Below are 288,358 nucleotides of genomic sequence, written 5' to 3'. Positions count from 1 at the left end.
CAGGAGTTTAAGGCTGTAGTGAGCTATGATCACACCACTGTGCTCCAGCCTGGGCAACACAGCAAGATCACATCTCTATTTAAAATAATAACAACAATAATATTGCATGGATAGCTTTCCATGGCAATAAACACAATCTTCACCATCATTTTTATGGCCACAGTGTTCCACTATATGAAGTTATGTAATATAGCCATTATATAGTACTTTAAACAATGTTGAGATGAACATCTTATCCATTCATTTTTTGTCACTTGTCTGATATTTTATCTTGGTACAAATTTCGAGAAGCATTGTCACTAAATCCAAGAGAACGTATCAGTTTATTTTGTATACTTGAATCTAGAGATAATTGTATTTTTTAATGCGTTATTTTTACCACTTTTCTAGACCGAATATTAATAACAAAATGGATAATTATGTGCCTTCCCATTAGAGAGGAAACAGATTGCTATATGTTATTTTTTCAAATCAAACTACTATCAGTAAATTTGGCAAAAATAAACAGATGAATATATTTCCCCATGAGCTCACTGGGCTTCTTCTCATAGCTTGTCACACTGGAAACATTTAATGGTGTTGTTAGCATCTTCTAGTGGTGAGAAAGCAAAATCTGACAGTGACGGCTTGGTTCGTATGGGTTGTTTTAAAGTAAAAAATCCAAACAGGAACAGAAAACCAAACACCGCATGTTCTCACTCATAAGCGGGAGCTGAAAAATGAGAACACATGGACACAGGGAGGGGAACGTCATACCCGGGGCCTGTCGGGGGTTGGGGGTCAAGGGGAGGGAGAGCATTAGGACAAATACCTAAGGCATGCGGGGCTTAAAACCTAGATGACAGGTGCAGCAAACCACCATGGCACATGTATACCTATGTAACAAACCTGTACATTCTGCATATGTATCCTGGAACTTGAAGTAAAATTTAAAAAAATAAAATTTAAAAAAGAATGGAAAAAAAAAACGCAAACATAATCTATAGCTGCATGGTACTTTTACTTTTACTTTTTACTTTTCTTTCGTTTTGTTAATATGACTGCAAAGACTAGGAAAGTCCAAAAAATAAACCAGATATTTTGATGTTAATATGAGCATAATTTCATCTTAAGTATGAAACCATATATTGTAGTTCAGCTCTAAAAGGTCAAGATATTTCAGGGAATGTTAGGTTTTTTTTTTAAAAAGGTCAACTTTTCCCACCATCTCAGACTCATAAACACCTACGTAAACTGTAATTGTCTTTGTGGTTAATTACTTTTTTTTGTTTTTTTTGGAGACAGAGTCTCACTCTGTCACCCAGGCTGGAGTGCAGTGGCCAATCTCGGCTCATTGTAACATCCACCTCCCTGCAACCTCCACCTCCCGGGTTCAAGAAATTCTCCTGCTTCAGCCTCCCAAGTAGCTGGGATTACAGGTGCCCACCGTGCCCGGCAAATGTTTGTGTTTTTAGTAGAGATGGGGTTTCGCCATGTTGGCCACTGATCTCAAACTCCTGAACTCAGGTGATCCGCCCACGTTGGCCTTCCAAAGTGCTAGGATTACAGGTGTGAGACACTGTGTCCCCCCAAAGTGCTGGGATTACAGGCATGAGCCACCGCGCCAGGCCTGTGGTTAATTACTTTATAGTTAACCTCCAGCTCAGCATAATACTACTGACTCATATTTACATAGAAATGCTAACAGGATAGTATTGTGCTACATCACATTCATCTGGCAACAAGAATAGAAGATGTGACGTTGTACATTTAGTAACAAAAGAAAATGCGGCCCTATTAAGACTAGAAAGTACTGAAGAAGATTTATCCTCCTGTTTTTTCCAATTGCATTCCCTGCACTGAACAGTACAGCGAATCTTTGTCCTCATCTTATGGTGAGAAAATGTAAAACGCCACTATGAAGATTATCTGTTTGACATGATTCAGAACTGTGAACATCATTAATTTGGCTCTTCCCTTATATGACAAGTCTTCCTAAGTTTTTCTTAGTTTCTAAGGACATTAAGAATGTCCTAAGAGTGTTTCATAGTTCTGAGACTCAGACCTAAGACTATAATAGAGTTACGACCAAGAGTACAAGATCAGTTGTAACTCCTTCTAGCTGTGTCCTTCTGTTTCCAGAATATTCCTCCCCACCAGAAGCTCGGGTAGCCTCACTCACTGCTGTTGGCACCACACCTTCTGTAAGAATAACAAGGTGGTGTGCTGAGCAGGCAGTGAGATATCACAGGACACATGAGAAATTCATCCAAGTTGGGCTCAAAAGAAGCCCTTCCTGGCCGGGCGCAGTGGCTTGCACCTGTAATCCCAGCATTTTGGGAGGCCGAGGCAGGTGGATTACCTGAGGTCAGGAGTTTAAGACCAGCCTGGCCAACATGACGAAACCCTGTCTCTACTCAAAATACAAAAATTAGCCAGGTGTGGTGGGCACCTATAATCCCAGCCACTTGTGAGGCTGAGGCAGGAGAATCGCTTGAACCCAGGAGACAGAGGTTACAGTGAGCCGAGATCATGCCACTGCGCTCTAGCTTGGGCGACAGAGCAAGACTCCATCTCAAATTAAATTAAATTAAATTAAATTAAATTTTTAAAAAAAGCGCTTCCTAGCAGAGAAGATGGTAGCAGCATTTACTGGAGAAAATTGGACCATTTGCCCCTTCCTTTCTGAAGGCAGCTTTTTAGAGGGTGGACAGTTGTTGCTGCACAGAGGTTGCTCATCCTTATCACTCCTGCTGTGTACCTTTCTCTGTGTTCCAGAACTCTTCACTCAAGAGTCTTTACCAGAGGCCCTATTCTGGGGGCTGGGGATGCCATGAACAAGACAGGCAAAGTCCTGCCCTTGGTAGGCAGACATTGTAGTTGGGGAGACAGTGCACAAGTGAATAGTGGATATGCTCCAAAAGAAAAGACAGTGGGATAGGAAGGAGACAGCAGTGATGATTCTAAACAGATGCTCAGGAAAGCCCATCTGGGCTTTCTGTAAACCAGGAAGACATCTGTAAACCAGGAAGATTTCATATTTGAGCTGAGATCCGAAAAAAGTCAGCCATGTGGGAAGGTCTAGGGGCAGAGAGAACAGCAAGTGCGGGGCCCTAGAGGGGACTGATCCTAGTGCTTGTGAGGAACAGGAGGACTGCCAGGGTAGTCAGGGGGAGTATGGGAGGCGGGTGGGCAGGTGGGCAACAAAGGCCATCGAAATAATGAGGTGTTCTCCATGGCAAAGCAAATATTATAAGGCAGTCTCTGAAAAAATGCTGATGGCCAAAAATCTGGATAATCAGTAATAAAATAAATGATAAATGCCACACTGTAACTAAACTGCAATGAAATTTCCCTCTAAATGCATCTGGAATTTAGCTTCCCCATACCAAGGCATTTTCTGGAAAATGTTATTAATTCACTCAAGTATGTTTTGAGCCCATAGAATATGCTTAGCACCTACCAATGGATGAAAATATAGTGTGTGGAGTTCATAGTACAGCAAGAAGGAAGCACAACAAAGTTCAAATAAATCTGGATTTGTGAATCATGGTGGGTGTCATGGAGAAAGATATCAGGGGGATGGGAGCAAAGAGAATAGGAGAGGTTGGGAGGAACATGCCTTGAGCAGGTTGCCAGCCTCCTGTCTGGGGAAGTTGCGTCTGGGGAAGTTGCACCTGAGCTGAGACCTGAGTGAACATGAGAGGTGCGCTGGGAAGACAAGCTTCTAGCAGTCGAGGCCTGCACTGAGCTAGCGGCTGGAGTGGAGTCAATGAGGAGAGAGAAGCAGTAGGAGAGGAGGGAGCCGGGCTTTTCAGCCTCGGCACTGCTGATATTTTGGGCTGGACGGTTATTTGTCGAGGGTTGTCCTGTGCATTGTAGGATGTTAAGCAGCATCCCTGGCCTGTACCGCTAGATGCCAGTAACACCTTCCTCTGCTCCACCCCAAGCTGTGACTACCAAAAAAGGCCCTAGACATTGCCAAATGTCCCCTGGGGGACAAGAGAAGCACTGGGTTAGAGGCTCAGGCAAGACCAGGTCAAGCAGAGCCTTGAAGGCCATGATAAAGCACTTTATTCTGAGTCCAATGGTGTTATAGAGGAATGTTATGCTCCCCAAAATTCATATGTTGAAGGCCTAACCACCACTGTGATGGTATTAGGAGGTGGGGCCTTTGGGAGGTGATTAGGTCTTGAGGGTAGAGCCCTCATGAATGGGAATTAGCGGCCTTATAAGAAAATAAAGGAGAGAGTTTGCTTCCTCTCTCCCTGCTTTCTGCCATGTGAGGATACAATCAGATAGACATCTGTAAACCAAGAAGCTGGCCCTCACCAAGTTCCAGACCCGCCAGCGCCTCCATCTTGGACTTCCCGGCCCGGAAAGCTGTGAGAAACAGGTGTTTGTTGTTTAAGCCACTGAGTCTATGGCAATTTGTTAGAGCAACCTGACGTGACTAAGACAAATGGAAAGCCATGGAAAATTCCAAGTAGGGGAAATACGTGATCCCAATTACACCATAGGTAATTGAACCATGTATTATTATCTTTGCAAGTCCTCTTTCAAGAGTATTGAACCATCGTGGTCACTATTATTTTGACTAGAACCTGCCAGTTCCAGTTTACCCTCAGCTTGTGTCTCCTTGCATCCAAATCTTTTGTTAGGTTCACTCCCTGGAGTAACTTCTGCTGGTTGAGACAACCACCACCACTGACGTTGTTTTAAGCAGGCAACTGGGGAAGAGTATAGACTGAAACACACTTTGCCTATCTGAAACGTGGGGATCTTATCCATCTCAAAGAGCTGTTGCAAGAATAAATGAAAAAAGTGCCTGGCACAGCATCTGGACATACTAGCACTCTATAAGTCTCAGAAGGAAGTAGAACGAAATACTGTGGCAGACACAGAGGTGTGCCCCTCAGATCTCCTTTCAAGAAAAAATTTTGCTGCTCAACTGCCCAGAATACAGTGAGCTGACAGCCTCTGCTGTTACTACCTCCAGAATCTGCCACTTTTTAGCTAAGGTCATGTTCTTCCTGGAGGGGCACCAGGGCCTGGATATTTCTGCAAAATGCAGGACTCCTCTAACAGGCAATATTGCTCCAGAGCTCTCTGTTGGGTGGGTGGAGACTCAGATCTGCAACATTGTCTGAGCTTTTCCACTCAATACCACTTCTCCAGTCTCTTTCATTTTTCATACGCATTACTTCCCACTAAGCCTCTTGCACTAACTCTGTCTCAGATCTGACCCAGCTTATGCATCTCTCTATTTACTTTGCCCCCTGCCTACAACTTTCTTCTTTTTCTGTGCTTCAGATTGCAGAGTTTTCAGAAAACTCTTACAAGCTTCCTCTTCTGTGTTCCCACAAAATTTTGTTTATACCTTTATTATAGAGAAGAAGAAGGGAACAGTACTTATTGAACACCTGTTGTAGGCCAAGAGCTGTACTGAGGAAATTTTATGTTTATATATCCACATTCACTCTGAGTTTTCATATTAGCCTGGGAGGTAGAGTTTAGCATTCTTATATTGTAGATAAAAACTCAGAGCTGCAGTGGTCTGTATTGAAGAATAATATTTCATTTCAGTCTAATAAAGGACCCTGCTATTTATTTTCATTATACTACTAAGCATTTAATGTACTTGATTGTACTTTATCTGATTACATGTCTACTTTTGGGGAGCGGAAATCCCTTATTTTTATAAACAATGACAGAACCCGGTTCTATGTAATATACATGTAGTAAATGCTTACTGAATGAGTGAATGAATTATGGCTAGATTGGACTTGGACTTACTCTTCTTTATGTGAAAAGGTGCATTTTGAATAATTGCTAAAATGCATGATAATGAGACTACCACAGGCCCGGATATAGCAGAGCTGCCCAGTTGCTGTTAAATGCTGGGATTAGATAAAATTAAAACCACTGGATTCTATGGAGGCAGTAATGGGATTTGCAACTAGAATGTTTCAGATTTTAAAAACCTGTCACTTATGATGAGGAAAACAAGGCCAGGTCAGCTGGGCCTGAGGCCAAATGGAGAAGGAGGTCAGGTTTAAGGATGAAAATGGCAGACCTAGTCGATTTGCAGAAAGCAAGGGATACTTACAGCTTCTGGGAGTGAAACAAATATTAGATGTAAGTCTAGGGAAGGACCTTCTGGGTCTGCTACAACAGATGGAAGTCGGGGGAAGTTGGGGGGTAGGGGCATGGTAACTGCAGGGGCTGGATCATGGTGGGTGCAGGATGCAGGTGTTAAGTCCGCTGCAGGAAACTCTTGTTTTTTGGTTTTTGTTTTTTTCTGAATGAACAAATAGCTCAGCATATTATCGTTATTTTTGGCTCCTAAGTTTGAGACATCTGAACTAAATCAATTGCTGACAGCTACTACACTCCCACTGCAGTGCTTCACGGCTTGCCCCCCCCCCCCATTTTGTTAGCCTGAAAATTTGGGGAGTTGCAATAGAATAGATAATACCTGAGATTATTTCCCAGGAGAAAATTTCATGATTCTCAACCCCCTTGAGGGCTGGTGGGGGATGAAGGAGCAGCCATAACGGGGCAGGATCAGGGGAATTCAGACATACGTGGCTGACGTCATCCCGAAGAATAGCCACCACCTTCCCCTGGACTGTTCAGATGCTTGTGAAAATTTGCAACACAGATCCAAATAAACAGTGCCATCTAGTGGCAACTCTCTTGAACTCATCCATCCATTTATCCACCAGCCATCCATTTAATATTTGTAACATGTCTACTATGTGCCCGCTACTATTTAACAGTAACAAGAGAGATTCTGAAATCTCCTCCCTAGTGAAACATTCTAACCAGGGACAGACAAGTCTCAAGCCTCATAGCAGTAGTGTAGACCTCATTAATTGACAGTTCAGTGTTTCAAACTTGGAGGCCAAAATTAAATACAATACACTAAGCTACTTGTTCCCTTTATAAATGAAAATTATCTTTTAATGTAGAAAAGATGAATCCAGGAGTTCCAAAATTAGCCTGGGCAACATAGTGAGACTCCATTTCAAAGAAAGAGAAAAAAAGTAAACAGGAGGTTTTTCAACTATTTTATTCTCATAGTCTGACTCCATTTTTGATGTTTGCTGACAGTTTTCAAGCCCCGCCCCCTCCCAACTTTCTTCTCCTTGCCCCACCTCTGGGCGAGGTGATAAGAAATCCTGAGTGCTTCCTCCTTTGGCACTGAAAGTGAGTTCAAATCATGCAAGCCTTGGCCAAGTAAGAACTCTACCCTCTAATCACAGTAAAAGCAGAGTCAGTCTTCTTTCCCTGCTCTCTCAAGCCATGCTTGGACTTGCTTGGGAGCCACCCTGTTCTCCCCAGAAAGCCTCCATCATGTGATTAATAAAATTAATAACCCTTTTTTTTTTTCTTGAGACAGAGTCTCGCTCTGTCGCCCAGGCTGGAGTGCAATGGCGCGATCTCGACTCACTGCAATTTCTGCCTCCTGGGTTCAATTCTCCTGCCTCAGCCTCCCAAGTAGCTAGGATTACAGGTGCCCATCACCATGCCCAGCTAATTTTTTATATTTTTAGTAGAGATGGGGTTTCACTATGTTGGCCAGGCTGGTCTCCAACACCTGACCTCAGGCGATCCACCGGCCTTGGCCTCCCAAAGTGCTGGGATTACAGGTGTGAGCCACCATGTCCGGCCCATAATTCCTATTCTTACATACGATAATGGAGGTAGTCCTATCTGTTTGTATGCCATTTCCAAGTTCTTTGTCTCACCCACCATAAGGATCATGGCCAAAACTCCTATAACAAAAGACAGATTAGCAAGAGAAAAGCATAACACATTTATTTAATCAAAGTATTTTGTGATGACACAGGAGCCTTCAGAAAAGACCCACAAAAAACTTTCTATTTTTATTCTTAGGTTTGACGAAGAATGGACAGCCATGTAGAAATGTGATTGGATGAAAGTCAGAGACTGGGGAGCGAAACCCAGCAAGTCCTGTCCGTTCAGATTCTTCTTGGCCTCTCTGTGCAGCATTCTTCCCTCCCGGGTATGAGGCAGGACCCCTCTGGAATGAGGGTGTTCGAGGGAGAAGGGAGAGAATAACCTTTCTAGATGTTATGGCTCACTTTGCAGGGAGAGGGATTCTAATTTCTATGACCCAAAGTGGGGAAGAGGAATTATGGTTTCTATGACTCACTTCAGGGAAGAAAGGTGGATGGGAAACAGGCAGGTGGGAGAAGATCAGAGAAACACTTTGCTTCTTTGTTTTGGGGGGTTTTTTGTTTGTTTTTGAGACAGGGTCTTGCTCTGTCTCCCAGGCTGGAGCTCAGTGGTGTGATGAGGGCTTACTGCAGCCTCAACCTCCTGGGCTCAAGTGATCCTTCTGCCTCAGCCTCCCAAGTAGCTGGGACTATAGGCATGTGCCACCCCATTCAGCTATTTTTAAAAATTTTTGTAGAGATGTGGTCTCACTATGTTGCTCAGTCTGGTCTTGAACTCCCAGGCTCAAGCGATCCTTCTGCCTCGGCCTCCCAAAGTGCTGGGATTACAGGCGTGAGCCACTGAGACTTTGCTTCTTAAACTGCCTCTGAGGATTTCCAATCTCCTTTAGTTCAAAGTACTCAGAATACAAAAATTAGCCGGGTGTTGGTGGTGGGCATCTGTAACACCAGCTACTTGGGAGGCCAAGGCAGGAGAATCACTTGAACTTGGGAGGTGGAGGTTGCAGTAAGCCGAGATCACACCACTGCACTTCAGCCTGGGCGACAGAGTGAGACTCCATCTCAAAAAAACAAACAAAAAAAATCAAAGTACTCAGCAGGCCAAAGTGCCATATTTGGGGTATTGTTTCCTGAGCCCCAAGAGATGCATTCTCAAGAACACTAGAAGGTGAAAAAGAACTCCCATTCCTCATCTCTCCCCATGCCAGAATTTTCTCAGATCATCTTCCCCTCACTCCACTCTCCAAGATACCAGAACAAAATAGGTTGCCAAAATACAAACTGCCTTTAATTCTATTTTACTAAAAATATAACCAACAAATATCATATTAAACAATTTGAATAAGTCAAAATGCAGTGACAAATTTTTAAATACATATGTTCAGGAAAAAAAAAAAATACCTCGTGTGGCTTTTTCTTCTTTAATTTACTTTTCTCTATTTCCAAACAGAGAAAGTGTCAACCCATCCCCTTGGAATAGATTTTTTACTATAAAAACTGGCCATCTTAGCTTCCATTCTGTTTTGTCTTTCTTATAGTCTGGGCCCTAGATTTTTCAAGCCAAATAATAGATAGTAAAGGAACATGCAGAACTGAATAGAAATCCTAACGGCTGTGCCAGCTTCATTGGCATCTTTCTGGCTATTTAGCTCCATATTCTTGGAGTTCAGAACAACCAAAGTCTTGCTATTTAAAGGTCCACTGACCCTCTTAGGAAGATTTGGTCCCATTGGCACTTTTTTTTTTTTTTCTTTTGAGACAGAGTCTTGCTCTGTTGCCCAGGCTGGAGTATAGTGATACAATCTCAGCTCATTGCAACCTCTGCCTTCTCGGTTTAAGCGATTCTCCTGCCTCAGCCTCCCGATTAGCTGGGACTATAGGCCTGCACCACCACGCCAGGCTAATTTTTGTATTTTTAGTAGAGACGGGATTTCACCATGTTGGCCAGGCTGGTCTCCAACTCCTGACCTCAAATGATCTGCCCGCCTTGGCCTCCCAAAGTGCTGGGATTACAGGTGTGAGCCACCACATCCAGTCCGCTACTGGCACATTTTAATGTGCTAATGTTTATCCATAAAATGAAAGGTTGCTTTAAAATCAGGTTTGTGCCGTTAGTCAACGATTTCAAGATCAAAAAAATTAAATAGAAAACATATGAAAGTAGATATATCTGTTTACTATTCTTTGTGTTTTGGGTTTACTATCCTGTAACTTCAGTATTTTACTAATTAAGGCTCTCTGAGTTGCAGAAAATGACCTGTGCCAGCTTCAGCAAACCCCAAAGCACAAATTAATCGGAAGGATGTAGGTTTCCTTTGGAGTAAGCAGGAAGCAGAAACAGGAGGTTGCATCAAATAGCCTCAGGCCCCGTAACCCCCTATTTACATCTGTAGTTCAAAATTCCAGTCTGTTTTTAAAAAAATGATCTGATAGGCCAGGATGAGGATTCATCCATAGACCAATCACCTATGGCCTCTGGGCAGTCTGCTAGGAGTGTCCCAGCTGCTGGCAGTGCCTAGAAAGGGAGGAATGATTCTGAGCAGGGCGTGCAACCCAAAATGCAACTGCCGCATGCACTTTGACTCATTTTCCTAACATTCCTCATCGCGGTACAGATGAATGATGTTGCTTAAGTCCAACACCTACTTTTCTCCAAATGCAATCCTCAGGCTTAACTCAGTTAATGGAACTAAATGCCTATGATATGTGCAAGAAGCTACATATAAACAAGTATAAAAAGGCAGAAAAAGCTATCCCCATTTCATGCTATAACTTCCAAAAAGAGTTTTGTGATTTACATGTAGTTTCATACTGACTTCTCAGTAAAAAAAGATCTATTTTCCTGATATGACAGACTACGCCAGTACTTTATACCCAGAGTCTTTGATTATCATACTAACTCCATGTAGTACACTGAATAGTATCCCACAGAAAGTCACGTCTACCTGGAATTGCAGGATATGACTGTGTTTGGAAATAGGGTTATTGCAGATGCGATTAAGGTAAGAATGGAGAGATCATAATGGAGGCGGGTGGGCCTCAACTCCAAGGAAATTGTCACTGTAAGAGACAGAAGAACACACACAGACACAGATGAGGCAGATTGGAGTGAAGGGCCTATGAGCTAAGGAAGGCCAAGGACTGCCAGAAATCCCTAGAGACCCAGAGAGGCCTGGAGTGATTTCTCTCTCAGAGCCTCTGGCAAGGAGGCAACCATGCTGATTCCTTGATTTTGGATTTCTGGCCTCCTAAACTGTGAGAGAATAAATTTCTATTATTTTAAACTACCCAATTTATAGTAATTTGCTATGGCAGCCCTGGAAATCTAATACAATCCACAAGGTAGATATCATTAAGTAATTTGCCTAAGTTAGGCAGCTACTATGTCAGTGACTACTAGTCATCTACCTATTACCACCCTTTCCTTTTTTCTTACCAACAGAGAAAAGTTTTATTTGGGTTGGCAATATGCCCACCCTAATTACTACATTTCCCAGCCTACTCATAGTCACTGAGAGAGAAGCAGAAGTCACTGGGAAGACTAAATAGAGGAAACTGAGTTTTTTCTCCCACCCTAACACAGACATCATGACTGAGCTCCCATATCCAGGAAAAAACTTGAGAATGGAAACCATATTCTATTTTTTTCATACAGGGTCTCACTGTCATCCAGGCTGGAGTGCAGTGGCATGATCACAGCTAACTGCAGCTTTGACCACCTGGGCTCAGGCAATCCCCCACCTGAGCCTTCCGAGTACCTAGGACTATAGGCTTGTGTCATCACTGCTGACTAAGTTTTATTTTTTATTTTTTTTGAAACGGAGTTTCACTCTTGCTGCCCAAGAATTTCACTCTTGAGCAATGGCGCGATCTCGGCTCACTGCAACCTCCGCCTCCCAGGTTCAAACGATTATTCTGCCTCAGCCTCCCAAGTAGCTGGGATTACAGGTGCCCATCACCAAGCCCAGCTAATTTTTCATATTTTCAGTAGAGACAGGTTTTCACCATGTTGGCCAGGCTGGTCTCGAACTCCTGACCTCAGGTGATCCACCCGCCTCAGCCTCCCAAAGTGCTGGGATTACAGGTGTGAGCCACTGTGCCCGGCCTAATTTTTTTTTTAATTTTGTAGAGATGGGGTCTTGCTATGTTGTCCAGGCTGGTCCTGAACTCCCAGGCTCAAGCAATCCTCAGCCTCAGCCTCCCACTGCTGGGATTACAGGCATGAGCCATCATGCCTGGCCATTGGAAACCATATACTAAGGGGTGTGGAACAAGCTTGGGTCCCTGATGACTGTGGAGTTGCTCTATCAACGCTGGACCTCTTTATCACAAAAGAATAATAAGAATAAACATTTTCCTTGTTTATATCACCGATATCTGGGTGAAATCTACTCCAAATTACAACAGCTACTAAAGGCTGGGATTAGAATCTGAACCCAAACACATATGATGCTAAAATCTCACATTCATTCCATTATCTTGCCAGCTTCCCTGACCATGGAAGCAGGTCTGCAACAAGCCCTGGCTCAGCCACTAACACACACAACAAACAAGTACTGACTACAATATATAGGAGTCATATGCTCTTCTAGGTTCCAGCATACAACAGTAAACAAAGACAAAAATCCCTGGGATTTAATTAATATTCTAATAAGGAGTGATATACAATTTTTAAAAAATATGTAAAATGTAGGCTGTGTTAATGAGAAATACTATAAAGCTAAATATGCAGAAAATGTAGATAGGGAATGCTAGGAAGAAGGGTTTCAGGATTTGTTGATTTGTTTTTGTTGTTTTTGTTTTGATTTGTTTTTGAGATGGAGTCTTGCTCTGTTGCCCGGGCTGGAGTGCAGTGGTGCGATCTCAGCTAACCACAACCTCCACCTCCCAGGTTCAAGCAATTCTCCTGCCTCAGCCTCCCGAGTAGCTGGGACTACAGACGTGCGCCACCATGCCCAGCTAATTTTTGTATTTTTATCAGAGATGTAGTTTCACTATGTTGGCCAGGCTAGTCTCGAACTCCTGACCTCATGATCCACCCTCCTCAGCCTCCCAAAGTGCTGGGATTATAGGCGTGAGCCACTTCACATGGCCTTGCTAATTTTCTGTATTTTTAGTAGAGACGGGATTTTGCCATGTTGGCCAGGCTGGTCTTGAACTTCTGACCTCAGGTGATCCACCTACCTTGGCCTCCCAAAGTACTGGGATTACAGGTGTGAGCCACCACACCCAGCCCCTGAAATGTGAATTTAAGACAATTTTTAACATGTCATGAAATGTTATTCTTTTGATTTTTTTTTTTTGCAGCCATTTAAAAATGTATCAACATTCTAGTCAAAAAAAAACAAAAACAAAAACAAAAAAACAGGCAGTAGACTGGATTTGACCTGCAGGCTGTACTCTGCTAACCCCTGCTTTAGACAGATGTACATTTATTCTATTTTTTTCTTAATTTGGTACATTTTTTTAAATGCATACTAATGATGAACTTCTTAAAGTCACAGTGCTGGTATCTTGACCCACCAAAAAAAAGTGGTTGCAAATCATAGATCCAAAATGTATATGAGGCAGAAGATTGTTCAGAATAAAAATCACTGAAAAGATACATTTTTAGACATAACTCCTTTACAATTACTTCTTGATAGACAACGGAATTTAACTCTGCACTTATATTCTAATTCTACTTTGACAACGGAACCATTGGAAAAATGTTGACATATATTTCTCTAGTTTTGGTTTTATATTTTCTTCATAACTTAAAAAATCTAGTTATCATTCTTTTTTGAGAAGGCACTCAATAAATGCTTTTTGAATGAATGATCCAGTCTGTTAAAAGTGAAACATTTGCATTCATCCTGGCTTAGGCAAAATTGTAATGAAAGTTATCTTGAACATGCACAGCCTGCGTTTTTCTCTCTATATGCTATGTCTTCTATTAATATTGTTTTTAAACCAACCTTTTCCCTTTCCTTCTCTTGCTGAGATCTCAATACCCTTGCAATCCCTTCCACTTTTTATTAAAACCTGTGCTTAGGGTGAATAAGAGCGTTACTCTTACTATGTTGTAAATAACTTCTAGCAGCAAACTGTTTTACTACTCTGTTGGGCTCATTTGCATTTTAATAGAATGAATGAAGCTTTGCATGTGAAATGTTAATACTCAGGGAGCCAACAGGTGGGGAAAACATTTCTTCCAGGAACCTCAGGTAAACTTCTGCTTCAGAAATCATGTCCCATAAGAAGTCATCTCCTTCACCTATGAGGAAAGACAACCACGCTGTCACTGGGCGGAATGGTCACAGCTGGCCTGTGGTGGAATCATGCATTGTAACAGGCAAAGGCTCCAATCAAGGCTGTCCTCTACCCTAGATCTGGGGCTGATAGCATTCTGCAAGAAGAGCCACAAAATAAGAACAGGAATCATCTGCACTTTGGAAACACCAACACACTGAGACCTGTTTTGGAAAAAAACAGTGTCTGAAATGGAAAGCTTAGGGGAGAAGCTTCAAACTCAAAGAACTCCCTGCTGAGATTTTAAAGCCCCACCACATGAAGAAAAAACCTTGAAGTGTTTGACTAGCAATTGACAATTTATGTAAAATATCAACTTTCATATCACCAATATTTATATTGCCTAACTTTTATAAGGAACATAAAATATACACATGATTATTCAACCTGCCAAGAAATGATAGCTCGGTATACTGTCATTGGCCTTGGATCATCGCTTGAATTGAGCAACATAATAATTCAGAGCACAGACGGAGTCTCAGACTCACAGGGAATATAAAATTCTTATCCAAGGACAATGTAACCCGCTTGCAAATATAATAGCGCACGTGCAATTCATCGCGTCTCTCTTTCCCCTTTTGTTCATTTGCTCTCCACTAGGGGATGTGATCTCTGAAACTTTGCTCTTTATGCCGATGGTTTGCAGGGGACTGAGTGAGAGTGGGAGCTGAAAGAGAAACAAGACCTTCGAGTTCTCACATTATACTTTCCAACCGTTTGAAGTTAGTGTAACCCTTCGCTAAGTACTTGGCAAACTTTAAACTATACATCTGTGAAGCTGGGTGTTTTTTTTCCTTCACATTACCTTTCACCTACTTTAAAATAAACCACTCATTGTTCAAGAGGGAAAAATCAAATTTGTTTTTCTGAAGTAATCTATAATGGAGTAAAACATTGTTAGAAGGTTTGCAATTAACTAATTTACTGTGCAATAAATCTCAGAGGGAATGTAAATTAATCAGGATATCACTTTTTACCTTCAATATTTAGGCTTGTATTTTTTTTATTAACAAAACATAAGCTTTTTTAAATTGCAAAAGTATACGAACTTGATTTTTAAAATGTTTACACCATGGAGAAACATAAAATTAAAGTGAAAAACTAATAGCTCATTTTCTTGTATATCCGGATTTGTTTGGGTATTAAAATAATGAAAGCAAACACATGGAAATAAGAAATTTGTTTGCAAATGTATTAGATTTAACTTTAGTTTTAACTCTTATTTTCTCAGATTTTATCACTTAAGAGATGACAAAAACTATTTTAAATCAGTTTAGAAAGCGTAAAGAGGAGGCCTACTGTGTTCCAGGCATGATGTTAGGTATCAGAGGTGATATGAAGATGGAATGACCTGGAATCCTTAACTCTATAATAGACATTTGTATAAAACAAAATGGAAACTTCATACCTTGGCTGGTAAGGCCTTTAATGATCTTCTTTACCTGGTTTCCACTGCTTTATCATACACACCCTGTCCTATAGCCATACAAAATTATTTTTAATTCTCCAAATATGCCAAACCTTCCCAAGCCTTTATGCCTTTGCAAATACAGTTGTCTCTTGGTATCCATTGGGGTTTCGGGACCCTCTGCAGATACCAAAATCCAAGGATGCTCAAGTCCCTGATATAAAATGGTGTAATATTTGCATATAACCTACATACATCCTCTTGTATACTTTTGTTTGTTTGTTTTTGAGACAGGGTCTCACTCTGTCTCGCAGGCTGGAGTGCAGTGGCATGATCTCGGCTCACTGCAACCTCTGCTCCTGGGTTCAAGTGATTCTTGTGCCTCAGCCTCCTGAGTAGCTGTGACTACAGGTGTGCGTCACCACGACTGCTTGCCTCAGGCTCCCAAAGTGCTGAGATTACAGGCGTGAGCCACCATGCCTGGCCTCTCTTGTATACTTTAAACCATTTCTAGATTACTTATAATACATACTATAATTTAAATACTATGTAAATTGCTGCTATACTGTTGTTTAAAAAATAATAAAAAGAAAGGCCAGGTGCAGTGGCTCACGCCAGTAAACCCAGCACTTTCGGAGGCCAAGGCAGGTGAATCACTTGAGGTCAGGAGTTCGAGACCAGCCTGGCCAACATGGTGAAACCCCGTCTCTACTAAAAATACAAACATTAGCCAGGCGTGGTAGCACATACCTATAATCCCACCTACTCGGGAGGCTGAGGCAGGAGAATTGCTTGAACCCAGGAGGCGAACTGCACTACAGCCTGGGCGACAGAGCAAGACTCTGTCAAAAAAAAAAAAAAAAAAAAAAAAAAAAGAATGAGAAAAAAGTCTGTACATATTCAGTAGAGATATGATTTTTTTTTCCAAATATTTTCCATATGCAGGTGGTTGAATCCACAGATGCATAACTCATGGATGTGGAGAGCTGACTACTCATCTCTCTACTTGTAAGGCCCTCTCCCTTGGAATACCCCATGAAGCTCTGGTCATCCTTCACAAGTCAACTCAAATCACCACCACCTCTTTAATGACCGCCGGGTCCCTTAAGTAAGTAAAAGTCCTTGGATCTGCCGCACTCAAGACATGCCAATCCTTTTTTTTTTTTTTTGAGATGGAGTGTCCCTCTGTCGCCCAGGCTGGAGTGCAGTGGCGTGATCTCGGCTCACTGCAAGCTCCGCCTCCCAGGTTCACGCCATTCTCCTGCCTCAGCCTCCGGAGTAGCTGGGACTACAGGCACCCACCACCACGCCCGGCTAATTTTTTGTGTTTTTAGTAGAGACGGGGTTTCACCATGTTGGCCAGGATGGTCTCAATCTCCTGACCTCGTGATCTGCCCGCCTTGGCCTCCCAAAGTGCTGGGATTACAGGCGTGAGCCACCACACCCGGCCACGCCTATCTAACAGATTTCTCACAATTGTTTCTTTTTCTTTTTTTTTTTTTAGACAGAGTCTCACTCTGTCACCCAGGCTAGAGTGCAGTGGTGTGATCTTGGCTCACTGCAACCTCCACTTCCCAGGTTCAAGCGATTCTCCTGCCTCAGCCTCCAGAGTAGCTGAGATTACAGGCGCCCACCACCATGCCCTGCTAACTTTTTATATTTTTAGTAGACACAGGGTTTTGCCATGTTGGCCAGGCTGGTCTTGAACTCCTGACGTCAGGTGATCTGCCTGCCTCAACCTCCCAAAGTGCCAGGATTACAGGTGTGAGCCACCGTGCCCAGCCCTCACAATGGTTTCTTTTTTTTTTTTGAGACGGAGTCTTGCTCTGTCGCCCAGGCTGGAGTGCGGTGGCGCGATCTCGGCTCACTGCAACCTCCGCCTCCCGGGCTCACGCCATTCTCCTGCCTCAGCCTCTCCGAGTAGCTGGGACTACAGGCGCCCGCCACCACGCCCGGCTAATTTTTTGTATTTTTGGTAGAGACGGGGTTTCACCGTGGTCTCGATCTCCTGACCTCGTGATCCGCCCGCCTCGGCCTCCCAAAGTGCTGGGATTACAAGCGTGAGCCACCGCGCCCGGCCTAATGGTTTCTAATTAGTGATTTCTTTTTCTGTCTATGGTGAGCTACTTGAGAGCAGGCAGTGGGAATTTGTCTCCTTGATATTCCCATTGATTATCCATCGCACCTAGCACATGGTGGGCAATATTGAGAGTGCTGTGGAAGCAGCGGGGAAGGAGTGACTTCCTTTTTCTGGCTGTAGGGAAAGACTTCCCAGAGAAGCTGACACACGGCTTTGATCAGGAATTTCTCAGGAAATACCAAGTAAAGAAAATACAATGTGCCGAAGTGAGTCGGTGTGGAAGCAAATGAGGCTCTGAAAGTGGGCTGTGACAGGACTGAGAGGTCATGCCTGACAAGTTCCAGGGTTTGGCAGCAGCATGATGGACACATTGGAAGGTGATGTGATTAGACATAGGGAGAGCTGTTAGGAGACTATTCTCGTAGTCTAGGTAAGAATAGATCACGGCCTATGTTAAGATCACAGCAATGGGAACGGAGAAAAACATTAAGATTAGAGAAGTGTTCAGGGCATAGAACTGAGAATTGATTTGATGTAGGGTTCTGGGATGCATTTTAAGCACTAAGTCATATGATGAGGCTTATACTTTAGAAAGATCACTGGCAGCTGCTGCGTGGAGAGCAGATGGGATTAGAGGTGCAGGCAGAGGAGGAGGCCACGTAGAATACTACTCCCACCAGCTCAATTTCAGCCATGTTGTGTGCTAAATAGACTTTGGGGGAACCAGCCAGTTGACTGGACTTTTACTTATTACATCGTTTCCATGGAAGAAGTGATTTGAGTCTTAAACTGATTTTCAACCACGTTTTTGGAACATAGCCCATTTGTAGTTTGGAACTGGCTGTGCTGAGGGATGTGGTATATGGTGAGCCAGGGCTTAAAGCAATGTGGGTGCCAGTCTCAGTTAACTTCACAATAAGGACAAACGAGTGATGCTGTGTGTCTGAAGAAATTACCACTTTGCTGCATCAAATACAATTTGTACTTTTCCACTCCTATTAAGTGATTACTACCAATTTGCTAGTTAGTAGCAACAGAGATCAACTTTCACAATGTTTTCCTTGCCTGCCAATAAGTCCACAAGCTATCCATTTCTCGTAAATAATAAAAAGTATATGATGACAGGGAACATTCATACATGCAACATTCCTACTGTGAGAACAAATGGCTGATGACATGGGAAATGAAAATCAGGTGGAAACAGGTAAAAGCAGAGGTAACTACTTGAAAGAAAAGCCTTCCACTGCCTTTAGGTTTCAAAAAGGAAAAAAATGTCATCAGTGCACAAAACAGTCTTAGGACAGGGAATTTTAATTATATACACTGTTTATAGTTTAAAACTTCAGTTTTCTCTGGAAGATAGATCTTGGCTCAATCATAGGGCAATTAATAGGGATTTTTACATACTGCAAAATACCCTGTTCCACCACAAGATCAGTCCCCACAGAACCTGCTGGCCCCAAGGCTAATAACTAGGTTAAGTCACAATATCACCCAGATGGGGTCATGCTGGGTCTGATAAGGAAGGAAAGGAACTGATACAAAGAAGCTGCAGGTCCCAGCCAGCAAGTACTGGCAGCAGCCAGGAGACTATACGTGGAATTAGACTAAGGAGAGTGAAACATGAAAGGATAAGGGAAAGGATAGTGGATAAGGGAAAGTTAGAGTTTATCAACTCAGAGCAGAATATAGCATTTAAGACCTGGAAAAAAACCCCCAGAAGTGTTGCAGATAGGCTACTAGGATGGCTCCTAGAAGCAGGGAAAAGTGAAAGCCCACACTAAGTGAGGTGGACGTGCTGGAAAGCAGAAGGCATTAAAAGGCTCAGAGAGGCCTGGTGCAGTGGCTCATACCTGTAATTCCAGCACTTTGGGAGGCAGAAGCGGGCAGATCACTGGAGGCTAGGAGTTTGAGACCAGCCTGGCCAAGATGGTGAAACCCCATCTCTACCAAAAATACAAAAATTAGCCAGGTATGGTGGTGCACACCTGTAGTTCCAGCTACTCGGGAGGCTGAGGCATGAGAATCACTTGAACCCAGGAGGCAGAGGCTGCAGTGAGTCGAGATTGCGCCACTGCACTCCAGCCTGGGTGACACAGCAAGACTCTGTCTCAAAAAAAAGGCTCAGAGAAATGAGCATGCAAGTAAGGATAGAAGGCCAAAAAAAAAAAAAAAAAAAAAATCAGAGGACTATGCTCCATGGCAGGGCCATTTACCCAATAGATATATCAATTTCCAAAGCAACAAAGAATGTGCTGATGAGAGTGGCCCCAGTATCACTGCCATGGTTTGAATGTGTCCCCTCCAGAGTTCTAGTGTTGCCAACGTGATAATGTTAAGCAGTGAGGCCTTTAAGAGGTGATTAGGCCATGAGGGCTCCTCCCTCGTGAATGGGATTAAGTCTCTTAAGAAAGAGGCTTCACACAGCATTACCTTAGGTTGCTCTTCAGTTCTGTCATGTGAGGTCACAACGTTCTGCCCCTCTGGAGGATGCAGCCTCACCAGACACCAAATCTGTTGGCACCTTGATCTCGGACTTCCCAGCCTCCAGAACTGTGAGAAATAAATGTCTATTTTTTATAAATTATCCAGTCTTAGGTATTTTTTTGTAGCAGCACAAATGGACTAAGACAATCACCAATAAGATCAGTAGTGGCTTTTCTCTCTAGGCCAGGGCTGCTATCAGGAGGCATCATTACAGAATAGAGGTCATTAACAGCCACAGGGTTTTAGGAGCCTAAAGCAGAGGCCAGGTGGAAGAGCTTAGCTATTAAAAGGTGGGTATATACAATTACCGTAATGAATGGCATGATCAGAGGGGCAGCCAGGGAAGATTGACCCAAAGAGTTATGGAGATAGTTAATAGAACTCAGCCTCCGCACAGGCAGCCAACAAGGGGGAACTCAAGCTGTACAATCCAAAGAAATCAAAGATGGATAAACAGAAGGCTGACAGCAGTTAGCTCAATAAAAAGTCAAAATGCTTTTCCAAGTTTCTGCACTTTTTTTTTTTTCCTGAGATGGAGTCTCGCTCTGTTTCCCAGGCTGGAGTGCAGTGGTATGATCTCAACTCACTGCAACCTCCGTCTCCCAGGTTCAAGTGATTCTCCTGCCTCAGCCCCCTGAGTACTGGGATTACAGGTGCGTGCCACCACACCTGGCTAATTTTTGTATTTTTAGGAGAGACGGGGTTTCACCATGTTGGCCAGGCTGGTCTTGAACTCCTGACCTCAGGTCATCCACCCGCCTTAGCCTCCCAAAGTGCTGGGATTACAGGCGTGAGCCACCATGCCTGGCTCCATTACTGAACCTTGAGCCAGTTTTTCAACTTTGGAACCCACTGACTAAAAGAGAGGGTATGTCTCCAAGAGGAAGGACCCTGCAACACCACGGCAAGTATATATGGTAAAGATTCTCGGCCGGGCGCGGTGGCTCACGCTTGTAATCCCAGCACTTTGGGAGGCCGAGGCGGGCGGATCACGAGGTCAGGAGATCGAGACCACGGTGAAACCCCGTCTCTACTAAAAAAAATACAAAAAATTAGCCGGGCGTGGTGGCGGGCGCCTGTAGTCCCAGCTACTCGGAGAGGCTGAGGCAGGAGAATGGCGTGAACCCGGGAGGTGGAGGTTGCAGTGAGCCGAGATCGCGCCACTGCACTCCAGCCTGGGCGACAGAGCAAGACTCCGTCTCAAAAAAAAAAAAAAAAAAAAAAAAGATTCTCCCAGCCCAAGAGACCAGTGTCCATGTACTCAAATAGCTGGACACTGGAGAAGAGGCATTTCAAGAACCACTGGATGCCAATCTGATTTGAAATTGATACTCAAAGACTCAAAGCAATATTGTGAGTCTCCTTGTAGAGTGAAGCATATGACAATAAAATAATAAATGGAGTTTAACTTAATTAATAAATGGAATGGCTCTGCATTCCAGTGGACATTCCAATGTCCATTTCCCTACTCCCTAAATGTGTTAATAGAACAGACATATTCAGCAGAAACCCACACTGAGTCCTTAGCCAGTGAGGTAAGAACTATCAACTAATGTGGTAGCCTAGGGGAAGCTCCTGAAACTACCCTTCCCTCCTCCCTAGCCAAGATACTAAACCAAAAACAGTATCTCATCCACAGAGAATGGCATACATTTGTGACACTCTTTATGGAAGATGGAAATGAATGCTATGCAGAAGAATAAATCAGGGAAGGGTAACAGACAGTACTTGTAGGAAGAGAGTTGCCATTTAAAATACAGCAAACAGGGCTGGGCTTGGTGGCTCACACCTGTAATCCCAGCACTTTGAGAGGCCGAGGTGGGCAGATCACAAGAGGTCAGGAGTTCAAGACCAGCCTGGCCAACATGGTGAAACCCCGTCTCTATTAAAAATACAAAAATTAGCCAGGTGTAGTGGCATGTGCCTGTAGTCCCAGCTACTCAGGAAGCTGAGGCAGGAGAATCACTTGAACTTGGGAGGCAGAGGTTGCAGTGAGCCAAGATCACACCACTGCCCTCCAGCTTCTGTGACAGAGCGAAACTCCGTGTCAAAAAAATAAAAAAATTAAAATAAATTTTAAAAAATACAGCAGACAGGAAGGACTCACTGAGAAGATGACATTTGAGCAAATACTTGAATGTGAGGGCTGGACGTAAAATAAAGAACTTCAAGATCGACTCCAAGGCTTTGGCTTTAGAATCTAGGAAAGATGGCATTATCATTACTGAGATGTAAAGAGAGGACAAGGCTTTGTAGAGCAGCTAGATATACAAGTCTGTAGTTCAAAGGGGAGTTTTAGGCTGAAGATAAAAGAGGAGATGTCAGCATATATGGGTAGGCAGAGTTTAAAGCCATGAGACTGGGCGATATCAGGAAGAGACTAAATGTACAAGAGACAAGAGGACTGAACGTCGAGCCTTGGTGATAGGGGAAATGAGGCTGTAACCAAGGGAGAAGAGGATCAACAAGGAATTTTATAATGCTAGAAATAAGATGTTTGCGATGGAAAGGTTCCTATAAAGAGAGGAAATTTGATCATGCAGAAGAGAAAGTGGAAACTGATAAGAGTGAAATCCTCAGGCATTTGAAGGGATGGGATCTAGAATACAAGTGGAGGTGTTGATTTTAGGAGTGTGAACAGTGCATGCCTAAAAGCACAAGGAAAAGCAGAGCATATGGGCAAAAAATGCAGGAAGGTGGGTACTCGTGGTATCAGGAGGATATGAACATTCTCTTCTGATTGCTTCTATTAGTTCAGTGAAATAGGAGGAAAGGTTATCAGCCAAGAGGGCAGAGATGTTCAGGCTTTATACTCTGTGGGATAGAGAACCACTGAAGTATTTTGAGCAGGGCTATAACGTGATCAGATATGGGTCTAATGATTTAGGACTCAAGGTAGTAAAGGGCGTGAGATAGTTAGAGCCATCCAGACAGGGGATGATGAAGTGCCTTAATAATGTCAGTGGAATGGAAAGACATGGTATGGAGGCTTTTAGGAGATTAAGTTAACATATATAGTCAGGTTTCCTAAAATAGCCCCCCCACTCTTTATCTCCTAACCCTTATTTATTTTCTGTATAGCACTTACCAATATCTGACAATAAAATCTATACTTGTTTGTAGGTTGACTGTGTCCCTCACTAGAATGAGAGAGAATGTGAGTTGTGTTAGGGTGAAGACTTTGTCTGGTTCACCCTTCTATCCTTCCACATACAGAAACAGTGATTGGCACTTACTGGAGCCTTAATAAATACATATCGAAACAATGATTGGATGGAAGGGACAAAGTAGAGGTAAGAGTCAAGGATAACTTCAGAGTTCTGGCTGGGGTCACTGGGGAAATGGTGGTTTGAAAACACCCAAATAGCTGGGATTACAGGCACCGGCCACCACACCAGGACTAAATATGCTAGTTTCATCATTACTGGGAAAGATAAGTCTGTGAGTCACTGATAAAGGAAAAGAGGATCTATATCTAGACAAAAAAGATAGATGAAAGAAAAAAATTTGCTGGCGGCCAGGCGCGGTGGATCACGCCTGTAATCCCAGCACTTTGGGAGGCCAAGGAGGGCAGATCACCTGAGGTCAGGAGTTTGAGACCAGCATGGCCAACATGGCGAAACCCTGTCTCTACTAAAAATACAAAAATTAGACAGGTGTGTTGGCAGGTGCCTGTAATCCCAGCTACTCAGGAGGCTGAAGGAGGAGAATTGCTTGAACCCAGGAGGTGGAGCCAAGATCGCACAATTGCACTCCAGCCTGGGCGACAAGAGCGAAACTCCATCTCAAAAGAAGAAGAAAAAAATGCCAATTAATAGGCAAAATATATTTTTAAAATGAGAACCATTAGAGGTATTAAAAGTGGATTTATTTGGCAACAGAGTTTAGAATATACTGGTATTCAACGCAGAATGTTAGACCTCTTAAATCCCTTTTGAAACAAGATTGAAGATTAATAAAGGAAATAGTGATATCCCAAAAAGCCATTTAAAATGGACACAAAGGGGAAACCAAAATTTCATAGAAAGAAGTTTGGATTTCATTTTGAAAAACATAATGAAATTATAAAACAAGTATTATTTATAATTCCAATAAATCAAGTGTTTATGGTTTTATTGACATCGCTTTTCAGGTATTTTTCACCATGTTTGACTTGTCATTTTTATAAAAATGTAAATAGGCTTCACCAAGTTTTTTCAAAATGTCTCTATTAATCTTTTGCTAATCTAATCATTCTCTTTTGAAGCACTTAGATTGTCATCATTCTTGTTGATTTTTTTTTTTCTTCAGCTTTTAGGTAATCTCCCTAGCAAGATCCCTGTTTGTGCAAAGAACTTGCTATCTCCATTATTACTTTCATCAGCTTGATGTAATCCTGTATATTTGACAAGATTTGCAGTTTCATTTAGAAATCAATTTGCAATGACAAAGAGACTGCTTGCCAGGCAAAGACGTAGACCCAGAGGAGTGTTTGAGGATAATTCTTTATAGTTTCACGCTATGCCTTTAAATGTAGGAATTTGATATTGACTATCAAATTTGATGACCAGGACCCTCCTAGAGCTGGAAGGAAATTTCCACCATTTTATCAAACTCTTGTTTTATAACTAAGCCTCAAAGAATGGAAACAGCAATTCCAGATCACTGAACAAATTAGGAGCAACTCAGGGCAAAATTTCAGACCTACCTTCTGCCACACACAAAAAAGGAGTTGGTGCTGACAAGACTCACTCTTTTAGAATTTGCCCACCTGGAGGAACTCTGAGGAGGAGCCAGTTAATTCATCCCCACACCAGCTCAGTCACCGATCCCATGCAATGATAGGACTAGACAGAGAGAACCTGAAGCCTGCACTGAGCACATCTGAGATTAAATCACTGTTCACTGGGTTTAAATAGGGATGACAGCACGGTTATTCGCTAATCCTGCAAACTGCTGTTTCAAAAGCAATGTTCAGGGGTGAATCATTAGAATAAAAACATAACCAACTCACATATCAACTAACAGGAAATGATGGGAGAGGAACAACCCAACTAACTTGTTTAGGCTTTTAATCCCCCAAACCAGCCTGCAAGCCTGAGCCTGAAGCCTCAGCCCTGCCCAACTCCACCTGATTAAGTTCTGTCTCCAGAACATCTTTAAGGAGGGGCTGGTCTTAATGCAAGTCTGATAACACTTTTCATTGCCTCCTGGCTTCTTGATCCCAGAAGCTAGGCACGTGGAGGTGAGGGAGAAAGCAAGTTTACAAAGGGGTAGTTGATTAATGTAGGTATAAAAGTTTTCTTTTTCCAACTGAGTAATAAAATTTGGTTTGAAATCAAGCCTGGTTTATAGAGGGGATATTAAAACCCAACTCAATTCTAGTTATAAAGAAAGAACTAACCAATCCTAGTCATTTTCTGGAATTCAGAATTACATGGCCTGACCTGAAAAATTCCAAATACTTTATTTAGACTCTAGGGGAATTATTTATGTGACCCTCAAATGAAGCTGCTAATAATGAGCTTAGGAGCTAAATTGTGCCTTTCATCGATGTGATCTGTACCCAGAGGAATCTTTCTAAAATCCAAATCACATCATAGTCTCTTGCTTAAGATACTTACATGTTTCCTCTTTGCTTCAAGATAAAAATCTATAGCCACTAGAATTTATAATTTAGGAATTCTTTCACGATCTGGCCCCATGATCCAGCTTCACCTTTCCAGGGGGTCTGTACTACTTCCAGTTTCTCCCTGTCCTTGCTCTCATCCTGCCTCTCTAACTAGCTGCAACGTGCTCTTCCTTCACAGCCCCTTCTACCTGTCCAACACCCAGCAATTCCACCCTCACAGCACTTCCCACTGCCCGTTTACCTGTTGGTCTTTTCCACTAGACAATAAGCTTCTTGAGGGTTATTTTGCCATTAAATCCCCAGTGCCTGGAAACAAGTAGACCCTCTCGGTAGCTACTTGCTGAATCAGACTGAATTTGGAAAGAAAAAGGAAAGAAGCGAGCACTAATGAATACGTGTCAGTGCTTGGCACACAAACAACACAGAGACGTCATTCTTTTAATCCTCAAACAGCTGTGAAATTTAACGATCATCAACCCCATTTTGTGAATAAGGAAATTGAATCTCGAGAGTCCAGTCACTTGAGCAAGGTATATGGAGGAGGTAGTACAAAATTGTCGCTTAGTCGGGCAACGCCCTCTGCAGCAGCCGAGCGGCGCTGCCTCCTGATTGCCGGGGATGGCTGGGGCTGCCGGAGTTCGCTGGGCAGAGATCCAAGCTCCGGGCCCAAGTACAGGCAGGTGTTCGTGCAGAGGCCCCACCCACCCTGGCTGGAGCCCCGCCGCACCCGCATGCCCCGCCTACTCTGAGCGCTCCCCCGTTGGAGAAAGCAGCGGGGCCGCAGGGCGTGCAGGATTGACAGGGCATGCCCTGGCATTCCGGAAATGCCGTGGAAAACAGCGAAACATCAGCTCCAGGTGGCCTAGAGGCGTGGCAAACGAGAATGTGGGGGAGGTGTTCACTGCAGAAGGGTCGTCCCAAATCTGGGACCCACCGTTCCCCCCAGCCCCGCAGAAGTCAGGCGGTGGTGCTGGAAGCTTCTCTGACTTGCCTCTCATTAAAGTCCGAGGGTGGTTCTAAACTCCAACTGTCACGGCAAGTTGTGTTTTTGGAGACTCTTCCAACTCCGCCAGGCTGTAAACAATGACTTTGCCTTAGAAGTTGCAGTTGAATAGGAAGAGCTTGGAAGAGCCCTTTGAGTTGAATTGCCAAGTCGGAGCTTTTGAAGCTTCTCCGAAGTTTACTTGAATTGCAGCCCGAACTACATCTTTTCCACAAGGGCTGGACATATTTCAGGAATCTAGTATTTCCTTGGGGAATGTTTTCCTCCCCCTGCGCTGGAAGCTGCTCTCCATGTTTTCCCCCTCTTTCATTCCCATGGGTTGAAACTGACCCGCCCTGTGTGGAGCAGGTCCTCTGTAGGACTCTGGAGATCCGACCAGGACATCCACCTGGGCATTTTGGACCCCAACGCCTTGCTTCTGTATCTGATCTGCATTTGCCTTTCTGGACACCCTCTTCTGTGCTCCAAGACACCCTATACTTTTTTTTTTTTTTTTTTTTTTTTTGGAGACAGAATCTGGCTCTGTCCCCCAGGCTGGAGTGCAGTGGCACCATCTCGGCTCACTGCAAGCTCCGCCTCCCGGGTTCACGCCATTCTCTTGCCTCAGCCTCCCGAGTAGCTGGGACTACAGGCGCCCGCCGCTAATTTTTTTTGTATTTTTAGTAGAGGCAGGGTTTCACTATGTTGGCCAGGATGGTCTCGAACTCCTGACGTCGTGATCCGCCCACCTCGGCCTCCCAAAGTGCTAGGATTACAGGCTTGAGCCACCGCGCCCGGCCGACACCCTATACTTTTCAACCTTCACAGGGAACTTGACATTTTTAAACTTACCTATTTATTTGTCCGTCTCCCCTATTAGATTGTGAATTCCTTAGGTCAGAGACATTCTATCCTCATTTCAGTACGTGACACATTGAACCACGGTAGTGGAGAGAATAAGTTCCCTTAGCTGTTACGAAGGGAAATCTCCCCAGCTTGTAAACTGTCTCCTTGACTTATGGAGGACTGTTCCAGAATGAGTCAGAGGGGAAGATCCATCCAGATAAGTCGGAGGCATTTTAAACAAGCAGGTAAAACTCTCTTCATTTGATCTTTTATACATTGGAGCTACTCACACAGATAGATTTCTGAAGCAAATAACTGCATTTTGCACCTACCATCCCTTTTTCCCCCACATTTAACCCACACATATATAGATATAATTTACATGGGGAATTCTGGAACTGTTAAATTGTTTATATTCAATTAAGAGATTTTTATCTTTATTAATCCCCTCCTCCTCCACATGTTTTCAGGCAAAATAATTATCGGGTAGTATAGGGACTTTGGGATCGTTTTAATGATCAAAGAGGCCTGACGTGATTTTTCATTTTTTGAAGGAAGGAATTCATGCTTAACTCTGACGTTCATTTAGTTACTGATGATTTTTAAATTTTAACTTGTATATTCGAGTGAGTATTGTCTTTTCTTGTTTTATGTTTATTTAACAATGCCATCATTTCTTAAAGCATTTTATTTTACTTTAGGCCATAAGAAAAGCAAGGTGGGCATGGTGGCTCACAACTGTAATCCCAGCACTTTGGGAGGCTGAGGTGGGTGGATTGCTTGATCCCAACAAAGTGAGATCCCCTGTCTCTCTCTCTCTCTCTTTTTTTTCTTAAATAAGAAGTTAAAAAAGAAGAAAAAAAAAAAAGAAAGAAAAGCAAAGCATATTTGTGGTAGGACGCAGTGGCTCACACCTGTAATCCCAGCATTTTAGGAGGCCAAGGTGGGAAGATCCCTTGAGCCCAGGAGTTAGAGACCAGTCTGGGCAACACAGGGAGCCCCATCTTTTTTTTTTTTTTTTTGAGACGGAGTCTTGCTCTGTCGCCCAGGCTGGAGTACAGTGGCGTGATCTCGGCTCACTGCAAGCTCCGCCTCCTGGATTCACACCATTCTCCTGCCTCAGCCTCCTGAGTAGCTGGGACTACAGGCACCCACCACCACACCCTGCTAATTTATTATATTTTTTAGTAAAGACAGGGTTTCACCATGTTAGCCAGGATGGTCTCGATCTCCTGACCTCGTGATCCACCTGCCTCGGCCTCTCAAAGTGCTGGGATTACAGGCGTGAACCACCACGCCTGGCAGAGCCCCTATCTCTAAAAAATAAAATAAAATAAGATACATATATATTTTAAAACAGACTTGTATCTTTATAGTAATACCTCATATACCCCAGAATTCTGAAGATAAGATGGTCAGGCCAAGTACAGACTTAGGGCCACACTCCCCCTCCACGTTTTTTAGGGCCACACAACCCCTTCACATTTTTTAAATTCACAATTAGTGTTCTTTCAACATGAATAGACTAAAATATCTCAGTTTTCTGAAACAAAAAGGAGCACGATTTATTGACCTTATTTAACCAGAGGAAACATATGGTGTCATTTAACACTAACTCCAGATTTGGATCAAATTTTTAGAATGAGCAATGCCTCTGATTTAACTAAGCATCTCCTGCAGGAAAGCAGTCATGCAAAGCTTCGTCTGCTCAACTGAGAACAGAACAGGCCAAAGTTTAACTTTATATTCCCTGAGATTCTTCAGGTTATTAAAATATTTGGCTAAATGATTGAATACACTTTACAAAAGTCACAATATTTTCATATACAACATTTGGAAATGAGCTAATTGCTGTTCGTGTGCTTCTCAAATGACAGACAGTACAGCCCCCTCAGAGATTCCCATAGCAATGGCCTATAGACTTTGCAAAATCACAGACTAACAGGGATGTAGTTTTTTTGGAGGATCAATTTTGCTGAATGGTGATTAGCCTAAAATATTTTATATTAAAAACCAAACAGAATGCAACATTTGTACGAATTTTTAAGATCAAACAGCAAATTCTAAAGAAATTTTTGTTTGCAGTGCCAGCATCATCTCTCCAACAGCCCTCTCACCCTCAGGATATATATTCACTTTCTTTTTTTCAGGATTGTTTGGCGGAAGTTTAACATACTCTCTAACCTAATATGTTGACATTAGTCAGAGCTCACTGACCTTGAGGAAAACTAGATAACATTGACTTGTGTTATGGTCTTTATCATTCTGGTTCTTCCCTCCACCCGCCATCTGTCTCCCAGGTAGGCTAACTCTAAAACAGGCACAACTAAGGCTTACTTACATTCCCTTTTTTTTTCCTGAGACGGAGTCTCACTCTGTCACCCAGGCGAGATTGCAGTGGCACCCTCTTAGCTCACTGCAACTTCCGCCTCCCAGGTTCAAGTGATTCTCATGCCTCAGCCTCCCGAGAGTAGCAGGGACTACAGGTGCACACCACCACACCCGGCTAATTTTTGTATTTTCAGTAGAGACAGGGTTTCGCCATGTTGGCCAGGCTGGTCTTGAACTCCTTAAGTGATTTGCTCACCTCGGCCTCTCAAAGTGCTGGGATTACAGGCATGAGCCACTGTGTCCAGCCTACATTCCTTTTTAAAGATTGCCTTTCTTCCTAGGCTGCACTTCAGGACTGCAAGAAGAGTGCTAAACCCTTATGAACTTTTTCTTTCTTTAAAAAAAAAAATTTGTCTAGAGATGCCCAAGTATTGTTCACGAGGCCCATGGTTTTAGACCATACTGGCTTTCTCATATTAGGGGTCCCTTTCCTGAGAGTGCTAATCCATAGACACACATGCACACTAGTCTCTCCCATTCTGCACCTGTACCCCTGACTCACCTGTTCACATGGCTCCATTCCCTCTCTAGCACCTGCAGTTACTTCTTCCAGTTCCTTTCCATGAATACAGACCTGCTTCTGCTGTACTGTAAAGACAAGAGGCAAAGGCGGGAGCTGTCTACTGCTAAAATCTGCTAATGCTGATATGGCATTTCCCACACTAGCTAAAGTTAAACATAGTTGATGATGCTATTTTATATACTTTTTTTTTTTTTTTTTTGAGGCAGAGTCTTGCTCTGTTGCCCAGGCTGGAGTGCAGCGGTGTGGTCTCTACTCACTGCAACCTCCACCTCCTGGGTTCAAGCGATTCTCCTGCCTCAGCCTCTGGAGTAGCTGGGACTACAGGCACACACCACCACACCCAGATAATTTTTGTGTTTTTGGTAGAGACAGGGTTTCGCCATGTTGGCTAGGCTGGTCTCGAACTCCTGACCTCAGGTGATCCACTTGCGTCGGCCTCCCCAAGTGCCGGGATTACGGGCCTGAGCCACTGCACCCAGCATATTTGATATAATTTTAAAGCTTTGTATCTTCTTTAAATTTTTCCCCATTATTTCAGCTCCTCCAGTTTTTGCACAAAGCTTGATAAAATCTCTAAAATAAAACATTCTATAATCAAAAAAAACAGGACCATGCTCTAAAATGCCTGGAATATGAATAGAAATGATATTCTAAATGATATGTTGTATGTTAGAGATATTGTCAAAAACCTAACAACCTCTCCTCTCTTCCATAACACAGAATAAGGCAGGACAGAAATGACTATAGGCCACTGAGAAGATACTTTTCAACTTCTCATTATCCTCTAGGGAATTAAAAGGCAGTGTCCCAGAAGAGAGCAGAACAGAGTGTCCCACCTCTGGACAGATTTACGGTCCCCTCATCCACTGAAAATGTTATTTATGAGGAGCATGCAGTCAGGCTGGTGGAGAGAATAGAGAATGCATGACTATGGACTTGACTCTAAACCCCATCATTAACTACCACACAAATCATGTTTCCCATTCAAGCACACAGTAACTTAATGCTGGGTCTTGAGAGGTGTGCAATTAACTCATACCAGCACTGGGCAGAAGTTTTAAATTAAACAGATGTGATGTATATTAATGGCCTAATGGGACATCAAAGGAGCAGTTTGGAATTATTTTCTTTTTTTCTCTAAATGGTCTTTGATCTGGCTCTCTCGCTCTCATATTGCCAGGATTAGTGTGATGGCTAGAGGCTCCAAGTTAGAAATGGACTGCCACTTAAGGACTGTGTGTGGCTGCAGCGGCCCCTCACTGAACCCAATTTCCTGCGAAGAGATGGGACCATCATTGGTTCTACTTAAAGCAAAACAAAACAAACCCAGGAGGGTTTAGTATATTGTACCAACAAATATTAAGAATCAAACTTTTTTTTAAGAGGCTGTTTTTATTATTCTCTTTGATGACTCTACTATTTTTCAAACATTTTAATATATAAGCCTCCCAAGCACCTGGGACTACAGGCATGCACCATCATCCACAGCTAATTTTTGTATTTTTAGTAGAATCGGGGTTTCGCCATGTTGTCCAGGCTGGTCTTGAACCCCTGGCCTCCAATGATCTGCCCACCTCAGCCTCCCAAAGGTGTTGGCATCATGGGCATGAGCCTGTATCTTTTTTCATTGTTGTTTTAAGAAGGAGTCTCGCTCTGTCCCCCAGGCTGGAGTGCAGTGGCCTAATCTCGGCTCACTGCAACCTCCACATCTTGGGTTCAAGCGATTGTCCTGCCTCAGCCTCCCAGATAGCTGGGATTACAGGCTTGCACCACCACGCCCAACTAATTTTTGTTTTTTCCCCCCAGTACAGACAGAGTTTCACCGTGTTGGTCAGGCTGGTCTACAAACTCCTGACCTCAAGTGATCCATCTGCCTCACTTACCCAAAGAGACAGAGTTTCACCACATTGGCCAGGCTGGTCTCAATCTTCTCCCGGCAAAGAGACGGAGTTTCACCATGTTGACCAAGCTAGTCTCAATCTCCTGACCTCAAATGATCCGCTTGCCTCGGCCTCCCAAAGTGCTGGGATTACAAATATGAGACATCATCCGGGGCCAATAAAAGATCTTGAATGCCTCTTTTCAATGATGAGGAGTTGGAGAGATAAATTTCTTCTTTTGGTGAGTGTCAAATTATACGACTCAAAGTGGCCATTTGTCATTCTTTTTGGTTTCTCAGCATTTAAACACTGCTTTCTGTATTTGGAGAGACCCACACCTCCACTACAGAAGCTGAGAATGCTGGGTATTTGCTTTCCCAAGCTACTTTGCAATTTAGAATAAAGACATTGACATGAAGTTTCCATTCATCAGATGAACTGGAAGCAAGTGATTCAAAAAAGCAAAAACCATACTGCCTCTATTGTGGCACAGGCAGCCTCCCTCCTACAGCCACTTACCAGAGGCAGCAGGAACAGACATTTCATGTCCTTGTCCAAAACTGATGATGTTAGAGGTGCAAGTGGCTGTGTGTGTCTGCCCAGCAGACTCACTCTGTAGCATGAGTTTGGGCACGTGTGATGGTTAATGTTGGGTGTCAGCTGAACTAGATTGAGGAGTGCCTAGATGGGACTAATGAGGCAATTACAAAGTCAGACTAAGGGGAGAGTTTTTGCTACTTTATATTAGGGGAAAAAAAATAGGCTACCTAAGGTTTATTCTGAGGGCGCCAGATTAAGTGGGAAAGATGAAAACTTTAGGCTGAAATCATCAATGTGAATGAAATGATCAGAGATTCTGAAATCGCTAGGCTAGATCAAACAGCTGGGAGCAATTCTCGTTGTATGCTCCATTTCTATTTTAAAAGCTGGCCCATTGGCTGGGCGCAGTGGCTCATCTGCAATCCCAGCACTTTGGGAGGCTGAGGTGGGAGGATCATTTGAGGTCAGGAGTTCAAGACCAACCTGGCCAACATAGCGAACACCTGTCTCTACTAAAAATACAAAAATTAGCCAGGCATGGTGGTGCGGGCCTGGAATCTCAACTACTTTGGAGGCTAAGACATGAGAATCATTTGAACCTGGGAGGTGGAGGCTGCAGTGAGCCCAGGTGGCGCCACTGCACTCCAGCCTGGGCGACAGAGTGAGTCTGTGTCTCAAAACAACAACAACAAAACAGCTGGCCCACTGTGGCAAGCTATTGCCCAGACCTGCAACGACAAAGCCTCAAGCAGGCCTGAGGATGCAGAAAGGCATAAAAACAGCAGGAACCAGATTGTGTCCCTGCAGTGAGCTGAGAAGTTTTCTTTTTTATTTTCTGGAAATAGGTGGGACCCTTGAATAATGGATAGCCTAAAGTGGTGTCAAAGGCAGTCATGTTTCTCAACTCCATTGACCTGATGAATTCATCACTCTGGGAAGGCTGTTGAGACGACCAAACTGAGGGTACACCTCTGTAATTAATGATGGGATCCTGGCCAGGTGTGATGGCTTAAGCCTATAATCCCAGCTACTCCAGAGGCTGAGGCAGGAGTACCACTTGAACCCAGGTGGCTGAGGCTGCAATGAGCCGAGATCGTGCCACTGCATTTCAGCCTGGGTGACAGAGTGAGACTCTTATCTCCAAAAAAATAAAGTGGGGGATCCCAGCCAGGCACAGTGGCTCACGCCTATAATCCCAGCACTTTGGGAAGCCAAGGCAGGTGGATCATTTGAGGTCGGGAGTTGGAGACCAGCCTGGCCAACATGGTGAAGCCCCATCTCTACTTAAAAAAATATGAAAATTATCCAGGCGTGGTGGCGGGCGCCTGTAATCCCAGCTACTCAGGACGCTGAGGCAGGAGAATCGCTTGAACCCAGGGGGCAGAGGTTGCAGTGAGCCGAGAATGTGCCACTGTACTCCAGCCTGGGCAACAGAGTGAGACTCTGTCTCAAAAAAAAAAATAATAATAATAATAAAAAATAATTTTAAAAAGGAGATCCTGGGGTGCTCGTTTACTCACGCCAACACGTATTCTTAATCATGTGTGAAGGTTTTGAAGCAATTGTAAAGTCAAGTGAGAGAAGCCTTAGCTAAGTCTGAGCTGTCATTCTCACCAATGCACAAACCTTGGTCTCCTTTGTGGTCTGCCCTAGCTTACCCATGCTAATTGAAGTTGAGGTGCCAGAAATTCCTTAGTATAATACAAAGGAAGTAATTCGAAGGCTTAGGAAAATAGGAATGCTGGAGTGGATTTTTAATGGGTGAACTGCTCACTCCTCACCTAAATATGTCCCTTAAAGAGCTAGAAGACAGTGTTCACCAATACTTTTTTTCTTTTTTAAAGATGGAGTCTTGCTCTTGTCACCCAGGCTGGAGTACAATGGTGAGGTTTTGGCTCACTGCAACCTCCAGCTCCTGGGTTCAAACACTTCTCCTGCCTCAGCCTCCAGAATAGTTGGGATTACAGGCGACTGCCACCATGCCTGGCTAATTTTTTGTGTGTTTTTAATAGAGACGGGGTTTCACCATGTTGGCCAGGCTGGTCTCGAACTCCTGACCTCAGGTGATCCACCCGCCTCAGCCTCCCAAAGTGCTGGGATTACAATTGTGAGCCACCGTGCCCGGCCAGTGTGCACCAAGACTTTGAGAAACGTTGGAAAGGGAAGCACCAACATCTTTGAATATTGCTATACTGGCCATCAGAAAAATGTCTAAATTGAAATGAGCTTCCTGATTTCTATGGGGAGAAAAACCATGATCCAGGGTGGCGGAGGTTAGGCAAAGGCATGTTGGATGTTCTTACAAAAATAGACAGCATGGTCGAAGTAATTTTCAGAATGGTCTGATCTCTGTTACCTGGCAGTAGGTGATTGATTACGGGTCCCCTATGACCAAATTACAGGGCAGCTCGTGCAGGTTCTGCCTGATCTGTATAGTAATTGAAAAGCAAAGTCTCTAGGATAGGGTGAAGAGAGGCCCGACTTGAACCACCCTGTTGGTGATGTAAAGATTCACAACTGCAGGACATAGCAGATGACCAAGATGGCTTAGTAAGACACTCACCTGCATTCCAGGAGGGAAGATAAATCCCACAAAAACACAAGATCCCAACACCACATCATGTTTCTAAGGGTCTAGAGGTCTGGAGCAGATTGAGAGATTCTCTCCTAAGTAAAGGTTAAAATGACTGATAAGTGCAACCATTAAAAAGATTTCCATCAACATAACATCCCAAGCAAAGTCAAAACACTAGTGACAAGCTGGAAAACTTTTCTACAGCTTCTAATCTCTTATAAAGAACCCCTTTATATTCATGAGAAAAATCTAGCAACCCAATAGTAAAATGAGAAAAAGACCTGAACAGACAATTCTGAGTAAAAGAAATACAGATTGGCGGCCGGGCGCGGTGTCTCACACCCGTAATCCCGGCACTTTGGGAGGCCGAGGCAGGTGGATCACTGAGGTCAGAAGTTCGAGACCAGCCTGGCCAACGTGGTGAAACCCCATCTCTACTAAAAATACAAAAATTAGCTGGGCATGGTGGCACGTGCCTATAATTCCAGCTACTCGGAAGGCTGAAGCTGGAAAATTGCTTGAACCGGGGAGGCGGAGGTTGCAGTGAGTGAGACTCTGTCTCAAAAAAAACAAAACAAAACAGATTGGCCTTAAATATATGAAAGATGCTTAACTTGATTCATCCTAAGTGACATACAAATTAAAACTACTGAGATACCAGCTGGGTGCAGTGGCTCACACCTGTAATCCTGGCACTTTGGGAGGCTGATGCAGGCAGATTACCTGAGGTCAGGAGTTCAAGACCAGCCTGGGCAAAATGGCAAAACCCTGTCTCTACTAAAAATACAAAAAAATTAGCCGGGTGTGGTGGCGGGCGCCTGTAGTCCCAGCTACTCAGGAGGCTGAGGCAGGAGAATGGTGTGAACTTGGGAGGCGGAGCTTGCAGTGAGCTGAGATCCCGCCACTGCGCTTGAGCCTGGGCGACAGAGTGAGACTCCATATCAAAACAAAACAAAACAAAACTACTGAGATACCATTTGTTACCAATCAAATTGGCAAAATTAAGTAAGATGTCACACTCTATTGATAAGGTTGTAGGGAAACTGAGACTCTCATAAATTATTGTCAGGAATACAAAAATAGAACAAACTATATGTTCTAACATTTGTCTATATGCATCAGATTACAAATGCATACATCCTTTAATTCAGCATTCTTGCCTCTGGGACTGTGTCCTACAAATATAGGTATTCTTGCACATGTACAAAATGGTATGTGTGTCACGGTTGCAGCATTGTTTTAAATGGCAAAAGACTGGAAATAATACATGTTTCTCAATAAGCTGTCAAGTAACGTATGGTACAGCTGCACAACACTGTGCGGCTGTTTAAAAAACTGTGAATTTTTTTATGTACTGGCTATAGAAAATACATATTGTGAAGTGAAAAACTGAGGTACTGAAAAGTGTATATATGTTATTTGTGTAAGAAAGATAAAAAGGAGGGTTGGGCATGGTGGCTCACACCTGACCCCAGTACTTTGGAAGGCCAAGGAGGGTGGATCACTTGAAGTCAGGAGTTTAAGACCAGCCTGACCAACATGGTGAAACCCTGTCTCTACTACAAATACAAAAATTAGCTGGGCGTGGTGGTGCATGTCTGTAATCCCACCTACTTGAGAGGCTGAGGCAGGAGAATTGCATGAATCCAGGAGGCAGAACTTGCAGTAAGCCGAGATCATGCCACTGTACTCCAGCCTGGGTGACAGAGCAAGACTCCATCTCAAAAAAAAGGAAAAAGAAAAAAAAAGGATAAAAAGGATATTTGTTTATATTTGCTTGTATTTCTATAAAGGAACTTCAGAAAGATGCTGAGGATGCCTATATGTGGAGAAGGAACTGTATTAGAGGAGGACATAAAAAAGACGAAAAAGAATGAGAGTGATGAGGAGTGGGGACAAAGCTTGGTGGCCCTTTAGCTATTGGAGGTAACACATATTAAATGTGTAATTTGTTCTCCAGTCCATTTGTATTGAATATGTTAGTTAAGTTATTGGTTTGGCTGCTAAACAGCCGACACTGAAATTATCAATGCATTAAACAAGACAGAAATGTATTTGCCTCTCACAAGACAATCTTGAGGTAAGTGGCCCAAGCCTGGTAGAACAGCTATGCTCCATAGAACATCCAGGGACCCGAGGTCCTTCAATTATGTGGCTGTGCTATGCCTGGGGTGTTATACTTGTTCACATGCTTCATTTAGCATGATAGACTGGGCATTCATTGCCCAGCTAAAATTCTATTTTAAATTTTAACTTCAGATTTAAAACATAATGGGAAAAAGGAAGAATGGACATTTTGGGTCAACCCACATCACTCTCTGACATGCTGAGTGACCTGAAAAGGCTGTCAACTCCAACGGAGCCCGGAGCATCGGAAGAATCTCCAGCTGGTTCAGGTTGGAGCGCAAGATAGCTCTGCCACTTGGCCCTTGTGAGCCAGTGGATTTGATGGTGTGCAAAGTGTCTGTGGCCCTTCAGGAACCTGTGATGTCTTTACTGGAGAATCACAGTGAAGATCCCTAACAAAGACACATTTTTAAAGCAAATTACTGTTCTTACTATTCTTTCTTTTTTTTTTTTTGAGACAGAGTCTTGCTCTGTTGCCCAGGCTGGAGTGCAGTGGTGCACTTTCAGTTCACTGCAACCTCCACCTCCCAGGTTCAAGCAATTCTGCTGCCTCAGCCTCCTGAGTAGCTGGGATTACAGACACCTGCCACCACACCCGACTAATTTTTGTGTTTTTAGTAGAGATGGGGTTTCACCATGTTGGCCAGACTGGACTCGAACTCCTGACTTCAAGTGATCCGCCTGCCTCAGCCTCCCAAAGTGCTGGGATTACCGGCGTGAGCCACTGCACCCAGCCCAAATTACTATTCTTTTGAGAAACAGACCTTGTTTTACTACTGGGTGCTTGTGGCAAATAAATGCCTTATCACAGGACACTGGGAGGAGCATAAGCAATCTGAGCTCTTTCATCAAGTTGATGCTCTCTGACCCTCTAAGCTATATGATTGGGCATGTCCAGGAAGATTCTATCATTAAGATGAAGTAGTCTGTACAAGACCAGACATGAGCAGGTCCTGAAGGCACGAGCAACTTATGTGGGCAGCTGAGTCACACTCCCACCATTCCCGCCCCTGCCACATCTCCTCCCTCAACACGCAGTAGGAGACAGACTAGGCAGACACAAAATGAACAAATAGATCTGAAAGGCCGGGATAGGCGCCTGTAAAAGGGAAATTGACATGCTTTCCTTTCTAAACTACTGTTAAAGAGAGCATCGGCCGGGCACGGTGGCTCACACCTGTAATCCCAGCACTTTGGGAGGCCAAGGCGGGCAGATCACTTGAGCCCAGGAGTTTGAGACCAGCCTGGGCAATATGGTGAAACCCCATCTCTACAAAAAATACAAAAAAAATTAGCCAGGTGTGGTGGTGCATGCCTATCGTCCCAGCTACTTGGGAGGCTAAGGCAAGAGGATCGCTTGAAAGCCTGGGAGGCAGAGGTTGCTGTGAGCTGAGATGGTACCGCTGCATTCCAGCCTGGGTGACAGGAGTGAAACCCTGTCTCAAAAAAAAAAAAAAAAAAAAATGGCATCAGACAAGGTAAAGATGTCTTACAATTACTAAAACAGCAATAATGATGGACATAAAGAAGTCTAACAGAGAAAGCAGGGTATCAGAGTGCAGTCTAGAATGATTCTCCCAGAGGGGCTAACAGCCAGGGAATGATTTAAGGTGGTCTCCTCAAGTTAAAGAAAAAATCCAAAATTATTATAATAGAGACACCACCTCCTATTTACTGGGACAGCCATACTAAATGGTGGCAGAATGTTAGAGCCAGTGATCAAAATCAGTGTAACACCAGTACACTGATTGACCAGTAATCAGTGAAATTACTGGTAAGTTTCATTGTGCACACAATTATTGTAGTGAGTTCAGAGTCACTGTCCTGAGGGAACCTAAGAATCCTTAGGAAAGGCCCTGTAAACATGAGATTAAGGAGGAGCATGAAGAAAAATGATAAATTGCATCCAGGTCTGAACTGGATGATGGCCTGACAGGCAAACATGTTTCCCAGATGGAATTATCCAACCGAGGGAACTAAAGGTAGACAAGATGTATTTGAACAATGGCTGTTTTTTGTAGACCAAGAAGGTATTGATTTTGTATCTCTCACCATAGGATACTTCATGAGACAAAGCTAGATGAATGTGTTAGATAAATAAATAGGCAAAAAGGGGAGTGCTGGATTCCAGGACCATGATTTTGCCTGGGATGCTCTAGGGACTAGAGATAGCTTGTTTCTTAAATTGGTTGGATCTGGCCAGGTGCGGTGGCTCATGACTGTAATACTAGCGCTTTGGGAGGCCGACGCGGGCAGATATGTCTTGAGGTCAGGAGTTCGAGACCAGCCTGGCCAACATGGCAAAACCGCATCTCTACTAAAAATACAAAAATTAGCCGGACATGGTGGCACGCACCTGTAGTCCCAGCTACTTGGGAGGCAGAGGCGACAGAATCGCTGGAACGTGGGAGAATCACTTGAATGTGGGATTTGCAATGAGCCGAGATCACGCCACTGCACTCCAGCCTGGGCGACAGAGCAAGACTGTCTCAAAAAAAAAAAAAAAATTGGGTGGATCTAGCACAAGTGTTCTGATTGCCTTGTGTATATGGTAACTCAGGTTCTTTGAAAAGGAACATTCATGAAAGACTTGGCACTGAATTAATGCAGCTTCTGAGGCCATGAAGGAATGATGTACTTTAAAATAAGAGAAACTTCAGGCTTTCCCGGTTGAAAAAAGCTTCAAATCTCACCCAGACTTGAGAAGCATGTAACTGAGGTTGAGCAGAAAGAGCAATTGAACATTTAGAGTGCAATTTGTTTCGGGCTTGAAAATTTATTTGGATTTTAAAGCCGTTGAACTTTAGCATGCAAGGAGACTTAGGTTTTTGGACTTTAAGTTTTCCCTGGGAATTTCATATTGGGAGGGGGCTTCTATTCACATTTGGGACATTTTAAAAAATATTTTGGACCTTTTATTTTTGGAGTATATCTATGCACAGTACTATCAGAGGACCTTCTTTTCAAGATTTACTGTCATTGTGGAACTTCCAGCATGCTATGTTTGACAACATAGCTAGGTGTCTTGGACTAGGGACTGAATTTTAGCCTTAGGAACACAGTGGACTTGAACCATTTGGGCCCTTTTTTAGTGCCTTCTTGGGAGACATTTATACTGCCCCCTAGCGATTCCAGGAGGACTCCCAAATAAGGAGTAGTAGTTTTGGACGAGCCATCGCATGAAGCTGGAAGTTAATAGCCTCACTTCTGTGAATGGTGAAACCACAAGCGTTAGAAAAAAAAAAATCTGGGCCAGGTGCGGTGGCTCACACCTGTGATCCCAGCACTTTGGGGGCCCGAAGTGGGCAGATCACTTGAGCTCAGGAGTTCAAGACCAGCCTGGGCAACATGGTGATACCCCGTCTCTTTGAAAACTAAAAAAATTAGCCAGGTGTGGTGGCGCATGCCTGTAATCCCAGCTACTTGGTGGGGCTGAGGCAGGAGGATCACTGGAGCCTAGGAGGTCAAGGCTGCAGTGAGCCAAGATCACGCCACTGCACTCCAGCCTGGGTGACAAAGTGAGACTCTTTCTCAAAAAACAACAAAAAACAACAAAAGAAACCAAAATCTGAAAAATTTGGGAAAAGTTAGGCAGAAACACTTTCTCCCTCAATCCTGATTTCCAGGAGGTGGTGGGATTTATCTTATCTACTAATCAGGGAAGCATAAGCTAGGCTGGTGGCTTTCTCCTTCCTCCTTCCTCTTGAGTGAGAGCTGCAACCCCAGGAGTGCTTTTTATCTTTACTTGCATGTCTGAGTCTTACCTTGAGAGGGCCCACCCATCAGGAAGCTTGCCCTGATCCAGAGCTGCTTGCAGCTGGGTGTGGAAGTCTGCTTAATTCTAGGCCTCCAGTGTAAGGCCTGTTTGTCTCTCTCTCAAAGCTACAACATCCAACTTAGCCTTTAGCAGAAACAAGGGGATGTTTTGGCTTTCATACAACTTCCTTGTTTTATTTCTCTCTTTCTCTCTCTCTCTTTTTTTTTTTTTTCCCAAAAACCAATTGGGAAAGAGATGCGCTATTTATCGGCCCTCCTATGGTTTGAATGTGTCCCCTAGAGTTCACGTGTTAGAAACTTAATCTCCAATGCAACAATGCTCGGAGGTGGGCCCTTTAAGAGGTGATTATGTCAGAGGGCCCTGCCCTCATAAATCAGTTAGTTGTCTCTGGAGTAGGTTCTTGATTAAAGGATGTGTTCCACCCCCTTGGCTCTGTCTCTCAGCTCTCTCTTGTCACTCTCTCAGCTCTCTTGCCCTTCCACCTTCCACCATGAGATCACACAGAGAAGGCCCTCAGAAGAGGCTGACACCTTAATCTTGGACTTCACAGCTTCCAGAAATGAGAGAAATAAATTTCTTTATAAATTACCCAGTCTGTGGTATTCTGTTATAGCAACACAAAATGGACTAAGACAGGCACCCTTGAAAACTGCAAACTATTTTTCATTCCAGGGTGGCTGGGTACCAGGCAGATTGGGGCTGCATAACGTTTGTTGATCTTGCTTGAATTCAAAGAAAATGACCAAAAAAGGAGGCAATATACATTGTTTTTGCATAAATGAATAAAAATAGCATTTATATTTTAAATCTCTATTTCCTTGGAAATTAGGAAAGACCCTTTTGAAGTTAGCAGGAGCCACCAAGAACTCCCAGGACAACTTCCACTTAACAGCTCCTATGAGTCCTGACATCTCCGGATGATGGTCAGGAGTCAGAAGGAAACAATTCAGTGGCATTTAGTAGAGAAGTAAGAAGGTTGGAAGGCGAAAACAACAGCTGAGTCAGGGTACAAAAGTAAAAATCATTTCCTCCCCCTCCTTTATACAGAGGCACACAGTGGGTGCGTTTTATTCCTCGGATTTCTCGCTTTCCATTCACTATTCAACCCACTGCAATCTGGCACCCACCCACACTGAAACTGCTTTTGATGACACTTTCAGTGACTTCCTAGCTGCAAAATGCAATGGACAGTTTTCGGCCTTCATGTTGCTGGACCTTTTCGCCTTATTTGAAAGTCTTGATTTGCTGTCTTCTTTGTGCATATCTTTGACATCAGTTTCTCTTGGTTCTTTTCCTGCCTCCTGACTGCTCCTTCTTAGCCTGCTTCATTCATGTAAGGTCCTATGCTAGGTGCTGGATATAGCACTAAACACAACAGACACGGTGTCTTCCCTTACAGGGAAAAGCAGACATTAAATCAATAATTATACATCAATATTTTTGTTTGTTTTGAGACAGAGTCTTGCTCTGTCATCAGGCTGGAGTGCAGTGGCACATTCTCAGCTCACTATAACCTCCGCCTCCTGGGTTCAAGCAATTCTCCTGCCTCAGCCTCCGAGTAGCTGAGAAGACAGGTGCGCGTCACCATGCCCAGCTAATTTTTGTATTTTTAGTAGAGATGGGATTTCACCATGTTGGCCAGGATGGTCTCCATCTCTTGACCTCGTGATCTGCTCGCCTCGTCCTCCCAAAGGAGGGATTACAGGCGTGAGCCACTGCATCCAGCCAATACATCAATTTTTTACTTAGGGTTATGAAAAGTACAACAAAGAAGAGTACAAGGGGCTTTGAGAGCATGTGCCAGGGGTCTAGTTTATACCAGGGGTTCAGCGAAGTCTTCCCTAAAGAAATGATATTTAAGCTAAGACCTGAAGGATGAGTGGGGAATTGGGAGAACTGTCCTCCAGGCAGAGGGAACAGAATGAGGAAAGGCTGTGAGATAGAAAGGAGTTTGCAGGTTTCAGGAACAGAGAAGCCAGCATGGCTAGAGAAGGGGGAGTGAAGGGGAGAACTGGAAAGGACAAGATTTTACAAGGCCCTGCAGTCATGTAGGGTTTGGGACTAAATCTTAAAAGTAATGAGAAGCCACTCAAGTGTATAACATAGGAAAGTGATATGATTAGATCTGTGATCTAAAGATCTCATCAAGTCTATTGAACTTACCACATCCCCGAATCTGTTTCTCCTCCTGTCTCCCTTATGTGGCACCACCATCCATTAGAAACCCAGAATCATCCTAGATGACTTCATCTCTCTTAGCTTCCACTTCCAATCAATTACAAGTTTGTGAATTTACCTGCTAATTATTTCTAGATTCAAACCCTTTCACCATCTCTACTACCACGGACCCACTTCGGTCCTTATTATCACTCTCTTGGCCTATGTAACAGCCTCTTAACTAATCTTCCAGACTTGTCCTTCCTTCAAGCCATCCTCCGCACTGTAACCTGTGTGCCTTTGCCTATCCCCAGCCACTGCTGCTTCCAGCCTCTCGCTGGACAGCCCAGAAAAAAATCCATACTGTTTCACCGTACTCACTCTTTGCTTATGTTTCCCTTTTTTTTTTTTTTTTGAGACAGGGTCTCAGTCTGCCGCCCAGGCTGGAATGCAGTGGTGTGATCATGGCTCACAGCAGCCTCGACCTCCTTGGCTCAAGTGATCCTCTCACCTCAGCTTCCTGAGTAGCTGTGATACAATGCTTGGCTAATTTTTGTACTTTTTGGTAGAGACAGGGTTTCCCCATGTTGCCCAGGCTGGTCTCAAACTCTTGAGCTCAAGCAATTCACCCACCTCAGCCTCTCAAAGTGCTGGGATTACAGGTGTGAGCCACTGCACCTGGTCTTATATTTCCCTTCTGCCTAGAATCCCCTTACAATTTTTCTTTTAGTGGCTATCTCTTACTCATCCTTTAAAACTCAACACAGGTGGCCGGGAGGGGTGGCTCACACCTGTAATCTCAGCACTTTGGGAGGTCAAGGCAGGCAGATCATGAGGTCAGGAGATCAAGACCATCCTGGCTAACACGGTGAAACCTCGTCTCTAATAAAAATACACAAAATTTGCTGGGCTTGGTGGCGGGCGCCTGTAGTCCCAGCTAGTAGGGAGGCAGAGGCAGGAGAATGGCGTGAACCCGGGAGGCGGAGCTTACAGTGAGCTGAGATTGCGCCACTGCACTCCAGCCTGGGCGACAGAGTGAGACTCCATCTCAAAAAACAAAACAAAACAAAAACAACAAAAACAAAAAAACTCGACACAGGTGTTAGCGCATCCCTCAGTGGTTTTGGGTCCCTCCTGAATGGTTAACAACTGGAAATTCTGATAAGCCCCAAACACAGGTCTGTCATGCTTCTGAAGCTAGAGAATATCTACAGGCCAAGGGAATATAAATGGAAGTCTGGGTAGGCCAAGGGGGTATTGACAATGCACCAACAGTACAGTTTCCACCAGAAGGGACATAACATCACTTCTGCTCACATTCTGCAGGCCAAAGCAAGTCACATGGCTTCCAGAAAGGCATAGAAGTCACACCCACCATGTGCTAAAAAAGCAAAGAGCTGAAAATATTTTATGCTTAGCACTAATGATCACCACCAAGCAATGTCAAAATTAATAAATGATAGGAAGGAAAATATTGGACCAAAACCAATTTTCATCTATACAGTTATCTACTAGCCAGTTTGGGGGCACTTTCTATGTGTCCTGCAGTGTATTAGGCTTATAATATTCAGCTTATATGTTAACCAAGAAGACCAGAATGATTGATTAAATATTGAAATATTATTGTATCAATTGGTAAAAAGTGTAACTTCAGTAAGTTATAAAATGAAATAATAGAATAAATTCTAATGTAAACCATTTGTTTAAACTAATTATTTAGAAAATTGCAATAATAAATCAGTGAGCTCCTGTCCTTGAAACCCCTGAAGAACTCAAGCACTTTACTTTGGAGTTCAGCCTGTGTCAAGGTGGGCACCATACAAGGTTCTCTGGGTGCTGGTGGGCTCACCAGTTTAGAACTATCCTCAAGTGACACGGTTGTTGTTATTTCTTTTTTTGTTTGTTTGTTTGAGATGGAGCCTTGCTCTGTCGCCCAGCCCAGAGTGCAGTGGTGTGTTCTCAGCTCACTACAACCTCCCCCTCTGGGTTCAAGTGATTATCCTGCCTCAGCCTCCTGAGTAGCTGGGATTACAGGCGCCCACCACCACACCTGCCTAATTTTTGTATTTTTAGTAGAGATGGGGGTTTCACCATCTTGGCCAGGCTGGTCTCAAACTCCTGACCTTGTGATCCACCCACCTTGGCCTCCCAAAGTGCTAGGATTACAGGTGTGAGCCACTGCACCCGGCCTCTTTTTTTTTTTTTTGAGACAGGGTCTTACTCTCTCACCTAGACTGGAGTGCAGTGACGTGATCTCAGCTCACTGCAATCTCTGCCTCCCAGGCTCAAGTGATTCTCCTGCTTCAGCCTCCCAAGTAGCTGGGATTACAGGTGCGTACCACTACTGCCTGGCTAATTTTTGTATTTTTAATACAGACGAGGTTTCACCATGTTGGCCAGGCTGGTCTTGAACTCCTGACCTCAAGTGATCCAGCTGCCTTGGCCTTCCAAAGTGCTGGAATTACAGGTGTGAGCCATGCATCCAGCCTGCTATTTCTTAATAGTGTAGGTTTTGTTCTGGTTTTATTAAGTTGTAATTCTGGTGTAAGTAATAAGTATGTTGATAATTAGGATTTTGAGGATTTATAATAAAATGTTAAAAACAAACAGTATGAAGAGAAATGACAAAATGTGGATATGTTTTTTTATGTTTATTTTAAATGTCATACACACAAATCTTCTGAATCTGTGTGAGAACAAAACAGAAATGATACTAAAATGAATTATACCTTGAGCTGGCTGTTCAAAGAGGGAGGCAACTTTGGGACCACTAAGAGGCTCCAGAGGTGGCAGAGGGGTTCCTGCACAACAGCAGGCTGTGATTCCCGTAGCTCTTGGGGCAATCGTTGTGGCAGTGTAGGAGGCAAGAGAAAGGCAGATGTGGGGGCTGGGTGCAGTGGCTGATGCCTGTAATCCTTGCACTTTCGGAGGCTGAGGTGGGAGGATCACTTGAGCCCAGGAATTCAAGACCAGCCTGGGCAAGATGGTGAGACCTCATCTCTATAAAAAAAATTTTTAAATGAGCCAGATGCAGTGGTATACACCCATGCTCCCAGCTACTTGGGAGGCTGAGGCAGGAGGAGCAACTGAACCCAGGAATTCAAGGCAGCACTGAGCCGTGATCCCGCCACTGCACTCCAGCCTCGGTGACGAAGTGAGACCCTGTCTCTAATAAAAAAAATAAAAAAAAAGAAAAATGACCAACACCAGATAAGGAAAATAAAAATTACATATAATTCTACCAGTAAGAGAGAACCTCTGTGATTAGTGCATGTAATTCACTTTCAAAAATGTATTAACGTATTTTTAAACAAAAATGAGGATATATTATCTGGGCATGGTGGCTCATGCCTGTAGTCCCAGCACTTTGGGAGGCCGAGTTGGGTGGATCACTTGAGGCCAGGAGTTTGAGACCAGCCTGGGCAACACGGCAAAACCCCATCTCTACTAAAAATACAAAAAAAAAAAAATTAGCTGGATATGGTGGTGCATGCCTGTAATCCCAGCTACTGAGGAGGCTGAGGCACGTCTCATGCAGGAGGCAGAGGTTGCAGTGAGACAAGATCGTGGCACTGCACTCCACACTCCAGCCTGGGTGACAGAGCAAGACTTGGTCTCAAAAAAAAAAAAAAAAGGGATATATATAATATTATTTTGCTACTCAATAATATTTATTGAGTTGCTGCTTTGTGTTATGCATGAGGTTTTTCCCTAGGAACATGATTTTGTACCCTGCCTTTTCATAAAATAGTGTTCAATATTATAAACATCTTTCCATGCAAATCAACCTGCTTTTTTTTTTTTTTTTTGAGATGAGGTCTCTCTCTGTCGCCCAGGCTAGAGTGCAGTGGCATGATCTCAACTCACTGCCCTCTGCCTCCTGGGTTCAAGCCATTCTTGGGCCTCAGCCTCCCGAGTAGCTGGGATTACAGGTGTGCGCCACCATGCCTGGCTAATTTTTGTATTTTTAGTAGAGAGGGAGTTTCGTCATGTTGGCCAGGCTGTTCTTGAACTCCTGACCTCAAGTGATCTGCCTGTCTCAGCCTCCCAAAGTTCTGGTATTACAGGCATAAGCCACCGTGCCCAGCCTCAATATGCATTTTTAACTTTTTTTTTTTTTTTTTTTTGAGACAGAGTTTCACTCTTGTTGCCCAGGCTGGAGTGCAGTGGTACAATTTTGGCTCACTGCAAACTCTGCCACCTGGGTTCAAGCGATTCTCCTGTCTCAGTAGCTGGGATTACAGGTGCCTGCCACCATGCCTGGCTAATTTTTGTATTTTTAGTAGAGATGGAGTTTCACCATATTGGTCAGGCTGGTTTTGATCTCCTGACCTCAGACAATCCACCCGCCTTGTCCTCCCCGAGTGTTGGGATTACAGGCGTGAGCCACCGACCCTAACCTTAATGTTGTTTTTGATAGTTGCATAGTATTTCATTTTGTGGATATAACAATCCAATCAGTTTCCCTTAATTTTTTTTTTTTTGAAATCTAGGTTATTCTCAGAATTTTTTTGCTATTTTGCTTAATCTTTGTACACACCCTGAATTCTTTTCTTAGGATAATGTTCCAGAAGTGGAACCTACTGGCAAGCTTGTTAGATAACTTCATATTGGGTGCGCCATTGCTTTCCCCTATAGATACTGGGACATCGAGCTCCCTTGCAGTGCTGTAGCAAAAAGGCCTGCTAAGCTCTGACCCCTGCCTCAGAGGTCTGTGGATGCTACATTCTGTACCTCCAGGACTATAGACTGCCTCTAGTAAGGCCAAGGGGTCCCATCCACTGTCACTTGTGTGTAGTTTGCTTTCAAAATATTCTAAATATTTTAAGGAAAAGAAAGCTGAAAAAATTAATGTTTTAGTCCATTTGCAAAATGTTTTCAAGAAAATTTTTCATCTAGCACCCCCTCTCCCATTTTATTGCATGTGTTAAATAATGTTGTAGTATGACACATTGAGGTACTTAGGTCAATTATAGGTTTTAAAATAAATGTGTTTTGTACCTACTTTCTTGATCAGATCTGATTATTACCTTGGATTATAATGTATAGTATACAGATGTGTTTTCCATCATTGGATTATACTCTAAGAATTTATTGCCAGTTGGTTGTTTGGAACCTGAATGAATTTAACCATGAAAAGCAATGTTATGAATAGTTCCCAATCTTGGCTGAGCACGTGGCTCACACTTGTAATCCCAGCACTTTGGGAGGTCAAGGCAGGTGGATCACCTGAGGTCAGGAGTTTGAGACCAGCCTGGTCAACATGGTGAAACCCCATCTCTACTAAAAATACAAACATTAGCTGGGTATGGTGGTGGGTACCTGTAGTCCCAGCTATTCAGGAGGCTGAGGCAGGAGAATTGCCTGAACCCAGGAGGCGGTGGTTGCAGTGAGCCAAGATCATGCCACGGCACTCCAGCCTGGGCAACAGAGCGAGACTCCGTCTCAAAAACAAACAAACAAAAAAAAGAAAAATGAGCCAGGTGTGGTGGCGAGTGCCTGTAATCCCAGCTACTTGGGAGGCTGAGGCAGCAGAATCACTTGAACCCAGGAGGCAGATGTTGCAGTGAGCTGAGATCACACCCTCTAGCCTGGGCAACAAGAGCAAAACTCTGTCTCAAAAAAAAAAAAAAAAAAAAAAATTCCCAGTCTCTAAAGTAGCACATAAAATCCATTTGATGTATAGTGCACTTGCAATACTAATCAGTGGTCCTGTGGCCAAGACCCCAACTTTTGACCTAAAGATTATACAGAACTATGGAGGCTTATGCCAAGAAGAGGAAGTTTTTCAAACAAGCCAGTTCCCTTCTCCCTGACGTCCAGCCCTGATGCATCAGTTGCCCTGGGGGACAGAGGCTCCTTGGTTGAACTTCAAACCCAGTCAGAGAACAGGCATCTCCCGTTGGGTGTGGAAACCAATGCCTGGCTTCACGGGGGTACTTTTTAACATCAGGAATGCTAGTTTGACTTTAATTGGCTCAGGGTCCTTAAAACTAAACGTTTCAGCTGGGCCAGGGCCAGGTGGGTAGATGTGAGCCAAAGAAGCATGGTAGGAACAGAGACTCCCTTACATCATGCCTAGAGTGACCCTCCCTCACTTCTTCCTCTGAGCATCTTCCTGACCCTCACGGTCTGGGTCAGGTGTGTCACATATGGGCTCCCTTAGCACAGAGGGGTGACTCAGACTGAGGTACCCTCAGGTGTCACTGCCGCTCGACATGTCTGTCTCCTTGATCCTGGCCTGGTGGTTCTCAGTCCCGGCTGCACACCAAAGTGGTGAGGAGAGCTTTGCAAAAACCCTGACGCTCAGACTCCCCCGATCCCTTGTCCAGTTAAAGCCAAATCTCTGAGAGGTGGAGCCCACACATCAAGGTGTTTAAAAAGCTTTCCAAGAGATTCTAATATTCAGCCAGGATTTAGAACCACTTCCCTTGACAAAGAGCATTTTGAAAGCAAGGAACATGCTTATTCATCATTGGTATTAAATGAGTTAACAAAGCTCTTAGAATAGTGCCTGACATACATTAAGCTCTTAATAGCTTAGCTGCTATTAGTAGCAGTAGTTTTTTTTTTTTTTTTTGAGACGGAGTCTTACTCTGTCATCCACGCTGGAGTGCAGTGGCACAATCTCGGCTCACTGCAACATCCCCCTCCCAGGTTTAAGTGATTCTCCTGCCTCAGCCTCCCAAGTAGCTGGGACTACAGGTGGGCACCACCACGCCCGGACTAATTTTTGTATTTTTTAGTAGAGATGGGGCTTCACCGTGTTGGCCAGGCTGGTCTCAAACTCCTAGCCTCAAGTGATCTGCCGGCCTCAGCCTCCCGAAGTGCTGGGATTACAGGTGTGAGCCACCACGCCCGGCCATAATTAGTGGTATTAACTCCCCATTGTCCATTCCAGTTCCTGACATATAGCAAGCACCTCATCACCCATTTAACATACATAAATTAAACCATTTATTCTAGAGAAATAGAGAGCAAGACAGAAATAACGTTTTAAAAGCCTGGGCGATTCCACTGACCTTTCCACTGAGTAAGCACAGGCTTCAGAGTGAGCCTGAAATGGGTGATCCGGACCTGCTGTTCTTCCATTGCTCTTAGCCCTCTAAGTGCCTTTCAAAGTGTGAACTTTTGGCCGAACTGTATTACAGGCAAGGTCATGGGAGTTTGACAGCAATTTTGACTCTGTGGTTTTTACCAATATAGCTATAGGAGAAATTCACTGGGAGTGAAAAGTGTAAGACTCTGTCCCTTGTTAGCTATATGGCTTTGAGCAAGTCACTTTGTCCTTCTGGGCCTCGTTTTTCTCCCTAGAGTTCTGCAATTCTTTCTTCCTTTCTTTCTTTCTTTCTTTTTTCTTTCTTTCCTTTCTTTCTTTTGCTTTCTTTCTTTCTCTCTCTTCTTTCTTTCTTTTCTTTCCTTTTCTTTTTCTTTCCTTTCTTTTTTCTTTCTCTTTCTCTCTTCCTTTCTTCTCTTCTCTCTCTCTTTCTCTGTCTCTTTCTCTCTTCCTTTCCTTCCTTCTCTTCTTTCTCTCTCTTCCCTTCCCCCTTCCCTTCCTCCTTCCCTTCCCCTTTCCCTTCCCCCTCCTCCCCCCACCTTTCTTTTTTTGAGATGGAGTCTCATTCTGTCACTCAGACTGGAGTGCAGTGGCGCAGTCTCAGCTCACTGCAACCTCTGCCTCCCAAGTTCAAGCGATTCTCCTGCCTCAGCCTCCCGAGTAGCTGGGATTATAGGCGTCTGCCACCAAGCCCGGCTAATTTTTTCTATTTTTAGTAGAGACGGGGTTTCACCATATTGGCCAGGCTGGTCTTGAACTTCTGGTCTCAAGTGATCTGCCCGCCCTGGCCCCCCAAACTGCTGGAATTACAGGCATGAGCCACCGTGCCTGGCCTGCAATTCTCTCATTTCGAGACCTGGCTGAACTCTGCCTCACACCTCCTTGTCTGCTTCTGTGATCCCAAGGGATCCGGCTCCCGAGTCCTGACCATATGGGGTCACTCCCAACCACCCTGCTCAGGCTGCCCTGGGCAGGGTGTCAAGGGTCTTAACCTACAAATATCATGAAGCACTTGTAACCCTCCCCATGCCTGGGATGGTTCAGGGAAGGCTATCAGTACAAGCCCAAATGGTTCACTAGATATGTGAATAAGTGGTTTTGGAAACCAGTTGCCATTTATACCTTAGCTCAGAGGGAAAACACTTCACGGTAGCCAAAGAAAAAGAGCGTAGGGCTGTAAAAAGTCTCCTCTTTCATAGATGCTGGTTCTGGGGATTAAAGAGCTCTAGGAGTCTAGCTCAGGCTTTGGGGCATCTCTCCCCACACCCCACCAAAAATAAAAAAGACCATCTGAACGTTCCTTTTTCTTTTTTTTTGAGACAGTATCACTGTCACCCAGGCTGGAGTGCAGTGGCACCATCTTGGCTCACTGCAACCTCTGCCTTCCAGGCTCAAGCAATCCTCCTGGCTCAGCCTCCTGAGTAGCTGGGACTACAGGCATGTGCCACCGCGCCTGGCTACATTTTTTATTTTTTGTAGAGATGAAGTCTCGCTGTATTGCCCAGGCTGGTCTTGAACTCCTGGGCTCAAGTGATCCGCCCACCTTGGCCTCCCAAAGTGCTGGGATTACAGGCGTGAGCCACCAGGCCCAGCCTCAGCTGACTTTTCAGTCAGCCTGGCCTTTGTTCCAGTTGTCCCAGTCCAGGGAGATTTCTCAGCCTGGCAACTCATCAAGAACAGCTGGACAGATGCCAACAACAGACAGTTCCTCTAGTGCACTGTAAACAAGGTGTGAAGTGCTAATCAAACACACGCGTGGCATTTTGGTCAGTTTTTCAAAGCACAAAGCCAATTGGAGAAATGAGGTCAATTCGTGCTAGAGATGAAATAACAGAATTGCCAACATTCTCTTATTGTGCTTATTAGGCAGGGATTTGTATTTTATCCACAGAGAGAAAGGTTCTAATGGGATTCGCCCTGCATTTAAAAATAGCGATGTAACAAATCATTTAAATCCATGTTTTGTATTTATATTTGGGATGGTTGAATGTTTTGTTTTGGTTTCTTTGATTTTGCTTTATTTATTTATTTATTTATTTATTTATTTATTTATTTATTTATTTTTGAGATGGAGTCTCCCTCTGTCACTCAGGCTGGAGTGCAATGGCACGATCTTGGCTCACTGCAAGCTCTGCCTCCCGGGTTCAAGTGATTCTCGTGCCTCAGCCTCCCAAGTAGCTGTGATTGCAGGTGCACGCCACCACGCCTGGCTAATTTTTGTATTTTTAGTAGAGACGGGGTTTCACCATATTGGTCAGGCTGGTCTCGAACTCCTGACCTTGTGATCCACCTGCCTCAGCCTCCCAAAGTGCTAGGATTACAGGCATGAGCCACTGTGCCCGGCCTTGCTCTTGATTTTAAAGGGGTTGTGGACTGGTCTTGTTATTTTTGGGGTTTCCTGTGTGTTGTGTTAGAGTTTAATGAGATCAAACACACTCCAGAGCTGCCCATTAAGTTCACCATCTAAATCAGTTGTCCTTTATGGTAACACAGGATTGACAGAGCAGCAACCTCTTTTTGGCTCAGGCAGCAACCTTTATTTGTGCTCTGCACTTCACCCACATGTTTCTGTGTGGGATATTTCCCCGATCCCACTCTTCTGTTGTTTTACACCACTTCTTGTCCTTCTCTCCCACACTTAGGTAGTTCCAAGCCTGAGCCTTTTCTCTCCCACTGCCACAACCACCGTCTCCTCACCCCTGCACTGCCACTGTAGTTTCCACTTGGCCCCACCATGCTCACCCCTTCCCTCTAGTTCATGTCACACAGCAGCTAGAAACATCTTTTGAACATACTCACGTGACCACATCAATTCCCTACTTAACACTCTTCAATGACTTCCCATTGCTGATACTAGTGACTCAGCAACACTCCATGACACTGAACTCCTCTGCCCATTGCACCTCCTCCTGCAGGCAGGGGGTCTTGGAGATATTCTAGAACAATGTGTCTTGACATGGCAGCTACCCTCTTCAACAGCAGAATTCTACCGGTGAGCCTGGTCTTTCTGCTGCCACTGGTGTCTAATCACCACACCAGAGCAGGGTTCGACTGAAGAAGTGTTGCTTGCTCACACTGGCTCATGATGTCTGCACACCAACGGCACGTCACTCCCGTGCAAACAACCCACCTCTCCTGGGCATTGAAGGGTTGAGTGAATCTTTGCATTAGCACATATGGGGATCCTACTGACGCTTGCTGGGATGGCCACCCACAACACATTTTGGACTCTGTGAACTTATGCTTCTATTTTCTGACCACTGGAACGTGCATTTTCCCCCAATGATCATGATACTTTTAATTCCTTCAGGTCTGTTTTCCCACTAGACCATAAGATCATACTTTTTTTTTGGCATTGCATTTCCAGGCCTAGCCCAATGCTTGGCATGTGGTGGGTGCTGATGTATTTATTGAAAGCACCTAGCAAACAGTGACAGATATGACTAAACAGAAAATCTAGGCCAAAGCATTTCCCTTTTCTGACTTCAGTTTTGTTCAGGCCTTTTAGTTGATCCATTCCTATTCAATGACCCCTGAATGGGCTTGCCATCTCTGGCTTTTGAGTAGCTGCTCTTGATAGCCTCAAGAATTTAGATTTTCCATAGTTTTTCTTCAGGTAAGTTTCACAAGTCAGGAATCTGCTCAGATGGCAGCTTCCCTAATTTTTATCTCTGTACAATAAATTGCACAAAATTATTTCCATTCTGCCAGGTGTGGTGGTTCACGCCTATAATCCCTGCACTTTGGGAGGCCAAGGTGAGTGGATTGCTTGGGCCCAGGAATTTGAGACCAGCCTGGGCAATGTGGTGAGACCCCATCTCTCTAAAAAAAAAAAAAAAAAAAATTAGCCAGGTGTGGTGGTGCATGCCTTTAGTTCCAGCTACTCGGAGACTGACGCAGGAGAATCAATTGAGCCTGGGAGATTGAGGCTGCAGTGAGCTGTGACCGTGCCACTCCATTCCAGCCCGGGCAACAGCAAGAGACCCTGTCTTAAAAACGAAAACAAAGTTATTTCCATTCTATAGAACCTACCACATGGGCAGATGAATTATCCTATTGGGGAAACTGGTTCAGTCATACTTTGAAATCATCACCTCTCCTCCTGTCTTCCATTTGCCAGTTAGAAAAAAACAAAACAGATCCACAGTATTATGGGAGCAAATTAGAGGTACTCTGAGTTCACTGTTAATGTCTGGAAAGGTATATGCAGCTTTCTGTGTTTTTTCTCTACTTGTGTGTTCAGCTCATTTTTGTTACCCTTTGGGTAAGTTCAGTCATAATTTCCTCAAAATGTGATGTAATAGCCTGGACTTGAAATAATTTTTGCTATTATTGTCCTCTAGTTTGACAGACCTTCAAAGGTCTTCGTTCTCATTGGATATTCAGATTTCTCACTCTAGAATTCAAGCAATAGGCAGAACATGGTGGTAATAGGTCAGATTCTGGAGCCAGATTCTTCAAATCCTCTACTCAGATATGTGACCTCTGCGTAAGTTTTTTAAAAATTTGTATTATCTTTTAACCAGCAAAACTAGGATACTACCAACCTTATTGGATTGTTGTGGGGATTAAATGAGTTAATAAGAAAGTGCTTGGGAAAGAGCCTGGCATATAATGGGCATTTGAGACATTTATAATTACCTGGTTCTGGTCTGCCAAGAATGTAAACCCCATGAGGGCAGGAATTTTTGTCTGTTTTGTTGCTTACTGTATTCCTAGGGCCTAGAATAGTCCCTGGCAAGTATTACTCAAATTATTTGTTGAATGAGTTAATCCATTATATATTTATTTATAGCTCAGCCAAACGATAATATTCCCTGATATGGTTTGGCTCTGTGTCCCCACCCAAATTTCATCTCGAATTGTAATCCCTATGTGTTGAGGGAGGGACCTGGTGGGAGGTGTTTAAATCATAGGGGCAATTTCCCCCATGCTGTTCTCATGGTAGTGAGGGATTTCTCACGAGATCTGATGGATTTAAAAGTGGCAGTTTCCCCTGCACTCTGTCTCTCCTCCTGCCATGTAAAATGTACCTTGCTTCCCTTCCACCTTCTGCCATGATTGTAATTTTCCAATTCCAGAGGCCTCCCCAGCCGTGCAGAACTGTGAGTCAATTAAATCTCTTTTGCTTGTAAATTACCGGTCTCAGTATCTGCATAGCAGTGTGAGAATGGACTAATACACTCCCCATTCCTCCAACTATTCTTAGTTTTCCTTACCTAGTGGTTTCTCTGCCACTGACCACTTCTGTTGGGTTAGTCATAACCACTCAATGCCCAGCTTAAAAAGAACCCGTACAAGCTTTCCCTGATCATCCTAGGGAAGTAATCTTCCCATAGACTGTGCTCTCTCACTACATTGTGTGAACTAACTTCAGCACTTAACAGTCTTACCTTTACTCTTGGTAAGCTCCCTGACGAAGTTACCATGCCACTTATTACTCAAGTTGGAATATGTTCCAAGTGTGTTTGTTGAGCAAATGTACATGATTTTTTAAAATGGATGGAAGATCTAACCTATTAGAGCATTGTCTTACTGTCATGGCAATTTTCCTAGGATTCCCTCTGTGTGGAGAGCAAAGTCCTACCTGCAGTGGGGCCAGAGGTAGGGAAGCTCATAACTGAGAAGACAATATTGAGCCCCAGGGAATACGGTTAGCCTTGTATACGGAAAGTATTTTCCAGTTATGGGCTACCCCCTCAACTTCTAGTCATCTCACAGCCATAGTGTGGGATTTAAACCTAGGTTTGAGGCACACAATTAGGAATTGTAATAATTACGTCTTATTTGATCTTGGGATGACCAAACAAGGAGGTCATATGTGGGAGCATCTCAGTAATTACAGAATATTAAAATACTGAAAAACAAATAGCATACATATAAAATTGAAGAGGGTGTGCATCTTAATGACAGAGCAAGACAGAGCCTTATGTACTTGTGCAGATGCCCTGGGTAGACCTACTCAAGTTTGAAGGACTATTTTGAATTATTCAATAATACTATGTCTTTAAACAAGATGATATTGAGAAAAGGTCATAGTGATTTTAAAATACAGTATCACTTTTACAGAATATTAATGGTTTACCAGTTGCTCTTGTAACACTTTGATCTTCATCAGTGTCTTGAGATAGTGCAAATTGTAATACGTTCACTTTACCCACGATGGAGAAAGAGTCTGAGAGACTTCAAATCCCACAGTAAGTGATGGCAGTGGGACATCAACTTAATTGGAATAATCTGCATTTCAAATTTGTCATAGTGACCACGATAGAACAAAACTATGAGAACACTGGAGATGTTCAGGTATTCAGAATTTTTCTTCAGTGACTTTGGAAGACTGATAGGGATTTGGTCAAAGTTTTAGCTCAAATCAGTGTAAAATTTCCTCAGCAACATCCTGAATTTGGGGTAGCGTTTGCCACTGAATTCCAGATAAAGATGTAGCCTCGAAGGTGAGCTGTGAGTTGGCTGTTAAGCACCCCTCACCCCTATCCCCGCCCGCTGCCCCTCGATGAAGCATCAGCTGTTTTCTGAATGACACTAAATGGGCTTAGCCTGGTTTTCTGAAACGCCCATAGAATTCCATAGAAATTCCTTTGGCCTAGAATACAGAAAAGCTATGCCGTCTTTGAATGGTTTGGACTGTAAAAAAACAACTAAATCTCAAGTCCACATTCTCCGCTGGGCAGTCCCATTTGGGATTATTTTGCAGGGCTCAAGAGACTTACTAGTGCTCAGGGACAAAACACCTCAGCAAACGGCCTCCCTTTGGAAGATAATGCAACATGTGGTTTTTGTGGTGTAACTTCAAATTACCTAACAGAATGGCTGTCCCTGAATATGAGTCATTGTATCTCTCATAAAATCTAAGGTCTTAATTCATGGTCATCCAAGTGATCAGTCTTATCTAGTTGTGATCCTAGTATCATTTAGAATTCACTGGGCTACAGCCCATGAGGTAGATGCCTCTGCTGAACTCTGCCTGCAGATGTGTTTACCTCCTCTTCCTTTTTTTTTTTTTTCCTGAGACAGAGTCTCACTCTGTTGCCCAGGCTGGAATGCAGTGGCACGATCTCAGCTCACTGCAACCTCCGCCTCCTGGGTTCAAGCAATTCTCCATGCCTCAGCCTCCCCAGTTGCTGGGATTACAGCTGCCTGCCACCGCAGCCAGCTAATTTTTGTATTTTTAGTAGAGACGGGGTCTCACCATGTTGGCCAGGCTGATCTTGAACTCCTGACCTCAAGTGATCTGCCTGCCTTGGCCTCCCAAAAGTGCTGGGATTACAGGCGTGAGCCACCACGCCCGGCCTTACCTCTTATTCAGTAGAAAAAAGTGCCAAATACAAGTTGCTGAGAGGTTCCCTGAAGGAGGAGAAAGTGTCTTTAGCTAGGTTTCCCAATGGCTGCATCACTACTGAAGCTCAGCTTTGTACTCAAAGCTGGCTTCAGTAGCTCTTGGTGATAGCACTGACACACAGGAGATTTTCTCTCAGATCCTGCCATTTCATGCAGATCCTTGAGAAAATTAGTCCCTCTTTAAGTTTGCCAGATATGCTATCATTTTAATTGTGTAAAATCCACTGTAACATAAAAACCCGATTTGAAACAGAACAAATGCTTTAAAAGGAACTGAGATGTGGGGTGCCGCTTGGTGGCTCAGGCCTGTAATCCCAGCACTTTGGAAGGTGGAGGGGGGCTGATTACTTGAGCTCAGGAGTTCGAGACCAGCCTGGACAACATGGTGAAACCCCATGTCTCTACAAAAAATACAAAAATTAGCTGGGTGGGTGGCGCAAGCTACTTGGGAGGCTGAGGCACAAGAACTGCTTGAGCCCAGGAAGTGGAGGTTGCTGTGGGCTGAGATTGCGCCACTGCCCTCCAGCCTGGGTGACAGAGTGAGACCCCATCTCAAAAAAAGAAAAAAAAAAAAGGAACGGAGATTTGGCTTCTAATAATATCCCAAATAAAATCACAACCAAAAGGTGAAGTTTAACTCATATTTTATATAGATTCTATGAAGGTCGTGGGAACTATAATTTCACAAAAGTATACCTGGGACAAGACATAAGGAAACGTGGGGAAAGGTATGTCACAACCCTAAGAAGTTTTTAAAAGTTCCTTTTACAAAAAAATCAAGCCCTGTCCACTAAGTTTGAGTGCAAACCAATACCAATTTCACAAAGTTACAGTACCTCTAGTTCTTGTTTCTTTAACAGTTAAAGTTTAAGTTAACTAGACTAGGTGTTCAAAAATTTTACAGAAGTAGACTCTTTGCTAAGAGGTCTCCAAATAATTGCTTTCAGTGGCAAAGATACTAGGTTTTTTGTTTCTAACAGGATCATAGCAGCTTGTAAGTCAGGTCACTTTGGGAGTTTTGTTTTTTGTTAAAATATGGCAGACTTTAATTCAGAATACCTTTTCACTATCATTTTGTTTTGCTCATGTCTTGATTCTGCAACTGTTTTCATTTGTGGCAGTATTAAGGCTATGTTTATGGTTAAGAAATTATCCATTTTACCTATGTCAGAGCTTTTTGTGTTCAATGTAGCAAAACATATTTTATGTGTGACTTGGAAAAACTGTAGTACTAAATGTCACCGACTTCTCATCTGAGTTTTAATTTAGTAGTTAAGCTTTAAGTCAAAAAAGATTTGTTTACCACAAAGTTCTCATGGCTAAAAAAGACTAAGTGCCAACAGTTTAAAGTTGAATGGGGATGACATGGCAGACAACCTGCCAGAGCTACTGTTGATTCCAACAGGGTTTAGCACATGTGGAACCCCGGAGCCAGGAATTTACTCACAATAAAGCCAGGTTTTCAGTCAGTAAAACTGATGATTACAGAAGCAGGGAGAGTCTGGCTGCCATTAGAGAAGGTAAGAAAACATCATCGGCTCCTTGGGGCTGCCTTTCTTTTGTAACCTCAGCTGTCAAGAAATAGAAATCGGGGTTGGGGAATTAAACAAAACCCCCAGTCTACCGATCACTTCTGCAGTAGTCACCTAGGTTTCCTTTCACTAGTAGTTACTGTTTCCTCTCTCCCTCCCTCTGGAAGACTGTTTTCTTGCTTACTGCAGCTGAGCAATTCACCTACTAGGCTGTTGAACTTTAATTTGGGGTCTAAGAAAAACGTTATGTAAATCAGGTTTTAAGTATGACTACTATACTTCTCAAGTATTTGGAATGTTCCTCCTTGTTCTCGTTAGAGGCTATTCCCAAATCTAAATATATTTTTCTGAGTGTTCTGTTAGACTCAGAGTTAACTAAAGATGGTACAACTCTGGTTCACAGATCCAGAATGAAGGCAGATTCACATTACTGGGCTTCACACCATCTGACAAAGTGTACCACCGTGGAGCAACAAGCACAATGTCTACAGACACAAGGTATGGTTTTGAGCCAAGGTGTACCACCACTATATCTGAACTACAAAAAGGAAATAATCAATTCCAAGCTACACAAAATTAGTGTTCTAACATAAAGAAATTATACATTGTAAAATATGAAGCATTTTCAGATTTGCCTCACCAAAATAGATGTGTCAATAGTGTCAATAATTGAAGCTATTATACACGCAAACACAGAAATCAATTTTTTTTTTTTTTTGAGATGGAGTCTCGCTCTGTCACCCAGGCTGGAGTGTAGTGGCCTGGTCTTGGCTTACCGCAGCCTCTGCCTCACGGGTTCAAGTGATCCTCCCGCCTCAGCCTCTCAAGTAGCTGGGATTGCAAGCATGCACCACCATGCCCAGCTAATTTTTGTATTTTTAGTACAGATGGGGTTTCACCATGTTGACTAGCCTGGTGTCGAACTCCTGACCTCGGGTGATCTGCCCGCCTCAGCCTCTGCCCACAATGCTGAAATTACAGGCGTGAGCCACCACGTCCAGCCATCTTTAAAGATACTCAAATCTACTTCTTATTCAAAGGTCAGGACCTACCACTTCAATTTGTGAATTTTTTTATTTATAAGCCAGTAAGTAATGCTTTTTACTAATATATAATATTCTCTCATGACCTCCAAAATAGAACAGTATATATATATTCTCAGCCTCCCAAGTAGCTGGGATTACAGACATGCGGCACCACACCCAGCTAGTTTTGTATTTTTAGTAGAGACGGGGTTTCTCCACGTTGGTCAGGCTGGTCTTGAACTCCCAACCTCAGGTAATCCGCCTGCCTTGGCCTCCCAAAGTGTTGGGATTACTGGCGTGAGCCACCACGCCTGGCCTGAGAGAATATATTAAAGAAGTAAAACCAAACGCCATTCTGAAAGACAGTGCCACGTTCTTATGTTCTCAGTGTCCTCTGTGCTGTCACATGTAGTGAAGTCATTTAAGGATCAAGCAGACACAATTCTGTTTAGACACTACCACGGATGAGGATGGTGTATGTGAAGAGTAAGAACACAAAGTTAAAAGAATTATATATCCATACTTCCAAAGTTCCAAATGCCAAGCCTAACTTAAAGCAAAACGAACCTGAAGTTCAACCTGTCTTCCCAGTTACTACTGTAATCACCTTTTATTGCCAGTTCTTGTTCTATTGGAAGACCAGTAAGAAGCCAAAAAAAAAAAAAAAAAAAGTTTCAAATATCAATTGTTAAAAACAACAAAGAAGAGTTTAAGGAAAGAATATATTTGAACCACATAAACAAACAAAAAGGTATTACATAAGAAAAAATAATGTAACAATTTATGTAAGTACCTAACATATGAGCATGCTCTTACATCTAAAACAAAAAATAAAAAGGTAACATTGGTACTATATATATATATTTGACAAGTGTGCATTAAAGAATTCTCTAATATAAAACATTTAAAATGTGGAGAATACTTTTTCAAGATACAGAAAACAATTGTTATGATAGGCACACCCACAATTCTTATAAAAACATGCTTGCGAGGATAAAATCCACCTGAGCACTCATTTCTCAGATGTACCAACGCTATAAAAGTGTTAAGCACTGAATATTGCCACCCACTTTTAATGTTTGAGTTTCAACACTGATTGGTATGAATTCTGAATTACACAATTAATTACTGTTATTTTTCAGTCTTTCTGCCATGTTCCATATAGAAGGCATGTATTTAATATGAATACTTGACACAGCAACATTATTTGTAGCAAAGTCACTTCCCTGTGTTCATTTTTCCTTTAAAGGCACTATATTTAGAAAATAGTTATTACAACAAATAGTGCTTTGGAAGATCTGAAACTCCAAATCAATGTGCTCCATCACCCATAAGTAGATCTAAGAAGCCCTGACTGAAAATAACACAAATGTAAAAAGCTGATAAATTTAAAGATTATAAAATTGGTTTATTGTAAAAGCAATTCAAGAATACCCAGTTAAAATCTTATCCCAATGCTACCCAATACAACCAAGAAGCAGTTAAGCACTTTTACATTAGGAACAAGGACATAAAACAAGAGACCACATCAAGGCTATGATTCAAACTCAGAAAGGAAAAGGACTCTTAGGTCTCCTTCAGGTCAGTACAGAGGGCATCCTAAGATCAAAGCACTGTGCCAGGTATCACAGTACTACTACAACACTGAGGTATAACTGGGCAAATTAAAGTTGAGGGGTAAAGGAAGATCTCCATATTCTTTTTTGTGGGTGTACTTAAGTGATTGAAACTCTAGGAACAGCTGCCTTTAATGGCAGCACGGTGTAAGACAAGTCTTTATTAAAGAGAAAGAAGTTTATAAAGTTCTCTATCAAGGTCCCCCTAAATCTTCACAACCCCCCCAAACTTTCCCACCCTCCCCCTAAGCTAAAGCTAATCTGCTGATATATAAGATATAATCTTAATTTGTGGCTACTGGCAAATTATAGGCACTCCTTCCAAGTAGCTCTGATCTTCTGCACATTAAAAAAAATCCCAACAACATGCTATATAATTCATATACCCAATTTTGCATTCTAGGTAGAATTTCATTACTACTCTAAAACTCCATCTGCAGTGGCCATTTCCCCCCAGACTTAATTCAAGATTTAATCTTTCTGCTGTTTTCTTAATAAAAGCCTTAGAGTCAATTATTATGAGTGATCAACCTATGAACTATTATATACAACACAGTGATTGCATTTTTTTTTTGAGCACTGAAAGTACTTAAAACTTCTTACTTCCAACTTTTGCACTCCACCAAATTGAAGGGCCAAAATACTTAGATTTTGTAATTGGGGGGAAAAAAATCTATCTTCCCAAGCTGAGGCTTTTCATAGCAGCTTTTGCCAGGAGAAGAGATTTTATGCCTGTTATGAACCCTTGAAAATAAGGGCTTATTCTAGAAACATTGAAAGACCCTTAAAACACAGAGGTGCTAGCTGGTGCCACTTTAATTCACAACCAACTATTACTTCATAGCTTATATTGAAGAGTTAATTCATGCTTATTTTGTTCCTTTAAAAAATACTCTTTGGAAACCATTATTACTCCTGTAGACACATACTCTAGTTACATCATCTCTTCCTGTAAAAATAAAGGTATAATCATGATTATCTCTATTTCTTTGCTAAATTCAACTACCAATATACATTTATTAATCTGATCACTTTTCCAGCTAACTCAAGACCTTATAGTATTCTATCCAGGTTCAATTTTCAGCATAGAAGTAGGAGCAAGTCTTGTAAGTAAGAACAATCTTGAAGGTAATATTTTAATCTAGTCGTTAATGTGTTCATTACAAATGAGAACTACAAACTAGAATTTACTTCCAAAACTAAGGCAAAGTAAACTTCCAAAGCTAAATGAAGGTAAACCACTATAAAGCTTATTTCTGTCATGCACATTATGAACCTACTCACTGATTTCCAACCGAGACTTAAAAATTAGTCCAAGGGAGTCCAAGGGAGAAAATAAAGCCATTTCTGGTTTGCTCCTTTCCAATTTATCAGATAGTATCTACCGTATGCCCAGAGGGCGTGGAGCACTCCCCTAGGCACTATCCATAGTAATAGCTCTTTCTAGAACACTAAACTACTTCAAACATCTGCGGACTGCCCCAGCCAGATTTAAACTACCAGTGAAATATAAACTACTAGTCATGTATTCTAAATGCAAACAAAGCGCTACCATTTTAAAAATTAACTGGAAAGTAGGGAAACCTAAAAAAGGATACATTCCACTACCACACTATTATAAATGTTATGTTTGGGTGTGTGTATGTATGTATATAAAAGAGAGAGCAGATAATCAAGATTTAAATAAGGTGGTAAAAAAAAAAAAAACCAGGAAACGAAGATTTTACCAAAACAACTACAATAACCATCCCAAGCTACAACTATTAACAGATTCACTAATATGGTCATTTGCCTAGGTTCCAACAAAACCAACCAACCAACCAACACCCCCCCACCGCCCCCACCAAAAAAAAAAAAAAAACAAAAACCCAACAAAACAAAACAAAATGCACACCCACAAAATTATCCACCAAAATCTATACTAGAGTATGTGGCAATAATTAATATATTCATATAGAAATTGTCTCATGCCTTATAAGCTCCTAAAATAAAATCAAGGTCACTATGTGACTAAAGATAGCACTAGGAGGAAAAGAAAATACTGAAAGTAAAACAGTCTTCAGCCTTGGTTTCAGCTATCTCTTCAAATCAGCATTAAGTATTTAATATCAGATAACATTTTTGGCTTGTCAGACCAGTAAATCATGTTTTTCCACTGGACAAAGGAAGCTGAAGAAACAACTGTTGAAAAAACTAAATGCTGTGACATGAAGCATCTGACTTCTAAGTCTGAGTATTTAGTTAAAATGATTGGTGAACATTTAACTGGGCAAAAGGAATGGCATCCATCATCCAAACAGGCTCACTTCCCCCAGCCCCCAAAATGAACAGTAGTTATAATGGCAAAAGAAATAAAAAGTTTTTGTTTTTTTTTGATTCTTTAGAGCCAACTGTGAAAGAGGTCAGCAATACATTAACAGCAGCAATGGACAAGGAAGAGCAAAATAGAGGATTAAAGTATCTTGCTGGACGTTTGTTCATCTTTTTCTGTATTAGCCAGAAAACTGCAACTGGCTTATGGAAATTTCCGGTGCACATGTCTCCTTAGATCCTTCACAGATTTAGAATTCAGTCTGCCTGAGGGCTCTATAACCATGTAAGAAAGCTTTCTTTATCTAGCTTGGTGGCAGCCAAAACAGACTCCATGTCATTAAGGATGTCAGAACTCAAAGCTTCCTGCAGACTTGGCATCAACTCCTCTCCTTCTATGTTCATTCCATCTCCTTCCAGTGTTCCAAGGTCCACATTTGTCCCAGGAATGGCTTCAAGGTAGTCTGGGAAACGGTTCTGCTGTGAGGGCAGGGTGCTTTGGTTGATAGTATCACCTAGTGGAAACACACAGAGACAGATAACAAAGTCCTTTTTGAAAAGCTAACATCAGGGCTGTATCATATGAGCATAGAGAAATGCACAGGGAAAGAAAAGCGCCCCTGACTGACCTAAACTGATACCTAGAATTTTTATCAGGTCAAACAACTCACAGATAACAAAATAACAATGCCAAGTTTACTTTTGCTTCAACATTGTTCAGATATCCAATAACAGCTTGATTGCTATTATGTGCTGAGCACTAAAGGGAGTCATGAAAAAAATAAAAAAGCCCTTGAAAAATTATATGCAGCAGCAGGAGAAAGAACAAGTACACAACACAACAGCATCACTACCCTGTCTTCCAGATAAGCACCACCATAATAAGACTAAACATAAAAATGAGTGGTACAGACCTACCTTGGCCTTAAATACACTTTGGGAAACACTAAAATAGAAAGACCGCACGAATACTTTATTCCACCCTTAGGAGATGCACCTTCCTAACAGCAAACAAGCTTCCCAGAGGGCTTTGAACAAATCCATCTTCTTAGCCTTGCTTCTAAGTTTCCCAAACTTACTTGGCCACAGAGCCTTTTTTGCATATGACAACATTAACACTCCTCAGAGCTTCAATAGGATATACTTTCAGAAAAACTAATATAAACCATTAAGTGTTATAGGGGTCTGGAGAAGAGAGCAATACAGATTAGAGGAGTAAGTAAACGTGTTGTGTGTGAAATGGGTTTGAAGTGGATCCTAAGGATGATTTAACATCTAGATAATCAGAGAGGAGGGGGTAGTGTGGATTCTAGAAAGCATCAAAGCCAGGAGCTGGATGAGTACAGGCACAAAAGCCTTGCTAAACACTTTCAGAATAGAAGTAGTTAGTAAAGAGTTGGTAGCTAAAGAACAGCTTCATTTCCCTGCCAGTTCATGCACTCTGGCAGTTGTCAAGTCTAGGGCAATGGTTGCCAGGTAAGCCACAGGAGAAATGCATCCTTAATTACTCCTATGAGGCAGGTATTTCTTAGCTCCTGCAAGACCCCTGCAACTATTCTTTTTTTTTTTTTTTTTTGAGACGGAGTCTTGCTCTGTCACCCAGGCTGGAGTGCAGTGGTGTGATCTTGGCTCACTGCAACCTCCGCCTCCCAGGTTCAAATGATTCTCCTGCCTCAGTCTCCTGAGTAGCTGGGATTACAGGCGCACACCACCACACATGGCTAATTTTTATATTTTTAGTAGAGACAGGGTTTCACCATGTTGGCCAGGCTGGTCTTGAATGTATGACCTCAGGTGATCTGGCTACCTCGGCCTCCCAAAGTGCTGGGATTACAGGTGTAAGCCACTGCACCTGGGCTTCTGCAACTATTCTAATAAAGTAAGTGAGCCCCACCTCCTAGTCTTTCCCACCTGGTTTCCTGAGCCCCGTAACACCTAAGGTGGACCAAAAACTCTTAGAGAAAAGATGAAGACAAACACTGAATTACATGTAGACATCTCTCAAAATTAAGGACACTAATCTATAATGAGAGAGATGTTCTAATAGGGTTGTCAGTTTGTCCTGCCAATTAAGATCAACATGCTAACATAAGTCATGTTATCAGTTTTATTCAAATAGAGCTAATATATCCAATTTATGACTTTTTTTTTTTTTTTTTTTGAGAAGCAGTCTCATTCTGTTACCCAAACTGGAGTGCAGTGGTGTGATCACCGGGGCTCAATCCATCCTCCCACCTCAGCCTCCTGAGTAGCTGGGACTATAGGCATGTACCATGACACCTGGCTTATTTTTGTATTTTTTTTATAGAGATGGGGTTTCACCATGTTGCCCAGACTGGTCTTGAACTCCTGGGCTCAAACAATACACCCACTTTGGCCTCCCAAAATGCTGGCATTAGAGGCATGAGCCACTGCACCCGGCCAATCCATGATATATATTTTTTTAAACTAGGAAAAGACAAGTTACAAATCACCATATAGAGACACAGCAGGATCAATTTAATTCAAATTTACAGGATTTTAATTAGTTTTCTTCTGAATCATCTTTGCTTACAATACCTTATGAGACCTGGTGATAACATATCCGACTGTTAAGTCAGGTTACTAAAAGGAATAAAGAATACCAACCTGTATCCATCTCATCAACGCTGTTCAGGAAGTCATCTGGGGTGCGAGGGACACTGTAGCTGCTCATGCTTAGTCCACTGTCTGTACTCTCATCTCGAGAGTGATAGGTGCCACTACAAAAACATGACAGTTAAAGACCAACACAAAAAATTTTAAAAATCAATTCAAGGTAAAAATAAACACCTGCTGAGCAGCAACATAATTCTCAAAGAGGATTACTGAAAATTCCTGCCCTGCAATGTCTGAAACAAGCACCCTCCCTCAGGGCCATAGACAGGGCTTGTGCTATGAAGTGAAATAGACAAGTTAATCCTAATTGAAGCTGGCAGCTCTAAGGAACCAAGATTTCTCCTAAGGTTCTGTGCTTGGTGACAGTAAGGGACAAAAAAAGATACCCCCAGTTAGTTTTCCTGGCTGACAGAAAATTCTCTGCATCAGTATTCTCTCTGTAATATCATTTGAATCTGGGGGTGGGGAGGAACCCATACAACTTATTTGTCCCAAGGTCTCAATTCTCCAGGTGGTGGTGGCACAGAGAGGTCAAAACACAAACTCCAGGCGGGCGAGGAAACAGGTCTGCACTAGACTCAAGTTAAATTCCTAGCTCTCGTGTAGAGAACATAAGCCAAGGAAAAATCAACCCCAAATAAACCACCAGAATTCCTTTTAGGACTGAGCCAAAATAGATGAGTCACTGCCGATAAGAATACTCGTGGCTTGATCTCCTTGCTTCTGTGTTTGGGCGGGGGAGGAAAAAGCCTCAAACACTTCAGTATGAAATGAAACGGGAAATCATATAGCCCCAGTTAAAGAAAAGAGCAAAACAAAAAACTGCAAGGCACATCCCTTGAAAATAAAATGACCCAATACAGATTTTCACTTTAGACTAAGTAAGGTTTCCCAGATTTACATTCAAGTATGGTAAATATCCATTACCCTGATAAATAGAACACTTTTCCTAAGCTAGTAGCATCTAGACATCAGCTGGCATTCACTGAGTTCTACTAACTCTAGAAAATCTTAGAGAAATGCATAAAATCAAGGCAGCTGTTATTCTTCAACGGTCTGTGTATGAGTGTGAACTTTTTCTCTACAGCTTGTGTATTTAATAAGCAGCTATTTAACTTACATAAAAGTTAAAAAATAAAAGCAAGTTTAACAATTGCTCAAAGCTAAAAGCTCAGTCAGTACCCCAACTGCCTTCCCTAAATGATGCAATGCATTTGCCTTGTTCCCTCTCTCCCCTCATTCTACATACTGCGATCACTGGTTTACTCTAATGCTTCTGCCAGATTTTGCCAAGGCTCAAAAGCCTCACAAAGATCCAAGAAAACACACATTTGCCTCTGAGACCATTGGTATACAATGCAGCCACGTATGAGAAGGCCTCAGGATGTGGTTTGTTTGTATTTTGCCTGCCCTGATCTGGGACAAGAGCCTGGTCCTAGTCATCACTCTATTCGGCTGCTAAGCATGGGACACACATCAGACATTTTAGTCTATTACTGAATAGCTGAACTTACAGAGTTGTGCAGAGTTCATTCCAAACCACAGGGGAGGCACATGGGCATTCCTGAGGACAGAGTTTACAGGGCCACTTTCCTGGTGAGGAACTGCTCCCTGCAGAACCCCACCTCCTACAGGCCCCACTCATTCAATAAACATTCACTGAGCATCTGCTGCTACATGACAGGCATTAGACTAGGCTTTGAGGATAAAGAGGTTAACAATCACCACCACCTACAAACAATGTTTTGTGAGAGGCTCACAACTTCAAGGAGGGAAATGAACAAATATACTAATGAATCATATACAAGGGCTATATGAACTTAGATGTAAGCACAGTGCTTTCAGAACAAACAGGGAGCTTGGAAGTAAAGGGTAAAGGTTTCATGGAGGGGGACATCTGAGTGAGCTTTGAGGGTTCTCAAAAGTAAAAGGGTTAAGATAAGGGAACTCTGCATTACTACTAAGAGTCAATGCCATGGCAAGTTGGGGGAACAAGTATTTAGAGCTTAAGGAATATATATAAATCAAATAGCAAACAAGAGAAAAACCATCAAGAGGATTTTTTGTTTTTTTGAGACGAAGTTTCACTCTTGTTGCCCAGGCTGGAGTGCAACGGCATGATCTTGGCTCACCCAACCTCTGCCTCCTGGGTTCAAGCGATTCTCCTGCCTCAGCCTCCCGAGTAGCTGGGATTATAGGCATGCGTGACCACGCCCAGCTAATTTTGTATCCTTAGTAAAGATGGGGTTTCGCCATGTTGGTCAGGCTGGTCTCGAACTCTTACCCCAGGCAGTGGTCCACTCGCCTTGGCCTCCCAAAGTGCTGGGATTACAGGCGTGAGCCATCATGCCCAGCCAAGAGTTTTTTTTTTTAAAGAAAAAAAAAGAAAGTCAAAGTCAGATGTATGTTATTATTAGAAACTGGGGGTACTGCAGAGAATGCATATATAATTCTGCCCTTAGATTAGTAACATTGATTATCTGCCACTCTGATCTTCCCAGAAAATAGAATCTCAAATTGTAGCCCAGCTCTCATCAAAAGTTTTAAGAAAAAAAATCTTCATAAGTGACTGTCAGAAGGATATGCAGCCTATCCATTTTTAAAATGGTCTAATTTTTATCCCTGGGATTAATATAGCCCCTTCAACAAGACAGGTACTGAAATTACATGGATATGAAATTTTCCTTGTTGGAAAAAAAGTTCTGAGGCTATGCCTCTCTTAATTAGCCTCGGTTTAAGTCTAGAACTGTAATCTTATATAAATACACTTACTTTTAGACAGAACTTTAAACTATGTCAGAAGAGTAAATACAAACTTAAAATACATTTTAGATGGTCTTCAAAATCAAACCTTCCAAATAGGCCACCAGCACTAATCTTAAAAACTGAGTAAATGGTGAATTCTATTGCACTAAATACTTTTAGCAGGGTTTCTCTTGGAATTACTAAGTTTCCAATTCAATTGGTGAGAATTGAAAAGGTGGTGTAATAGTTTTCCTAATGAAAAATGCCTTTGAGTATTTAAGAAAGTGTGTTATTTAAATGGGTTAGAAAAGGAATCCAAAGTGCAAACTAATCCCATATTTTAAAAAGTCTGAAACTCCATAGATATTTTACAACCTAGAATAATGAATTTTAGTTAAATCTTAATCTTAAATGACTTCCTAGGCAAAGAATATGACCTGTTTCAGCTTACAGACTTCAAAACGGCAGTTTATATAATATTGCAATCTGTCTGAAACCCAGGATTTGTGGTAACTCACTAAGAAGTATCCCTAAGCTATGTTATTTTCAAATACTGCTGTTAATCTTAGTGCATTTCTGAAAGAGGCACAACCTTACATTTTATCTCCTTGGACTACAGCCCTTAAGAACATGAGGCCTTACAGTGCTGCTGGGTGAAACGTTTTAGGTTGAATAGCTATGTGGAAAATTCCTTCCAGTGATCCTTACAATGCAATCCTAAGTAGGTTTAACGTGCAATTCATTTGCTTTCATAGAAAGGCATTCACATGTTCCTTCATGATTCTGTAATTTTAAGTAACTGTTAGTCAACAGTATAGGCAGAAGCAAACACGTTGTGACTCTGAATAAGTATCCCTTGTACAAGTCTGAACAGTTCACTTCCTCAAACAGGAGACAACTTTTAATCCTCAACTCTGCATGTACTTGCCATTGACAGAGAGATTCATTTACAGCTATGGTTTTTGGCCCACACAGATGTTCTAAAATAGCCTATTACAAGCACTAAGCAGAATGATTTTAAAGCAATGATCCTTTTCAGATATTCACCAGTAGCAACTTTCACCAACCTGTTAAGGAAAGGATCTGAGCTATTGGTCGTCATTGTTCTCAATTCCTGAGACATCCCGGGAGAAGACACTGGATTTTGAGTCCCACCGTCCTGCTCCAGTGTTGGTAACTGGCTACGCAGTGCTAACTCCTAATTAAAAATAAAACAAAGCCAAAGAGAATCAATCTACTGATTAACACATTCAATGTTAGGTTTAAAGAAATAAAACGTTCATCAGAGTAACCGTGCAGATAGATTAAAAACATCTACTTTAAAGTTAATACATTTCCCAATCAGAATGATCTAATTCTATACATTTCGAATGACTAAAAATTAAGTTACATATATTTAAAGTCTGTCTAGACATATTAATCGCCCCCCCACCCTATATACATTTTGCTACTTTGTTTTCATTTTGTTATTTTCCTCACTCTGGAAGATACTCCCAAATCCTCCTTTGGGTTATTATAGAATGGCAAGTCTGGTCTTTAAAAAAATAATTTTTTTTTTTTTTTTTTTTTTGAGACAGAGTCTCACTCTGTCACCAGGCTGGAGTGCAGTGGCGCAATCTTGCCTCACTGCAACCTCCGCCTCTTGGGTTCAAGTGATTCTCCTGCCTCAGCCTCCCAAGTAGCTGGGACTACAGGTGTGCACCACCAAGCCCAGCTAATTTTCTGTATTTTTTTAGTAGAGACGGGGTTTCACCATGTTAGCCAGGATGATCTCGATCTCTTGACCTTGTGATCCACCTGCCTTGGCCTCCCAAACTGCTGGGATTACAGGCATGAGTCACCGTGCTCGGCCCTAAAAAAATAATTCTTAAAGTTTGCTTTTACTTGACAACTCTTACATGGTTTTGTGTGTTTGGAACCCACAAAAAAAAAAAAAAGAAGTAGGAAGAATAGCATCTGATGATTTTACTGTAGGACACCAATCCCCTTCCCCAACCCCTAATGCTATTTCACACTTTGCTATTAAATGTCTCATTTTGACTTCAGGTTTTTCTACTCTGAGCTGGACAGAATATGTTCTATCCTCTAGCAGGGAGAGAGGAGGAAAATGATAAAAAGACATCAGAAGTTAAAACACAAACCCGAGGCTTCTCCACCACAAACACAGTATTTAAAATGGGGTAAAATTTCTTCAGGGACATCCAACAATTTCTCAGCAGGATTCTCCCTGGAAACCTGAGCAAAGGCTGTAGGCTGCTACACTGATGGTTGCAGAAGGCCTGCCTTCACGGGCTTCCAAACATCCCAGGTTTCGGCCTGTATTTGCCTAGGACCTCAAAAACAGTTCATCTCACTGTGACCCATCTGTAGCACCCTCATCACTACTCTGTCCTTTTTCTCTCCTTTATCTGTTCACTGTTTCTTACCCTCCTAAGAATTTTCACTGTGCCTCTCCACCTACCATAAACATCATCTCTACTAGACCATCAGCTTCCTTTCCCTCTACTTTTTGGGTTTGATTTGAAATACATACAGTTTCTCATCACAAAGGATACTGGCCTGACTCCCTCATCCTTCCACACAGCTTTCTGAGCCAAGTCTGCTCACTGAGGCACAGCCCCACCATCTCCAGCCCTCATCTCCACAATCGTCATGGGGTCCTGAAGTATGGAAAGCTTCTCCTAGCTCTACGCTGCCACTTCTAAACTATAATTCTCCTACATGCAAATACCACTTATTTTTATTTAGGTTTATGCCTTCTGGATATACCATCCTTTAAACCAGAGTTTCTTAACCAGTGGATCAAGACAGAATTCAGAGAGTCTCTGAACTTCGATGGGGTAAAAAAAAAAATTATACATTAATTTTCACTAACTTTATCAACGTTTTCTCCGATGTAGTATGCATCATTAGTATTCATTATACCTAGCTTTTCACCAATAGAACATATAAATGTTTTCATATCATTGTAGTTGTTGCAAATATTTTAAAATACCATTTATGATCATTGCTATTTCAATGTTACAGTAGTTAAGTTATAAGATGTGCTTCTAGATTTTTTTTTTAAATCTTTTTGAGACAGGGTCTCACTCTGTCACCCAATCTGGAATGCAGTGGTGCAATTATAGCTCACCGCAGTCTTGACCCTCCAGGCTCAAGTGATCCTCCTGGCTCAGCCTCATGAGTAACTGCAGCCACAGGGGCACACCACCATACCCAGCTAATTTTTTGTATTTTTGTAGAGACAGGGTTTTGCCATGTTGCCCAGCTGGTCTCAATCTCCCAGGCTCAGATGATCTACCTGCCTCAGCCGCCCAAAGTGCTGGCATTACAAGCATAGGCCACTGCACCCAGCCCTAGATCTTGTTATTTATACATTAAAAAGAAGCACATTATATCACAAATTTCTATTTAATATTTTGTTAACTGTATCGATAAAATTCCTTTACTTTTCAATCCTATACATTAAAAAAAAAACAAACACCAATGTCCTGAGAGGGAACCTAGGGACTTGGCCAAATGCCAAAATTGTTTGCCTGTCTTCCCTGCAAGGTAAACTGCTTCTTGTCCTCAAATTTACTGATCTCTTCATTACTCCATCTTATATACGGGAAAATTCTGGAGCCTGGTCAAAGCCTCTTGCCACTCCAAGTATTCGCCATGCCTCTTAACATGCTTCAGTATTCAATGGACAATTCACTTAACCTGACAGCTTCCTGAACCTTCTGGATTCCAGTGACCTTCATCCCCACTCCACTCAAACACCCATTGCACAGCCACTAAGATCCTGTTATTTCAAACCAAACCAACTCTAAAATCTTAAGTCATGCTCTGAGACGACGATCAGTGTTTCTCTTCATTCCAACTGCATTCATCACATTGGAATTATGACCTCCACGCATAAAACCCATATAATAACCCATTGTTGAAATGCCAGGATCGCCTTTACACTGAAATGATACTGACCACTTCATCACTGTATTTCAATCATTAATTCCCTCAGTCATACCCTGGAACTGGCTTAGAAACTTCTCTCCCCAAAATCTTTCATGCACTTATCCTACTTTCTCACATTTTTTCTAACCAGTTCCTGCATAAACTCACATCCACTATATCAGCCCTCCAACCTCAGAGACTCCAGACCCATCTCTCCTTACTATCCTAGTCTATTGGCTCTCTTTTGGTATCTTATTTTTTTTTCTCCTTCCCTACAAGCTTGAATTCATGACTGATCATTCCAAACAGCAGAAGCACGTTTTAGATTCCTGATGTACATATAATTTTATCTCAGCCCAGCAAATCCCAACCCCAAAACAATGCCAAAGTGTACTTGTTCCGTTTTCATACTGAGATTGCTGAGAAATGCTAAGGGAAAAGAAAAAAAAGAAATCACACAACTATCCAGAATGTTATCATTACAAATTAAAGGTCTTTGGTTTTGGATGGACCCTAGTACCATTTCTTGCTTTTTTTGTTTTGTTTTGTTCTTGGTCAGCTCTTTTTCACATCCTCATGATCACTACTCCAAATATGGCATACTATCTCAAGCCCCTATTCAGGAAAGTCCATTTCTTTTCTTTTCTCTTCCTCCAAATTTTTTGTAAAGAAAAGGTCTCACTACATGTTGCCCAGGCTGGTTTTAAGACCTGAGCTCAAGCGATTGGCCTCCCAAAGTGTTAGGATTACAGGCGTGAGCCACCATGCCCAGCCAGTGAAGTCCGTGTCTATTTCTTTTCCAACTACATTAGAACATTGAGGCCATCGGCCGGGTGCGGTGGCTCATGCCTGTAATCCCAGCACTTTGGGAGGCCGAGGTGGGCAGATCATTTGAGGTCAGGAGTTAGAGACCAGCCTGACCAACATGGTGAAACCCTGTCTCTACTAAAAATACAAAAAAATTAGCCGGGCGTGATGGCGCATGCCTGTAGTCCCAGCTACTCAAGAAGCCGAGGTTGCAGTGAGCCGAGATCGCGCCGCTGCACTCCAGCCTAGGTGAAAGAGTGAGACTCTGTCTCAAAACAAAAAAACAAAACAAAACAAAAAACAGGCCATCAGGTATAATCTTTGATTTTTCTGGCCCCTCTTGCCACCTCTTCCTGCTCGCCTCAAAAGTAACTTCATTTATACTCATCATCTTTTTAACTTTTCTTGCAGTCGTATGGGGAGTCCCTCTTATTTCTTTTCTATCTTCTACTTTTGACTCCTCCCATGCTCATCTTACAAAGTGAGAAGTGACTTTAAAACAATGATACTACACTCATTGTAGTCTGTCTGTGGGAGGACACATCCTCTCAATACCATGCCTTTCTTCCATATTATTTAAGACCTGGTGAAGGCACTACCTTCTTGAAGAAACTCCGTGGTGATCCCATCTCGATCTTGAGATTGGATTAGACACACACATGTCATGTCTTTAACATCCCGAACACAGTACTTATCAAACAATATTGTAATTATTTTTTCTGTACCCCCTAAGGTCAGAGTGAATGGATTACTCTGGAGCATAAAACAACTTATAATTCCTTGAAGAATTTATTTTGCTCTTAAAATATGAGGATGTATTTAACAATAAACTTTAAAATGAATAAAATTATAGGCTCCAGATGAGGCCGATGCCTAGGGTTCTGTAACAAAACATGGGACCATCTGAGAATATCCTAAAGACTCTCACTTGCTTTTTATCAAAGAAGGTATGCTCATGTTTGTAGCACAAAACAAATATATAACACTAACCTGTAAGTCATAACTAAAATAACTGAATTGGCTATAATTGTCATAGTATTTTTACAACTTTTTATTTTAGCCTTTTAAATAAAATTCCTACTTTTTATTAGGTTAAAACTAATATCACGTGCAGACTAGACTCTCCATGTTCTTGCTGCTTTGAATTTGGCCACTATGTTTGTTAGAAGCCATGAAATTTTTACTTTTTACTTCATTTAACAACGGAATTTCTATGTCAGCAGACACTGCAGAACCAACTACGCAGATTTATAAAGAAAGATAACTTAAGAGATGTCAGTAAGCAGGGAAATCTTTCCAAGTTACCTAAGGAGATATTCGACCCCTTGAAGGGCTATGGAAACACTCTCCTCATTAAACCTATATTTGAGCCATGACTAAGAGTAACTAACCTAAGGATTCACCTAAATTAGACTTGAAAGAATCAATGAAAAAAAGACGCTTTACTTACTGGTGGCAGGAGAGTGTATTATTAATCAAATAGGGAAGAATTTGGCATGAAAACAAATATAGTTAGCCTTTCATATCCATAAGTCAACCAAGTATGGATCGAAATATTCGAGAAGAAAAATGGAAGGCTGTGTCTGTACTTAACATACATAGACTATTTTTCTTGCCATTATTCCCAATACAGAATAACAATAGTTATAACAGTATAACAGCTCTTTACATAGCATTTCCATTATATTATTATAAGTAATCTAGAAATGATTTAAGGTATACAGGAGGATGTGTGTAGGTAATATGCAAATAGCATGCCATTTTATATAAGGGACTTGCTGGAACCAATCCCCCAAGGGATGACTCTAATGTAACAAGGCCAATGATACAAACAACATATATGCAGATTATGGATAGCATACTAAAGGTATAAATACTCAGCTGAGTTTTGAAACTTTTAGTTACAGGTGATTAGATATTCCAAGTAAATTTTGAAAAGCTTTTTGATATATAACTGATACACAATAAATGATAAAGTGCATGAATTGATGAGTTTTGAAATGTGTGTACACCTGTGAAGCTGCCACTACAATCAAGATAATCATCCTCGGCCAGGCACAGTGGCTCACACCTGTAATCCCAGCACTTTGGGTGGGTGAGGTGGGCAGATCACCTGAGGTTGGGAGTTCGAGACCAGCCTGACCAACATGGAGAAATCCCGTCTCTACTAAAAATACAAAAAATTAGCTGGGTGTGGTGGCAGGTGCCTGTAATTCAAGCTACTTGGAAGGACTTGGGAGGCTGGAGCAGGAGAATCGCTTGAACCCGGGAGGTGGAGGTTGTGGTAGCTGAGATTGCGCCATTGCACTCCAAACTGGGCAATAAGAATGAAACTCCATCTCAAAAAAAAAAAAAAAAAAAGATAACCATCCTTAAAATTTTCTCCCACTATTTCTCACCTCCCCTACTTCAACCTTCAGAAACGAATCATCTGCTTTTTGTCATTGTAGATTAGTTGGTATTTTCTAGAATTTTCTAAAATAAAATCACACAGCATGTACTTTTTCACTTAGTGTGATAATTTTGGGATTCATTCATGTTATATCCACAGTTCATTCCTTTTTATTGCTAACTAGTATTCCACTGTAGGAATATATTACATTTGTTTATCTATTCATCTGTTGATAGGCATTTGGGTTATTTCTACATTTTGGCTTTGTGTAGAAACATGCTTTCGTTTCTCTTGGATACTCTAAAAATTTTTAAAAACCCTAAAAATATTCTAAGTGTTTCCAGACTACTGACTACTTTTACTGCCTTTCTCATTATTTTTCTAAATGATGTGGACTAAGGCATCAATTTTATGTAAGGCCAACATACCTTAACTTCCAAAAATACATGATCTTAGCATCTTTTTTTTGCTTTCTGGGAAATTATATTGCTATTTACATGAGAGGAGAGAAATGTAGTAAGAAGGGCCAATGGCTTATAGCTAGGTCTTGGTTCCATAGAAGTCCACTAAATAAAGCAGGCAAACTCATGTTTTCTTTTATGAACCACCCTGCAAAGTCTCCTCCAGAAGAAACTGGGACCCTTAGTTTTACTTATAGTGCAGATAGCTCTGACTCCAAATGTGTCCCAGATTAGCTAAGATTTACAAGCTCAATGGGAAAAGCTACCACATTTTTGTATTATTACAGAAGAAAATGCCTAAAAATACTTGCTTCAGTTAGAAAAAAACTATTTGACCTTTGAAATACAGAACAGAAGCATGATTATGTTTTGGCTGAATTTCCTGTAACTTATTTCCCCAGTTTTGAAAGTTTGTCAAACTATTTATCCTAGTTACCTTTGGGAAAACAGAAGTTTAACAAACTTGTATTTTTAGTCCAGTATTCTAATTTTAGGCATTGTGTTCAGGATAAAATAATCCAAAAACTTCTTAGAGATAGACGTAACTTTCAACATGAAATGTTTCAACTGAAATCAGTTTTGTAGACAATCCAATTATGTCCCAAGGCTTATGGCTCAGGACATAATTGGACTGTCTACAAAAGAGCTATGCCAGATTTACCCAATTATGAAATAATGTTGATATTCACTGAAAATGTGTTTTGATAAAATTACTTTATTGAAATATAGTTGGCATTTTTTAACACAGGTATAAGATATATACAGGCTTATTTTTAAATGCAATAAAATGGAGAATTTATATAAACTATATTTTGATTAAAAATTCAGATTGACTTCATGCTTATCCATATTAAGATTTTTTTTAAAGTAACTAGCAAAATGTTTAGATAACCCTGAAACAAATTTTCACTATTTTACATCTAAAATTCTTAGTTTCCTATGGTAACTTCACTTTCACATTTACAATCCTTTGCTAAGAATACAAGGAATTATAAAACTTACTCACGATAGAAACACATGATTTAACTGTTCCTCCCCAGAAGCAGGACACCTTATAGGAGAAAACTCTTTCATTTGTCTAACTTCATGGTCATTCTCCTTCATAATCTGACTAGGTAAAGCACGGAGTAGGATACTTTCCGAAATTTCCATTTCACTTCTGCCTCCTGAAACTTTTGTTATCTGAGTGTGTTCACGCTCGCACGCGCGTTTGTATGGTAGGCAGGGGTTGTTGTTTTTTGGCTAGACTGAACTACAAACACATATCATATTGTTATGAAAGGGAGAAAAAGGCTGGCCTGTTTTCTTATATAAATACATGCAATTTCCCTACCATGTCTAGCAATTTCCTTAAATATTAACCGTATTTTATCTTCCTTAGTGAACCCAATGAAACATACTATGTTCATTGCATATAAAAATATTAACATAGGCCAGGCGTAGTGGCTCATGCCTGTAATCCCAACACTTTGGGAGGCCAAGGCGGGTGGATCACCTGAGGTCAGGAGTTTGAGACCAGCCTGACCAACATGGTGAAACCCTGTCTCTACTAAATATACAAAAAAATTAGCTGGGGGTGGTGGTGTGCGCCTCTAATCCCAACTACTTGGGAGGTTGAGGCTGGAGAATCTCTTGAACCCAAGAGGAGGAGGTTGCAGTGAGCCGAGATCGTGCCATTGCACTCCAGACTGGGTGATGAGGGAACTCCATCTTAAATAAATAAATAACATTTAAGAATTAATGATTTGGGGAGCTAACTACCTAGTCAGTGTTACTTTCTTAAATAAATTCTGTCTTTAGCAAATACTGCATTATATAAAAGTGTATCTGTTTTTTCGATAATATATGGCACAGGAGAGTAAGGGGTTTTTGCAGGGAGGGTGGTAATCAATTTGTTTAAGGAAGATTAACTTAGTGAACTGTAAATCCAAATTTAGAAATGGAGAATAACTCTAAAAATATATGTCTTGTAAGTAGTTTGCCTTAGTTATAGCAGTTTATGTCAACAATTCTAAAAATAGAAAAAAATGCCATTTCTTCCAACTGTTTAAGATAGAGGTCTTGCCATACCCCATTTTCCAACACAGCTTTAAACTGTAATAGAACATTTTATTATTTCTAAAGTCATTAAAACACTGAGCCAATACTTTGTGTTTTTTAATGTTTATGCCATTTACCAAAGCAGTTTTAACTTTAGAACAACTTTTTTGATTAAGTATACACATGGATTTGGGGACAGTTACGAGAACTATATGATAATCTTAAACTCTGAAAAATCACATCCAAAACAGGATGGCAGGTTGGTGTTCCCTAGCATTATCCTAGGATTCTACATTCTTTCTGACAGCCTTCTGGAATTAGGTCTTTTGTAATCTGTATTACTTAATCATGGTCTCAAAGTTATTATGGCACTGTTCAAATAAGAAGGAAGAGGGAAGTTTAATAAAACAAATGAAATAACCAGTTAAAAGTATGTGGGGTGTAAGGCTAAATCTTCCCTCTTATACAAAGTTTTCAATGTACCCATTAAAAATAAAATATAAAATATTCATTGGAAAACCTTCAAATAAATCTATTATTTATTTAATATTAGAACTTCAAAGAGAAAGATAATGTTAGACAAGTGTTAACAGGATTTTGAAACAGCTAACATGAAAGACAGTTTGAGGGGAAAAAAGCCAAATACTTTACTTTTACTAAATTTAGGGAAAAAAATGGTTGTTGGCAATTGTTTTCATATAGCTCTGAAAATTGGTATTATTCTGTTCTCATTAACTACAACTGTGAACATCTGAACCTCTTCACTATTGAGAGGTAATGGTGCAGTACAATATCCTCAACAGCAATACTGTGGGCTTTATCATTCATTAAACCAGTGACTGACCTTGGTGTCTATTCATTACCACCCATAAGGAATGGCAACCACACATTATTCAATAGCTGCAAAACATTTATACTGTAATTTCTATACAGATTGAAGCAATTACTTGCCCAGAAACAAAAGTAATCCCATATCATACTTTTGACCACCTAAATTGGAATTATACTGGCTACTGAGTTAAGACATCTTTATACAGCAGTGTTGTTTTTATTTCTGGGTAGTTTCAAAAATTCTCTAATTTTCTTTTTTTGAGGCAGAGTCTCACTCTGTCACCCAGACTGGAGTGTAGTGGCACGATCTCAGCTCACTGAACTGCTGCTTCCCAGACTCAGGCCATCCTCCCACCTCAGCCTCCTGAGTAGCTGGGACTACAGGCGCATGCCACCAAGCCCAGCTAATTTTTCTATTTTTAGTAGAGATGGAGTATCACCATATTGGCCAGGCTGGTCTCGGACTTCTGACCTCAGGTCATTCGCCTGCCTTGGCCTCTCAAAGTGCTGGGATTACAGGCGTGAGCCACTGTGCCCTGCCTCAAGAATTCTCATAAGGGCACTTGGGAATGAATCTCACCCTAAGCCTTAAAAGAGAAATGAAGAATCTTTACTGGTAAGAAAGGGGATAAGCAAGGTTCTCACTATGGGGAAAAGCTTGTGAGCAGAATAACAGCAACAAGGCAGCGGAGTGCACTTAGCTAATGGAAGAGTTACTGGCTTAACTGGACCCAGTGAGTGAGAAGGCTACTGACCACAGACCATGAGCCAGTTGCAGAGTTTAAACTTGATCTCATAGGTACCAGGGAACCCCAGATATTAAGAACCAAATTCTTTTTTTTTTTTCAAGATGGAGTTTTGCTCTTTTCGCCAGGCTGGAGTGCAATGCCACGATCTCGGCTCACTGCAACCTCTGCCTCCCAGGTTCAGGCGATTCTCCTGCCTCAGCCTCCCAAGCAGCTGGGATTAAAGGCACCCGCCACCACATCCAGCTAATTTCTGTATTTTTAGTAGAGATGGGTTTCACCATGTTGACCAGGCTAGTCTCAAACTCCTGACTTCAGGTGATCCACCCGCCTCGGCCTCCCAAAGTGCGGGGATTACAGGCGTGAGCCACCGCTCCCAGTCCAAGAACCATATTCTTAAGCACAAGAGAAAGTAGAAGTGTTTGCACCTCAGGGGGGACTATCTTTCCTCAAAGTTCTTCTCTCAAAAGACCTTAAAACAGAAGCTAGAGTGCATTCCTAAACCCACTTGCTCAAAAAGTCTCTCCAGTTTACAAGTGAGCACTGATGTGTAACAGAGATATGACTAGAAAATAGCATTAACTGTTCAATCTCACAAAGCAAAGATGTTTACAGTTTCAAAAAGTTTCTTCTGAGAATGGAAATTGTTTTTGAAACATAAAAATCGTAAGTAATCAAAATGAAATTAAAATGTTAAGCTCTTTGGCTGGGTGTGGTGGCTCACGCCTGTAATCCCAGAACTTTGGGAGGACGAGGTGGGCAGATCACCTGAGGTTGGGAGTTCAAGACCAGCCTGACCAACATGGAGAAACCCTGTCTCTACCAAAAAACACAAAATTAGCCGGGCATGGTGGCGAATGCCTGTAATGCCAGCTACTTGGGAGGCTGAGGCAGGAGAATCATTTGAACCCGGTAGGCAGAGGTTGCGGTGAGCAGAGATCATGCCATTGCACTCCAACCTGGGCAACAAGGGCAAAACTCCGTCTCAAAATAAAAATAAAAATAAAAAGTTAAGCTCTGTAAGGATGAATTTTTCCAAAATTCTGCCAACATAGTATAATAAATTAAGGTGATAATTTCCATATTTAACTAAGAAGATATATAAATGCCTTTAAAGTTTTTTGCAAAATTTTACATTTCAATATCACTTGGGCCATGGATCTTGGAATTTTTCATTAACCTCACCCATACTGACGTTAGTGTACACGAGCACAGCACCCTACAACAGCCACATGATTTGTTAATCCTATTGGAAGTACTTAAAGACAGCTTTTGTAGTAATTCATAAGCATTTTGAAGTCTGATGGCTTTCCACATCCCACAGCATATAAGGTATATGATTAGAAAATGACACTGATCTCACTATTGCTTGCTAACTCAGCTGCATTAATATCTAATAGAAAAGTATAAGTTAAAAACCCAGTAACTTTGAACAACAGTGTCTAGTGTTCAGATACTGAGTGATGTCTTTATACGCCTCTGTTCTTCGAGACTGAAAAGTCCTTTCTAGCTTTCTTGATTATTCTGAGAAACACTACTTAAAGCCATCCTAACTTAAGATATGACTCTTCTGGCCGGGCGCGGTGGCTCACGCCTGTAATCCCAGTGCTTTGGGAGGCTGAGGCAGGCGGATCATGAGGTCAGGAGATGAAGACCATCCTGGATAACATGGTGAAACCCCGTCTCTACTAAAAACACAAAAAATTAGCTGGGCGTAGTGGCGGGCATCTGTAATCACAGCTACTCAGGAGGCTGAGGCAGGAGAATCGCTTGAACCCGGGAGGCGGAGGTTGCAGTGAGCCAAGATCGCGCCACTGCACTCAAGCCTGGGCGACAGAGCAAGACTCCGTCTCAAAACAAAACAAAAAAAAAAAGAAGAAGATATGACTCTTCTTTGTGATCTATTTCCTGACATCTACCTGAAGGTTATTTAGAAAATAATAGGATGAGAAAAATATACACATGCTTTCTTGATACAAATACCACCAGATTTCTTGATCTGAGCTATTTCAAATATAAACCTATACTTGAATTTCATACATTTACTGATAACTTTCCACAGTTATGCCAGGTAAATATTAAACATTCACAACTAAAGCATATATAACAAACCAATATTTTAATCTCCAGCACATGCAAAGAAGATTTTTAAAAACCTCTTTCAAGTTTTTTGCTCTGGTCTGGGCAAATCTAAGTAATTACCTCTAATCTTCATATCTTAGAAGCTTTACTACTAATAAGCCTCACCTTTTCTAAAGCTTTACTATTTTAAAAAATCTAAGAATTCCTGATAATTTTAATAACAGTAAAGATTTACTTTTCTATTCAAGTAGGAAACAAAGATCAAGAAGAATTTAACTTATTTATCAGATTCAGGGTATAAGACCTTGGGAAAAAAGGAAACAATTTCAACATTTTTTTGGCATGGAGGACTTTTTACCTGAATCCAAATCTCCTTTGAGTTAATTTCTGCTCCTGTATTAGTTTCTATTTCATTTATCATGAATAAAATTCTTCTTTCAGAAACACTTTAGGCCAGATGTGGTGGCTCACGCCTGTAATCCCAGCACTTTGGGAGGCCGAGGCGGGCAGATCACGAGGTCAGGAGATCAAGACCATCCTGGCTAACATGGTGAAAGCCCGTCTCTACTAAAAAATACAAAAAAAATTAGCTGGGCATGGTGGCGGGCGCCTGTATTCCCAGCTACTCGGGAGGCTGAGGCAGGAGAATGGTGTGAACCGAGGAGGCGGAGCTTGCAGTGAGCTGAGATCACAACACTGCACTCCAGCCTGGGCAACAGAGCGAGACTCCGTCGCAAAAACAAAAACAAAAAACCAAAAAGACAAAACAAAACAAACACTTCAGAGAAATGGCAAAGAAAAAAATGGCTTCATGTTATAAAGACCCAATGCTATCCTGCACTTCACAGTCAAATGGTATATTAGTGACCCCCATCATAAGAATGTCTATGCTCAACTTTGGTGAAGATGGCTTATTATGAGTTATCCCTTGCTTGGTCTTTTGATTAATGGAGGTATTTATGAGATAGATAAAGAAGAATAGAGATTTTCCTTCTCACAAAATTAACTGGTCTCTATGAAGACTGTATCTGACTTTTATCATCATGGTGCTCCAATGGACAACTTAACAGTATCCAAAATGAGTAGAATTTTGCCAACTCCTACTTCTACAGCAGATTCTAAAACAATGTATTTATTTATCCTAGTGCAGAGTAAGTTACATAGAAGGTGAGGCATTATATGGTTGCTTCTGCCCCAAGAGAAGTAGAATGATCCTCTGGCTCCGAATTTCTTCCTATCTTGTGGACCCCAAACACCTAACTCTTTTTGGTTTTAAGAACGAGATTCTTCCCACGAGTCAGACAAGTGCCTGTGTTAGAAGGAAAAATGGCCACAATCTTTCCTTCTAAATAAGATGCCTTCACAACCAGGGCTCCCTGGGGTTCATCAGAGAATGATGATAAAAGCCAACAAGAAAACCTGAAACACTATCCAGGCAGATCCTCTCCTGATAATTTTGATATTTTTCCTTTGGAATGTCCACTAGAAAGAATTTTTCTCTTCCTTATAGTATCATGACTCTAAAATTTCCTAAACTAGTCTACCCAAGTAAATACTGCTTTTGTTGCTGTTCGATTTATTAATTCCTTTAAATCATTATACATACTATTTTAAGCTATTTGAATAAAAATTAGGCATACCTAGCTGATAGGATGTACAACTGAGACACAATACATTTAAATATAGAATAAAAAAGACCTCCATGGAATCAAGATAAACAGAAACTCCCTAGGAGGAGCAGGGAGGGAGCAGACTGTGTAGACTTTCTTGGAAGGGCAATGTTAACCTGAGTATCTTGGTAGAAAGATGGCTCAAAGTTATACTCTGGGCTAATGTCCAATAAGGACAGAACCCTGGAATGTAAGTTTCTCTTTCCTAATTTAATATCTTTTTTTTTTTTTCCAGTGCTAAAACATCAGATAAGAGCCTACCTGACATTTTGGAGAATTTGCTGTGCTGGGATTGATATTCCGCATTGCCTAAGAGTAAAAAATAAGACGGATAAAAATTACTTTAAGCCACATGGTCTGGCTGTGTAGGCTGACTTACAAATTGTATCCAGACATATCACCATAGCACAGAATTCCCAAGCTACCCAAGAAGAAGCAGACTGAGGAAGACAGGAGCCAATGGAGTCACCACATAACAAAACTGGAACCTCAGAAGTTTTTAACAGCATTGAGGATAGGACAGCAAGACTTTAGGTGTCAGAACTAAAAAATAAAATTTGATATTGGTCACGTAGGTTCTTTGCTTCTGAGTATTAGATAAAGCAGATACAATATATTTGTTTCAGTGGTAAGATAAACTGTCAATGGAAGAAGCTCACAGGAAGCCAAAAGACTTAAGATATACTGAATTTATTGTGATTACTTAAAAAAATCTAAAAAACAGTCTTATTAGTATGAGAAAAGAGCAGGTCTGTCAACTTCAACATAAGAAAAGATGACACAGTAGGTAGTAAAGATGAAACAAAGAAGTTACCTTTAAGGGAAGTGAAGCTATTCTGTCCAGGACCCATCACCCAGAGTAAGATTGAGAATAAAGATTTAGGAAAATCTTTGGAAGGAAGAGATTTACAAATAGCAGCGTTTGCCCACCAAAAAACCCCAGGATGATCTATGGCATAAAACAAAATGGCAAATGGCCCCATTTCTAGACTTTACAAATTATCTTAAAAACAGTATGATTTTGACATTAGTAATTAAAGAACTTTTTTTTTAGTTTCTTGATTTTGACAGTTTTTATTCATAGTGAAATTGAGACCTGTATTTACTTAGAACTACTACTACTTGGCAACAACAAAATGAAAAACAATGAAAATAGGCTACATAAAACATATTTTAAAATTGCTCTGTTTTTTTTCTATTAGTCATGTAATTATATTTTTGATGGTTCTATGGTGTTCTAACAACAGTAGATGAAAAATATTCTTCCTTTATGGTAATTTGTTAGAAAAGTCAGAGGTACAATAATGCTTCCTTTCTCCGTCCTTTTTTATGTCAAATAAAGAAACATTTCTTTCAAGATCACTTTATAGGGGCCAAAAGGAAAACTTCCCCTCTGCCCTCTAAAGGTTCGCTGAAAATGAACTGATAATAGACAAATTAATAGGAGAAAAGGGCAAACAAATTTATTTAAGGTGCATAAACATGGGGGAAATTGCAAGAGAATGATTACCCAATAACCAAGTGAGTTCCAGATACTATATAATACCCTTCTTCACAGGGGAAGGGGACATGAGGGAAATGATGCCATTTTGAAGGGCAGTGAATGATTTTTAGGAAGAACGAATGAGCCCAGTACACAGACAATGGTTAGTAAATAATTCTCTTTGGAAACTGAATGGGATCTGAAAACAGACAATAGTCTGGGCAAAGTTCCTCTGAGCTCTCTAGGTGTGATATTTAATTTTTAGTCTTTTCCTCTGTCATACAAGTTTCAGTCTTCTCTGGTTAATGAAATTTTGGGGAGGGGATCAAAGGCAATTGTATTCCTTTTGGTGGGTCTGGTTTCTAGGTAGATAAAAGAACTTCAAAGAACAGCTTCATCCTGTGCTTTGGCATAGAACTTGAGGCTGCTTCCTTAGTTTAGTTTGTCAAAGAACCATATTTTGGAGTATCATTTTCTGAGCCCCAACAAGTTCCTGACATCGTATGTTGGCACATACTGTCTTACTTCTTCTATCAGGGTTTACCTTTCATGCCAATCACAGTAGAATTGTATGGACAGATTACCGACAAAGCACAGTTTCAAGGTGAGCCTGTCTCAGATGCCATGGCTTAATTTAACTCCTGAACTACCAATTCCTCAAACCCCAAATCAGAGTTCAGGTAGTACTGAGTTCATATATTTTCACTGACACTCAAGAGATACTTTTAAAATATAGCCCTAAAACAGAAAACAAAAAACAGACCTTTAAGTGCCTACTTCCCGGTAACAGAAATGTAGAGCTTTTTTTAAATTTTTTTTCCAAGAGACAGAGTCTCGCCATGTTGCCCAGGCTGGTTTCGAACTCCTGGGCTCAAGCAAGGCTCCTGCCTCGGCCTCCCAAAGTGTTGGGATTAGAGGCATGAGCCACCATGCCTGGCCGAGTATGACGATTTTTAAACGTCTATACTTAGCATGCTGTGATTTAGGTAGGGGAAAAAATAACAGATACATGTATTTTATGTATGTAAACAGAGTATCTCTGGAAAAATTAACAAAAAAGAAAAAACCTAAGAAACTCATAGTTATTTAGGCCCCACAGGAGACAACTAGAAAAACAGGGAAAGGATCTTATTCTGAGTATACTTTCACCTCTGTACATTTATCACTATTATACCATTTTTCTATTATCTACTCAAAAAAATTTTATATAGAAATTTAAAAATATCTACACTACTTAACAAAAGACCTTATCCCTAATATCTGAACTTAGTAGATTTAACCACTCTGAAATAAGATAAAGTAAAAATTAATGTTTAGATTAATTATATATATTAGGAACATAAAGACCAGCAGTACCTTCTGGAAGAAAGCTGATGGAATTGGTGATTAAAGGGCTTCAAGCTCTCTACTGCTATGTCCTACTTTTCCCAACATAAAAAAACATCCATAAGCATGTAATTTTAAAGCACACTGGCATCTTCTAAACTTGAAGATAACTTTTTGTTTTTGAGACAGAATCTCGCTCTGTCACCCAGGCTCGAGTGCAGTGGCACAATCTTGGCTCACTGAACCTCTGCCTCTGAGGCTCAAGTGATTCTTGTGCCTCAGACTCTTGAGAAGCTCGGATTACAGGTGTGTGCCACCATGCTTGGCTAATTTTTGTATTTTTAGTAGAGATGGGGTTTCGCTAAGTTGGCCAGGCTGGTCTTGAACTCCTGGCCTCAAGTGATCTGCCCACCCTGGCCTCCCAAAGTGCTGGGATTACAGGCATGAGCCACCGCACCTGGCCAAAGGTAACATTTATTTTGTTTTAAATGAAAATTCTTAGATTCGGTAATACCGAAGTATATTTGTCATTTGAGAAATATCATATTGGTGTATCCCGCCACATAAGTTATTAATAAAGGATATTTTCTCCCAAGTGATGTTCTAGAATTTCCCCTTTAGTGAAATCCTCAGAAAAACAGCAATCCACAATTCCATATACATTAGAGAAAGCATTCTTGCTTCCTTCAATTTTTGCTCAATTGCAATGACCATGACCAAAACAGCTCTTCATGATACAGGTTTCCAAGTCACATCCCTTGTAACTTGATCAAAGGCCATTCACAGTCACGAAACTAAGACAAGGACAGGGCTGGATAGAATGCTTCTGTGTCGCCCAATTTTACAAAGGCAACATTCCTCTGTAACTAATAAATGTTAAAATGAAATCTGCCCAACTTTAAGAAAACAAACCCCAAAAAGTGGAAGGCTGGTTTCTAACCTGTGGCCTCACCTGCCGAAGCAGTTCTTGCTGTTTCAGCCGCAGCCTCTCCTTCTCCATCTGCAGTTGCTGCAGTCGCATCTGTTGCTGCTGGTTGGAGTTGCTGCCACCCATGACGCCTCCCTGTGGGCTCTGGGGAGCCAGGGGTGGTGGCTGTTTCACTGGAGCACTCTGACTGATTCTCTGGTTCATGGCTGAAATGAAAAGAAAAAAAAAAATCTGTCCTAAAAAACTAGCGAAGGAAGATAAAATGATGATTTAATTATTCAAAAGCAATTTGGGATATTTATTGTAACTTTCTTGGGCAGGAAGACTGGAAATAACCTAAAAATCCATCAATATCACCATGACTACATTATTATTACTGTTGTCACAAGATACAAGGAAGTCATAAGAGAAAAGAAACAAGAGGTAGTTTTAACATGCAATAAGGAACAGTTTCTAAGGACTTACTAAATTAAAAACAAGGTGCAGAAGAGAAAGTGTTAAAAAAAAAAGGGGGGGTGGGGGAAGGGAACAGGGGTGGGTATATATATTGCATATTCAGAGGATATAAAAACTGATGAATAGCTAAGAAGCAACTAACATCTTTTGGCTCCAGAGATGGGAAACTGGGTGACTAAAGGACAAAGTTGGAGAACCTTATTTATAACTTCTGAAGTGTGAATGATGCAAATTCATTACTTCTTATGAAATATATAAATTTAAAAATTCATCCACAAAAATTAAGACAAAGCATTCCAAACAGCAAAGCCCATCAAAATAATCAGCCCTTAATGTATCCACATACACATCCCAATAAAGCAAGTAGATTAAAATGATCTGATGCTTGCTCATATCAAATTGAGTCTACAAGTATCTGGATGACATGGATTTGTTTCATTTGCCACCATGGTACCCCCAGCACAAAGCCTAGGTAGTAAAAAAAAAAAAAAAAAAAAAAAAAAATTTGAAGCTGTAATACACCATTTGGTGTTTAGAAACGGACTGGGTTTTTATACTAGTGAATTTCTGTCACTGATACAACACTGATCAAACTGTGAATTAACCTCAGTGGGCAGAGGGAAGTTTTATGTGAAAATGTTAGTAAGAATAATAAACTTTCTCAGATACATATTCAACTGAAGTTGAAATTTTGGATCACTGTTTCTACTAAATGTTTAGTAGACGTTGACTAAAGAAAACCCCAGGTCCCAATGGCTTTGCAGTCATTCAAGGAAGAAATAATACCAATCTTACACAGCCTCTTCCAGAGCACAACAAGGAAAGAATATTTTCCAACACTTATAAGGCCAGCATAACCTTGATACCATACAAGGATATTAAAAGAAAGGAAAATTACAGGCCAATCTCTCATATAAACCTTGCTACAAAAATCCTAAATAACATACACTGACAGCTCTTATAACTTAATGGTCTCCCAGTCACACAGCAAACTCCTCATGATTTTTAGTGTGTTAATGTGTCCCATTGTAACAGACTGGCTGTTTGGTAAATGCCATTTCTTCTTGGAGACTACTTGAGGAAAACCTCACAAGGCTGGGTCCATCCTATACATTAAGAATTTTCTTCTCTCAAGGAGTTGCCTGGGAACTTTTCCATATTGTCTACTGACATTTCTTGCCTAATTTTTTTGTTTACAAATTCATATGCTCCCTAAGACTGAGTGCCACAGGAGTATGGGCCATATCCTAGTCATCTATGTGTCCTTAATACCTAGCACAGCATCTGGCACAAAGTGTGTGCTGAAAAAATACTGAGCCATTTCTACATAAGCTGAGTAGTTACTCACTGAGGCAGAAACTATTTAAGACAATAGAGAGAAGTCCTACTATTAATCCTACTATTAATTTCTCTTTACATTACCACACCTTTTTTTTTTTTCCCTTTTCTGTCTTACTATGTTGCCTAGGCTGGTCTCAAATGTCTGGCTTCAAACAGTCCTACTGTCTGTCTCTCAAGTAGCTGAGACTGCAGGGAGCACCATACCTGACTCAAGACTGCCCAATTCTTCTATCAGGCTAGCATAGCACCGAGACAGAACCAAGGATATTAGAGAGAGGAATATTACAGACCAATCTCTCTTAGAATAATGCCTTAGTTCAATCCAATCTTCTCAGCTATCTGTTAATAAAAGATGACTGCATTATTAACTTATTTCTATTTTTTCTGCTCTTTTTCCCTACAGCTTTTCTGTATTTCATTTTCTAACTTTTGAGTTGAACTTAATTCATTTACATCTTTTTTTGGAAGACTTAAGTCAATAAACTTATGCTTAAGTCCTGCTTTACCTGCATCCCACGTTTTGAAATAGCATAATTCATGACTGTTCTATTCCAAAAAACGTGTAATTTCTATGGTGACTTACATTTAATTCATGAGCTATTTTGGAATATATTTTTATGTTTCCAAACATATATTTTACATTTTGAAGGTAATTTCCATAAACATAGAAAAGTAGAAAAATTAATACAAATAATGAATCCTTGTGTATTCATCACTCACTTTCTTCCCAATTGTCAATACATGGCCAATCTCTTTTACCTCTATCCTCAACTACTTTTCAGCGCCAACTATTTTCAAGCAAACAACATAGCATTTTACCCATAATTTCAACATGTATTTCTAAAAAGATGGGCCTTCTTTAAAAAAAGAAAAATATAATATCATGATTACACTATCAAAATTTACCAATTCCTTAATATTATCAAAAGTCCATCCTATGTCTACGTTTCCCTATTATCAAGGGAATTATTGTTATTTTTACAATTGGCTTGTTCAAAACAATCCAAATGAGGTCCACACACTGTATTTGATTCATAATCCAAGACTTCTTTAATAACATGGCTCTGCGGTTTCTGGATCATCAGGAGGAAGAGCACCTAGCAACGTTTTAGAAATGCAAATTCATGGGCCCTAACCCAGGGCTAAAGAAAGAGAAACTACGGGATGAAGCCAGCAATCTGTGTTTTGACAAGCCCTCCCAGTGACTTTCGATTCATGCCAGCGCTCTGAGGACCACTGTTTTAATACACAGGTTCCCCCTTGGTTTTTTCTTTGTCATTTATTTGTCAAAGAAACTGTGTCATTTGCCTCAAAGAATTGTCTACAGCCTGGACTTTGCTGATTGCATCCCCATATTACTATGCAGCATGCTTTTCCATTTCTTGATTTGCTGTAAACAAGTTCGAATATAGAGGGCTGATCACAATTTTTGGCAAGAATACTTCATTGGTGGCACTACATGAGGAGAGAAGGCACAAGATGACTGTCTTCATGATAAGGATGAATCAGTGGTGCAGATGTGGTAAACTTATTATATCCATTTTAGGTTATTTTCACCCAATGGTTTTTAGCAACCACTGATTTTTTTAAACCTAAACTCATTATTTCATTAGAGGTTACAAAATGATGGTATCATTCCTCCCCACGTATTATTTGAAGTTCTATAAATAAGAATTTTCCCATATTAAGTATTTGGTTACCCTGAAACATAATTTGTACAGGTAAGATACAGAATAAATGTTTGACTCATTCCCTTTTTGTGTATATTTTCAGGATGATGAATTGGTCCCAGAGTTCTCTGAAAGGTAGCCAATAAGGGTTTAAAAAAAAAAAAAAAATCGGCCAGGCGCGGTGGCTCACGCCTGTAATCCCAGCACTTTGGGAGGCCGAGACAGGCGGATCATGAGGTCAGGAGATCACGACCATCCTGGCTAACACGGTGAAACCCCATCTCTACTAAAAATACAAAAAAAAAAAAAAAAAAAAAAAAAAAAAAGCCGGGCATGGTGGCGGGTGACCATTAGTACCAGCTACTCAGGAGGCTGAGGCAGGAGAATGGCTTGAACCTGGGAGGCAGAGTTTGCAGTGAGCCAAGACCACAGCACTGCACTGCAGCCTGGGTGAAAGAGCAAGACACCATCTCAAAAAAAAAATCATTCTGATACTCTGCTACCTGGAGTGAAGAGAAAAAAAATCATTATGAAACCACAGATTTTAAAATATGTTTATGATGTGTTTTAATCCAGCAGTTATTCTGATTAATGTTCAAAGTGTGCCATATTTGACCAGGGTAAGCCCTTCAAGCTGGATCTTTTTCCTATGGCTACAATGGACTTGGTCTACTTCGTTGTTTGCTTTTAGGCACAAAGATGTTCCAAGGTCATCTAGTATATTCCCTGCCCCAAATTTTACTCAACCTTTTTTGAAGAAGCCCTGATTTCTTTGAGTGGGAAATGGTATTTAGAGACATTACTCTGCATACTAGGGGGTACCTATTATTGTTTTGTTGCTTTTTTGTAACTGTTTCTAGGTGGTACTCTCCTTCAGAAAATGCATATTACCAATTCAGATTTAGGATGCATGGTTTTTACTTTGATTTTATAACAACTGTTTTTTCTCATGCTGAAAAACTGGGTTCTAACAACATTAATATGTATTGTCCTCTATACGTATGCAATCATCTAAAAATAACATTATGATCACTAAAATGATTCAAGTTTCAGATTTCTTTGCAATTTTATCTCCTTAAGATATTCCATTAAGTACATAAAGTAAAATCACTTTGCTTTAAAGTCACCTGAAATTATTCTTCTGTAATTAGCCAACCACCTGAAATACAGGTGTACTTATGACATTCTGCCTTTGAATTTCAGAGATTTGCTTTATTTCCCACCCACTTCCTCCTACCTCCAATAGGTAACAGGTAAACTGTATCAGTATTTCCTTTACTCTTAAAAATGTAAGCAAACACATACACATCCCTTCTTCTTTGATATATGGTAGCATACTATGGATACTTCCTTCCACTTTGCTTTTGCCTTTGTAACAATATAACCTGAGATAACTCTAAAGCAGTATATAGAGATTTTCCCTCATTTTCCTATTGACATGGCTGGTTAATATTCTATTCAACCAATTTCCTATTAGGTTTTCATTATTAGTAAAGAGTACTGTACAGAATACGCTCATACATAATTTTGTATTTCTGCTACTACATCTTTGGGTAGATTTCTATATGGGAGATTGCTTAGTTGAATGTTAAAAGCATAAATAATTTTGCTAGATATCGCCAAATTTACACCACCGCCCCACCCCAGGAGCTGTACTTGATGTATCCTCACTAGTAATGTAAGAGAGTGCTTTTTTGCCCCCAAAGACTTGCCAATTTTGGGTTTCTGCCAATCTGAAAGATGAGTAGTATCTCAGTATAATTTTATTTTTGCTATGTCTTATGATACAATCTATACACTAAGGATAAGAAGTCTGTGTCTGTGATATGTTACCAATAATTTTCCTCAGTTTGTCATCTTTTTGCTTGTTTTTCATAAGAACTTATTCTTAGCCAGGCGTGGTGGCTCATGCCTGTAAGCCCAGCACTTTGGGAGGCCAAGGCAGATGGATCACTAGAGGTCAGAAGTTTGAGACCAGCCTGACCAAAATGGTGAAACCCCGTCTCTACTAAAAATATAAAAATAAGCTGGGCGTGGTGGCAGGCATCTGTAATGCCAGCTACTCTGGAGGCTGAGGCAGGATAATCACTTGAACATAGGAGGCAGAGGTTGCAGTGTGCTGAGATCACACCACTGCACTCCAGCCTGGGCAACAAGTGCAAGACTCTTGTCTAAAAAAAAAAAAAAAGCTTATTCTTTAGTCAAATTTATCAATCTTTTTAAAAATTTGAATTACATTTCCTCACTTTCAAACTACAGAGAAATTCACCCATTTTAATTAAAAAACTATAGTTCTCATTTACTTGGCAACTCAATCTGATCCACTGCAATTTATTCTAGTGTATGACATGAATGGATCTAATTTTATCTTCTTCCATATGCTAACCATTAGTCCCAACACCACTTGTGTTACAGTGTATCTTTCCCCCATCTTTATCATAGACTAAATTTTGACATTGTGTTATTTCCAGATTTTTAATTTCGTTTATTAATCTAACTATTCTTATACTAGTACGGCAGTACTGCCTTTATGTTTGTACTATATAAACATGTAAGTTATATAGATGTATATAAACATATACATTATTTAGTATGTACAATATGTACAACAGTACAACTTTAGTAATATGTTTTAATAGCTGGTAGGGCAAGACATGTTTTTTGAAACTTTTTTATTATGAGTTTAATTGCATTGAGGTTTGAAAAACATAATCTACATAATATTGATTCTAGACAATTTGTGACTCTGTGACTTGACATGTGGTCAATCCTTGTAAACGTTTGTCCTAGGCCAGGGCCAGGTCAGCTGCACGCCTGGCTTTTCCCATTGAGCCTGTTTTGTGTGTCCTCTTCCTTATTAATACTTTTATTAACAGTTCTTCTCAGGAGCCAAATGGCCCCTAAACCTGGCAGGCCTCTAGCACTACCCTCAATGCTTTATGTGGTTTTATTTTCTGACCTATAGAGATTTTTTAAAAATTCATACCCTAGTTGTGTCTTTTTGGTTATCTTGTTTTAATATTTTGTCTGGAAGAAGAGAGAAGGGATGTCAAAACATGACATACTGCTCCAGCTTGTTCAAAGCCTTATTAATCTCATATGGAAAAAAAACATACTTAGAAAATGGCTTTATAAAAAGTAAATGGACAAAACTTTCATCCCTATAGGTTATAGTTTAGTATTTTATATGGCAATGGATAGGAAAAAAGCCAACAATTTTTGGGACCTAAGATTTCTCAGGCACCAACAACCTCATGTAATAAAATTGCTCTTATCTGTTACCAACATAGTTACATAATTGACAGGTATCATAAAAAACACGGCCTTCAGAGTCAAATGAACTTGGATTAGAGTTGGGCATACTAATTCAGTAATTCACTTAATCCTCGGTTTTCTCATCTGTACCAAGGATACTGACATCTCCATTTGAGTTATTATGAGGATTGATTATTCTATCACACACCTGGAATAGTGGGTGCTCCATAAACCGTAGTCCCCTCTCTTCTGCAGAACTTCTTTCTACACCTAAAGACTCTGACTCCTATAGACTAATTCCATATTTTGATGATTCCTATACCTCTCTCCTTCTCCTCCACAAACACATAGACATACACATACATTCTCGCTCCTCCTCCTATTTTATCATACCATTTACTGTTTCCAAATATTCCTATGATTCACAAAAATATGCATGTTTCTCTTTCCTACAAGGTCTAAATAGAAAAAAGGTAGTGGAGATTGAGCCAACGGCATAAGGGGATCCTTCTCTTTTGGTGAAACATCTTCTTGGTGTTTCAATATAACACTCAACATATTTCCACACAGAAACATTTTATACAGTGTGCTGTGCCAGGTTTGAGAGCATGAGTTAAATATGAATTGGGGAGCTGATCTGAGATTCATCACATACAATGAACATGTCATAAATTGAGGCCTAAGGCAAACAACTATTGGGGAAAAATGTTTTTGGTTCCAAGCAATGAAAAAGCAAAACCCCAAAAACCTGCTAGAAAATAGCCCATTAGTAAGCTGAGGAGTGTTGGAATTATAAAACATGATTGATTTCAAAACACATTCTAGAGCTATACACACTGTTAAATACTTCATCTATTAAGTAACATTTGGATAAGCTTTTGAGCTTTCCCCATTATATTTTCATTACATAACATAACATTAAGTTATTTATGAAATAACATACATTCTTGGTGAAAAAAACTGAATAGCAATAAAATTGCACAAAAATAAAGTGGTAAATATCCTTTGCTTCTCACCGGTTTCCCAGAATTAGATACCATAAGCAGTAATCATTAATGACAATAGCCAATGCTGACGGCAAACTGAATTGGTTGGTAAGGTCTTTTTCAAATCTAAGCTTATCTGACTATTCAAAACCACGGAACAGGAAAAATTAGTTAGGATATCAAAAGACGAAGGAAGAACCAGTCCACAGAATTAAACAGAAAGTTGCACAAAATTATGTAACAGAAATACTCTGATGACTATTGTGAGTACTGTTGGCTTCCTTTACCTAAATGTTGTTACCTATGGATACAAGCAGCACTACAAGGTTTCCATATAAAGAACTCACTTAAATGACCAATTCAAACAACCTTGTTTATCTACTGACGCTGGGATTTATTCCTCTCCAGAAGCATCCTGTTCTTTACCTTCTGAGTATCTTAAGCCTTTCAACAAAGCACAGAGCGGTGCACCCACATGGGGTGCAGCAGAGACCTCACAAGCAGGCAAGAAACAAAACCGGCTTTGTTTCCTGGGGAAAGGGGGCAGGGCAGCAAGAAAAGAAAAGAATAGCATTACCAACTTCTTCCTCTGGCTATCAACTATTGAAATCCCAATGTTTCCAGTTTTAGTAAAATTTCTAAAACGTAAAAACAAAACAAAAACCCCACAAAATGTCAGAATTTTAAAAATTATGCTATATTTTAAAATTTACGAGTCTGTGCTTCTTACACTACAAAACAGTAACTGTTTCAAGTTTTGCTTAACAAATCAGCCCTGACAGCTTTATGGTAGAAAACCAATGACTGAGCAATTACTGAAAAATAAGGGACTACTTTCTCAAAAATAAAAGAAAGGGGTCAACACCATAGGTTTTCTTCCCCAAGTTTCACTCTACACATGTGAATTTCCAAACTTCAGACAATTTTTTGATTTACATGATTTGTAACCTCAAAACTTGGATTATAACAATGTATTACAGATCTGTTAGTCATAAACTTTGGAACAAATTTAATTCTAGTAATCTTATTGGGTATACATTTAAAATAAGAAACAATTCTTAAGCTATTAAAACATTACATCAAATCTCCCACAAAAGCTTTTGTCTAGTATTTTTTTCAAATCTCAGACACTGAATATTTCCATATTAGCATAGCTATATTAACTTGTTCAAAACATTCAGAAGAAATATTTGGGTTTTCCTCATACCTACGAGTGTACTCAAAACTACAAAACAGTAGACTTGTTAAAACAAATTAATGTTCTTCTAAAAACACAAACTAATAGGCCATCTGTGGGTCTTAAAGCAGTAAAAACAAAACACAAAACACTCACTCCTGGCTCTAAGTGTTTACTGCATGACCTAAGGGGACTGAATCATCTACAGAGAGTCGCTATAAAGTGGCATAATAATTTATCTACTTAAACATAAAATGTAGTTTTTCAGTAAAAATTGCTTATTTAATTCACACTGAAAATCTATCTTTTACAAAAAAAAGGAAAAGACGAGAGTCCTAACCTAATGACTGAATACATCTTTTTCTGATCAATATACAAAAGGTATTTCCCAACTAAGCCATATACCTAAATGACATCATGCCTAGAAATAATTTTTTCTCTTTACTGGGATAATTCACCCTTGTTACATGTACTGTCTGCTAGTTCTTACATATTCACAGAATTGTACACCCATTGCCACGATCTAATTTCGGAACATTTTCATCACTTCAAAAAAAAAAAAAAAGTCACAAAAACAAAAACAAACAAAAAAACCCCGTATCCATTAGCAGTTCACTACTTACTGCCCTTCCTCCCAGTCCCTGGCAACCACTAATCTACTTCTGTCTCTATGAATTTTCCCATTCTGGACATTTCCAAAAATGGAATTAAGCAATATATGGCCTTTTGTGCCTCGCTATTCTCATTTATAATGTTTTCAAGATTTATCCATGTTTTAATATGCATCAAGCACTGCATTTCCTTTAATTGCCAGATAATATTCCATTATATGAATATACCACATTTTGTTAGTCCATTCATCAACTAATGGACATTTGGGTTATTTTCACTTTTTGGCTATTTATTATAAAATAATACTGCTGTAAACCTGGGTACAGGTTTCTGTGTAGACATATGTTCCCAATTCTTTAGCCTCTATACCAAGGAATGGAATTGCTCGGTCATATGGGAATGTTACAGTTAATGTTTTGAGGAACTGCCATTCTATTTTCCAAAGTGGTTACATCATTTTTCAATCCCAACAGCAATGTACGAGGATTCCAATTTCTCCACATTCTGGCCAACATTTATTATCTTTTCAAAAAAAAACTTTAGCCATCCTAACGGGAGTTAAGTGTTATCTCATTATAGTTTTGGTTTGCATTTCCCTAATGATCAATATGTGGGGACAGTTCACCTGCTCTAACATCCTACTCTAGGTTTTGTCACAGTTGCTAAGTAACCTCTCCATCCCACATTCTGCACTTCTTTCCCCACTTCTGGTACCAATTTACTGTATTAGTATGTTCTTGTGCTGTTAATAAAGACATACCCAAGACTGGGTAATTTATAAAGAAAAGAGGTTTAATAGATTCACAGTTCAGCATGGCTGGGGAGGTCTCAGAAATTTATGATCATTGCAAAGGGGAAGCAAACATGTCCTCCTTCACATGGCGGCAGGAGAGAGAAGAACCAGTGCTCAGGGAAAGGGGAAGTCCCTTATAAAAACCATAAGATCTCGTGAGCACTCACTCACTATCTGAGAACAGGATGGGGGAAATTGCCCCCATGATTCAATTATCCCCACCTGTTCCCTCCCACAACATGTGAGGATAATGGGAACTACAATTCAAGATGAGATTTGGGTGGGGACACAGCCAAACCTTTTCCCCAGCACCAACTCCCAGCCTCCCTGAACTGGATTAAAGTCTTCACATCTTTAGCTGTTCAAAAATACTGGTAGCAAATATCAATACTTTAGTCAATTCAACTTCCCCCTCCTTCAACCATAAAAATTCATTATAATGTTCTTTTTCAAACAATACAATCATGAATGGAGCTAAAAGAAAACAAAAAGAAATCCAGCAGAACATTTTCTCCTCATCACCTCATCAAGCAGTTTAGGGCAGGACACAGGGGTTGCTAAATGAGGTGAGGCAGAAAAGGGAGAACGTGTTCTAATTAGCTTTCAGCTCTCTTTGTCCCCACAGCACAACCAGACGTTTTTCCCCACTACGAAAACAAAGTTTAAGGTCTAGTTAGGAAAGAAAGTTCAGATAATGAGACTGTAGAGAAGCAGCCAGACATGGTGACTTGCACCTGTAATACCAGCTACTTGGGAGGCTGAGGCAGGAGGACTGCTTCAGGACAGGAGTTCAAGACCAGACTGAGCAACACAGAGATACACCATCTCTAAAAAACTAAAAATTAAAAAAATAAAGGGGCATTATCCTTTAAAATATACTTGTCACTATGAATTCATGTTAGATTAACGAATAAACAGGTCAATTATAACACTTTATTTCTAATTTCCTTTATTACTAGTAAAGCTCTTTCATAGAGGATAATTTATAATTTAGAAGTGATACATACCTCAGAGTTTTTACTGAAAAGCACAAAAACTGGTCTGAAATTTGACTGGTGGCTTCCTATGTGCCTTTTTGAAAAACCTCCCTTGACCACCCAGGTGCAAGCAGGTTCCCACCACCCTAGTTCCTTTCACCCCACATTGTTTAGTACCCTTTACCATACTTAATACATTTATAATGATTTACTTGTTTAGTAGCTTGTTCCTCCCAACCCGTGGCTAGTACAGTGCCTGGCATGTAACTGGCACCCAAATTTTTGTTGCATAAATAAATAAATCCTAAAATAGTATCTCTCCCTAGTTAGGAGGATGCTATTAGTAACGCACAGGATAATCTCCAAGTTGAAGCAAGTCCAGAATGAGTTCTAAAATGACCTTAGCAACTAGGGTAGCAGAACAAAATGAGTATAAAACAAAACAAAACAGAATCTGAACCACTCTCCTTCTAAATCACACCAATTACTTTCAACAGAAATTTGACCTTTCCAATAATTCTATAATCTCTTTTTCTTGTATCTGAATCTTTGGGTTGGTACAAAAAGTAGCAAGCAACACCAAATGGTTCCTTTTTTCCAGCATATAAGATGTTTGCTGTTAATACAGAGTTAATACAAATATAACTTGAAAAAGTTTCCTTTTAAAAAACTATGTAAGAGGCTGGGCGCGGTGGTTCACGCCTGTAATCCCAGCACTTCGGGAGGCTGAGGCAGGCGGATCACGAGTTCAGGAGATCGAGACCATCCTGGCTAACACGGTGAAACCCTGTCTCTACTAAAATACAAAAAATTAGCCGGGTGTGGTGGTGGGCACCTGTAGTCCCAGCTACTTGGGAGGCGGAGGTTGCAGTGAGCCGCGATTGCGCCACTGCACTCCCGCCTGGGCGACAGAGTGAGATTCTGTCTCAAAAACAAAAAAAAACAAAAAAACAAAACAAAAAAACCCCAAAAAACTATGTAACGTCTTTTTGAGTGTGTTTGATAGGGGCTTTAATAACACAAATAAGGCATTAAACTATAATCTAAGTGACATTGCTGGTCTTAAACTTTCATGTTTAAAAAATCCTGTATGAACAATGTACTCATTATGTAAAGAAAGACAAAAATGTTTCTTCACTGTATAATTAACTAATTGCATCAATGAAATACTGATCAAGTAGAAATTACCTATTAGTTTATCCTCCTTAACATATGTCTACTCAGCCTTGGTTAGTACAGGAGAGATTGCTTACCATAACTGATAAACTATTTTGGAACTATCTTACTGGATATTTTCCCTAGCTAACCAAAGTATTTATTTTTAGATAAAAAATAAAACATTTTAAAAAGGAACAGCGAAATTTCACAAAACATAGTTGAGACATACTGGACAGAGGAATACACCTAAAGTTGTTTACTTTTTAGAATATATCCTATTGAATTTAACATAAAATTTAAAAAACTGCAGAGCTCAAGTGTGGAACTAATTTTGAAATCTATTCTATAATCTTATGTATTAAAATATTCATTTCAGCAAATGCTTGCTTTTGAAGGAAAAAGAAAATGTAGTGAAAGCAATAATTAGTAACAATCTCTATTAGTATGTCTTAAATCAGGTTTTGCTAAGCACATGGCCTGGAACTAGGCTTCAAATCTGCTTACATTAGACTTTCTGTCATGGCAACTTTATGGGAGTTTTAAATTTTGGAAACAAAGTGTACCGACAAGGCATCATCTTTAAGGCAATAAAGCTGAACTTTGCTAACATGAACATGTTTAAACTCCCATATGCTTCCAAGAGTTTGAGAGTGTGGACAAAGCTTAACTATTCAGCCCAGCACTTCCCACACCCCCTATCAGATTTGTTTGCCTGGACATACTCACCATGTGATAAGGCTTATCTTTAGATTAAAGGCTGGAAGATTTCCCTGTCTCCTCTTCAAAAGTAATTCCACACTGAGACCAGAGGACCAAAGTTAAACTTAAATGGTGCAATAAATAGTTCAAAAGTATCTCTGAAACCTCAATGCACTCAAATCAAAAAGGCTATTGAGAAGTAACCTTAAGCAGGGGTCCAAAGCAGTTACTGAGCATATTGTATTCAGTTAAAGACTGGAAATATTCTAAAGAGCATCCAGTCTAATCCAGTCACATTTTACAGATGAGTCAAATTAAGTCAAGAGAAGTTAGGTATCTTTCTGATCCAGTTGGTTATATTGTGATAGCAGAACTTGGGTTTCTTGATTGCCAACTGAGAAGGTAACTTTTTCTACATCCCAATTTAATTCAGTTGAATCAAGTACATTGTTGTAACTATTATGTGGAAAAGAAATGCTAGCCTCTACTGCAGATTGAAGAAAGATTTTTGGAGGGGATTGAAAATGACAGGTCAGAGAAATGCCGTAACTATTTTTCTCACAGGATAATGTACATACGAAACACTACAGAATATAACACTTAAAGAAGCACTAGCAAAATGAAGGACATCCAGAGAAGTGAGTAAATTGATAAAGAACAGAGAACTCCGAACACATGAAAAACCAGAGAACCACAGTTAGAAGAGAACACTGCTGGGATTAGAGCTGTATTCACACATGTGAAAGGAAGTAAATTTTTGGGTAATCAAGAAATATAAATTTTGTGGTCATTAGAATTTTCCTTAAGTAGAATGGGCTACACTATAATGAAGTAAACTAGTAAAGGGAAAGGTCAAAGCTGAGATTGGTGAGGCAAGAATTGGGTAAATAATTCAACTAGATGCCTTTAAAGTCTGTTCCAATCAGAGATCTTAAATTCTCTTATGTAATTAGAAACTTGGCCAGGCCCTGCGGCTCATGCCTGTAACCTCAGCACTTTGGGAGGTAGAGGCAGGCAGACTGCTTGAGCCCCAGGGGTTTGAGACCAGCCTGGGCAACATGGCAAAACCCCATGTCTAATAAAGACACAAAAAAATTAGCAGGGTATGGTGGCACATGCCTGTAGTCCCAGCTACAGGTGGGAGGCTTGTATGAGCCCAGGAATTGAGGCTGCAGTGAACTGAGATTGAGTCATGCTGCACTCCAGCCTGGGCGATGTGAGTGAGACCCTGTCTCCAAAAAAGAAAGAAACAATAAAGAAAGAAAAGAAAAACTCATTATCTTTGGGTAATTTATTCAAGATGAGTCACAATACAAGATGCAAGTGCATTAACCACTATTTTTCTCCCTCTCAAATTTTCATGTATCAGCATTAGTAGGTATTTCTGAAAGATTAACTGCATTCAATCTAAATTTCTTATAAATTCTAGGTATCAAAAGATCAAATTCAAATTTCAGTTTTGTCATTTAACTATATAACCTTGGGTATAATTTCCCTGGATCTCAGAGGAGCTCAGATTTTAGACCATATTCCCTAACTCTCCAGCATTAAAAAAAAAAAAAAAAAAAAAAAGTGTTGGTGGTCCGAGGAATCATAATGGCTGTGTGGTGCTATGGCACTTAGCGGGCCAGGGATGTTGAATGTTCTGCAGTGATCAGAAGAGTAGCATTCTCCCCACTGAAAAAAGGATGATTAGAGGAATCATTACGAGGGCCAAATTTTGTGAGTTTTATCGGTTAATAATTTTTTTTTTTGAGATGCAGTCTCGCTCTGTTGCCCAGGCTGGAGTGCAGTGGTGCGATCTTGGCTCACTGCAACGTCTGCCTCCCAGGTTCAGGCGATTCTCCTGCCTCAGCCTCCTGAGTAGTTGGGACTATAGGTGTGTGCCACCAGCCCAGCTAATTTTTGTATTTTTAGTAGAGACAGGGTGTCACCATGTTGGCCAGGATGGTCTTGATCTCCTAACCTCATGATCCATCTGCCTCGGCTTTTGAGATGGAGTTTTGCTCTGTCTCCCAGGCTAGAATGCAGTGCACCATCTTAGCTCACTGCAATGTCTGCCTACCGAGTTCAAGTGATTCTCAGTGCCTCAGCCTCCCAAGCAGCTGGGATTATAGGCGTGTGCCATCACACCTGGCTAATTTTTGCATTTTTAGTAGAGACGGGGTTTCACTATGTTGGCCAGGCTGGTCTCGAACTCCTTACCTAAAGTGATCTGCCCACCACAGCCTCCCAAAGTGCTGAGATTACAGGTGTGAGCCACTGCATCCAGCCTGTTACTAATTTTTATTATTATTTTTTAATTTTATTATAATTTTTTTTTTGAGACCGAGTCTCGCTCTGTCGCCCAGGCTGGAGTGCAGTGGCATAATCTCGGCTCACTGCAAGCTCCGCCTCCCGGGTTCACGCCATTCTCCTGCCTCAGCCTCTCCCAGTAGCTGGGACTACAGGCACTCACCACCACGCCCGGGTAATTTTTTGTATTTTTATTAGAGACGGGGTTTCATCGTGGTCTCGATCTCCTGACCTCGTGATCCGCCTGCCTCGGCCTCCCAAAGTGCTGGGATTACAAGCCAGAGCCACCGCGCCTGGCCTCTAATTTTTCTTTTTATTCTTAATTTTTTGAGACAGAGTCTCACTCTGTTGCCCAGGCTGGAGTAGAGTGGTGTGATATTCACTCACTGCAACCTCTGCCTCCTGGATTCAAGTGATTCTCATGCCTCAGCCTCCTGAGTGACTACAAGCGTGTGATACCACTCCCAGCTATTTTTTTCTATTTTTAGTAGAGATGGGGTTTCACTATGTTGGCCAGGCTGGTCAGGAACTCCTGGCCTCAAGTGATCCATCCACCTTGACCTCTCAAAGTGCTGGGATTACAGGCATGAGCCACCGCACCTGGCCATCTGTTAATAATTTTTAGTTAGCAATAGCTCTTTTTATCTAAAACACACATCTTTTCCTCTGTACGCTAAGTAATTAATATAGTCCATAACCAAATACTGACAGCCCAGGATAACCAGGAAAGACTTGAGTTGATAAGGGGAAAAAAAGCCCCAAACCTCAAAACAAAACAGAACAAAAAAAACCTTACTTTTAGCATATAGCTATCAAGAGACTTACTTTGATAAAATTTAAATAATTAGATGCTGACATTCTCTTTGCTCAAGACTCCATTAACGAAGTTATCAATTTGGTTTCTAGAGACTTCAGTGGTTTTCCCCCAACATTAATAGGATGGATTCTTAGTTATTTAGTTGGTTGTTAGGTGCATTTTCATCAAAAGGAAAATATAATTTTTAACAACAGAAATATTTGGCTTAAAAAAGAAAAAATGTTAATGAATGTCTCAAAATTTTTATAGATATTTAATTATTAATGCCAAATATTTAACTCTGATGAAAAAAATGTCTCAACAACTTTCGGCTTTAGTCTTATTTTAATAAATTGCATATAGGTATTTGTATTTTACTTATCCTTTTATTTCTTATTTCAAGACATTATAGTAACACATACACATGTGTATATAAATGCGCAGAAAGCAAGTTTTGGGAATCTGAAACAAAGGAACCAAAATCAACATACGAGGTTTAATACCTCTGACATTTCTACACATAGAATTTCTGTGCACAGAACTGTAGTTAGGAATTAAATATTCTGTTTTTGTCACTCTAGACTGTTCATTACTTGCTTTAAAATTCAAAGGTATAATTTTTTCCCCAAATCTCTGGCTCCAATATTTTGTTTACACCAAATATTTTTATCCCAGTGGTGCCATCAGCACTTATTTTCTAAAACACAGATTGGTAACAATATTTTAATACATCTTTTTATAATATAAACAATAGCGAAAATAACATTAAAGATCAGTTTATCAACTATTAGTGTTTTAAAGATCTTTTTTCATTCTGAACAGCAACTATAATTTCATTGTTTTCATTAGGCCTTTTACTGGAAAATGTCCATGATTATATTATATAAAATAATAGATCTACAACATACAAGGGGACGTTTAAACCTGAGACTCATGTTTGCTAGTACAAAATCTCCATGGAAAAAAAATCATCTCCTATGTGTTTATATGAAATATAAACACATATAAACACATGTGTTTATATGAAATAATTTAATGGCTTGCATAATACTCAAGGAACCATTTTCTTGAACAAAGAGTAAAAACATTCCTAATATGACTCCTTAAAAAAACAAACAAAAAAAGCCCTATTTTTCTTAAAACTCAATAAACATCAGTGCATCCTTATTGCCATTTGATGTCACTTCATGATTTGTTATAAATTACTAATGAATTCTCTAAAATTAAAATATTAAATAGCTTTTAAATGTTAAAGAAAAAAATCAGATTAAAAAACCCAATCCACAACAAATTACTCTTTGATTCCCTAAAATTACATAAATAACATTAATTTCATGTGAGATGTGAAGGATTGATACTATATAGTCATGTGTCACTTAATAACCAGGATACGCTTTGCGAAATGGATCATTAGGCAATTCTGTCACTGTGCAAACATCTTAGAGAGTACTTACAAAAACTTAGATGGTATAGTCTACTACGTGCCTAGGCTGTAAGGTATAGCCTATTGCCCCTAAGCTACAAAACTGTACAGCCTGTTAGTGTGCTGAACACTGTAGGCAACTATAGCACAACGGGTAGTATTTGTGTATCTAAACATAGAAAAGGTACAGTAAAAACACAGTATTAGAATCATATAGGACCACGACTGTATATGTGGTCTGCCGCTGACTGAAACATTATTATGCAGCACATGAAGTGTAATTACTAAATATGGTTAATCTTAAAGCAAATGGCTGTATTCTAACTATAATTAATCTGAAAGCATCTGATAAATAAACATATAAAAAGGGGTTGATGTTTAAAGGAGGTAAAATTAAGCTTCTCTAGGGGCTTAGCTCCCATTCTAAGATGCTGAAAGACACACATCTACTTGATTTAAGCCAAAAATTGATATTTTAATACAGATTTGAAGAATATAGAAAAGCAAACTCCACAAGCATGAAAGCAATATCCTACACCATTTGTTTGTGTTTGTATGGACCAAAGGGTCAGAAACAAGGGGATGGTTTATATTTCTTTGGCAGAGATACAACATAATCCACTATGCGGAACTTCTGATTTCAAGGAAAATTTCAAATCCAGCAGCTAACAGCTTGTCTCTATTTGCTGTCACTCTAGATCAGAGAAACCCACACGTTTTTTTCTTTCCTGCCCCCCTTCAGTTACACTTGAGCTCTCTGAGTGAAAAGGTCTGGAACAGATTAAAAGTCGGGCCACAAAATAAAAAGCTTTGGCATATTGTCAAGCCTGTCTGGAATATACACACGGTGGGCCCAAAAAGGGAAACTAAATGCAGTAAGAGCATTTTATGAAACTTTTTCTGGGCACATCTAATTGTATGCCTGTGTGTACATAACGTGCTGGAGGGTGGTAGTGTTTTTTAAAGTACCTCCTCCTCTTAAAAGATCAAGCTGTGTGTGTAATCAATAGTCTACTTAAGCTTACAGAAAAGTTGTTTTATTTCACCGTTTTAAAGGAAAAAATTTTTTTCTTTAAAAAGCTTTGTTCTAATTCCTGATCTCCGCAGTTGGTAAAGCGTTCGTCATCATCTTTCATAACCTTATGTCAGGGAAAAAAATTCCGCAACACCATTCTTTAGAATTTCCAAAATGTGGAGAAATTGAATTCATTTCATTAGAGATAATTTAAGGAAACATGGCTGTTATTGTTCCAGTCCATACAAATGGCCGTATTTATTAAATTCTCTCTCTTACTTGGTTTCCTGTTCCAACCACAAGGGCTAATTCGAATAGTAAGCAGAATCTGAAGTTGCAAATTATTAACATACCTCATTACTTTTTTAACACCCAAACAGGTCTTGAAGCTTAAAAGGCTAGTATTTAAGCCAAACCGGTTATCTGTCAAAATGATATCACTGCCCTAATCCTACCATTGACTTAACTTGAATAGGGGGTTCAGTCAGTTTGGGGCAATTTTAAAGGTATATGTAAGACACAAAATAACTGCTCATAATGTTCTTGATGGAGAAGTTATTTTATCCAACCAGCTCCAGATAAGAGTTTTTTTCTTTTTTCCCCTCACAGGGTTGTGTTTTGATGGCATTCACAGAGTTAATTCCTCTTTCCCGTGAGGGCCCCACAGTTGTTGTTAGGTCAAACCCTGTAAAGCTTCAAAGGTTCCGAGTCCCCTCAGTCTGACCTATTCAGTGATCTGCACATTGTTTTCATTTAGCTGCATCTAGTCCAAGACGAAGCTTCAAAACCACAATTATCTGCTCTTTTTTAGATGCATATTCCACGGCCTTGGAAAAATATCTCAGAAACCCAAATGAAGAACTGAAAACAGTTTAAAACACACACACACACACACACACACACACATTTTTTTAAAAAGCACTGATATACCCTTATCAAAATGTACACATTTGGAAGGGGAGGGGTTCCTTTGTGCAAATGTGATTTACTCATGAGATCTGGAGGGGAATATGGCTTTCTTTGTTTTCTGAATGAAGAAAAAAAAGAACATTTATTTTTCGAGAGACAGAAGAGGGGGCAAAATGCTTTCACTGGGCCATTTCTGGGGTGACATTTTCCTCCTTAGGATGGGAAACACTACAACACTCAGGCATAGGATGGTACTCATCACTCTCAGAAGCTAAGCACAAGCAGACATCAGGTCACTGACAAAAGCTGGTACTCCTGGTCTGAGGTGTTGCATGACAGCCTGATTATTATTGCAGCTAAAAAAATCATTTTAAATACGATCACTGTTTTTCTCCCAAAATGTGAAAGGAACAAGTGATTCTGGTTAGTTGGCCATTATGACATTCCCCCACCCCAACCTGAGGAGCCCTAAAAATCTGATTCAGATCTAAATTTCTCAAGTTTACAATGAGAAGGATAAAAACACTACTGGTAAACGTTGGGTGGGCAGGGTCATTTTTAATACTATAAAGCAATGTGATTTTATTTAAATGTGCTTTCCCAAGTATATTTACAAAAAAAATTAGCAACCAAAAGCATCTAAAAAGGTTTTGAGATGAACCTTTACCAAAACGAGGGTCAAGCCTTGGGTCTAGCCAAGAGGTGGTCTTGTTCTTATGGTTTATATAGTAAATTTCTCCATCCTGAGTCATGGCTTGTTCCCATCCATCAGGAAGAGGACCTATAATACAGAAAAAAAAAAAAATCATGGTTTTTATTTGGTGCACCTAAAAAAAAGTGGGAGGGGGTACTAATTTAAAAAGAAAACACATCTTAACAAAACGATTCATTGAAACATATTTAAGGCTGTGTTCAGAGAAGAAAGGTAAACCTATATACCTGCTTCTTCTCCACTAAAAAGAAACCACCAAATAATAAAATGAATATTCCTCAACACAGAGATGAAGAAAAAAAAATTTTTCTCCAAAAAATCCTTTCGGAAGTCATGGCCCAAATAATTATTATTACTGTTAACATAAGACACAGAAGAGCTTGCAGCTCAGAAACTACCATCCAATCCAATCAGTTTTGTGACAATACCTTACTAGGAACACCAAGGTTCATTAATAAGAAATATATGCAAGTATTTTTAGAACATCGAAAATATCATAAACATTCTATTTAATATAAAGCACACTTTAGCTAAGACAGCCAAGCTCTATTTATTTCCATGTTTTATGTGACTGGCTCACATCAAGAAAACTGTAAGACAGAAACCTACAGTCCAAACAAAGCTTATTTTTAAGCAGACCAGAAACTGCTAATGGGTGGGGGTTGCAATTTGAAGTTTAAGCTTGTTGGAGGCTTGGGAGGAGGCAAGATAAGTGCTAAAGTTGTTGGAAGGCCAACTTTAAGGAAATGTCATTTGAGAGATAGGACTAAAGAATACAGTTAACTCTAAAAGGACTTTCCTATCTTTATAGGAATAGAGAAGTCAAGACAATTGCTCTTGGGAGGTAACAGCAATGAAAAGAGAGGCCCAGAATAAATAACTAAAGTATTCAAACATAATTCCTCCTGATTTCCTTGTCCCTCCCAACTCCCCCAGTTCCCATTTCCAACAGGAATCAAAAGAGCCAGGGCAGGAGATACAAACTGGGATAGTCAGTACATGGCTAAAATCTTTTCTTCTGCAGACTAACATGAATTGAACACTTACCTTATGCTAGTCATTGTTCTTATATATTATGTACATTAATTCATTTAATTCTTACAGTAAACAAATGACATAAGCAGTAGTACTACTTATTCTAATGAGGAAATTGACGCACAAAGTGCCAGGCTGATCAGCCTGGTACGAGATCACAAAGCTAGTTAGTACCAGGAATGATATTCAAACCCAGGCAGCATGATTCCTAACCCACTGACTGCTCTTCACAACTATACTTCTTTTCATTCATCTCCCACAGATGACCAGAGCCTAAGTATGCCTCCTATGCACAAACAGAACAATTCCCTTCTTCCTGTATTGGCAGTCCACACCAGTCTCATGGGTGATGCTGAATAAGTAACTTTGGTTAAACTGACCACTTACACAAGGCCCATGGGACTCAAAGTCCTAATTTTAGGCCAGTTTCATTTCGTATTAGGAATAGATCAATTTGCAGCTGCATTTTCAAAGGTCTACTTTGATGGGGTAAAATCCTGTTAGGAAATGCAGACGTGTGGAATTAGTTTTCTCTTTGCCTAGAATCCTTAGGAAGGCTCCCCTTCAGTCCTGGATGTGTAGTACACACTACTAACCAAGTCCAGAGGTAGCATTTGTTGTACGCATCCCAAGTTTACCAGAGGGTGAATGAGAAGCAAACCTGTTTAACACATGTATATCAAACCTTTTCTCACCAGCTTTCACTGTCATTTTGGGCTCTATTTCCTCCCCAGAAAGACAGAACTCCAACACTGAGTATTAATGGTTTGCTACTATCTTTAGCTGTAAAATGGCTGAATTATAAAATGCTTTTGCAAAACAACTAACTGTATTTAAAATTTTTAGGTACTGAAAATACCATGTGACTATACATGGTGATGAACAAGTCAAGTCAACAGCAGTCACTGAATGCCTTTGGGAGCCTCAACTCAACAACCCCAAAAGATCTCATCATAGCTTTCAAGCCTGCTTGAATATATGGATTTCATATGTGTGGTTTAAACACACACACACACACACACACACACACACACACACACACACACACACATTATTCCCCACCTTAGCTGTCTGAATGAGAGCCACAAGAGACATCTAGGATACAAACCAAACTTCCCTACCTGCTCCACTCACTTCATTTTGTAAATTCCACTTATATTCTCTCTGATGGGTCTGTCACAGTCCATCTCAGGGAACTCGGCCATCAATACTTACCAGCTCTCTTTTTTGACCACTTCCTCAGTAACTGGCTTCTCATCTCTTCTCACTCCACCTCTATCAGTCACCAGGGGTTTCTCTTCTTAAAATATTTTCGAATCATCTTTTAAACATGTCATTCATTCTTACTCAAGAATATTCCCATTGCTCTCCATCAAGAGGAAAATGCCTAAATTCTTTACTAGCTGGACTCATTTCTGAAGTCTTCTTCAGATACCCAGTTTTCCCACCAACTTTCCACAAAATCATGCCGTCTCCTTGTATATGCCGTTCCCATTATCACAGATACTCTGCATCCCCTGCCTCCTAAACTCTTCGTCATCCTGCAAGAGACAGCTCAGATTGTCACTTTTTTAATTCAGCCTGTCCATATTACCTCGGACAGAAATTAGTTTCCTCTTCCATTCTCCATGAACATCTAACAGGTAGAGTTAAAATTACTTGTTTACATATCTGTTCTCCTGGCAATGATCAAGTCATTCATCTTTACAAGCTTGTAGGCTAATACCTGAATAGCTGCTCAATAAATGTTTGATGGAAGAATGAATGTCTTGCCTTTTAAGTAATATTTTGAACTTTCTATAAGCTTAAAATCATATAGAACATATATTATTTGCAATTAACATTTATACCAACATATATATACCAAATATAAAATAATACTTTATATTCATTTTATCTTTCATTTAATACTCTCTGGGTAAAAAATATAATGTTATGTGGAAAGAGATGGCCCAAAATAGGATACTTTCTTTATACTGAAAGAAAGCTGCTCACCAAAGGCAAGGAATAGATTAGAAAAGATCACCTTTAAATAACTTTTCACCACACTATCTTTGTTATAGAATTAAGATAGAGGAAACTGAAAATAAACAAATCTTCCAGTGTTAATGAAACAATACAGATCCAGGCTTTACTCACAAAAAAAGAATTTTTAGTCAAGTGGTCCTTAGAAGAAATTCAGTGACTTGATTCTCAATGTAGGATTCCAAGTCATTCTCTTAAACTAAGCTAACTATTGAATAACCACAAAAAGGAGAGAAAGCAAAAAGTGGTATGTTTTCTGAAAGTGAAACAAGTTACACTTAGTGAAAATGTGTTTCAATCATCTGTTTGGACTAGGGTTAGGATGCAGGAAGGTTAAGTCCAAGTGGGGAAATGTAGGATTCCCACAAAAATAAATGTAAGAGGAGACCACAGGGGGTCGACCAAAATAAATTTAGGATGCCTTTATGTTCAATTTATATTCTGATTGTAATGTGCTATATATTCATCAGAATCACCTGGAGGGTTTGTTAAAACACATGTTGCTGAGCCTTACCCCTATACTTTCTGAGTCAGCAGGCCAGGGACTGGGCCTGAAAATTCCCAGGTGATGCTGATGCTGGTCTAAGGAACACACTTTGAGAACCACTGATTTAAAACAACCACTTAGGGCCAGGCATGGTGGTTCACGCCTGTAATCCCAGCACTTTGGGAGGCTGAGGCAGGGGATCACAAGGTCAGGAGTTTGAGACTAGCCTGACCAACATGGTGAAACTCCGTCTCTACTAAAAATACAAAAAATTAGCCAGACGTGGTGGTGAGGGCCTGTAATCCCAGCTACTCAGGAGACAGGCAGGAGAATCACTTGAATCGGGGAGGTGGAGGTTGCAGTGAGCCAGATCGTGCCACTGCACTCCAGCCTGGGCAACAGGGTGAGACTCCGTCTCAAAACAACAACAACAAAAACAAACAAAACACAACCACTTAGAATTCTTTAGCTATTACAGAAGTATTTCTTAAATTTATCTGAGTTATACACAACCACATTTATTCATTTTAGGCAGTTTGGATCGATCTATGAAGCCCTGCAGGTGTGGGAATAGTACACAGCCATGTCTGCTAGAATTAGGCAAATCTACCATGACAAAACAGACACCAAAAGGGCAGTACTTTTTTTTTTTTTTTTTTTTGAGACAGTCTTTTTCCGTCTCCAAAATTCATTTCACATTTGTCCTTAATGACCAGGTAGAAATAAGGATTAGGTGACAGGAAGCAAGAAGAATGGATGTGACCCACGGGAGTTATTATATTTTTTTTGAGACAGGGTCTCATTCTATCACCCAGGCTGGAGTGCGGTGGTGCAATCCCGGCTCACTGCAGCCTCGAACTCCTGGGCTCAAGCAACCTCCCGCCTCAGCTTCCTGGGGAGCTAGGACTACAGGCACACACCACTATGTTCAGCTATTTTTTAAATTTTTCTGTAAAGGTGGGGTCTCATTATGTTGCCCAGGCTGGTCTCGAAATCCTGAGCTCAAGAGATCCTCACACCTCGACCTCCCAAAGTGGTGGGATTACAGGTGCGAGCTACCACACCTGGCCGAGAATTACTACTGGCCATTTAGCTTCAAACCATTTTTAGTTGAGAAGTTTTCACTTCCTCAATACAGATGAAGAGTTCTTTCTCTGTGCTAGTAAAAAATTTTCTTTATATCTATGTCACAGCATTTATCATTCAGTATTATTTCATTATGTATTTCTTCCTGGCTAGACTATGAAATTCCTGAACACAGGAGTATATATTTTGCATTTTCCTTTTTGTCCAGCATAGGACCTACTAATTAGAAATACATTAGGAGGCCAAGGCGGGAGGATCATGAGGTCAGGAGTTCGAGACCAGGCTGGCCAACATGGTGACATGGTGAAATCCCATCTCTACTAAAACTACAAAATTAGCCGAGTGTGGTGGCGCACACTACTGTAGTCCCAGCTACTCAGGAGGCTGAGGCAGGAGGATCTCTTGTACCCAGGAGGTGGAGGTTGCAGTGAGCTGAGATTGTGCCACTGCACTCCAGCCTGGGCGATGGACGTGAGACTCCATCTCAAAAAAAAAAAAAAGAAAAAAGAAAAAAAAAATAGAATAAATGTTGGCTGAAATGAACGTAATCAAAATGAAATTCAGTTAAAATCTATGCTTCTAAAACAAAATATTGTTTCATTCTTTCTGTGTAAGCTCAATTTCTGCATTATTTTTATATGTCATTTAAACTGAAGGGACAGGGATATAGCAAATACTTTTATTCAACAAGTATTTATTGAGTTCCTACTGTATTCAGGCCCTGGAGATGAAGCAATAAACAACACAGTCCCTATCTGATGGAATTTATGTTCTAGACAGAAGACAGTACAATGCTGGCTAATGATAAGTGCAGCAAAAATAAATAAAGCAGCATGCATGAAAGAAAGAAAAATGAAAAATGGGAAAGAAAAAGAAAAATGGGAAACAGTTTTTTAGAAAAGCAGATCAAGAAGGGCAGGAAGCGACCTGTAAGCTTTGACCTAAATGCATTCCTAGCCAAACATGTGACGTTCCGGGCATGGGTATTCCAGGCAGGGGAAAGCATGAAGAGGCTACTACGTGTGGATGGGGCAGAATAAGCAGTTCACTTCATTTTTATGGTTAAGAATCTACCAGAAAAACTTCCATCATTTCAACCAGTAAAGGGTTGAATGGGTAATACTTAACGGAGATTACCATTATTAAACAGTAATTCCAATCCCCCAAACTCATGACAACCTCTAGATTGGTGAGAATGGGTAATACACATTTTCACCCCAATTAACTTTTACACACTCGAAAGCTGGGCCCTTAGACGTGAAAAAGATGTGGAAGCCTTTCAAGGCTGGGCTATCATGCCTGACCACCACACCAAAGCCTTCTTTAGAAGAAAAGATTAAAAGTAGGTCCTATAGCAAAAAGGAAGAGAGAAATAGGCCAGCATTTTATTGAGACGTAAAGAGGGTGACATGGTTTGGATGTCTGTCCCCTCCAAATTTCATAGTGAAATGGGATTCCCAAAGTTGGAGGTGGGGCCTGGTGGGGGGTGACTGTGTCATTGGGTAGGGGGTGGGGTCCCTCATGAATGGCTTTGCACCATCCCTTTGGTCATAAGTGAGTTCTCATTCAGTTCACCTGAGATCTGGTTGTTTAAAAGCCTGGGACCTCTCCCACTCACTTTCTTGCACCCTCTCTCACCATGTATCATACTGGTTCCCACTTCGCTTTTGCTAGGATTGTAAGCTTCCTGAGGTCCTCACCAGAAGCAGACACTGGCACCATGCTTCCTGTACAGCCTGCAGAACTGTGAGCCAAATTAAACCTCTTTTCTTTATAAATTACTCAGTTTCAGTTATTCCTTCATAGCAACACAAAATTAGATTGACAGAGGCTGAGAAATTTGAATCAGGATAAGCAGAAAGAGAGTAGTAGGCAATATATAAAATAATTCATAAATTAGAATTACTTAAACTTGAGGGAATCGAGTTTTTACGTAAGATTTACTACTAGTATTACTTGATTGACAACTTAGCTGCTACAGCAAAAACCAACTCCCTGTGATATTTTAAAAAGAAATACTCCATGTCATAATACTGAAGGTGACTCACCATCAACTTCCTGCTCTTGCCTAAGGACCTTCTTGCATTAGTAATGACTAACTAAAACCATTTGCCATGTCTATTCAAACAGGAAAGTCTTGATTAACTACACCACGAGTAAGAGGACCAACCTCCCTGTCACCTGCCCCACAATTTGGGAATAAAGAAGTCACCCAGGACACTGAAGTTTACTAAACACACCCTGATGAGTGGTACAAATTACAGGATTATCAAGTAGTTTCCTTAGAAAGTAACAAGAGTAGCTGGAAGAGTAGATTCAATGACCTTTTAAAGGAACATTCTGCCTGGTGCTTGTTTTGAAATTCTGGTCTCGTGTATTTATGATGATTCACAAACTGTTTTTACTATATACAAGGCACTTTTCCTAAGTTCTTTGCAAGCAAATATTAACTCACTTAACAACCCTATGATGGAAGTACTATTATTATACCCACTTTACAGATGAGGAATCTAAGGCAAAGAAAAGTTAGCTTGTCCAGGATCATTCAGCCCAACCTATTAAGTGGCAGAGTGAGATTCAAACCTTGATAGTTGAGCTCTCCAGAAATCATGCTCTTGAATACTACACCACAAGTATGACAAACAGTAATCATACGTTTTTTGAATCCTCTTTTCTTGGAACTTTCATGAAATCCCATGGCTTGTCATAGTCACGTAAATGAACTAGTCTTTCTCCTCCAACTGGACATTTGACACCTCACAAGATGTGTTCCCATATTTTGAGTGGGGTTTACTTTAAAATGCCATTTCCATTTGTCCCTCAAATAAAACTTTCACATAAACTTTTTTTTTTTTTTTTTTGAGACCAAGTCTCACTCTGTCACCAGATTGGAGTGCCATGGCGCAATCTCGGTTCACTGCAACCTCCACCTGCTGGGTTCAAGCGATTCTCCTGCCTCAGCCTTCCGAGTAGCTGGGATTACAGGCGCCTGCCACCACACCCAGCTAATTTTTGTATTTTTAGTAAAGATGGGGTTTCACTGTGTTGGCCAGGCAGGTCTCGATCTCTTGACCTTGAAACTTTCACATAAACTTTTACATTTCCATGACAAAGTTTTAGCAGTAACTTCCAAATTGGTCTTATTCAACTCCAACATTAAACTTTGTATGTACCACAGCCACACAACCATCTTACCTCACCTCCTCTAAGGAGGAAGTCCTCTGCCTCAAGGCTCAGCTCCCTAAAGGAAAATTCTCAAATTTTTAGCGGGTTATCCTCTATAGTCAGGCATTATATAGCACTGCTTCGGTACTGAAAGCATCCAACATGCCAGGCTCTATCTATTCCTCCACATCATTCCTCATCCCTCCTCATTCAATCTTCTTTCAGTTCCTCAAACATCTCCTCTCCCAGCTCCAGGACCTTCACAAGTACAGTTGCTCCCTGCAGGAACTCTTCTCTCCACCTTCTTTGCTTAGCTAACTCCCTCTCATCCCTTCCCACTCTGAATGTCACTTCTTCCTAATAACTTGTCTACATATAGTTTCTTCTCCTATTTCATCAGCTGCTTTCTCTCTGGTAAGACGATTCTATCACTTTAGTAATTCATTCAGTCCTCCCAGCCGCACGGTTTGTTCACTCCTGTCTTTCTAGTACCTAGCAGTGTCATGCACTTTCTACCTCCATACATTCTCAGTATGTCCACCCCAAAGCCCGTGTCCTCCCAGCCTCCATTGTTTTCAACCCACTGAAATTCTACTTTTTTTTTTTTTTTTTTTTTTGAGACAGAGTTACTCTGTTGCCCAACCTGGAGTGCAATGCTGTGATCTCAGCTCACTGCAAGCTCCACTTCCTGGGTTCAAGTGATTCTCCTGCCTCAGCCTCCTGAGTAGCTGGGATTACAGGCGTGCACCACCACACCCGGCTAACTTTTGTTATTTTTAGTAGAGACGAGGTTTCACCATGTTGGCCAGATCGCAAACTCCTGACCTTGAGATCTGCCCACACTGGCCTCCCAAAGTGCTGGGATTACAGGCGTGAACCACCGTGCCCGACTCAATTCTACTCTATTCTTATGCCATATCTTTGTGAAGCTTTTCTCTAATCTGTCCCACTAGTAAGACTCTTCCCAACCTATAAATTGAAATTGCACCTGTTCTGATTTCTTGAATACGGTATGTACTGTCTTGTGTTCATCACTCTTCTACACTGAGTTTAACTATAAGCTATGTGGAACTAAGAGAAAAACTTATCACTCTGCCCTAGAATATAGGGGAAAAGTTCTCCATTTTTTATGAGTGAGAATGTGCAGTTTTGCAATGTTGCTCAGGACAAAGATAGCAACATTTATTAGAAACCACCGCCTTGTTAGTAGTTTGTGATACTTTGGTCTGCAATTTGTGCAGATTTTTGGCTTTCAAAATAAACAGGAACTAAAATGCATCACCTCTGATTCTTCTTTAGTTTTCTTTACAAAGGAGTCTTCCATAAACATAAATATCTGAAATTCATATGCTTGACCATATATGCCTTAAACAATCCCTATCAAGTTCTGCCCACACTACCAAGATTTTTAGGCAGACACAATGGAAAAAGTTATACACAAATTTGCTGCATAATGACATTTCAGTCAATGATGGATCACATATAGAATGGTGATCCCAGAAACTTATAATAGAGCTAAAAAATTCCTGTCACCTAGAGACGTCGTGGCTGTCATAAGGTAATGTCATAGTGCAACGTATTACTTCTTCTATGTTTAGATATATTTAGATATACACATACTTCCCACTGTGTTACAACTGCCTACAGTCTTCAGTACGGTAACAGGCTCTCCAGGTTTGTAGTCCAGGAGCAATAAGCTATATCACTGAGTCTAGGTGTATAATACAGTATACCATCTAGGTTTGTGTACGCCTACTCTGATGTTTATACAATTATGAAATCACCCAGCAACCCATTTCTCAGAACTTACCCCAGTCACTAAGCAACATATGACTATATTATTATCACTAACTTATTTTGTGGCTTCGATAAGCTGAATATGGGAAAATAAACACATTTACTGAAGAAAAGGCAGTCTATACATCAAGTTTTGGTAAAAGAAGTTTTTTTTTTGAGACGAGGTCTCGCTCTGTCACCCAGGCTGGAGTGCAGTGGCGCGATCTTGGCTCACTGCAGCCTCCACCTCCCAGGTTCAAGCAATTCTCCCACCTCAGCCTCCCGAGTAGCTGGGATTACAGGGGTGTACCACCATGCCTGGCTAATTTTTGTATTTTTAGTAGAGACGGGGTTTCACCATGTTGATCAGCTGGTCTCAAACTCCTGACCTTAGGTGATCCGCCCGCCTTGGCCTCCCAAGCTAACGATACTATAAACATACTGATGAAAATAAGCTTTGGGCAAAGAAATTTAAGAGTGGTGGCTAATCTATCCCGCCCACCCCATCCTGAGTTCAGGTTCACCCGTGTCCTATAGGTAGCTAGAAGACTCTTCTGCCAAACTACTAGAGCATGCTGATGAATCCAAGCCCCTTCTGGATTACAATGGGCAATGTGGTAGTGTAAGATGAAACTCTGGACCATACATTTTGAAGGCTTAGATTGGAATTCTGGCACTCCTACTTACCTGCATTCTATGCACCAGCATACTGGTGCACCAACCACTATGTTCATGTACCCTTTGTAGCAGATGCCTCCCTGTACCCCAATCATTTGCCTGCATCCTTCTTTTCTCAACAGACTCTAAGCTCTTGAAGTAGAGACACTGACTTTTTTGTCTTTGTATCCCTAGGACTTAGCACTGCCACCAAATACAACCAAAGTTTGCTGAGCTGACATGATTAAGAGCCTATCTGTGGAAAAGTATGATCGGTCTTTGTGAAGTTGCAATCTCTCAGAGACTCAGTTTGTGCCTTTATAAATAATAGATTTTTTTTTTGGAGACGGAGTCTCGCTCTGTCACCAGGCTGGAGTGCAGTGGTGCAATCTTGGCTCACTGCAACTTCTGCCTCCCGGGTTCAAGTGATTCTCCTGTCTCAGCCTCCCGAGTAGCTGGGACTACAGGCGTGCACCACCACGCCCAGCTGATTTTTGTATATTTAGTAGAGACGGGGTTTCACCATGTTGGCCAGGCTGGTCTCAAACAAGGCTGGCCGATCTCTTGATCTCGTGATCTGCCCGCCTTGGCCTCCCAAAGTGCTGGGATTACAGGCGTGATCAGCCATTGCACCTGGCCTGTAAATAACAGATTTAAGAAAAGCAGATAACATTTATTTTGCAGGGTTTTTATATTAAATAAGAGCTCATGAAATGATGGAACCACTCATTTGTATTTAGGTACTCAGTAAACGTTTCATTCCAGCCTAAAATGGGAATGATAAAATGATTTCTAGTGATATTTCTATGGATTTAAGCTTAAGCCATTCAATGGTATTCTATTTGTGTGCTCCTCTAACCAGCAGTATCAGTATCACCAGAAAATTGTTAGAAATGCAGAATCTCAGGTCCCAATCCTATTAAATCAGACCCAATGAATAAGAACTGCATTTGAACAAATTCTGAGGTAATTCCTTGACACATTACAAATTAAGAAGCACTACTCTAGAATACCGAGACTAACAAGGACCGCTTGTTTGATTAAACCTTTTCTAGAGCTACCATTAACTCAAACTTTAACAATACAGCAAAAGTACTATTCATTGGGTTACTTGATTAAAAAAATATTTGATACATTATAAATAAAATTCATATGACTTTAGTTTCATATTCAACTCCAGAAAGACAGTATAGTTTAGAGACTATGAAGGGTTTAGATTCAGAAAGACCTTGGCTCAAATCTTGGATCCAATATTTATTAGCCTTCTAACCTTGGGCAAATTCCTTAACCTGCTTGATGCTTTCTTTACCTATAAAACAGAGATGAACACTCAATGGATCGTTGAGAGAATTAAAGAACGTGTTTGACACAGGTCATGGCTCACAGTAGGTGCTTAAACGTCAGTTCCCTACTCTTTCTTAGAACAGTTCTACCATTTTGTTCCAATAATATATTAAACTTATTAAAAATTCATGTATACTATACCTAAGGAAGTAGCTTTAAATATAAGAAAATGAGACACTTGGATTTCAAAATTCAAATGATAAAAATAGGGAAAACCATAGCGGAAGACCCCTAAAGAAGATTTTTAATGGTATCCCAACATTTTCAGGACAAGGCTCAAACTTCTTAGCTTATGACACAAAGCCATTCTGAGGTGGTCTTCAGTCTCATTGCTCACCATCTGATAATTATCTCAAGGTAAAACTATGAAACTGTTTAAAAAATCATTTTCCTGTTTGTCAGGTTATAGCTGTAAGAACTTTCTAGAAGAAAAGGTCAAGTGTAAGCTCAGAGAGCCCACTAATATGCAACTCTTCAGACTTTCTTCAGTGCCACTTTAGTCTTTTAGATTTTAACTCAATGAAATGGCTTAGAGTTCGTTTATTAAGTTTATTTATGAAAGATTGGCTTTCTGTAAAGTTTTACTGAAGGAAAAACAAATAGCACACTTAGACTTCAGACTGCTCAAATAAATACCTTTCATTAAGATTTTAACCTAAAGAAAGTTTTACCACTTCCGTACCTTACTAACATCAAAAGAAAACCTTATTTTGGAAAACTGTGACTACTGTTGCAAGATTTATTCTATTTCACTTATGTTGCCTATATATGGTAGTCTATGAATATCATTTTTAAAGAATTAGCATCTTAATCTTTCACACAAATATTCCTCCTATGAGTCATAAAATTATTGTAGCAATAGAGTAACCAGAAGGATTTAGAAATCAGTGGGAAAGACAAAAATAATATTCCAACACTTATCAAGAGAATAAAACAGGCATTTGAGCTGGTTCTTAAATGGAAATAATTTAATCTCTTTCTCATTCTCTCTACTCCAAAGCTGAGCAAAGTTTCCAAAAATCTACCAATAATCACTGAAGAAAAGTCGAACACAAATACTTCTATTTTTATGCCCCAATATGTAATAAGTCATTTATTAAGAGAGTTGGTGGAAATGATACTCATGGATCTAAATTTTTTTTTTTTTTAGACAGAGTCTGGCTGTCTCCCAGGCTGAAGTGCAGTGGTACAATCTCGGCTCACTGCAACCTCTCTGCCTCCTGGGTTCAAACGATTCTCCTGTCTCAGCCTCCTGAGTAGCTGGGATTACAGGCACCCACCATCATACCTGGCTAATTTTTGTATTTTTAGTAGAGACGGGGTTTCACCATGTTGGCCAGGCTGGTCTTGAACTCCTGACCTCAGGTGCTGTGCCCACCTCAGCCTCCCAAATTGCTGGGATTATAGGTGTGAACCACCGCACCCGGCCTACCTTAAAATCTTAATAACATTCAAAATGTAAATGAACTTTACTATCCAAAATGATTACTTCAAAGGCTTCTAGTAAATTTTTTAAAATATTTGATATCTGTGCTCTAAGATCAGGTCAAGAGCACTCAACAGTCTTGAGTTTCTATATGTTTCCCCCTTTTTAGAAGATAATCTCTAAAGTAAAGCAAAGAGGACAGGAAAGAATTACCTTATCTGGAATAATCAAGCATGTAACTAAGTATACAAAACAGCACTCCTCAACACATTTGAGATGTAGATAGTTATTGTGGATAATCATGATACTCAAATTGAAATAATCTTTTAAAAGTATGTGGCACTATTAGAAAAAATACTGATCTGCAGCTACTGAAAAACAAAGTAACTATATACCCACATCTCAGCATAATGAATGTGGGTTTCTTTAAAGAAAGAATGAAGAAATTAATACTTTAAAAATCATGACTGGAATTAAACAACATCAGAGTGACTCCCAGTGGAGAGGATGTGAAAGGCTCTCACCATCAGAGCAAAATCAAAGCCATTAGTTGCCCTGACACGAGTGGCATCTTCATTATGCGGCTAAGTCAAGAGCGATGATTAGAAAGTGCCATTTATCAGCCATCACTGGGGTTTAACAAAGACTTCAGAAGAACTCCCATACTAGAGTAGATACAATAATTACAAGCTAATGCCATTTGCAACTTGGATATTGTAACTGAATTACTTTTTCTATTTCAAAAAGAAAAAATTTAAGTCTTCGTATTCCATATTGGCATATTTTATTAAAATGAAATGGATGGGCCATAGTTTTAAGTAAGAAAAATGGTGGTTGTTTCTATATTATCATTTTTTAGGAACTTAATCATCAAATAAATCAAGCCACAAGCTATATAAAACAAGCCAAGCTTCTTAAGGATTGGTTATATTGATTCTGGATTATTATGCTTTTCCTTGTACTATTTTTCCATTTCATAGGGCCATTTCTCTTAATTTACCTGCACTTCTAGATGGGAAAAAGAAAACAGCAATTTTGTTTAAAAAAAAAAGTGTTTTTATTTAAAAAGTTTTTAAAAAAGATATTTGGAATACGAGCCTGAGAGTCTAGTCAAATACGCTGTCTCTTCATTGCTCTGACTTTGGGCTTTATTTGTTACAGTTCACTGCTATTAGGTTTCCCGTCAGTATAGTCTTTTCCCATATATTGTGACTTCAGACTGACAATTTCCATCTTATAATAATCCAGAACTTTTAGAAGAATCAGGAACCAACTACTTGGAAGAGCCAATGACCTCAATTTGATGATAAAACCTACAGAGATAAACATAACTTCAAAGATAGTGTGGTAACAGATTTTTAACAAAGTAACAGTGGCTACCAGGTATTACAAACTGATTAAATTGTAAAATATCAGATCACATTTATTTACCTATTATATATGCAAGACACTATACCAGGCACTGTACACTATTAATAATACATTTTAACTACATGATATGGATTCTGTCATTTAATGCTTGCAACAGCCCTATGAGTTATTATCTCATTTTTCCAAGGGAAGAATACAGGTAGATACAGTAACTTGTCCAAGATTTCATGGACAATAAATGATGCCTGGGATTCAAACCAGGTCCATGGGATTTCAAGAGCCCTTGGTCTTAACCCTTATTGTAAATTGTCTCTCAGTTTCAAAGGTGAAAAGCAGAACTTTAAAGTTTATGAATTACAGCACATAAAGTAGGAATTACCAACACCTCAACCCTGCCGGCTCTGCAGCTTCTCACATCTTTACCCTCTCTGTGCTTTTTAAAGTTAAAACCTAAATCAATGTGTAATTTACCCATCATTTTTATATTTCATATCTATTCTCTAGCTCTCTCATTTTTCTTGGTAACAATCATCTCATTTGATCTTCAGTGCTGAGAGATATTACACAGGCAGGCAGGAGAACACAAGAGGCAAACCTTAAGTCAGCTCTATACTACTCACTTTGCTTGCTTCTGAACATTTTTCCCCACTTGAAGGAAGGTGCTTAGCACATTCCTCTAACATATATCACCTTTCATGATCAAGAGGGCATTTTCCCCACCCATCTTGAGGTACTTCCTAGGAATTCCTCACAGTTTTTCAAAGTAGAGAAATCTGAAAGTGCTACCTTGGTAGAGTTGGGAACTGTCAAATAAATCCCAATAATTTCTAACTTTAAAGCATATAAATAATGAATTCTCTAAAATGTACCTATAATAACACATTTGGGCTTTGGGTTGTTATCAAATGTACATTTCTCAAAAGCAGATAAATGCGTTGATTCTGCTTAATATAAATCAAGACATAACTTTTATTGATCCTAAATAGTCATTTGGCATACAGTTATTTCTGGATTATCACAGAATATACTTTGACTTTACTGTCCCTTGAAGATTCAGCAATCTTGTGGATCAGTGTTAACAAGTATACTACTTAAAAATTTAATATATATCATACACATAGAGCTAAGGAAGTTATCACTTTTCACTTCCCAGGCCTTTCTTTTCTATGTTGAACACAAAAATCGTGAAACGTTTACCTAACTCTCAATACGTGGAGAAAAACTACGGATCCTAAGCAGGCATCAAAAGGCTATTATATACAACTAATTTATATTATAACTTTTATTTTTTTTTTTGAGACAGGGTCTCACTCTGTTGTCCAGGCTGGAACGCAGTGGTGCGAACATGGCTCACTGCGGCCTTGACCTCATGGGCTCAAGCTATCCTGCCAATCTCAGTCACCCAAGTTGCTGGCACCACAGGCGTGTGGCCACCATGCCTGGCTAATTTTTATTTTTATTTTTAATAGAGATAGGGTCTCCCTATGTTGCCCAGGCTGGTCTTGAACTCCTAGGCTCAAGCAATCCTCCCACCTTGGCCTCTCAAAGTGCTCGGATTATAGGCATGAACCACCACACCCAGCCTTATAAATTTTAACTTTTTTTTTTCAGATGGAGTCTTGCTCTGTCACCAGGCTGGAGTGCAGTGGCACGATCTCAGCTCACTGCAGCCTCCGCCTCCTGGGTTCAAGTGATTCTCCTGCCTCAGCCTCCAGAGTAGCTGGGACTACGGGCACGCACCACCACGCCCAGCTAATTTTTTAATCTTTAGTAGAGACAGGGTTTCACTATGTTGGCCAGGGTGGTCTCAGTCTCTTGACCTCATGATCCACCTGCCCTGGCCTCCCAAAGTGCTGGCATTACAGGCGTGAGCCACTGCACCCAGCTATAAATTACAATTTTGAAAGGACAATCACCTCAAGTAATTTAATAGACTAGACTTTAGACATACATATATTTATATATTGAATATTTTAATACAGAATAAAGTAAAATACAACCATTATCCTACCAAATTATTCCATTTCCTCTTATTTTTCCATTTTCCTCTGCTTCACCTTTCAAATTCTTTCACAAAGTTCGCTGTCATTTACCCTGCCACTTAAATGGCACAGTTAAATAACATAAATTAATCTTCTTCCAAGGATGTATTGAGTGTTGCCTCTAGAACCTTTTCCAGGTGCACCTTTGTTTTGGGTGATTCTTAGTTATAGATACTTCGAAATTTGCCCAATCACAAACCACTAGCCTCTAGTCTATACATAATATCCACCATTTCAACCTCATATTTTGAAAAAGGACTTATAAAACCATAATTATACTGATCAGTTTGCTAAAACAAATTAGAAAACAAAATAGGGTTTCATAAAATCTTAAGAATTGGAAAGAATCTTAAAAGATCTTTAAGCCTAGTCAACCACGAAAATTATGCGGAAAACAGGTTTGGGGAGTCTAGAGGAAATTACAGTATCTTAAGGAAAGCAGTCGGATGAGGAACAAGATCTCAGAGCAGAACATGGAGCTGGACTCAATTATGAATGACGAAAATTCTTTTTCAAAAAAAAGCAAAGCAAGGAAGTCCTTATTAAATAATGAGTAATAAAAATGTACATCAAGTTGCATTTAGCATGATTAACCCAGCAGAGTGCTTCAAAATCTCGGTGTAGCTTTCTCTTTCATGTGAAGGCTTCGGGTTAGCAGATTCAGAAGACACTCCCTTCAGGGTGACACTTTTCTGTAGATACCCTGCTTCACCGAAGCCATTTTCTGCTTTGTTACATTAAATGCCCTCAAAATTTACTTAAATTCTCTCACAGTTGTCCTTGTTCACTGTCTCTAAGATTTTAAAAATTCCTTAAAAGATCATTTTTCCAAGTAGAGAAGAGCATCCGTTTGCTTATTGAAACCTTATTAACATGTTACCATGATGTTATGGCTATTCTATGTGAACATGAGGTATATCAAGATTACAGTGACATTCATTCCAAAGCATGTCAAAACCATGGGCTTCCACTGAAATGGAAGAAAAGACAACAAACAAGTGCATGTAATTTACAGGACAAAGAAGCATGTGCTATAAAGATGTTATCAATACCCTCAGCACTTGACCAGCAGGCCTCCATATGACGAAATTCAGAATAATCCAGACATAAACTTGTCTGATTCTGGGAATTTATATGTATTTAAGGTAAGACTTAACTCTAATTTTGAAAGTTTTGACTGACTCCTAGGATCAATGTTGCTGTTGACGTTTTAAAAAGCCTTTGGTTTTGGACCTGTCAGCTAGTCTCTTCCTTTCCCCATCATACTGTCTGACTGTCCCCATAAAAGGCAATGACCTCGAGTGTTCTCTTTGAATATTCTCTTCTCTTGAGGGAATGGTATTTTGTTTGAAACAAGGCCTCCTTAAGCAAACGTCATCTCCATACCCACCACCTTCTGGAGAAGCAGTTCCCCAATATTATCTACTATTAATAGTATTTAAAAATAGCGCCCCCAGGACGTTCGTTAGTGGTTCCTTGTCGCTTCTGCTTTATTGGAGGCTTCGCTCTGTCAGTTATCCTATCCCTGGTTAACGTACACTGAAGAACAGGGGATCTTAAATGAGACAGTGCAAAATGGACCTTCACTGAACGCCTGGCATATAAATAAGAATTATTATTATACTATTATTATTGTTAAATACCTTCTAGCACCCTGTAAACATGCTCAAGCCTCTTCAGAGGTGGCTTTTCCCATTTCAGTTCCTCCTTCCAACTCTCTCCTCACAACCCTCTCCTGTATGCTTCTCCCCCTCACTCCTAACCCTCCAGTCATGCTTTTGGCCACTCCACTGAAACTGTGTCAAACTCACCTCTTTACTACATACAGCTCTATTATTTAGACATGTATATGCATACTACTTTTTACGTAATATATTAAAACATTTCATATTTTACAAACAAGACAAAAATTTTTTTGTTGTTGTTAAGACAGGGTCCCACTCTATCACCTGGGCTGGAGTATGGTGGTGCAATCACAGGTCATTGTAGCCTCAATTTCGCAGGCTCAAGCCATCCTCCCACCTCAGCCTCCTGAGAACTGGGTGAGACTTCACTTATGCACCACCATGACAGACTAATTTTTTTTTTGTAGAGACAAGGTTTCGTGTTTCCCAGGCTGGTCTCAAACTCCTGGGCTCAAGTGATCCTCCCACCTTGGTCTCCCAAAGTGCTGAAATTATAGGTGTGAGCCACTGTACCTGCCCAGGACATACAGATGAAATAAAACATCCACAATTATTTTCAAACCCACTAAAACCGGCTGGACACGGTGGCTCATGCCTGTAGTCCCAGCACTTTGGGAGGCTGAAGACAGGTGGATCACCTGAGGTTGGGAGTTCAAGACCAGCCTGACCAACATGGAGAAACCCTGTCTCTACTAAAAATACAAAATTAGCCACGCATGGTGGTGCATTCCTATAATCCCAGCTACTCGGGAGGCTGAGGCAGGAGAATCACTTGAACCGGGGAGGCAGAGGTTGTGGTGAGCTGAGATTGTGCCATTGCACTCCAGCCTAGGCTACAAGAGCAAAACTCCATCTTAAAAAAAAAAACCCACTAAAACCAAGTTGATACATACCTTTGATTTAAAGCATAAATTTCAGCCAAAATACTCTCATTTCTCTAGACCATTACCATCAGAAAATATAATAGGACAAAACCAAACCAATGTTCTAAAAGAATTACAACCTTGTTAGACGCAAAATACTTACTCTTCCAAAATAAAGTTTAAATTAATGTTATTTGTCATTAACTGCCTAGATAATTTTTAGATGGAGCATGACAAAATGAATAACGTGAATCATCTTGTTTAACCATAAATACAGGGCAGATTTCACAACTTTACTTGACAATTTGGTAATTAAAAAAACATAATAGTTGCCAAGTAAAAATATTAATATTTGTACAATTTTTGTCTTAAAATTTTTTTAAATTAGGGGCCGGGCATGGTGGCTCACACCTGTAATCCCAGCACTTTGAAAGGCCAAGGTGGGCAGATCACAAGGTCAGGAGTTTGAGACCAGCCTGGCCCACATAGTGAAACCCCATCTCTACTAAAAATACAAAAATTAGCTGGGTGTGGAGGCAGGCACCTGTAGTACCAGCTACTTGGGAGGCTGAGGTGCGAGAATCGCTTGAACCCAGGAGGCAGAGGTTGCAGTGAGCTGAGACCATGCCATTGCACTCCAGCCTGGGTGACAGAGTGAGACTCCGTCTCAAAAAAAAAAAAAAAAAAAATTTTAATTAAGTGTCACATATAAAAGAGATTCTGAGAATGTATTCATATTATAATGAGTTAAATTTAGATTTAAGGAATTTTTCTTCAGAATTTAAAGTCTATGTCAAGAAAAGTCCAATCACAAATGTTGCCATTTTCTTTGTTTTCCACTCTTAACTCTTTAGAACTCAAACGTTCAACCCACCAAAAGCAAGAGCAGAGGTATGTAACAGCAGAAACATTCCAGCACGAGGGGCAGAAGGACATTTCAAGTTCTGTGAAATCACCTCCTCAAGGAACCCTCCTGTCAACTAATTGTACCACCCTTCCCACCCAACCACAACAGTCCCTTGCCAAAGACTGCTGTTTAAGAAATCTACTGTGTAGCTACTACATATTATGTTGGTCAGCTTGTTATCTAGGGAAAATGCATCGGCGGTGGAGAAAGCCATCAAGTCTACTAGAGCTGCCACATACTACTGTTGCCATTTGTGTCCTGAACCTGGGCACTCAGCAGTAGGGTAAGGCGTGGGGGCCGGGGGAGTGGTCAGAAATCCAGCCCAAATGCTCCAATCTCTGATGCCAGGCATAGTGTTACATCTTCCCAGAGGAAGGGCACCTTTTCCTAATATGTACAAAGGTACATAATGGGCTAACTGTGGCCTTGAACCCACCTAACAAAGGCGAAAGAGGCCAGACAGTATCTGATAAGGAAGATGAAGGAGCTAAACTTTCACTTAGTACCTACTCTGTAATTACTAGAGGCTTCATATGAATTGGTATTATTTCCTTTCATATCCTCCCTTCTATCATAAGGAGCACTGTTACTCCCTGTTATGTAGATGAGAAAAACTGCAGATTCAAGTAAATTGCCAAATAAGAGGTAGAAAAAAGATTTATACTCAGGTTCATCTTCTGTAAAAAAGATGAAGATGTGTTTAATAATCCACGCTAGCCCTGGGAATAAGAAATATTTTTTTGGGTTTACAAAAGTTACTGCCTTCCAGATATTCTCAGAGTAGAATGAGTAACCACATTAAAAGCTGTAAAAGCCGGGTTAAGAACACCATAGCAAAAAATAAAAAATAAAAAAATAAGAACACTATCGCTTGGCTTTCCATCCAAACCACAAAGGGAAGAGGGTAACTTCAACTCAAATACCTGAGACACGAGAAAGCAGCAGAATAAAACCAAATATGTCAAAATTAACAGAACTAAAAATCTGAGATACTCGCTTCAGAATCAAATCTTAAAGAACCACTGGCTTTCAGTTATCGGCCCCCTTATGCGTTAACGACTATACAAGGCATTAAAATAGCTTATGTTATTTTAAAATAGACTATGTCTTCTGTATGAAACTGGAGAGACAATAAACATCACCCATGTCCCAGTTTCTGTAAACGAGTAATGACTATTTTCCACATCAACTTATAAGCATTACTCCATGTGCTGTAATTACAGTGTCTCACTCACCTGAAGCCGAGTTCATCATATTCTGCTGCACTGGTGGACTGGTGGGGGCTGTAACGTTCATCTGGGACAGCATGGCCTTCCTGGGGTCCTGCCATGTTGTTGTCTGATCGATGTGACTAAGACAAAACAAACCACTGCATTAGGAAACAAATACCAGGTTCCAAAAACAATTCTTATCTTGTGGGCTCATAATCAAAGGGTGCCAAGCGAGCTCTGTAAAAGCATTAAGTCACGGCATCTCACTGCTCCCACCAGCCTCCCTCTGCAACAGACATTTTTCACCCGTAAATCACTCAACTTTCACCTCTTAGATCTTACAAGTGCAACATCTGAAAAAGTTATGCCTCGAATTTTAAGTGAAAAGAAATCATCTTCAACTAGTAAGATAATTATTACCCCTTCTAATGCAAAGATACAATGTAGTTTGTAAACTGAAAGAGTAACCATACCACTAAAACCCAAGATTCATAAGAAAATCATACACTTATTTTCTCCTAGAGATAAGAATGCCAAATAACATAATTTTTAGGCCTAAAACGCCTTTTTAAGATAAAACACCACAAAACCCCAAAAGTCGTCTTCTTATATACTCCAAAGCCAAAGCAGAACTTTAAACTTCCTCTGTAAGTTTTCATTTTCCCCTGTGGCTCCTGAACAACATGTTCTTACACAAAGCCCTTTGATATTTGCTGAACATTTTCTACATAATTGTTAACTTACTGAGAAATACATGTATACATATAGATTTCTTAATCTATAAAGTTGGGAATTAAAATAGCTAAAGACCATGAAACGTAAGACTGCAAGGCATCCAGCACATTATCTGATACATAAACTTTCAAGAAGTACTAAGTTTTCTTGTAGCAAAGTTTCACTGTTTCAGTGAAAGAAAAACTAGATATATTATACAAATAAAACTACCTTAAAAAGTATCCTGCATTAATAGCCAGAAGTAATAAAAACCTTATATATAACCATCTCTTATCATTTATTATAGCAAGGATTTAAAAGCCAGTTAACATTTAATGATAGGGAATTGGTTAAATAAACATGGATATATATGATGGACTGTACGCAGCTGCTGAAAATGTTTTAGAAGAACATATAATATGAAAAAATATTAATAATACAGTTTTTAAAAATAGGTTATAAAACAGTTATGTATTGGACAAGGCTAATTGTTTAGTGTGTGTGTGTGTGTGTGTGTGTGTGTGTGTGTGTAGTGAAAGTATATAGAAAGACTTTGGGAGGCCGAGGCGGGAAGATCACAAGGTCAGGAGATCAAGACCATCCTGGCTAACACGGTGAAACCCCGTCTCTACTAAAAATACAAAAAAATTAGCTGGGCGTGGTGGTGGGTGCCTGTAGTCCCAGCTACTCGGGAAGCTGAGGCAGGAGAATGGCATGAACCTGCGAGACGGAGCTTGCAGTGAGCTGGGATCGGGCCACTGCACTACAGCCTGGACAACAGAGCTAGACTCTGTCTCAAAAAAAAAAAAAAAGTATATAGAAAGAATTAACATAAAAAATGTTTTAACAGTGTTTATTTCTGGATGGCCAAATCACTGTTTTTTTTGTAGCTGTTTTAAGTTTCAAATCTGAGTTCTCTCTTCTTTAATCATCCTATTGATAACCATGTAAATGGCAAAGAAATGACACTTTGTGCCATTAACTATCCTGAAATGGATCCAGACTGCTATCTCATCAATAATTATATCTTATCACTAATACACTAAGAAAGAATCACAGGCTCTAGCTAGAATGGGACTTAAATATTATTTATTGGAGATGGGAGAAGATTTTTTTTTTTTTTTTAAAGATAGCCCCACTCCATCACCCAGGCTGGAATGCAGTGGTGTGATCTCGGCTCACTACAACCTCCATCTCCTGGGTTCAAGCAATTCTCATGCCTCAGCCTTCCAAGTAGCTGTGATTATAGGTGTATGCCACCACACTGGCTAACTTTTTTGTATTTTTAGTAGAGATGGAGTTTTACCATGTTGGCCAGGCTGGTCTTGAACTCCTGACCTAAAGTGACCCGCCCACCTCGGCCTCCCAAAGTGCTGGGATTACAGGTGTAAGCCACTGTGCCTGGCCTGGGAGGAAAAAAAGATCTATGTCTCTTTAAGGAATAAAGATGCTATTGCCTAAATTTCCAACTATAAATACATGCACCCGGCCGGATGCAGTGGCTCACGCCTGTAATCCCAGCACTTTGGGAGGCTGAGGGGGTGAAACACAAAGCCAGGAGTTCGAGACCAGCCTGGCCAATATGGTGAAACCCCGTCTCCCCTAAAAATACAAAAATTACGCAGGCATGGTGGTGCGTGCCTGTAATCCCAGCTTTTCAGGAGGCTGAAGCAGGAGAATTGCTTGAACACAGGAGGCAGAGGTTGCAGTGAATCGAGATCATGCCACTGCACTCCAGCCTAGATGACAGAGGGAGACTCTGTTTCGGACAAAAAAAAAAAAAAAAAAATACATGCACCCATTTAGACACCAAGGAAAATGTGGAATAAAATTAACTTTAGAATATTTTGTTTTCATTTATTCTGTAAGATTAAACTACGAAAAGGAAACGATGTTTTATCAATTTGCAACAGTATACAGTTGGCCCATGAAAATGCAAGAGTTAGGGGCACCAATCCTCCCATGCAGTCAAAAATCCACATGTAACTACTGATTCCCAAAACCTTAATTACTGACAGCCTACTGTTGACAGTCCATTATGTTGTATTTATGTACTATATTCTTACAATAAAGTAAATTAGAGAAAAGAAAATGTTATTAAGAAAACCACAAAAGGCCAGGCATGGTGGCTCACACCTGTAATTCCAGCACATTGGAAGGCCGAAGCAGGTGAATTGAGCTCGGGAGTTCGAGATCAGCCTGGACAACATAGCAAAACCCATTTCTACACAAAATATAAAAAAATTAGCCAGGCATATGGTGCACACCTGTGGTCCCAGATACTTGGGAGGCTGAGGTGGGAGGACTGCTTGAGCCTAGGAGGTGGAGGTTACGTGGGCTGAGATCGTGCCACTGCACTCCAGCCTGGGCAACACAGTGAGATGCTGTTAGAACAGAACAGAACAGTTCAGAACAGAACAGAACAGAACAGAACAGAACAGAACAGAACAGAACAGAACAGAACAGAACAGAACAGACCAGACCAGACCAGACCAGACCAGACCAGAACAAAACAGAACAGAACACCATGAAGGGAAAATGCATTCACAGTACTGTATTGTATCTGTCAATACCAATACTATTAAGTTTATATCCTTTGTTTACAAGATGAATTGTTTGTCTGAAATGGTGACAATCACAGCTACCTATCAAGCAATTCAACTTTTTCTTCTAATGTCAAGACTTTTCTCTGCTTCTCAGGGGTGTGTAAAAGTTTTGATAAATTTTAACTTTTATAATGAATTTATATATATTTTATGGTAGGAAATGATAAAAGAGACTACTGTCTACATATATTTTATGCATTCATGAGACACCTAAATTTTTCTTAATTTTTTTGATATTTCCAGGGTATGAAGTTTATCTGAATTTTTCCAAATTGTCGCCAATCTCCAAAAAATGTTCCAATACATTTATTGAAAAAAATCCACATAAGTAGACCCATACAGGTCATAGCAATGTTGTTCAAGGGTCAACTGTACACACACAAAAAATCCTTCTTTTTAATCACAAGAACTCTATAAAAACACTGCATATCACAAAAGAACTGTTTTTGCTAAGACCAAACAAACTGCTTGCTAGGCTCACTCGTCCCCAGCCCCAGATACCTACAATGGTACCTTCTCTTACCTCCTTGTCTTTGCTCAAATGTCATGTTCTCGGTAAGGCATTCGCTGGCCATATCATCTAAAATTCACCATACCCAAACTCCTAACTCCCTCTGCTTGGCTTTATTTTTGCTTGATAATATTTTACTTATTTCGTTTGCCTGTTTTCCCCAATGAGAAAAACTCTAGGAAAACAGGGACTTTGTCCATTTTATCTACTACTATAGGGTCAATAACTGCAAGAGTGCTCAACAAATATTTATCAAATGAATTACTAAAAAGAAAAAAAGCTCTTTTCTTTTGCCATAACAACAAACTTTCTCTAAACATCTTTGTAGCCTTACTGACTTTAGCAACACCTACCTTTTCAAAAAATGAAATTACAAATAAGGATTGTAGACCTACTAGGATTGGCAATATAGAAATAATTGGTGACACGGCCGGGCGCGGTGGCTCATGCCTGTAATCCCAGTACTTTGGGAGGCTGAGGCGGGCGGATCACGAGGTCAGGAGATCAAGACCATCCTGGCTAACACTGTGAAACCCCGTCTCTACTAAAAATACAAAAAAATTAGCCAAGTGGGGTGGCAGGCGCCTGTAGTCCCAGCTACTCGGGAGGCTGAGGCAAGAGAATGGTGAGAACCCGGGAGGCGGAACTTGCAGTGAGCCGAGATGGTGCCATTGCACTCCAGCCTGGGTGACAGAGCCAGACTCCGTCTCAAAAAAAAAAGAAATTATTGATGACACTGGTCAAGAGCCATTTTAGTGGAACAGTGAGAGTACAGTGAGTAGGAAGTAAAGAAGCAGACAAATTTAGTTGTGCACAGGAAATAAAAAGCTAACTAGACGGTTATGAGTTTTTGTTTTTTCAAGAGGAAGGGGTACAAGTGTTTAAATGTGAACACAGAGTAGCTGAAGATGTGCGAAGGGATTATTGATGGGGCACAGTCATCCTTCAGAGAGCAGGAAGGAATAGGATACAAGCATTGCTTTCACTGTAATAGGAGGTGGCTGGTGAAAGTTAAGCAAATTCTCGTATTACTGGCAACTGCGATGCCAGTTATGTGGTATTACCAGGAATATAAACACGTCTTATAGCTTCTGGCTCAGGAGTTCTTGTCACTCCATCTTACTGGTCTCAAAGTAGAAAACGGTTTTTCTAAAATGATAGTTTGCTACTAGCCAAGTAGAATTTTTACAGAGAATCCTTTTAAATGCTTTCTTTTTCAAATCATCTATTAAGACGAATCCAGAACTAGCACATAAACTCTGCTGTCAGAACAGAAAGCTACGCGTAATATACATAATACACAATGTTCATGATTTGTTAACTGATAGCACTGGTAAAGAGATAAACTGGTTATGGCAGTATTATGCTTACTATTTCTATGCCTAGAAGTTGGTGGTTTGAAGCTTAAAAAAATATGCTGGGCCAGGCGCAGTGGCTCACGCCTGTAATCCCAGCTCTTTGGGAGGCCAAGGCGGGCGGACCACCTGAAGTTGGGGGTTCAAGACCAGCCTGACCAACATGGAGGAACCCTGTCTTTACTAAAAACACAGAATTAGCTGGGCGTGGTGGCACACGCCTGTAATCCCAGCTACTCGGGAGGCTGAGGCAGGAGAATCGCTTAAACCCAGGAGGTAGAGGTTGCGATGAGCCAAGATCACGCCATTGCACTCCAGCCTGGGCAACCTTTATGTATATCAGGTTTTGTCAGCTATACAAACTTAATATAGATATTTGATTCTTTTGAAATGTCTGCTACATTTCTTGAGGCTACTCTTCCTCCAGGGGTAATCTTTTCCCCAACTGGCCCACAAAGCACCTAATTTCTATCCAACCTTTAAAGACCCAGAAGCCTCTTCCTTTTGGAAGCCGCCTCTGGGGAAAAGAAAAGTCAGGCAGACGTATATTACAATCCCAGCTCTGCCAATGACAATCCGGATTGTGTGGGCAATTTTTATCAATCTGCTCTACCTTCAATAAACTGGGACTGATTTATTTATTTACTTTTCAGGGTTGAGGTAATTAAATTCAGTAACATATACAAAAGCAACCAGGACTGTGACTCCTGGTACACAAAAAGCCCTCAAATATTTCATTCTGTTGCTACCCCAATATTTAAAATAGGAAAAACTTCATAGTGAATGGGCCAAGAATATGTTTTGTTAAAAATCAGATAAGAGTTCAGTTAAGTGAAGATGACAGGTCTAGTTTAAGAGCTTTAATAGGAGTTTGGTTTTCACCAGTAAGTAATGAAGAGATGCAGTAGGTAGACGCCACAGGTTTGAAGGCAAGGAACAGAAATGATAAAAATGTTTCTGGACCATTACTTCAACCTGCAGAGAGCTATCAGCTTAGAGAAAGAATGAACTAGAAGCCTGGGCATGTGAACGGAGACCATCCTGCTGCAGGCCGAGCACTGCGCCCTGGGTACCTGCTGGCTGGCTGGGCTTTGAGGACCTGTGCGGCACTGCAACCTGTCAATAAACACCTCGCCAGCAAAAACAAAAACAAAACAAAACAAACAACAACAAAAAAACACAGAGAGAGACAGAGAATGAACTAGAAAAGGAACTCAGCAAGTGTAGACATACTGGCTCCTAGGGGAAGAGGAACAACATAATAATTTGGAAATAAAATAAAAATCTCACCCCTATAACCAAATGCCGCAAAATATTAATTGCTAAAAACCTTTCCATACAATCAATTTTTACTTAAGCCATAAGATAGTCAGCTCTGTCAATATAAACCAAAGCAAAGAATAAACAATATTTCTTAAGTATTAGCCAAAGCTCATCCTAATAAATTCTAAGACACTTCAAATTCTTGGTTGAGTGTTTTATTTTCAAATGCTGAATCTATAACCCTTATTTAAGGAACACTGAACAACAAAATCAAAATGGGTTTTATAGTAATGAAAACACTGATGACTTTCTTACACCTATCTTCAAAGTTTAGGATTATAATTTTATAATGCTAATTTGTGAAAGCACTAGTAGGAGGTTAGTGCTCATGCAGGTTAGTAAATAACTAAAAACAATATACTAAGAAAGAGATTAACATTGATACTGATACTGTGATAAGGTTTGGAAACTTCAAAGAATGGATACTATCAATTCTTTCATACCCCTGCTACTCAAGAGTGTGGGCCTTGGGCCAGCCTGCTACTCAAGAGTGTGGGCCATGGGCCAGCAGCACTGAGCACACCCAAGAGCTAGTTAAAACTGCAGAACCTCAGGCTCCACCCAACCCACTGATGAACAATCTATAGCTTAATGAGATCCTCTGTATGTTCGTTAAAGTTTAAGAAGCACTGCCTTAGATACTACTTTGAGATTTGATCACCCACGTTGTTTTTAGAATGACATATGCCTGGAGGGTAAATATTTTGTGTCCATGATAAAGCAAAACCACTAATCTGAGGAGTTACGCATCCTCTGAAACTCTCGATTTGTAAAATGATTCCATCTTGGTTAAAATCTAGAACTAGTATCAGTAGAATGAAGCTGTTTTTAAACTTAAACCTAACTATATTGTATCTTTTGTCCTCTTTTCATAATCCGTTTTTGAAAATATGTTTCTTCTAAACTAAAAAACTTGTAAAACCGATTTTTCACAAAATCCCAGGAGTGTAATCTTCAGTTGTTTGTACCTGTGCACAGCTACCTAACAAACTGGTTCCTTCCAAGTGTGCTAAGATTTCGTGATGTCAGATGGCACAAATTAGGCGTTAGGAATTTAATATAATCTACAAACGTTATAAATAGAAGCTTTTATGGACACTCCTAATACCATAATTAGAAACTTTAAAAAAAAATGCAGCTGTCAAGTGTTTAAGCCCCTAACACACCTTTAAGACTGTCTTCATTGTGTTGTAAGGGGAAAAGAGAAAAAAACCCAAACATGCACTTTTGATGATAGTGACCTGCTCAGACACTGAATTTTTTTTTTGATAAAAGTGAACAAAGATAACATGACAAAAATGTGCTTTATGTGCCCAAAAGAGACATTTGGACAACCAAGTCACCCACTTCCCTGAAGAAAAGTGAGAAAACTTGAACTTAAATATATGTAAGACCTCATAAAGCCTAATATCTAATGAGAAATCAAGTGACCAACTAAAGAATCTTTTTTTATTAAGAAAAATTGACTTTTAGTAAACAATAAGATTAAAACTGGAAAACCAGGAATAATACAAAATGGTGTGAAGAATGTTTTAAGCTATTAATATTGTTGTCGGGGCCTCAAAATACTATGATGGCAGTACTGGGAGTGGGCAGTCAGCCCGGATTTACTGCTCACTTATCAAGCTCATGTTTGTTGTGCAAGTGTTATAGAGTCACATGCTAGAGGCTGTTCCCAAGCTAGCTAAACCTACACGCTTAATTGACTCTAGGAACAATGACACATTGTTCAATCTAATCCTTCCATGAGCCACAGTTCCTAAACCACAACTATATGCTTTTTATATTTGTATATGTCCACGGTGGACTATTTCTAGAACCTCAAAAATTCAGTGATTATGCATATACTGTATTTCCTTGATATGCATGAGAAGACTTAAACATTTTGCCTCTATGATAATACGGTTTCTGCACTACAGGAAATCAGAATCTTAAATTGAATTTTAAATAATTAAGCTATCACTGAAGGCTGTTAATGAGTTACAATTATGAACAAGTATGAGCAGAAATACATAAAAGCAAACATGACCATTTATTATAAGTCTACAAACTGTACACCACACTATAATCTGACCCTATAGCTTTAGGTTTGATAAAATTAACATTTGCCCGCAAGCATGAAACCAATTTAAACACAACTTAACCATGTTGACAAATTAAAAAAGTGACATGCTGACATGTTTATATATAATACATCTCCCCTGAGAAATGATTATTCCCTAAGGAAGGGGTCAGGATGGACCAGCCGTGAGAATAATGCCGAAGCTCAAATGGAGGCTTCCTGAAGCAAACACAGTTCTCTCCATCTTGATTCCAAATGGCGTTTACCTGAAGTTATGTTCAGCAAAATTGAACATCTTTTCCTAATGCCATAGTGACTGAGAATATTCCTCCCAAAAGTTCAAAAATTGTATTTGTCCTGATTTCACGATACAGAAAATGACAGATGTCATTAGAGCATGAACTGAAAACAAAGACTAGAATTCCAGTGATAAGGTCCACCTAGCTCTTTTCGTAATAATTATCTTATGGGGAAAAAAAGAGAAATGGCAGAACTAAAAATAAAAAAAAATTTTAAAACAGCCCTGAGAAATTTTAGTTACAGAAAGTCTGCTGTAAATGTTTTTCAAAATGTGGTTCCCAAACAACCTGCATCAAAATTAGCAGGGGAGACTTATTAGCACGTGGGTATTTTTACGAATAACAATAGTTATTTCAGGAAAATAATTGACCTAGCAATTTTACATGTTCTTTCATAATCTCAGATCTTTACATACAATAAGACATTTATTTACCCAAAAGAGCCAAAATAGCAATTCAACCTCTTCAAAAGATGGTTGGTGGTTTTCTCATATTCTACTGTTTTGCTTAAATTGACATTCCTGAGCAAATACTATTTTAAATGGAACTACTACATGTCAGATGTCAAAAAGAAGTGAACTTTCTTATACAGGTTACAGACACTGGCAGTATTATCTTTTCATTTATAATTGTCAGTCTAGGCACAGAATAAAAAAAAAGAAAAACTGAAGATGAAACAAATGTGATGGGTACCAACTCTGACCTCATTTGTCATGACATGACTTAGGAGTAATGCTCTCAACCAAGGACCAGGAAGGAAGACAGGTTTAGGCAGTCAAACAAAGTTATAATCAGCATTCTGTGGCCACATCAGACACCAGTGGCTTCCAATAAAGATCTGTTCAGTCGGCTGGCTCATACGACTACAGTGAGGGAATCTAGTTACAAATCTGGAACCACATTTACTGTATATTTATGGTTACATTCAAATTTTCAACTGTTAACAACATAACAGGGCTTCAGCCACCCAAAATATTAATACAACACAAGTCTAGGGAAACATTTCCCAAAGGGTAAATCACCAGGAAGACAGTCAGGAAAATCCACACTAAACACTTCTTCTTTTTTTTTTTTTTTGAGACGGAGTCTTGCTCTGTCGCCCAGGCTGGAGTGCAGTGGCGCGATCTCGGCTCACTGCAAGCTCCGCCTCCCGGGTTCAAGCCATTCTCCTGCCTCAGCCTCTCCGAGTAGCTGGGACTACAGGTGCCCGCCACCACGCCCGGCTAATTTTTTGTATTTTTAGTAGAGACGGGGTTTCACCGTGGTCTCGATCTCCTGACCTCGTGATCCGCCCGCCTCGGCCTCCCAAAGTGCTGGGATTACAAGAGTGAGCCACCATGCCCAGCCCACACTAAAAACACTTCTTAGCAAAGTGGGCAAATGGTCTTCATCAAAATAAAGTGTATATGGAACTTGTAACATAAACTGCTGACACCACCCACTCCTCCTCCAGCCATTTTGATGAAAATAATACAAACAGTCAAGGAAACTTCTGTGTTCTTTACCACTTACTTTTAACAAGTTTGGTAACACTACACTACAGAATGTCTTCAATCATCTAAAAAGATTCATATTGTAAATTAGCAAAATAACTTGGGGAGGGACCTCAAAACATAAAACAATTTAACTGTTACATATTCTATACATAATGTATGTCAAATAATGAGATGGTTTCTATACAAATAGATACTAAGCACAGTCTTACTTAGTCTTAACTACTCATTAACTGATACAAAAAGTCTATTTTACTTTGATGTTTCATTATTCATTAGATGTCATTTTTAGGAAATGTTATTTAGGTAACTTTGAAACTTTGGTAATGCCTTCCAGGGCCTTCTACAATCAGAAAAGAGGGCAGGACAGTGGTAGAAAGGAACTAGATTTATTTAAGTTGGGACTTAGGTTACCCAATCTCAGTGAAGTAATTTGACTTTTCTGAACCTCTGCTTTAGCAGCTGTGATATATAATAGGCCACCATTAAACAGGACCAAATACTTCACCTATTGATTGCCTATTGTGTTGTGCAAAACAAAGTATGTTATCCATATAACCAGTTTTAAAGTAAATAAAATAATATCTGATGTCAACACTGTTCAGTCTTTTGGCTCACATGTCTGCTGTGAGGGAATCATACTTAGCTACAAACCTGAAACCATATCCATTGCGTATTTATGGCAACATTCAAGTTTTCAACTGTTAGTAACATATCGGGTGTTAAATTACCAATAAGTAACAAATTAATTTAAAGTAAGGGAACCCTTGCCTAAAGAAAGGTTACTGGTGATAATAATAAATTAATGAATAAATTTTACATGTAAGACTATGACAGATATTAAGGTGGTTTACCAGATTTGTGGATTTTGTATGTGGCAAAACAGTGGTGGGATTCTTTCAATCATGGCCAAAAATTCCTGCAATAGTCACCCATCATTCTTCCATCCATTAATATCTCTTTGTATGATTATAACATGCTGTGTTTTTCTCTGTATGTATGTATATACACACATACATATATACACACACACGCATGTGTGATTTTTTAAAAAAAAAAAAATGCTAGACACATACAAATCAAGCTTACAGGACTGGCTTACTTAGAAGAGTCAGTAGTCTTTCAATACCAAATTATAAATACAGATTACATGTCTCCCTTCTGTCTCCTCTGGATTTAACATGTTTACAGAGAGAAAGCAAGAGAACACAGTGTGGTATAATCATATAAAGATATTTTAAATTCCCTAGTTCACCAGAATCAGAAGATTTGTTCAGGCTGAAAACTAGGATTCAACTTGCTTTCTGTTAACTTGCAACTGAAATGTGATCCTGTCAGTGAAAATACAGCTTTCTTCTTTGAACCTCTCAAGTTAAATGACTATGAAATTCCATTATACTATGAAATATATTATCACCTTTTTGAGGGGGATTTTTATGGATATTGGTAGAAAATGTTACTAATAGTCACAGTCATGGTCATTAAAAAGAAATTAATAAAAAGGTTATACTGTAAATATTAAGTTAACATGATCACTCAGAGACTGCCTCAATCTATGAGACCCATGCTAGCAGGCTGGATCTTTAGTGTTACATGAGGATTACACAGAGGGTGCCTTCACAGGTTTCTAGGTCTTATGGATTTGTTTCTTTTTTTTAAGAGTTCCTCTGTATGGAGAGGAATATTCTTCTAGTCTCCCATTAAGATGTCAGATGTCAAATGCCTAGCAGCTCACTAAGAACAAACTCAAGCTCTCGGAATCTAAAAGGTTAGTAAAAAGGCTGTTTACTAAATTGGAAGAAAGATAATTGAGTACAGCAAATATATTAGGAGTTTCACTGAAATTCTTTTCAAAATACTTCCAATTACTAAAAAGATTAATAATTACTGAGAAAGGTTCCAGAAGCAGGAACTCAATTTGGTTATCCACAGAACTCACTTCATTGAATTTCTAATTCACATATAATAAACACATAGAAAATAACTGATACTTTAATGCTGTATCAGAAAACACTCTTGCATTTTAAGGTGAGAAGACTGACATACCTAAGAATTATAAAAGAAAGATGATTTCTCCGCTTTTATAAAAAGAAGACAAAGTTCTATACATGTAAGAGTTTTCATAAAATGTTTTGTCCACTACAACTGTGGCGGGGAGGAGCAGTTGTAGAGTGGGCAGTGACTTTAACCATCTGTGAATCACTCATATCTGTGATACTGTGGAAAATTTTGGTCACTGTTGCTCAAGACTGACATATGTAACTGCTACACAAAAGATGAACTATGAAAATGGCTTAAGGGATGGAACAAAGACTAGGCCTAACTGGAATTGGAACACCTCAGTCTATAAGGATGAAGTCCACGTGGAGATGTGATTAAAATCTAAGAGAAAAGGAAAATTTGAAAGTTCTCAAAATATAAAAAACACTTCACACCTGAAAGGAAACTTCAGCCATAGATCACTATGTCATGTCTCCATGCCCTTGTTCACATAGTATCTCCGCCTTCAATTCCTTTCCCATCCCCACTCCTCTCCTGTCAAGTCTTTGAGGACAGCTCAAATTCCGCCCTTGGGAAGGTTTCCCTGAGCTCTCTCAGCCTTCACACAGCAGCTAACAGATCCAATGCTCCTCTCCTGTATTTTTGAGGAAAAACCCAGAATACATATATTTCCAAGAAAGGCTAAGTTTCCCTTTAATTTCCCAAAGACAGCACAAGTTACTTCTACTAATTGAAGCAAACACTAAAATATATTCAGATTACTCAGTTATGTTCCAGGCATAATCTGAATCTTTTGAAACAATAGTTTAACCTTTTGAATGGCTTCATTTGGTGATTAAGCAAATAAAAATAATAGAATTGCGAAATCGAAGGGCAAACTTACACAGAAGAATACAATGTTAGAAGGAAACTTGGAGACCACCTGACCAACTGTTTCATTTTATACACAAAGAAATGGACATTTAATTAAGGGCCCACAATAAGACTAAAACACGTATTTTCAGACTCACAGAGTAGCCTGGCTTTCCCTAGACAAAACCCAGACTTACCTCTTAAATCAAAGAGGCTAATCTACAGAGGCCAGAGTGGAAGTCGCATGGCCACTGCCTTACCTGTCACCTCCCCAACAACTGCTAACTTCGGGGTCACTGGTATTAGCAGCATGTACGATTACTTTCAGGTCAATGACTCAGAGGTTGAGAAACAACTCACTACAAAGCTGTTTCATCAGCATCTTACAGACAGCTTTTCATTAGCCAGGTGAGAAATGGTTACTGAAGACTATATGTGAACCAGATTGAATACAATAGTTCACTCATCCAGGACATCATTGAAGACAGTAAATGCCAAAAGTTCCTTCACAGATAAGTGAAAGGACCTCTTCATTTGGACTCCCAGGTGTTTGGCATTTCCTATTAACTACTGTTTCTAATTTGCTGTCTTAAGTTATGGGGAAAATATCTGGCAGTTACACTGAAGCCACTTCCGTTTATTCCTGGACACACAGCTGTGTTCAATAAGGTTGTCAGGCCTCAGTTAAGTGAGCTGTGATACACAGCTTATGGGATGAGTGCTCCTCTTAACCTTGTAGTCCAATCCTCCCTCACTCCGTACATAATTAAAACTCATAATGGTCACTCAACCAGGCCTGAGGTGATGGCACTAATGGGTGGTAGAGGCAGAACTAGAATTCAAGTCTCCTGTCAATCAGCTTCTCTCTCCACAATCCCAACCCTCTCCATACCACCAAAAAACCGCACTAAACCTAAGCCAAACAATATTATCTGAGCTACAGTTTGTCTAAAGCACTTACTAAACACTTACTAAGTGCCAAGTACTGCTGACATCAAAATGAGTAACACATAATCCCTGACCTGGAGGAGCTTATCTTCTAGTGGGAAAGATCCATAAAGATACAACTTGAATATAAAATGACAGAGGTTAGAAATGAATATAAAATGATCTATAAATGTATATAAAATGATAGGGGATAGAAAAAGGTTTAGGGTGTTTATGGAAAGGTTCTTGGTACAACCTAGTGATACAGGGGAGGACACATAAAGGTGACAGCCTCTGAAGGCAGTGCTGAATAATCTATAAAATTAGCCAGCTGGAGAGACTGGAGAAGCATTCTTGAAAGAGAGGCAAGGGGAAACCATGGGCTAAATTACAGAGGTGTGATTTCTGTACCACTTAAATGAGAGAACCCAAGTACATTTCAACTAAACCCCACTGGCTGAAAAAGGGCTTAACATGATTCTAGCAACCAAATATGTCTCCAGACATAGCCAAATGTACCCAGGAAGAAAAGGGACAAAATCATCCCTTGTTGAGAAGTACTATTCTAGTCTTAAGAATAAAGACCATGTTCAGCTGGGCGCGGTGGCTGACGCCTGTAATCCCAGCACTTTGGGAGGCTGAGGTGGGCAAACCACGGGGTCAGGCATTCGAGACCAGCCTGGCCAACATGGTGAAACCCCATCTCTACTAAAAATACAATAATTAGTTCGGCATGGTGGTGCACACCTGTAATCCTAGCTACTCAGGAAGGTGAGGCAGGAGAATCACTTGAACCTAGGAGGCGGAGACTGCAGTGAACCAAGATTGTGCCAATGCACTCCAGTATGAGTGACAGAGCAAGACTCTGTCTCCAAAAAAAAAAACTATTTGTATGTATGTTTTCATTGAAATAAGATTTGCATGTGTAAAAATTTTTTGACAAGGTTCTATTAATATTCTTAATATGACTTAATATATTTTTAACATGTTTTAAGGTTTAAAGCATAAATTAAGCCAACACACATTTTTTTAAGTTACTGCAAGCCATACACAATTCTATAGACATGTGGGGGCTAAACAATGAGTAGTACAAGATACAACCCCTATACTCGAGGATGTCATTTAAAGGGAGAAAAAGATTTGGGTGAAACCATTAGATAATCAAACACATTATATAATGCAGGCTTAACTTGGTAACTGAACTATTTGATAATAGATTTTATATCTCAACAATTTGCTATGTAAGATAACTAAGCACTACGTCATCACTTTAAAATCTCCCAAGACACTGACTGGCAATACTTTACTTGGCCAAAGATCAAAACATTCTGAAACTTTTTGGTTGGCAGACAAAAGACAAGGGATGCTAAAATGATACTTCTAATTTCTGTGTAAAGTAGTAAGCAGGCTGGGCGCAGTGGCTCACACCTGTAATCCCAGCACTTTGGGAGGCCGAGGCGAGAGGATCATGTGAGGTCAGGAGTTCAAGACCAGCCTGGCCAACATGGTAAAACCCCATCTCTGGTAAAAATACAAAATTAGCCAGGCGTGGTGGCACATGCCTGTAATCCCAGCTAATCAGGAGGCTGAGGCAGGAGAATCGCTTGAATCCAGTAGACGGAGGTTGCAATGAGCCGAGATAGCACCACTGCACTCCATCCTGGGCCACAGAGCAAGACTCTGTCTCAAAAAAAAAAAAAAAAAAAAAAAGCACACTACTCAAAATCTCTTTTTTAGCAAATATCAATAGAGCAGTGGAAAGACATGCTCCAGTCATCTATATTTCTTCATATATGCAATTAGTTAATGAATGTTCCTGAGCAACAACTATGGGCAAAGTCATCATGCCAGGTGATGTGAGGTACAGAATAAGGGAGATCCAGTCTCCAACTGGAGTCCAAAGTTGTAACAGAACAAGAAAGAGGAGGAAAATAAATTTAATCTTTTATGTAACTGAAAACAAAAGTATTCATCATTCCAAACAAATTCTTCCTACTTTTCCATGATCACAAAAGCAATATTAAGTTATTTACATATCATTTCTGTTTTTACTTTCTATACTCAGCAATAACAAGTTTGGTTAATCATTTCACATATATTTTAAAAGACTTAAACTATACTCCCTGCCTCACAAGCCACTTCCATGTAAGTTGCTAGGCCAGCTTCCCTTAAACATAATTGATGTTAGTCTTTCCCCTCCCTTGACAATAAATCTGCCTTCCTCTTTCATCCATCTCCTGGCTTAACATTCATTTTGAACCCTTTATCTCACCAGCTTCTTTTCTCTCTTGAAGGTATCCTATCAATTTCCAATCCAGTATACATATCATACCCATCTTATTTCATCTCCCTGTACAAACCATCTCTCTTCCTTCTCTTATCCTACAGCTTCTTCAAAGCCTGGCTCTAAAACATGCCTGTTCAGGAAGTTGTAGATTGACTCCAATGGCTGGTGATCTCCTATCTAAATGTGCTCAGGTTACATAGCATTAATATATCTTCAATTTGTTGCTTTATAGGAACAATTTCAAGATTTCCTCCAAATCCTCCAGTATGGCGTTTTGCCCAGAAATGTCACTTTAATAAGCAAAAGGAACTCATATTTCAAACTGTAACTAACAAAAACTACATAGCAACACATGAAGAGGTAAAAGATATCAGAACACCATACAAAGCAGTAAAAAAGTAATATTTTAATAGGCTCTATCATATGCAGCTAGTGGAACAACAAATAGTTATAACTGTACTAGAGAACTGTTTGGCAATATTCAAAGATTACAAACAGTCTGAAAATATACAGCCAATATGTTATCAATGGGTTATGAGATCATTTATTTGTTCTTTTGGCTTTTATATATTTTCAAACATTTCCTCCTATATTAAATCTCTACATGTGCAATAAAAAGCATAATTTGTATATGTTCTTAAAAGTAGATTGATATAATGACCAAGAACAGACAGAAGGTGAGGAAAGGCATTTCAGATACTGATGTCTTGTCCAGGGAACAGTAAGATAAATACTATCTTAAAAATATATTGAATAAATACTTTATAATGATTCTAGTGCTGTATGGCTACCCCCAAGTTGACACCAATACTGAGTATCATGAACTCTCATGGGATCCTTAAACTAGGCACATTAATGCCATCCAAAAACCATCAGTGTGTAGCACACGTTAAGTACACGGGATTTATTGAACTGAGTGAACCACCACTCAACCATGTAAGTCTTTGTTATAGCTCTTGTTTTTTTCAGTACTTGTCTATTACACAAGATTTCTCAGATAAACTTAATCCAAAGCTTCTCTTTTTGCAGAAACACAAGTGTCATAAATGTACACTTATTTCAGCTTTCAAACCAATGATCTTCTTAGGCTCCCCCAAAGCCTTGAAACTACGCGTTTAGAGACAAGTCAGATGTTTACTTGCAGCTTAGAGATCAAAGCTGCAATCTCTTACAAGTCAACTAAGAAACACCAAAGTTTCCCAATTTTAAGCATGCTCTATTAATTTCATGTTATGAAACTGGCTAGAATTTTAAAACAGAGTAGAAGCATTCAAAATTCTTAAGTGTCTAATATAGACTACTCTGTGTTAATTATTCTAAATAACCAAGGATAGTCATAAAGTTAACACAAAGCTAGAAAATTCAGAGATGCTTTCAAAATCCTTTCTAAAACTTTAACTTCCACAATATACTCCAATAATTTCTAAAATCTACATACCAGACGTTTTCTTCTCCTTTTACATTACTATCATTCTAGTATCTCTAATATGCCAGTTTTCAAAGCCTGTGGTATAGATGGCAGAGAAATGGTGTGGTTAATATTAAGTAATATGTACATGGTTACGAAATGTTTAGTAAAAGCTGTTGAAAATAATTAAAATACGTAAGCAAAGGACAGCTAATGACCTAGTTTTAAGATAACTTAAGGGTGGAATAAAAAAATGGTGGAGAAAAAAGATTTCCTAAAAGCTCCAAAAATAAAAATAATGTCACAGAGGCTCTGCCTGTGTAGAAGCCATCCTCAGGGGTGGAAATTCAATGCTGAAACGGACTCTGTCTGTACTTCTTGTTCAATAAGTTGGTCATATTATTTAATCTTTGAACTTCTTTTCCTCATCTGTAAATAGGGATAATGTGCACCTGCCTTAAGCATAAAAGGTGCTCAATGTTAGTTCATTTCCACCAGTCTGGATTTATTTCAGCAATTAAATTTAATAATTTCAAAAGTAGAAAAGACTAGAAAGATCATCTTATTAGCCCTCAAACTCCAGCATGTACATGTAGAAATTTACTATAATATGTTTATTATCTCTTCATAGTATCAGAATAGAGACTAGAATTTACATCTAAAGATGACTACTGGAGTGTTCTGGCATACTACACTATAAATCCTCATGCAGCTATAATGAGGATTACATTAAAAAATGCAGCTAAAGCACAAAGTGCAGACCTGGTTAAATAAACATTCAAATACATTTTAGTATATAATAGTGGCTACGTGGACTTTGGTGCCAGATTAACAGAGCTAGAATTCTAAGTGTGCCACTTATTAGTTCTACGATTTTGGCTGAACTGTACCCTAGCTTTCTCAAAAATAAAATAGAGATAACAGAGCTACTGTGAAGACTCACTGAGTTACTCCAGATAAAGGAATTAAAGCAGTGACTAGCACACAATAAGGACTCTCTAAATGCTAGTCATTATTGTTATTATTGATAGATTTCAGAACAAATCATGCCCTTGAAATTCCCCTGAATATAGTAAAAGCCAGATACAGTATTTTAATTCCGTTTAGCAACATTTGAGCATAAATTATTAGTTGTCATGCTGGAAGAGGAATTAGAGATATGGACCCAAGAATGCAAGTTCCAGAAGCAAGGCAAGCACAGAATCTCAATTCTCCACCAGAATGGAAGTCTTGTTTAATCAAAACTAATATCGCATGAATTATAAGAAGTACCCTAATTTCAGAGGTTAAAATGTAAAAAATAGACATACTAGAGTTGAGAAAATGCTATAGGAATAAAAATGAGTAAAGTAATGCTACAAAAGTTGGGATGAGAGGGGTTCAAATGTTATTAGTACGAGCTACAGGAAAAAGATTGTGACACATTTGAGTTAGAGCTGAGCCTTAAACGATGAAGTAAAAATGAGGGGTGTGTAAGACCTTCTCAGGGTAAGCAGCCGAAGTAGTAAGAGCATGTACAATGCTACCAATGCATGTATGAATATACAACATGTAGAAGAGGTGCATCTCTTCAGTGCACCCAATTGGTGGTGTCTCACGGGCAGGGAGAGAGTAGTGAGGAGAAGAGGTGGCAGATGCAGATGAGGCTAGAGGCTGGGTGTGGTGACTCACGCCTGTAACCCTTGCACTTTGGGAGGTCTAGGTGTGAGGATTGCTTGGGGCCAAGAGTTCAAGACTAACCTAGCCAGCATAGTGACACCCTGTCTCTATTTGTCTTATTAAAAAAGAGGGAGGGAGAGATGAGGCTAGAAAGGTGATACGGGGCCAGGTTATGGACCTTAATCTGTAGGTCGTGGTTCTATGACTTGTCCAAGTACATCACTTTTATGTAATCTAACTAACTTAACTAACTAAACTGATTCCTTGACATACTGACTTAACTAACTTGACCTAACTGAATTTTGATCAAATGATCTACCTTTACTATCTGGGTCAAGGAAGAGGGCTTCTCTTTTAGTCTCTCTGGCAGACGGCAGCTTCAAAGCCACTTTTGTCCTGAAAGACTTCAAGACAGTCAGGAATCAAAACACTGCAAACACTGGAAAGTCCAATGAGCAAAATGAGTGAGCAAAGGAGTAAGGAAAGTAGAAATATATATAAGGCATCTTGGATGTGAGAACAGGAATACTGAATTTATGAAGTATTATTAATCCTGTCCATAAGATGAAAACTTGTGAAGCTCACTATGTTCTGATTTTGAACAGTTCAAACTAATAGGTTATAAAATACAGTCACATTTTACATTTACTGCCTCACAAATAATCTAATTCTTTGTCCTAATAACGTCTTTTACCTTCAATTTTCTTCTCAGTTCAATATTTATAGTTTATAGAACTTAAGTTTCCAAGCAACTTCTATGGAGCAGGAGCAGAGGCAGGTCATACATATCAGTGGTATTTCTGATATACCAGAATTCCTTCATGAACTCTTTAAAGAAATTATTCACATTGTACCTCTCTTTATCCCTACAAAGAAATACTTGCTCGGCCACTCAAAACACAATTGGTGAGATTCTAACCAATTACTGGAGAACACCAAAAACACTGAGCTGAACTCCAATCGTTAGGCAGAGCACTTCTATTCTTAGGAAAAGGAAGGGTTTGGTTCAGGTGGCAACAGTCCTGGCCTCTGGATCAAGAGGTCACAGTCTCACATTTCACATATGAACTCCGGTTTACAACTCTTGCTAATACTCCTGCAGAATAATTCAAGAGGCATTAAATGACAGCCTTACCAAAAACCAAGTATCCAGTAAAACTTCAAACCCAGAAATACAATATAGAAACAAATTTGACATACGAATCCTTCTTTTAAACAAAAGACTCTGTGCTCAGAAATAGCTGAGAGGGAGGGGAGGAGGAGGAGAGAGAGAGAGACAGAATGAGTGTGTGTGTGTGAGCATGAGTGTGTGTGTGTGTGTGTGTGTGTGTGTGTGTGTGTATGTGTGTGTGTTTTGGCCAAAGGTAGGATAAATGAATTATATTGCATAACTACATCGACACGTTTTTAAACAGTAACCTATTCCAAAAAGGGTAAGGCAACATTTGCAATATTAAAAGTAAGCTTCTGGTCTCTAAATATTTCTATTAAATAATTTAACTTCATGCTAGGCTGGTGGGCTAAAAATATAGAAAAAATTCTTGCAGAAATGAGATGCCATATCAAGTGATTTCATGTGAACAATCTACAAGCACACAACTCAGACAGGGTGGCACCAAGTGATTAACAGCCCTTTACAAAAATAGATAAATAATGTTGCAATACATGAGCTCTCATCTGAAATACTAGGCTGAATTCCTGAAAGCAGAAGCTTATTCTGCTCTTTAAAAATATGCATCCTAGAAAAATCAATAAGCCACATTACAAATTCATACAACAGGTGACTTACTTTAAATACCAGAGGTTCTAAAATGGCATAAGGTAACTTTCTTTACATAAAATTATTTTTTTCTCCAAGTTAAATAATACAATTGAATATGTACTTTACTCCTATGGGAATAATTTGGCCCTAAGATCATGACAAGAACTATATAACCTGAACTAATTCTGCACATAGTTGAGAAAATATTACTGGGATTTCTCTATGTATATAGGTATAAATGATCGTTTCTACAATGCCAATAATTTTCACTTTTCATTAAACATGGGTTTCTCTGGTATCACTACTTTCAGTGCTCAATCAGCTATGCTTATGGACTCTTGATCACAAGTCTGGAGCCAGAAAGCACCCTGGAGGTCATCCTGTCTCTTCTCAGGCTGGACTGCCAATGCTGGAATGCCCTCTACAAATACCTGTCAGCCTCTACATTTGCTTAGTTTTCTTTACACGTCTTTATGATGAAGGCCACTTTATCTTAATCAGGTACTATGAAAGAAATCATTCCTATTGCTTATCATTCCCAGAAGTGGGAAATTCCAAGCAGGACAGTTCCATTAAGGAGGTTATGTCAATTTGAATTTGCTACTGTTTTCACAGTTATCATACAAAAATTGAGCAACACAAGCATAAATGAAATCTTTTATCAACTTCTAACTCAATATGTAAGTACTAACAAGTAATCTGTTCGATTAAAACACTGGTTTTCAGATAAGACAAGATGGCTATGTAGCCTTCCTTTCATGCCTACACTATGTGATCTGCTGTTAGCAATAGTCAGGTAATAAAGGGGAACATATATATAGCCCTTTACAGTTTATGTAGTAGTAGTATCACACATTATCACACATACATAAAATAATCAAGGAAACTTGAGGGTTGGGGCAGAGATGGGGGGTGTGCTGGCCAATGTTGGTGAACATTTCCACATCTGTACAATGAGGGTCCACCCATCTCATGGCTTGATGGATGTATTTGATGATATGAAAAAGTATATACCAATCATATCTTGAATCTGAAAATTTTCCAGTTCATTCAACAACTATTTGGTAAGTGGATGGATACATCAGAATCACCTGGTGAGCTTTTGCATCAGTACTTAATTCTTCCTTATTGATGCCACGTCTTTTAAGGAATATAGCAAGTGACCCAGTTTAATTCAACAAGTATTTACTGATCACCAAATGAGTAGTATGCCATATAAGACACTACAGAAAACACAATATAAGTCTATATTTCTCTTAACCTATGCCAAAACTTGTTGAAGGACAAAAACAAAAAAACAAAAAAGGAAACCTTTTAACGGTTGCAGAGAGGCAGCCACAGGGTCACAGAAACTGCTCCTGCTTTGGAGTGACACAGACCTGGACGGGTGAACCTGTTTAAGTTACTTCACCTCTTCAAAGCAGACCCCCAATTTATAAAACAGATAACTATGAAGAGGATTAAAAGAGGTAACACACGGTAAGAGACTACACCTAAGTATTTAAGATACAGTTGCTCTCACTTTAAAGCAGTAATATCAAATGCAGGACATAAAACAAATGTTATATGCTCAAAATGAAGTTCCTTTAATATTCAATTACTAAAAAAAGTTTGAAAATACCTTATTAGCCACAAATCGTTCTTTGAAATTAAATCTAAGTATAAATTATTACCCTATTCATAAAATAAAAAAAAATCCTAAGTTTTACTTGACAATCCAAACAATCTAAAACTAAAACTGATTGTAAAGAACAAATTCTGAAAGCTATGGAAAGTGACACACACAAAACTTCTGAGTTGTACTTGACAATCAAAACAGTCTAAAACTAAAACTGTCAAGAATAGATTCTCAAAGCTATGGAAAGTGTCTGGCTATGCCATGGCTCTGACATCAATGAATAGCTCTTCCCTCAGAAGGCTGAAGACAGCCCTTTTTTGGCTCTCAGGAACGGTGACTGCCTCAGTCTTCATGCTAAGAGAGAAGTACAAATCAGAAACAGCTGCAAGTTAAAATGTTAAACTTCTTTAATTTCTTTTCCACAGTTTGACAGATAATAAACAATTTGTGGTATGTTAGTATTTTCTCAAACAGGACAAATATTGCTTAAAATTACTTTGCATTCTTACCAAAACTACAACCAAAAACTAATCATTGATTCTTTCTCTAGAAAGGTTGGCCCTCTTTTTCAGCCCTAAATACCAACTCCCTCTTAATTTCTACCGAAATTCTATAATGTCACTGTTAGAGCTTTTATTCTTCATTTTCCTCCAAAGTATCAGTTAAGTCACAGTAAGAAAAATCCTTCTGAAAATACTCCTCCTATTGCCAACATTACTAAGTCTTCTGGATTAATGGTAACATTTATATATTAAACTTACTATACTCTACATGAAAAACACTGCAAATACAATGTTATCACACTAGAAAATACTTACATATAGACTTGGGAACTCACAGGAAATCTATTGAATTTCACAGCATTTTAGAGCTGCAAAAGTTCTTACGAATCACATATTCCAATCACTGAATTTTAAAAATGAGGAAAACAATGCTCCAGAATTCAGTCAGTAAATCAGCTGGCACACCACGTTCTCAATTATCTATTGCATACCAGACACACTATGCTAAGTGCATAAGACACAATGGTGAGTCCAATGGGCCTTACCACATCTAGTGGAGGAGAATAAGCAATCAGGCAGCTAAAATTCAAATGAGAGGAAATTTTTTTTAACCAAATGTAGAAATACTAAAATTACATGTTGTTATAAAACCATCACAGATAAAGCAAAGTCAACAAAAGGATTCAACATAGAATAAAATCCTATTCTATCTATTCTTATCCATCTTTCAAATACAACCAAAGACCAAACTTCTCAAAGAATTCCAACACAGAAGTAAGTCTCTCTTTTTTTCCTCCCTGAGTTCCTAAGCTACATTACTTAGGGCTTACCACATTGTTTAGCGCCAACTAGGTATTTTTTCATGCCACTTCTTACCGTTGTACCCACCTTGCCTCCTAACTGAGGACAGGGACTACATTGCTCTCAATCCTTGTCCCATACCTCTGAGCATGGTGCTGAAGCTTTATAAAGACACCAAAACAGATAAAAATACGTCAATGCTTCTGAAATGACTGGGAACATGAAAATGGTTCTCAACTTCTTTTTGGTGAGCATTCATAGTGTGCTGCATCACTATGCTAGGCACACAAGACACAACATCAAGTCTAAAGTGAAAACTCGTATTCCCAATGCAGCGTAGTTGTAAAAGGCCATGAGGGACTCCCAAGGCAGACTTTGGACAGGAAAAATCTAGGAAGACTCCCTAGAGGAATTAACATCTGAGCTGAATCTTAAGGGAATGTATATTTCATTTAAGTCGTTCCGGAAAAGATGGGGGTGAGGCACAAAGGTGAGGCAACAACATCTAAGGACCACTTCCCAAAAGCCACCATTCAGTGAAATGGAAATGCCCTCAATCTCAATTTATGTAACACAACTAGAAAATTTCTCTCAGTTACAACTGCCACAGTTAAGAAACTCACTATTTCACCCAATCTTACTGAAACCCAAGAGAATGTAGGAATTGTCTCTCTCTTTTTTTTTTTTTTGAAATGGAGTCTCACTCTACTGCCCAGGCTGGAGCGAAACAGCAAGATCTCAGCTCACTGCAACCTTCACCTCCCAGGTTCAAGTGATTGTCCTGCCTCAGCCTCCCAAGTAGCTAGGATTACAGGTGCTCACACCACGCCGGGCTAATTTTTGTAGTTTTAGTAGAGACAGGGTTTCACCATGTTGGCCAGGCTGGTCTCAAACTCCTGACCTCGTGATCCGCCCGCTTCGGCCTCCCAAAGTGCTGGGATTACAGCTGTGAGCCACCACGCCAGGCCTAAGATGCCATTTTTAAAAGGCCTAGTAGTTTGGGGGACATCCTTTAATGACACTGTTATTTCTCTTTTTAGTGTGTGTTGCTATCATGTGTAGTTTTGTTGGCATGGGGGGTACTGAAACAGATTAAGAAATACTTCTCTTTCATAGAATGCCCATATGACTTTTAAATATCCTAGATTATTATATCAAATGTGAAGACTTTCAAAGAGTCTTAATTTAGAGTAGATTTCAATCCTTAAAACATAATTCCTATCAATTGTTGCTTTCTTGAAATGAAAATCATAGATATTGCTAAAAACTAATTTTCTAGTAGTGATATAAAATTTTCCTGAAATTGAATTTTTTCCAGAACAATGGAAAAATACAGATTTTTTTTTTTTTACGGGGACAGAGAATAACATGCAATTAACACCCACTTTTTTTTACACTATCAGACTATATACAGAAAAGCTACTATGCTTTAAAAGTTTGACACCAAAAAGTGGAAAGGTTGTAAGATTCACAGGTTAGAAGAGTCCTATTTAGGATAAACCCCTGTTAATATTATCCTGAGCAGATTAAAGCTCATTGATTTTCAGTTCATCATTCGCTGATAGCAAATAAAATTTTCCAGCCAAATTCAGATAAGCCAATTTCATCCTTTGATGATAAAAAAACACAATTAGGCCATTTATTTTCATTTTCAGTCACCATTTTTAGAAAAAGCTCACAAAACCCTACACAGAAATAAACGATGTTTTCATAGGTAGGCAACAAAGGTATCTAAAATCTAAAATCAAATTCCCCTCAAACAGATTCCAGGTCTACAGGATATAATTCCTTTGACAGACAACCCAACATCTGTTTTTATAAGCATAAGTAAAACTGCTGGAAAAAGTCTGCATTTTATGATAAGATGGTTTGATTTTAAGTAACTAAAAGGGAGTAGGTGATGGGGGAATCACTGCATTCTTAAATGCTGAACAATTTCCCGAACACCCAAAACTAGCTTATATCCTATAACTGCTTAATAATCTACCAGTTAACAAAGCGGGTTTAGAATGCCTGAAACTCTCTGCTCTTTACGAAGTGGGCAACTGATAAAACACTGCAGAGAGCAAACTTTGCACAGCAGTAGTTTTGAACTCACTCCACACAGGCTGCAGGATGGGGGCTTGAATGACTGTTGGCCTGCAATCACGGACTTGCTCAGCAACTTTGCTATAATAGCTTCAAATTGCAGGCCTGAGGAAATGCTCCATAAATAGCTGCTCTTTTTTCTCGCAAAGCCTCTTCATAGACCCAATACAACTCCGCTACCAAAAATGGAGGAGTCACCATGGACTTTTTTTTTTTTTTTTTTTTTTTAAAGTCAAGAGAACAACTAGGAATATCCTGCTAATCATGTTACTCATTTTGGGAGTATGAATCACAGTGCCGAAATCTGATTCACTGTTTAAATTCAACTTTTGGATAAAAAAATTACAATGGATTAAATCAGTTTTTATAATCACTCAATTTCATGAAGAGAAAAAAAAACTTGTTTTCATAGGCCTTTAGAAAAAGACATATATGCTTTGCTTTTGAAATTAAATGTCTGAGAATGTGTTAATTACCCTCCAGTGAAGCAGTGCTCCTTAAGTGTTCATTCATAAGAAATCTGGACACATGTGATGTAATCACAGAAAACATTTCTGGGAAGCAGGAACCACAGGAATATAACAATCATCCTAAAGCCACTGCAAGTATTCACCTCCTGCATTACTTTACCTATATTTATGTATATAGATACCCACATACACGTACGTAACTTGATAACTCAGATAATTTACTAGTCTGTAAATTAACTGAAACATTCAATGAAAAGCAAATAAAGTCTAATCTATCAGTAATAACAATGAACACTTTTCTCAACTTAATTGAACTCAGGGAGGGAGAGAAAGCAACAAAGTAATTTGAAACATGGGTACCAGAAAATAAAAGATCCATTTCTGCTACAGTTTTTCCATTTCAGTTCATGCCTAAACTAATCTACAACAGAATGTGGTAGAAGTGAAATTGTACAATGGCCTCAGGAGGCCTTAAAGCTTCCACCTTCCTCCTTGAAATGTTCCCAGCAACACCTAAGGAAGCATGGACTAAACAGATGAATGGTGAAAACATGTGAAAAGAAAGGCCCAGATGAGCTGGCACCAGACATTTGAATGAGAGACCTTCCTAGACCCTCCAGCCCCAGTATAGCTGCCAGTTTCAGATGCATGAGTGACTTCAGGCAATGAAGAACAGCTCAGCTGAGCCCAACTCAAATGACAGAATTATTATTTCAAGCCACTAATTTTTTGCATAGTCAGTGAATGCAGCAATAGATAACCAATGAACCAAAGAACTTAGCTCCCTATCGGCTGGGCACAGTGGCTCACACCTATAATTCCAGCATTTGGGGTGGCCAAGGCAAGCAGATCACGGGGTCAGGAGTTTGAGACCAGCCTGGCCAACACAGTGAAACCCCGTCTCTACTAAAATACAAGAATTAGCCAGGCATGGTGGCGCGCGCCTGTAATCCCAGCTACTCAGGAGGCCGAGGCAAGAGAATTGCTTGAATTCGGGAGGCGGAGGTTGCAGTGAGCTGAGATGGCACCACTACACTCCAGCCTGGGTGACAGAGCAAGACTCCATCTCGGAAATTTAAAAAAAGAAAGAAAAAAAACTTAGTTCCTTTCCACCTCTCCAAAAATCAGTTAATTATGAGCTGTGCTGTAAACACTTTTAGAAGATCTTACAAGGTTAATGATATTGAGAAAAGGAACTCCATGACTTTAAAAAAAAAAAAAAAACTCAATGACTCTAATAACATGTGAAATATTTAGAACTAAATCACCCCACAAGAACATGTGTGTGCTAATAGTTTCAATAAAACATTTAACCTAAAAAGTCAGATTTAACTTGGCTTTACTGTGATCTTACATGGAGCAGGGACAGGCAGCAAAGTCTTTTAAACATTCTGTATTTTTCATCTATGTTGTTTTTTCCTCAAAATTTTATGAAAATTCTTCACATACAGCAAAATTGGAAGACTTGTACAGCTAATATTCATATACCCATCACCTAAATTCTACCCATATATGTTATTTTGATAAACTTGTTAACAAGGATATTAAAACATTATATGGCACCCAGTTTAAAAATGAATATCCCACAAACTTTAAGGAGAGAGAGATGTAGTATAATACTAATTCCATTCACTAAGAGCTATTATGCACTAGTTTCTACACTCAGGGTTTTAACGTGATACCCTATTCTCTTCATAACTCTGCTTGGTAGATATTACCACTTATTTTAGAGATAAGAAAACTGAAGTTTAGAGTTTATGTGACTTGCCTCAGGTGCTAAGGCAATAAGAAGCAGAACTGAGGTTTCAACCCAGATCTTATTAGTTCCATCTTCAGATTATAGAAACATTTACATTAAGGGCCAAAGGAGGCAGATGTTTTTACCATTGTCATAGACTACAAGACTTAATGTAAAGATGCCAATTCTCCAAATTTTTCTATAGGTTCATTGCAATCTCAGAATTTCAAGAGGTCCTTTGCGGAATTTTACAGGCCAATTCTTAAATTTATTTAACTACAACAAAGAACAGCCAAGACAAGATAAAAGGACTTTCTCTACTATCAAGACATATTCTAATGTTCTAGTAATTAAGACAGTGCTACTGACACAGAGATAGAAAGACAGCAAACAGGATACGGTAAAAGATCTACGCAACTATTATGGACAGAGGTGCAATCACTAACCAGTGAGGAATGAACTTTTCAGTAAATGGTCCTAAGAAAACTGGACATCCATTTGAGAAAAAAACTCCTACACTCATACTATTCATAGTCAATTCTGAGAAGATTAAAGACATACATATGAAACTTTTCAAATATAGAAAAATGAGCCTGGTGCAGTGGCTCATGCCTGTAATCCCAGTACTTTGGGAGGCTGAGGCAGGTGGATCACTTTAGCCCAAAAGTTCGAGACCAGCCTGGGCAACATGGTGAAACTCCATCTCCACCAAAAAAACAAACAAAAACAAAATTACCCAGGCATGGTAGCAGTACCCACCTGTAGTCCCAGCTACTTAGGAGGCTGAGGTGAGAGGATCACTTGGGCCTGGGAGATGGAGGTTGCAGTGAGCCGAGATTGTGCCACTGCACTCCAGCCTAGGCAATGGAGACCCTGTCTTAGAAAAAAAAAAAAAAAAAAAACAGGAAAAATGGCTCCATGTCCTAGGCACATGAAAGGATTAAAAGCAAGCAGTTATCATACAGGAAAAAGGGGGAAAAATTCAAAAGAACAGTGGGCAAAACATTTGAGCAAGCACTTTAGAAATAAAATAAATGGCCAAAGTGTATATGAAAATATGCTAAGATCCACTGGTGATCAAGCAATGTAAGTTAAAACCACAGTGGTATACTAATATAAACACAGAAGACCAGCAAAAGTACCATGCACTGGATTGTCATGTTAAGATGCACATACCCTGTGACCCAGCAATTCCACTCTTACATAGCCTAGAAAAATTCTTACGTATGTACACAGAGAAATCCCTGCACAGAAGACATACACATGAATGTTCACTGCAGCATCATTATATAACACAAATGTTCTTCAATGACAGAACAGATAAACTGTGGTCTAGCCATACAATAGAGCCACACAGCTATGAAAATAACTATACAGCGACAAAAATGAACTATACTAACATTCAGGAGTCCCACAAAATTGATCAAAAGATGCAAACTGCAAAAGTATTTGCAGATATTACTTCATTTATATAAAATTTTAAAAGTTAGAACTATTATAAGAACTGTGGCAAATTAAAAATGACCACTGACTTTTTACTATTCCTCCCATTGAAAAATGAAGTCTAATTCCTTTGGCTTGAATCCATTCTGGTTTTGGTGATTGGCCTGACCAATACAATCGGATGTCCAAGGTTAGATTTTAAGAAGCTTGAAACTTCTGCCCAAGCCTCTTGAAGTTGCCTCTCTAAGAAATCTCAGCTACCATTTAAGAAATCCAACTGCCTTCAGACCACAATGCTAGAAAGGCCATGTACACACACTCTGGTACACAGTTCCAGCTAAGCCCAGCCTTCCAGTCATCTACACCAAAGTGCAAGCAAGACCTATGAGTGAAGCTATCTTTGGATCCAGTCTGCCAGCTGAATGGCACTGAGTGACCTCCATCAATGCTGCATGGAAAAGAATCACCCTGCTGTGCCTTGACTGAATTCCTAATTCACAAATTTGTAAGATACAATAAAATGGTTGTTTTAAGCCATAAATTTTAGGGTAGTTTGTTATGCAGTAGTAAGTAACTGAAAGAAATACACATATAGATGGTAAAACTAAAAAATAATCCAGCCTAGGCAACATAGTGAGACACCATCTCTACAAAAAATTAAAAATTAAAAATTATGGTCAGGCTGTAATCCCAGCACTTTGGGAGGCTAAAGTGGGCAGACCACCTGAGGTCAGGAGGTCAAGACCAGCCTGGCCAACACAGTGAAATCCCAACTCTACTAAAAATACAAAATCAGCCGGCATGCACGTTTAATCCCAGCTACTCAGGAGGCTGAGGCAGGAGAATCACCTGAACCAAGGAGGCGGAGGTTGCAGTGAGCCAAGGCTGCACCACTGCACTCCAACCTGGGCAAAAATAGTGAAACTCCATCTCAAAAAAAACACAGGAAAACAAATTAGCTGGCATGGTGGCATGTACCTGCAATCCCAGCTACCCAGGAGGCTGAGGCCGGAGGATCGCTTCAGCCCAGGAGGTCAAGGCTGTAGTGAGCAGTGATCAGGCCACTATACTCCAGCCTGGGCTACAGAGTGAGACCCTATCTCTCAAATTGAAAAAAAGGTAAGATAAAAGGCCAGAAGTCATCTCTGGATAGAGGGAAAGGGATGTGATCTGTGAGTGGTACATGGAAGACTTCTAAGGAACTAGCAATATTCTCTTTATTAACCTGGAGAGTGGTTAACCTGGATGGGTATTTCCATCAAAATCACTATTTAGAATAAGTGTGTTTTATGCATTCTTTTATATATATATATATTTAATTTTTCATAGATTAAAAAAAGAGCCATATCATATCATATTAGGACAAAGTACATACCTCTAAATAATACGGAGAACAATACTGAGTTGTAAAAAAAATCCAACTCTCAATCGTATATCTGCACATAATTCCATGCTGTTTATAGCATCCTGATATTTCTAAATCATAGTTAACAGATTAAGTATGATAATAAGGTACTAATCTAGCACCTTGAAATGAGAAAGCAAAAGGTTTCCCTAACAAGTCAATGGCAAAGTGAGAGACCACCACTACCTAAATAGCTGATTTTTCAAACATAAATGTCCATAATGCAAACTCTTTTCAGCTAAAACAGTGTTTTGGACTAAGTATCTGTGTCCTCCCAAAAGTCATCGCTGAAGTGCTAATCCCTCAATGTGCTGACATTTGGAGATAGGGTCTTTGGAGTTAATTATGATTAGATCAGGTCATGAGGGTGGTGGGGTCCTCATGATGAAATCAGTTCCCTTACAAAAAAATGACATGACAGTGTGTATTTTCTTACTGTATGTACAAAAATCGGTCGTGTGAGCATGCAGGGAGATTGACAGCCACCTACAAACCAAGAGAAGAGACCTCAGGATGAAATCTACCATGCCAAAACTATAAGAAATAAATTTCTCTCATTTGGGCCACTCAGTCTATAGTATTTTTTTTTAATGGCTGCCCAAGCTGACTAAGATAACCAGTAACCGTAAATGACCTCCATGTGGCTTCCTATAAACAGCAGAGTTGAAATCTTAACAGCCTAATATGCTATTGTCATCTAAACTTATTTCTTAATTATAAGCATTTGTGAAACTCATAACTTCCTCCCAAAACCATATTAAACTTTGACATTAGATAAAGAATTCTAGGCCAGGCGTGGTGGCTTATGCCTGTAATCCCAGCAATGTGGGAGGCCGAGACAGGCGGATCACTTGGGCCTAGGAGTTTGAAACCAGCCTCAGCAACATGGTGAAACCCCATCTCTACAAAAAATACAAAAATTAGCCGAGCATGGTAGCACGTGCCTGTAGTCCCAGCTACTCGGGAGGCTGAGGCAGGAGAATTGCTTGAATCCAGGAGGTGGAGGCTGCAGTGAGCTGAGATCGCCACTGTACTCCATCCCTGGGGTAACAGAGTGAGACTCTGTCCCAAAAAAAACCAAAAATTCTGTGTGTCACAAAAGTTTTATTAATAAACCTAAAATCCTAGAGCTTATTAAGAATTGTCGAGTTTAAAAATCTTTTTAAAATCCTAGTATTTTTTAAACCAAATTGTTTGTTTATTTATTTATTTAGTGTTGAGACAGAGTCTCACTCTGTTGCCAGGCTGGAGTGCAGTGGTGCCATCTTGGCTCACTGCAACCTCCAACTCTCTAGTTCAAGTGATTCTCCTGCCTCAGCCTCCAGAGTAGCTGGGATTACAGGCACGCGCCACCATTCCCAGATAATTTTTGTATTTTTAGTAGAGACGGGGCTTCACCATGTTGGCCAGGCTGGTCTCCATCTCCTGACCTCAGGTGATCTCCTGCCTCGGCCTCCCAAAGTGCTGGGATTACAGGCATGAACCACTATGCCGGGCCCCTATGCCAGTAAAAAATAAAAAAAGTAAAAAATCGTAATGTTTTACACATTTTCCTATTAATTCAATTTGCAGTGATAATTACTAACTAAAACAGGAATAACCAATGTGTGAAAACAGTTTATATTCACTTTGCACAATTCTAGTAAGTTTATGGGTAAACAAATGAACATGAAGCTGAATTTACCAAAAAATGAAATGCAAACAATCCCTTTCAACCAGCATTTTCTGACAAATGGTGTCCAAAAGAAGCAAAAAAGGAAAATCTTAAACAGGTGCCAACATCAAAACAAACCTTTAAAAAATGTATACAGGATACAATTATAGTTAACTATGTTCGTGTAATGCACAGTCCTCACTTTGAAACAATCTGTCTCAAACAGTGAATAAAACCAAGTCATTAAATGGCTTTTCAACTGCTTTGATATCAGAACTGTATTTCAAAAAATGAAAAAAATACCCAAAGTCAGAATGCAAAGTAAACTGAGATTAATTAATTAATAGCATCAAGCGAGGACTCCCTTGAGATGCAATGTCATTCAAGGTGGGGAGGGAAAAGACCTTTGGTTTCACCAGAAAACCTTTTGGCAGCTCTGTCTTTGACTCCTCCAATGTCCACACAATCACTAGTTGAAAATGCTAACTCCCTTAAGCGTGACTTGAGTACTATCTGACCCATGCTACTACCTCATGACTTTTCTCTCAGCCTCCCAGAGTTGTCTGCTCACCGGTATCACTTTTTTTTTTTCGACACAGGGTCTCACTCTGTTGCCCAGGCTGGGATGCAGTGGTGACATCTCAGCTCACTGCAACCTCCACCTCCTAAGTTCGAGCGATTCTCCTGCCTCAGCCCCCCCCCAAGTAGCTGGGACAACAGGCGCACACCACTATGCCCAGCTAATTTTTGTACTTTTAGTACAAAATTTTAGTAGAGACAGGGTTTCATCATGTTGGCCAGGCTTGGTATCACTTTTACAACAGAATTTCTTACTCATTTAATCCTAAAGCAATCAGATGTTCACTGTCCATGGAACAAAATTTATAATACCATAAAGTGAACTACTGTTGCTTTATATCCAGAAGACAAACAGTACCCTTAATAGTTTCTGTTAAAGCTTAAAAATAATCTCAAACTCATAAAATTAACTTTAGAATACACATAGTAAATACTCTAGTTCGCATATGTAATTTATCATCCATTGTGGGATACTTTCAAGAGTGAAAAGGGCAATCATAATTATGCAGAAACTACAGTCATCAATCAGGAAGGCTATTGACCAATGGACTCTGAAATAAATGAGCAGTCTATGGCATGTCATCTGCCAATAAATGTATCAAGAGCTACACACATAATGCTGAACAAAGATGGCAAGATCTCTCTTTATTGACCTCATAGCCTCAATCGTGAGGGACAGTTATCGATGAAAAGGCAAACAAGACAGATGACTTACAATGAAGTTTTGAGACCTATCCAGTCCATCAAGACTGGCATGTTATTAATTTTGTCCCAACTACAGAGTGGGATCCACTAAACCCTCAGAACAACGCCTGCTACATAAAACCACTACCAAGGTGTTTATAAAATCAAGAGATCAAAAGCACTTATAGTGAGTTCACAGAAAAGAATGGCAGGGCTTGTAATCCCAGCACTTTGGGAGGCCGAGGCGGGCGGATCACGAGGTCAGGAGATCGAGACCACGGTGAAACCCCATCTCTACTAAAAATACAAAAACTTAGCCGGGCGTGGTGGCGGGCGCCTGTAGTCCCTGCTACTCGGAGAGGCTGAGGCAGGAGAATGGCGTGAACCGAGATTGCACCACTGCACTCCAGCCTGGGCGACAGAGCGAGACTCCGTCTCAAAAGAAAAAAAAACGGCAGGAAGAGCAACATCGACAATGGCCTACTAAAGACTAAGCATTGGCTACTCTTTCAGGCTATAGTTTTAGAAACTACAACTACATCAAAGCAAGTAACCGAACACTTTATCCAGAACCATGTGGGTCTTTTTTGAGAAAACCACCCAGTATTTGACGGAAGAGAGAGAACTGGCTTATTGATAAGCTGTGCAAATTCTTATCTGCAGTATGATGGGCGCCAACTCAAAGAAGACAGACAGGTACAAAAAGGGCATGGTTTATCCTCAAACACAGAGGACAATGACACTTATATATCACTGTGAAGAAACAGTGACTATTTTCTCACCCATAAGAAGAGATCTGTACTAGTCCTAACAGGAAAGCCTGCATACCCTCCAGCTGGGAGGGGTTAAAAGTGATCCTATTACATCATTTGGAACCCATCCAAACTACATGATTTTGGAAACATAACCTATATCAGTCTGAACATGTGTAGAGGAAAAACAGAAACATCTGTATTTGGACAACTCTTTACCAGTTTTTTTAAATCTTAAAAAAAAAAAAAAAAAAAAGTAGTTATCCAGGAGAGGCCAGGTGTGGTGGCTCATGCCTGTAATCCCAGCATTTTGGGAGGCTGAAGTGAGCAGATTGCTTGAGTCCAGGAGTTTGATTCCAGCCTGGGCAACATGGCAAGACCCCATCTCTACTAAAAACACAAAAATTAGCCAGGTGTGGTGGCACACTCTTGTAGTCCCAGCTATTCAGGAGGCTAAGGTGGAGAATCACCTAAGTCCAGAGGATTGAGGCTGCAGTGAGCCAAGATCATGCTATTGCACTCCAGCCTGGGCAACTGGAATGAGAGCCTGTCAATCAATCAATCGCTATCCAGGAGAGCTTGGGAAATTTTAACTGTGACCCTAACACTGGTAAGAATTGGTTCCAGGCAGGGTCTCAGGAATCTCCATTTATTTAGCTCATTTCTAATCTTAGCACTTGGCTATTCTAACACACTTCCTTATTTTACATGAACTAAGGTGTAGCAATTCTGTTCCACTCTTCCTCACACCATTCAGTATTTTAATACCTTTTATGACTCAGAAAACCCTCTTCTCTGACTGCTATATGGTGGTCTGGCCTGGTTTTGCTTGTATGCAGTTTTAAAAGGTTTCTGGCCAGGAACAGTGACTCACGCCTATAATCCCAGCACTTTGGGAAGCTGAGGCAGGTGGATTACTTGAGGTCAGTAGTTCAAAACCCCATCTCTACAAAAATTAGTCAGGTGTGGTGGTGCATGCCTATAATCCCAGCTGCTAGGGAGGCTGAGGCAGGAGAATCACTTGAACCCAGGAGGTGGAGGTTGCAGTGAGTTGAGATAGTGCCACTGCATCACTCCAGCCTGGGCGACAGAGCGAGACCCCATCTCAAAAAAAAAAAGGTTTGCTTCCTTTTTCCTATGTAACCACTTTTGACCTAAACAAGGACGAGACTACTGAAAAGGGGGACCTGGAGAAATTCAACTTGAGATAAAAAACAATAAAGGGTCCTAACACATCTCAGCTATCATCTATGGATGATTTTTTTTTTTTGAGACAGAGTCTTGCTCTGTCGCCCAGGCTGGAATGCAATGGCACAATCTTGGGTCACAGCAACCTCCGCTTCCTGGGTTCAAGAGATTCTCGTGCCTCAGCCTCCCGAGCGGCTGGGATTACAGGCACCCACCATCATGCACTGCCAATTTTTGTGTTTTTGTAGAGACGGGATTTACAATGTTGGTCAGGCTAGTCTTGAACTCCTGACCTCGTGATCCGCCCACCTCAGCCTCCCAAAGTGCTGGGATTACAGGCGTGAGCCACCACACCCGGCCCAGATGAATGTATTTTAACCTAAACCCAGTCTTCATGAAATTCGAACTGATTCTCTAAAAATGCTTACCTGACCATATGATAGTATATAGAAAAAAAAAAAAATTATTCTATGACATCAACAGTGGTCTATTAAGGACTGAACACAGGCTACTTTTTTGAGTTCTCTATTAAATGAACACCACTTGCCAGACAGAAACTGAGATAAAACCCAGTTAAATACATCTCAGGGTTAACCTATACAGTATACTGCATATTTACAATTACTGATCAATTTAGATATGTATAAACATTTTTCCTACCACCATCTATACTGATGAGAGAAAGAGAGACAGTGTCAGGAGACTGAGGAGGGGACACAGGGTTTAGGGAGAGGGAAACAGAGAGGGAGGGAGGGAAGTAAAAAAGGAAGAGAGGGAGAGACGAAGAGAGAGAGAGCCAATAATTCTATAAGGCTGTTTTAATTTAAAGCCCTAATTTTTAAAGCTGTGCATATTAACTAGACAAAGAACTTGGAAATGGCATACGAACAGAGAGGACTACCTCCCTTATCATATATAAGAATAGGAATTATGTCTCCAGGCTCTCTGAGCAGAATCCAAACCTTCTGAACAAAATTCTTAGATTGTCCATTCAATGTTAACCACTCTCGTGTCAGAGTCTAATTCTCCCTTTAAGAAAATCTAACACGCAAAAAGTTAAGCTAGCAAAAGTGATACTGATAAGGACAAATATAACTGAAGTAAGCATTTGCTTGTTAAAAGCACTCAAGGATTGTATTAGTTCATTTTCACAATGCTGATAAAGATGTACCTGAGACTGGGAAGAAAAAGAGGTTTAATTGGACTTATCCACATGGCTGGGGAGGCCTTAGAATCATGGTGGAAGGTGAGAGGCACCTCTTACATGGCAGTGGCAAGAGAGAAATGAGGAAGAAGCAAAAGTGGAAACCCCTGATAAACCCATCAGATCTCATGAGACTTATTCATTATCATGAGAATAGCACAGGAAAGACTAGCCCCCATGATTCAATTACCTCCCGCTGGGTCCCTCCCACAACACATGGGAATTCTGGGAGATATAACTCAAGTTGAAGTTGTGATTTCAGTGGGGACACAGCCAAATCATATCATGCTGCAGTTGGCCCCTCCAAATCTCATGTCCTCACATTTCAAAACCAATCATACCTTCCCAACAGTTCCCCCAAAGTCTTAACTCATTTCAGCATTAACCCAGAAGTCCACAGTCCAAAGTCTCATCTGAGACAAGGCAAGTCCCTTCCACCTATGGGCCTGTAAAATCAAAAGCAAGCTAGTTACTTCCTAGATACAATGCGGGTACAGATACTGGGTAAATACAACCGTTTCGAATGGAAGAAATTGGCCAAAACAAAGGGGTTACAGGGCCTATGCGAGTCTGAAATCCAGTGCGACAGTCACATTTTGAAGTTCCAAACTGATCTCCTGTGACTCCAGGTCTCACTGATACAAGAGATGGATTCCCATGGTCTTGGGCAGCTCCACCCCTGTGGCTTTACAGGGTACAGCCTCCCTCCCAGCTGCTTTCACAGGCTGGCATTGAGTGTCTGCAGCTTTTCCAGGAGCACGATGCAAGCTATCAGTGGATCTACCATTCTGGGGTCTGGAGGATGGTGGCCCTCTTCTCACAGCTCCACTAGGCAGTGCCCCAGTGGGGACTCTGTGTGGGAGCTCCAACCCCACAGTTCCCTTCTGCACTACCCTAGCAGAGGTTCTCCATCAGGGCCCCACCCCTGCAGCAAGCTTTTGCCTGAACATCCAGGCGTTTCCATACATCTGAAATCTAGGCAGAGGTTCCCAAACCTGAATTCTTGACTTCTGTGCAACTGCACACTCAACACCAAGTGGAAACTGCCAAGGCTTGGGGCTTCCACCCTCTGAAGCCACAGCCTGATTCGTACGTTGGCCCCTTTCAGCCACAGCTGGAGTGGCTGAGACACAGGGCACCAAGTCCCTAGACTGCACACAGCACAGGGACCCTGGGCCCAGCCTACAAAATCACTTTTTCCTCCTGGGCCTCCAGGCCTGTGATGGGACAGGCTGCCATGAAGGTCTCTGACATGGCCTGGAGACATCTTCCCCATGGTCTTGGGGATTAACATTAGGCTCCTTGCTACTTATGTAAATTTCTGCAACTGGCTTGAATTTCTCCTCAAAAAATGGGTTTTTATTTTCTACTGCATTATCAAGCTGCAAATTTTCTGGACTTTTATGCTCTGCTTCCTATATAAAACTAAATGCTTTTAACAGCACCCAAGTCACCTTTTGAATGCTTTGCTGCTTAGAAATTTCTTCGACCAGATACCTAAATCATCTCTCTGAAGTTCAAAGTTCTACAAATCTCTAGGGCAAGGGCAAACTGCCACCAGTCCCTTCGCTAAAACGTAACAAGAGTCACCTCTGCTCTAGTTCCCAACAAGTTCCTCATTTCCATCTGAGACCACCTCAGCCTGGACCTAACTGTTCATATCACTATCAGCATTTTTGTCAAAGCCATTCAACAAGTCTCTAGGAAGTTCCAAACTTTCCCACATTTTCTTGTCTTCTTCTGAGTCTTCCAAACTGTTTCAACCTCTTTTACCCAGTTCCAAAGTCACTTCCACATTTTTGGGGTATTTTTCAGCAATGCCCTACTCTACTTGGTACCAATGTACTGCATTAGCTCATTTTCATGCTACTGATAAAGACATACCCAAGACTGGAAGAAAAAGAGGTTTTAATTGGACTTACAGGTCCACATGGCTGGGGAGGCCTCAGAATCATGGCGGGAGGTGACAGGCAGTTCTCACGTGGCGGGGGCAAGAGAGAAATGAGGAGGAAGCAAAAGCGGAAACCCCTGATAAGCCCATTAGATCTCTTGAGACTTATTGACTATCACAAGAATAGTACGGGAAAGACCGGCCCCCATGATTCAATTACCTCCCCCTGGGTTCCTCCCACAACATGTGGGAATTCTGGGAGATAAAATTCAAGTTGAGATTTCAGTGGGAGCACAGCCAAACCATATCAAGGATTCAGTAAAAAGTGATGTTGTAATGTTTAAACCAAATCATAAAAAATGGCTAATAGTCACTGTTTTGAGGTTAGAAAATTGGCAACTTTCTATAGTCAACCTGTAATTATAAACTGGATTCACAAAAATTCAGCTTACATACAACTTTTTAAAAACCTACTGCACACACCTCTCTGCTCGGCCCAAGGAGGAAATTGATTATTCAGATTTCAGAAAAATAGACCTGGGGACTCTGGATTCAAACACATGACATAGCTGAGAGCAGGGATGAGGCTCCACACTGTCAAGCCCAAGAACACTGGTATTGAGTCCTAACCCCCATCACCACTGGTGCTCTCCAGACTGGCAGACTTTTAACTAGACGTAATGGCCACTAAAAGAGGAAATTACTAAGACAGTGGCATTCGGGGTCCCTGCAACTTCAGGGCTTGGCTCCTGTTGTATTACTCTCCAATGAAGCCTACCCAGACAATGAAGGCATCAGCACAAAATATAAAAAGAAACAGTATATCCTAAGGGAGATATTGTATTACTACAACCATAAAATAAGAACAGCATGTTATTAAAAATAACAAACAATGAGCTCAGAAAAGACTCACTGGAAATTAAGAATGATAAACAGGCCAGGCATGATATAGCTGACATCTGTAATCACAGCACTTTGGGAGGCTGAGGTGGGCGGATCACTTGAGGTCAGGAGTTCAAGACCAGCCTGGCTAACATGGTGAATCTCCATCTCTACTAAAAATATAAAAAAATTAGCCAGGCATGGTGGCGCATGCCTGTAATCCCAGCTACTCGGGAGGCTGAAGCAGGAGAATCACTTGAACCCAGGAGGCGGAGGCTGCAGTGAGCCAAAACTGTGCCATTGCACTCCAGGACTGGGTGACAGTGCGAGGCCCTGTCTCAAAAAAAATAAATAAATAAGTAAAAGAATGAGAAATAGCTTTTTGGGGAAAAAAGAAAATCAGGCCAGGCGCACTAGCTCACATCTGTAACCCTAGCACTTTGGGAGGCCAAGGTGTGTGGATCATTTGACCCCAGAACTTCAACACCAGCCTGGGCAACATGGTAAAACCCGGTCTCTACAACACATACACACACAAAAATTAGCCGGTCCCAGCTACTTGGGGAGGCTCAGGCAGGAGGATCACCTGAGGTTCAGAAGTTGAGGCTGCAGTGAGCCCTGAGCGTGCCACTGCATTCCAGCCTGGGCAACAGAGGAAGACCTTGTCTCAAAAAAAAAAAAAAAAAAAAAAATCTGGCTAGGCACAGTGGTTCATCCCTGTAATCCCAGCACTTCTGAAGGCGGACACGGGTGGATCACTTGAGCTCAGAAGTTTGAGACCAACCATGGGAAACATGGTGAAACCCCATTTCTACCTGAAACACAAATACTTAGCCAGGCATGGTGATGCGCAATCTGTGGTCCCAGCTACTTAGGACACTAAGGAGGGAGGATGGCTTGAGCTTCGGGAGCAGAGGTTGCAGTAAGCTGAGATCGCACCACTGCACTTGAGCCTGGGCAACAGAGTGAGACCCCTCCCATCATCTCAGAAACAAAACAAAAAAAAATCAACAGAAAAATTTAAAGTTGAAGGGATCTCCCAGAAAACATAACAAAATGCTAAGTGAAAGAAAATAGTGGGATAAGATAAGAAAATTAAAGAGTTATTCTGACTAGCAAGAATTCCTGAAAAAAAAGAACAGATAAAACAGGCTGGAAGAAATTACCCGGGAACTAATAAAAGAAACATTTTCCAGGACTGAAAGATTCCATGCCTGAAAGACAGTCCTGGACATTGTACTTTAGGGCAACTGTACTGCAAAATCTTGAGGGGCATCATCCATATTGAAGACCGAGTTTCTTTACATGAACCGATACATGACCAGGCATTGTTTACAATGAATTTTAAAAGAGCATATCAAAAGACATCATGAAATTTCAGAACCCCAATATAAAGAACAAAATACTAAAATCCCCAAGGAAAGCAAACACTCAATTAGCAAACTGGAAGCTAGAAGAACATGGAGTGCCGGGCGCGGTGGCTCACGCCTGTAATCCCAGCCCTTTGGGAGGCCAAGGTGGGCGGATCACTTGAGGTCAGGAGTTCGAGACCAGCCTGGCCAACCTGGTGAAACCCTGTCTCTACTAAAAATACAAAAATTAGCTGGGGCGTGGTGGCACACACCTGTAATCCCAGCTACTCAAGAAGCTAAGGCAGGAGAATCGCTTGAACCTGGGAGGCAGAGGTTGCGGTAAGCTGAGATCGCACCCCTGCACTCCAGCCTGGGTGACAAAGCAAGACTCCATCTCAAAAAAACAAAAAAAAAAGAAAAGAAAAAGAAAATGGAGTGGCCGGGCGTGGTGGCTCACGCCTGTAATCCCAGCACTTTGGGAGGCTGAGGCGGGCGGATCACGAGGTCAGGAGATCGAGAGCACGGTGAAACCCTGTCTCTACTAAAAATACAAAAAAATTAGCCAGGCGAGGTGGTGGGTGCCTGTAGTCCCAGGCACTCGGGAGGCTGAGGCTGGAGAATGGCGTGAACCCTGGAGGCAGAGCTTGCAGTGAGCCGAGATCCAGCCACTGCACTCCAGCCTGGGCGGCAGAGCGAAACTCTGTCTAAAAAAAAAAAAAAGAAAGAAAATGGAGTAATGCCATCAAAATTTCATGAGAAAATAACCTTAAATGCTACAACCAAACTGCCCACTAAATGTTAACAGAGAAAGATAGTTTTAGAGACAAGAGATTTCAACACAGCTACCTCCCACATACCCCTTTCCTCTGCAAATTTCTAGGGGATGAACAAACTCAAAAGAGTGAGCAAATAAAGAAAGAGAAAAATAGGGTATTCAACCCATAAGAGTGATCCAGAGACTCCCTAGGATGAAAGCCAAGGAACATCCTAATATGACAACTCTGAAGCAACAAGTCTAGCACAGAGCAGGAAGACAAAGGACTCTAAGGATACCTCCAAGGTGGGCAAAAAGCAACAAAAGTAAAAACAAAAAATCATGGCAATTAACAATTGGCCAGGCAAGGAAATATAGAATTTTCCAGAAAATCATAGTACATTATATGACTCTGCTGTTGGCACAACATGGTCATAATGTAAAAAATATTTAACAAAATAATTATAGTCATTATAATGGGAGGATTAAGAAAAGAAGGATTTTGAGGGGTGATGAAAATTCAAGAAATAGCAATTTAATATATTTTATAAATATGGAATTTTTAAAAGTACCGGGGAAAAAAACACCTAAAAGGAGTGGAAAGTGCTTGCCTCTGAAGAATGCAAGCTGCAAGCCAGAGATAGACAGTCACTGCTTTTTTTTTTTTTTTTGAGAGAAGTCTCACTCTTGTCCCCCAGGGCTGGAGTGCAATGTCTCGACCTCGGCTCACTGCTGCAACCTCCGCCACCCAGGTACAAACGATTATCCTGCCTCTGCCTCCCAAGTAGCTGGGATTAAGGTGCCTGCCACCATGCCTGGCAAATTTTTGTATTTTTTAGTAGAGACGGGGTTTCACCACGATGGCCAGGCTGGTATCGAACCCCCGACTTCGGGTGATCCACCTGCCTTGGCCTCCCAAAGTGCTGGGATTACAGGTGTGAGCCACCATACCCAGCCTGCTCTTTTTCTTTATAAACCTTACAGTATTAAGGGATTTTTCTAAATCAATGTACAGGTTACTTCCCTAAAAATTAAATTTCAAAATATACATTTATACACAGGCTATGAAAACAAGGTTCTTCAAACACCTCTCATTGGTAGAATCTGGTGCTTCCTTCCCTTTCTCTTTTTTTCCGTTTTTTTTTTTTTTTTTTTTTTTTTGAGACAGAGTCTGGCTCTGTTGCCCAGGCTGGAGTGCAGTGGTGTGATGTTGGCTCACTGCAACCTCTGCCTCCTGGGCTCAAACGATTCTCATGCCTCAGCCTCCCAAAAGGAGTAGCTGGGATTACAGGCATGCACTACCACGCCCATTTTTTTTCCTTCTATTTTTAGTAGCGACCGGTTTTTACTGTTCGCCAGGCTGGTCTTGAACTCCTAGCCTCAAGTTATCTGCCCACCTCAGCCTCCCAAAAGACTAGGATTGCAGGCATGAGCCACCAGGCCCCCTTTCTCTTTTCCTGAATTTTCTGATTCTCTCTAATAAATGTTAGTTTTATAATAAAAACCATATGCCTGGCCAGGTGTGGTGGTTCATGCCTAAGGTTCACTTGAGTCCAGGAGTTTGAGATCAGTCTGGGCAACATGGTAAAACCCCGTCTCTACAAAAAATTTAAAAATTAGCCAGGCACGGTGGTGGATGCCTGTAGCCCCAGCTACTCAGGAGGCTGAGGTGGGAGGATCACACAAGTCTGGGAGGTAGAAGCTGCTGTGAGCAGTGATCATGCGACTACACTCCAAGTCTGGGTGACAGAGTAAGACTCTGTCTCAAAATAAACCAAACAAATACAAAAAAATCATATACCTTATTAAAAGAAATGCCTAAAATTAGAGGCAGCAGTCCCCCACTTATCCTCAGGGGAAATGTTCCAAGCCCCACAGTGGATGCTTGAAACAGTGGATAGTACCAAACCCTATATCCTATATATATACTATAGTCTTTGATCTGACAACTGAGGTGGCTACTAAGTGACCAATGGGGTGGTGGGGTGGGAGGTAGCAAAGACGGTGTGGATGCATCGGCCAAAGAGAGGATTCACATCCCAGAATGGACAGCACAAGATTGCAGGATTGCATCACGCTACTCAGAACACTGTAATTTAAAACTTATGAACTGGTTTTTTGTTTTTGGCTTTTTTTGAGACAAGGTCTCACTCCCATTGCCCAGGCTAGGCTGAAGTGCAGTGGTACAATCACTGCAGCCTCAACTTCCCAGGCTCAGGTGATTCTCCCACCTCAGCCTCCCGAGTAGCTGGGACTACAGGCAGGTGCCACCATGCTCGGCTAACTTTTGTGTATTTTTAGTAGAGACGAGACCTTGCTACATTGCCCAGGCTGGTCTTGAACTCCTGAGCTCAAATGATATGCCCACCTCAGCCTCTCAAAGTGCTGGGATTACAGATGTGAGCTACAACTCCTGGCCATGAATTATTTCTAGAATTCTTCATTTTAATATTTTTACACCACAGTTGATGGCAGGTAACTGAAACTTTGGAAAGGAAACTCATGGATGGTGGGGAGGGACTACCGTACATGAAGGAATAAGAGTGAGGGAGGACTGTTTAATAAATATAAAACAAAAGAACCCCCACATCTATTTCCACATACAGGAAAAAAAAACCCACATCTTGCTTCACCTCCTAGGTGGCAAGGTATACAAGTTGAATTTCAAGCAACTTTCTATACTACATTCCATTTTGTCAAAGCACACAGTAGCACTTTAACAAACACACTATCTTTACTCCAAATCCCAAATCAAATCTGCAGCAATTTTCATGCAAATATCAACTCTCTAAACATACTTACTGGCCAAATAAATACCTTACTTTAAAAACAAACAAAAATCCTCCTCCCTTTAGGTTAAGTAATCAATTGCAAGAAGAGAAAGGAAGGAGCTTTTAATAAAATGTCCCCTCGCCCACCCCCAACTGAGAATCCTGCTGAAGAATTTGATAGTCGAGTGACTAACATCCCATAAAGAGATAGAGACACAAATTAAAGTGACAGCAAATGAAGTAATGGCACTAATCACAAATAAAGCATTGAAAATATTTGGTGGAAGAAAACCCAAATAATAGATACTGCCATTTCCATTATTTTATTAATTTGCAACATCATTCACAGAAACAACAGACTATCACTTCGTTGGTGTGTTTAAAAATTATGATTCTTCTCATGCTAGGAGCGAAATGAGGATTAAATACTGACCATTTTCCTTGTCTAGAATATTAAAGGGGAGGTGGGGAGGACTGCTGTGATTTAAACCAAACTTCTTTGTTTGCATTTAGAAGGGGTCAAGCCCTACGTAAATAAAAGTGCTTCCACGGTGGCAGTACTTGTTCCCAGGAAACTTGGTGCTACAGCACTTGAGCAACCAGAAGCATGAAGCAATTCTTCTTCATAGAAACAGCAATGTCCCTTTCATGGTTTGAAGTTCTGATTAATCCTAGAATCAGAAGCCCTTTTTGTAAGAAGTGCATCACTTAGTAACCACAGTTATAGAACGACACAGCTCTTTAAGACCACCCTTTATACAATGCTACTCAGCTATTATTAAAAACTTTCAAGCCACAATTAATGGCTAAATTATGCTATTACAGAGGGTAGCATTAAGTTTGAATAATCTTAAATCTTAGCAACTGATTTTTAAAATGACTTCACTTTGATTGGTCCTAAGCCTAAATTTCTATATATATTTTGGCAATAAAAAGGTTTACAGTTTACCTCCCCTCAAAGCTTTAAGGTACAAGGCAATGCAGAGTCATGATAGCGTGAGTATTTTAAGCTGTGAATTCACATTATTTTTCTAACTACAAAGTAAAATATTTCTCTACATAACTAAAGAGGACTGATCTTAGGGTTGTAAAAACCTGGGTTTTTTTTTTTTTTCAAGTTTCGACTATTTAAATGCTATCTAGATGTCTGGGTTTTTTTTAAATGGCTAAGATAAAGCTTTAGGAAAGGGTATTTTTTTTTAATGTGACTTTAAAAAGAAAATTAGCCTACCATCTTGCAGTCAATTGATTCTGCTACATTTAAACTTCTAGAGATAATTCTGGAATTCTTTCTAGAACTAAGAATCATAATTTTTTAAACACACCAAGTGATAGTCTGTTCTTTGAATGATGTTGCAAATTAAATAATGCAAAGAAGTTCTAGTGAACTTCTTAGTTCACACTAAAAACATTCCATTATTTTTCCCAGGGAATATGTTAATCTCTATGTTCTATTTACTCTGTCACATCTACTATCTTCCAACTGTTTTTCTTCTGCCACTGGTGAATACAGTTTCTCCAGGGTTTTCTCCCTAAATCACTGTGGCACTGTGTGCCATTATTCCCCGGGATGCCCACCCACTGAGCAGAAGTAAGCTCTCCCCCACCCCCCAGAGCTGAGGGCGTACTTTCATCTTCTCTCTCCACTCAGCCTCAATAGCAAGACAAACAAGCAGAGACTGGTCTTCCCTCAAATAGGGAAATACTTCGTGATCGCAATTTGAACTGGTTTTTTGTTTGTGTATACATGTGCACGTGTGCAACTTAACATTTAATGGCAAAATTACAAGCTTTTCAGTTTTAAAGGGAAACTGGGTTATACTTGATACAGAAAGAAACAGCATAGTCTTATTCTTCATGAAACTTCCTTTTAAAAACGCCTAATCTTTATTACGAAGATACACTGTATATGTTCCGTATACACTGTATACATATCAGGTACACTGTATATGATAACAACATACACTGTATATGTTCATAGTCTTTTCTTTTTTTTTTGAGACAGAGTCTGGCTCTGGCGCCCAGGCTGGGGTGGAGTGGCGTAATCTCAACTCACTGCAGCCTCCACCTGCCAAGTTCAAGCAATTCTCCTGCCTCAGTCTCCTGAGTAGCTGGGACTACAGGTGTGCGCCAACACACTGGGCTAATTTTTGTATTTTTATAGAGACGGGGCAGAAGTATCACTTGAACCCAGGATGCAGAGGTTGCCGTGAGTTAAGATCGCGCCACTGCACTCCAGCTTGGACGACAGAACAAGACTCTGTCTCCAAAAAAAAAAAAAAGGAAAGAAAGAAAAAAGAAAGAATCAGCCTATGTATAGCGATCAATCACATCTACAAGGCAAATTAATATAGGAATATGGGTAAGTTTTATGCCATGCAATGTCAAAAATCTCTGAAAAACATATCCTTTTTAAATTGTACACCAAGATACTCAATATAACTTAATCAAATCACAGCCACAAAAAACCTTGAATCTTCACAGACTAAAAACATTGTGGCCAGTTATTCAGAAAATGACTAACAATGGAAATGAAACAAAACTATGCTTTAAAAATTATTAGAACATTATTAAAACAATGCAAATGTACAAACTTTTAAAATCACTGATCCAGATTCCTTAGATCAAATTATAAGGTCCTATATGGTACATTATATATAAGAACACATATCTTTGAACATGGTAATAGTTACAAGGCATCAGAGTCAATAAAATAACCTTGCAAGTAAAAACACTCCTTGAAACCAGAGATATTATAGAACACTGAGTCAGGAAGTTATTCAGCAGCTTATAAAGAAATAGGAAGTTGTTGACCAACTACTTGAAGAACTATTTCCTGTAGGAAAACCGTAAGACAGCTGAAGAAGGTAATAACTCTCAGAGTCATAAAGAGAATGAATTCTTTTAAAATGAAAGGTCAATGCAATGGTAAAGAAATTAGTTTTGAATAGTAAATGCAGTAGAACAAATATTATATGGCTAAGCCTTGTTTACTACGTACTTCACATTCATCCCACAGCTTGAAAACAAGACACTGATAAATGTAGCTAGCACCATACTTCCACCGTATCACTTGCCAAAGTAAGGTACAAGTCTTCTCCACAAGATCTCACTGACCTAAGGAGGGCTTTAAAAGGACGAATGATTGCCTGCCTATAATCGTTCAGTAATCATGCTGCCTGGAAACTAGATGATAGGCCAACTAACTTCAAAAACTCAATCATCTATGGTCACAAGGCAACAACTGGGTTGTTTCTTAACTCAACATTTCTAAGTTTTTTCTCAAATTACATCGTCTTGCCTGTCTGGACCATTTATAGTCAGGTTCTTCATGCCAAATATAAATCTCAATAAGTTACAGACTTTGTAACTTAAAAGTCAGTTCCAACAAATATCTAAAAAGGTGCATTAAAATAAAATGTGTCACTGCGAAAACAAGTGTAAAATATGCAACTAAATTAAATCTTTATTCTACATCTGATGACAACAACACTCTTCTTTAGGTATAAGAGAAAAGTATATAAATATTGATTACAAAGACAGCCCTAGTTTAAAACATCAAAACCAGGCTAAAAATGAACTTTGACAACAGAAACTTGGCATCAAAAGCTTAGTTTATCATCATCTTTGACTAATGGTTAGGATATTTATCTCATTTATCTGTTCAGCACACAAAAAGAAGTTGTAACAACTATACAGCCCATAACATCATGGAAGTAGCTAACTGGAGAAGGTGAAATAATCGTATTTCATAACATTTCTCCAAATTGCATATTGTTCATAAAGCAGATACCTTTAAAATACAAAATTTTATAAGCCCACAGCATTCTTCTCCCACTTCCAATGTTTAGGGGCCTCCATAGAATCCCTGACAGATACCAAGTAACCATGATTTTACCTACATTTATTGAGCAAGATTTACCTGTCCAGGAAAACTCTTCTAGTTCTTAGAAGTTTTATATAAGAAAATTCTTCCATGGAATCAAAATTCCTCACATTTCTTATATAGTAAGACTAATCCTAATCCCACATGAAAGCTCCCCAGAAACACTGAAACAACAATCATGTCTTATCTCTCCTCCTCCCAGTTTTTTCTTTTCCAGGTAAATATCTCTCTACCCTTGCAACCTTTTCTCCTATGACACAATTTGAGATTTATTTATTTTGGCCTGGTTTATCTTCCTTACAGGCCCATAGTTGACAGGGGTGAACGGAGGTGACTGGGGCTGGAAGGTATATATCCTTCATTAATCCATCCACATATATCAATACCTTTAAGAGAAACATTTCTTCACAAAGGAAGAATCATTGGAAACTCTGAAAAATGAATAGTCATTCCTTAGCATCTGTGGTCAAGGATTGGTTCCAGGACCTCTCACATGCACTAAAATCCACAGACGCTCTGGTCTTTCATATAAGGTGGCATAATATTTGCATATAACCTATACATAGTCTCCCATATACTTAATATCACTTCTAGATTACTTATAATAATACAATATAAAGGCTAAATAGTTGTTACATTATTTAGGAAATAATGACAAGGAAAAAAGTTTGTACATCAGTCAATACAGATGGAATTTTTTTCCAAATATTTTCAATCAGAGGTTGGTTGAATCCATGAATGCTGAACCCACAGATATGGAAGGCCAACCGTATCTAGAATACTGATTACAGCTCAAAAAAAGATCATTCATTCAAAATAATGAAATCATAGGCAGATATCACCTACAAGCAATTACAAGGTACAAAGAACTAAGAAGAAGAGCATAGATGTTGCTCTTTAACCTTATACTTTTAGCCACAGCATCAACCAAAGAAAGAAGGCAAGCAGGCTATTAAGCTGTTTAAAAACCTCCCCAGGTCAGCATGTGACCCAGCAGGGAGAGGTTCAAAAAAGTGCAGCCTTTCTTTTTCTTCCTAACAACCTGGTTTGTTTCCACTCCCTTCCCCTTCAAGACACATCCTTCACAGCTAGCAGCTCTTTCAATCATTTACTTTGGATGTCTGCTTGAGAACAAATGATCTTGCTCATGCAGATGAGTTTGCCAGACTTGTGTGTACTTTCCAGTCTCAGGCCCTTTACTGTTCTGGTTGAAACCTGATCCTTTGAAATGGATACCAGGACACCAGAAAATGAATTAAAAAAAAAAAGAAAAGAAAAGAAAAGAAAAAGTTGCAGGAAAGGGGGCAAAAAAAACTGTACGAACTTTACACAATCAAACCTTTTCCTTTGCTCTTCTGTAAGTCTGTCACAAAACTTTCTATCTTACATTACAAAGTAGCAACCCACCCTGGAAGACAATATAAAACATATATTAGGATTCACACAACAAAACATCCTTAATGGTATTATCTGATATGATAAATAAATGTTACATTTGCCTTAGCAGTAGACTGTCAAGACATATCTGAATCAAAACTTACACTGTTTTCACTTTATTATCTCAACCTGATTAAACACTATTAAGTGAGCTTTTTAAAAGACATCAATTTCAGTCTATTATAATTAGTTTTAGTCAACATTTTATATATACTTGATCCAAACAAGCCAGAAAAAAATTGAGGGCTTATCTGTAATTTCAAAATTAGGCGAGAGAAAATTCTATTTAGGTCTTTTCAGCCTAGTGCAATTTTGCCATTTTGTTAAACACAAAAAGACTGAAAAAAAAATAAATGACCCAATGGTCATGTTTTTGTTTTCCCAGAGAGGAGGGTTTCTGTTGTGAAGACCTATTAGCTTGAAAGAAGTTTGTCACTGAGCAACTGCATATGAAACCTAAAAATTTATATTTCCCTTTACATTTTTTGGGGAAATATTGGTAAGTCACATCAAGCTTCGGCTGTAGTGCTTGTCATTTCACAATTCAAAATACTGTAAAATTAGACTCCCCAAAAAGCCCTACTTATTTTGTAGTTCTCTACCAATAAAATATTTATTTAAAAAGATACAAGTAGCACCATACGTACTTCGTAAGACGCTGCTAGCCCTGTAATTCCCAGAATTTGAAAATTTTCATGGTATTCTTTCTGTTTTGTGCTAGGCTAATTAACAGGCTTGGCACAAGCTCAAAATGAGAATAACCAAACTTCCACAAAAGAAAAGATTATAAGGAGGCTCAGAACCAAGACTCAGTAAAGCTTTCAAAATATTACCCATACTAACAAAGGTTATTTAGGTCATGCCAAACTGAAACATATATATGGAAGATATAACAGAGCTACAGAGCTTAACATAAATATTAAACATAAAAACAAATGATATTCTGTATCTTGACACCACTTTACTGTGTTTTCCAGTACATATTTTTCCTAGATAACTGTCTCCCACCATTATTTCACTTACTTTAAGAAGTATCTCTGACCAGAAGATGTCTTTGCCATCTCCCAACCTGCTGGCAGAGGTACATCATCAGGTATCTCAAAAGAAGACTGTCGAAGATGCTGAGCTGTGGGTGTAGCTGCTGGGCCAGAGACTACTCCAGTGGGGGTCAGTGTCCCAGGAGAAACAGCTCCCAACTGCAGAGAAGCTGGAGAGGAATGAGCTCGAACATGCTGTGGAGTCAGGGCTCCTGCAGTGCCTGCATCAGTACTGGCCTATTAGGAATATTAAGATGAAAAATTAAAAAAAAAAACAAAACAAAACACAACTGAGTCCCTTTAAATTTCTCAGTCAGCACTTAATTGCAGCCGAATATCTAAGTAAAAGGAGCATTTCAACATTTAATATTCAACACTGGAGAACACAGGTTTTCAAATGGATACTTTAAATATTATATAATTTTAATATAAATTTTATAAGTTTGTAATTTTATTGATGAGCAGTCCATCTAATGAATTTCCACCTACTCCGCACTAGACATGTAAGGGCAACTAGTACTGAATGAATAAAACATTTCAAAAATAATAGTGAATTTTAAAACCTAATTTTTAAGAGGTCAGTGCAGTTATGGGTGCTTTTACAAGTTCTAAAATGTTCTAAGTATAAACACAACACAAAGAATATACATTTTTTACTAGGTTTTAAGTAATTAATTTTTTTTCTAGGTCAAGCCCAAGAAAAAACAAGCCCTTGTCATTTATTCCCACCATGATAAAATGCCATTAATAAAGAAATCATAACAAATTACACAAATTTTAATGAGAGCAACAAATTTGAACTGCCCAAATGTTCTTAAAAGCCATCTACAATGAACAGGAGGAAAATAACCCAACTATATCTTTGTATGTAGAAGATAAAGATGTTATCAATCCAATTATAACTTAAGAACTCACACACATCCACAACTCTATACAAGCAAAAAAAATTCTGCATTCAGACCCCAAAGATCTGAGTTCCAGTCTAAGGTGGCTAGTGTGACACTGAACAAGTATCTTAACTTCCATATGCCTGTTTTCTCGTTTGTAAAATAGTTTTCATGACGGAAAAATGGATGTATATAAAAGAACTTACAGTCACCAGTTTGTGTTGTGAACAGTATTTACAACTTAGATTTGTACTATTCATAATCTTGCATAGTTTTTAAAATGTTTTTAATTAGAATTAGAGTTTGATTATCAAAAAGTTAGAATTTCTAGATTCACAAAGGTAAGGAAACTGGAAGGACTCAGTGGAGTCATTAATACCTTAAAGTGATATACCTTTTTGAGTTTCCCATCAGAATAAGTATGATTTAGGAAATCATTAGCAGAAATAAAAGTCGAATTTACAGATGCAAAACACTTAAAAACTTATTTAAAACAAACAAAACTATAATAGTTTATGAATTTTAGAACTGCTGGATATAAATTCTTGTAAAAATTATTTACTAGAAGAAAAAGTACACTTTCCAGTTGTGATTCTTTGTGGCTGATGCCACAAAATGGGGGACCCAATCTATGTGTATTATACTTTGAAAACATACTGTGCAGTCTGTAGGGTGCATGCCAACATACATTTACCCACAATGAGTCCATAAACCCACTTCGGGGGGTAAGAGAAAAAAGCATACCTAAGTCTACTTCTGACAAATTGAAGTGTTTAAGCAAGCAGCTAAATTGTTTTTCCTTCTTTCCTCCTCCTTAACCCGGGTTTTTGTCATCAGGTTAAGTGAGTTTTTCTGAGTTCCAAAACCCTTTGGTCTCCGACAGGAGACTATACAACAGGCCTGCAAATAGGAGAGGGAATGGGAGTGGGGGCGGTAACTCTTCTTTCCACTCAAGTTACAGCCCGAGTGGGCTAACTACATTGCAGTATTTGGAAAACCTATTAACTTTCGGGCAAAGTTTCTATGCTGAAGTTTAGCCTGAAGCAAGTTCTTAAAAAAAAAAAAAAAGAAATAAAAAAGAAAAAGAGAGAACCCTACACTAAACAAATCCACTGGGACCTATCGGAATGTTAACACTCTCATTATAAATAGTTTCACTTCTATGCTGAATCAAGTTGGCAAAATAATCGAACATTGTGTATGTGGAATAGCAGCCATGTTCATATCCGCAATAAGAATTAAAAAGCAATGGCGATCCTAGAATTAGTCATCGCTTCCCAAACATTAACTTTTAATCACAGTTGAACTAGGCAGGACTTAGCCTATGAGTCAACCTGCAGTGTATTATCAAAGGCTTGTGTTAAAACCTCGGTACTGTAAAGCGCAGCTCAGTTCCTGCGCAACGTACAGATGTGGCTAATTCAAAAGCGTTTCAGCCGACTGTAAATAATAGTCTACAACTGGGAAACCAACACGCGACCTACTAAGTTTGATAAGAGCGAGCCGGCCCAAGTTCCAAGACACAAGGAAAGCGCAGGGGTGAAAGAACTCCATAAACAACTTCCAGGAAAGTCTGGGCAGGGGAAGCCCGAAACCTGTATTCTGAAATCGCCTGAGCCGCGAGGAAAATAAACGCTAACGGGAGGGGGAGGGGGAAGGGAAACGGGACAGGGGAAGGAAAGAAAGAGCAAGAAACTAAATGGACCGGTTCTACCCCCACCTCTAATCAACACTGGAAAACAAGAGAACAATTATTTGACTCCCCCAGGAGACTGAAGTGGATCGAGAGGCCGCAAAGGAAAGGGGCCCAGGGCTCAACTTCACAAACTCGGCCGCCGCTGGCAACACACCCACACACAAATGCCAGAGGCCCCCCTCCCCCTTTCCCAGCCCGGCCCCGGCGGGAGCGAAGGTGCGGAGCGCGCGGAGGCGCGCGCATTGTGCAAGCCCACCGCGGCCCAGGCCCGACTTTCCCCACCCCCTTCCTTCCTCCCTACCCCTCCTCCACTCCCGCCAACCTCCCGGGAACCCCGGGAAGAAAGAAAGGAAGAAGGAGGGAAAGCACGCCCCCCGGGACTGCAACCGCAGAGAAAAACTCAGAAGGGAAAAACAAATCTCAGCCCCGGACTCTGGGAGGAGTGGAGAGCTGGTCACCGCGGCGGAGCGGACGACTCCAGTTCCTCCACTTCGCCTCCGGACCCCCCCACCCCAGCTAGAGTTCCCGCAACCCCCCTCCCCTGGCCAGAGCTGGCGGCCGCGGCTCCCGAGCGCCCCCCCGGTCTGAGGCCCGCCTGACGGGGAAGCGGGGAGAGGGGCGACGAGGTTACCTGTCGGGAGTGGGATTTGGGCTCCGGCGGCTTGAAGAAGGAGTCGGGCAGCTTCCGGAGCCTCATGGGCACGGTCTGGGGCACGTTGGCCGTCTTGGGGTTCATGACGGCGTTGAAGAGCGCCTCCAGGTCGGTCTCCGAGTCCCCGCGGACGTGCACGATCTGATGCCCGGCGGGGGGTGCCTGCGGCGCCGCCTGGGTCGCCGCGGGTGCCGGCTGCCCGGGTCCGGACGGCGGGCCCTGTCCCTGTGGGGGCTGCGAAGGCGGCTGCCCTTGGCCCTGGGGGGCCGGTTGAGGCGGCGGCTGCTGCCCCGGATCCATGGCTTCTGCCTCCCCCGACGCGCACCCCGTAACCCAGGCGAGCGAGGGCTACGCCCGGACGCCCCGGCTCCACGGGCCGAGGTGGAGAAGCGGCGACGGCTTGCGGGCCGGGCGGCGCTGGGCGGCGGGAGCGGCGCTGTCCTCGCTCTCAGGGCCGGGGGGCTGCGGCGCGGCCCCGCATCCCCCGCCCCGGCGCCTCCGCCCCCGCCCTGCGCCCCGGCTCCACTGGTCTGGCGGCTGCGCCTCGGGAGGGGCTGCGAGGGACTCGGACCTGCGGCGCCTGAGAACTTTTTCCCTCCAACTCCCTTGACGGAGGCCGGACGGCTGGTTGCCTTTCCCCGCCTCCCCTTTCTCTTTATTTCCTTTTCTTGTTCCTTCCTTCCTCCCTTTCTTTTCCCTGGCGGCGGCTGCGCCCGACTGAGACAGAAACTCGCCTCAGACGCCAAAACTAAAGTTAGGAGAAGCGCCCGCCCGCGCCGCCGCGGCCCCGCCTCCTCTCGGCTCTTCCTTCCTCTGCGCGCCCGCCCGCACCGCGGCCCGGCCGGCAGCGCAGGGAAACTTTTCGCTGCAAGTTGCTACATTCCTGCACACTCCCGGCCCGCGGCGCCTCTCCCGGCCGCACGTGACCCGCTCGCCCGGGCCCGGTCCGCCCTTCGCCCGCGCTCAGCCAGGCAGGGGCCAGAAGTGTGCCCCGTATTCTGCCCCGCGAACCACAAACGATGGGTCCAATCCCGGACCGAACTGTGGTGTCTGCGGAGAACGCGGGCGCCCTTGGCTTGCAGGAAGTCCTTCCGCCCCGCTCGGCCCCTTTTCCCCGCCCGTGCTCGGGAAAGGCGCTTCCAGCTCGCCTGGACCTGCGAAAGGGCCAAGGCCGAAGGAAGTAGAGAGAGGATATGCGAACCCACCTCCTCCTCCTCGCGTTACCCCGGCTTGACCGAGCGGAGCGCCAGTGCGAGCTTAAAGCCGCGAGGATAGATAGGAGTTAAAATAGTTACCGTGAGCCGGCACTGATGTTAATAAAGGTCCATTGTTTTCAGCATTAACTTTATTTTGTAATTCTGTTTCACTTATCTGTTGGTATGCAAAAACTCACTTGAAAGGGATAAACGGTTACTGTAATTGAAGCTTTGAGACCAGGTCTGTGACTCAGTGTAACTTATTAAAAGAAACAAAAATACTACATTTTCCAAATAGTGAAATCACATCAACTTTTTTAGTACTCGAATGTGCAACATAGTCACTGGAAGCCGCAATCCAAAAAATCAGTGCTTCTTCAGGTACAAGCATTCATTCCTCTGTACCTGTCTTTCATCCTCAGGGAGCTGGGTCCCTACCCCTGCTATGCCTGGCCCAAGGGTGGACTCCGTTAATGTGGACTGAATAAGAAATGAATGGGCAAGGAGGTCACCCCAGGCACCTGATGTACAAGGAGCCCTTCTGGAAGCCACTCAAAAACAATAGAAATGTTTTTTAAGTCATACACTCTGCGTTTTTTTTTTTTAAAGCGTCCTTGTTGAGATATAATTCATATACCATACAGTTTTTGTAATAGTTGTACATATTTGTATATTTAAGCAATTCAGTGTTTTTTTTAAATATATTCATAGGATTGTGCAACATCAGTCTAATTTTAAATGCACCAGCCCATTCTAAGGAAATCTGGCTTTCTTGTTTTAATGATTTTGTCTACAATGCTAGTGAAACAAAGGTATAAGTAGGATTAAGTAAGGAAAAAGTCCGTGAGCAAAAAGATAATCTCTTCCTCCAGCCAGAACATGCCCAGGAGAATTCTGAAGGATCTGTATCACTTGGTGTGGTAGGGCTCGGCCAAAGGAGCAGGCCTCAGACACTCAAAATTCTAACAGAAGATTCCAATCAACTACTCTGAACCCCCAGTTTCCTGTCTGAAAAAAAGGATCAGAGTAAATGACACCCATGACTAGTTCTTGGATTTGTTTCCACTCCTAAATATCAAGTGCATTTAACGACAAACTTGTAGGTTCTGGAGTTAACAGAGTTTTGAGTTCAGGTCCCAGTTCTGCCATTTACTAGCTGTGAGGTTTTGGACAAGTTATTTATTTCCTGTTCTTTAATATTAGCATCAGGTAATAACACCTACCTCATAGTTGTTGGGGCATTAAATGAGTCAATGGATATAAAGTCCTTAGCCCAGTTTGGGACGTGCAGTGAGTTCCACATCAATGTCAGTTGTCATTGTTGTCCCATATTCACAGATTACTTCACAGGTAGTAACATAGCCTCTCCTTGCAGCAGCCCTCTCTTTCTAAGCACAGCCTCAGGGACCCTGTTGGTAGTCCCTTCCTCTCATATCCAATAATCAATCCACACAAACAAAACCTTTGGGCAGAAACTATGCATTAAAAACTTTACCTGAAAGAAAACTTCAGGAACCAAAGTGGGCCGGGTGCAGTGGTTCGTGCCTGTAGTCCCAGCACTTTGGGAGGCCAAGGCAGGGGAATCACTTGAGGTCAGAAGTTTGAGACGAGTCTGGCCAAAATGGTGAAACCCTGTCTCTACAAAAAAATATATAAAAATTAGCCAGATGTGGTGGCATGTTCCTGCAGTCCCAGCTACTCAGGTGGCTGAGGCATGAGAATCACTTGAACCCAGGAGGTGGAGGTTGCAGTGAGCTGAGACCACACCACTGCACTCCAGCCTGGGCAACACAGCGAGACTCTGTCTCAAAAAAAGAACCAAAGTGATTGAAAACCTGGGACTGGAATGGAAGCTGTCCCTTTACTAGAGCATTTACTACTATGAACACTAACTAGAGGGCTTCAGATACAGCAGAGGCTGCTTTGTTCAATATTGTTTCACCTGCCATTGAACTGAGGACAACATTACTTTGATAAGTGGAGTGAAAGGGTCTTTGGAGTGACTATGTTCTGTAAGCACTTCTGTATCATCAACCAAGATTTTGTAACTTACTATTCCTCATTTATACAATTTCAGCCACAGTGTAGTAGGGGATAAAGATAACATATTCAATCCTTTGTCTACTCCCTTCCTCTTCTGCCCATTTTGTGGAGCAATTATCTGTTGACAGCATCTTAAAATAGGGAGTCACCTTCTTCATATAAAGATCCACCCTTATCCTGGATCATTTTCAATGTCCAGGTAGATCACTATCTCAAAACACGCGTATCCCGATTGCTTGACCTCTCAACTACAATGGACCCTCATCTCTACTTCACTTTAGCCACCTGCCCCTTCGTCTGTACTCTGCATCATCCAGAAATACTCTAGTAGTGAAGTCAGACTATGGTATACCATATTCTTAATAATCATCTGGTTCTCTTATTTCATTACTCACACCTCATTTATCCTTAACCTCTCCCTTTTCTGCAACCTATCACTCCCTTCCCTTTTCATTTCTGTTATGGTTTGGATGTTTCTGTCTCTCCAAAATTCATGTTGAAACGTCTCCAGTGCATCAGTATTAAAGAGGTGGGGCCTTTAGGAGGTGATTGGTCACAAAAGTTCCTCCCTCCTAAATGGGATTAAGAACTTTATACAAGAGGCTTCACACAGCATTCAGCTGTTTTGCCCTTTCATCTGTCTGCTGTGTGAGGACACAGCTTTCATCCCTTTTAAGAGGATGCAGCAACAAGGCACCATCTTGGAAGCAGAAAGCAGCTGTCACCAGACAGCAAACCTGCTGCTGCCTTGATCTTGGACTTCCCAGGTTCCAGAACTGTGAGAAATAAAATTCTAGTATTTGTAAATTATCCAGTCTGTGGTATTCTTTATAGCAGCACAAACAGACTAAGATAACATTCTTGCCATTCAGTTTGGAAATCATAATTCATTGTTTAAACTTCCCATGCTGGGCATGGTGGCTTACGCCTATAATCCCAGCACTTTGGGAGGCTGAGGTGGGTGGATCACCTGAGGTCAGGAGTTCAAGACCAGCCTGGCCAACATGGCAAAACCCTGTCTCTACTAAAAATACAAAAATTAGCCGGGCTTGGTGGCACATGCCTGTAATCCCAGCTATTTGGTAGGCTGAGGCAGGAGAATCACTTGAATCCAGGAGGCGGAGGTCACAGTGAGCCGAGACTGTGCCATTGCACTCCAGCCTGGGCAAAAGAGCGAAACTCCATCTCAAAAAACAATAATAATAAATAAATTTGTCACAATTATCTATGTCTTCAATCCCATTCTCTCATGGATTTTAATGAACCGAATCTGTTAAACTGTTTTAATCCAGTTATTTGTGTTTTATTCCAACACCTAAGCTTATGGGGCCCTAGCCCCACATTCATGAGAAGCTTCAATCAAAGCTTTTGACGTTTTGTCCAAATAAAGTTACACTACCTTCCCAAATATATGCCTACACTATACAATTACAAGGAGGCATTCTTTGTAGAACTTTAAACTTTGTCTCATCAACAAATGACACTATCTATAATGCATTATGAATTAATAGTTTAAGTAGGCCAAGTGTGGTGGTGCACGCCTGTGGTCCCACCACTTTGGGATGCCAAGGGGGGTGGATCACCTGAAGTCACGAGTTTGCGACCAGCCTGACTAATGTGGTAAAACCCTGTCTCTACTAAATACAAAAAAATTAGATGGGTGTGGTGGCGCATGACTGTAATCCGAGCTACTTGGGAGGCTGAGACAGGAGAATCACTTGTACCTGGGAGGCGGAGGTTGCAGTGAGCCAAGATGGAGCCATTGCACTCCAGCCTGGGCAACGAGCAAAACTCCATCTCAAAAAAAAAAAAAAGAAAAAAAAGGCCGGGCACTGTGGCTCACACCTGTAATCCCAGCACTTTGGGAGGCCGAGGCAGGTGGATCACCTAAGGTCAGGAGTTTGACACCAGCCTGGCCAACATGGTGAAACCCTGTCTCTATTAAAAATACAAAAATTAGCAGGGTGTGGTGGCGCGCACCTGTAATCCCAGCTACTCTGGAGGTTGAGGCAGGAGAATCACTTGAATACGGGAGGCAGAAGTTGCAGTGAGCCGAGATGGCGCCACTGAACTCCAGCCTGCCTGACAGAGCGAGACTCCATCTCAAAAAAAAAAAAAAAAAAAAAAAAAAAATCGTTTAAGTAAATTCTATAATTATCTGGTGAATATCACAATTATTTTTCTTTGTAATTATCCCATGTTAAAAGTATTAACTTGTTAAGTGTAAACATTTGAAACATACCCATGTTTTAGAACCTTCTCTTGGCATTCTGGCATGCTAAGTACACTGGGAACTTGAAAGAAGTGGTCGGCTCTCTTCCAGCCTCCAAGAAGCCTGGCTAACACCTTGGTTTCTGGGGCCAACGGAAAGGAATCTCACAGGTGAATGGATTAGTGTCCTTCCACATTTATAGTCTCTAACCAAACCATGTTTCCTTGCATCTGTAATGAGCCTTTTCTTGTATGATATAGCTATTCTAAACTTAGTCACGCAACTCATCACATTTATTCATTATTCCCCTGCCCCTCAAAAAACGACGTCTTCTCCAGTTGCTCAGAGATATGGAGGCCACCATATACAAAAGCCTTGAAAGTCTTTCCCTGGCTGGTCATGGCGGCTCACGCCTGTAATCCCAGCACTTTGGGAGGCTAAGGCAGGCGGATCACCTGAGGTCGGGAGTTCGAGACCAGCCTGACCAACGTGGAGAAACCCCGTCTCTACTAAGAATTCAAAAATTAGCTGGTATGGTGGCGCATGTCTGTAATCCCAGCTACTCAGGAGGCTGAGGCAGGAGAATCGCTTGAACCCAGAAGGTGGAGGTTGTGGTGAGTCGAGATCGCATCATTGCACTCCAGCCTGGGCAACAAGAGCGAAACTCCGTCTAAAAAAAAAAAAAAAAAAAAAAAAAAAAATCTTTCCCTGACCTACATAAACATACCCACATCCTCACAAGTTCTTCCCTTCACAGGTACATTTTTGGAAAGAGCAATCCACATGCCTGTTCACTTCACTTTTTGTTCATTTACCTTTGACTCAACACATCTAAAAGTGAACTCTTGGCCAGGTGTAGTGGCTCACACCTGTAATCCCAACACTTTGGGAGCCCAAGGCAGGCAGATCACTGAGGTCAGGAGTTCGAGACCCGCCTGGCCCACAGAGTGAAACCCTGTCTTTACTAAAAATACAAATATTAGCCAGGCATGGTGGCACACACCTGTGGTCCCAGCTACTTGGGAAGCTGAGGCACTGAGAATCACTTGAACATGGGAGGTGGAGGTTGCAGTGAGCTGAGATCACACCACTGCCCTCCAGCCTGGGCGACAAAGTGAGACTCTGTCTCAAGAAATTAATTAATTAATTAATTAAAAGTGAACTCTTTACCTCTACCCTCCTCCATCACCAGCCATGTACACAACCTCGCAAGCCACATCCTTCTTCTGATTCACCAGCTCAGTTAATGGCATCATGGTCCACATGCTTGTTTAAGCCAGAAAACTGGGTGTCCCCTTAATCACCTTCTCACCATTACTTACAACTTACTTATTACTCATTTGTGTTAATTTTCTTTCAGATATCTGAAAGTCTACCACCCAACCACATGCCCATTTTCACATCTATAATACTTCACTTTTTTTTTTTTTTTTTTTGCAGAACCACCAAACTCGTGTTCCTGCTTCTAGTTTTTTGTTTTTTTTTTTGAGACAGAGGGTCGCTCTGTCACCCAGGCTGGAGTGCAGTAGCGCGATCTTGGCTGACTGCTACCTCTGCCTCCCAGGTTGAAGCGATTCTTCTGCCTCAGCCTCCCAAATAGCTGAGACTACAGGCGCATACCACTACGCCTGGCTAATTTTTGTATTTTTTTGTAGAGATGGGGTTTCACCACGTTCGTCATGCTGGTCTCCAACTCCTGATCTTAGGTGATCCACCCACCTCGGCCTCCCAAAGTGCTGGGATTACAGATGTGAGCTACTGCTTCTGGCCTCCTGCTTCTAGTTGTACCTGGCTCCATCAGACTTCTATTCTGATGTCAGAGTGAGCTTCCCAACATGTAAGTCTGATCAAGGTGTGATACCATTCAGGACAAATTCAGCCCCCTTAGAATGGCCTATGAGGCTTTTAACCATTCTGGTCCTTGCTGCTCTCCTCAACCCATCTTTTGCCACTCCTCATCTATGTCTGCTTTGTTTTCCAGACATATTAAACCACTTGTGGTTTCCTGAGTGAGCCATTTTTCCTCTCATCCTTTTGCCACTGCAGATGTTTTTACTGCTGCTTGGAACTCACTTGCCTCCTTTTCACATACTTTCCCCTGAAACTCAACCTTCAAGACTTAACCTCTAACAGAGAGCCCTCATGGTTCTCCCCTGCTTATCGGTCCCCACCCCAGAGTAGGCAAGGGGCTTCACCTCTGGGCTCTCAAAGAATCTAGCTATTGCCTCCATCATGGCATTAACCATAGTTTGTTGTAATAGTTTATATGCATGTTTGTGTCCCAGCACTCCTCTGAGTGCTTCTGCAACAGTATCTCCCATCTTTATATCCCCATGACAGCAACGCTCAACAAATAATAGGTGTTCAAGAAATGTACAAAAGAGGGAGGGGAGAGAGGTAAGGAGGGAGATGTTAAAGTCCAAAAGTGAAGATATGGTTGAATCTCAAACAACTAACTTGCTGCCATGACTCTAATTTTGAAAATTCAGCCTCCACAGACCAGACAGATGTTTCTATACCATATATCTCCAAGGCGTCACAAAATTGACTAAATGCTAATGCATTTGTCTGTATGCTCAAATGTTTTTGCTGGAATAAAAGTAACAGTTGGCCAGGCGCGATGTCTCACGCCTGTAATCCCAGCACTTTGGGAGGCAGAGGCAGGCGGATCATGAGGCCAGGAGTTTGAGACCAACCTGGCCAACATGGTGAAACCGCATCTCTACTAAAGATACAAAAAATTAGCTGGGTGTGGTGGCGCGTGCCTGTAATCCCAGCTACTCACAAGGCTGGGGCAGGAGAATCGCTTGAACCCGGGAGGCGGAGGTTGCAGTGAGCCAAGATTGTGCCACTGCACACCAGCCTGGGTGACAGGGCAAGACTCTGTCTCAAAAAAAAAAAAAAGAAAGAAAGAAAAAGAAAAGCCAACATTTACTTGGCTTCTCTGACACTGCTTTGTATATTGAGCTAATTTGTTCAATACTTTGTGCTTGTTTGTTTGGTATGTTGGAGATGTTAGGCCTATTCCAGAAAGGCTTACTCCTTTCAAATATATATGTCATTTTCATATTATTCCAACCATAGGTGCATTTTGGTTAATCGCCTTCTTTTTTAAAAATATAAAGTCATATGTGCTACAGTAAAAATTAATTTTCAATTAGATTTATTTTTCTTCTAAAATCTAGCTGAAGTTTTCCTTAAGAGAGAAATTAAATTTGGGCCGAATAGCCGGGTGTGAAGAATTTTGCAGTATGAGGCCCTTCAGGCTTAGGGCAGAACTGGGTGTGGCATGCACCAAATAGGCCCCCTAAATAGCCTCTCAAATGCTAGATACAATACCAGTTATCAAATTCCGGCTTGTACTTTTCCACATCCTGGCTTGAAAATAAAGGTTACTAGATCTCATTATTTACTATACTTTACTAAATTATACTAAAAATGGAAAGATGTCTTCTAAATATACTAAATATATGATTATCTGTCAGTGGTTCTCACAGTGTGGTCCCTAACCAGCAGCATCAGCATCACTAACTTGTTAGAAATGTAAAATCTCTGGCCATAACCCAGACCAACGAAATCAGGGACTCTGGAGGTGCACACAGTAATGTTTTTTTTTTGGGGGGGGGTTTCATTTTTATTTATTCATTTATTTTTTGAGATGAAGTTTCACTCTTGTTGCCTAGGCTGGAGTGCAATGGCGCAATCTTGGCTTACCGCCACCTCCGCCTCCTGGGTTCAAGCCATTCTCCTGCCTCAGCCTCCCGAGTAGCTGGAATTATAGGCATGTGCCACCACACCCAGCTGATTTTGTTTTTTCAGTAGAGATGGAGTTTCTCCATATTTGTCAGGCTGGTCTTGAACTCCTGACCTCAGGTGATCCACCCACCTCCACCTCCCAAAATGCTGGGATAACGGGCATGAGCCACTGTGCCCGGCGCAACCTGGGTTTTAACCAGTCCTCTAGGTGGTTCTGGTGCATGCTGGCGTTTGAGATCCACTGCTGTATATTATCTTCTACATTCTGTTTTTTTTCTATTAATATTAAATATCATCCTTTGTTAACATTATGTATCAAAGTAAATGTCTTCATTTTATAGACAAATCCTTTAATCTCATTTTCCCCACAAATATCTATATCTAGCATATAATATGTATTTAATTGATAATTGAAAATATCTATCTCATTTGTAACATATTCATGTTGTAAAGGATCTTACAAACTGATGTCTTGACTCCTACCTGAAAGCTGACAATCTCTTAAGCAGTGACTCCAATTTGTTTGTAATTTTTTTTTTTTTTTTTGATGTGGAGTCTGTCACCCAGGCTGGAGTGCAGTGGTGTGATCTCGGCTCACTGCAACCTCCACCTCCTGGGTTCAAGTGATTCTTCTGCCTCAGCTTTCTGAGTAGCTGGGACTACAGGCATGTGCCATCATGCCTGACTAATTTTTCTATTTTTGTAGAGATGAGGTTTCACCATGTTGGCCAGGCTGGTCTTGAACTCCTGACCTCAAGTGATCCACCTGCCTTGGCCTCCCAGAGTGCTGGCATTACAGGCGTGAGCCACCGCACCCAGCCATGTTTATAGTTTTAACATTCTGTGACTGCTGCTTTGTCATACAAGTATCTTCAACATAATGTAGCTTTTTTTTTTTTTTTTTTTAGACATAGTCTCATTCTGTTGCCCAGGCTGGAGTGCAGTGGTGCGATCTTGGCTCATCACAACTTCTGTCTCCCAGGTTCAAGCGATTATCCTGCCTCAGCCTCCCGAGTAGCTGGGACTACAGGTGCGTGCCACCATTCCCAGCTAATTTTTGTATTTTTAGTAGAGATGGGGTTTCACTATGTTGGCCAAGCTGGTCTCAAACTCTTGACCTCGTGATCTGCCTGCCTGGGCCTCCCAAAGTGCTGGGATTACAGACGTGAGCCACCGTGCCGGCTGCACAAATATGTTTTAAAAACCATTAAGTAGGCCGATGCAGTGGCTCAGGCCCGTAATCTCAGCACTTTGGGAGGCTGGGGCTGATGGATCTCTCGAGCTCAAGGGTTCGAGACAAGCCTGAGCTACATGGCAAAACCCCATCTCCACAAAAAAATATAAAAATTGGCCAAGCATGGTGGGGCATGCCTGTAGTCTCACATACTTGGGAGGCTGAGGTGGGAGGATCACCTGAACCCAGGGGATGGAGGTTGCAGTGAGCTGAGATTGTGCCACTGCACTCCAGGCCGGGCAACAGACAGAGACCCTGTATCAAAAAAGCAAAACAAAAAAACTATTAAGTAGAAACTGCTAGACTGACGCAGTGGCTCACGCCTGTAATCCCAGCACCTTGGGAGGCCAAGGAGGGCGGATCACCTGAGGTCAGTAGTTCGAGACCAGCCTGGCCAACATGGTGAGACTCTGTCTCTACTAAAAATATAAAAATTAGCCGGGTGTGGTGGTGGGCACCTGTAATCCTAGCTACTTGGGAGGCTGAGGCAGGAGAATCAGTTGAACTCGGGAGGTGGAGGTTGTAGTGAGCTAAGATCATGCCACTGCACTCCAGCCAGGGTGACAGAGAAGACTCCATCTCAAAAAAAAAAAAAAAAGAAAACACTAAATTTCTGTTGAGAATTTAATATATCAACTCTCAACTCTCTGGAAGTGCCTTCTAATACCCACTTATTTCCTCTTTGACCTAAGTTCCTAGTGTTTTGTCTAATAAGTGGAGAACAGCTGGATACCATTTCTGTCTAATAACCCTTCATATACTTGAATGTAGTCATTATTCTCTCAGTCTTTTTTTCTGAACAATCTGGGTCCCTTAACCTTTACTCTGTCTGTTTCTCAACTCTTTAATCATCTCACAGACCTCTGAAGCCTCTCCAAGCAGCCCACGTTCTTATTTATTTATTGAGATGGAGTTTCACTCTTGTTGCCAAGGCTGGAGTGCAATCGCGTGATCTCGGCTCACTCCAACCTCTGCCTCCTGGGTTCAAGCGATTCTTCTGCCTCAGTCTCCTGAGTAGCTGAGATTACAGGCATGCACCACCACGCCCAGCTAATTTTGTATTTTCAGTAGAGATGGGATTTCTCCATGTTGGTCAGGCTGGTCTTGAACCGCTGACCTCAGGTGATCTGCCCACGTTGGCCTCCCAAAGTGCTGGGATTACAGGCGTGAGCCACCGCACCTGGCCTCTTCTCTACTTACTAATGTCATGATATATGCTACAGACAGTCCAAAACATCATTTTTGTGTATACAATTGATTAAAACTTATCAAGATTTTCTATATATCAAAAGTGTATAATTTAACATTCTTTAAAAATATTTTTTTGGTTAGGAAATAAAAATTTAAGTTCTTATCTTGTGCCCATGTATTTGTTGTGCTGAATTCAAAAAAGAACATTTTAGAACTAAAAGGCAAAGGAGATCACTTAACTTCTTCATTTTACAGAAGAACTCAAGGGCTTGGGAGGTTAATCTACATCATCCAATATGGCAGCCACTACTCATATTTTAACAAAAAATTCAGTTCTTTAGTCACACTAGCCACTTTTCAAGTGCTCAGTAGCCACACATGTGGCTAGTAGCTATGGTAGATAGCACAGATATAGATAATTGTCTCTTCATCACAGATATTTCTCTTGGACTGTGCTGGTTTAAATGATTTGCCCAAAGCAAATCATTAACCAGTGGCAGAGCCAGAACTTCCAGTTCCTGGTCTAGAGATATCCTACCATACTATCTACTACCTTTTAAAATAAGATGAAATATGAGCGATTACATCTCTAATATACAAGCATTTATTACATTTATGTACAAAGCATTGTGGTAGGCACGGATCCTGACCCCAAAAAGGTTGTTTTTGTTTTGTTTTCAGACGGAGCCTTGTTCTGTTGCCCAGGCTGGAGTGCAGTGCTGAGACCTCAGCTCACTGCAAGCTCCGCCTCCTGGGTTCACGCCATTCTCCTGCCTCAGCCCCCCGAGTAGCTGGGACTACAGGTGCCCGCCACCACGCCCAGCTAATTTTTTGTATTTTTAGTAGAGATGGGGTTTCACCGTGTTAGCCAGGATGGTCTCGATCTCCTGACCTCGTGATCTGCCCGCCTCAGACTCCCAAAGTGCTGGTATTACAGGTGTGAGCCACTGTGCCCGGCCTTGTTTTTTGGTTTTATAGATAGGGTCTCACTATGTTGCCCAGGCTAGAGTGCAGTGGCCATTCACAGGCATGATCATAGTGCATTAAAGCCTCAAACTCCTGGGGTCAAGCGATCTTCCTGCCTCAGCCTCCTCAGTAGCTGACAGTACAGGCACAAGCCACTTGCCTAGCTCCAAAAAGGTTTTAAAAAGAAAATTGGCCGGGTGCGGTGGCTCACGCTTGTAATCCCAGCACTTTGGGAGGCCGAGGTGGGCGGATCATGAGGTCAGGAGATCGAGACCATGGTGAAACCCCGTCTCTACTAAAAAATACAAAAAAATTAGCCGGGCGTGGTGGTGGGCACCTGTAGTCCCAGCTACTCGGAGAGGCTGAGGCAGGAGAATGGTGTGAACCCGGGAGGCGGAGCTTGCAGTGAGCCGAGATCGTGCCACTGCACTCCAGCCTGGGCAAGGGTGGGACTCTGTCTCAAAAAAAAGAAAGAAAATTACTCCATTCTCCTGCCTCAGCCTCCCGAGTAGCTGGGACTACAGGGCCGGCCACCATACCTGGCTAAATTTTTTGTAAACCCGGGAGGCAGAGCTTGCAGTGAGCAGAGATGGTGCCACTACACTCCAGCCTGGGCAACAGAGTGAGACTCCATCTCAAAAAAAAGAAAATTACTTTAAATAGGATTGCTGCCTATACAGAAAATGACATACGGTTTGGTCACATTTTTCCTTTTGGCCTCTAGCTATTTAATGCATTTATGTATATAAATGTGTACGTGTGTATGTGTTTTACTGAAATATCTCCAATCCCTTTGACCTTCCCTGGGACATCAGATACTTCTCAGCTCATACCTCAATTTCTGCAGCCAATTCCTGGCTGGTTTCCCAGGCTGCATACAGCCTTTCCTGTTTCTATCAATCTTCTTCAATTCTACAGCCATTTCCCTCAAGTACCATTTTCACCCTTGCTCACTCACTCAAAACTGTATTTGATCAATATAGTGTATCATACACTAAAAACAACCACGATGAAGTTAACGGCAATGACTTACATTTGTGTGACACACTTTTCTCAAGGCTTCCACACATCATCCTGTTTCATTTAATTCCTGTACTTCTCTCTGGATTTCAAAGCCTTCAATCAACTGTTGCTCTTTTATTTCACAAGACTGTTTCTTGTTAAATATTTCAAGCACATCAAGGCTGGATGTAGAGGCTCATGCCTGAAATCCTAGCACTTTGGGAGGCCAAGGCAGGAGGATCACTTGAGGTCAGGAGTTTGAGATCAGCCTGGCCAACATGGTGAAACCCATCTCTACTAAAAATACAAAAATTAGACGGATGTGGTGGTGCACACCTGTAATTCCAGCTACTCGTGAGGCTGAGACATGAGAATTGCTTGAACCCGGGAGGCGAAGGTTGCAATGAGCTGAGATAGTGCCACTGCCCTCCAGCCTGGGTGACAGAGCGAGACCCTGTCTCACAAAAAAACAAAAAACAAACAAAAAAGGTCAAGTAGATCTATTCTAAAAGTTTTATAACTAGGAAACTGACAGTATCCTTGACTTTCCCAATTCAATCCATCAGCAAGTAACATTGGTTTCAGGTCCAAAAGCACATCTGGATACACCTACTTCCTTCCATATATATTAGTTTGCTTTAGGCTGTCATAACTAAGTACCACAGGTTCGGTGGCTTAAACATTAGAAAGTTATTTTCTCACAGTCCTGGAGGCTAGAAGTCCAAGATCGAGGTTCCAGCAGGATTGGTTTATTCTAAGACTTCTCTCCTTGGCCTGTAGATGACCACCTTCTTCCGGTTTCTTCACGTGATCGTTCTTCTGTGCTGTGTTCTAACTTCTTCCTCTTATAAGGACAGCAGTCAGATTTAATTAGGGCCCACCCAAATGACCTCATTTTGCCTTTGTTACCTTTTCAAAGGCCCTATCTCCAAGTACAGTCCCATTCAAAGGTACTGGGGATTAAGATTTCAACCTACGAATATGGGGGACAGGGGCACACATTTCAGCTCACGACACTCCATCGTCACCGAAACCATCCTTGCCCAAGCTGCCCTCATTTGTCATTAGACCATGATGCTAGTTTCCTTACTTCTACATGTCCTCTTGAATCCATTTACCACATAACAGCCACAGTGATCTTTTGATCTTTCAAAAATGTATAGCACTCTCTTGCTTAAAATCTTGTACTGGTTTCCCATTGCACTTAAGTTAAATTTCAAACTCCCCTCATTGGCTTACAAGAGGTATGTGATCTATCTTTCTATCTTTCCAACTTCAATTCATGGCACTTTCTTTCTTGTCGACTTGTTCCATCCACAATGACTTCTGTCAGGTCCTAGAACATAACAAATTCATTCCATCTTGGAGCCTTTGCATATGCTATAATTGTTTTTGAGAACATTCATACGCTTAAGTCTCAATTTAAATGTTAACCTCCTCAGAAGAATCTTCTCAGACTTACCACTATTATTTCCTAGTAAAATAATAATTTATAATTACTTTATGTATTTTACTATGTTTTTGGTCACTAGATTGTACGTTTCTTTGAGCCATGATAATGTGTTTTGTTCACCACTGTTTCTCTAAGCTTAGCATTGTGCCTGGCACACAATAAACATTCTTTGAACAATCTACTCTTTTGGCAGATCTCTTGCTCTATTCAAGAAAGTTTGTAATTGCACATGTATTTCCTACCTCTCTGCACCACAGCATGGAACATTCTTTCTACCTAGAAATCTTTCCCCCTCTAAGCCAATCCATGGCTATCATTTCTTTTAAAATAAACCTCAATTCCCTTCCCAAGGAAGACTTTGACTATGGATCATCCTTGACTGTCACCTCTCTCTCTTGGTTCCCTTAGAACTTCAGTGATACCCTTAAATTTGTATTTATTAAGTACTTTAAAACATAGTTTTTTCTTTTTCTTTTTCTTTTTTTTTTTGAGATGGAGTCTGGCTCTGTCACTCAGGCTGGAGTGCAGTGGTGCTATCGCAGCTCACTGCAACTTCTACCTTCCAGGTTCAAGCAATTCTCTTGCCTCAATCTCCTGAGTAGCTGGGATTATAGGCACCCACCAGCACGCTCAGCTGATTTTTGTATTTTTAGTAGAGATGGGGTTTCACCATGTTGGCCAGGCTGGTCCCGAACTTCTGACGTCCGGTGATCCACCCAACCGGGACTCCCAAAGTGCTGGGATTACAGGTGTGAGCCACCATGCCCGGCCAGTTTTTTCTACAAAATGTTTTATTCTACAATATGTTAAGGGAATAAAGGGTGCTAGTTGATTAAAAAAAAATTGGCTGAGTAAACGTTAATTTAAAAGTTAACTTATCATACATGGTTTCTACATTACTATCTCCCTCTCATACCTTTCTAATAGCAAAGGTGATAAAGAATATAATTTACAGATCCATAGTGTTTGTTAAAGCCGCGTGAGGTTATTTTTTTCTCTTTGCGCAAAAAAAAAAAAAAAAAAGAGAGAAAGAGAGAGAGAAAGAGGAAGTATGAGAAAAGAAACATAAGCAGGAATGGTATCGCTTCTCGGCCTTTTGGCTAAGATCAAGTGTAGCAGGAATGGTAAGTTTCAACCTTACTTAAACCAAGTTCAGCCTGCTTATTCCAATGAACTTGGCATGTGTACCAAGTCAGGAGATTGAAGACTTACATTAGAGGATATCAGGTTTACCAGCTACTAGAATTTACCAATTGGGACACTGCTAAATATGGCACTAAATGTAGCTAATTAATGCAGCTTTCACTGTAAAAGAATACTTCCCTGTCTTTTATTCTTTCCTTTGTTCTTTTGTTTTCATCTATTCTTTTCTTTCTCTTTCTCTCTGGTTTTTTAAACCAGAGAAGGAGTAGAGAGTAGAGCAGTCATTCCCAACCCTGCAGTTGCCAACAAGAATGAATACACATTTTAAAGGGCAATATACAAAACAATGCGCTATCTCATAAACAAGTTAGAGCAATTAAAATAATACTATTTTGGCCAGGCGCAGTGGCTCATGCCTGTAATCTTAGCACTTTGGGAGGCCGAGGCAGGCGGATCACCTGAGGTCAGGAGTTCGAGACCAGCCTGACCAATATGGAGAAGCCTCGTCTCTACTAAAAATACAAAATTAGCCAGGTGTGGTGGCACATGCCTGTAATCCCAGCTACTGGAGAGGCTGAGGCAGGAGAATTCCTTGAACCCGGGAGGTGGATTTTGCAGTGAGCCGAGATCACGCCATTGCACTCCAGCCTGGGCAACAAGAGTGAAACTCTGTCCCAAAAACAAACAAACAAACAAACAAAAAACATTTCAGACTGGGCATGGTGGCTCATGCCCAGCACTTTGGGAGGCTGAGGCGGGCGGATTGCCTGAGCTCAGGAGTTTGATATCAGCCTGGGCAACATGGTAAAACCCCATCTCTACCAAAAATACAAAAAATTAGCCGGGCATGGTGGTGTGTGTCTGTGGTCTACTCAAGAGGCTGAGATGGGAGGATTGATTGAGCCCTGGAGTTCGAGGCTGTAGCGAGCTAAGATCATGCCACTGCACTCCAGCCTGGGTGACAGAGTGAGAACCTGTCTCAAAATGAAAATAAAAATAAAAACAATACGATTTCACATTCATCATATTGAAAAAAATTGCAGATTTGACATATACTAAATGTTATCTAGAAAGTTGTAAAATGGGAGTTCTTACATCAGTAGTGGGAGCATAAATTTGTGCAATCATTTTGAAGAGCAAGTTGTAAATATCTAGTAAGGCTGAATATACCCTACTAACCAACAGTTCTACCAGATAGAAGCCTAGAGATCCAGGAGCTCAAGCCCAGCCTGAGCAACACAGAAAGACCTCATCTGTAAAAAAAGAAAAAAGAGAACACTTCAGAGGAAGATATGCCCAAGGATATTTATTCCAGTATTATTCATGCAACCAACATGTCTAACAACAGGGAGATGGATAGATATGGTAAGGCCATCCAGTTAAAACGGATAAACAGGCTGGGAGCTGTGGCTCACGCCTGTAATCCCAGCACTTTGGGAGGCTGAGGCGGGCAGATCACCTGAGGTTGGGAGTTTGAGACCAGCCTGACCAACATGGAGAAACCCTGTCTCTGCTAAAAATACAAAATTAGCCGGGTGTGGTGGCACACACCTGTAATCCCAGCTACTCGGAGGCTGAGGCGGGAGAATCACTTGAAGCTGGGAGGCGGAGGTTGCAGTGAGCCGAGATTACGCCATCGCACTCCAGCCTGGGCAACAAGAGCAAAACTCCGTCTCAAAAAAAAAGGATAAACAGGAGTTATTTGTATCAACACAGATAAAATCTGCAAAAATGCTGAGTAATAAAAGTTTGCAAAAATCTTAAAACAGTATAATATATAATATATATAACAGTATATAATGTTAATAGAAACATATGTAGTAAAAGTATAAAATATACAGAAGGGCTGGGCACAGTGGCTCACACCTACAATCCTAGTACTTTGGGAGGCTGAGGCAGGAGAATCTCTTGAGGCCAGGAGTTCAAGACCAGCCTGAGCAATATAGGAAGACTTCGCTCTTTAAAAAATTTTAAAAAGGCCAGGTGCAGTGGCTCATGCCTGTAACCCCAGCAGTTTGGGAGGCCGAGGCAGGTGGATCATGAGGTCAGAAGTTCAAGACCAGCCTGGCCAAGATGGTGAAACCTCATCTCTACTAAAAATACAAAAATTAGCCAGGCGCAGTGGCAGACGCCTGTAACCCAGCTACTCGGGAGGCTGAGGCAGGACAATCGCTTGAACCCGGGGGCAGAGGTTGCAGTGAGCCGAGATCCCATGACAGAGTGAGACTCCGTCTCAAAAAAAAAAAAAAAAAAAAAATTAGCCAGGTAGTCCCAGCTACTCAGGAGGTTTAGTCAGGTAGTACCAGCTATTCGGGAGGTTAAAGTAGGAGGATTATTTGAGACTGGGAGTTTGAGACTGCAGTGAGCAGTGTTCGCACCACTGCACTCCAGCCTGGTTGACAGAGTGAGACCCTGTCTCAAATAAATAAATAAATAAATAAATAAATAAATAAATATAACAAATATCAGCTATATATATATATATATATATATATGCAAGAGAAGGATGCCTACTGGCTTCAGGATATTGGTTATTTCCAGAAAGGGAAGGAGGAAGACGGTTTGTGAGTAAAAACTTCAAGAAAATCTGAAGTAAGGCCAGGAGCAAGGTCGCTGTGGTTATAACAAGGTAATGTGAGATATCATTGTGGTGTTAGAATTGTTCATTATCTTTTTATTTTCATTTATTTATTTATTTATATTTTATTTATTTATTTATTTTTTGAGACGGAGTCTCATTCCATTGCCCAGGCTGGAGTGCAGTGGTGCCATCATGGCTCACTGAAATCTCCGCCTCCTGGGTTCAAGCAATTCTCCTGTGTCAACCTCCCTAGTAGCTGGGATTACAGGCACCCACCACCATGCCTAATTTTTGTATTTTTAGTAGAAACAGGGTTTCACCATGTTGGCCAGGCTGGTCTCAAACTCCTGGCCTTAAGTGATCCACCCGCCTCTGCCTCCTGAAGTGCTGGGATTACAGGCATGAGCCACTGCACCCTGCCTTTTTAAAAAAAATTTTTATTTGTTTTGGAGACAGGGTCTCATTCTATTGCCCAGGCTGAGTGCAGTGACATGAAGAAGGCTAACTGCAGCCTCAACATCCTGCGCTCAAGTGATATTCCTACCTCAGCCTCCCGAGGAGTTGGGACTAGTGGCACACACCACCATGCCTGGCTAAATGTTATTTTTTGTAAAGGTGGGGTCTTTCTACGTTGCCCAGGCTGGTATTGAACTCCTGGGCTCAAGTGATCCTCCTGCCTTGGCCTCCCACAGTGCTGGGATTATAGGTGTAAGTCACTGTGCCCAGCCTCTGTTCATTATCTTGACTGTGCTAGTGAATAGAGAAACTTACACAAGTGATAAAACTGAATAGAAAGTAATATACATACCACACACACACACACGCACAAATGAGTATAAGTAAAACTGGAGAAATCTGAATAAGATCAGTGAGTATCAATGTGAGTATTCTAGTTATGATATTACACTATAGTTTTGTACAATGTCACCATTAAGGGGGAAACTGGGCAAAGTGTACAAAGGATCTCTCTGTATTACTTCATACAATTGCATGTGAATCTACATTTATCTCAAGAATTTTAATTTAAAAATGTTAAATATGGTAACATTTTAACTGTCAAATCTGGGTGGAGGGTATGTTATGTATTCCCTGCACGTTTTTTTTCATATTTAAAAGAAAAAAGCAATATCTGGAACCCACTACAGAACTGATTCAATCACCAGAGGTAGAAGTAGAGATCAGTCATCTATACAGACAGTCCCCAACTTATGATGGTTCAACTTGAGATCTTTTGACTACAATGATACAAAAGTGATACACATTCCATAGGGACTGTACTTCAAGCAGCCATGCAACCATCATTTTTTCACTTTTAGTACAGTTTTCAATAAATTACATGAGACATTCAACACTTTATTGTAAAATAGGCTTTGTGTTAGATGATTTTGTCCAACTGTAGGCTAACATATGTGTTCTAAGCACATTTAAGGCAGGCTCGATTAAACTATGATGTTTGGTATGTTAGGTGTCTTAAATGCATTTTTGACTTCTGGTATTTTCAGCTTACAATGTGTTTATTGGGACATAACCCCCTCATAAGTTGAGGAGCATCTCAGTTTGTAAAAAGCTTCACTCATTATTCTCAAGCAAAGCCAGGATTGTAAACCATTTGTTACTTTGGACTGAGACCAAATTGGGTTCAAATCCTGGACCCAGCAATCACTTGTCCTGTGACCTACGGCAAATTACTTAACCTCTTTAAGTTTTAGCCTCCTCATATAAAGTGGAAATGTAATAGAACCTTGGTAATCCACTTATTTGGATGTATAGCATATTTTCTGCTTCCATAACTATAAGCACACCCTTGACTGATGCAGGAAGCTAGCTTACTCCTTTTCCTAATGTCAGGCAATGCTGCTCATATACAGTGCTGCTCCTCTAATTCTAGTAACTGTTCCTCATTTTGAGTTTAGGGTTCTCACTACTCCTTCCATCTGGTTGTCATGTTGTTGATTCCACCTCTGGCTGAGTAGTATGTATCTCAGATCTGGCCAATAGCATTTCTAAGGCTACAGGGATTAGTTAACAGATGGTCAAAGTACCCCACTTAAGCCACTGGGACAAGATGGGATTTTTGTTGAGATTCTTGGGAATCTTGAGATAGGTGTTATTTTCCCACTGGTTTTTTGAACTGACAGGATGTATGCTAGGTACACTATTTTTTTTTTTTTTTTTTTTTTGAGACAGAGTCTCGCACTGTCGCCTGGGCTGGAGTGCAGTGGCACCATCTTGGCTCACTGCAAGCTCCGCCTCCTGAGTTCACGCCATTCTCCTGCCTCAGCCTCCCGAGTAGCTGGGACTACAGGCGCCCACCACCACGCCCGGCTAGTTTTTTGCATTTTTAGTAGAGACGGGGTTTCACCGTGTTAGCCAGGATGGTCTCGATCTCCTGACCTTGTGATCCGCCCACCTTGGCCTCCCAAAGTGCTGGGATTACAGGCGTGAGCCACTGTGCCGGGCCAGGTATACTAACATTTTTGTACGTGGAAAGACACTAAGAATGGAGTCAACAGAGAGAATATGAATCGAGAGAGAAAACGGGTCTTGCATTAAATCAGGCCAAAAAGCAAGCCAAACTACTGTGGGATTTTCAGTTACGTGGGCTAATACATTCACTTTTTGCTTAAGACAATTTGGATCAAATTTTCTTTCACTTATAACCCCAAAGATTCTACTGACTTAACCTACTTTGAAAGGGTAGTTGAGAAGATTAAATAAAGTAAGACATGTCAAGCACTAACTTTGACTAGAAACAAACATAACAACAGGCTAGGTGTGGTGGCTCACACCTGTAATCCCAGCACTTTGGGAGGCTGAAGTGGGTGGATCACCTGAGGTCAGGAGTTCAAGACCAGCCTGACGAACATGGTGAAATCCTGTCTCTACTAAAGCTACAAAAATTAGCCAGGCGCAGTGGCAGGTGCCTGTAATCCCAGCTACTTGGGAGGCTGAGGCAAGAGAATCGCTTGAACCTGGGAGGCAGAGGTGGCAGTGAGCCGAGATTATGCCATTGCACTCCAGCCTGGGTGACAGGGCAAGACTCCGTCTCAAAAAAAAAAAAAAAAAAAAAACCAATAATACTGTCTTTCTACTTCCAGAATAATAAGCACACCCTTTGACTTACAAGGGGTGCTAGATTGTTCCTGTTATTAATGTCAGACAATGCTGCTAGTATAAAATAGAAATAAATAGGTAATCTGATTTGTCGCCAAATAATATTTTAACCATTTGGTTAATACAAGGGAGAAAGACAAGGAAATCCCTACAAAACTTTATTTTAGGTTTCTTTGGAAATATACTTCTCCCTGTGGGTTTAATCTTCCTTAACTTTTGCCTTTCTTCAAGGTACCTTTCCCCATTCTTTGTTTCTTCACAAAGATTATCTAATAGGACTCCCAGATGTATTTTGAAGAATTTCCTGACTACTTCGTGCAGGCATGATTTCTTCTCCTGAAGTTTTTTTGCAATTACGGTCTCTGCTAGGCATCCGATACTTACATACTGTCTTGTACTATTGGTAATACTAACATATATGAATGCCTTATGTCTCCAACAAGGCCAACTTTCTTGAGTAATTGAGTCTTTCTCTTTCTCATTGCACATAACACAGTTATGGGCACTAGAATGTAACCTCCCTAATTTAGAAATTTTTGTTCATTGGTGTATTTGCAGTGCCTCAAAAGTGGCCAGGACATAACGGGTAATCAATAAGCATCTGTGGGGCCGGGCGTACTGGCTCACACCTGTAATCCCAGCACTTTGGGGGGCCAAGGTGGGCAGATCACTTGAGGTCAGGAGTTCAAGACCAGCCTGGCCAACACTGTGAAATTCCATCTCTACTAAAAATACAAAACTTAGCCAGGCATGGTAGCGCGCACATGTAGCCCCAGCTACTCGGGAGGCTGAGGCCTGAGAATGGGTTAAGCCCAGGAGGCGAAGGTTGCAGTGAGCTGAGATTGTGCCACCGACCTGGGTGATGGAGCGAGACTCCGACTTAAAAAAAAAGCACCCGTAGCACGCATGAGAATGAATGGTACTTCTTTACAAATTCTTGTTGATTACTGGATGACTGAGAAGCCTTCAGGGTAGATAGTTTTCCTTAAGAAGCCTTCAGTGAGTTTCCAGAACCTTCAGACCAGTTTTCAAAGTTTTAAGGACCAATGCTGGTTGCAGATGAGTTGGAACAAGGATAACAGACCTGTGAATCTGAATACAAGGAGAACTCCGGACAAGGGAGCTTCCTTCTCTGACCACAGCTTCCTACCACAGTTTCCACTTCCCAGTTCTTAGTACCTCAAACACTAAAATTTAATAATTCACACAGTCAGCTACCCTTTTTTGGGCCATATTTGATTTTTTTTTTTCTATCGAGCATTCTGTTGTCCCACACTTCATGATGCCTTGAGATGTTACAATTGCTATGAGCTCAGTTCAGTTAATTCTGTGCTTTGACAACTACTATGTACCTCTCTTTGATCTTTGGACTTTGGACTTTTTTCACCCCAATTTATCACTGCCGGACTAATCTTTCTAGAATATCACCTTCATGATGCTACGACCCCTATTTAAAAGTCCTTAATGATTGCTATACATCACCTACTTAAAAGATTTAAATTTCTTAGCTTTGTGCCCACAGCTCTCAGTGACCAAGTCCCCAGTAATCTATCTTCCCTGTTATTATCCAGAACTCCAGAACAGAACTTATTAGTTTTTTTTTTTTTTTTGGAGACAGAGTCTCACTGTCGCCCAGGCTGGAGTGCAGTGGCACGATCTCGGCTCACTGCAGGCTCCGCCCCCCGGGGTTCACACCATTCTCCTGCCTCAGCCTCCTGAGTAGCTGGGACTACAGGCGCCCGCCACCTCGCCCGGCTAATTTTTTGTATTTTTAGTAGAGACGGGGTTTCACTGTGTTAGCCAGGATGGTCTTGATCTCCTGACCTCGTGATCCGCCTGCCTCGGCCTCCCAAAGTGCTGGGATTACAGGCGTGAGCCACCGCGCCCGGCCCAGAACTTATTAGTTTAACTACTCAAATGTATTCATGTGCCCCCAAATCACCTTATGTTTTTGTATCTTTGAATTTATTTTTGCTCATGTGATGTAAATATCCCAACTTCTCTAAGTTCCTCTTTTTAATGTCCAAATTACAATTCTGCAAGACCCCTCTTCTGTAAGTTACTTTTGAAATTTTTGAAGAATGCTCTCAGAAAGTCTCAGAAAGCCATTCTGTGGTCACTTGTCACCATGGCCAGTTGTCTCACTCCAGACAACCCCTCTTCTCTCAAGTTGGTCACAGTTTGCTTTTACAAAGCTGGCTTCTACAGGCTGCGGCTGCTGCTCTCTAGGGACAATTTTTGCCACAGGCATGTTCCTGGGCTGCATATCTAATCCCATGCTGGGCAGCTAAATCCAGACTACAGTATGAATCCAGACTATAATAGTTGGCAAAATTTAACAAAAGGTTGAAGTATAACTAGAGGGACGACTGTACAGTAAATTTAAGGTGGGCACGTAGGTATAAAGGCTGCTAGAGTCCACCAGCTCAGCCCCTGCAGAGGAGGCTTCCATGCTGATGATCTATAACCCTCAGCACCAACCTTTCCCCCTCCCTCACTTTCCACACTCTCCACAGTTGTACTTCAAAGGCCAGTTTCTCTCTACCAACAGTACTTTGTCAGTCAGAGAATGGGTATGTATTGTCTTTCAAGTTCTAGGCATTGTGGACACAAAGGTAAACAAAATGGACACAGTATTTGTTTTCATGAAAGATATTAAAGAAATTATAACAAATAGCTGAGCAAATAGTTCCAAGTGTGCAAATGCTGCCAAAGAAATACCTGGAGTCCGTGCTCAGGACCTCTACGTTCTCTGGGGCCTGCAAAGTGGAAAAACCAATTTTCCCATCTCTCCAGTCAAATTAATAATAATCTATATAAAAGCAATTCTGGCCCCAAGAAGACAGCTTTTTACATTATTATGCAGACACTTAACTGTTTCTCTTTTTTTTCTTCATATTTCCTCAGTAGAGAATGCAGCCAAAATTCATAAGCACTTAAACTATGTGCCTGGCATCATTCAAAGACCAACATATGTATTAATTAATACAATTTTCCAAAAAAAGGGAACTTATGAGGTAGTCCTATTATTATTATTATTATTAATTTTTATTTTTTTTTTGAGACAGTCTGCTCTCTCGCCCAGGCTGGAGTGCAGTGGCGCGATCTCAGCTCATTGCAACCTCCGCCTGCTGGGTTCATGCCATTCTCCTGCCTCAGCCTCCCGAGTAGCTGGGACTACACGCACCCACCACTACGCCCAGCTCATTTTTTTTTTGTTATTTTGTTGTAGAGCTGGGGTTTCACTGTGTTAGCCAGGATAGTCTCGATCTCCTGACCTCGTGATCTGCCCGCCTCGGCCTCCCAAAGTGCTGGGATTATAGGCGTGAGCCACCGTGCCCTGCGAGGTAGTCCTATTATTTTTTTCCATTTTATAGAAAAGACAATTAAGGCGCAGAGAGTTAAGTAACCAGCTCAAGGTCACACAGCAAGTAATGGCAAATTAAAAAATCCAGGCAACCTGACAGCCCAGCCCAAACTCTTTATCACTACTCTATTATGCCTTATAATACTGATAATTTGCATAATCACAAATGAGTCATCAAATGATTTTTCCAAAACAATGGAGCAATCTTTCCTCAGAGGTCCTATCTACCTCCACCTTTAGAGCTGAGAAAAAATAGTGGCAATTCCTCAGAATCACTTTCCCATCTTTTGCCTCTGGACGTTCATCCCAGGGCCAAGCCCAGAGTACCTTGCCACATCATGCACTCCCTTCAACTGCTGTTCTCTTCCGTTGCTGATATCCCACCAGTCTTTCCATAGAAGCCAGACTAAGCCTATCTTAGTTCAGAGTGATCTCTTCTATCTCTGAATTCACGCAACAATCACTATTGGTAGTCACACTCTTAAAGATTACCTTCCTAAATAGGTTTATAGGGAGTGTATGTTTCCCCAAAGTAAACTGCCCAGTGCCTTGCATAGAATTGGTATTCAAAAAGAATTACTGATTGGCCACTTGATTGATCGAAAGGGTCTCCAGGTCATAGGGAACTGTGAGGTAAGCAGCAAAGCTGGTAGCAAACAGACATTTCAGTTCTTGATTTTATGTTTTTATGTAATTTAAAAAAATCTATGGGTATTATGAGGATATCTGGAAAGTAGTTATTCATTCAATAAACATTTAATATGCCAAGGCATTGTGTTAGGTATTAGAAGTAAAACATACTCTTTCTCCTGAGCTCTATACCCAAATTGGCAGCTGCATTCCAGATTCAAATCCAGGTTCAAGTCCAAGATTATCGTCTTTATCCCACAACACAGAAACACATCTTTCAAACTTGCTCCTCCTCAAACCTCAACATTTCTTACAGGCTTCCCATGACCCATGGGATATATGTCAATGATTTTTGCCATCCAAAAAAACCAAAAACAATCTAGGTTATACATTCATTCTATGAATGAAATAAGGAACAGTACTAAGATAATCTGCTTCTCACTCTTTGAACAACTTACTAATGCCATCAGGCAACTTTCTTTGTTTACATGTAGCTCTTGTATTAACTGTGGGACAGCTGCAGTTTTAATTTATTATGTGATAAAAGAGTTTACGACTACTTTCAGAATCTTTTTTTTTTTTTTTTTCTGAGACGGAGTCTTGCTCTGTTGCCAGAGCTAGAGTACAGTGGCGCAGCCTCGGCTCACTGCAACCTCTGCTTCCTGGGTTCAAGTGATTCTCTTGCCTCAGCCTCCTGAGTAGCTGGGACTACAGGCACACGCCACCACAGCCAGCTAATTTTTGTACTTTTGGTAGAGACGGGGTTTCACCATGTTGGCCAGGATGGTCTCGATCTCTTGACCTCGTGATCCGCCTGCCTTGGCATCCCAAAGTGCTGAGATTACAGGCGTGAGCCACCGCGCCAGGCCCCAGAACATTACTTTTTTATTGAGGCTTTTAAATGGAACAAATGAAGCAAAAGAATTGTTATGCTTTGCCTAGCTTTAGAGATGTAAACGCTTGTGCAATGAAGAAATGTAATTAAATGAAAGAAGTTAAATAAACTAACAATTCATATTAATGATCAGTGGTAGAAATGTTTAGTTTTCTGCTACATTTTCAATCCAGAATTAATTAGCTTATAAACTAAAATACACGGAAAGGTGAGTATTCACTTGAATCACAATGCAACAAATATGAACTAGATTTCTAATTCCTTGTAACTTTTTGTAAAAATTCCATAAATTTTTTGGTATAGATTTTATTACGGATGAAATTTGATCCCTGGTTAGTATTCCACACAAATTTTTAAAAAGGCATCTTGGTGTTTGCTTTCTTCTGCTCTAAGTAGGCTCCTTACATTTTTCTTGAATTAATTTGCAAAGTATATGTTTATCTATAAGTTAGTATTAAGATAGAAAAATGATAAATAAAAAATAGTAGAGGTACATAATCTGAAAGAGCATTAAGACATGTCTCCCACACCATAACAGTGGTATAAAACATGAAGGTGACGCCTGATAGGATCCACAATAAAGTAAGAAAATGTCTGCTCATGATTCTTTGCTGAAGGATAGCACATACCAGCAGAATCCTGAAAAAGACAAACCTAAATTACTATTTTTATTTTTATTTTATTTATTTATTTATTTATTTAATTAATTTATTTATTTATTTTGAGATGGAGTCTTGCTCCGTCGCCCAGGCTGGAGTGCAGTAGTGTGATCTTGGTTCACGGTGACCACTGCCGCCCGGTTTAAGTGATTCTCCTGCCTCAGCTTCCCGAGTAGCTGGGATTACAGGCATGTGCCACCATGCCTAGCTAATTTTTGTGTTTTTAGTAGAGACGGGGTTTCAGCATCTTAGCCAGGCTAGTCTTGAACTCCTGACTTTGTGATCCACCCGTCTCGGCCTCCCAAAAGGCTGGGATTACAGGTGTGAGCCACCCCGCCTGGCCAATCCTAAATTAGTTAGTATACAAATACATTTAAGTGATAATCAACATATTTGCCTATTATGTATTTTCTGTCAAAACAGGAAACATGGATAAAATCTTTGACAATAAATTGGCAGTTAACTAATGATTTAAAATATTTATGGACAGCACAGTCTACTACGATAGGAATACATATGTACTATACTTACATGCATAATTTTTGTCTTTAAGGAATTTATAGTCCAAAGACAAATCCCATCATTTAAAAAAAGTGCTTTTAAAGTGCTAATATTGCAAAAATTTTATATTTAGCAATTTTCTATCTTTGTTTTCTCTCTTTTTTTTTTTTTTTAACTGTTTTTGGAGTTGGAGTCTTACTGTGTTGCCCAGTCTGGAGTACAGTATTGGTACCATCACGGCTCATTGCAACTTTCGCTTCCTGGGTTCAAGCAATTCTCATACCTCAGGCTCCAAGTAGCTGGGATTACAGCCGTCTGCCACCACACCTGGTTAATCTTTTGTATTTTTTGTAGAGATGGGGTTTTACCATGTTGGCCAGGCTGGTTTCGAACTCCTGACCTCAAGTGATCTGCCCTCTCAAAGTGCTGGGATTACAGGCATGAGCCACTGCACGGGGTGGGGACTATGTTTCTTTTGTTTATCACTGTGACTTAGCCCAGCACAATAGCTGATACACAGTATATGTTTAATAAATACTTGTTAAGTGATCGAATGAAGATACTTAGAAACTGCTTTGAATGTAATAATATCTTTTGTATAATACTGAAATTCAAGTACCAGATTCTATGTATAAAGACACATTTATGGCATTCTTTTTTTTTTTTTTTTGATGGAGTCTCGCTCTGTCACCCAGGCTGGAGTGCAGTGGCACGATCTCAGCTCACTGCAACCTCCACCTCCCAGGTTCAAGCGATTCTCCTGCCTCAGCCTCCCTAATAGCTGGGACTACAGGTGCGTGCCGCCACGCCCAGCTAATTTTTTGTATTTTTAGTAGAGATGGGGTTTCACAGTGTTAGCCAGAATGGTCTCGATCTCCTGAGCTTGTGATCTGCCTGCCTCGGCCCCCCAAAATGGGATTACAGGTGTGAGCCACCGGGCCTGGCGACATTTATGGCATTCTTATTTATCTGCCCTATAAATGATGGTTTGACAGACTAAGAGAACAGTGTTCTACTCCATCTGAGTCACAGATTTAGCTCTAAAATAAGTAGGCAATGTTATTAGATACAGATGACAGAAAGGAAGCCAGGGAAAAAAGTTCAAACTGTTCTCCAAACAAAAGCATACTCTATCAACTTTTAATTTTAACAAAACTCTAAATAACATTGTCTTTTCTCCTAGGCATAACATTGTCCTGATTGTTAACTCCAGTTGTAACAACTCTATTAATAAAAAGTAATTAAATTCTTTGGTTGCAAAAGTTCTCTCACACTTACATAGGCTGAAACTTTAAAGACAGAAGAGGTAATTTGTATTTTCTTGGTTTGAGGATTCTTTCGAACACTAAAAAAAGGAAGAAAAAGTGCTTTTAACATATAAAAGGCATTGGCATATACATTTCAATAGTGATCCCTTTTAGTATTTAAGTGTTCTTATTCATATAGAACATGGAAATACATACTACCCAAATAAGTGGTTTGAAAAAATGGCATCTGAGGCTTCATCCAAGAATGGGCAAGGTCAACTGAATTGAAATAGCAGAAAATTGAATCTTACAGTTAGAAGGTTTAAGGTCAGTCTGAGACTCAGATGATGAAATTACCTTCCCAGGCTACAGAGACAATTATTGGACAAATAGGGATTTGTAAAAATCAGACTGAAGTGTAAACAGCCATACGGGGTAGATAAAAGCATGCTAGACTGAAGACTTAATGTAAATACAAATGCTAGTTCTGCCACTGACCCGTTCTTTCACTTTGAGTAGGATTAACCTTTCTGAGCCTCAATTTTCTCACATGTAAATTGGGAATAATATGTTCCTTTTAGTATATGACAATCAAATGAGATAATGTATATAAAAACTATTTGTTGGCCAGTCGCGGTGGCTCATGGCTGTAATCTCAGCACTTTGGGAGGCCTAGGCAGGCGGATCACCTGAGGTCGGGAGTTCGAGACCAGCCTAACCAACATGGAGAAACCCTGTCTCTACTAAAAATACAAAAACGTAGCTTGTAATCCCAGGTACCCGGGAGGCTGAGGCAGGAGAATCGCTTGAACCCGGGAGGCGGAGGTTGCAATGAGCCAAGATTGCACCATTGCACTCCAGTCTGGGCAACAAGAGTGAAACTCCATCTCAAAAACAAACAAACAAACAAACAAAAAACCCCCCCAAAACCCAAACAACTACTTGTTAAATCATATATTGCTAAGTTATATCATATTAAAAATATTTTTTTTTCAGTAGCTTTCTTTCAGTTACTCTTCCCACAAAAGATTTCCTATGGCAATGTGTAGTGAGAAAGCAAAATAAGGATTGAGAAAATAAGCTACAGATATATATTTATAATGTGTTACAGATATATAAATAAATATACACACACCTTATATTTATAATGCCTTACAGTTTGTAAAACATTTTTTACACAATTTTTAACTTTTTATTTTTTATTTTTGTAGAGACAAAGTCTTGCTATATTGCCCAAGCTGGTCTTGAAACCCTGGCCTCAAGAGATCCTTCTGCTTTGGCCTCCCAAAGTCCCAGGATTACAGGTGATGGCCACTGCGCCCTGCCTCCAAAATACCCTTATATACATTATCTCATTTAAAGATCACACAACTCATTGAGGTAGGCATTATTTTGTCAATTTTATGGACAATATAACTAAAGAAGCTAAATGCTATAATTAAGATAAGCTAAATAAAAGTGGTATTTCTGGGAATAGAATATAGGTGACTCAGAGTCCAGTCATCTTTCTGTTACACCTCAGCTGCTTATCCCAGACCTATACACTCTATAAATATTTAATACATATGTATCAAAGGTATTATAAATGTGTGACATGTATAGGTAAAATTTAAAGGGAGATACCCTCTTCTCTACTTTTTTAGGTGTAAGTATTGTTTCTCCATCTACCACATATGTAAAAGTAATTGGGAGAGGGAGAGAAGAAGGAGGAGGAGGAGGAAAAAGGAAGACTCAGTTTGAGTGGTGTGTGTGTATGTGTGGTTGAGCTTGTGTATCTTTTGGGGATGACCAGCCATAGCCATTTCAGGGTTCAAGAATCTTAGGTGGTTTTCATCTCTACTAGATATTTCATTTAGACTTAAACCCAGGATTAAATTGATTTCCAAATATTTCTATGACATAGATCAAGTTCATTTTCTTTTGATTTCTCTATTGCTTAACATACTGCTTACAAGTTGAATACTACTTTTAAGATTTTGTGCTTACCCAAGGGATGACTATAACCACTATACATAAAATACTTTGCATGCACCTACATAATCACCTAGGTCAATATAAAGAACATATCTATGGTTATATCTAATTCTAAGTATTGATCTGTGGTGGTTATATGGTATAAACATACATAAAGATTCACCAAATTGTGTGTATATTTATGATTTATTCATTTTACTATACATAAATTATTTCCATTGAAAAATCTGAAGAAAGAAAAAACTTTGTAAAAGTGTTTATCAAATCAGTTTAGAGGAAAATTTGGTATTTGATACTAGAACAATCACTTAACATATATAAACATGTACCACAAGTATATTGGCCGGGCATGGTGGCTCACATGGCTCACACCTGTAATCCCAGCACTTTGGGTAGCCGAGGTGGGCAGATCGCCTGAGGTTAGGAGTTCCAGACCGGCCTGGCCAACATGGTGAAACTCCGCCTCTACTAAAAATACAAAAATTAGCTGGGCCGTGGTGGCATGCGCCTGTAGTCCCAGCTACTGGGGAAGCTGAGGCACGAGAATCGCTTGAACTTGGTAGGCGGAGGTTGCAGTGAGCCGAGATTGCACCACTGCATTCCAGCCTGGGTGATAGAGTGAGACTCCCATCTCAAAAACAAAAACAAAAACAAGTGTATTGTTGGCCGGGCGCGGTGGCTCACGCTTGTAATCCCAGCACTTTGGGAGGCCGAGGCAGGCGGATCACGAGGTCAGGAGATCGAGACCACGGTGAAACCCCGTCTCTACTAAAAATACAAAAAAATTAGCCGGGCGTGGAGGCGGGCGCCTGTAGTCCCAGCTACTCGGAGAGGCTGAGGCAGGAGAATGGCGTGAACCCGGGAGGCGGAGCTTGCAGTGAGCCGAGATTGCGCCACTGCACTCCAGCCTGGGCGACAGAGCGAGACTCCGTCTCAAAAAAAAAAACAAAAAACAAAAAACAAGTGTATTGTTTTAGAAAGAAACCACCATTTGTACATTATTAGATGTTAGTTACTAATAGAAAGAAATCATATTATTCTATTACCTCTGATCCTATATTAGTATTACTTTAAAATATCTCTAAAATCATTTGTCTAATTTTTTAGAGGCCTAGCAAGAAAGTACAGTTATCACCTGTCCTGTATCTCTTAAGAAAAAAGGAAAAGGAAATATAAAGTGATATCGAATAGTGCTCTATGGCGTTCTACTAATAATTGCATTATATCAGATCTTTATCCATCACTAACTCCATCCTCTGAAAACCATGGTTTTTAAGGATAAAGAAACATAATATCCATATAATATTTTTTAAAGTGTAATTATATTAATGGTTTGGACATAATATAGTTGTTTCTTGTCAATGTCATTTGCGATTATTTCTGAGGATCAGTCCCATATTGACTCTAAACTCCGGGGTGTCCAGACTGTTCTAAGTAACTCTGCGCATTTTAAAAAACAAGGACCTGACTGGGCGCAGTGGCTCACACCTGTAATCCCAGCACTTTGGGAGGCTGAGGCAGGTGGATCACCTGAGTCCAGCCTGGGTAATATGGTGAAACCCTGTCTCTACAAAAAATATGAAAAACTTAGCCAGGTGTAGTGGTGCATGCTTGTGATCCCAGCTATTCGGGAGGCTAAGGTGGGAGGACTACCTGAGCCCAGGAGGCAGAGGTTGCAGTGAGTCGAGATTGTGCCACTGTACTCCAGCCTGGGCAACAGAGTGATACCCTGTCTCAAAAAAAAATAAAAAGATAAAAAATAAATAAAATAGGCTGGGCGCAGTGGCTCACGCCTGTGATCCCAGCACTTTGGGAGGCTGAGGTGGGCAGATCAGCCGAGATCAGGTGTTTTGAGACCAGCCTGGCCAACATGGTAAAACCCCGTCTCTACGAAAAATAAAGAAATTAGCCAGGCATGGTGGCCTGTGCCTATAATCCCAGCTACTTGGGAGACTGAGGCAGGAGAATCCCTTGAACCCAGGAGGTGGAGGTTGCAGTGAGCTGAGATTGCGCCACTGCACTCCAGCCTGGCCTGGGTCACACGGTGAGACTCCATCTCAAAAAATAAATAAATAAAATTTAAAAAATAAAAAAGGTGTGTTTTATAGGACCTGTTATAATGGATGAGGAAGAAAATATTTTAATAACATTTTTACCCTTTTGTTTGAGTTAGAGACTCCTAAAATCATACTCTGTAGTGTTCTCCCAACATGTACAAACATAAGGGATGGACTGTGCTAGAATGGATTAGCAACAATATTTATCTGCAAGGGCAGGTTAGACACTGTAAAGCAGTCATACTTTTTCTCAGCATCCAAAAATGTAGAAGAGAATCACAGGTGAGAATCTGGAGAAGGGAATGTTGGGAAAAATAGCAGTTTCTTCAATGTGTAGGTTCTAAATCTATTTCTACTTCAGATATCTCCAACACAATCTCCTCCTCCATAGCACACAGTAGTGAGGAATTCCACAGGTTCATGTGGCTGATGGGGTACAACGTGTTGTGGTAGTAGTGGTAGTAGTAGGTGTGTACATGCATGAGTGCGTGTGTGTGTGTGTGTAGGGTATACAGAGAAGTCTCTTCAGGGAGTGCTAGAAGCAGTCTAGCAGGTTTACATGAACTTCAAATAATTAGGACAGTATGTTTGATATATTAATAAGTATGTGTATGCTTTTTCTGAAATTCTGTTTCTAACATATCTTCTTCCAATAATCTGTATGTGTTGACAATAACTTGTTCACTAAAATCACAGAGAGATTATAGAAACATTTTTCTGTTTTTAAAAACCATAAAATAAATTAATTGCATAACTAAATTATGCAGTTTGCTGTATAGCTATATGACACATGGCATGGATATGAGAATTAAGGTGTTGAGTATAAGTAAAGAAACAATTATGAGTCCAATGAGAAGCTAATTCTGGTTTTCTCCTATTAAAGTAAAATTATATAACTAACTTTTAAGACCCTTTGCTTTCTGTTGTTTTGCTTATTAAGATGATCCAACATCTTCATAACTGAAAAACCCAACCAAAGAACATTCACTTCAGTTAAAAGAAAGGTACGAATAAGAAATTTGTAAGGTTTTAATTCTCATTTGATCTTCAAAAAGAAAAATGCTACTAGAACACCTCAAACTGTATAAGCACTGGGATTAATTTGAAAAGGTAAAGATTACACCTACATGAAAATTATTCCACTTCTTTGGAACAAAGGTAATAATTGTTTTTACTATTAGTTAAGCAAACTCAAACATCTGGAGGGATCTCCTGTGTTCCCTTCAGATTTAAAAGGAGACTTGGTAAGAAAAAAAGAAGGCTTGGAAGATGGCAGTTGGTAGCAGGTCTGAATGAAGAAAAAAGCAGAAGAGCTAGATGAAGAATGAGGGGACTGAGAACTAAATGAGAGAGCAATCCAGAAATCTTTCTATTCTGGAAGAGAGGGGGAAGGTTATGAGAGGGGGGTGAGGGTAGAGCTTTTTATATGCTTTGGTTGTTAATATGACCACTGAATGATGTTGTGTAATTCCATCATGGTTAAACAAATAATTTATTCTATTAACTAGAGATTTACATATTGTGATCTAGCAACATTACCTCAACAGATCCTTATAGATAAGCTTTGTTGTTTCCAGATATGGGCTAATCACATCTTCATATTGACAAAGGGCTCCGCCAAGGCAAAGATGTTTGAAAAGACAAAACAGGAACTCTTCTCTATCTGGTTGGCTGAATATTTCATATTTTTCTGAGTCTTCCACTAGCAAAACCTAAGATGATAAAATTCATCTTAATGTAACATAACTCAAGATTTTAACTTTTGTGTTTTCAAAGGTTTCATTTTATATATCTAAAAATAATCTTACACCTATTTTAAGAACCAATCTTGAGTCAGCTGAAGAGAGTAACCTGTAATCTACATTTATTTGCCTCTATTTTATCATTAGGAACTGACATTCAATGAAAAGAACAAATCAAAATTTAAAACACAGTGGCTAAGTCTTCCCTGCTTCCACTTTATTTCTTTATTCTAGTTTATATTTTTAGTAATTGTTTTAGTGTTATGTCACCTCAAATCTTATTTGGAAATAAATAGGAGCATAAATAAATGAGGACACTTCTCCATCCCATAAGGCCTCCATCTTGGCTTCTACCCAGAGACTAAACGGTCATTTTCTAAGCTCTCTCCTCTTATGGATTTTGGATCACTATTCTTCTTACTCCCACAAGTACTCCTTTTTGAACCATTCAGGTGCTGGAGCCTCATATCCAGCTCTCACTTTCCTGCTCTCCTCTAGTAAGATCAATTCACACATCACCTATTGACAATGACTCTTGCTCTTCTGAGGTCTTGCTACCTCATACAGAAAGCAGAAAACTAGATCCGATGTAGGGGATTTTCTTATGCCATTGGGAAATACAGACCACTGATTCATTTATCAATTGTAGTGGGTATAAAAAGGTGACCAATGTAAGATATAACATATATTTTTTCCACTGGATTGTTTATATCCTACCTACTTTGTTTATTTTTTCTTTTTTTAGAGATGGAGTCTCACTATGTTGCCCAGGCTGGTGTCAAACTCCTGGGCTCAAGTGACCTTCTTGCCTCAGCCTCCCTATTTTAAAAAAAGAATGTGAAGGCTGGGCATGGTGGTTCATGCCTATAATCCCAGCACTTTGGGAGGCCATGACAGGAGGATCGCTTGAGGCCAGGAGCTTGAGGCCAGCCTGAGCAACATAGTGAGACCTCATCTCTACTAAAACCATCCCCCAAAATAAGCTGGACGTGGTGGCGAATGCCTGTAGCCCTAGTGAATCAGGAGGTTGAGGTGGGAGGATTGCTTGAGCTCAGAAGATGATTGAAGCTACAGTGAGCCGTGACTGCACCACTGCACTCCAGCCTGGGTGACAGAGAAAAAAAAAAAGTGAAATAGCTAAAAATAAAATATAGATATAATAAGACCCAAATAATAAAAGACAAACTATGGTCAAGAAATAAAGTGGAAAAAAAAATACATATAAACAACTTTAGATGGGAGGGATGTCAAGATGGTTGACTAGAGGCATCTGGCACTCACTTCCTGAACAAAGTAGAACCAAAATAGCAAGTAGATAATCACACTTCAAAGAGGGCATCTAAGGCCAGACGCGGTGGCTCATGCTTGTAATCCCAGCACTTTGCGAGGCCGAGGCGGGTGGATCACGAGGTCAGGAGATCGAGACCACGGTGAAACCCCGACTCTACTAAAAATACAAAAAAAGTTAGCCGGGCATGGTGGCGGGCGCCTGTAGTCCCAGCTACTCGGAGAGGCTGAGGCAGGAGAATGGTGTGAACCCGGGAGGCAGAGCTTGCAGTGAGCTGAGATTGCGCCACTGCACTCCAGCCTGGGCGACAGAGCAAGACTCCGTCTCAAAAAAAAAAAAAAAGAGGGCATCTAAGAGAGAACGCGGGAATTCAACAGAGAGGTGACAGGAAACACACAAGCACAGAAGGAGCTGGGATTGGCTGGGAGTCTGGAGAGGCTTCCCAGTGCAGGGAAATGGTAAGTGAAAGACCCCAGCAGTCTACATTTCTACTGTGGACTCCTGCAATCCTCACCATGGGAGAGCTCCTCAACCCTCATGGGCCCAGAGACTAGTAATAGGCTGCTGCCTGGAGACCACACAATGGCACTGCTCCAGGGAGGAGCTCCTGCTGCCTCCCACCACCCACCACCTCTCCCCCACCTCCAACTTCTAAGCAGCTGCAGGATGGCACCATTTTGAGAATCCAACTCCTACCAGACTGCATCCTTCTTTGGGGCCCAACAGTCCTTGCATCTCCACATCCCTAGAGCCCCACTGACATCCCCAAATGTCCACCTGGACTCTGCATGGTGTCTTGTACCCCGGGGAATGAGTGATGCAGTACACTGAGGAGGCTGCCCTTGAGACAAAGGGAGACAAAGTGTGTGTTCCCGAGACCCTGAAACCCACTTACCTGGGGCCGCTGTCACTGATAGCAACCTTGCCACCACAAGCAGCAGGTCTACCACGCACTTGCATGTTCCCTGAAGATGGGGTCTCCCACCCACAGCTGAGGGGCTGAAGCATACACTACTGGCAGCGACCTTGTACCCCCCATTCCCTTGGTAGCAGGGCCACTACACGCTTGCATGTGCCCTGAAGCCTGGCTCTCCCTACTGTTGCTGCCACTACTGCCATGGCCACTGTTGCTGGGGGCTGAAATGTGTGCTCTCCAGAACCCAAGAGCCACCTGCCAGTGGCTGCAGCCACTGACAGCAACCCCACCCCACCCCCTGCAGCAGGGCCACAGCTCCCTTGCACATGCCCTCAGGATGAGCTTTCTCCACTCATTGTCCCTGCTGCTTCCATCTGAGCACTTTGCTAGGGGGCTTGAGGATCACCCTGCCCAACTCACAAGAGACTCCACCTGTATGCACCACTGGAGGACCTGAGGACAGCCCCTCTGGCCTGGCACTGTCCCCCATCCAGTGCCCAAGCACACCCAGGACTCTGGGGTTTTCCCCATCCCATCCACCACCACCACTGCTGACATCTGTGCACTCCTCTTGGGGACCTGAGCACAGGCCTACTCAACTGGCCACCACCACAGCAGCTGGCACCCACCCACACTTGCTCCCTGGGGGCCTGGGGATTGGCCTGCCTAGCATGTCACAGCCACCACTAATACAAGTGTGTACTGCTTGGGAACCCAAAGGTTGTGCCACCACTGCTACAGCCATCATCCATTTAATGCATACTGCCTGGGGACCCAAACACACATCCACACACCCAGCCCACCACTAACACTGCTGGCATATGAACAAGCTGCGTGGAGGCCCAAGAATCAGCCTGCTTGACCTGCTAACACCACTGCCTGCCTACACTGCTCAGGGGCCCAAGGACAGGTGTGCTTTGGCCAGCTGCTGCCACTACTGGGGCCCAAATACTGGCCTACCTGTCCCCAGCAAAACCTCACTCCAGCCTCTACTAATAATTGCAACCTAAGCCACTGAGGAAACCACAGACACCAGTGATGCTGAGTACACCTGAATAAATCATATGGAGACTACACTACTGCATACACCCAGAAACAAAACCAAAGTGCTCTATCCAACCAACACCATAAGTACATCTTTGGGAAAAAGCCTTCTCCTAAAAAAGCCAATCCAATAAATTCAAAGAAGTGACCGTTAAACTAGATGCACAGATATTAATATAAGGACACAAGAAATACAAAAAGGCAAGAAAAGATGACACCTCCAAAGGAACACAATAATTCTCCAGCAACAGATTTAATAGAAAATACATTTATGAGCTATAAGAAAAAAATTCAAAATAATGATATGGCCAGGCATGGTACCTCACACCTGTAATCCCAAAACTTTGGGAGGCTGAGGTGGGTGGATCGCTTGAGCCCAAGAGTTTGAGAGCAGCCTGGGCAACATGGTGAAACCCTGTCTCTAGTCCAAAAAAAAAATTCTCTCAAAAAATTAATGATATTAAAGAAGCTCAGTGAGATACAAGAAAGCACGGATAAAGGATACAAAGAAATCAGAAAAACAATTCAGGATATGAATGAGAAATTCACCAAAAAGATATCATTAAAAAGCACCAAACAGAAATCCTAGAACTGAATAATTCAATGAATGAAATAAAAGATTCAATTGAGAGTTTCAACAATAGACTACATAAAGCCAAAGAAAGAGTTTCAGAACTTGAAGACAGGTCTTTAGAAGTAAGCCAGTCAAACAAAAAAAAAAAAAAAGAGAAAAAGAACAAACAAAACGTACATTACATATAGGATACCATAAAGCAAACACAGTTTTGAATTATGGGTGTTCCAGAAGGTGAAGAGAAGCCCAAAGGCATGAAAAAAAATCTATTTAACAAAATAATAGCTGAAAACTTTTCAATTCTAACAATAGATTTAGACGACCAGATACAGGAACCTTAAAGATCCCCAAATAAGTACAACCCAAAAAGGTCTTCTTGAAGGCACATTATGATCAGATCATCAAAAGTTAAAGAAAAAGAATTCTAAAAACAGCAAGAGAACAGTATCTAGTCACATATAAGGAAACCCTCAATAGACTCACAATGGATTTCTCAGAAGAAACCTTACAGGCCAGTAGGGGATGGGATGATTCAAAGTGCTGAGAGAGAAAACAAACAAAGAAAAAAACTAGCAGCCAAAAATACTATACCCAGCAAAATTATCCTTCATAAATGAAAGAGAAAGTATTTCCTAGACAAGCCAAAATGGAGGAATTCATCATCATTAGGCCTGCCCTGTAAGAAATGGTTAAGGGAGACCTACACCTGAAAGCAAAATTTGAAAACACAGAAGGATTCAAATATTGCCACTAAAGAAAACCACCAAACCCCAAAGATAAACAAAAAGAGAAAAAGGAACAAAAGATATACAAAATAACCAAAAAAATTAACAAAATGACAGAAGTATGCCCTCGCATATCAATAATAACCTTGAATATAAACAGATTAAATTTTTCACTTAAAATGTGTAAACTGGCTGAGTGGATTAAAAAAAAAAAAACATGATCCAACTAACTATATGCTGCCCATAGCAAACTCACTTGACCTGTAAATAAAACAGTAAAAAGGGACAAAGAAACTCATTATATAATGCTAATGGGGTCAATTCAGGCAGAGGATATACTATTCTAAATATATATGCATCCAACACCAGCAGACATAAATATATAAAGCAAATATTATTAGAGCTAAGAGAAGAGATAGACTCTAATACAGTAATAGTTGGGAAATTCAACACCCCACTCTCCACATCAGACAGATCATCTAGACAGAAAATTAATAAAGAAACACTGGATTTAAACTGCACTCTAGACGAAATAGACGTCTACAGAACATTTTATCCAACAGTTACAGAATATCTATTCTCATCAGCACATGGAACAGTCTTCAGGATAGACCATATGCTGGGTCACAAAACAAGTCTCAACACACTTAAAAAATTGAAAACATACCAAGTATCTTCTCATACCACAAGGGAATAAAACTAGAAATCAATAACAAAAGAAATTTTGGAAACTATACAAATACATGAGAACCAACAACACATTCCTGAATGACCAGTGAGTCAATGAACAAATTCAGAAGAAAAATTTAAACTTTCTTGAACAAATAAAAATGGAAATATAATACACCCATGCCTATGGAATATAGCAAAATTAGTGCTAAAAGAGAAGTTTACAGCAATAAATGCCTACATCAAAAAAGTACTAAGACTTCAAATAATCTAATGATGCACCTCAAGAAACTAAAAAAGCAAGAACAAACCTAAGTTAGTATAAGGAAATAAATACCAGAGCATGAATAAACAAAATAGGGACAAAAATAAATAAATAAACAAACAGAAAGGAACTCTAGATGGAGAAAGGCTATCAAAATTGTACATTACACTTAACACTACCATACAAGGGAAAGAGGAAAATACAATGAATTATACAACAATCACTGTCTAGTAGCAAGTGCACTTAATTATGAAAATTGATTAAGCTCATTCACAGTCTCTACCGAAAACTTACCAACAGGTCATTGCATATAAGAAGTATTTAAAAAAACTCAACTCTATGGTGTTGTCCATACACAGTTTATTTATAATGCCTTGATGAAAACCAAGGTTAGGTATGTCTAGGAAAATACAGGTAAGGGAAAGCAGTCCATACTTAATTGCTCTCTGGGTGTGCCACATGTAACACTTGCAAATCTCCACTTCCTTCCTTCCTCCCTCCTTCCCTCCCTTCCTCTGTAAGAAAATGATGATGTGTTATTGAGGCCCATGTTTGCAACTATCTGAAGATCTGGCTTAAGAGAAAGGTGAATAAAGTACTTAGGAATGAGTAGTTAACACATTTCTTACGTGAATACTCTCATATATTGAACTGATTAGACTGTGCAATTTTTGGGGGGTGGAAGAGACAGGGTCCCACTCTGTCACTCAGGCTGGAGTGCGATGGTGCCATCTTGGCTCACTGCAGCCTCAACTTCCTGAGTTCAAACAAGCCTCCCACCTCAGCCTTCCAAGAAGCTGAGACTACAGGTACACGCCATCATGCCCAGGTAATTTTTTTTCTTTTTTTAGATGGAGTCTCGCTCTGTCGCCCAGGCTGGAGTGCAGTGGCGCAATCTCAGCTCATTGCAACCTCCGCCTCCTGGGTTTAAGCGATTCTCCTGCCTCAGCCTCCCTAGTAGCTGGGATTACAGGCGCGTGCCACCATGCCTGGCTAATTTTTGTATTTTTAATAGAGACGGGTTTTCACCATGTTGGCCAGGCTAGTCTTATACTCCTGGTCTGAAGTGATCCACCTGCCTCTGCCTCCCAAAGTGCTGGGATTACAAGCATGAGCTACCATGCCCAGCTAGGCTGTGTAATTTTAAAAAATATAATAATTTTTAAAAATTTTTTGGAATGAATGTGAAAACATAATATTCTATGGCTTTTCTCCCTCTCCATTCACATACAGATCTCTTCAGCTATGTAGCTCTTAGACAGAGGTCACACTTCTGAGCCACAGTCAGGAAAGTGGTAGTTATTAGTACTTACATTACAGTGAGCCAATACAATCTGTAGTGCTGCACAATGAGGGACCCTTTTTAGTTCAGGCTGAAGCTGGATGTTAGTTTTATTTTTTATCAGCCAGAAAGCAACCAAGTTAAAAGCCTTTCCTCCCTATTGCCACAGAGTAGCAATGAACCCAAGAGCAAGCCATGCAGGCAACTAGTAGAAAAACACTGAGCTCCAGCATTTCATGAATAGAGGTGTTATTCATGGCAATAAATAAGACAGACAGCAAGCAGTTTTGCAGAGTATTCTGTTGGAAAACTAATACTTCTTTTTTAAAAACAATGTCCACTGATGATGCTCTTTCTGTAGAAGTGACAGTAAATTATCTAAAATTAGAGGTAAGGGTCTTTAGACCCTTATGCCAGAGAAGAAGTGTGAGAGAGAAGAGCTGCCAATAGTATCCAAAAGGAGGGAAACCCAGACCAAACATTTCCTGATTAGTAATTTCCAATCCTTGGTAAGGAGAAGTAGAAATTAATATGAGATCCCTACTGCATAGTATTTTTTGTTTTGTTTTGTTTAATTTTTTCTTTTGAGACGAAATCTTGCTCTTTCACCCAGGCTGGAGTGCAGTGGTGTGATCTCGGCTCACCGCAACCTCTGCCTCCCAGGTTCAAGGAATTCTTGTGCCTCAGCCTCCCAAGTAGCTGAGATTACAGGCACCCGCCACCATACCTGGCTAATGTTTGTGTTTTTAGTAGAGACAGGATTTTGCCATATTGGCTATACTGGTCTCGAACTCCTGACCTCAGGTGATCTGTCCACCGTGGCCTCCCAAAGTGCTGGGATTACAGGAGTGAGCCACCATGCCCGGCCATGTATATTATTTATATTATCTCATGTTAGATATACTTCATTTACCTAAGAGCGAACTATATGTAGTCTCATTCAATTGTGTGTGTTTGGGTATTCTCAGTAAGTTAATTTTATTTTCTTCTTTAACTAAGTTAATGAGTGCTTTTAGGTATTGCCTTAGTGTAGACTGGTTGGATGCCTCCCTTTCTCCTACAGACAAGATTCCTGTGTCCGGAATGATGGATCAGTAGCTTCCCTAGTTCACTGCTATCTGGATTTGTAATACATCAGACTTGTACATCTCCCTTCTCTCTTAATTGAGGATAATAACAACAGTAGTAATTAATAGTAGTTGCTAATATTTTGGAAAACTTACTAAGCTCCAGACATTGTGCTAAGCAAAGTAAGTGCATTATCTCACATAATTCTCACATTATGCCTACTTTATAGATGAAGAAACTGAAGCTTAGAGAAGTTAAGGATCAGCTACTAAGTGACAAAGACTGGATTTGAACATATGGCTATTTGACATGAAAGCCCTCATTTTTAACTACTTTAATACTCTCAATAATTGGAACAATGATAATATCAATAATAATTTCTTTTTTCTGTTTTTTAGAGACAAGGTCTTACTCTGTTGCCCAGACTGGGATGCAGTGGCACAATCATAGCTCACAGCAGCCTCAAACTCCTGGGCTCAAGCAATCCTCTCACCTCAGCTTCCCAAGTAGCTGGAACTACAGGTGCACTCCACTGCACCTGGCTTATTTCTTCATATTTTTGTAGAGATGGGGGTCTTGCTCTGTTGCCCAAGCTGACATTTCATTTTAACAGCATTTGATATTTCTAAAAGGTACATGTAAATGTTTCCTCAATTAATTTTCTCAATGATTTTAGGAAGAAGGTAGAATGGGCACTTTCACCTTCATGTTGTATAGATAAGATCTTGAGGCTCAAAAGATTGAGAAATTTGCCTAAGATTATTATCTTCTAAATAATAAATCAGGAATCAGGTAAATGATCTATATATTTTAATTCCAAGTTCAGTATACTTTTCACTAAAACAAAATTGAATTTAGTTAATCCAATGGCTTTGTTGATATTAGCAATGAGATAAAAAGATTCTTTTACTCCTGGGATGTTTTTATTTATTTATCTAAGTTTATTTTTGAGAAAACGTCTTGCTCTGTCACCCAGGTTGCAGTGCACTGGCATGATCACAGCTCATTGCAGCCTTGACTTCCCAGGCTCAAGCAATCTTCTCACTTCAGCCTTCCGAGCTGGGACTTCAGCCTTCCGGGCAGCTGGGAATACAGGTGTGAGCCACCAGCCTTGGCTAACTTTTGTAGTTTTTGTGGACAGGGTTTTGCTATGTTGCCCAGGCTGGTCTTGAACTCCTGGGCTCAAACCATCCATCCACCTCAGCCTCCCAAAGTGCTGGAATTACAAGCGTGAGCTACTGTGCCCAGCCCCGGGATGTTTTTAATATTCATTTGATAAGTTATAAGGCCCACACTGAGCAAAAATGGCCTTATTAAATAGGCCAGGATTTCCCTGCTTCAGCACTATAGATATTTTGAGCCAGATAACTTTGTTGTGACTGTCCTGTGAGTTATATGATGTTTTGCAGCATCTCTACCCATCAGATGTTCGTAGCACCTATTTGAGAATTACTAACGGTTAAAGTGCCATCTAAGTAGAAATCTACCAATGTTAGGATTATTACTGATCATTACTTATAAATAAGTGGTATCTTATGACAAGGTATTTTATGCTTTAAGCAGGCAAAGTTTTTGACATTTTTGCATTTCCTGAAATAAAATTCCACTGCAAAATTTTAAAATTCCGTACTTACTCTTCGTAACTCATCAGAAATGAGAAATGGATCACAAAAAGAATCTAAACATTTAACAATATGTCCACTGTCTCGTACAATATCTTCATCATATAACCGATGAAAAAATGACATTGAAAGCTGTGTGCAAGGAACATTTATAGCTTCAATTTTTTTCACTTCAGTTCCTGAAAAAAGATATTTTAAAAAGAATGGAGATAGAAAAATTTAGTATTCTCAACTATTTCCAAAATAAATCACTATGCAGAAATTCTAAGAAGTTAACAAATATGACATTTTTGATATATTTAAAATATATATTAGGTTATGAATTTTATTAAATTCTTATTTTGTAGCTTCTTCATTTCTGTTAATCATTTAGAGTTTACAACAAGGCCAGGCATGGTGGCTCATGCCTGTAATCCCAGCACTTTTGGAAGCAAAGGAGGGCGGATCACTTGAGGTCAGGAGTTCGAGACTAGCCTGGCCAACATGGCAAAACCCCCTCTCACTAAAAATATAAAAATTAGCCAGGCGTGGTAGCACACACCTGTAATCCCAGCTACTAGGGAGGCTGAGGCAGGAGAACTGCTTGAACCTGGTGGGCAGAGGTTGCAGTGAGCCAAGATTGCGACACTGCACTCCAGCCTAGGCTGCATCTCAAAAAAAAAAAAAAAAAGTTTATAACAAAATCTCACCATTTCAGGACTAGATGAATATAAATTAGAGGACACTTAAAAATGAAATACATTTATAAAAAATGTAGTAGAGGATTCTTAATGCATATATTATCAGAATTGCCTATAAAAGCATAGGAATTGCTTCGTATGATTTTTTATTCCTGTTATGCTTAATGCTTTATAACTCAGTTTTTTTTCCTTTGAGATGGAATTTTGCTCTTATTTCCCATGCTAGAGTGCAATGGCGTGATCTCGGCTCACCACAACCTCTGCCAACCTGGTTCAAGCGATTCTCCTGCCTCAGCCTCCTGAGTATCTGGGATTACAGGCATGCGCCACCATGCCTGGCTAATTTTGTATTTTTTAGTAGAGACGGGGTTTCTCCATGTTGGTAAGGCTGGTCTTGAACTCTCGACCTCAGGTGATCCGCCCGCCTCGGCTTCCCAAAGTGCTGGAATTACAGGCATGAGCAACCGCACCTGGCCACAAAAATTTTAATTGATGAGCATTTGTAAAGTCCTTGAGTGTATCTTGAAAACATTTTCTCTTCATTTAAAAATTTCTTAGCTGGCGTGGTGGGTCACGCCTGTACTTCCAGCACCATGGACAGCCGAGGCAGGTGGATCACTTGAGGTCAGGAGTTCGAGACCAGCCAGGTCAGGAGTTTGAGACCAGCCTGGCTAACATGGTGAAACCCCATCTCTACTAAAAATACAAAAATTAGCTGCAATGTGGTGGCAGGCTCCTGTAATCCCAGCTACTCGGGAGGCTGGGAAGTGGAGTTTGCAGTGAGCCAATATGGCACCACTGCACTCCAGCCTGGGTGACCCAATGAGACTCCATCTCAAACAAACAAACAAAAAATTTCTCCCTTGGGATCTCATTTATAGTATTTACTACAAAAGACGATTTTCTAAGTGAAGGTAAATTTCAAATTAGGCCCTAATCAAATTATCACAAATTAAGAATTACAGAAAACTGAAATAACAGCATTTCGTCTATTTTTCTCTTGTAGACTTAGTTTTGCCCCTATCCTCCATCCCCTATCCCACACTTATTTCCTGAATTTATCATTCAGGAATGGATTTTCTGCTACTAGAGGTCCCATTAAATTACAGAAAGTCATAAAGATTAAAATGAATATTTTTATTATTACCTCCATCCATCACTGAATCAGTCTCTATGTAGACACATATACACACACTCTCATTCTGATAGAAGACGGGTGGTGTTCTTTTGTTCAAAGTCCTAACATTGTAGACCTAGGTGTGGTGGCCCTCGATGTATCCCTACCCTGGATACATTTGCTGGATCTCTGACCTGAGAAGTAGCTTGTGCTTAAGAAGAGTAAGTAATGCTGGTGAATGTTTACACTAGCTATTTTGGCTGTCCACTTGAGAGTCATGCTAGGACCTGTTATTCTATGTCCTGAGCTGGGCTCATGTGGAGGCATGAAGGATGCCTGGAGCCAGGAACTGTGTATGCCTCAGTAATTGCAAAAGCTATGCTGCTAAGAAGCTTCCTTTGTTTAGAGGTAAGATCCTCTGAGGGATAAAGAAAAAAGGAGACCATAGGAAATGATAAAAGGAGTTCTAGGTGATGTTGAAAGACCAAAAAAGCAAGAGCAGTGTAGAGCCCGATAGTTTCTGAAGACTGGTCAGTGGACACAGGAGAAGGGAATGACATCGGGCATGCCATTTTAATTAGCCTACCCTAGCTTTGATTTGGGGAGTGGAAGGAGGGTTTGGATGGTGAAAAAATATGATTAAACTCAAACCACTTAATAAGAGATATGAAAATAGCATTTGCTGTGGACTGAATTCTATCCCTTCAAAATTCATATATTGAGACATAAAAAATAGCATTTTCTATGGACTGAACTGTATGGCCAAATATTCATATATTGAAGCTCTAACCCTCAACGTGATGGTAGTTGGAGATGGGGCCTTTGGGAAATAATTGGGTTTCAATGAGGTAGAAGGAGGGATGGTCATGGGACTTCAAAATATGAATTAAGAAGGACATAGTTCAGTCATTGAGTCTGTAACATGTAACCACTAGGACCCCAAATTCATGTTCTTCTCACATGCAAAATACACTCAATCCATTCCAACAGCGCCACAAACTTTTTTTTTTTTTTTCTCAGACAAGGTCTCACTCTGTCACCCAGGCTGGAGTGTGGTGATGTGATCATGGCTCACTGTGGCCTCAAATTCCTGGGCTCAAGTGATTCTTCTGCCTCAGCCTTCTGAATAGCTGGGACTACAGGTGTGTGCCACCACAGCCAGATAATTTTTTGTAGAGATAGGGTCTGCTGCATTGCCCAGGCTAGTCTCAAATGCCTGGGTTCAAGTGATCCTCCCACCTTGGCCTCTCAAAGTGTTGGGATTACAGGGGTGAGCCACCTTGTCCTGCTCCCAAAATTTTCACTCACTCCAGTATCAACTCTAAAGTCCAAAGTTTCTTCTAAATATCATAAAAATTGGATATGGGTAGACTTGAGGTACGATTCATCCCAAGGCAAAATTCCTCTCCAGCTGTAAACCTGTGAAGAAGGACAAGGTATGTGTTTCCAAAATACATAGGTGGGACAGCCATAGGCTAGTCATTTCCATTCCAGAAGGGAGAAACAGGAAATAAGAAAGGGGTGACAGGTGTCAAGCAGGCCCTTAACTTAGAAAGGCAAATTCCTTTAGATCTTAAATGCTCAAGGATAATCTTCTTTGGCTTGATACTCTGCCTCTGGACCCACTGAGGTGGCAGTCTTGCTTCTACCCTGGTGGCGGTAGAGCCCTGAAGGCTCTGGGTGGCCCAATCTCCAAGGTTCCACAGGGTCAACTTAGCCCGTATGCTCTGCAGCGTGGCCCTGCCTCCAAGGCTTTGGTTGGAGGCCATCTGGCCTGTTGAAATGCAGGCAGTGGCCCTGATGGCCCTAAAGATCTCTGAATTGCTTCGGGGTCTTTCTAACCTTTTCTTGAAGAACAGCGCGTGTTCACAGCCCAATAGCTCTATGGTACAGTCTTGCAGGATATAAGAAGTCCAACAGCCTTCCTTCATCTCATCTCATTGTTCAAACTAGCAGAGTTTTTGCTGCTGATATAATTCCATCTCTATTCCTGACTTCTGTTGAAATGGCTGATTAAGTCTATGAGTCATACCCATGATCTCTTTATCAAATGGCTGTTCAGTGTTCTGAACAGTGTTCTCTTCAGAACAAACTTTCTCATTTTTTACAATAAGGATAGGTTGAAAACTTTCCAAATCTTCAAATGTTGGTTCATTTTTGGTTAACAATTCCTTCTGCAATTCATCTCTCTTCTTTCATACTTTAAGCAAGACATTACTTTAAGACTTTGCTTAGAAATCTCGTCAGCTAAATCTCCAATTTCATCACTTATAAGTTCTACCTTCCATAAAACAATAGAAAACAGTCCATCCAAGTTATTTGCCACTTTAAAACAAAGATCACCTTTACCCCAGTTTCCAATAACATGTCCCTTATTTCCTTGGGAGCTATCACCAGAATTGCCCATAGTGTCCGTATACATGCACCTCAAGCTTCCATCCATCATTCAGTTCCAAAGCCACTTCCACATTCTTAGGTATTTGTTACAGCAGCACCTCACTTCTCAGTACCAAGATCCGTCTTAGTCAGCTTGGGCTGCTATAACAAAATGCCATTCTGGGTGGCTTAAACAATAGACATGTATTTCTCAAAGTTTTAGAGGCTAGAAAGTCCAAGGTCAAGGTCCAGATGATTCAGTTCCTGGTGAAGGCACTCTTCTTGGCTTGCAGAAAACTGTCTTCTCTCTGTGTACTTAGATGGCTCTAGTGCTTTTACTTCTTATTATAAAGGCATTAATCCCATCATGAGGGCCCCACCCTTGTGCCCTCATCTAAACCTAATTTATTTTCCAAAGGCCCCATCTCCAAAAACCATCACATTGAAGGGTTAGGGATTAAACATATGAATTTGGGGGTGGGGACACAACTCACTCCATAACACATTTCTTTTGTAGGAATTTCATTAAATTATGTCCCCAGCATTTATAAGACATGTAATGCATCACTATGATCACATACAGAAAGAATACAGTTTTCCCCTAGTACTAGCATTATAAAACACTGGGTGCCTCCTTATCATTTGGTGTCTTAAGTTAGTACTTTTCTGGCAACCCCATTAATGTGGAAGTGACAGAGGCAGGAGAGTGAAGTGGTGAATCTCTTCAATTCTGGGTCCTCTGCTCACTCAGTTGAGTAAAACTGCACACATTACTTAGCTTATGCCTCTATTCATTTGTAAAATAGTGATATATAATACTACCTTTCTTGCATTGTTTCATGAATGAAAGGAGGTAATGTTTATGATGCCCTTAGCTGAGCACACAGGAAGCATCCATTAATGTTATTAAAAAAAGACAAAGTGTATCTAAACATAGGAGCTATGGTGGCTGGCTGAGAGGATAAAACAGCACCGACAACTGGCAATCTCCAGGGAGTGCAGCACAGTGAAGGAGGTTCCATCATCGCTTTCTTTTTTTTTCTTTTTTATTATTATTATACTTTAAGTTTTAGGGTACATGTGCACAATGTGCAGGTTTGTTACATATGTATTCATGTGCCATGTTGGTGTGCTGTACCCATTAACTCGTCATTTAACATTAGGTATATCTCCCAATGCTGTCCCTCCCCTCTCCCCCCACCCCACAACAGTCCCCGGAGTGTGATGTTCCCCTTCCTGTGTCCACGTGTTCTCATTGTTCAATTCCCACCTATGAGTGAGAACATGCGGTGTTTGGTTTTTTGTCCTTGCGATAGTTTACTGAGAATGATGGTTTCCAGTTTCATCCATGTCCCTACAAAGGACATGAACTCATCATTTTTTATGGCTGCATAGTATTCCATGGTGTATATGTGCCACATTTTCTTAATCCAGTCTATTGTTGTTGGACATTTGGGTTGGTTCCAAGTCTTTGCTATTCTTAATAGTGCCACAATAAACATACGTGTGCATGTGTCTTTATAGCAGCATCATTTAGTCCTTTGGGTATATACTCAGTAATGGGATGGCTGGGTCAAATGGTATTTCTAGTTCTAGATCCCTGAGGAATCGCCACACTGACTTCCACAATGGTTGAACTAGTTTACAGTCCCACCAACAGTGTAAAAGTGTTCCTATTTCTCCACATCCTCTCTAACACCTGTTGTTTCCTGACTTTTTAATGATCGCCATTGTAACTGGTGTGAGATGGTATCTCATTGTGGTTTTGATTTGCATTTCTCTGATGGCCAGTGATGATGAGCATTTTTTCAGGTGTTTTTTGGCTGCATAAATGTCTTCTTTTGAGAAGTGTCTGTTCATGTCCTTCGCCTACTTTTTGATGGGGTTGTTTGTTTTTTTCTTGTAAAGTGGTTTGAGTTCATTGTAGATTCTGGATATTAGCCCTTTGTCAGATGAGTAGGTTGCGAAAATTTTCTCCCATTTTGTAGGTTGCCTGTTCACTCTGATGGTAGTTTCTTTTGGTGTGCAGAAGCTCTTTAGTTTAATTAGATCCCATTTGTCAATTTTGGCTTTTGTTGCCATTGCTTTTGGTGTTTTAGACATGAAGTCCTTGCCCATGTCTGTGTCCTGAATGGTATTGCCTAGGTTTTCTTCTAGGGTTTTTATGGTTTTAGGTCTAACATGTAAGTCTTTAATCCATCTTGAATTAATTTTTGTATAAGGTGTAAGGAAGGGATCCAGTTTCAGCTTTCTACATATGGCTAGCCAGTTTTCCCAGCACCATTTATTAAATAGGGAATCCTTTTCCCATTGAATCCAGCATATAAACAGAACCAAAGACAAAAACCACATGATTATCTCAATAGATGCAGAAAAGGCCTTTGACAAAATTCAACAACCCTTCATGCTAAAAACTCTCAATAAATTAGGTATTGATGGGACGTATCTCAAAATAATAAGAGCTATCTATGACAAGCCCACAGCCAATATCATACTGAATGGACAAAAACTGGAAGCATTCCCTTTGAAAACTGGCACAAGACAGGGATGCCCTCTCTCACCGCTCCTATTCAACATAGTGTTGGAAGTTCTGGCCAAGGCAATCAGGCAGGAGAAGGAAATAAAGGGTGTTCAATTAGGAAAAGAGGAAGTCAAATTGTCCCTGTTTGCAGATGACATGACTGTATATCTAGAAAACCCCATTGTCTCAGCCCAAAATCTCCTTAAGCTGACAAGCAACTTCAGCAAAGTCTCAGGATACAAAATCAATGTACAAAAATCACAAGCATTTTTGTACACCAATCACAAACAGAGAGCCAAATCATGAGTGAACTCCCATTCACAATTGCTTCAAAGAGAATAAAATACCTAGGAATCCAACTTACAAGGGACGTGAAGGACCTCTTCAAGGAGAACTACAAACCACTGCTCAATGAAATAAAAGAGGATACAAACAAATGGAAGAACATTCCATGCTCATGGGTTGGAAGAATCAAGATCGTGAAAATGGCCATACTGTCCAAGGTAATTTATAGATTCAATGCCATCCCCATCAAGCTACCGATGACTTTCTTCACAGAATTGGAAAAAAACTACTTTAAAGTTCATATGGAACCAAAAAAGAGCCCGCATCGCCAAGTCAATCCTAAGCCAAAAGAACAAAGCTGGAGGCATCATGCTACCTGACTTCAAACTACACTACAAGGCTATAGTAACCAAAACAGCATGGTACTGGTACCATAACAGAGACATAGATCAATGAAATAGAACAGAGCCCTCAGAAATAATGCCGCATATCTACAACTATCTGATCTTTGATAAACCATCATCACTTTCTTTAGAACTGGTTCACTTCCCAAAAGAATGCCTCTTCACCTATTTTAAAAAGCTGCTTCTTTTGCTTTAAAAGGGCCCCAGAGGAAAATAAGAGGGGGGTATATCAGAAAAAGAAATATAGCAGAAAAAGAAAAAGTAAAAGGAGATAAAAATGAGCTAGTGGAAGAGTACTAACATTCCACTAGAACTTCTACTTCTGAAATAGTGTTATTATTCTTCTGTCCTATTTTTCAGAGTATTTATAATTCATCAAGTCAGGCACATGAGACATTTGAGAACCTCTTTTTGCAATGATTTTTTCAAAAATTAGTAAAAAGTTAATGCTATTTTGTGTATGTACTAACGTGGGGAGAGGGTTGAGCACTTATTTCAGGGGGCCTTATTTTTTCAAATAGATTGACTGAAGTTACTGTAAACATGTTTTATAAACACTGTGATACATGGCTCTGATTATTTCTTTTTGAAAATTTTGAGTTGGGCAAATATATTCTCTCAGATACTCAGTTTAATTTTGTGAGTAGTCTGTACCAGCTTTTTGCTCTATAAATTTTGCAGTAGTCTTTAGCCAAAAGCAATAAAATCTGACCTACTACGTCTAACATCATGAACTGTTTGTAATCCTGTTCTTGACTAATACTTTAAGTTACTTTTGTGTAATTTACCAAAATACATCCCTAAACAAAAAAAATCTAATTTAAAATGCATTTTATTGAGTATAAATCCATATCACCAATCAGATTCTCCTTCTAAATGGAACGTTGCTTTTATTCATTCTGTTGCTTAAGATACCTCAACCTAAAATTTAAAATATAAGCTTTCATATTTTTTTTTCCAAAATAGTCTTATATTAACTCTCTGCTTTCTTCCTTGGCCCAAGAGTTATGGAAGGGACTTAAGTGAGTGTTATTAAGTGTTTAAGTGTTTGGGTAATTTTCTTAAAAAAAATTCTGGCTCTTTCAATGTATTACGAAATAATACATTATGAAAATATAATCTAGCTGGGCGCGATGGCTCACACCCATAATCCCAGCACTTTCGGAGGCCGAGGCAGGTGGATCACTTGAGGCCAGGAGTTCGAGACCAGCCTGGCCAACATGGCGAAACCCTATCACTACTTAAAAAAAAAAAAAAAAAAAAAAAAATTAGGCTGAGCACGGTGGTTCACACCTGTAATCCCAGCACTGTGGGAGGCCAAGGTTGGCAGATTTACCTGCGGTCAGGAGTTCAAGACCAGCCTGGCCAACATGGCGAAATCCCATCTCTATTAAAAACACAAAAATTAGCTGGGTGTGGTGGCACACACCTGTAATCCCAGCTACCTGGGAGGCTGAGGCAGGAGAATCGCTTGAACCTGGGAGACGAAAGTTGCAGTAAGCTGAGATCATGCCACTGCACTCCAGTCTGGGTGACAGTGAGACTCTCTCAAAAAACAAGCAAGCAAAAAACCAAAAATTAGCTGGGAATTAGCCGGGTGTGGGGGCCCACGACTGTAATCCCAGCTACTGGGGAGGCTGAGGCATGAGAACTGCTTGAACCCAGGAGGCACCACTGCACTCCAGCCTGGGTGACAGAGTGAGACCCTGTCTCAAAAAAAAAAAAAAAAAATCCTGTGGTTGGCTGATTCCTCTGTGAGAAATCCATGTACCCATGTACTCATCTCAATTTAGATTTTGCCCAAATATCCCCATATCAATGGACTCCTTCTTGATCTTTTCTCTCTGGGCAGAACTGACCACTCTTGCCCACACTTTTTAATTTTTTTTTAGTTTTTGAGGCAGTCTAGCTCTGTCACCCAGGGTAGAGGGCAGTGACACAATCTCAGCTCACAGCAATCCTCCACCTCCCAGGTCCAATCAATTCTCCTTCCTCAGCGACCAAGTAGCTAGTATTACAGGTGCTCGCCACCACGCCTGGCTAATTTTTGTATTTTTAGTAGAGATAGGTTTTCACCATGTTGGCCAGGCTGGTCTTGAACTCCTATACTCAAGTGATCCGCCCGCCTCAGCCTCCCAAAGTGCTGGGATTACAGACGTGAGCCACCATGCCCGGCCCTTGGCTACACTTCTATGGTAGCACCTTTGACACATTAGTACACACACACACACACACACACACACACATTTTAACATATCAAGTTCCTTTAGTACAGGTTTTCTTATTTACCTTAATGTTCCCTATATCTAGCAGAGTACAAGGAAAATACACAATACTTTTACATGAATAAAAAGAGAAAAATTGCTCTTATGTGTTAAGCCAGGATAGTAGCAGTAGACTCCCAGGAAAGAGATGCAGGGCAGGACTGGAACAGCTGGTCATACTTAATCTTGATGTATCAAACAGATGAGTCATTCACAATTTATATTTTAATAATGAAAATTCCTGAGGCAAAATTTTGTTATAATAGTAAAATAGTATCTGAAAAGACGAAAATTTTATTTACCTAATGTGATCCATTGTCCAGAAGAATCTGAAAGTAACTTCAAATTGGGAATAACATTTGGGTCTTTGAAAAAAGCCTAAAATACAAATTTGAGGGGAATAAGTTAGATATTTTATTATAAATGATAGTAAAAATTAACATAACTATAATCTCGTTTAATTCAAATAGGACAATTTTAAATTGGTAAAATGTCTGAGTAATAAAGAGTTTATAAATAAATGAAGTTTTATTACATTCGAGTTGGAACAGTATGAACATTGTGTGTCCAAGTACAGAAGTCTTTGGAACTTAATTTAGAAAATAATGATATACAGTAAACATTAGGAGGTTATATAATTTTGAAAACTTTGTTTTCCTTCAATCTTGCTTACTGAAGTGCCTTAGTAACAACTTACATACTAGATCTAAATCCAAAAGTAACTGTCACTTTAATTCTTTCCAAAAGGCATGTAAAAAAGTGAAAAATCTAACTTCCTAAAAATGAAACGTTTTCTGCACGGCAAATGACAACAAAGCAGGTAAGAGTTTTAGTTCCAGATCCTTTTGTAGTTTATGAGCATGATGACTGGGTTTTCGCAGGTATGTGTGAGATGTGCCATCCTCGAACCTTGTTATGATGTCGGCATATTGTCAGTCTGACATGAAAGAAGAAAAAAATATATAAAATAAAAAAGAGCTTTAGTTCTAGGCACCAGCAGCTGACTCAAGCTGAAAAGGCAGAAGAAAATTTATTAGAAGCATCTCAGGGAGTCCACAAAATGTTCTGGAGGTGGAGGGCATCAGGCTGAAGGCTGGACCCAGGAACAATCCAAAATCATATGCAGAACTGCCCTCATGAGGAAACTGTCACCCTTGCTGCAGCCCCACCAAGCACTACAGTTGATCTTAGCCAAAAGGCTGAGAAGCGATAGCCCCATCAAGCACTAGAGGAAGCCACCACCACCCCTTTCTCCTATTCAAGTACTAACCAGGCCCAACCCTACTTAGCTTTCAACATCAGGTACATTCAGGGTGGTATGGCCATAAACATCAAGTACTAACCAGGCCAATCCTGCTTAGCTTCCAACATTCAGGGTGGTATGGCCGTAGGCATCACCATCACTCCCTTCTAACCTAGGCCATTGCTGTGCCAGGTCTGTCTGGCCTGAAAGTGGTCTCTGCCACTACCTTTGCCAAAGAAATGAATTCTGTGTGTGCCTCCTTCCTTAAGTTGCTCACTTCAAAATTCCAGTCTTGCACTTATGAGTCTGTCTGTAAACCTAGATCCCACGCTTACGATCTGGATGCAAGGGAGTTCCTTGCATTTTGGGAGGTTTCACTTGGACTTCCCAAAAGTTACCCCCAAATTGCATGGTTGTTCACAAGGTGCTGGACAGCCAGAAAACATAATGTCTGTGAAGAGCAATAAATAAAAGAAAAATAATAGACCGAGAGAAAATATTTGCAACACATATGTTAAAATGGAGAAACTGACATCCTAGTGATTAAAAAAAAACCAAATGTAAGAAAAACTGACAAACCTAAATTTTCTTTTGCCTTTTCAGCTTGAGTCAGCTGCTGGTGCTTGGAATGAAAGTTTTTTTTTTTTTGAGATGGAGTTTCACTCTCGTTGCCCAGGCTGGAGTGCAGTGGTGCGATCTCGGCTTACTGCAACCTCTGCCTCCTGGGTTCAAGCGATTTTCCTGTCTCAGCCTCCTGAGTTGCTGGGATTACAGGTGTGTGCCACCATGCCCGGCTAATTTTTTGTATTTTTAGTAGACAAGGGGTTTCACCATGTCGGCTAGGCTAGTCTCGAACTCCTGACCACAGGTGATCTGACTGCCTTGGCCTCCCAAAGTGCTGGGATTACAGGCGTGAGCCACCGCACCCAGCCTAGCTCTTTTTTATTTTATAATTTTTTTCTTTTTTCATGTCAGAAGGGTAATGTGCTGACATCATCACAAGATTTGAGTGTGGCACATGTCACCAAAGGATAAAAATAGGCATATAAAAAATAAAAATAGGGCTAGGCGCGGTGGCTCAGGCCTGTAATCCCAGGACTTTGGGAGGCCAAGGTGGGTGGATCACTTGAGGCCAGGAGTTCAAGATCAGCCTGGCTAACATGGCGAACTCCGTCTGTACTGAAAAAATACAAAAATTAGCTGGGCAAGGTGGCACACTCCTGTAATTCCAGCTACCCGGGAGGCTGAGGCATGAGAATTGCTTGAACCTGGGAGGTGGAGGTTGTAGTGAGCTGAGATTGTGTCACTGCACTCCAGCCTGGGTAACAGAGTGAGACTATCTTAAAAACAAAAACAAAAACAAAAGCTCAAAAAACAAACAAACAAAAAAACCCCACAAATAGCCAATAAACTTTAGGAAAAGATGCTCAATTTCAAGAGCAGCGAAAGAAATGAAAATAAAATCCAGAAGATACCACTTTTATCCATTACATTGCCAAGATTTAAAAAGACTGGTAACTTTTGGTGAGAGCACCAGAAGACATGCACTTTCACAAGCTGCTGGCAGAAGTGTGAATCTTTATAACCCTTTGGGAAAGTAATTTGCTATTATCTTGAACAATAAAAACATGCATATCTCATCCAACAAACTCTACTTTTGGGTTCTGAAACCACCAGTGGATAAGATTTAGGTATAAGGAGTTTTTTGTTTTAATATAGTATTGTTTGTAGTGTCAAAACTTGGAAACAATTTCAATGTCTAGCAGTAGAAAAACAGTTGAATAAAATATAGTCCATCTGTATCAGACAGAATACAGCCATTGGAAAGGAAGTATTAGAATAGAATGTAAGCTCCCTAAGAGGAGGGGTCCTGTTTTTCTTATTCACTGCTATCTCCCAGGACTTACAACAGGGCCTAACATATAGCACTTACTAAATAAACATCCCCTGAACAGACTATGTATTGATTTTGAGGAAAAACTATAAATACTTTCAGTTAAAAAAGGGTAGTTTAGGGCCAGGCGCAGTGGCTCATGCTTGTAATCCCAGCACTTTGGGAGGCCGAGGCGGGCGGATCACGAGGTCAGGAGATCGAGACCATCCTGGCTAACACGGTGAAACCCTGTCTCTACTAAAAATACGAAAAATTAGCCGGGTGTGGTGGCGGGTACCTGTAGTCCCAGCTACTTGGGAAGCTGAGACAGGAGAATGGCATGAACCTGGGAGGCAGAGCTTGCAATGAGCCAAGATCGTGCCACTGCACTCCAGCCTGGGCGACAGAGCAAGACTCCATCTCAAAAAAAAAAAAAGGGTAGTTTAAGAGTAATGTGTATGGCCAGGTGTGGTGCCTCACGCCTATGGTCCCAGCACTTTGGGAGGCTGAGGCAGATCACTTGAGGTCAGGAGCTCAAGACCAGTCTGAGCAACCTGGTGAAACCCTATCTCTACTAAAAATACAAAAACTTAGCTGGGCACGGTGGTGTGCACCTGTTGCCCCAGCTACTCGGGAGGCTGAGTTGGGAGGACTGCTAAAGCCCAGGGGAGTGGAGGTTGCAGCGAGCTGAGGTCGCACCATTGCACTCCAGCCTGGGTGACAGAGTGAGACCCCATCTCAAAAAAAAAAAAAGAGTAACGCATGTGATAAAACAAAAGAAAACCTCTATACATTTATATGAGCATAAAGAAAAGTATGTAAGAATATGTATCATAGGCCAGGTGCGCTGACTCATACCTGTAATCCCAGCACTTTGGGAGGCCAAGGCAGGCGGATCACGAGTTCAGGAGTTCAAGACTAGCCTGACCAACATGTTCAAACCTTGCCTCTACTAAAAATACAAAAATTAGCTAGGCGTGGTGACATGTGCCTATAATCCCAGCTACTCAGGAGGCTAAGGCAGGAGAATCGCTTGAACCCCGGAGGCGGAGGTTGCAGTGAGCTGAGATCGCACCACTGCACTCCAGCCTGGGTGACACAGCGAGACTCTGTCTCCAAAAAAAAAAGACGAATATCAAACCACTTGCTTCGGAAGTGGTGGTTACAGACTCGTGGTAAGAGGAGGGTTGAGAGGGTAGGGAGTAGGAGTAGACTGGGATAAGACTGACATTTTCTATGAATTATTCTTTGTTGTTTAAATTGTTACAATAAATACTTTCATTTTTCAACATTCCCTTCAAGTGATCACTCACTTTTCCTTCTTGAGAGAGGAATACCTTCTTGAGAGAGGAATCTAAACTGTCTCACTTTTTTTTTTTTTTTTGAGACCAAGTCTCGCTCTGTCATTCAGGCTGGAGTGCAATGGTGCGATCTCAGCTCACTGCAGCCTCCACCTCCTGGGTTCAATAGATTCTCCTGGCTCAGCCTCCCGAGTAGCTGGGACTACAGAAGTGCGCCAACACACCCAGCTAATTTTTGTATTTTTAGTAGAGACAGGGTTTTGCCATGTTGGCCAGGCTGGTCTTGAACTCCTGACCTCAGGTGATCCATCCATCTCAGGCTCCCAAAGTGCTGGGATTACAGGCGTGAGCCACCGAGCCCAGCCTCACTTCTCTTATCTACTTCTCATTCCTCTCTATCTGGTTCCTGCTCCTATCACGTAATGAATAGTACCTTTGACTTCCTAATACTAAAATCCAATGGACAGTGCTTGCCCTCATGGGCAGGCAGATAGTAAGAGAGGACACAGTAACATGCCATGTACACTACAAAAAAGTGCAGGTGCTATCAAAGTACAAAATGGGCAGACATAATCTAATGGCATTGGGAAGAAATGTTAACATAGAAAGAACATTTAGGTTTAGATCAGAAAGTTGAGTAGGAGTTAGCTGGGCAAAGGGGTATACTGGTAAATGTTTAACAACTGGCCACTCTTCCTCCCCCAAAAAGCCCTGATTATAGCATTTGCCTGTTTCCATGGTGGATTTCAAGTTGCCAACAGTGTAACAACCAGCAAACAAAGATTCCTGACAGTCTAGCAATCAGGCTCTCCTAAACTGGTTCCCAGTATGCCACTGGAATTACCATTTTTTAAGGGAGAGAAAATGGTAAGTGTGAAGGCTGTAAGGTGAGAAAGGATGATACATTACGTTCAAGGAAAGTGAAGAGGTTTGGTGTGACCCAGAAGCAGCAATGGTCAGATAAGGCTGGCGAGTTAAATTGACCTTGTAGTCAAGTGAAGAATTTTAATCCTGATCTAAAATTGATCTATATCTTGATCAGTATTTTGATCTAAGGGCAGTGGGAAAACACTGAAGTTCTTTTTCTTTTTTCTTTTACAATTTTATAATACGGACAGAGTCTCACTTTGTTGGCCAAGCTGGTCTCAGACCCCTGGCTTCAAGTGATCCTCTTGCCTTGGCTTCCCAAAGAGCTGGGATTACAGGCATGAGCCATGGCACCAGCCACACTGAAAGTTTTTTTTTTTTTTTTTACGGAGTTTTGCTCTTGTTGCCCAGGCTGGAGTGTAATGGTATGATCTCGCCTCATTGCGGGTTCAAGCGATTGTCCTGCCTCAGCTTCCCAAGTAGCTGGGATTATAGGCGCCCGCCACCATGCCCAGCTAATTTTGTATTTTCAGTAGAGATTGGGTTTCTTCATGTTTGTCAGGCTGGTCTTGAACTCCCGACCTCAGGTGATCTACCCACCTCAGCCTCCCAAAGTGCTAGGATTATAGGCATGAGAGCCACTGTGCCCAGCCTTTTTAAAAATTTTATTTTTTAATTAATTATTATTTTTTTTTTTTGAGAAGGAGTTTCACTCTGTCACCCAGGTTGGAGTGCAATGGCGCAATCTCAGCTCACTGCAACCTCCACCTCCCAGGTTCAAGTGATTCTCCTGCCTAAGCCTCCTGAGTAGCTGTGATTACAGACATCTGCCACCATGGCCACCTAATTTTTGTGTTTTTTAGTAGAGACGGGGTTTCACCATGTTGGTCAGGCTGGTCTCGAACTCTTGACCTCAGGTGATCCACCCGCCTCAGGCTCCCAAAGTGCTGGGATTACAGGCTTGAGCCAGTGAGCCTGGCTAGACTGAAGGTTTTTAAGCAGAGGAAAGAGTTATCAGAATCATCTATTTTTCTTTAAAGTTCATTCTGGCTGCAGTGTGGAGAATGAATTGAAGGGCTGGAAAAACACTGGCTAGGAGGAAGGTTACTGTTGTAATCATGGAAGAGCTGATGTCCTCATCAGTCAAGGAGATACCAAGTGGGGAGGTAGAGAAGTAGATGGATTTAATGTTATTTAGGAGGAAGAAACAAATGGAGAAGGAAGATGACTCCTGGGATTTCTCTTCATGAAAAAAAATTTAATAAATGCTATTTAACAAGAAAGAGAACAGAGAAGAGATGTGAGCTGAGGAGTATTTACAAATGTCTACATTATGCCAAGCCAGACACAGTCCCTGTTCTTATGGAATTTACATTCTAGTGGTGAAGAATTAAAGGTAAACACATTTTTTTTCAAAAAGGTATCATATATACTTAATTGTAAAAAGATAAATTTTCCCCAAAGTTATTTCTAGACAAAAAGCAAGTTGCCTTATGACATTTTAGTCTTTCAAATAAAAGAATATTCATGCAAGTATTTTAATTTATATAATGGTACATTTTGAAAAAGACACATAAACTGGAATTAACCTCAATTAATATTGGTTTTGAATGCATTTTACGCCTTCTGAAAGAATCTATTAAAAAAAGAAAATTTAATTCAGATTTAGTAATTATTCCTGGAGGTTATTAACTTAACAGTTACATGTTAGATGTCATTATAAATGGAGCAGCAGGTCAACTGGCCTGCAGTGAATTGACCTAGAACCAAAGGAAATGAGTCTTTATAAGGGACCCTCAAATAAGGCAATGCAAGTTACATTATTGAGATTACAATTATGTGTCTAATAAGTGAATTTTTAAAAAACGTCCTAATACATGTAAATTGCATTTCTGGCTTGTTATGGAATTTCCAGTAAGGCATTAGAAGAGATTTTCTGTATCTCAACTTTAGGAAAGCTGACTGTGCTTTGGAAAAATATAAGATGATTCCTAAACTAGTTACAGTAATAACAAAGATACTGATGTCAAAATGCATGTGAAAATGTTAAATAAACTTGTTTCATAAAATGTGAAAGTAGGCTGGGTGTGATAACTCACACCTGTAATCCCAGCACTTTGGGAGGCTGAGGCAGGAGAATTGCTTGAGCCTGGGAGTTTGAGACCAGCCTGGGCAACATAGTGAAACCCTGTCTCTATTAAAAATAAACAAATAAATAAATAAAAATGTGAAAGTGGAAAAAAGATAAGTTTCTCTGTTTTTAATTTTCTTATTAATTTTTACATCCAGCATGCATACTGGACAGACAATATTTCTAAATTATTTAAGTATATATTTGACTATATTATCTATCTGGCAGACTGATGGTTTCTAGTTCAATATCAATTCTTTCTTCCTTAAGGAATCCCATTTTTATTTGGGACAGCAATGTGCTCAGCTTAGTCTGCATTTCCAGCCTCCCTGGGATGTGGGAGGCCTAAATTCTGGTCACATGCCTAAGTTCTCGTCATGAGATGTAAGCAGAAGCGTTGCGCAGGCTTCCAGGAAAGCTCTATAAATTAAGGCGCTTCCTTGCAGTTGTTTATGTGGAAAATTCTCCTTATCATCCCCAGTCCCATGGTGAAGATGTCAACACTATATACTGAGCCCAGAGCTTTCTTGAAATCCAAAGTTAAATGTTATATTCAACTATCTAGAATACTGCCACTTGTATGTACCTCAAATTCAGCACGCCTAAAACTGAACTCATTTTCCTTGTAATTCTTCCGTGTTTTCTACACATTTAATGGCATCATCAGCCACTCGAGTCAACCAAGCCAGAAACTTGGGAGTCATACTACATGTCCCCCTCTCCTTTACTCTCAATATCTTACCATTCCTTAAGCCTTTCTCCTAAATCTGGGCCATACTGGTACTCAATATTATCATGTAACTGTCTAGAAGACAACAGTTTCCAATTTAGTGTCACTACTTCCTGACTCAGTCCTAACAACTCACCCTCCACACTTCTGCCAAGGTGATCTCAATATTTTAACATTTAAAGTCTTTCTTAAAACCTTCTCCTTCTTAGCCAGATAAAGTCAAAATTTCTTTGCATGGCACAAAAGGTCTTCTGAAATATTATCCCACCCATCTCTCCAACATTATCCTTGCCACTTCATCTACCTGATGAATTCCTACTCATCTTTCAGGCCCCGCCTTAAGAGTCCTGTCTTTTATAAATGCTCTTCTGACCACCTCAGTCAAAAATGATCACTTTCTCTTTTGTGCCACCAAAGTACCTTATGCCTCTGGTATGTATTGTATCACTTCTCTCTCTGCAATGCAAATTTTGGTATTTCCCTCGCTTTGTGTCTATTCATCTAATATAGACCTAGGAACTAAAGAAATGTTTGCCAGATAAATGTTTCCTTCCATCCATTTATCATCTCACAAATACATTTTTGGAACATAATTTGTTTTTAAATTGAAAGGGAAAATTCAAAATCTGGAATTCTAGTTTAAACAATTACTCTGTTCAGTAATGAGTTTTTGTAGTAGAAACAGCATGGTTTCTAGAGTCAAAATGCCTGGGTTCTGCCCTTTGCTGAATGTTTTTGCATAAATTACGTAACCTTTCTGAATTTTAAGCTATAAAATGGAAGTCAGAACACCAAACTTGGCAGATTGTTGTAAAGATTAATGATAAATGTAATATAAAAAGTGCTGAAAGCTGAATCTGTGCACACTGGAGTCACTACTGCTATAGAAAAATACTTCATAAAGTAATATAGAAATTTTTTTTTTTGAGACAGGTTCTTACTTTGTCACCCAGGCTAGGGCGCATTGGTGCGATCACAGCTCAAGCAATCCTCCCACCTCAGCCCCCCAAGTAGCTAGGGCTACAGGTGTGTGCCACCACACCCAGCTAATTAAAAATTTTAAAAAAAACAGCCACAGGGTCTCACTATGTTGCCCAGGCTGGTCTCAAACTCCTGGGCTCAAGTGATCCTCCTGCCTCAGCCTCCCAAAGTGCTGGGATTACAGTTGTGAGCCACCATGCCCTGCCTCAGACTTTTTTTTTTTCTTAACATTTCTAGCTCCCCAAACTATACATGCCTTGTAAGCTGGGATCAGGTCTCTTCATATTTTTAATACCCTCTAGAGGGACACAGTAAATATTCAACAACTATTTATTGAATAAATGAATTATATTAAAATTTTTACAGTATTCTAAAATTCAGTGACCTCGAATCCTGATCTTTAAAAAAAATTATAGACAGCCAGTACTGGTATAAATAAAAAATATAAAAAACTACACAATAATCTAACCATGAGTATTTGAGAAATGTTATTAATGTCATTATCAGTAGCATTATTAATATAATGGCACTATAACACTATCTTAGGGAAAGGGAGATAGATATTTAACCAATTTACTCTCTGTTATGGGTTGATAGTGTCCCCCCAAAATTTACATCCTTCCTGAAATATCACAAAGTGACCTTAGTTGGAATTAGGGTTGTTGCCGATGTAATTAATTAAGATTAGGTTATGCTGGGCCCTTAATTCAATATGACTGGTGTCTCTATAAGAAGAAGAGATGCAGACACATGAAGGGAAAAGGCTATGGGACTGACAGGAAGAGAAGAAAGTGCTGCAGCTGCAAACTAAAGGATGCCAAGTGTGGGGTGGCAACTGCCAGAAGCCAGGAAGAGGCAAAGATGGATTCTCCCCTACAGGTTTCAGAGGAATGATGGCCCTGCCAGCACCTTGATTTAAGACTTCTGGCCTCCAGAACTATGACGCAATCCTACCTAATGTTCTCCTTTCTCCATTTCCTCCTATTTTCTTTACTGCCCTTATCACTATATGAAATAATCAGATTTTTTTTTTTCATTTATTGTAGTCTTGCCAAGGCCTGTACAATCTTTGACAGCTGGGCTCTTGTCTTGTTCCTCCTTGTATCCCCAGCACTGGAAGGAATTCCTAGCACATGATAGGCCCTCAGGAATTGTTTGTTATGCCAAACTATAAACCACAGTCAATGCATGAAGGACATGAATGGCAGAGAATGAAGATAATTTCATAAACCATAACAGTATTTTCCATTTGATTGAGGAGAAAAAATACCAGGATTGAAAATAATGGACTAAATTTTAACAAACACACCAAAACTTAAACTCTCAAGTGAGTTTTACCTCTCTCAAAGTAGTCACCTCTAGTAGTCAAAAGACTTATTCAAATCACTGTGCTACGGCTTCAAACTTTTTTGGGGGAATTCCTCATTTGGAACTGCTGGTAGAGCCTGAAGCCCAGTTCTCAGAGTGGGTGTGATGTTGAGAAAAAAATCAAAAGTAATTTGGAGCTAGTAAATAAAGCGGTGATAAACCTGTGTGATAATATTTAAAATATTTTAAAATGAGGTGTGCCTATTTAAAAAGAGAAGCTGGGGGTGGTGGCTTACGCCTGTAATCCCCAGCACTTTGGGAGGCCGGGGTGAGCGAACTGCTTGAGCCCGGGGATTCAAGACTAGCCTGGGTAACATAGTGAGACTCTGCCTCTAAAAAAATTTTTTTTAATTAGCTGGACGTGGTGGCCTGCACCTGTAGTCCCAGCTACTCAGGAAGCTTGAGCCCTGGAGGTCGAGGCTGCAATGAGCTGAGATGGTGCTACTGCACTTCATTCAGCCTGGGTGACAGAGAAAGACCCTGTTTCAAAAAATAAGTAAATAAAATAAAATAAAACAAAATAAAATGAAAGAAAAATAAACAAAGGGAGAAACTAATCTTCTAGAGAGCGCGCGATCTTCCGGAACTGCAAAGTTCCCTGAGGCAAGATACAAGATGCTGAAAGTAGAGAAAGAATGAACTAAATGACAAATTTATCATGGGTGATTCGAAAAAAAATCATTTGCACCTTTTATTACTCCCAAAGCCAAGAAAACGACATCACTAAGGAATGGCGTGTTCACAAGAATCTATGCCAAAGTGGGGGAAGTTTAAAAATGGCAGAGACCCAGGGAACTCTCCGACCCCCATACTAACCATAACGAAATCATCCTTCCGATAGGCCTGAAAGGTCTGGTCAAAGCCGAATGCCTGCGCCTTGATTCTGCCCAGCATGGACCTGGGGCAGAGGAGGAAAAAGAAATCATCTGGGGGCTGGCACCCCCTCAGAGCGCACCGATAACTGATCCCACCCACAGTATCCGCCCTGCCCGGGTGGTTCGGGGTTCACTCAGGAAGCCTCAGGGTTCACTCAGAATGGCGCCGACCCGCGCGGGCCCCTCGACGCCCGGCCGGCGCCTCCACAGCCGCGAAGACGAAGGGCCTCTTTTCTCCCTGCGCCTCGGTTCCTCACCACTGGCGGAGCCGGCTGGTGATCTCCTTAGAGCTCAGAGACTGGAAGGTTTTCTGAGGCAAGAACCTGAAGTAATAGCCGCCCAAGTCCCCGAGCTCCCCAGTAGCCATAGTGCTCTCGGCTGCGTGGATGCCTGGGCCATTTCCATGGAGACGCGGCGGCCGTCGGGTCGGAGCGACGCTGCGGGGGCGGGGCCACACGTCTCTAGGGACCCAGGGGTTCCGGCCTTGCCGCAACGGGTGCAGGGAGGGAGGTCAGCCTGTCTTTCGCAGGAGCTTGTGCCACTCCACTCCCCCAGCCCGGGCTTGGCGGTCAGGGAAACTAGGGGTCGGGAATGGAGACAAATTGCCAATCGATACTTGTTGACATTAACTTTTAATAATAATTACTCAGCATGGGTTAATGTTCTAGTCTCAAGAGCTATAACCTCAGATTTACAGTTATCTACGTTTGATGACTCAAACGTTTCTGAAGAAAAGATTATTCTGAATTAATTAGGTTTATCTATTTTGGAAGACAAATGTCTATGTGACTACTTAGGAAACTATTCTACCATCTGTTTGTTTTTTTTTTTCCTTAAAATGTACATTTGAAGACCAAAAAAAAAGTTTCCATACACAGTACAACATGCTGTTTATTTATTTTTGTTTTTTTAGACCACTTTTGTTCTGGTATGCGTGCTGTTTAATAGAAAACACACTTTTCTTATTTTCTATTGAAAATTATCTTCGTTTCTACTTTTTTTTTTTTTTTTTTGAGGTGGAGTCTCGCTCTGTTTCTCAGGCTGGAGTGCAGTGGCGCGATCTCGGCTCACTGCAACCTCCGCCTCCCGGATTCAAGTGATTCTCCTGCTTCAGCCTCCCGAGTACCTGGGATTACAGGCTGTTTTTGTATTTTTAGTAGAGACAGGGTTTCCCCATGTTGGCCAGGCTGGTCTCGAACTCCTGACCTCGAGTGATCCGCCCGCCTCGGCCTCCCAAGGTGTTGGGATTACAGGCTTGAGCCACCGCGCCCGGCCTGTTTCTATAGTTTTTATTTTTGCCTTATAGCTGTGCATTTGGACTTCAGAATGGAGGGATAGTTCTTTTCCATGTCGTTGCTTTCTCTCCTTTTCTCCTAGCCCTTAAGAACTGACCTTGATTATTTTTTAACAGCATTAGCAGAAGAGACAGGGAACAAAGACAAAAAAGAGAAACAGAGGGAGAGATAGATAGATTATTCCTTTTCATTGATGTTTAGTATTCTGTTACTTGACTATACTACAGTTTATCCTTTTGGGCTGTTTCCTCTTTGAGGTTATTATGAAAGCAGCTATGAAGATTCCTGTGTATGCCTTTAGATGGACTTATGCACCATTTCTGTTGGAAATACATCCAGGATTGGAATTGCTCAGTTACATGGCATAAGTATGTCTAGCTTTACTACACACTGTCAAAAAGTTTTCTAAAGATCAGTTTACATCCCAACCAGCAATGAATGAGATTTCCTGTTGTTCAACATCCTTGCTAACACATAGTATTGCCAGTCTTTTAAAATTTTAGCCATTCTAGGGAGGTTGTATTAATTTTTTATTGTGATTTCAGTTTGCATTTCCTTGATAGTTAATGTTGCTGAGCAACTTTGCAATATGCTGGGTCATTTGTATATCTTCTTTAGTGAAATGCCTATTTGAGTGTTTTGTCTATTAGGAGGAAGAAGGGTTGTCAGTCTTTTTCTTACTAATGTTTAGGAAGTTTTTATATAATATGGATATGACCCCATTGCCAGGTATACATATGGCGAACATTCTCTTTGCTTGTAGCTTGCCTGTAGCTTTGATGCTCAGAAATTCTTAATTTTAATGAAGTTGAGTTTATCAGTTTTTTATGTGTCAGGTTTGATTTCTGCCTAAACAAAGTCAAGAAGATAGTCTTGCATTTATGTCCATAATCCATCTCAAAATAATTTTTTAAAGCTGAAGATTAGTTCTTTCCCTGTGGTTTTTCAGTAGACCTAGCGCTATATATTGGTAAGACTATTTCTAATCCAGTGAATTGCTGTGGCACTTAAAAAAAAAATCAAGTGACTGTTTTTGTTCTTTCTAGTCAGTTTATTGGACTGTCCTTACACAAATGGCACATTGTGTTAATTACTGTAGGATTACATAAAGACGTGATATCTGATGGTATAAGTTGTCTAGCTTTGTTATTCTTTTTCTTCAAGATTGCATAGGCTGTATAAATTTCTGTATAAATTTTAAATTGGGTTTATCATTTTCCATCAAAGAAACCTGATGGGATTTTTTTTTTTTTTTTTTTTTTTGAGACGGAGTTTCACTCTTGTCACCCAGACTGGAGTGCAATGGCGTGATCTCGGCTCACGGCAACCTCTGCCTCCCAGGTTCAAGCGATTCTCCTGCCTCAGCCTCCGGAGTAGCTGGGATTACAGGTGCCCGCCACCACGCCCGGCTAATTTTTGTATTTTTAGTAGAGACGGTGTTTCACCAAATTGGCTAGGCTGGTCTTGAACTCCTGACCTCACGTGATCCACCTGCCTCAGCCTCCCAAAGTGCTGGGATTACAGGCGTGAGCCACCTCTCCCTGCCCATCTGATGGGATTTTAATTGGAATTGCATTGACTATCTAGATGAATTTAAGGAGAATTAACTTGTAATGATATTGTCTTCCAAGCTATAATAAATATCTATTTATTTAGATCTTTAATTTCTGTCAACAATGTTTTATAGTATTGAGTGGATGAGTATTGATATCTTTCATTAGATCAATGATTCTCAACCAAGGTTAATTTGGCTTCCCTCGGGGACACTCAACAATGTTGAGATATGTCCCAACTGAGGTGAGGAGTGCTCTTGGCATCTAGTGGGTAGAGATCAACTATCCTGCTAAACATCCTGCAATGTACAGGATAGGCCCCCACAACAAAGACTGATCTGGCTCAAAATGTTGATAGTACCAAGGTTGAAAAACCCTGTGTTAGGCCGGAAGTGGTAGCTTATGCCTGTAATCCCAGCATGTTGGGAGGCTGAGGCAGGCAGATCACTTGAGGCCAGGAATCAAGACCAGCCTGGGCAACATGGTGAAACCCTGTCTCTACTGGAAATACAAAAACATTAGCTGGGTGTGGTGGCACATGCCTGTAATCCCAGATACTAGGCTGAGGCATGGGAATCACTTGAACCTAGAGGTGGAGGTTCCAGTGAGCTGAGATCACACCACTGCACTCTAGTCTGGGTGACGAAGTGAGACTCTGTCTCAAAAAAAAAAATTGCATCTTTTTGGTGCTATTATAAGCGATACTTTAAAATGCTTATTTTCTTCCTGTTGTATTATATAGTTACACAATTTATCTTGTATATTGATCTTGTATCCGGACACCTTGCTAAATTATCTTTTTATTTCTCATGGATTGTTAGTTTTTTTTGGAGCTTCTATATACACAATTGTGGTATCTGGTTATAAGAAGAGCTTTATTTCATTTTGTTTAATATTTGTGCCACCCACCCAGCTGCCCCCAATTACTTTAGTGTACTGGCTATGATGTCCAGGATAATGTTAAAAAAGAAGTGGACATTCTTGCTTTGTTTACAACATCATAGCAAAAAATGTTCGGTTTTGGGTTATTTTTGTGTTTATGTTTATGTTTATTTTTTGATTAAAAAAATTGTTTTAACATTACATAGGGTATAAACTGTAGGTGTTTTAGTTGATACCTGTTATCAAATTGAGAAAATTTCCATCAAATTTTTTTGAGATTTAAAAAATTATGTAAAAGTGTTAATTTTTTTCACATTTACCAAATTGACCATATGTTTTTTCTTCTTTATTCTGTTAATGTAGTAAACTAATTTTTTTGTTACTGTGAAGCCAACTTTGCATTTATATAATAAGCCCCAGTTTGTTATATTTTTCTTTTTATAAAGCACATTATTAAATGTGATAATACCATGTTTAAGATGTTTGATTTTATGTTCATGAGAGATACTGGTTTGTGATTTTCCTTACCTGTTATATGCTTGTTAAGTTTTACTACTATTAATGTTTTTCTGACCTCCTAAAATGAGTTGAAAAGTTTTGTCTAATTTTCTATTGCTAAACTTTTTTTTTTGTTTTGAGATGAAGACTTCCTCTGTCGCCCAGGCTGGAGTGCAGTGGCACGATTTCGGCTCACTGCAACCTCCGCCTCCTGGGTTCAAGCAATTCTCCTATCTCAGTCTCCTGAGTAGCTGGGATTACTGGTGTACGTTACCATGCCTGGCTAGTTTTTGTATTTTTAGTAGAGACTGGGTTTCTCCATGTTGACCAGGCTGGTCTTGAACTCCTGACCTCAAGTGATCCGCCTGCCTCGGCCTCCCAAAGTGCTGGGATTACAGGCATGAACTACCGTGCCCAGCCTAAACTTTCTATAATATTGGTAATATGTATTTCTTAAATGCTTTTTAAAATTGTGCCAAAAATAAAACTCCATCTATGACTGTTATAGTTTTTAAGGAATTTGAACACCTCATCTAGATTTTCAATTTTATTAGCATAATATTATTTCTTAACATTTAAACACTTATCTTTTAAATGTTTGTGAAATCTATGATGGCGTTATTTTTTAGTTTTAATATTGATGCTTTATATATTTTCTTTTTTTTTTGTCCAGCCTTGCCAGTGGTTTATCGATGTTATTCTTTTTTTTTTTTCAGATGGAGTTTAGCTCTGGTTGCCCAGGCTGGAGTGCAATGGGGCGACCTTAGCTCACCACAACCTCTGCTTCCCAGGTTCAAGTGATTCTCCTGCCTCAGCCTCCCGAGTAGCTGGGATTACAGGCATGCGCCACCATGCCGGCTAATTTTTGTATTTTTAGTAGACACAGGGTTTCACCATGTTGGTCAGGCTGGTCTTGAACTCCTGGCCCCAGGTGATCCACCCGCCTTGGACTCCCAAAGTGCTGGGATAACAGGCATGAGCCACTGTGCCCGGCCGTGGCCTTGATGTTATTCTTGACAACCAACCAACTTTGGCTTTGTTGAATTTCTATATTGCATGTTTGCTTTCTACTTAGTTGATTTCAGTTATCTTTATTGTTTTATCCTTCTGTTGAGTTTAATTTGCTGACCTTTTTCTAGGTTATTAATTTCTAAGCTGGGATCATTAATTTTTGACTTTTTTTTTTTTTTTTTGAGACAGTCTCACTCTATTGCCCAGGCTGGCATGCAGTGGTGTGATCTCGGCTTACTGCAACCTCTGCCTCCTGAGTTCAAGCGCCTCTCCTGCCTCAGCCTCCCAAGTACCTGAGATTACAGGTGCGTGCCACCACGCCTGGCTAATTTTTGTATTTTTAGTAGAGATAAAATTTCACCATGTTGGTCAGGCTGGTCTCGAACTCCTGATCTCAAGTGATCCATCTGTCTCAGCCTCCCAAACTGCTGGGATTACAGGCGTGAGCCACCATGCCTGGCCAATTTTTGACATTTTAAATGATATATGCCTTTAAAGATATAAATAGGCTGGGCGAGGTGGTATACACCTGTAATCTCAGCACTTTGGGAGGCCGATGCAGGTGGATCTCTTGAGCCCAGGAGTTGGAGACCAGCCTGTATAAAATGGTGAGATCCCAACTCTACTAAAATTTCAAAAAAGTAGCCGGGTGTGCTGGTGTGCACCTGTAGTCCCAGCTACTGGGGCGGCTGAAGTAGGAGGATTGCTTGAGCGTGGGAAGTCAAGGCTGCAGTGAGCCATGATCATGCCACTGCACTCCAGCAACGAGAGTGGGCAACCAGAGTGAGACCCTGTCTCAGAACAAAACAAAACAATACAAAAGATATAAATAAATAGCTTACACTATTTTAGTTACATCCTGTATGTTTTGACATGACATATTTTCTTCAACATTCAGTTCAAAATATTTTCTACTTTCTAATAGAGTTTCTTATTTGATGAGTTATTTCAAATATGTTTAATCTTAAGCATTTAGAGATTTCTATTTTTCATTTTGTTACTTATTTCTAGTTTAATTCTACTGTGGTCAGAAAACATAAAACATAATCTGTATGATTTCAGTTCTTTCAAATTTATTGAGACTTATGGTTTTGCATATGGTTTATTTTGATGACTAGTCTATGTACACTTGAAAAAGATATATATTCTGTAGTTAAATTTGGTGTCATATATATGGTAATTGTTCTGTTCAAATATTTTATGTTTTCATAGGTATTAAGTTTGCTTTTCTTAACAGTTACTGAGAGAGGAAGTTTAAAATCTGTAGTGGTTGTTGCGGATTTGTGTACTTTTTGTTTACAAAAATTTATAAATAGGCCAGGTGTGAGGCTTACCCCCGTAATCCCAACTCTTTTCAAGGCCGAAGTAAGAGGATCTCTTGAGCTCAGAAGTTGGAGACCAGCCTAGGTAACATGGCGAAACCCTGTCTCTACAAAACATAAAAAATTAGCTGGGCATGGTGGGGCATACCTGTAGTCCCAGCTATTCTGGAGGCTGAGGTGAGAGGACTGCTTGAGCCCAGGAAGTCAAGGTTGCACTGAGTTGCAATCAAACCACTACACTCCAGCTTAGGTGTGTGTCTCAGTCAATCAATCAATCAATCAATAAAAATGTTAGTCATTTCTTTCTATTGCAATTAACCTTTTATCAATATGAAATACCCCTCTTTGCCTATTGTAACAGTTGTGCTTGAAAACCTACCTGTATTAATATAGTTACTACAGCCTTTTTTGATTAGTATTTTCATGATATGTCCTTCCATCCTTTAACTTTCGGCCTTTCTGTGTCTTTATATTTATAGAGTCTTTCTTCTAAATGGCACATATTTGGGGCTTACTATTCTTTAGCAAGCATTTGTCTTTTAAGTAGATTGTTTAGTCCATTTACGTTACTGACATGGTTATGTTTAAGCTTATCATTTTGCTCATTGTTTTCTAATTCTTTTTTCCTTTTATCCAAAAGTAGGCAAAATCGAAGGAATAATAAAGTACTTTTATTATTCCATTTTTCTCCTCTTAGGTTTTTACTTAACATTTTATTGTAACTTTTTATGGTTACCCTAGAGATTACAGTATGCCTCCTTGATTTATTATAGTCCATCTTAAATTAGCATACTTACCATATTTCAAGTAAACAAGTGTCTTTTTTTTTTTTTTTTTTTTTTTGAGACAGAGTTTCACTGTTGTTGCCCAGGCTGGAGTGCAATGGCACGATCTCGGCTCACTGCAACCTCTGCCTCCTGGGTTCAAGCGATTCTGCCTCAGCTTCCCAAGTAGCTGGGATTACAGGCATGTGCCACCACACCCAGCTAATTTTGTATTTTTAGTGGAGATGGGGTTTCACCATGTTGGCCAGGCTAGTCTTGAACTCCTGACCTTGTGATCCACCCACCTTGGCCTCTCAAAGTGCTGGATTACAGGTGTGAGCCACTGCGCCTGGCCTAATTTTTGTGTTTTTAGTAGAGATGGGGTTTTGCCACGTTGGCTAGGCTGGTCTCAAACCCCTGACCTTGTGATCCGCCCACCTCAGCCTCCCAAAGTGTTGGGATTACAGGTGTGAGCCACCGCACCTGGCCAAGAATCTTACAATCTGAAAAGTCTACCCACCTCTTACTGTTGTTTTGTTCAACATTATACTTCTATGCATTTCCAAAATACATTATTTTATTGTTATTGTTTTAAATAGTAATTATTATTTTATATTCATCAGTATGTTTTTTTCTTTACAGTTTTCTTATTCTTTCTAGTGGTTCTGAATTTACAACTAGGATTATTTTCATTCAGCGTGTTTTTTTTCTGAGACAGGATCTCACTGTGTCACCCATGCTGGCATGCAGTGGCAGGATCTCGGCTCACTCCAACCTCAGCTTCCCAGGCTCAAGCGATCCTCCAGCCTCAGCCTCCCTCCCAAGCAGCTGGGACTACAGGCTCAGGTCATACACCCAGCTAATTTTTGTATTTTTATTTTTTAGAGACAGGGTTTTGTCATTTTGCCCAGGCTGGTCGTGAACTCCTCAGCTCAAAGTGATTGGCCTAACTCAGCCTCCCAAAGTACTGGGATTCCAGGCATGATCCTTTATGCCCAGCATGAACATCTTTCTTTAGTATTTCTTATAATTGAGGCCTCCTGATGATTAGTTCTCTCAGAGTTTGTTGTCTGAAAATGTCTTTATTTCACCTTTATTTTTATTATTAAAAATATTGAGACAGGCTCTCACTGTTTCCCAGGTGGTCTCCTGGGCTGAAGCAGTCCTCCCTTCTCGGCTTCCCAAAGTGTTGGGAGTACAGGAGTGAGCCACCGTGCCTGGCATTATTTTACCTTTATTTTTGAAGGAAATTTTTAGGCTACATAGAATTCTAAGTTGGCAGTTGGCAGTTATCTTTGTTTTGTTTTAGAGACAGGGTCCTGCTTTGTTATCCAGGCTGGAGTACAGTGGCGTGATCACAGATCACTGTTAACCTCAAATTCCTGACTCAAGTGATCCTCCCACCTCAGCCTCCTGAGTTGCGGGGACTACAGGTGTGCATCGCCACACCCAAGTAACTTTTTTATTTTGTGTAAAGATGAGGTCTTGTTGTGTTGCCCAGGCTGGTCTCCAACTCCTGGCCTCAAGCAATCCTCCCATCTCAGCCTCCCAAAATGCTGGGATTACAGGCATGAGCCACCACTCCTGGCTGACATTTTGTTTTCCAGCACTTTAAAAATATTATTCCATTAAGGATTCCATAGTTTCAGATGAAAAGTCAACTGTTGTAAAGTAATGTGTCTCTTCAACTGCATTGAAATTTTTTCTCTGCCTTGGTTTTCAGCAGACTTGCTCTTCTCTCCCTCCCTCTCTTTTTCCCTCTCTCGGGTGTGTATGTGCTTGTGTGTCTTCTGTATTCAGATTCATCTTGTTTGGGGTTTTCTGTTATTTTATCAATTTTGAAAATCTGGCCATTACCTCTTCAAAGATTATTCCTGCCTTGTTTTCACTCTCTTTTTCTTTGTTTTTAGTTACATGTGTATTAGAACTTTTCACCGTGTCCCATATGTTTCTTAGGCACTGTTATACCTTTTTCAATCCTTTGTTTCTCCTTGTACTTCAGTTTTTCTCTTCTCTATTGACCTGACAATAGTCAATTCTATTGAAATTTACCAATTCTATTTTCTGCTCAATTTTAGGTATTTTATTTTTAAGCCCTAGAAATGTCCATCTTAATCTTGTTTAATAGATTCTGTTCCATTTAAATTTTCAAGTTTTTCATTTACTGCATGTTCTTTTTTTTTTCTTTAACACAATAATCAGAGTTATTTTTATTTATTTATTTATTTATTTATTTATTTATTTATTTATTTATTTTTTTGAGACGGAGTCTCGCTCTGTCGCCCAGGCTGGAGTGCAGTGGCGCGATCTCGGCTCACTGCAACCTCCGCCTCCCGGGTTCACGCCATTCTCCTGCCTCAGCCTCTCCGAGTAGCTGGGACTACAGGTGCCCGCCACCACGCCCGGCTAATTTTTTGTATTTTTGGTAGAGATGGGGTTTCACCGTGGTCTCGATCTCCTGACCTCGTGATCCGCCTGCCTCGGCCTCCCAAAGTGCTGGGATTACAAGCGTGAACCACCGCGCCTGGCTAATCAGAGTTATTTTTAAATCAGGATTATTTAATGGTCTGCTTCTTTTGCCTATGTTGTCTCTTGTTTATAAATCATGTTGCTCTGCCTTCTCACGTGTTTAACAACCTTGTAATGTAAGATATTGTGTATTTAAAAAGCATAAGATATTCAGGAAATACTATCTTCTACCAGAAAGTATTTATTATTTGCTCTGTTAAGCAAATAGAGTGAATAACAATTGTAATTAGGGATTTGACAGGATCAGGGCTGGGTTGTAGTTTTAGTAGGATTGAACTGCAGTTTGTCTCTTTTGTTTCTAAAACTTGGGTATTCCCCCTCCCCTTCCACCCCACCGCCACCTGGGGCTTTTGATTGAGAAACTAAAAGATCTCTGTCTTCTCATCCCCCAAAGATGAGAAGAGTCAGTTCTGCCTTTCAGAGGTGTTGAGCTCGCTCTTTGGCTTGCCATGCTCTTCAGCATTGAAATGTCTTCAGGGGCCAGGTGCGGTTGCGCACACCTGTAATCCCAGCACTTTGGGAAGCTGAGGCGGGTGGGTCACTTCAGGCCAGGAGTTCAAGACCAGCCTGGCCAACGTGGCAAAACCCTGTCTCTATTAAAAATGAAAAAAATTCGCCAGATGTGGTGGCATGCATCTGTAAGTCCAGCTACTCAGGAGACAGGCATGAAAATCGCTTGAACCCAGGAGGCGGAAGATGCAGTGAGGCATGTTTGAGGCATGTTTTCTAGACTATTCAATGAAACAAACCGTCTCGTACTTTCTTTAAAATTTATGTTAAATCTCATTGCATGAAGGAATTTACTCCAGTGCTTCTGTCTGAATTCATATAGATTTGGATCTTGCCAGATGATCAAATATTTGCACACACTATTTTGTACTTTTATCTTTCTAATATTTTGTGAACATCTTTGCAAATAGATTATACGCTACTCAGCATGGAGGAATTTGCTTACTACTTTATAAAACACCTCCTTCCTTCCTTCCTTCCTTCCTTCCTTCCTTCCTTCCTTCCTTCCTTCCTCCCTCCCTCCTTCCTTCCTTCCTCTCTCCCTTTCTCTCTCTTCTCTTCTCTTCTCTCCTCTCTTCTCCTCTTTTCTTTTTTCTTATTTTTTTTTGAGATAGGATTTCACTCTGTTGCCCAGGCTGGAGTGCAGCGGCACAATCAAGGCCCACTGCAGACTCAACCTCCCCAGGCTCAGATGATCATTCCACTTTAGCCTTCTGAGTAGCTGGGACCACAGGTGAGTACCACCATGCCTGGGTAATTTTTGTATTTTTTTTTGTAGAGACATGGTTTTGCCATGTTGCCCAGGCTGGTCTCCAACTCCTAGGAATCAAGTGATCCTTTTGCCCTGGCAAGCCAAAGAGCTAGGATTACTGGTGTGAGCCACTGTGCCTGGCCTATAAAAACCATTTGCCGTAGAACCTAAGCACATACTATTTTAGTTAATTTTTCTCTAAAATTTTCCAACTTTTATTGAAATGTAATTGACATATAATTAACTGCACACATTTAAAGTGTACAGTGTGATGAAGTTTGACATATGTCACCTTTGTATTTTTAAAAAACAAAAATAAAAACAGAATTATTTTCATTTTGGGTGTCAGATTCTAATTTAAATTTAGGAATTTTTTGCTGCTTTTCGCATTACTCAAAAACAACTTTTGGCTGGGCGCGGTGACTCGCATTTGTAATCCCAGCACTTTGGGAGACTGAAGTGAGCAGATCACTTGAGGTTAGGAGTTCAAGACCAGCCTGGCCAAAATGGTGAAACCTCATCTTTACTAAAAATACAAAAATTAGCCTGGCATGGTGGCGGGCACCTGTAATCCCAGTTACTCAGGAGGCTGAGGCAGGAGAATCATTTGAATCCGGGAGGTGGAGGTTGGAGTGAGCCAAGATGGCACCACTGCATTCCTGTCTAGGTGACAAAGTGAGACAACATCTTAAAAAAAAAAAAGGAGAACTTCCCCAACCTAGCAAGGCAGGCCAACATTCAAATTCAGGAAATGCAGAGAACACCACAAAGATACTCCTCAAGAAGAGCAACCCCAAGACACATAATTGTCAGATTCACCAAGGTTGAAATGAAGGTCAGGTTACCCAGAAAGGGAAGCCCATCAGACTAACAGTGGATCTCTCAGCAGAAAACCTGCAAGCCAGAAGAGACTGGGGGCCAATATTCAACATTCTTAAAGAAAAGAATTTTCAACCTAGAATTTCATATCCAGCCAAACTAAGCTTCAGAAGTGAAGGAGAAATAAAATCCTTTACAGACAAGCAAATGCTGAGAGATATTGTCACCACCAGGCCTGCCCTACAAGAGCTCCTGAAGGAAAGGAACAACTGGTACCAGCCACGGCAAAAACATGCCAAATTGTAAAGACCTTTGATGCTAGGAAGAAACTGCATCAGTTAATGGGCAAAATAACCAGCTAACATCATAATGACAGGATCAAATTCACACATAATAATATTAACCTTAAAGGTAAATGGGCTAAATACCCCAATTAAAAGACACAGACTGGCAAATTGGATAAAGAGTCAAGACCCATCAGTGTGCTGTATTTAGGAGACCTATCTCACGTGCAGAGACACACATAGGCTCAAAATAAAGGGATGGAGGAAGATCTACCAAGCAAATGAAAAGCAAAAAAAAAGCAGGGGTTGCAATCTTAGTCTCTGATAAAACAGACTTTAAACCAACAAAGATCAAAGGAGACAAGGCCATTACATAATGGCAAAGAGATCAATTCAACAGGAAGAGCTAACTATCCTAAATATATATGCACCCAATACAGGAGCACCCAGATTCAGAAAGCAAGTCCTTATAGACCTACAAAGAGACTTAGACTCCCACTTAATAATAATTGGAGACTTTAACACCCTACTGTCAATATTAGACAGATCAATGACACAGAAGGTTAACAAGGATATCCAGAACTTGAACTCAGCTCTGCACCAAGCAGACCTAATAGACATCTACAGAACTCCCCACCACAAATCAACTGAATGTACATTCTTCTCAGCACCACATCACACTTATTGCAAAATTGGCCACATAGTTGGAAGTAAAGCACTCCTCAGCAAATGTAAAAGAACAGAAATCACAACAAACTGTCTCTCAGATGACAATGCAATCAAATGAGAACTCAGGATTAAGAAACTCACTCAAAACTGCTCAACTACATGGAAACTGAACACCCTGCTCCTGAATGACTACTGGGTACATAACAAAATGAAGGCAGAAATAAAGATGCTCTTTGAAACCAATGAGAACAAAGACACAGTGTACCAGAATCTCTGGGACACGTTTAAAGCAGTGTGTAGAGGGAAATTTATAGCACTAAATGCCCACAAGAGAAAGCAGGAAATATCTAAAATGGACACCCTAACATCACAATTAAAAGAACTAGAGAAGCAAGAGCAAACACATTCAAAAGCTAGCAGAAGGCAAGAAATAACTAAGATCAGAGCAGAACTGAAGGAGATAGAGACACAAAAAACCCTTCGAAAAAAAATCAATGAATCCAGGAGCTGGTTTTTTGAAAAGATCAACAAAATTGATAGACTGCTAGCAAGACTAATAAAGAAGAAAAGAGAGAAGAATCAAATAGACGCAATAAAAAATGATAAAGGGGATATCAACTTAAAGTATAATAAAAAATGATAAAGGGGATAACTGATCCCACAGAAATACAAACTATCATCAGAGAATACTATAAACACCTCTACACAAATAAACTAGAAAATCTAGAAAAAATGGATAAATTCCTCGACATATACACCCTCCCAAGACTAAATGAGGAAGAAGTTGAATCCCTGAATAGACCAATAACAGGCTCTGAAATTGAGGTAATCATTAATAGCCTACCAACCAAAAAAGGTCCAGGACCAGAAAGATTCATAGCCGAATTCTACCAGAGGTACAAAGAGGAGCTGATACCATTCCTTCTGAAACTATTCCAATCAATAGAAAAAGAGGGAATGCTCCCTAACTCATTTTGTGAGGCCAGCATCATCCTGATACCAAAGCCTGGCAGAGACACAACCAAAAAACAGAATTTTAGACCAATATCCCTGATGAGCATCAATGCAAAAATCCTCAATAAGATACTGGCAAACCGAATCCAGCAGCACATTAAAAACCTTATCCACCAAGATCAAGTTGGCTTCATCCGTGGGATGCAAGGCTGGTTCAACATACATAAATCAATAAACGTAATCCATCACATAAACAGAACCAAAGACAAAAACCACCTGATTATCTCAATAGATGCATAAAAGGCCTTCGACAAAATTCAACAGCCCTTCATGTTAAAAACTCTCAATAAACTAGGTATTGATGGAACGTATCTCAAAATAGTAAGAGCTATTTATGACAAACCCACAGCCAATATCATACTGAATGGGCAAAAACTGGAAGCATTCCCTTTGAAAACTGGCACAAGACAGGGATGCCCTCTCTCATCAATCCTATTCAACATAGTGTTGGAAGTTCTGGCCAGGGCAATCAGGCAAGAGAAAGAAATAGAGGGTATTCCATTAGGAAAAGAGGAAGTCAAATTGTCCCTGTTTGCAGATGACATGACTGTATATTTTGAAAACCCTATTGTCTCAGCCCCAAATCCCCTTAAGTTGATAAGCAACTTGAGCAAACTCTCAGGATACAAAATCAATGTGCAAAAATTACATGCATTCCTACACACCGATAACAGACTAACAGAGAGCCAAATCATGAATGAATTCCCATTCACAATTGCTTCAAAGAGAATAAAATACCTAGGAATCTAACTTACAAGGGATGTGAAGGACCTCTTCAAGGAGAACTACAAACCACTGCTCAATGAAATAAAAGAGGATGCAAAGAAATGGAAGAACATTCCATGCTCATGGGTGGGAAGAATCAATATCGTGAAAATGGCCATACTGCCCAAGGTAATTTATAGATTCAATGCCATCCCCATCAGGCTACCAAGGACTTTCTTCACAGAATTGGAAAAAACTACTTTCAAGTTCATATGGAACCAAAAAAGAGCCCACTTTGCGAAGAAAATCCTAGGCAAAAAGAACAAAGCTAGAGGGATCATGCTACCTGACTTCAAACTACGCTACAAGGGTACAGTAACCAAAACAGCATGATACTGGTACCAAAACAGAGATATAGACCAATGGAATGGAGCAGAGGCTTCAGAAATAACACCACACATCTACAACCATCTGATCTTTGACAAACCTGACAAAAACAAGAAATGGGGAAAGGATTCCCTATTTAATAAATCATGCTGGGAAAACTGGCTAGCCATATGCAGAAAGCTGAAACTGGATCCCTTCCTTACACCTTATACAAAAATTAATTCAAGATAGATTAAAAACTTAAATGTTAGACCTAAAACCATAAAAACCGTAGAATAAAACCTAGGCAATACCATTCAGGAGATGGGCATGAACAAAGACTTCATGACTAAAACACCAAAAGCAATGGCAACAAAAGCCAAAATTGACAAATGGGATCTAATGAAACTAAAGAGCTTCTGCACAGCAAAAGAAACTACCATCAGAGTGAACAGGCAACCTACAGAATGGCAGAAAATTTTTGCAATCTACCCACCTGACAAAGGGCTAATATCCAGAATCTACAGATAACTTAAACAAATTTATTAGAAAAAATCAAACAACGCCATCAAAAAGTGGGCAAAGGATATGAACAGACACTTCTCAAAAGACATTTATGTAGCCACAGACCCATGAAAAAATGCTCATCATCACTGGTGATCATAAAAATGCAAATCAAAACCACAATGGGATACCATCTCACACCAATTAGAATGGCGATCATTAAAAAGTCAGGAAACAACAGGTGCTGGAGAGGATGTGGAGAAATAGGAACGCTTTTACACTGTTGGTGGGGCTGTAAACTAGTTCAACCATGTGGAAGACAGTGTGGCGATTCCTCAAGGATCTAGAACTAGAAATACCATTTGACCCAGTGATATATACTCAAAGGATTATAAATCATGCTACTATAAAGACACATGCACAGGTATGTTTATTGTGGCACTATTCACAACAGCAAAGACTTGGAATCAACCCAAATGTCCATCAATGATAGACTGGATTAAGAAAATGTGGCACATATACACCATGGAATATGATGCAGCCATAAAAAATGATGAGTTCATGTCATTTGTAGGGACATGGATGAAGCTGGAAACCATTATTCTGAGCAAACTATCGCAAGGACAGAAAACCAAACACTACATGTTCTCACTCATAGGTGGGAATTGAACAATGAGAACACTTGGACACAGGGCGGGGAACATCACACACCGGGGCCTGTCGTAGGGTGGGGGGAGGCGGAAGGGAAAGCAGTAGGAAAAATGCCTAATGTAAATGATGAGTTAATGGGTGTAGCAAACCAACATGGCACATGTATACATATGTAACAAACCTGCATGTTGTGCACATGTACCCTAGAACTTAAAGTATAATAAAAAAAATTGAATAACTTTTATTTTGTTGTTGGTCAAATTATCATCTTTTTTAAATCCTATAATCAGTGATTAGACTTTCAGTGTATAGTTTTAAGTGCAATATTTACTGGAAATGGATTGTTTTCTAAGTGTTGGTTCTCACTCACATACGTATGACTGGTATATGTTCTACGTAACCTTCATTAATTCAGTGTTGACAGTGTGTTTTTATTAGTACCTTCCAATCATCTTTATAGTGTAAAAAAAGCTTGTATAAGTAACACGTTTAATGTAGAAAACAAGCAAAAGAGTAAAAATTACCTATCATTCCAGACATAGAATTTTACATTCTATGTGTATGGCATTTTTATAAAGTGTGTTTTCTTCTAGGCTAGGTGCAGTGGCTCACGCCTGTAGTCCCAGCACTTTGGGAGCCCGAGGCGGGTGGATCACAAGGTCAGGAGTTCAAGATTAGCCTGACCAACATGGTGAAACCCTATCTCTACTAAAAATACAAAAATTAGCCGCGCGTGATGGCTTGTGCCTGTAATCCCAGCTACTCGGGAGGCTGAGGCAGGAGAATCGCTTGAAGGTTGAAAGGCAGAAGGTTGCAGTGAGCTGAGATCACACCACTGAACTCCAGCCTGGACGACAGAGTGAGACTCTGTCTCAAAAATAAATAAATAAATAAATAAATAAATAAATAAATAAGTAAGTAAATAAATAAAAAGTGTGTTTTCTTCTATTCTTTTTGTTGCTTAGCCAGAACTCATTTTCTTATTTTTCCACCTTAACCCAACCTCTGTGTTGTTCGTACAGCCACGTGTCTTTGGCACATAAGGTAAAATTTCACATCATCTGTGGCCAAATGAGGTAAGTAATAAAAAGGTAAGGTAATATATGTTCTGATAAATCTATTCTATTAAGCAACCTTCTTTATTTTGAAATTGTGTTATCTTTTTAAATAATTAAAATATTATATCTTTTATAAAATTATAATGATTAAATTAAAACGTTATTCTTGGCCAAGCAAGGTGCCTCACACCTGTAATCCCAGCACTTTGGGAGGCCAAGGCAGGAGAATCACTTGAACCCAGGAGTTTGAGACCAGCCTGGTCACATAGCAAGACCTTATCTCTACAAAAAATTTTAAAAATTAGCCAGGTGTGGTGGTGCCTGCTTGTAGTCCCAGCTATTTGGGAAGCTAGGGTAGGAGGACTGCTTGAATCTTGGAGGTCAAGGCTACAGTGAGCCATGATCACACCACTGTACTGCAGCTTGGATGACAGAGCCAGACCCTGTCTCAAAAAAATGTAGATATTTTTTGTTGAAAAGTTTGTAATCCTATGTGTATGGTGTTTCTATAGTAGAGCCTTGCCACTCAACATGTGGTCTATGGACCAGAATCATTGAATCATATGGGAACTGGTAAAAACATAGAACCTCTGGCCCAACCCCAGACCTCATGTCATGAAGCAGAATCTATAACAAGCCTCTTTAGGTGATTCACATACACATTAAATGAGAAGTGCTGGTCTAGACACTATCCATCCACTGTATATATTAGCCCCTTTGACTCTTGTTTTTTTTTTTTTTTTTGAGACCGAGTCTCACTCTGTAGCCCAAGCTGGAGTTGGAGTGCAGTGGCGCGATCTCGGCTCACTACAACCTCTGCCTCCCGGGTTCAGGCAATTCTCCTGTCTCGCCCTCCCGAGTAGCTGGGACTACAGGCGCGTGCCACCACACCCGGCTGATTTTTTTCATTTTTAGTGGAGACGGAGTTTCACCATGTTAGCCAGGATGGTCTCGATCTCCCGACCTTGTGATCCACCTGCCTTGGCCTCCCAAAGTGCTGGGATTACAGGCGTGAGCCACCATGCCTGGCCCTTTTGACTGTTACTTTAAGCTATTCTACACTTCCAACTACCCAATTGCTCAATTCAGAAACCTGAGACTTCTCTTTGACCCCAGCTTGTGCCACCCCTTCGCTATCTTTCCCCATACCAAATTCGTCACTAAATCTTATTATAATCTCAATGTATATACAATCTATCCACTTCTCTCCAGGTTCCACTTCTCTTCACTGTTGCCACTTTAGTCAAAGCTACCATCATCTTTTTGCTTGGATGATTGTAATTAAAACTTCCTAACTGTTCTCCCTTTTCTACTCTTTCTCTCCTGACATTCATTATGAATTCATCAGCCAGATTGAGCTTTAAGAAATGGTAAATTAGATTGTAAGATGACACTGAGATGGGACAGTTCCTTTGATCTCCTCTCAGGGCTTGAGACAGGGGTGTGGTTCGTTCACTTGGTCACCGAGCTCAGCTCAAATCCCCTGCAAAAGGGGGAGCATGCAGGTGAGCGGGCGCAGGAGCTGGGGCAACTACCTTTGGATGCTGGCAGGAACAAACCCTGTACCCGCCTGCGGCAGTGTCTAGGGGCTGCCCATGACCTCTGGAGCCCTAGAGGCCATGTGTTACAAACAATGCTCTTTTAGCTTTGCCATCTGTGGACGGCATAAGTGTTAAATAGCTCAGTGAAGAATCAATGTGACAGCCTTTTTGGGTTCCCACACCCAGTGCATGCTGAATCTTTGTCGGGTGTCAAGGAAGAATCAGATCACATGAACGGACTGAAGGGTGGTGTATGTGGAGGGTTTTATTGAGCGATGAAAGTGGCTCTTAGTGGCCATTTTCTTGTTGCAAGAAATGTTGAGGAAATGTCTGTATGTGCTTATCACAGTGCCTGGTATGTGCTGACTAAATGAATATCATTATTATTTCCCTAGTGGGATGGGGAGCTAAAGGGGATGGAGTGGGAAAATAATCTTCTCTTGGAGTTTGGCCATCCCGGCTGAACTCCTCTCCGACTGTAGTCTCCGATGTCCAGCTGCCTCTTCTCCTCTCGACATTCAGATGCTTCTTCCCTTCTCTCCTTCTCTGCTGCGCCGCTCTGCTCCTCTGCCAGTGGAGCTTGGGGTTTTTATGGGTACAGGGTGGGGGGCATGGCAGGCCAGGGTGGTTTTGGAATAGGCAACATTCAGGTGGAAAAACAGGAATGCAGCTTCTCATTTATGGCCCCGGGTCCAGGCTTGAGGGTGTAGCCCTCGCCAGGGACCACCTTTTTCTACTCAGTGTTTCCCTGCCTTCTGTCTGTATCAACACTATTGAGAATTCTTCAGTGAATTTTCATTTGCACATAAGGTAAAAATAGAACATCTCTACAGCTTACATTGTCTTTCTTTCCAATCTAATTTCCTATCTCTTTCCCTGGTTTCCTACCTAAGGATCACTAGCTTGGAAAAAGCCAAGCTCTTTTCTTGCTCAGGGCCTTGGCACAATGTTTGTCCCCTGCCTGGAACACCTCCCTCCCTCTCACTCTTAGCCTAACTACTTCCTATGCATCTTCAAGTTTCAGGTGACAAGTCATTTCCATACAGGGACTTTTCTGACCCCCCAATCAATAGTAGTCTTTCTGGTCATTCTCTCATAACAATGTACCTGTTCCCAACAGCACTTATAACAGCTTGCAATTGTTTAAATATTTGTATGCTTCCGTATTTAATGTTTGTCTCTCTCATTAGCCAGTAATCTAAGAAGTCAGAGATCGAGTATTCTGTTCAATATTGTATCCTAAGTGGCTGGCACACAGGAGGGGATTCCAAAAAATTTATTGAGTAAATGAATCAATGATTCCAGTTTTACTGATCTATATTATATTATAGGTGTGAAAAATACAACTGATTTGACTAAGTTGATTGGTTATATTATTGTTGTAAGCATTAAGATTAGTTATAGGAACACTTGCTCCCCGGATATATTTAATTTAAAACGATACAAGCTTTAAGGATTACCTTTAAATAAATAACATTTTATAAAATTAATTTAGAGGTAATTTATTTATAAATACATTTATAAATTATAGCAAATTAATTTTAATTTAAATAAATTTATAGAGATGTTATGTATAAATTTAATTTACAGCTTTTAGCTATAGTTAAAACTTAGATTTTATGGGGAAGCAGATCTGCTCTTTACCTTGTCACTTACTGGTTGTATAAAGGTAATTGGCCAGTTACCTTCTTTGTCACAGTTTCCTCATCTGTTTGTTGTAAGAAGTGTTGAGGAAACCTCTGTATGTGCTTATCACAGTGCCTGGTATGTGCTGACTAAATAAATATCATTATTATTTCCTTATTAACTTTTACTTTGTTTAGCTCAGAAGCAGCCTGTGGTTCATGATGCAATTAATATATCTGCTGACAGTTAAAAGGCCCTGTGGTAAGGGAAAGGGTTAAATTGGACTGTCTTTTTGTTTCTGGAAGACAGCTAGTGTGGGGGTGGGGCAGAGGGGGAGAGGGTGGGGGTGCAGTTACGGCCCCAGGAAGATATAAACAAGTAGGGGCTGGAACGTGTCTTTCTGTTCTGTGACAGGACTCCTGTCTTTGACATTAATTTAAAGCTTTCTAGGGCTGTCAAGAAAAGCAGTTTCTTTGCCTTCCTAATGGCTAGGTACAACTTATGTTAGTCTTTGTTTGGTTTCTATAAAAATACTTCTTATTGCAAAATCCTGTTTTTGGTTTACTCTTGTTTAAACAAAGTTTATGAAATGTTACAAAGCAATGTACCCCAACTTACTGCTCAAATCAATCTGCCACACCTCCAGCACCAAGGGGTTGGGGTGGACATTGGCGGGTGGCTAAGACCCAGTGAGGGGCTGTAACTATTGCCTGAGATGGAGGAAAATGCTAAAGAGACAAAGTAGGGGGTCTAGTTAGAGAAATTGATAAGCAGAACTACTACTCTAATGGGAAGGGGATAGCTCCTGATTATTATTTACATGTTTTTTCAAATCATGGGTAAACCTATAGATAAATCTATGCTTACTTAGTCCAAGAACTGGGAGTGCTTGGAGAAACGGACCATTAAGCTGTTTCCCACTCATGTAATAAAATGGAATTCTGATCAAAGTTCCATATTAACAGGAACAAGCGAGCACATCGTGTCCTCACACCTTTATCTGCCTTTCCTCATCTAAAATGCCACAGCTCATTATGTTGTGTCTCATTTGGAACTATGAACATACTTGTAAGGCTCAGTCAGTGACTGTTCCTTAGTGCCTCTTTTAAGTGTGATGTTTATCTAGCTTCTCATTCAGGGAGGGAGGCACAGCCACTTTGAGTCTGCAGGTGAGTCTTTTTTCATTTGTGTGTTGCAATATCAGGGGGCTGGATGTGGGGAGTGTCCCTCAATCAGATAGGTCTCTTTGGAGATCCCAGATAACACATTCCCAAGGTTTTTTTGTTTCTAATTTTTTCAGAGAGAGAGAGATGGGGTATTGTTGATGCCTTAAGAGATTATTACAAACAGTTCCTCAGAAAGCCCAGTGATTTTGCTAAATCGGCTCACCATGTTCTTTAGGCATATGCTTTAATAATTATGATGATAGGATAAGGGCCTTAGAGACATGAAAATGTGTACACCAGTCTTTTTTGGGCAATAGGATCACGCAGTTTTCCTGTCCATGTATTTCTTAGCTTTGCAGCTAATTGTGAATGTTTTTAAAAAAATTGGTTTGAATAAGATGCAAAGGCATATGGAACTGTGTATGTGGCATTTTGATTTTTTTTCTCACCTACTGCTTACTCTCTTCCCCCTACTGTACACATAGTCTCTATCTGCAGACTCTCAGGTGTGTGCAGGTTCCTATGCTCCAAATAAACATACCTCCTTCCATTTGGCCAGCCAACTGGCATGGTGGGTTGTAAGGATTAATGAGTTGATACATGGAACATGCTTAGACCAGTCTCCAGCACATAGAAAACACTCAAATGTTTGTCATTGTTATTATTTATTTGGTGTCCATTATTTGCAAAGGGACCTTATGTTCTGAAAGGCATATTAGGTAAAGAGCAATCTTCTAATAGCTAGAAATACAGAAGGGGAGACAGGACAGGTACACTACAGCCAGAGAGGTTGTTGAAAAAACAATCTAATCATGTTTATGGCATTAAAATCCTTAAATCCTGACCAGGCCATTAGTGATCTTGCCTCTACCTACCCATTCAGCCCCATCTGGCACCACCCTCTCTTTTATTCTCTAAATTCTAGTTATATTAAGTTCTTTTATTTCCTAGGATGAAAGCTCTAAGGAGGAAGGACTTTTCTTCTGCTTTTGTTTAGTAATGGAGCCCTTGCACCTGAGATGGTGTCTGCCATATAGAAAGAGATCAACATATGTCAGGTTTAGCATTTGCTGCTCTCTCTTACTTTTTTTTTTTTTTGAGACAGAGTCTCACTCTGTCGCCCAGGCTGGAGTGCAGTGGCACGATCCCGGCTCACTGCAACCTCTGCCTTCTGGGTTCAAGCAAGTCCCCTCCTCAGCCTCCTGAGTAGTTGGCATTACACGTGCGTGCCACAATGCCCAGCTAATTTTTGTATTTTTAGTATAGATGGGATTTCACCATGTTGGCAAGGCTGGTCTCGAACACCCGACCTCAAGTGATCTGCCTGCCTCGGCCTCCCAAAGTGTTTGGATTACAGGCGTGAGCCCCCACACCTGGCCTTGCTCGCTCTTACTTGCACATACCCCACTCCTTATCCCTACCACCACCCTTCACTGAGCTGCTCTCTACTACTGGGTTTCATATCACTTCTTTAGAGAATCATTTCCTGACACCTTCATTTGAAGTAAATTTCCATCCTATGTACTCTTTTACTACTGTGAACTTTTTAACTTCTATTTGTTTAAAGTATGAAGAGGATCATATCTGTTTTGATCACTTTATATTCTCGGGTCCTAGTTTATTGCCTGAGTAACTGAAAGTTCTCAATTTATTGAAGTAAAAAATAGCTCTTCTGGAAGGTAGAATAAGGTAAGTGTTGTAATGCCATGAGAGGAATATAAAGTGCTTGAAATTTAGAGGAGGAAAATACTATTTACAATGACAAGAGTCAAGAAATGTTTAATGGAGGATATAGCAGTTGAGCTGGGCTTAATCAGAGGCGATAGGAATCGGAGGTGGTAGGAAACGTCCTTGAGAAAAATCAATAGCCTGAGCAAATTCAAAGAAGTGGTGTAGATGCTGTGGTGTGCCACCAGGAACCCTCTTCAGAGCTAAGGCACTCATTCGCTCAACTGATGGAATCCTGGTCTGTGGATGGCTTAAGGTTAAGTCCCTTTCCAGGAACTGTGCACAAACAAAGCGAGCTCCTTCACCCAAATTGATGCTACTACCTCCCCAGGGCCATCAGAATACATTGACTGGACAGTGGGGCCCCCTTGCCTCAATCTGGGACATGTAGGATTGACTAGAATCTCTGTTGTAACTGCTTCATAGTTCCAACATCTCCCTCTATATAACCCTACTTCCTTCCTTTCTTTACAGGAGAGCGTGCCTCCGTAAACTTCTTGTGCACAGATCTCTGTCTCAACGTCTGTTTCCTATGGAACCCAATCAATGACAAATAGGCATTGTAAAACTTGCACAAGAGGATCATTTAGTCTAGAGAAGAGGGTTTTTATTTGTTTGTTTGTTTGTTTTCTAAAGCAACTGAATCTAGCTAGGCATGGTGGCTTATGCCTGTAATCCCAGCACTTTGGGAGGTGGAGGCGGGCAGATCACCTGAGGTCAGGAGTTCGAGACTAGCCTGGCCAACATGATGAAACCCCGTCTCTACCAAAAATACAAAAAAAATTAGCTGGGCGTGGTGGCACATGCCTGTAATCCCAGCTACTTGGGAAGCTGAGGCAGGAGAATTGCTTGAACCTGGGAGGCAGAGGTTGCAGTGAACCGAGACTGTGCCACTGCACTCCAGCCTGGGTGACAAAGCCAGACTCTGTCTCAATAAATAAATAAATAAATAAGCAACTGAATCTCTTCAGTAAAATTCCTTTTTTGAGACTCTGGCTCTGTTGCCCAGGCTGGAGTGCAGTGGCACAGTCTCGGCTCACTGCAACCTCTGCCTCCCAGGTTCAAGTGATTCTCCTGCCTCAGCCTCCCCAGTATGCTGGGATTACAGGCGCCCACCACCACGCCCGGCTAATTTTTGTATTTTTAGTAGAGATGGGGTTTCACCATGTTGGATCAGGCTGGTCTTGAACTCCTGACCTTAAGTGATCCGCCCACCCTGGCCTCCCAAAGTGCTGGGATTACAGGCATGAGCCACCACGCGTGGCCTCTTCAGTAAAATCCTCATTTGGAGGCATCAACATATAAATCAGGTGAAGAGAGAGTTCTAGTGTTTGAAGTGGGATGAATGGCAGGATCCTTGCCTGTTTGCTCTGTTATCTCACGCCAAGATGGCTCTGAGAGGGCTTTACACAGCCCCTAGGGCTTATTCACAATTTGAAAACCAGTAGGAAAATCATAACGTCAGTGAAATAGATCAGGAAAAAAAATTAGACCAGGAAATTGAGTGCTTTGAATGTCAGAACAGGAAATCTGGACATTATTCTGGAGGGTGGGGGTAGGAGGGTAAGGAGAGTACTGATAGTATTGAATTAATGGAATAATATAAGGATTGCACTGAGGCAGTTATTTTTCCCATTTGGAAAAAACAAAATCTGTACCACATGTTGTATTACAATTTCCGATGGATTAAAGACATACGTATAAGCAAACCATACAATTACTACAGAAATGTAAATATCATCTACATGCCAATTTAAAAAATCTCTGGCTTTAGGCCAGCAGCAGTGGCTCACACTTGTAATCCCAGCATTTTGAGAGGCTGAGGTGGGAGGATTGTTTGAGCTCAGGAGCTTGAGACCAGCCTCAGCAACATAGCGAAACCTCGTCTGTACTAAAAATAAATAAAAATAAAAATAAAAAAATTAGCCAGGTGTGATGGCATGGGCTTGTAGTCCCAGCTACTAAAGAAGGTGAGATGGGAAGATCATTTGAGCTCAGGAGTTTGAGGCTGCAGTGAGCTGGGACTGCGCTCACTGCAGCCTAGGGGACAGTGTGAGACCTTGTCTCCAAAACATAAAATAAAATCCCTGGCTTTGACCCCTTTCTGAATTTCCAAACGTGTATTTCCAAATGCCTCCTTAACATCTTGCATGGTTGTCTAACCAGCACCCACTTAACATGGCCAAAACAGTTTCTCACTTCTGTTTCTTCCATCACTTTCTAGTCTTTTCTATCTTAGTCATTAGTTCTCCATTTTATTTAGGTACTTATGTATTTATTATTTTAAAATAAAGAATAGAGATGAGGTCTTACTATGTTGCCCATGCTGGTCTTAACCTCCTGGGCTCAAGCAATCCTCCAGCCTTGGCCTTCCAAAGTATTAGGATTACAGGCGTGAGCCACCTCACTCGACCTCTCCATTTTATTTACAGTTTAAGGTCAAAATAGAATTACTGTTACTGGCCGGGCACAGTGGCTCACGCCTGTAATCCCAGCACTTTGTGGGGCCGAGGCAGGAGGATTACCTGAGGTCAGGAGTTTGAGATCAGCCTGACCAACCTGGTGAAACCCCATCTCTACTAAAAATACAAAAAAAATTAGCTGGGCGTGGTCATGGGCGCCTGTAATCGCAGCTACTCAGGAGGCTGAGGCAGGAGAATCGCTTGAACTCAGGAGGTGGAGGTTGCAGTGAGCTGAGATGGCATCACTGCGCTACAGCCTGGGTGCAACAGAGCAAGACTCTGTCTCAAAAAAAAAAAAAAAAAAAATAAGAATTACTGTTACTGGGCAATGAGGGAGATGCCATTTATCTTTCTTTCCAACATACAAGCATTGTCTTCCCATAAAACAACAACAACAAAGACAACAACTGGATATTGATTAGGTTTTTAATTTCTGTGGAATTCACTAACTCTATGATGTTCTTAGTCCATGACTTGCTATAACAGAATATCACCATCTGGATAATTTATAAAGAAAAGAAATGTATTTCTCACAGTTCTGGTGGCTGGGAAGTCTAATATCAAGGCACTGGAATCTGGTAAGGGCCTTCTTGCTGCATTATCTCATAGTAGAAGGGAGGAAGATCTAAAAAGCACGAGTGGGAGAGAAAAGGGGAAAGGGGCCAAACACATCCTTTTAACAGGATCCTGCTACTGAGATAACAGCATTAATCCACTCATGAGGGCAAAGCCATCATGACCTAATCACATCTTTTTTTTTTCTTTTTTTTTTGAGACAGAGTCTTGTTCTGTCACCCAGGCTGGAGTGCCTGGGTGGGATCTCAGCTCACTGTAGACTTCACTTCTTTGGCTCAAACAATTCCCCTGTCTCAACCTCCCAAGTAGCTGGGGCTACAGGTGCCTGCCACCACACCCAGCTAATTTTTTGTATTTTTAGTAGAGAAGGGGTTTCATCATGTTGGCCAGGCTGGTCTGGAACTCCTGATGTCAGGTGATCTGCCTGCCTCGGCCTCCCAAAATGTTGGGATTACCGCCGTGAGCCATCGCTCTGGGCCCATGACCTAATCACCTCTTAAAGATCCCACCCCCTCAGTACTGTTGCATTGGGGGTTAAGTTACAACACATGAACTTTAGGGGACACATTCAAACCATAACATGTTTCCACTATAGTTACTCTCTTCCATGGCTATGTCTCCATCTTCCACCACTTCTTGGCATCATAAACCAGCTGGCTAAAGCCATGCCTTGGACACCACACTCATATCTGGCTCTGTTAATCTGAGACGGAAAACTAAACAGATTAGAAAAGCATTAGATTGCTTTAGACACCAATGTCAGTTGGTAATCAATATATTGGGAAGAGTGCTTAGGGGTTGAAAGAGCAGTCATGTGACTATCTCTGCACTTCAAGAATAGCCTGGAACTTATTACAATTTCCCATTGGGTTAACCAGGAAACTACTCACTTTACTATACCTTGGAAAGAATTGTGTCTATTTCAACTCCAGAGTTGGAAGTTTAAACTTGGCTGATCCAGCAAAGTTTATGCAAAACAAAAGAAGATCTGGCCCACATTATTGTGACCCATGAATCATTTATCACCTGTCTCCCTGGTTTTTACACCTTGGCTCTTCACACTGGTTTTAATATCTGTTTCTAGAACATTTAGTTGGGCGTTCACTTTGGCCTTTTCTTTCCTTTTTTTTGAGATGGAGTCTCGCTCTGTCGCCCAGGCTGGAGTGCAGTGGCAAGATCTTGGCTCACTACAAGCTCCACCTCCCGGGTTCACGCCATTCTCCTGCCTCAGCCTCCCAAGTAGCTGGCACCACAGGCGCCCGCCACCATGCCCGGCTAATTTTTTGTATTTTTTAGTAGAGACAGGATTTCACCGTGCTAGCCAGGATGGGGGATGGTCTCGATCTCCTGACCTCGTGATCTGCCCGCCTTGGCCTCCCAAAGTGCTGGGATTACAGGTGTGAGCCACCACGCCTGGCCTCTTTCTTCTTCTTCTTCTTCTTTTTTTTTTTTTCTGACACAGTCTTGCTCTGTTGCCCAGGCTGGAGTGCAGTGGCACCATCTCGGCTCACTGCAATCTGTACCTCCTGGGTTTCAGTGATTCTCGTGCCTCAGCCTCTTGAGTAGCTGGGACTACAGGCACGCACCACCATGCCTGGCTAATTTTTGTATTTTTAATAGAGATGGGGTTTTGCCATGTTGCCCAGGCTGCTCTTGAACTCCTGGCCTCAAGTGATTCACCCAGCTTGGCCTCCCAAAGTGCTGGGATTATAGGCATGAACCACCACGCCTGGCCCACTTTTTGAAGTTTAGTTTTCTGTTGTTTTGCTTTTATCATTCTTTGTGATCTCGTAAGCAATCTGTTACTGCTGTCTTGTGTGGGTAGGTGAGTGGATGGGGGAAGTCATACCTGGAAGGTTAACTGTGCCAGGATGGAGGTGAGTTAACTTTTGGGTTTATTAAGGATAAGATGAGGTCTTGAATGCCTTACTCCTTCAATGGTCTAATTTTGCACTCTGGGTCTCACCAAAAAGGATTTCTGTGGAAAATATTCAGCATTAAAAAAATGTATACTTCTGAAGTGCTTGCAGTTCATTCTTTGACTATGTTTGGTGATGATTTTATACCATTTTATTTTTTGTGTCCTAGGCATAGCTTCTAGGACTTCATCCAATTTATTGATAAAAAATGCTTAATGGAATTGGACCCGATACAAAGTCCTCTGGCATGATATTAAAATCCTTCCATTAGATGGACAGATGTATTATTACACATAACTGTACTGTATTGCAACCTGTATTCTTCTATTTTGTCTACAAGAACATTATAAAATACTTTGTTCTGTGATTTTTGGAAAATAAGATCCAATGGGCCTATAACAATCCTTCTGTCTACTTCAATGGTTTTCAGGCTGTCTTCCCTGAAATCCAGCATTTTTTGGAAGTGTCTCGGGGTCTACTTTGTGGAATGGAGAAAAGAGGCTTTTCCTCTCCCTCTTCAATCAGAACAAATCAGAGAAGCTCTACTCTTATCTATTTTAGGTAAGATTTCATTTGCCTAGAGGATTATTTGGCTTTATAATGTTTGAAAACCATTTTTTCAAGGTAAATAGCTGCTGCTGCTAAAAGAAGACAAAACACCCCTTATGTTACCAATTCTTTCTGTGTCTGAACTGGGTCAGTAGTCATTACAGTTCAGTTGTGTATTTATAAACTATTGTCTAGACATGTTTCCAGGCTTTTATGGACTATCTTGTGAAATTAATTATAGTTAAAATGTGATTCCACAGCAAAATTCATTCTGAGTTTCAAGAAGGAGCATTAAGGAGTTAAGAAAGAGTGTGTGCTCTGGGGACAGATTTCCTGGTTTTGAACTTCAGCCTGCCATGCTTTCTGTGTGGCTTTGCGCAAGTTTCTTGACCTCTCTCTGTTTCACACTTCTCATCTTTTTTTTTGAGAAAGAGTCTCGCTCTGTTGCCCATGCTGGAGTGCAATGGCGTGATCTCAGCCTACCTCCTGGGTTCAAGGGATTCTCCTGCCTCAGCCTCCCAAGCAGCTGGGACTACAGGGGCCTGCCATCACGCCCAGCTAATTTTTACATTTTTAGTAGAGATGGGTTTCACCATGTTGGCCAGGCTGGTCTTGAACTCCTGACCTCAAGTGATCTGCTTGCCTTGGCCTCCCAAAGTGCTGGGATTACAGGCGTGAGCTACCGCACTTGGCCTGTTCTCATCTTTTTAAAAGAGGACAATATTCTACCAGCTTTGAGAGCATGAAATGGGATTACCATGTACTGTGCCTCGAGAGTACCTGGCACGTGGTAAGTATTCAGTCATTTGTGGTAATTATTACCGTAATTTGTTCAAAAGCTGCTCATGATTGCACACTACTGTTTACTTCTGAAAAATTATCTGCAGTACCTTAATTTATGAGGACTTGACATAAGGTGGTTCCTCAATAAAAACTGACTGAAGATCTAACTGAAGCTTTCTCATCTTTCCCTTTAGGGGAAAATTCATTGTTGGATTATATATATTAATTCAACCTTCACTGAAGTTATTTTTATTGGATTGTTTTAATAGGGGAAAAAAAGGCACATCAACAAAATTCATTACTAGGAAGCTTGAATTTTACCCAAAAACTTAATATATTCTGGCTGGGTGCCGTGGCTCATGGCTGTTATTCCAGCACTTTGGGAGTGCAAGACAGGTGAATCACTTGAGCCTGGGAGTTCGAGACCAGCCTGGGCAACATGGCAAAACCCCATCTTTATAAAAAATATAAAAATTATCCAAGTGTGGTTAATACAGGCATCTGTAGTCCCAGCTACTTGGGAGGCTGAGGTGGGAGGACTACCTGAGCCAGGGAGGTCAGTGCTGCAGTGAATTGAGATCACACTACTACCCTCCAGCCTGAGTGACAGAATGAGTCCCTGTCTCAAAAATGAATAATGTTTTATTTGATGTTTCTTTAGGTATCCATGCTGAAAGATGAAGTTATACAAATTATTTAAAAGTTACATTAACTATTTAAGAATTGTTTTGAGAACAAATATGTGTTAATAAAACCACTATACAGGATCAATACTTTAGCAGTTGCTTCTGGGAGGAGATTATTTATTTGTTTATTTATTTGTTTATTTCTGACTTATAAAACTGACTAAAAAACAATTTAAAAACTAATGTGGTCAATGAAATCTCATGTAATTTTTAGCTGGCTTGTCATGGAAATAAACTGGAAAGCGATGAGTTAGCTTTATGGAAGAGGCTGATTTCATTCTCACCCATTTAAAATGATATTCTTGGCTCATGATTTATTTGGATTAAAGTTCCTCTTGGCTTCCTAGCTGTGCACACCTTCCAAGTTTTTTCTTGTCATGCTCTTAAAGCATCTTTGGGTCTTTGATGCTATTTTTGCCTTCCCAATTCATTTGGCAAAAAGCTGTTTGAAAACCTTACTCACTTCAGATAGTACATACATTTAGAAAGCAATCTAAATAAATAACAATGAAATATTTTGCATTATGGTAGATCAGCTAGATTCTCCTAGAAATATGGTATCCACTTGCTAAGCCAGTGGCTTTAATAGCTTTTTTCCTTAAAAAAGACAAACAAAACCCATTTATTCTTTGTTTTTTTCTCAAGCCAAGGAGAAAACAGTCCTACTTCTCTATGTTGATGAAATAGATTTGTGACAGGTTTTATTCTAAACCCTAGGCCTTAAAATATATATATATCTACACTATCTTGAGCTGTTTGTACTTTTTTTGGTGGCAATTATTCTGCCAAATAGAGTATTTTGTATACAGAAATTTCACAACAAAAGGAATATGACTCTTACACTTACTGTGTTCAAATCTGAGACATGAATTTCAGTGTGTGACCCTCCCATGAACAAAAATCTCTATACTTTTTGCACTCATTTAACCATGACGTGCATTTGCTTGAATTGTTTTTTTTGTTTTTCTTTTTTAATCTTACTATTTTCTTCTGCCTTTCTCATTTCGTTTTTGTATTTTTAATTTTTTTTTTGTTTTTTTTTTACAACAGCTGTAGTGAGATATAATTCACATACCATAATATTTACCCTTATAAAGTATATAAAACTCAGTGGCTTTTAACACATTTGTACAGTTGTGCAACCACCACCACTAATTTTAGAATACTTCATAACCTCACGAAGACTCCATACCCATTAGCAGTTATTCCCTATGTCCTCTTCCTAGCCGCTGGCAACCACTAATCTATTTTCTGCTCCTGTAGATTTGCCTATTTTGGACATTTTATATAAATGGAATCATACAATATGTGACTGGTATCTTTCACTCAGCATAATGTTAATATTTTCAAGATGCACCTATACTGTAGCACGTATCAGTACTTTATTCTTTATTGCTGAATAAGATTCCACTGTGTGGATATACCACATTTTATTTATCCATTCATCAGTTGATGCACATTTGGATTAGTTCTTCTTTTTAGTTATTATAAATAATGCTGCTATGAATATTTATTTACAAGTTTATGTGTAGATATATATTTTCAATTCTTTTGAGTATGTGTGTATCTAGAAATGGTCTCCTTTTTTTAACTTTCATTTTTTAAAATCCGAGGTAAAATTTCAACAATACATTGTTATTCACATTTTTAGTTATTTTATGAATCATTTAATTGTGGTGTTTGACTTTTATTAATTTCTTAAAACTCTGTATATTCACATATTATTGTCAAATTGTTGCAATTTCATTGCTTTAAAAAAAGCATTTTAATTGTTTTTTGGCCCAGTGTGGTAGCTCATTCTTGTAATCTAGCACTTTGGGAGGCTGAGACGGGAGGATTCCTTGAGGACAGAAGTTCAAGGCCAGCCTAAGCAACATAGCAAGACCCCGTCTCTATTTAAAAAAACAAAACAAAAACAACAAAAATGTATTGCTCAATAATTAGTTTGAATTTAAAGTTTATCAAAGTTACAGATAGCTTAAACATAAAATACAAGTCTTATTATTATGGAATAATTAGCAGTATCCCTCTCCATTTCTTCTCCCTAGATAATAATATTCTCTTAGCTTTTTCATATAGTATTTACTTCCATATTTCTAAATAACATGCTTATCTTGTCATTCTTGGTATTTGTTTCATATATTACCTGTTAACCTCTTACTATATTCTCCACCTGTCTCCCTCACACTTCCCATTCTCCCAGCCTACTAAAATTCTTATTAATTTTTGTTAGATCAATATTTAACATTTGCATTATTATGACTAAATATAATTTTTGCTGTTGTCATCTAGTATACTATGAATATTTATTATTCCTTGTTCACATTTTTGTTTTGGCTGTCATACAAATTATGGTTTTTCTGTTTAGTTTTCTACGTAATTTATCACTAATTCTTTCCCTTCCAGATTGCACACATCCTCTTAGTAACTCAAACTTAGTAGATTTCCTATCAATTTTATCTTCTTGCGGCCATTCCTTCTGTACTTGTCTTGACTGGTTGCTTTCTAGGCTTGCCGCACAGCTGAATTTTTCCTTTACCGGTCACCCTGGGGATTTCTGTTTGTGTTTTGCCTTTTCCTGGTTGCTCTGCATCCTTTGAGAACCTGTCCTCCGGGCTGGGATGGGTTTCAGAGCACCTCAGCTAAGGTCTTTGATCAGTTATGCTCCGTAGCTGGAGGGCTGCAAAGTGCATTCTCATGGCCACTACAACTCTCTTGCCTCTCAGATTTCTTATCTTTGTTTTCTTGGTTTACTCCCCTGTTTTAGTAGATCCTATCGTCTAGTAGCTTAAGAACATCATGGCCCAAGATCCCGCTTCAGTAGTCCTCAAATATTTGGTTATTCCCCTTTCCTCAGTGTATTCCCACAGAAATGACCATAGGTCCCTTTAGACAACGACTGAGGGAATCTTTGCAGTATATATTTCTTGGGGGAATTGCAGGGTCCTTCTTCCTGGAGACCTGGCCATCCTATCATTTAATGGGTTTCAGTTTAAAAATAGGGTCCGGGCGCGGTGGCTCACGCCTGTAATCCCAGCACTTTGGGAGGCCGAGGCGGGCGGATCACGAGGTCAGAAGATCGAGACCATCCTGGCTAACATGGTGAAACCGCGTCTCTAGTAAAAATACAAAAAATTAGCCGGGCAGGGCGCCTGTAGTCCCAGCTACTGCGGGGGGGGAAGGGCGCTGAGGCGAGAGAATGGCGTGAACCCGGGAGGCAGAGCTTGCAGTGAGCTGAGATCGCGCCACTGCACTCCAGTCTGGGCAACAGAGCGAGACTCCGTTTCAAAAAAAAGAAAAAAAAAATTGGCTCAGGCCGAGTGCAGTGGCTCATGCCTGTAATCCCAGCACTTTGGGAGGCCGAGGTGGGCGAATCACTTAAGGTCAGGAGTTTGACACCAGCCTGGCCAACATGGTGAAACCTTGTGTCTATCACAAATATAAAAAATTAGCCAGATGTGGTGACATGCGCCTGTAATCTCAGCTACTCGGGAGGCTGAGGCAGGAGAATCACTTGAACCCAGGAGGTGGAGGTTGTGGTGAGCCGAGATCGTGCCACTGCACTCCAGCCTGGGCGACAGAGCAAGACACTGTCTTAAAAAAAAAAAGGCTCAGATCTGGAAACTGAGCAAGATATTATAATTTTTGTTGGGACGACTGTCCTAAGCTACTTACTCCTCCATTCTTTACTTGTTTTGATTGTAGATGTTAAGTAGTACCCTTGTAGGGTGCCAACTTGTTTGGACCCTAGAAACTCCAAATTGTATTCATCATTTCTACAACTGCCTGACAACCAAGGCCCCTCTGCTGCTTCTTTAACGTTGCTGGTTGTTAGGGTAACTGTGGCCCCTGGTTTCTGGCAGTTACCTGGTCTCTCTTACTCTGGGGGCTCATCACGCTCACTACAATTAAGGAGCCCAGCTCTGTAATAGAGGAGGCTTGATGTCCTCTCATACCTTCAGTCCTGGCCTACAGAACAGAGCCACCACTGAAGTTCTTAGTGATATCAGTGCCCCTCTCTCACTACTCCTTGTTAAGAGCTAGCATTTACCCCACGTGAGAAGACCCTACTGAGGGCTTTCCACCACAAGGCAGCCAGAAACCCCTCACAGTTACCTCCCTGTCTGCTGACAAGCAGATAATGAGTGTTAAATCCCAGCCCAATACAGCTGGGGAAGTTCTAGGTCTGAAGGATCTGCAAGAAGGATCTGCAAGGAGAGGCAGCAGCATCACTGAGATCTTGTTGGTTCCTGCAGTCTCCTAATGGTAGGAGAGATGGGCACCGATTTGGGAATCTGGTGACCGAGAATTCTTGGGGCTACCCACCCAGATGTTTCAGGGCTCTGGTCTTTTTGTGACAGGTCTGCCTTGCCTGATAAATGCCTCTGCAGCTCCTTATTCTAAATCCTATGATTGCCCTGCAGCTGAGCTCCCTTCCACTGCAGGGTGATAAGGATCTCTTTGTAGGTAATACCACCACAAGTGCATCCTGGCTCTCATACTTAACCTTTAGTTGTTAACTGCTCTCAGTTTCTCATCACTCTGAAGGGTTTCAATTCAACTTAGTAATAACTAGCTACTGTCTTTGCAGGTGTTGTCCCCACTGCATCTTTTAAATGCCTGGATTCTTCCATTGGCAAGCCTGTTTTTCTCAGGGAATGTTTCCCCAGCTCATCACCTGTGAAATAGTGGCAGTCGAGCCACTACCTTGAGCCAGGGACAATCTGTGACCCATTCTCCACTCAGCATGGGGTTTTCCTTGCCAGTCAGTGATTTCATCCCCAATCTCCACCTTACAGCCTGCTTTCTTGGACTGTTCCTTGTACCAACTATGTCAGTTCAGTTCCTCAGAAAAGCAGATATCAAGATGGAATTAGAGGTGTATGAGATTTATCGGGAAGAAACACCTGTGAAGGATAAAGGTCATGATGTTATGATGTGTGTCTGACACATGTGAAAAGAGCATGGGAAGGAAGAAGTAGCTCTGAAAAAGGAAGTCTTGCCCAGGCCTATTGAGGCACCCATAAGTAAAGACTGTCCACCAGAGAAGTCCCTTACTGGTTAAGAATTGTCTGTTTCTGGTACACCCACAATTTTCCACAGTCTTCCACAATGTTCAGTCACTGGGAACAGTCTGCGAGGAGAAAGGCATTGATGTGAACACCATGGTGGATGCAGAAGGTACAGCAGGTAGGGGCTGTCAGCCAACAGTCTCTTTGGCGCAGGTTATCTCTTGAAAGGAAATCTGAGTGGTGCATGTTCATAACTGCCATAGCTATTGTAGCTTGATACAATGCCTGCTTTGCTGTAAATCAGGTTTATTTGCAAGAGTTTTTATTGATTTTTATGTGTATTTTGATTTTTAATATGTATTTTATTGATTTTTATATGTATGTTGTGCCAGTACCACATTATCTTAATTATAAGAGCTTTTGCTGGGTGCTGTGGCTCACGTCTGTAATCCCAACACTTTGGGAGGCTGAGGTTGATGGATTACTTGAGGCCAGGAGTTTGAGACCAGCCTGGTCAACATGACAAAACGCTGTTTCTACTAAAAATACAAAAATTAGCCTGGCACAGTGGTGCATGCCTATAATCCCAGCCACTTGGGTGGCTGAGGCAGGAAAATCCACCTGGGAGGTGGAGGTTGCAGTGAGCTGAGATAGTGCCACTGCACTCCAGCCTGGGCGACAGAGCAAGATTCTGTGTCAAAAAAAAAAAAAAAAAAAGAGAGAAAAACAAAAAGTCATGTTATTTGATAGGGCAAGTACCTCCACGTTAGTCTTCGGACACAGGTGTATCTGGGCTATTCTTGTTCTTTCCTCTTTCACATAAATTTTTAGATCATCTTGTCAAGTTCCACAAACAGCCCTTGAGTGTTTTAGTTGGAATTGCATTGAATGTTTAATATCAATGGGAAGAACTGACATGATAATTGAGTTTTCAAATCCAAGGATATGGTATATACATCCATTTATTTAAGTCTTTTAAAAAGTCTTTCAATATTTTAATCTTTTTTCCAGAAAAGGCTTGCATATCTTTTTAAAGATTCATAGTTGGCATTTTAAATTTGGTTATTTTTGTAAATGGTATCTTTTAAAAAGTTACAAATTTTTTTTTGGTCGTTTCTTGCTGGTGTGCAGTCGTGCCTTTCAAAACGGACCTACCTTGAGGCAAAGGGGCCAGACTTCAGGCCCCACATCAACGAGGCATTGGGTAAGGGCGGCCCTCAGGGACTGGGCGTGGCCCTGCGTGAGGAGCCTCTTGGCCTGCGGGAAATGCCTGGAGAGTGACTCAGCTGAGAGCTGTCAGCTGCCAACATTCCTGTCAGCTGGGGAAAGACTCCTCGGGTCCTGACGGGGCTATCTTAGCAGCAAGCCCTCAGCAACCACTAAATGCCTTCTAACGGGTTAAAGAAATTCTCGTTTATTTCTAGTTTTAAAGTTAAATGTTCCTGCTTTGGCAAAAAAAGGAGAGTGGTCAAGCTGTCTTGTATGACATTTGGATCTGGGGTTTAACTGTTTGTCTAACAGACTTCCAACTAATCCTGTTTCAGTCTTACCTTTACCCCCAGTTTTCAGAACTACCGGATGTCTTTCAAACCTGGGCCTTTCTGGTTTTGCAGGAAAGATTGGCTTGCTTTAGGCTTCCCCTACTGCCAGCATAGGTTTTAGATTTCTTTGATTATCTAAATCAGTTACCACTTCATCACCTGCTTTCTAACCGTCCAAGTTTTGGCGCTGTCTTCCCTTCTTTTCTTTGTCTTGTACTCCCTCCTTTTATTTTATTATTATTTACAACAATTGAGACATCTAGGGTATCTCTGTCTCTGTTTTTTTGAGACGGAGTCTCACTCTGTCGCCCAGGCTCTAGTGCAGTGGCGCCATCTTGGCTCACTGCAACCTCTGCCTCCTGGGTCCAAGCGAGTCTCCTGCCTCAGCCTCCTGAGTAGCTGGGATTACAGCCTGCACTACGCCTGGATAATTTTTTTGTATTTTCAGTAGAGACGGGGTTTCACCAGGTTGGCCAGGCTGGTCTCAAACTCCTGACCTCGTGAACCACCCGTCTTGGCCTCCCAAAGTGCTGGGATTACAGGCATGACCCACCGCGCCTGGCCAGTATCTCTCCTTTTTAATCCTTAATTGTGATTTAAGTAGGGCTTCAGGAAAGAGCAGAGGTTTAATAATGCTTCCAATTGCTCCCTTGCCTGAAAGCCCTGTTTGATTTGGAGATTTATGAAGTAAGGGCAAAGCAGGCTGAGTCTGACACATGCTGTTTCTAATGCCTGAAATTACATCCTCTTCCATCCTTGCTAGTCTAACCCATCCTTCAGCCCTCACTTTGGTAGTCACATTTTCCAGAAAGCCTGCCTTCACAGCCCAAGTCCTCCATTAGATGGCCCTTCTAGACAATCTCATTATAATCTGTGTTCACTCACACTTTGCTGTAATTACCTGTTTGCCAGTCTTTAAGATCTCATAGGCTAAATGTTTTGATTAGTGGGATTGTATTTGATCTCTATTGGAGTCCCTAGTCCTAAGCATAAAGATGATTTAAGAGGTACTCCATAAAGTTGTATTGAGTGAATATGTATTACATAGCTTTGAATTGATTTCTGATCAATGCAGTAAATTACAAAATTCTCACTTTCTGCAAATATTTTTTTCGATCTTTCTTTGCTGGGCTGGAGAAACCAAAACGGCAAAATATTAGTTTTATTTCCATGGACATTGAAAGCTTTAACCAATGTCATTTAAAAAGTACTTGGATTTCATCTTTAATATGAAGAGTTAGATGGAGTGGATGATGTATAAATTTCTTTCTTTAAAATTATTTGAAATTCTTGGAAAGTTTTCTACTTAATCTTTAAAAAAAGGCATTGTAAAAAATCTCCAGAAGAAAGGCATTATGACAACTACTGCATATACAATAAAATATGAGGATAAAATATTAAAAATGGAAAAGAGATTTTTTTTTTTTATGGGTATAGCCCATCTGTTTGCTGTATAATTTTTTTTTTTTTTATTATACTTTAGGGTTTTAGGGTACATGTGCACAATGTGCAGGTTTGTTACATATGTATCCATGTGCCATGTTGATTTCCTGCACCCAATAACTCGTCACTTAGCATTAGGTGTATCTCCTAATGCTGTCCCTCCCCCCTCCCCCCACCCCACAACGGTCCCCGGAGTGTGATGTTCCTCTTCCTGTGTCCATGAGTTCTCATTGTTCAATTCCCACCTATGAGTGAGAACATGCGGTGTTTGGTTTTTTGTCCTTGCGATAGTTTACTGAGAATGATGTTTTCCAGTTTCATCCATGTCCCTACAAAGGACACGAACTCATCATTTTTTATGGCTGCATAGTATTCCATGGTGT

The 288,358-nt window shown here is 40.6% G+C and overlaps 2 protein-coding genes, 1 non-coding gene and 1 pseudogene across 14 annotated transcripts; 1 reads left to right on the top strand and 3 right to left on the bottom strand.

Annotated features, from left to right (window-relative positions):
- Positions 1–61,039: 61,039 nt before the first annotated feature.
- Positions 61,040–184,904, bottom strand: YAP1 (Yes1 associated transcriptional regulator). Of its 12 annotated transcripts, none has more exons than XM_058446884.1 (9): positions 184,306–184,904; positions 181,078–181,328; positions 129,720–129,835; positions 108,565–108,684; positions 88,354–88,547; positions 84,866–84,913; positions 70,707–70,837; positions 66,886–66,998; positions 61,040–64,772 (listed from the first exon to the last, which is right to left on the bottom strand). In XM_058446884.1, the coding sequence occupies exons 1-9, from the start codon at positions 184,624–184,626 to the stop codon at positions 64,534–64,536; spliced, it is 1,533 nt and encodes a 510-aa protein (XP_058302867.1). In that variant the 5' UTR covers positions 184,627–184,904; the 3' UTR covers positions 61,040–64,533. The 12 variants fall into 12 exon arrangements, with proteins under 12 accessions (XP_058302867.1, XP_032023125.1, XP_032023124.1 ...); XM_032167234.2 differs by having other exon boundaries at positions 88,366–88,547; XM_032167233.2 differs by having other exon boundaries at positions 108,571–108,684.
- Positions 184,905–211,235: 26,331 nt separating this feature from the next.
- On the bottom strand, positions 211,236–250,171 carry CFAP300 (cilia and flagella associated protein 300). The gene is made up of 7 exons (XM_032167232.2): positions 250,016–250,171; positions 249,700–249,781; positions 238,692–238,767; positions 228,755–228,921; positions 219,087–219,259; positions 213,548–213,614; positions 211,236–211,748 (listed from the first exon to the last, which is right to left on the bottom strand). Exons 1-7 carry the CDS (start codon positions 250,123–250,125, stop codon positions 211,620–211,622), a joined length of 804 nt encoding a protein of 267 aa, XP_032023123.1. The 5' UTR covers positions 250,126–250,171; the 3' UTR covers positions 211,236–211,619.
- Positions 239,229–239,332, top strand: LOC116477579 (small nucleolar RNA U13). The gene has a single exon (XR_004250543.1). It is a non-coding gene; the product is annotated as a small nucleolar RNA U13 (small nucleolar RNA).
- LOC116477591 (small nucleolar RNA U13) lies at positions 240,602–240,692 on the bottom strand (annotated as a pseudogene).
- Positions 250,172–288,358: the final 38,187 nt, after the last annotated feature.

The sequence above is a fragment of the Hylobates moloch genome, unplaced genomic scaffold, assembly GCF_009828535.3.
Source record: "Hylobates moloch isolate HMO894 unplaced genomic scaffold, HMol_V3 SCAFFOLD_11, whole genome shotgun sequence".
Lineage (NCBI taxonomy): Eukaryota > Metazoa > Chordata > Mammalia > Primates > Hylobatidae > Hylobates > Hylobates moloch.
Note: the sequence above shows the minus strand (reverse complement) of the source record. Positions and strands in the feature narration are given on the sequence as shown.

Bases quoted from the DNA above. Each gene is read 5' to 3' on its own strand.
- YAP1 (XM_058446884.1), bottom strand. From the start codon at position 184,626: ATGGATCCGGGGCAGCAGCCGCCGCCTCAACCGGCCCCCCAGGGCCAA. The intron at 88,548-108,564 runs GTTCATCTCAAA...TTTTCATTTCAG, and splicing joins TGACCCTCGTTTTGGTAAAG to CCATGAACCAGAGAATCAGT. The intron at 70,838-84,865 runs GTAGGCTCTTAT...ATTTTTAATTAG, and splicing joins CAAATTCTCCAAAATGTCAG to GAGTTAGCACTGCGTAGCCA.
- CFAP300 (XM_032167232.2), bottom strand. From the start codon at position 250,125: ATGGCTACTGGGGAGCTCGGGGACTTGGGCGGCTATTACTTCAGGTTC. The intron at 228,922-238,691 runs GTAAATAAAATT...ATCTTTTTTCAG, and splicing joins TGGACAATGGATCACATTAG to GAACTGAAGTGAAAAAAATT. The intron at 211,749-213,547 runs GTAAGTGTGAGA...TGTCTTTTTCAG, and splicing joins TCTTTAAAGTTTCAGCCTAT to GATTCTGCTGGTATGTGCTA.